This window comes from Gavia stellata, chromosome Z (genome assembly GCF_030936135.1).
Source record: "Gavia stellata isolate bGavSte3 chromosome Z, bGavSte3.hap2, whole genome shotgun sequence".
NCBI lineage: Eukaryota > Metazoa > Chordata > Aves > Gaviiformes > Gaviidae > Gavia > Gavia stellata.
The window spans coordinates 3,045,088-3,288,880 of NC_082637.1; the positions used below are offsets into that span (position 1 = coordinate 3,045,088).

The 243,793-nt window shown below is 45.5% G+C and overlaps 4 protein-coding genes across 4 annotated transcripts; 2 read left to right on the top strand and 2 right to left on the bottom strand.

Moving 5' to 3' along the window:
- Positions 1-19,193: 19,193 nt before the first annotated feature.
- Positions 19,194-34,912, bottom strand: SKA1 (spindle and kinetochore associated complex subunit 1). Its single transcript, XM_009821464.2, has 6 exons — positions 34,825-34,912; positions 33,710-33,834; positions 32,890-32,981; positions 29,271-29,408; positions 24,673-24,842; positions 19,194-20,372 (listed from the first exon to the last, which is right to left on the bottom strand). Exons 1-6 carry the CDS (start codon positions 34,910-34,912, stop codon positions 20,224-20,226), a joined length of 762 nt encoding a protein of 253 aa, XP_009819766.1. The 3' UTR covers positions 19,194-20,223.
- A 1,540-nt stretch (positions 34,913-36,452) lies between these two features.
- LOC104254532 (tetraspanin-36) lies at positions 36,453-58,567 on the bottom strand. Its single transcript, XM_059833940.1, has 7 exons — positions 58,470-58,567; positions 42,796-42,987; positions 41,839-41,913; positions 41,263-41,358; positions 40,512-40,664; positions 39,695-39,778; positions 36,453-37,784 (listed from the first exon to the last, which is right to left on the bottom strand). The coding sequence occupies exons 1-7, from the start codon at positions 58,527-58,529 to the stop codon at positions 37,698-37,700; spliced, it is 747 nt and encodes a 248-aa protein (XP_059689923.1). The 5' UTR covers positions 58,530-58,567; the 3' UTR covers positions 36,453-37,697.
- Positions 58,568-66,494: 7,927 nt separating this feature from the next.
- Positions 66,495-84,159, top strand: CFAP53 (cilia and flagella associated protein 53). Its single transcript, XM_059833386.1, has 8 exons — positions 66,495-66,566; positions 67,224-67,453; positions 69,778-69,951; positions 76,556-76,859; positions 80,295-80,513; positions 81,608-81,824; positions 82,301-82,403; positions 83,919-84,159. The coding sequence occupies exons 1-8, from the start codon at positions 66,495-66,497 to the stop codon at positions 84,157-84,159; spliced, it is 1,560 nt and encodes a 519-aa protein (XP_059689369.1).
- Positions 84,160-90,421: 6,262 nt separating this feature from the next.
- MYO5B (myosin VB) lies at positions 90,422-243,128 on the top strand. The gene is made up of 40 exons (XM_059833394.1): positions 90,422-90,448; positions 120,892-121,002; positions 124,537-124,708; positions 126,978-127,122; positions 144,112-144,268; positions 147,086-147,229; positions 148,207-148,288; positions 152,509-152,616; positions 154,751-154,860; positions 156,458-156,723; positions 161,748-161,829; positions 163,417-163,557; positions 171,498-171,620; positions 172,869-172,952; positions 178,161-178,310; positions 178,991-179,088; positions 182,016-182,102; positions 191,138-191,249; positions 192,475-192,686; positions 195,299-195,455; positions 197,742-197,981; positions 202,863-203,102; positions 207,786-207,870; positions 209,736-209,884; positions 210,682-210,801; positions 211,932-212,069; positions 213,868-213,930; positions 220,320-220,571; positions 221,363-221,460; positions 227,686-227,763; positions 230,719-230,917; positions 231,763-231,856; positions 234,112-234,255; positions 235,383-235,534; positions 235,950-236,039; positions 238,057-238,207; positions 239,578-239,863; positions 240,989-241,163; positions 242,121-242,201; positions 242,976-243,128. The coding sequence occupies exons 1-40, from the start codon at positions 90,422-90,424 to the stop codon at positions 243,126-243,128; spliced, it is 5,556 nt and encodes a 1,851-aa protein (XP_059689377.1).
- The last annotated feature ends 665 nt before the right edge of the window (positions 243,129-243,793 follow it).

A 243,793-nucleotide genomic window follows, 5' to 3' on the forward strand; every position in this document is an offset into this window, starting at 1 on the left:
TTTTCTTCCGCAGCTTGAACCCTTTGGTTTGTGGCACTACCATACATGGAGCTGTTTCATTTTAACAAGTAGGCCAGCGGTCTCCCTCTTGCAATTAAGCAATAAGTGTATGCCCTCGCACATACACTTTTATATTTTCTTTTAAAGGGTGGATGCTGGTTTGGTTGATACAGGTTTGGTTTTGGTCAAGAGGCTGGATATTACTGGCACTTCAGAAAACCAGGGCAGCACTCAGCATCTCACAGGACCTTGGCGGTTGTCCCCGGAGCAGCGCCGCGTGAACAACAAATTCTGGCAGCGCTGTGAATGGCGTTGTGGAGCGGCTCTCGCACCACCCTAGCAACAAGCGCCGCAGCTTGGCAGGATCAGTCCCGAACGCTACCGAGATAAAGGGGCCTCCGTTCAATTGGGGTGATTAAACGATAGTAACTCCAGGCAGCTATAGTTAGCTCGTTGTCATCATGAAGCTGCCTAGCGTAATGAACGGAAACATCATATTTACGGTACACGGTGTTGGTGCGACTCAAACTGTACGCCATAAATTGCAGGTTTTGGCCCCTGCGGGTGTGTAGTGGTGCCATTACACACACACACCCACACACACACACCCAGGAGCTGCTGCTCTCTGGTGTGAGCTGCGTGCAAGGGTGTGTGTTTCCAAGCAGGATGAAGAGAGACGAGATGATAACATGGTAAGCAACTTAATTAAACACTGTGGAGCCTGAATAGATAATCATGGGCCTGTGCTGCATCTTCATGCACGAGGAATTGTGCCTCTTTTTAAGCACGGAGAAGCAAAGCTCTCAAAAACCTGCCAGAGTGTTTTCATCAATTTCCTGGTGATTGGTGAGGAGGGACCCGGCGCACTTGATCAAAGCAGGCAGCGCTGTTGCCTGAAGCATGTGCCAATAAAGAGAGCTGCAAGAATCTTTTTTTCACCCTGCCAGAGATGTGGTTTTTAATCCAGGCTCTCTCCCTTCCCTGTGTGAGACAGCCGAAAGCACAGGTAAGGCAAATGCAGAAAGGTGTAGTGTTAGTCCTGCCTGAAACCCGGCAATTCAGCCTTCCCGCTGCACCCTTGGACTATTGGATGCCTTCAGGAAGAGAGTGCTTTGCTCTGCTGTCTCCTTTTCCACTTCCAGGCTGGGCTAATGCTTCTTATTTTCATTGAGAGAGTGGGGCATTTTTATTGTCTAATTTTATTGTGCAGCATTTTATTCGGAGCCTGAAATTCACCCCTTCTGCAGGCAAAGAAGCTGAAACCCGCAGCGGTGATATTCAGACCACACTGGGGGACTTAAACCCTGCCCAGGTGTAGATTTCACCCCAGTTGCATAATGTTGCTGTTATGCCCGCTGCAAAATGTTTGTCTTGCGTAGTATTATTCTGTCTCCAGTTACAGGACTTATCCAACGTATTTAGGAAGTTAAATAGTTAGCCGCTGAAATAAATGGGACCTGAGTGTCCACGGCACGAATGAATTTCAGAAATCCCCTGCCAGATCGGAACCTGGCCACGTCAGTGAAGTGATACAAGTCAGCCCAGCGCTGTCGTTTCCCGCTGGATACCGTACATTCAGCACATCCTTTTTGACACATGTAACGCTGCCTTTTCCAGACACATCCTCAATATTTTATTAAAATATTTTATTTTTTATCCTTGGAACAAGACGCAAAATGTCGGTACTTGCCCTCTCTATTAGTGACCTGCAGTAGTACACCCTGGGATGAATTGTTAATGCTTTCACAGATCCATAGAAAACAGGCAGAGAATAAAGACACTTTTTTTTATACCAAATTCCATAAAATGAAGCATGGGTATAAAAGTGGCCACATTTCCAGAGGTGCTAAGCCTGGCTGCTGGGCCTTGGGAGTACCTCAGGACTCATGGAAAAAAAAAAAATCATGCTTTTATTCATCAACACTTTGTAGGTTGCCTTCTCTCTACATAGATGGGGAATACTGTTAGGAATTGCTCTGAGTTATAAGAATTTCCCATCTTACAATTGCTTTCATGTGCTTGTGGGGAACCGCAGGATCATTTATGTGGGAAGGAACCTCCGGAGTCACCTAGTGCAGCTCCCTGCCGCTCGGAGCGCGTCTCCTCGGATCAGGTTCCTCGCAGAGTTTTCCAGTTGAGTCTTGACCATCTCCGAGGATGGGAGGTTGTACTGTGGGGTAGGGCAAAGGGGATTTAACAGAATCGGGTTTTTTGTGTGAGGCAGCAAAAAAGAAAACAGTGTTTCTTGCCTCAGCAGCCTCCTCTTCTCTCCAGGCTTCAGACTGCTTACCCCACATGTACACTCTGCTCTCCAAATTTTCGCTTTCCTCAGCACTTTGAGCTTGCAGCCCAATTTCGTTCCGTCAGCTGTATTATTAATCAGCAGGCTGCAAATTATGTTGCTATAAGCCACGTACTTTTTGTATTTTAAACCAAAAATAAAATAAATTGGTGCATAGTAAACAAATCCCAGCTTTCTGGGAGAAGCATGCAACTGGTGTAGCAGAGCAAGGGGAGATGCGGGTGCTATGGGGCCAGGACAGCCGGGAGCCCACGGGTGGGAGAATGACCTTGTCCAGGCTGGACCCCCTTATCAGCAGATGGAGATAATTAGCAGAGTGCTTATCTGGACGGGCTCCGTACAGATCCCGAGGTAGCAAACACACCTGCGAGACCGTCTCCCTCCTGCTTCTCACCCAAGGTGCCACTTGGTCTGTTCAGCCGGGGCGGATGAACCCAAACCCCTGGGATTTCAGCCCAGCTGAGCAGCCACGCAGAGCTACCCAGAGAGCCTTACCTGTTACCCAAACCTAAAGCCATACTAAGTTAATAGCTCTCTAAACAGAGAGCTGAAAAAGAAAAGGACAGTATAAAATATTTTAAAATCTCTTTGACTTCCTAACCTTTCGTGCGGAAAAAGGACATAGAAAAATACCAAAAAAAAGAGGGGCCGATTAATGGCTGGGCCAGAGCTATTCTCCCATGTCCATGTTTCCTAATCAAACTAAGTTTGCCTTCGTAAAGGTCAGTTTATATTCCTAGATTCAATGCAGCACACACTAGTTGGGCTGGGGGCAAGAAAAAAGAAAGCCATTTAATAATGTATATGCTTTTTTTTCCCCTGCTTAGAGCTCCGGTGCAGCTTGTTGGATGTGCTTTGGTGATGGGATAAAGATGGTAAGGCACTGCTGGAGGGCAGTCCAGCTGCATTAGCCATGGCAGCTCTGCTGAAATTACTCTGCGTTTGCACTGATGCCATCAGGAAAAGATGAATTCCCCAGGCAGGGGGTGCAACAGTAATGTGTGATCAGTTGCCCCAGAGTAGTATTAACATACAAAAATAAAGTGGAAATTAAAAACAGCAGGACAGGAGAGTGCTGCGAGTGTCAAGCTGGGGAAATTAAACCACTCTAAGCCACTGTGTGTGCCGTTCGCTCCTCCATGCACACTCTGATTTCTCCCCAAAGTGTCATAAATCAAGTAGATACTTAAATGTCGGTGTCTACAAAGCAGCCGAGCAGTTGAGTCCCAGCTGGTGGGGACACATCAGTGGAGTGAAGCCAGCTCGCCCTGCAGCGCCTGCCTGCACCCATCACGCTGTGATGCTCCAGCACTGCCATCGGTGCACAGTGCCCTTCCAGCTACGACTGAGGACATCACAAAACAGGAACACAAGCTCTTTAGCACAGGCACCCCACCTTCCTTTTTTTTCCCTATCTTTAAAACACCAAAGACAGGTCAAGGGTTTGAGTTTCTGTCTCTTAGAAGGGACGAGTCGCTGCTGCAGCCCTGGCTCAACTTCAGTCTCAAGTAGCAAAGCTTGCTGTGCATGGAGCTGCGTGTTTGCCCACCTCGCCCTGCCCACAGTGGCAGCGAGACCCTGGCTTTGGGCACAGACTGTTGCTGGACACCAGAACATCAGCCAAGACACACTGACAAGTCTGCTAAGGAAACAGCTCGTAACAGAGTCTGCCTCTTTGAACTGGGAATGCTTCAGGCAGGAAATGTCAGAGTACAAGACCTATCAGGCACAAGTGAAGTATTACCCCCCGCCCCTGCCAGCTCCTCCAGTGCTCTGTGAGGAATGGAGAATTAAACGGAGGAGGAAGGGTCTGAGATACTTCGGAGCCGTGCTGAATCCAGGGCTGGATAATGTGGCAGAGGGCAGCGCGGAGCGGCCGCTTTGAAGAATAATCAAGTGTCTGAGCAGACGTGATGTCCAGATGTGGAGCTCCTGGGGATGAGTCTATGCAATGAAAGCAGCGTCAGCAGCACAACCCATTTACTTGCTATTTATTGCAAATGCTTGTTCACCGCCTTGTGCCCGCCGAGCCTGTCCCTGCTGCTCTCCCTCCCTGTCCCCACCGCGCTGCAGTTGCACCCAGGCCTCAGCAGCCTCCTTGCATCCTGATATAACATTGTTTATTCACGTCTTCCTCCACCTTCCCACATCACGTTTGATTTAACGCTGGTGTCAGAGCACCCACCCACCAAACCGGGGTGAGAGCAGCGACTGCTGCTGCTCCCTGGCTGCGAGGGATCCCAGCCTGCTCCTTCCGTCTCACTGGCAACAAAACTAGTCGAGAGCAAAGCTTTTGATTTCCCAAACTGTCACCAATTTGGCATCAACTTCCTTGAAGGTTTCCTTTTTTCTTCTATCTTATTAAACTGACCTAAAACTGCCAAAGCAGAGAAAAAAGATGAAGTCTCTCTCATGTCGTAGGCAGCCACCTTTGTAAATCCTTGAGAATGAGCTTGTCACAACTCCCCGGTATAGGGGGATGCCGTTACAGCAGCCATTCTCTGCACACCCACATTTTCCACCTCCTGCTATTATTTTTCACGTACGCTATAACCAGCCTTTACAAGCTGTGAACCTCGCATCTGGGAGCGGAGCTGCCTGCTGGAGCGATGGCAGGAGGAGACCCCCAAGGAGATGACATGACTCCTAGCCATGTGTGACGGGAGGCTTCAGGGATGGCCTGGGAGAGCCCAAATTTTGCCATGGTGCTTCCCAGTTTCTCTCCCACCCAGAGTCAGTTTGTCGTGAGCAATTAGTGCTGGCACCAGCGTGCCTGGGCAGAAGGAGCTCCCGCATGTCTCGGCATCACCTCCCTTTCCCTGCCCAGCATCCTTTCCCACCTACCTTCTTATCACACAAGCCATTTATCCTGGCATCTCGATCATTAATAAAGGTTCTAATTAAAAGCACAGTCTCTGCCTGCCCGTAAGCCCCCATGTCGCTGGTTTAGCCATGGCTACTGAAGCCACGATGGGCAAGGGGAGCCCAGGCACAGTGGGAAGGGACCACGCAGGGTCTACAGTGCTGCAAGGCAGTTTTGGGGACTGGTACCCGGATCAGCTGTGTTCCCGATTGCTCTAAGCATTTTGCACCCATAGCAGAAATCCAGCCACAAGAAAGAAAACCAACAGAATTATTTTAAAACTTGTGTTTTTCTTTCTAAAAGCAGATGCCTTTCTTTTGCCATGACCGTCCCCAGCATGCCAAATCCAGACGATGCCCAGATTAAACAGCATCACCTCAAAACTGCCATTTCCCCACCCTTCTGGGCAAATCCCCTGCGGCACTTGGATCCAGGCTTGGCTTCAAGCAAAGGAGTGACCCCAGGACCAACTCAGCTGCTCAGATGGGTATTTAAGTGTTTTACCAGCTCCCAGCATTTGCATTCCTGCTTGTTTGCAGGACTGAGCCTGCAGAAAACAAGCAGCCGGGTTATCTTCTGCGTGGACTGTCGGAAAGCATTGCTCCAAATTACCTGGGAGAAGCACAGGAAGCAGAAGGGAAATAAAAATGGGAGTTAGTCAAGGTCTTCCTATTCGTAGATTATTTTATCTGTTAATTAAAGCAGAGCAGGCTTTAGAGTGGGAACAGCTTCCCTGAGGTCCCAATTAAGTGGGATGGCTTTGCACCAGCCACAGTGGGTATCCGAGGGACTGGGCGAGGACGGAGGGATTGATGGATGATAATGAAGGAGCTGTTTGAACATGTGCAAGTGAAGTTCTCAAATGACCTTAAGCAGCCTGTTTTGGGAAAGCTGTGCTGTCTGCGCCGGGAGATGCTATCTCCTCTGAGAGCAACCCAGCTGAGGCATCATCCAGCCCTTTGTATTTTAGATCCAACATCTGGGGAATATTTCAATGTGAGAAATAACCGGCGCCAAGTGCACAGCAAGATAATTTTGTTTTTTCCCAAGACTGGCCATTTCCCTGTGTTGCCGTTGTAATTGTAGACAGTGTTTTTAAGCTTAAAAAGGTGTTTTGGAAGTGATGCAAACTGTCCAACCTCCCAGCTCGCAGGACTGCTAACTGACGGGGAATGGATCATGCTTCATAACTGCGGTTTCTGGCTCTTGGCCTGACGCTGGCCGTCGCCAGAGACAGGTCCCTGCAGTAACAGCCATTGACCTGGCTGAAACCCATAATTCCCATGCCCATGCTTAGCACCGACTCAAGATCCCATGACACACTGAAGCTGAGCAGTATTTAGCTGAGTTAGCCTTTAAACAGCGACTCAACTTGAATTTACAACTCAACCCCAAACCCTCCAAAGCTGGGAATACAAATGGGTCGAGGAGCAGATGCTGACAAGAACTTCCCCGCAGGGAAGTCTCCCGGCCCAACACAGTTTGGCTGGGAGCAGCATCTGGATGTCGCACGCTGAGCACGTTTGAGATAACGCGCAAGGTAATTTGGGAAATGAGCTTTTAATTAGTACTACTGTGCCTTTTCTAGAGGCTCTTAGCTGGGAGTTTAGCAGGGCAAGGTCAGCAGTGATGCTGAGCTGCTCTCTTCCATCCCAAGCTGAGAAGATGCAAAGTACCCTGGCATCTGATGTGCTCACAATGGCAGCACGGCTCTTTGGGGAAGAACAGCTCAAAAGACGCTTGTTTAGCCCAAGATTGCCTAAAACCTCCCTCTGACAGCACCCGTGTTATTGCACTCCAGCTGCGATGCTGCAGGTTTCAGTGTGCCTCTAGCAACGGCCCGTGGGCAGCTCGAGGATGGGATGCGGGAAGCAATGCTGTGGCTTGCTGGCGCGTGGCAGCCGGTGGCACCGTGACCCGGCATCGCGGGCTCCAGGTCACCAGCAGCGTGGGAAAATTTGGCTGCTGATGAGGTGCTAATGATGACAGAGCTGTGAGCTTGCTCTTTGCTGCCAGCCAGGTCTCCTTCGGCCATATGGTGCTGGACAAGTCGGGCAAGCCCTGGCCATCACTGGAGGTGCGCAGACAGGCCTTGAGCCCCGAAATCAGGCATGGTACATGGGGCAGGCTAGGACAGCTGAGGGTCTCCAGCTGTCCCCATCACTCCCTTCCTCCCACGTCCCTGGAGTTGGATTTTGCTGGAGGAGTTGTCCAAAAGGGACGGGGAGGCAACTGCTTGCTCTGCCTGCACACATCTCCCTGCTGCCTTCTCCTGGTGGGCTTCAGCTGCTGCTTTTGTGCCTGGAAGACAAAGGTTTCACCGTGCCAGGGTGGAAAGCAGAGCTTAGGGTTCTAACCTTCAGCCTGTGGCTCCCATGCCCACGTTTTTCCTCTCTATTGCCCCCAACAGAAGGCAAGGACGACGTGATTTTACCGGGACATCTGTTTCATGATGCACACCATGGTTCATCACTGGGAAAGGGCTTGGATCAGCCAGGGCTGCTTTTATGAGAGTTGAAGGAAGCATCAGCCCCAGCTCACACGGCTGTGCAGAGCCCTGAAGCCTTTTCCAGTGCTAGTTTGACCTCCCTGGTCCTCCCAAGCTTGCAAGATGGGGAAGACGTTTCCAGCTGAAGAACAAAACCAGAATAACCAGCTAGGCCACTGGTGCCAACCAGTGCCTTTGGACTGGAGGAGACTCCAGCTGCCAGACAGCTTCTATTCGAGCGAGTCATTTGACGGCAAGCAGAGCCCAGACAGGGTAAGGACAGCAAATGAAGCTCAATGTCTGCCAGGCCAGAGGCAAAACCTGCTCTGGGCTGAGTCATGATGACCCTGAGGAGGATTCGTCTGGCTCCCTTGTAGAGTAATTCCCCAAGAGATGGCTGGGTAGAGAAAAATCAATGTCCTCCTCTATCAGTGCCAGGTGAAAAAACAACAGCATTACTTACTGTAAAAAAGGAGAGAGTTTTCTGGGGCAATTTCTCTTCCCCAAGGCATGGGGTGAAGTGCAGCAGCATGCATGCAGCTCCTTGTGCCCAGCCTCCATCCCAGCTCCAGCAGCAGATCTGGAAGCCCATCCTCTGGCATTGACCAGCCCTGCTCCTCACACCCACCTGGAGGTCTTTATTTGTCCAGTTTCCTTTCTGTGACGGCTGGTGCAAGCTGAGGCCAGGAGTGGATTTCACTCAAACCCAAGGAAGCTCTGGATCAGCTGCCCCATCCACCTGCTAGCCTCTGCTTGGGGTCTCGTCTCAGGAAGGTCGAGGTGGACCCAGCTTCATTCACACATCCAGACGTGCACCTCAACCCAAGCACACTACTCCTGCTGCCCCCACCAGCCCCCAAGCAAGGCACGGCCTTTTTTTTGCATGATATGGACTGAAAACTTCCATCTGAATGACATTCACCACCGGCATGTGGATTCAAGCCAGCTCATCCTAACTCCTTCCCTCGACCGAAGAGACAGTTGGCATCACCAAGTTGTTTTCTGGAAACCTGCCCGGTCATGGCACAGATGCGGGCTGGGGAGGAGAGACAGGACAGCGCAGGAAAGGTGATGCTGAAGGTCATGCTGCAACAGAGGAAAAGAAACATGAAGTTGGAAATCCCATCTAAAAAGGCAGGACAACCTGCAGAAGACACAGAAGACATCAAGCATCAAACCTTGGCATTGCTGTCGCTAAAGCCCACCAGTGTCAATGACAAGGCACACAGAAGAGGAGGAAGGTGCTGCAGGATTTCAGAGGAGACCTCTAAGATGTGTGCAACAGATTAATCTGTAATTTGATGTTTTCAGATGGGCAAATTTTGTTTATCTCATCAGCTGAGGAACTCCATGACCTATTTGTACATTGCCTATGTGTTTGTGGGTTGTATGCTCCCACCTCACAGCTGAGATAAAAGCTTGGCCGCAGCAAAAGAGAATAAAAGACTATAAATGCTCCCATGGAAAAGATGACTTGAGCAGGCTGAGGAGCATTGTGTCTGCGCTCTGTCATTAATCAAGCTAATTCAGATAAGTGAGCCACTCAAGTCATATTAGGCCCAGCAAGAAGAGCCAGAGCAAAATAATCAAGGCTTTAGAAGAATGAAGTCTCTTGAAAACACAGACCAGATTCCTGATGGCTGCTGTGAGCACATGTACGGAGCCAGAAAACCAGAGTGGCCGAGGGCCTGGAAGCCCAGGACACGCTTTTGGGTCAGAGCACAGAGTATTTGGTGGACACGCAGAGCAAGAAAGACCCTTCAGTGGCTGGACCTGGGTGAGGTTTGGTGCAACGGTTAAGAAAATTAAATAGTTGGGCTGGAGACTTCTAAGCACCCTTTTTCTGATCATTGGGGATTTATTTGCCTGCCTGCATCCGAGTTCAGAAAATAAGAATAAGTTATGATTCACCATCTCTGAAGCACCTTTGCAAGAAACCCCCCCGCAGCCAGCACTGCCACCGCTGCCCAGGTCCCCTTCTGGGCATCGTCCCCCAGCCGTGGGTGCAGAGCGGAACCAGTGTATCAGCCCGTTCCCTTGATGGTGCTTTTGGGGTGAGGAGAAGTTTGGTAGAGCTTTTGTATCACCACACACCAGAGTTAGATGATAGGAGGTAAACCCAGCGGAAAGCAAAAGATAAAAGGTGCTGCTTAAGCCATCTTATAGTCCCTCTGTCACCTCCTCACCTCCCTCCGTGCTCTTTGTGCCTTGAAGTGGTATTTTGTAGAGCTGGAAAAAAATAGGAAATCTCTTCCCCAGCCACCAAGGGAAGATCTCCCCGCATGGACTCCCCATCCTTCATGCAAGGCAGCCCGACTTCTCCCCACACTGCTGAAAAGCTGGGACCTCAGCTTTGACTGGATGAAAATATCCCAAGCAAAGGCAGATGAAGGGAAATATTGAAACCAGCATCAAAAAAGCTGCGCTACCATCACAGCAGTGGCGAGCTGAGCAAAGCCTTCAAAAACCTGAGTTTTAATCTTGATCTGCTCTGAAAGTCAGCTCCGCAAAGCCCAGCAGCTTTGCATTCCCCACCACCTCCGCACAGCCTGCTTCCAGCTTTAAAAAAAAAAAAAAGGGTGTTTTGCTGTGTTTTCTGATGCTTCTGATACTATTTTGTAGAGCATCTCTCCTACACTCTCTGTTTCCAGGTGAGCTTCCCAAGGTTAATAAATAATATGGTCATGGGGCTGAAAAAAAAAAATACGCAAGGGAGCAAACCTGAAGTGCAGGTGGGAGAAACACGGACACACATAACTTCACATGGGGAAGGGCTCCTGCAGCATCATCCGCATGGGATTCGGAGGTGGGGAGCCATGGGGATGGTGCACTGGAAAAGCGTCATTTCCCATTTCTTCCCTGCTTCTGGGCACGGACACCTCAAAGTCCCAGGCAGCCATAACCAGAAGTGTCCCAGCACAGAGAAAAACCCAGAATCACAGAAAACGCACATCTCGTGTTCAGATAAACACCCAAATTAAAAGATCCAAACCATCGCTAACTGAGCAATGCCGGTGGAAGAGTCATGACTTTCAGCCTGATGTCCTGAAGGACTGTGACCATGAGTTTAGTCTGTAACGTTTGGCCCTACCAATGGTGTCACCAAACCCTGTGGAGTGAAGGAAGAGGCAGATTCCTCCTGGCAGCAGCATTCCTGGCCAAGGAGGTGCCATGACAGGGAAGGAGAATGGGAGCAGCTTAGAGAAGAGGGTTAAATGCAGGGCCAAGAGCTTGCACCAAGCAGCTCGCAAGGCTGGGCACAAGGCCAAGAGGTTCTTCTCAGCCGTGGCTGGATTTAAGCTGGATATTGGGAGAGGTTTCTTTCTGTAAAGGCAGAAGGATCCGGACTTCACAAGTTGAAGGGGCAAAGGTGAAGCCGAGTGAGTTTAACATGGAGCTTGGCAAGTCAACGAACAAAAATAGTTGCTCCTCAGAAAGGGATTTGCAAGGGGAGCGTGGGGAGGTGGCGGCCAGGAACCAAGCCAAGTGCTTTGCACTGCGATCTCCACCTTCGGCTTGCGGTGTGGCCTCGGGAAGTACTTTAATGCCCGGAGGATTCATTTTCCACTTGTATAATAGGGATAATAATACTAATCCATGCTTAGGAACCACTCCAGACATTAACATTAAGGCATAATCACAAGAGACTCCCTCCTGGTTTGTGTTGCAGTGCAAAATATTAATAACTTCAAGCTGTTTGTGACAACTCAGGGGTGGGAAATGCCGAGGATCTCCTCCAGGTGCTTGACAGAGCTCAGCCCATCCCAAAGCAGGAGGAAACCCCGGGAACACATCACTGCAGGTGACGGAGCAGCCAAAGTATCTCGAAACCTCTAAACCCCTCCAGGAGGGAGGGACAAGCAGCCGTGGGGCCAGGCAGGGATGGGGGAGCCCCAGAGCTGGGCACCCACCAGCACAGAGACAGCCCTTCGATGCCTTTATACTTTATTGATAAACCAGGGGTCCTGCCGTACGGGCTCAGCTCGCTCTTCACAGTGGAGGCTGTTTAAATTTTAATTGGCATGTGCATATACATTCATACGCAATCAGCTCCTGTCTGAGATGTTGCCATGGCATCTCCCAGCCTCAGGCCCAAAGCACCGGCGTTCAGCTGCCGGATTATTCCCACTCAGCACTGCTGAGCAAGAGCGGGGGGTTCATAGGTGGGATGCACCACCATGGGGAAAAACAGGCCGTTTTTTACATTAATGGGGCTTTAAAGAATCAGTAAAATTGCCACCGTTCTGCCTAATTTCCCACTTCATTATCAGCGGGGAAAAGCAATGCTGAAACTCCAGCAATTTCCAAATTTCCCAGTTGCTGGGAAGGGAGAAGTGAGGAGCTCGGTGAGGCTGGATCACCAGGAGAACCCCAGCACGGGGTTGGGGATAGGGCCTGTGATGAGACCCTACAGCTACTCAGCTGTAGGGTCAGCACTTCCCCACCCGCTCTCATATATATATATATAAGCATCTATCGCATCCTCCTGGGTGCAGCCTGTGTGCGGGGTCCTGGGGCCGTTTCCTGGCTGGGAGCAATCCTGAGCCTTTCTGTCCTTAAGCAACTGAGCGACAACCAGAAGGAAACGCTGCTGCAAAGAATAAACACAAAAATAAACATATTTCCAGCTTGTAACAGTCAGCACATTATTTAATCAAAAAACCCTATTAAGATCAGTGTGATTTCCCAGAGGGGAAAAACATATTTAAATTACTTTGGCGGCTGATGCTCACTGCAGTTATTGTAAGGCAGGGAGGCAGCTCTGCCCCAGACCCCCACTGCACCTGAGAACGGTGAGAGGAGGAATATTTTTAATGCTAATTCCCCATGCAGCCAGGTTACAGGGCCACCTTCACTTTGTTGAGTCTTCCTGGGAGGCTGCAGAGGCTGATAATTTACAGCCTATTTACTTGGACACATTTAAATGAGGAGCCTTTGCACCCTGTGTAAGTTTTAGGGGGTTTTAAAAGCCTTCTGACTTCTAGGATATTGCAGGAATACATTATCGGGCACTGCTAAAGAGCTCGGAAATGCTAAATGTAAATTTGATTTAAGTTCATCCAGAGGCAGTGCCTAGAAGAACAGTTTTTTCTCCCATTTTCCTTACAAGGCACCTGGAGCTCTGACCAGGTAGAGGACACTGTCCCAAATTATGGATTAATTTGAAGGCAAACCTGGTTTATCCACAGCAGTTATCATCAGAAGATGTGGATTTTGGCCAAAGCACTATTTAGAAATTCGAAGCTCACATGGCAGCAGCAGGGAATGAAGGGTTCCATTAGTAATTTAAGTTATTTCCTTACTTTTTTGCAAGGGTGCGGAATCAGGCCGTCAGGCCTTCGATCCAGGCTGCCGAGACGACCGACACAACCACGCTCTTTCCAGATGGAAGCAGACAAGAGACTAGCGATAAACCCGCTCTTAATTAAACATTTGTCTTGCAATTACATACTTCTGAGTAATTATCGCTATCAAGACAAACACCAACTGGATTACACAGAGAAGAGACAGATGGTAAGGTTAACGGGTCTTTTTCTCCCCTTGCAGTTATTCCTGAGATCTTGCAGAGGGAAGGGCAGGATGTCCGGAGAGATGGTGCCACTACAAGGGAAGAAGCCGCCCATTCAAGGAAGAATTAGCCTGAACTGGCAGATTTTGAAATTACAGGACTGAGAGGATGGATGATGATTTCTTTGAGGTCTTGGTCCAGGCTTGGTGCAACCTAGACCATGGATGGATGAAGATTTCTTTGAGGTCTTGGTCCAGGCTTGGTGCAACCTAGACCATGGGCCAGCAGCCTCCAGGGGTTGTGCCTCATCCCTCCGTAGCACCTTCCCGTATTTTATCATCCTCAAGCTCCATGAGGGTAAACCTGAACCCAGCATTAAAGGCCCACAGCTTCTCTGCAAGGTTTTGGCTCTGCAAACACCGAGGTCAGAAATTCCCCAGGCATGGCTTCAGTTTATTGTATTGTCCCTCTGCCCACCCCAGCCCATCTATCCCCACCGTGGGGTCAGCATAACAACTGCTTCAAACACAACGTTGTCTCCCCTTGAATCATCTCTTCCTACATTAAGTAACCCAAATTCCTTTCTTTTTCCCTTACACCAAACCTTTTTAGCCATCCTCACTTCTTCTCTTTACTTTGTCTTAAGATGCAACCAGGACCTCACAGAAGGGGTCCAAGCCAAGTCCCCACCTGTGATTAGTACGTTGACTGACTGGTTTCCATTTCTAACAGAGTTCCCATTTGGTAAACACAGTTTTTTATATATATATATATAATTTTTTGTAATTTTTTTTATTGGCTTGCTTTGCAATAGCCAACACGTAATTGATTCCTACTTTAATCTGTGCTCCGCTGTCATCATCACGTCTCCTCCAACACATCGCTGCTGGCCCTACCTTGATTTCTTCTTATGGTGGGTATCTCTGTCTGCCATTGCCCCGAGGTGTGGCACGAGGAGAAGGTGAGGCAGAGTTAGAAGCACGAGCTAGGGAAGCAGAATTATCTGCAAATCAGATTTTAACCAAATTCACCAGCCCAGCACCTTGAAGTTTCAGATAATTCATTGCACCCGGCTGTAACTGAGGAGAAAGGGAGGCCCAGAGATGAGGTCTCCCTGGAGAGACCAAGGCGAGATGTAAGCAAGGAGATACTGGGCAGAGATTTAACACCCGTATGCTCCCATAGCAGGTATCACGCAATTGCAGCAACTCGGCAAGTCTTCCTGACATCCCTGCGCAGCTCAAGGCAGAGGTGCTCCGGCATGGCTGAAAGCATCACATAAAAAACCAAGGCTATTAAAACAAATAGGAAATATGGATTATGAAAAGCAAGCATTTGAATAGGTCGAATAAGTCTCAGACTCGCACAACAACTGACTTCAAGTCACGCTTACTCGCGGCCATCTCCCCCAAACAAACCATCCAGAAGAAGTTGCAGGTCTCTTCCCTGCTCTGAAGGAATCATTTTTCTACTTTGAAAACAAAGGCTGCACAGAAAAGCAACCACGGTGCGTTCCCAAAGGTTAATCTGATTTGCTGAGCCACAGCTGAATTATTAATGATTAGTGCTGCGGTTTCTATTAAGGAACGAGCATACAGGTAGCAACCATTATGCCAGCAGATCTTTTAAGCCGCACAGCTCACGTCTATGAAGAAGCTTGTCCGACTCCTGGCCTGCTCGGGCCACAGGGAAATTTAATTATTTAGGTTTCTCAGCTGCTGCATAAATATCAAACTTAAAACGTGAGTTCATAATTGAAATGCTGGTGCTCAGAACATGGCAAGAGAAGCTGCGTCAGCAGGGAGGAGCGAGATGAGGCTGGCCAGCATGAAAATATACATGGGAACAGGGGCTGAGCTGCTCCCATGAGCAAATTCCCCTTGAAATAAAAAAAAAAAAAATTAAAAAAGTGAAAAAAGGCATACCAGAACAGATCAATCCACAAGACTTCTACTAAGCATGAAACAGCCTTAAAATATTGCCAGAAGAGTCCAAGCAGCTTGAGTTCACAAAGTGACAAAAAGCCCTGGACTTATCATCACTTATTAATCTCACATCAATTAAATAAGAAGCACTACTAAACTGGAATAGAAAAAAAAAATTAAAGCCATGGTGTTGCTATTTACCACTATGATATTCTACTAGTTTATCTGCATTCGGTAAATCCATGAAGAATTGAGGAAATGGGAAAACCAATTTTCCTAGTGCAATTCTCAATACAAGGAAGCAGAGGCTACGACCTAATACATCAAAGTACAAACACACTTAATTGGTTTCGATCATAGCTTGCCAAAATACTTGTTTTTATTTAGCTTTGAAAGCCGCACATGTAGGAATAAACTTGTTCCATGTTTCTGTCTATACGTATAAAATGTGTAAGTGCTTCTGCCTATAGATAAACTCCAGCCTGTTTAAAGTGGTTTCATTTAAATAAGTTCTTGTGCATCTTAATTGCATCCCAATTCCCAGGAAATTCTGTGTGACACAAGTTAGATTAAAAAAAATAACTAAGAAAAAATAATCAACCATTTAATAAGAATGCACCATTTTAGTTTTGTACTTTACCGTGGAAAATGGTAGGCCTAATTACGAGTACATTAAGCTTTGCAGCTTCTTAAATATACATTCTCCTGGTTATCACCCATGTGGGTTCCAAATTTAGCCCAGCTCTGGGTTTTGGTTGCCATCAACATGTCTTTAGGGGTCTTGTCCAGTAAGGATCAAGCACTCAAGGGAAAAAACCCCACCCTATAAATGCAAAACTGTATTAAAAATAATTATTTAAATCCAGGTTTTCCTGCTTTTCCATGCTGATCCTCAGGAGAGGATTTCTCTGTAGATAGCGGAATGGTTTTGTAGCTTGTTTGAAACACAAGGCTGTGACACTCCTCCGATGAGGGCAAGCTCGTACGCTCACACGTGTATGGGGCAGGGGAAGGCCAGCAGATCTACCTATTTATCAAGTGATGGTACGTCAAGATTATTTAGCCCCGTGAGCCATAGTAAGCACCATCCTAGAGAAAAGTTTTGTGGTGTTTTTTTTTTTTTAAATTAAGGGAACAATTCAGAGAGCAACTTGATAAAACTGTGCATGGGAGAGACACCTTTCTCAACCCAGAGACTTCTGTCGAAGTCCTTGATATCTATCTTCTTTATCCAGCATTCCCTGGCACAGTTATTTACCAGCTTTGCTCAGTATTAACTCCCTGTAAGGAAGGATTCAGCATGAATGACGTGAAACGTTCGTTTTCTCTTCCTCCTCGTGGGCACCATGAAAGGGAACATGTGCTCTCACAGATGGAAATCACTGCCTCCTGAAATAACACGCAGCTAAACACCGAATGAAATACTCACGGGTAAAAGTGCTTTGAGCATCGATTTCAACAGATAATTATTTCCATCAGTGCCTTTTCAAAAGAGGAGTTAAGGACAACAAAAAATGCATTTATTTAACCAACAAAACAGCAAAGCAAGAACAAAGAGCATTTTAAAAAGCAACTCTGCTTTGTCCCAACTTCTTACATGCATGCGTGGGTCCCCAACAGGCACAAACCCCAGCTCCCCTGGGACCCCGCGTGTCACTGGCTTTCTGCTTCCAAGCAGCATGGTCAGGCAGCACATCAGTCCTGTTTCTGCCAGGCTTGGGCAACGTTGCTTTCTTGCGGTCAAATGGCATCTTTCCCATCCTCCAAACCCGCGCACAGGGCAATAGGATTCAGTTTGATTTCTGATTGCCAAGGCCAAATTTAGCAGACGTTTCTTTCCGCCTCTGCCCAAGACATTTACTACATCATATCAGATTAATCACGAACATTAAGTTCCCTATTTTGTCTAGACCAGCCCGAGGAGGTAACTTTGCTCACCAAATACGTATTCATCACCCGCTTCTCTTGTTCCTTACAGCTCCCGCTATGTCCAGGGGGTAGAGAGCAATGGGTGTGAAAGCACAAACTGAGCTGTGTCCTGAGGAGAACAGATTAAGGCTGCGGGAAGATCACGATTCCTTTCTCATTTATCAGGTAATTAAATTCGTGTTACCTCAGTTTTATTTCCTTGTTTTCAGAAGCTGAAATATCAGAGAAACTGACATTTGGAAGAGCGCAAGTTAGCACTGGAAAGCTGCAAGTTAGCTGTATTTTGGAGGAGTATTACATTAAACCATCTGGCAGGACTGGCAGAAACACTCACCGATATCTAGTGCTATTGCCAACTGTATGCTGATGAAAGATATGGGGGAGCACTAGCCAAAGAGAGAAATAAATAAACATACAGCATAAGATAGTAATCTTTTGAAGCATCTCCTGGAGATGAACATTTTGTCCCCAAAACACTTTGGAAACACCAAAAACTCATTGAAGAGAAGAGACAGGAACTCTTTTCCGGCTCACGAGTCAGCGTGAACCTTTGGAGGAAAAAAGGTGAAAGGGTACAGTAAGTGACCACAATCCATGGCTTGCCTTCCTCATGAGAAGTAAAAGAAAGAAAACAATGTTAGGATAGGGGATTAAAATAATGAGCACGTTTGTGAGAATCTGCCTGAGGGAAAATAGTTTAGAAAATTAAAAACTCTGTAGTAACAGACTGAAAGCTGTTAACCAACATCTAATTAATCACAAACTGCAATCCCCACAACAAAAAGGAATTACAGGCAGGAGAAAAATATTCATGCAGCAACCAAGCTTACCCAGACCAAAACAAGTACTAAGAAAAAAAATAAAAAGCCACCATAGTGATGATATCTGAACAGAAAAAAAAGCTTATGATGAAACAATCAGGACTTTACTATGAATAGCCAAAACCAAGGTTATGGAGTATACTATCAGGTTTGGGTTTTTAATACCTAGCAGAAGGCAATCTCTAGGATCCCAGCCTCCACCTAAGTATTAAAAAAACCATGTTGGTAACAAGGAGCCACTGGGTTGTGAGCACAATCACGTTGCATGCTGGCACAAGCAGCGCTCGGCCATTTTAGAAGCACTGGTTAGCCTCTGGCTACAGTTTGCCATTACACCAGCTGTCAGAGGACACAGTCGCTGCAAGCTTGCCCGATTTCTGTTGCTCTCACTCTGCTACAGCCTTTAAATCTGTTAGTGCAGATTCTGTGCCCAGCCAGAAGATCCTGCAGAGCTGCCACAGCTGCGTGGTTCCTGTCCCTAGTGCTACGCAGGACTCTGACAATGCACAGTCCTGCTCATTTGAACAGTGAGGAATCACACATTTTGAGAACAGCAACTTTTAAACAATCATTAAGAAAGGGTCTCTCACCTTTCGTTGATTATACTAGTAATTGAAACATGAGACACCTGTCTCAGTCTTGTTTGCCCATCAACAAGTTCCCTTTTAAGCCTGCCATAACTCTCCCCTATACTTAGGCCTCTCCTTACAGCAAAGTGTTCACTTGGACATGGTTCTTCTGGGTCCATTTGCATCTTTTTTGCTTCTTCCACACACTTTCAAAGTTAAAGCCATACAATCACAAGCTAAATTGCAGAGGAAGAAAAGTCAACATGCTGTAAATACTGAAACAGCCCCATGTCCAACAGATCAACCTCCCTCTAGGGACACCTACGCAATGGGACCTCCTCCTGGTGCAGGCTGGAGAATGATGAGCCAGATGATCAGAGGAGAGCAGAAGAAAACAGAAGTTAGGCTGCTGGACAGTCTGGAGCCAGTCACCTGGAAATGTCAAAACCAAACATGAAATCAAAGGCAAGCCAGGGCAACTGCTTTATGAGGAGATTTCTTTTTATTAAATAGAAGATTGCAAGTCCTGAATCTTGAAAGACTCTCAGGCGTACATGAAGCGGGGGGGCAGGAGGAAGAAGTATTTAACATCAAATAAGCTTTGCAAGAAACAGATGGACTCAACTGGCACCTATGGAAACTGATTTTGCACATCCTCCTATGCTGTGTGTTTATCTGAACACGAAATATATTTCAATACAATGCAGAGTAGAGACCTCAGCTTGGATCTCAACATCCCAAAGCAAAAGACCAAAACCGCACCCACTCCCCACATACAAAAAAAAATGGGAACCTAGGATTAGATGCACTCATCAGGATCTCTTTATTGAGAAAGTTCAAAGTTAATTCAGGGTCTTTTGCTCATTAAATTGTCTTCTTAACACTGACAGGGTACAAGAAGAGGTATTTTAGATTAGATTTTAGGATAAGAGCAGACACAGGCTCACGGAAGAATAAGACCACAGCTTTTCTTATCAAAACAGTTTTGATTACTTGCAGAGTTGATATTTATCACAATAATTCTACTCTGGAACTTACTACATTAATAAGTCATTCAAAAACAACCTTCTACAATAAAAACTGTTATGAATTTGACCAGTATTTTCAAAGGAAAAGTCCACATTTTCACTTAAAAACCCCCACTGCTCTACTGTTTCAGTCTAATGGGTTGGTCTGAGGGAAAAATCTGGCTGCATGATGAAGTATGAAAACCACATGGCTAACAGAACCACCGATCATCAGTCTGGAAATGTTTAAACCACCTCAGATCTCCCTGTTCAAGCTATGCAGGAAACTCCAAAACATAAAATTAGGATAAAAAGAAAAAGATCAAAAAAAAAATCTGGAAATTGGTTTGAGGGATCAAAAAAAAAAAAGAATCAAATGCTTCCTTTGAGTAGCTACAGAGTCTTAAAACACAGTCTCCAACTCATAAACACAAAAGGAACATTATTAACATGCAGAGAATTTAACTTTCAAGTGCTGACCTGAAAATGTGATTAAAACCGCCTGTGACCACAGGTGCACTAATTGCATATCTGGTTTGCATTTGTAATTTACCAAAAAGACAATAGTTACTCTCAAGTTTGCAAAACAAAACTCAAATAATTCAAGGCCATTTGATATTATCACTCCTAATTTAGGATAGATGTCTGAAAAACACTTCTTGGTCCTCACTACTGCCTTTAAGAATATAAGAGAGCTGGATAGGAATGCCCAAGCATAGAAAGAACCTCTCGGCAGACAACAAAATCTCTCTGCATCTCAGAATACTTCTGCCCCTCTGTATCTTGGGTAAGCAGAATCCGGAAAGCTCGTTAGCAGATGACGTAGCGGACAAGTCTTGAGCCACGAACTTCTCTCACTCTCTGGCAGTGGCGCAGGATATTGAGGATCCTATGGAAGCGCTTATCCACTTTCAGTTGAGTGAACTCTTTGATATCAGCCTCCACAATAAAAAATTCACCTGGAAAACAAATAATGACTTTGCTATAGAAATGACTGTGTTGTAGGATACACTTAACATTTCACAAGTAACAATACAACCTCTTCTTAACAATTCCACACACTGATGAAAAAATACAATCGGCAGCAGGATGAGCTCACACTATGTCAGGAACTTTGTTCTACTTTCTAAATTTGTCACCAGAAAAAAGAATTACCAACCTTCACATTGAGTTCAACTACCCTGCATCATCCACAGGCCCCATTCAGCGAGCTCCAGCTGTATCTACTAACATCTCTCAAACCAGCCATGCTCCTCTATCAGGGTATAAATTCTGTAGCAGTCTCAAACACCACCCAGGGCCAGCTATGAGACATTCCACAGACATGCCAGCAGATGTGGCTAGTAGAAAGTCAATTGACAGCACACCTTGAAGAACTGTGATGCCTAACAGTAAACTTGTCTTTGAGGCCTTGCCCATAGGTGTTCTGTTCTTAGTGACATCCAAAGCACTGACCTAAGCAAAGCCAAAGAGATGCTTCAGGTCTGCTTAAAGATCATAGCACAGCTTTACAGAGAAAGGCATCATGCTTCAGCATTTCAATCATGGAACGCAGTTGAGTAGCACTGTAATTTGAATCCCAAGTAATTGCTTCGCAATGTCTGAAATAAGCAGTGGCCCGATCATGTTCTCTCAGCAGGCACTCAAGTTCTGGAATTGGACCTTCGCAAATAAAAGGAAGGAGCCCCGCATACATCAGGAACTATGCAGCCCACCATTCCCTTGGCTGCCATCAGATTTGGAAAAGAATAATCCTTTGTTAATTAAGAAAATGCAAGAAAAACACTAACCACTTGGAACAGCACCCTCCCTGTGTCTCCAAGAAAATAGCATAGGGAAGTCCTGCATCACAGCTGGCAGCTCATCCCTTCTTGTAGTTGATTAACTACTTCTACAAGGAAATTCTCATTATCAAGTGCTTGTAAGAAACCAAAGCCTTGTCTGGAGTTAAAGCATTTAAAATGCATGCAGCAGAATGCCAAGAGAAAGTCCCCACAAACAGGTAGACACGAGGAAGGAGGGAGCTATTCTAAGCACTCCATAGCTATATTCACGACCTGGGGTTTCATATTTAGTCTTTATACACTGCTCAGATAGGAGATAATTATAGGTCTAGTAAAATGACTGTACATTTAATATTTCCTGTAACATGGCATAAGGTTTTAACCACGCATCTTCACAAAACTGTAAGAATGAAAAGCAATCTGAAACCAGGAACACGCTAATTAAGGTATAATGAAAAAATGTCCAATTATCTCTAAGGAGAGTAAGTAGAAGGAAATAACATATTCTTCTGTAGTATCATGCTTCCGAGTCTTATGAGAAAGATGTCACAAGGCTAGGGATGTTCTAGCTGGGAAAAAGAAGATAGCATCCTCCCTCCTCCTTTTACCCTTAAAGTAAGGCAGAGGCAGCAACATCTTAGATAAGATGGAGCATCTCTTCTTTCTATTAAGTTATTGGGGAGTCCTTCCAGTTTAACCAAGGAGAAAGTACCTGATGCTAGCTGCAAAGCTGAAGATGCCAGGGAAGCTTTTATATATTTATTAAACAAGTACAATGTAGGTTTACACAGGCAAATCTATGTTTTTATGTAAAAATTTCATCTTATGAGTGATCTAACAGGACACGCGCTCTACTTGAAAGGAGCATCCAAGGTTGTGACAGCCATCAGACTTGAGGTCCCAGAGTGCTGTTTATAAGCGCCGGGTTCCCCAAAACATTGCTCAGAGCTGAAGAATAACAGGCCATGTTTTCCCACAGACTGGGCCATTTCGAGAGTTGGTGACACAGATGTCTAATAGGAAGTAGAATCTTCCAGAGACAATAGCTATCAAAAGCTGGAGGTCTTCCCCCAGATGGGAACTATACTGAATCTCAGAGCTTGCAACAGTGCCGAATTCGCATACAGATGAGAAGTGGAAAGTTTCTTTAACAATAGGAGAAGAGAAAACCTGCATAAGTGCTTAAAATGTAACTACAGTTGGATAGAGACCATTTGCAACTTCCAGTAACAGGGCAATACACCTAAGTGGCATTAGGAACCCAGGGATAATCTGCATACTGGTTTCACAGTCTGTTACATCTGGAGGAGCATCAGAATGTCCTGAATCTGTGCAGAATATGATTTCTTCTTATATTTGCCCAGAATTCAGGGCAGCAATATTCAGCATAGCAGTATCTTGTTTATGAAGAAACCAGAGCTGACTGAAGGATGGTGGTTTGGTTGGAAACAGTAGGTGCATGCACTAAATAACTAAGCTAACTGAATCACCTTACTGGCTGGGAAGTTGCCCTGATAAACCAGACAACATCTTTTCTCATCTTGAAATCAGAGGAAGAGGTCAGCTGGCAATCAGCCCAGGCTGAGAAACTGTGGGAATCCTAAGCAGAGAGACACTCACAGCAGAAATTTAAGCAAACAAATCAATGAATACACAACCTCATCCCGAAAAATGCAATGGATAAAGACATTTAATCATTTTGTGCTGGCCAGATAAGAACCGTCTAACAACCTGCCAGACCTTTTCTCAAGAGTTTCTAGATGATTAGTCACAGCAAAAAAAACAAACCAAAAAACACCTACCACATACACACACAGTCACTCAGATGCTGAAGGTCCTGGTTTCCTAACTGAACTTTCCAACATAAAGAAAACAAAAACTGTCTCTCAGGTACCTGAAGAAATTAAAAGCCTCAATTCCTCAGACTTAAAAAAAAAATACTACTTTGTGGTAGACAATTATCTCCGACTAGTTGTAGCTTTCTCAAGTTGCTAGAACGGCTCCTTCATTGCAGCCGAGGCTGCCGTGGATCACTGTGCAGACCATGCAGCATTCCAAGCCTAGGAAGGCCCTCCTAGTGTTCAGCCTCTCCTCTACAGCCATGGGCTCAAACTCCTTACTATCGCCCTGAGGACAGTAACAGTTAAACCAAAAAGATACTGTAAGTTAAAAATGATGAAGCAAGTATTTTAAGAAATCCCAGATTAATATGAGCCATTGTTAGGCTGAAGCAGAACTTGTCTACAAAAAACCAAACTATCCAAGCCCAAATCAGAAGCCAGTCATGTGAAGTGTAGTCTAGCTGCATGCCTTTAGCATGCTTTTATTCAAGTCCTTTACAACACTGAATTTCATATGACACATTTATCTTATAGGTCTCAAAATAAGGTGGCAGGCACGTACACCATTAAGAATTCCTTCCCTACAGAAAAGCAGCATTTAGAATCTAGAAGTTAGTGATGCCATCACCATGCCATAAATATTGAGAGTCTTGATGAGCAACAAATGCAAAGGAAGGAAGAAAAAGTTGTCGTTTGTCATAAGGTGACTCCCGAGTACCCAGCAAATGCTTAAGGCAGAATGTTCTTGCATTCTGTTCATGGCAAAAAAAAATTAAAAAAAATATCAAGAGGCAGGCAGCAAGGCGCTGTCAGAAAAAGAGCTCTCTTTCTGTGAGACAGGAGAGAGTTTGCTCCATGCTTTATGTCTGAACTTGGAAACACGAGAGCATTCTAAGGACATTGCCAAGCTTGATACATGCAGTACACCCCTCCAGGAATAATTACATGCTTGTTCTCAAAAGGAAAGGAATGTCAAAAAGGAGATTTTAATATTAGAGATTTACTGTGCCACATATCTTTGGAAGAACTAACCTGTAAGTACAACTTGCTTTTAAATTGAGAGAAAGACATTTTGGTGCATTTTTGCTCCCTCTACGCTTTAAGAGGAGAAAACTTCTTAAGGTTATCTGACAGCCCTGTCTCTTCCACAAAGCCACTGCAGCATGACTGATTACCCAAATTTCCCAACTTCAGAACAAGTTTTTAATAGTTCATGTCCATTCTAGCTTAAAAACTGAAAACACAGTTTATGCAGTTTGATTATCAAACTAGGAGTTTCCAGAACTTGTAGGGATTCCAAATTAAATCTTTGTACACTCAAAGTTTTTGTGTTTTGGTGGGTTTTGTTTGTTTGTGTTTTTTTCTGTTCTCCATCTGAGAATAAGCAATAGCAGGTTTTCTAAAATTTTTCAGGACTGATGGTTTTAAGCACTCCCACAGGTTAGGCCATTCCACCAACTACCAGACTGCCTGGATAGACTATTTTCTGAGAATAAGATGCTATAAGTTACACTATAACATGAAAAGCACATGCTCTCATTAGTCATTCAATATTTTGTCCGCTATTTTTATATTTGTGCTGCAATATCCAAATGCTATGACTTTGGTACTAACAAATGTTAAGAAAAAAATACCTTTTGTATCCTTAGTTTCTTCTTCGAGGAACCTGTGGTAGAGATTTCTGACTGCTGCATTCATAGATTTCAAAGGCTGATGCAAGATCTTGTACTTGCCCACCACAGCCTTGTTCATATCTTCAACAACTGCATTAATCTGATCATATGTTAAACGACCTTTCATATACCTACAAATAAAAATAAAAATCAGTAACCAGAAAGTCACAAAGTTCCGTGTTTATTTTTCTCTTTCATCAGCCGTAATTGAACATGCTATTTCTAGTTAGAGGCAGTTTCTTCTACTTTGTGTTAATGAATAAACATAGTAGTTAATTTTGTTCATTTCCTTGATAGTTTAATAATGTTGAAAACCCAGAAAGATGAAACATTAGGAAGCTAAATTGAGAAGTAAAAAATACCCGGTGCTTAAGCTGTAAGGAGCTTCTAAAAATGAAATAAAGGTTGCTTTTACAGCGTACCACTTAAACTACAAACGCAGAAAAATCGAGCAACTTCGCAGAAAACATAGCACAAGCCAAAACTGAAATTAAATGTTTCTGCCTATGAGTGCAGTTTGGTTCATATTATAATCATAAATAACCTGTGTTTGATCTTACAGCCATGCCTTTGGGTTTTTTTGAAGAAATACCAGTTTTATGTTGTTTTCTATATTTTATTGTGCAGCCTACTGAGCTATACAGACACAGTTCTGCACTACCAACATCCGCTTCTGAACTTGCAGAGCATTTCATAAAACTAGTACTAAAATAATAAGATCTGTTGATAACAGCCTAGAGGTACAGGAAGCACAGAAGATAAAAACAAAGCGATGTGGAAATATTAGAACACTGGAATATTTGCAAGTAAGGCTGTTCAGTATTTATAGATGTAAAGGCATGCATTCAAGGAAAAGGAAACATGCTACAAACTGAGAAGCCATTATATAAAAATGAAATCTGAAATGACAAATGAAAACCTTATATGACAAGCAGTAAGCTAAATACAAAACAAACCCCCAGAAAACACTGCAGTAAAAGCCAGGGCAACCTTGCCACTTGAATTATCCTGTGATCACCATTCAGTCGCTACAACAAACAAAACCTGGCTGTTGGCATTTGGTTCAGTATCAGTTTGCAGATGTGTGGAATTGAGAAAAATGTTACAATTCATTTAAAGAATGAATGGGGTTCTTTAGGGCAGGACATGAGGTGGCAAAAAGCTGTAGGTCAGGTAAGACCAAAGAGATCAATGAGGGAACAATTTCCTGTTCATTTTAATCTGAATGGAAAAACCTCAATCTTTGAAAAACATACAAAGAATTTAAAGCATGAGTAGCTAATCAATTACAAATTCAGTATTCCAAACCAGAATGTGGACAGGCATTCTACAATTGCCAACTAAAAAAAAGTGCTTGCTATAGATTTTTAATAATAGTCAGTCGCTGTCAGGGAGACAGGTCTGCACGAGGTGTGTAAAAACTCCTGAATTCAAAGCAATTGCTCTAATCGCAGACTGAATTGTCACTAAGTTATCTGTAGCCAGTTTTCAACTTTATTGATATTTTTGATCAATCCAGATTCCAAGTTGGAAGTGCAGCCATTTTTATAAAAACGCTCTACTTGGCACACATAACGTCTTTTCAAATAAAAGCAGTGCTACCACCCCTGAAATGCAGTCACACTCAGCATAAACAAGTAACACAGCCTATAACTACAGAAGGGCTTTGCCTGTATACATTAACTGCTACTTATTGCTCTGTCTGCATCTCCTAGCCTATTTATAGTCATGTGGGAATATGCAGAGCTATGTGAGCATAAGAAATCCTCAGTGAGCGTGGAGACACCTGTGTCACAGACACGTAAATGTAGGTGCCTTAATCTGAAACTAAATTCTGTCAAAAGCAACTGGAATTTTTCTTCTGTGCATAACTGTTCATAAGAACTCCAGCTGCTCCACAGTCTTCTTGTGTTTCTATCCAGCCATGGCTAGCAAACCCATAAATGCTGACATTTATTTCAGTCCATACATACACTAATATAAAAATACAAAGCTGAGAAGTTCCAAATTAATCCATTTACTTTAGATTTAAAATAACTTTAAAATCTGCTTCACTATGCCAAAAGCAAAAACATTCAGACCTCTTTTTTTAAAAAAAAAAAGTGACCCAATTTCTTTTTTTAATCCACAGAAGCCCTTTTCAAAACATTTTTTTCCATAGGTATGAAAACCAAAGCACAGTGCTATGTTCTTCAAAGAAAATAACATCAATATATCACATATATACCACTGGAAAAGAGATAAATCTCCTACTGGCCAACACTGCTCCCTCAAAAATGCTTAGGCTAAAAAGAACCATATATTCCCCCAAGTTACCATCTTCTGAGACTTTAGAGAGTTATAATGAATGTGAAGATTCTAAAAATATCTTAAGCAGTAAGAATTTTAGAGACAGAATAAAGCAAGCATTTTCCTTTGCCTTGAATTCAAAGTTAACCGAGACATCTACTGTGCCATTTCCTTTTTCTTCCTCCAAAAAGTGTCTGTCTGCAACAGATTTGAAGGCTAAGATAATTTGCAAGTTTCTTGCTGTGCGAGAGTATTCTATTTGATCAAGGTGCTCCATATCTGCACCTTAACACAGCATGTACCTTTGTTAAATACCTGAAAATATGAAGTTACTGAAGACTGTATATCCCTTTTAGTGCCCTAATGATGTTAGGAATAGATTTTCCTTTGCTTTCAGCACAAAGGGGGTGAAAAACACCTAGATTTTTCAGTTACAATCTACCACAGCTGCCGTAGGAAGGGAGAAGAATGAGACTCTTGGCAGATGCAAAACCCATGATACCCAGCTGGTATGGGATTTAGACACATATGTGATACAGAAGCACAGTTGAGCTTTATTAAGTCCCTCAGACAGGCTTAGCATAGGCACCATCCTGTGCAAGCACAGCCACGCAGCTCCAGGACCAGAGCTGCACAAAAATGGAATAGCATCCATCGTTACTATTGCCAGCAGGTATAAAGGGATCCTACATCAGGACCAGCACTGACCTGGAGAACTGGGATACGAACCTAATTCTCATTCTTCTAGGAGAATACGTTAGGTGTGAGACAATTCAGGTCACAAACATTTGCTGCTTAGATTTGATTAAACAGTATGTGAAATGGCAAGCTTAGCTGACTCCCCTAGTCTCATATTACAACACTGCCAGGCAACAGAAAAAACTGGTAGATTAATAGATCTATTTAAATTCATGTAAATCTCCCTCCACAGAACAAACATGCTTTTCCCATCTGAATAAAAATACTTCTGTAGCTCCACAAAGACAGTCTAAGATGCAACGTTTCTATAAACCAGCAATGAATAAGAGTATCCATCTGGCCTCTGTCCCCATCCTCTCCACCCACGAACAGCAGTGGAAAACCTTCCACTTTCAAGGATAACGAAACACTTCAAGAGGTTACATGGAAGATCATAGCTTTAATTGGAAGTTAAAACAACATTTGGTTAGAATGGTCTATACCTACTTCTCTTGCCTTAGCAGAGAAAGACCAAAAATTCCCAAAAATTTATCAGGAGAGAAGTAGCCAAGGGAATAAATCCACCAAATACTAGGATGATCTGCAGAATAAAAGTATCAGGTGCATGCACTTTTAAAAAGTAACCAAAAGAGTCTTCTAGCATTATATCAACATTCAGGCTCCTTCATTTTTTTTGGACTGAGCAATTTGGTGGAAGAAAATGGACATTGTTCACCTGAAAATTATGAAAGCTATAGGAAAAATTATTTGAAAGCCTCAAGTAAAACACAGACTCAAAAAAAAGTCTTACTGAAACAAGTGTTGTCAGGGAACACACTGAATCTGGAGCCTAGGTAACAATTCAGCCTTAGGCATCAAGAGAATTTTCTCCTTTTTGCAGAAATATTTGTTCTTGTCCCCAAAATGCCATTTAAGAAAAGTTATTCCTACATGACAGACTTCAGACAAGGATATCTATTAAACAGATCCTGATGGTAGGGGAAAAAATCCCACAGCTTCCCACAGCTTTCTATTCCAGAAATTTGGGATATTTCAGTGGGAGGTGTTTTTTGCTTTTAACAAGTTTGATTTCTTTTCCTGTCTCAAAACAGATTGATAAGTCAAGACTTGAAGTTTTCAGAAATCAATAGTCAGGTCAAATAAAACCAGCATTTATCATTATTTTTGCTTTTAAGTGTAACCATACCTGTCATCTTATGGGATGATGGCTCTTTTTTTCGAAAACGTCAGTTCTCAAAACAAGAAGAGAACGCATCTATCAGCTAATATTTTTCTGTTCACACAATTAGAGTGACTTTTGAGGTAAGAGGTTTGGGTTTTAATGGATTAGTTCTGATCTGCCCAATGTATACATAAAAAAAGAACCTAATTAGCTGTAGTCATTTAATTTTCAGGTTTGCTGGTATTGCATATAAACTATTTGGAGCTATCGTCATGATGTTTCATCCCGTGGAACATTTAAAATGTCAAAACATCTCTGTCAGTCTCAGTTCTGCAAGAGCTCACTCCCAAACCTACGTTTGCCACCCAAATTGGCATGACAGGGTCTAAGAAAAGCCATGCTTACTTACGCAGGAACACTTTCAAATTCTTCTGCAGTTATTAAGGGTGCTTCTTTAATCAGTCTTGACTCTTTTGTAGGTTTCTTTGCACGTTCGGGTTCTACAACTTTTGTTTGTTCTTCACACTTCACAGTTAGCCCAGCGATGCTGTAAAATGAATGAGTATTAAGTGTATAAATAGCAGATAAGTAGTAAGGAGAATACCATTGTATTATCAAGTCTGCTTACTCACAGACCTAAGTTCCAACCCATCTGTTAGGCTGGATGAACACAGTTTGTGATCTTGCCTGAAAGAAAAATAAAGCTTACTCCATTTCAAACTGCATACTTTAGCTGACTTCATTATAACTCTTCATTTCTCTGCTAGAGAGGCTGCTAGCAGGTGAATTGGAAGCAGTCCAAATGCAGCACAGCGCAGTTAGGAATTCAATGTACCATTACATTTCACAGAACATGAGGCCTCGCTTCTTATCAGATGAACCACAGCACAGAGCTGCAGCCTAACAGGCAGATTTGAAATACTTCACAGCTCTTTGAAACAAGTTCAAATCTTGGGAAGCCTGACTCATCCATTAATCTTTTGAAGCAAAGAAATTCAACACCATCCAGCAGGCTGGGATATTATTTTTTTTTAGGCAAGATCCCAAAAAGCTGTGGAATTTCCTGCTTCGAGTAATTATTACAGCATTATTTTTATAAATTCACCCTTCCTCCAAACCCTCAGCTTAGAGCCTCAAACCCTGAGTTATTTGCCAGCCACCCACCTAGCTGCTCTCCTACTCATCAGCCAAAGGACAGCAAAGAGGATGCATTTGGCCAAATTCACTGTCATCTGAATATGAGGACATTACTGGGCTGAGATGTACAACAGAAATAACTAAAGCAGTACTGAGCTGACCTGTCACAAAGAACTGATCCTCTACTTAGCTCTAACCTTCCCACAAGAAGAGATCTTTGTTTGACATGGGGCCCTACAGTCAGCAAACAGCACAGCAGTGCCTCCCTCTGTTGACCAGAGGGCTGGGATTTGATGTGTCACTTGGTGTGACACCCTGAAACCCACTGTCCCATTTCCCAGGGAAGAGGGCTGCAGTGTGGAGGGCAGTGAGTGCCACGTGCTGGACTCCCAAACTGTCTGGTCCATGACACAGGGACAGGGGAAGCTCTGCTCCATGCCACAATACAGAGCCCTTCTGAAATCCAGGACACCACCAGTTAAACTAATTCAGATGTAAACACCTGAGAAACAAAGTGAGGCTCTGCACAAAACTAATCCTGGCACGCTGGAGCTAGCACTAATCGCAGGGAATGTCAGCAAAGAAGGAAAGGGAAGGGTGGAGATTTTTGGTGGTGTCAGCGGTGGGTTTGGAATAGAAGGATAAACACAAGGACTGAGGGAGATGAATTCGCATCTTAAAACTTCACTCCTGTACACTCCAATCTCCTGCCATCCTCCTCACTGCAACAAACCTCTTACTTTTCTAGATGATTCCCCACCCCCAGGTACTTCTGCTTCGGGCTCCTACCCACTACCTTGCCTGTACTTTGCTGCAGTGAGGTGGTTCGCATACAGCTCACTGCTGACCTGGACCATGAAAAGAAAGAACTGAAGCTTGTATTCAAAATCTGGGTTTTGGTGTAGTGAGAAACTGCTCTCTCAATAAACATCTGGAATACAAAGGACTTAAGATACATTGAACCTGCTTTTTATTTCAGTGAGATTCCGACGGTAAATAAGAACATGAAAACCAAGAACACAGGAGAGAAACAATAGCTAAAGCCATGAATTGTTCAATTCGTTCGTGTGGGCGTTTTCATTCTTTCTGAGATTTGAAGGCCTGTCTCACGAGTGTTCAAGTGCTCGTTCTGCTTTCTGCATTACTTATCTCATGATATTCGCTCAACAGACAATTAGTACTCAGCTCCCCAAGCATTTTGGGACACAGAGGAACAGAAATGGAGAGGGTCAACAGATGGAGCTTTGGGGAAGAGGACTGAAGACCCATTTACACAAATATAGATAGGTTCTGACCAATTACAGTCTGTCGGACAGTGACAGAACGGCAGTTTTAAGCTGGCAGAGCACAATCTGTAGAAAATTATTAGAAAAGCTTACTTAGTTTTACACGTGTGGTTCTGTCTGGAAAGCGAAGGACAAGCTAAACTTGTATCACAATTAACTTCTTGAGCAAAAGCAGAACAAGATTGGAAGTGAAACCAACATCCCAAAGAATCTTTTTGATATCAGAGATGATACAATCACTAAACAAGCCTCACTTGCATGCAAACAATTCCCAGGAGCTAAGGTAAACTTAAGGTAAAGTTTTTTACTAAATTAAGTAAGTTATGAAAAGAAGGCAGAATGCCAGTGACAATTTCTGAAGAGCTTCCACTCTTTCACACACAAAAAACCAAATTCTGCAACCTCTAAATCGAAAAGGAAATTGAAAAGGAACAGACATCTCTAGACACATTTTAGGAGGCTGTTTCCTAAACTGAAGGTTCATGTCTGAAGCGTAGCATTCAGAAAAAAGCTTTTGTACAAGGCATCTCTTTACCAGATAAGACTAGCCCAAGTTTCAATACAAGCAGTACCTCCACAGATGAGAATACTGCTACACACTATCTAAAATTACAGTTCATTTTTCTCTTCTGTAACCCTGTTTCCGCATCCTTAACCTTTTATTTTGCTGTAGTACTCCTGTAATGTTTTTAGCCTGAGGCTTGTCTGGCATTAGGAGCAAGACCAGGTAAAGCTGATAGATTCAGGGCACATATTGGAAGCACTGAATTCAAATAGAGTGATGCATTGCCTTCTGACAAGCTACAAGGGTGAGAAACAAGTTTGGGATCTCCAGATGTTCGAATCTGGAAGAGACCCCCATCTGCCATACACTAACACCACTCAAAAATAAAAAGCAATTCCAACAGCCCAGAGAAAAAGCTGACAGCTCCAAGAAACCCAGTCAGAGTTATAATGTCTTAGAAGCCTTTTGAATGATAGCTATTGTTTCACATACTCGTGCCTCATTCTCTCACTTGAGCTATTTTATTCCAAACAGCTTCTTAGTAGAGTCCTCTCAAAGGCAGGTGGATGTCATTGCTAAACTAAATGCCAGGCTGCTGCAGAGAAAGGAGAGTAAAAATACCACAACCATAATTCAAATCCCCACAGAAAGATGATTGAGTTAGAGGAGATTTTTTTTTTTACTGCTATTTGAAAGGGCAGTGTTGAATTTCAGTTCTAGTGACCCAGCATTTGGACCACTAATCTACCCTTCGATCCTTAAGCACTGCAGCTACCAAATCAGTGTGTTTGCAATTCTAAAGCAAGGAATGCCCCAATTTATCGAAGAACTAGCTTCCTACTGTAATGTCACACCTGCCACTGGAAGCTTCCATCTGAACAACTTGGTATTTTATAGGTTTTTTCCTGAGGGATTTGTTAGGGTGCTAGCACAAGCCTGGTAGTGATCAGTCAAGAGCAAACTCCAGAACCATTACATATAACCACCTTAGCTCCCAAAAGTTCACAGTTAATATATAGCAAAAGGAGTAGAGCTATACAGTGCTGCAGCTGGACACTACCAGGAGCAGCCCAATACCTCCATACTCATGTACAACATACCAGCTCTGAGTTGGTTTAGGCAGATGGGGAGGAATGTTTTCACGGAGGTGCTGTGCTTCATTTTGATCTCTTTCAGCAGACTTCTGGAGATCCTGAAATTAATGTTAGACTTCATTAGAAATCTGAAACTACTAATGTCAAGCAAATAAAATTAATTTACTATTAGGGTGATGCTAAAATAATTTTTTAACTTAAGATGCGTTCTTTGCTCTTTCCCCATCATCTTACCTCTTTACCCTCTATTTTCCCAAAAGCAGCTAGCAAAGCTCAGAAAAACAAAGCTAAGAGTGAGAAAACAGAAGCTTGTCTGTCCTTGTCTTCAAAGCATCAGAGAAATTTGAGTGGGCAAGAAGTAAATTTTTAACAATACACTCTAGCAGCTCTGGGCAGGGGAATGGTAGTGGTGATGAAGAGATACTACAGGAAACTCATCTCCATTCCCCAAACAACAGTTTGACAAAAGACTTAACACATGAAGGCACTGCAAACACACACTAGAACAATAGATAAATACTCTAATTAAATCTTTTTCATAGTATTGCAAAGATGTAAAAATAGAACTGCTCTTTAGATCACAGCATCTATTACGATAAAGACATGCTTTCAATGTATAAACCTTGAAAAATAAAATTTTATGTTCAGTATGCCAGAGAGCTGCTTCATAAACCATCATTAAGCCTGTTCTGAGTCCCGCTTTCACTTGTAAGCGGCCTCATGCATCCAAACATATCACTTAGGATCTAGAAAAGAACATCTACACACTTATCAAAGATTCCTTTGAATCTTTCAGTATTTTATGAACAAGAAAAACAAAGATTACTTTTAGCAAATTCTTCAGTTTTTCTTGCTGTTGAACTTCTGTTTCCATTTTATTCAGGAGATCATGCAAGAGAACCATCTCATGTCCTATTTTACAGAGCATAGATTTGAGGGATGGTTCTTGACCTGTCAAAGAGAGAACATTAAGCCAAAAAGCCAAAACACCTCCAACACAAAACCAAAATCCCATTTCCCTCCTCTCCACAAGCAGTGATTTTTTACAGAATGACAGAATTGCCTGCTAACTCAATGCTCCCCAAGCACCGTATCTTCCCAGAAGCAGCAATATTCACGGGTCAGTCAACCTCCTACTGCATACAGCCAACAGAGTTCAAAGCTGCTGCAGGAATAAAGACCCCCCTCCAGCACGATGCTGGAAAGCGCTAAGCTGTACCCACCACCACTGCAGGTTGCAGGTGGAGGATGCAGGTCTTAAGACACAGCCTGGCTTTCACAACTACTTGGCTGGAGCACCCTATTCTCCTTCACAAACTCCCTCTGTTTAGGGGAGCTAGAAAGCTACTGCCCTCTTTGGAAACAGTTATAGTTCATCTTCAAACAGGAGGTTAGCCTAGATGATGAGATGAGCCGCCCAACCGACATTTCAATGATCCTGTGTAATATCTGTTTGTGCCTAGAGAAGGGTAAGAGATGAATCTAAAACATTCAGATCAATTTCACTACCTCAGTTTAAATAAGTTTGCTACCCATCGCATGTTTACATCACAGCCAGGCACTCCTGAAATGCCAGGACAAGACACCTGTATAACCCTTCATCTGTGCCTTTGCACATTTTTGCAATTAGGCTTAACATACTCGCTAAGATATTTTGTCTTCTCCCAACTGGGTCTTTCTCCACCAAGTACATAGAATACAGGCTGCATTAACCACCAGTCTCCAAGCCCCTCAGAGGAGCACACTTTCACTTAGCTCACGTTCTCTGCTTAGCACCTGGTTCCCTGACAATGCTCCCATTTTGCCATCCTTACTCACTTTTTTTTGTTGTTCTCTGTATTTTATTTGATTTCCACTTCATGTTACATTCCTTGTCTAATTAGAGCATTCCCATTTCCTGCAAGGAGGTGCAAACCAAAACCCTCTCTTAATTTCTTTTACCTATGTTTCTTAATTGAAGAGTCTTTTTAATAGTTGAAATCTTCGTGTTGATGTGAAAGCATAAATCTTCCAGGTCTGAGGATGCCATGTTCCTCTATTATCATACTGAGGGGGAATAAAAAAGAATGTGGTAATTTAAGAAAGACCTAAGTTGCAAACACTAAGCACACAAGCAGAATTTTAAAGAGGACCCTGATGTGTCAAGGAAGGTAAGGGAACCTAAATGGAGTAGTAAATGTGGTAACTACCTCTTATTTTACGGAATTGAAAACAAGAGAGAAAGTACAAAGTGACTGGCATGAGACAAGACAGAGCAATTTCCCTCAACTCTGGAGATAAATGCAGTGTAATATCAGTACAATGATTCCTCATGAAACTGGATAAGTATTTATTACATTAAGGTGTTTGCTACTAAAGGAGTTGGAAATTGACTGCAATAAACAAGGAATCTGGTTTATACAAAGAACTGCTATAAGGCTCTCTCAGGGAGATTGGATCAGACGATCAATATTAAAAAATAAATAAACCACCACCATCTCTTTAAAGACCGGTAATTAAACTAAAGAAAGCGTGCGCTTGCTTGCTACCAGAGCACGAAGGCACAAAAAGTAGCGTTATATATCGGTTGCTCTTGTGTAAGCACACTTACTAGCTCTAGAATAGAAAATAAGTGACAAAGAAGCGTTGCTGAACTGCAGCTTCCCCGGTCGCGGTGTAACAAACCTCCACTTGACACTACTGCCCGGCAGTCCTCGAGGTTACCGCGCTCACACGGCTCCCTCTGGTGGGTACCTCACACCTGAAAACGAAGCTTTTATTTTGCTCTCAGTTCTCAAATACTTGCCGAATTAGTTGTTAGAGATTTGCCGATTTCCACCCCACCGCAGAATCAAGAGCGATTCCTTCCCAGCCCCCGGTCAGCCCCCGCCCTCGGGCACTCCCGCTCCGTCTGCCTCACGTCCTGCCCCAAGACGAGTGCGTCCTCCCCCAGCGCCCCGCTCTCACCGCTGGCCACGGCCGGAGCCCGCCTCGCTCGGGCGGTGAGGAGGAAAGCGGCTCCCCGCGGGAGGACCCCCGCCGGCCCTGGGCGGCGGCGGCGGCGCCGGTTCAAACCCGCCGCGCTCGGACGGCCGTTGAAGAGCGCAGGCGCCTGCGCAGCGCATGCGCGGGAGGCGTCGGCGGGGCTGCTGCCGGGGAAGGCGGGAAGTGCTGAGGGGACGGGCCTCCCGCTGCGGGTCTGTCCCAGAGGGCTCCCTCAGGAACTGGGATTCCACCAACGAAGAAAAAAAAACCACCCACAGCATTTATTAATTGGTTACATAAATTAAGTTTATTTCGGCATTCAACGGAAGACAAAGCCCTCAATGAAAATTAAGTCACTTTCCTACATCGGTATGCTACAGAACATCATCACCCATTGCTTTTTTCTCTGGGGGAGGAGATAAATAAACGGCTTACCCTTACCTCAAACTCATTTTTTCTAATTAGCTACAGATACAAAGGTTTATCCCTAAGGATAGACTGCTTACGTCGCCAAAGAAAAAAATAAGCAAAAACTCTGTTGCTTTTCCCCAATTCCCTAATAAAGAATAGCTCTGAGGTCCCTCCCTCCCTCCCCTCATCACAGCTCTAAAAACAACCAAAAAACCCTGAAGAACTTGAGAAACAGATTAACATACAAATGTGTTAAGGAAGGAACATTTTTAAAGCAGTGATGCAATCCAAGAAGTGACTGCATTCAGCGGACCTTTAAAGCTAAAGGAAAACTAGCAAACAAGGAGTCGCGTGATGCCGCCAGACAATAGGTTATTGAAATTGCTCCGGTACAAGAATGCATCATCTTAACAGTTTTTAGCGGTGAAAAGCGGTCAGACCTTCAGCAGCGCAGGGACGGCCGCGCTAACCCCTCCGGCAGTCCTGTCTACACAACCACACCAAGCCAAGGTCTCCTCTGAGTCCCATCTTCCAGCCTGTATTCGTCTCACTAACTCTCACAACTTCTACATTAAACGGAGAGACATAGTCTGTCTTTTAGACAAACCATAAAAACATTCATAAAAGGAGAAAAAAATTTCAAAAGCCCTGCTTCATAAGCAATTTTTAATGTCAAATAATAATAATTTAAAAAAAACCAACCAAGCCAAAGAGAGATATCCCGAGCCCAAAAGCTCCAAACACACGTCCCCTCCTAACCTGGGACTGTTCACATTTGCTAGCTGCTTCAAAAAACAACTCAAATTTCTGTTCCAGACTTTAACATGGGGTTGTCCTGCACTAACAACCTCTGCACTAAACTGAAGTACAACATATGACCATAAGGAGGGGGGAAAAAAAAAATCCAACAAACCAGAAACACCATCAGCTCTAGAGAAAACATATTCTAACTCCCCATGCTTATGAAGAATATTTGAACTTGGCATTCAAAAGTTTCTTTTGCTGTTTAACCACGCCATGGGAGTCATCTGATGTTTGTGCAGACAACTGAAACCTCTCCTGTGGCCTCAATCAGTTTAGTGATTAAAAAAATAACATTTCTTCTGCATGTTTTAAGGGTAGAGAAAAGAACTGCAGAAGATTCTTTATGGAGTCTATTACACCATCTGGTGCTATCTAAAGTCACAAATTCAAATCTACAATAACCTTACAGAAAGCTGTGGTATGCAAGATCAGGGTACATTACTGTAGGGCACTGAATATTGAAATTGCCATTTCATGTCACCCCCAAGAAACTTTCCCAAATCAATACACAATATTCTTTCTGTTTCAGGTACATAAAATATTTAGCAAGAAGGTCATAAGTTGTCCTTTAGCGTTCATCTTTACAAATCTATTTTATCATCAAGAAGCAAAAGAAAAGTGATATTTGCATTTTATTAAGCAAACACCCCTGAGTAAAGAGGCTGATATCCACTGTCTTCTTTCTTGCATGTAAGCACACAGACACTCAGCATGCCGAAGAACTGAAAAACAGAGAGTGCGCAAGAGATTTAGTTTTGCAGTATTTTTCTGTTTCAGTCATCAAACTCAACACCTATAAGTTCATTAGGCTTTTTCATCATAGCAAGGACATTCACAGAATCACACTAAGGTTGTAAAGGACCTGTAAGATCATCAAGTCCAACCACCAACCCAACCCCACCATGCCCACTAAACCATGTCCCGCAGTGCCACATCCACACGTTCCTTGAATACCTCCAGGGATGGCGACTCCACCACCTCCCTGGGCAGCCTCTTCCAGTGCTTCACCACTCTCTCAGTGAAGACATTTTTCCTAATCTCCAGCCTGAACCTCCCCTGGTGCAACTTGAGGCCATTTCTTCTTGTCCTACCACTTGTCACTTGGGAGAAGAGACCAACACCCACCTCACCACAACCCCCTTTCAGGCAGTTGTAGAGAGCAATAAGGTCTCCCCTCAGCCTCCTCTTCTCCAGACTGAACAAACCCAGCTCCCTCAGCCGCTCCTCATCAGACTTGTGCTCCAGACCCCTCACCAGCTTCTTCGCCCTTCTCTGGACACGCTCCAGTACCTCAATGTCCTTCTTGGAGTGAGGGGCCCAAAACTGAACACAGCATTCGAGGTGCGGCCTCACCAGGGCCGAGTATTAAAAACCACTTAAATACATCTACAGAAAGAGGTTTTTTTTTTGCATATCAATTTCCAGTAATAGTTCCAGCTCAACATTTTCCTCCCTGGTTTGTCCCATTAACTCATACATCCACATTAATTCCTAGTTATCTGTGGGAAAAATTTCAGTGAAAGTGTGGAATTATTCTGGACGTCAAATGAGCTCTGCAAAATATTTAAGCATATAAAATATGCAAATAAAGACAGTACAGAATACGCTAAGGCAATCTTTGGAGATGATCACAGGAGAGATCGTGATGGGAAGGTTCATCACAAATAGTAGTGGGACATGTAATCAGAGTGTAGAACTCATCGCTTTTATAGAGGGAAAGGAAATGATGGAAACAACATCACTGAGCAATTTAAGCCCATGAGATCAAATGCTGTAAACAATCACCTCTCTGCTAGGGCCAAAATTAAGAAAAGGAAAGTTTACCTAAGTCAAGCCCCAGTCCTGAGATGACATCTGGACAGATTTTTGGCTTCTGCACTGAGTTCAGGAGTGGGGTATTAAACAGTAAGCATTCTGCACTGGCTCACCTCACTCTTTTATAGAGAGCAGACAGTCAAAGAAAAAACATTTTGCTGTTATTCAACAGTTCAAATATCTGTCAACGAGGAACAGGTTACTAATCTTGGAGAACAGGTACAGGGAATGACAACAAACCACCAGGCTACAAATTTATGGGTCAAATCTTCAAAGTTGCAGAGGCATTTCTTCGATGTGCCAGTTGTGAGGAGGTTTACACTGGGGCTTTTCAAATCTAGTTTTTACCCACAGGATAAGCTGGTTTCACATTTCATTTAATTTAGTCTCATGATTCTCTAAATAGCCCCACTGTTTTTATTCCTAATCATATTTCTAGTCCATTTCGATTCCAGGTCTCCAAGCACAGGACTATTCATTGGGTTCTATCTAAAAAGTGAACTTTGATAAGCAATTTTTAAAATCCCCATTAAATATAGCAAAGCTTTTTTTTTTAATAAAGAATTCTAGATCTAGACCTTTTAGCACACCCAGCTTTTTGGACTTCCTACCAAACGACCGAGATGACTTGCCTGACTTACCGTCAGGCAGATGAAATGAAGAAAGTTGGAAAAAAACAAGCAAGGAACAGAGGACTGGGTCTACTTGAGAACCAGGAAAAGGCTGTAGGCTAATAGGTCGTGGTAGAAGAAAAATGCCCAAGGATCAAAAGGATAAACAGTCTTATTTTCCATGAGAGAAGAGATAAAACATTTACCTTTACAATGGCAAACCCCAGGATTACAAGCATAGCATAGCTGATAACGCTCTGCAGCCCAGCCTCCAGCTCCTCTGCGCAGCCCTGCCATGAAAGAGATGGGTGAAAACAACTCAAAAGACGTAATTCAGCTGGATGATTTTTGTTATTTTTTTTTCACCCCAACATTTAATAGGAAGCAGGACCTTGTAGGGCCTGTCTAACCAACCACTGCAGACCTGAGGGCTTCCATTTTTGTCTTCTAGACCCAATGGTTTGTTGTTCACCTCTTACTTTGGGAGAGGCACTGACATTTGCTGCTTCTCAGAATCTCTTCTGGCTCAGGTCACTTGAAGAAGCGCACAGAACTCAGAGCCAGGAAGACCAGCAGTGCTATCTATGAAATCCAACTTATGGGCTTGTGCCCCAGACTGAAGAACCTGGTATGCAATTCTCCAGATTCACGGTCAATCCTGGAAGGGTCTCTTCCCCCACCCAAGATCTGTTTGAACAACTACGTGCCCATAGCTAGCGCTCTGGCCTTGCCATGTTGCTCCTGTAGCAACATGGAATGGAGGACTGTTACCAGCAGACAGACAAGACCGAACACCCAGGCTGGTGCCCCTCCATCACCTAGGAGCTTTTACAGAATAATATGAGAAGGAAGGTAGCAAGAGGAAAACCATGGGGAGAAAAAGGTTTGGGGGAAAAAATTGCTGAAAAGAATTGGATGAAGTTATCCCCAAACCCTCTCTGAAGTGTTTTCCTCATTGGTTCTGGCTGGTTCAGAGAATGATCACAGGCCAGCTGTGAAACCATGACCTTTATTTATCCTCACCCGCGTGTTGAGTTCCTGTGGCTGATCCAGACGCCCTGTGCAGTTCTTCATATCTTGCCTGCAGCAGCTCAGGGGGACGCTGCTGTTACCGGTGGAATTAAACCACTGTGTGGTTGTCCAGTCACTGTAGTTCTTTACCCCGCAACAATGAAGCTGCCAAACACAGGACAGTTACAGGGATGTATGAATATATATGAACATGAATGCTAATGCTGAATTAAACCTCTCTTAAGCATAACTGGGCAGGAGCTGCCTGCGGTATACAGCAGATTTACAAGTAGCAGTACTTCAGGAAAACAGACGTAGATATAATAGATCAACCTCCCTTCATACATTATTACCTCCTTATTGGTTTATTCTTTGTGAAAGCTCTAATACTAAAGTGACAAGTTGCAGTGTAGAGTCTTCTGTCATCTTTCTATTTTATGGTACAGGATTCTCAGCAGCAGTTATTCGTATGTACTCATTTGGTCTGATCCAAAGGCATTTGTACTCATTTGTACTCACCCCTGTAAATAAGATCATTCATTTACACGAACTTCACACCAGGAGCCTGAAAATGCCAACGCTGCAAAGCAGGGAGCACCCTCAATTGCCTTGGAGAATGAGATGCTAAACACTGCTGCAGAGCCGAGTTCCAGGATACGACCATAGAGACCTTCTTCCCCTCTCTTCCCAGCCCAAATTCCTCATTTAGGACCCAATTGTTCTTTTCTAAATAATTCTCAGTACAATTTCAATGTTTTCTCACCTGTTCTTGCAAGTAATCCACAACAGTAGACTCTGGATTTTTCCCATCATACTTCTCAAAGACTGAGCGCATCGTGCCTTGCACGTCAGTTTTTACCTATTTATACAGAAAAAAAAAAAAAACATATTGTTTTAACATGAGAGCTAAGAATTTTATCTTGTGGAAACTGCAAAAGATCTGTATCCCAACTAAGTCAGGGGGAAAAAAAATTAAAAATAAAATATATAAATAAAATCAAGTGACGTTTTAGATAAAACGCAGGTAGCACTTAACCAGAACCACATTTCTGGATAGAAGCTTGCCTCCCCTGATGGAAAAGCCCTCCTTTGCGAGCATCAACAACTGTTTAATCCAACTTAGAGATTGTTGTGATGCCTGCCAGATACTTTATGTATTCACCATGTTCCCGACAAAGACTGATCCACATACGGGATGGTGACATCCCCATTCCCACTCGCCCTGCAAATTGCAGGATGGAGGATGAAGTGCAAGAAAATTGGATATACTGGAATGCTCTAACAACAAGATCTATTCTTTACTTTTAGGTTAGTATAGAGATGCTAATTCTTTGCTTACCTTTTCCCTATAAACAAATCCCAGGACAAAAGCGGATACTTCTGCAATAAAGATAACCAGGATAATGGCCAAGAACTGAAATTATAAGAGAGAGACTGTAAGGAAGAATTCCACAGCATTTGAATTCAATTGCACATTACCCATCACATCAATTTATAGTGGCAAGTTATCTGTTGTTGCCTCTCCAATCAACCAAAACAGTTTCCAGAAAATAATTTAGAATAGGAGATTACTGTGCATGGCTGGGACTGGGGTTCCACAGGATCGGTGCCCAATGTAGGCAGTCTCCCGAACACTGCCATGACATGATCTGTGCGAAGAGCCTATGAAACACTTCAAGGCAGCTGTCGAACAGGACACTGCACAGATAAACCAGCAGCTGAGTTAGGTACGTTGCGCACTGCTTGTTGAGTTCACATCGCCTTCAAGGCATGAGTTGGGGGCCCGAAGTTACTCAGCTTGAACCTTTCTGGCATTTTAAAAATCATTCTAGAAGTGAGGACATACTTTCAGGATTCAGAGAACTAAATTCAGCAGAAAAATACTTTTTGGTGGTGGTGGTTTTGTCTGTGTTTTTTTGGTTGTGTTTTTTTTTTTGCTTGCTTCAGAAATTCTTATCTCCTCCTGTTCCCTTACCATCACCTTTCTTCTCAAAACCTGCTACTCTTCACACTTATCTCCAGCAAGCTAGCTGAGGCAGAGCCATGAAACTGCCCACGACTGTGGGTATTTGTCTGTACACGGCAGCGCAACTAATAATTTAGCCTACACCTCACTCACCATCAATCCATGCCTCACAGCAGTACATAACTCCCACCTCGGAGCACTGCTTCAGCAGTATACTTCAAAATAATCTTTTACTTTCTGTTCTGCGCAGCCTGAGAAGGTCTAGTGTAGCACCTCCCATACCACGCAACAGGCTGAAGAGGAGGACATGCAAGAACGTGCAGCACTCACCAGCCCTAGGCCAACTCGAGACTCCCGGAAGGTGGCACAGCAGCCAATCAACCCGATGATGAACATTACCACAGCAACACAAATAATGATCACGGCTGGCAACAGAGCATACTTGTCCTGCAGAAAGTTGTCATAACTCTTGTAGGTGTTAATGACATATCCCCCAACATAGCTGAGACCTGCTGCTGCTGCCTGAAATACAATAAAGGAAGTTATTAGCAGTTATGTATTAAGCATCTGCTTAATACAGTAAATATGGACCTTGTTGTAATTGCATAATTTAAATTTTAACTTCAGAAGTAATGACTACAGTATGCAAAGATCTGGGGAAAAAAAAATGCTGCATCCAAAACTAGCTATCCATCCCAACTATAACACAGAGAAGACAAAATTCACTTGCCGTGAATTACTCCTCTACTAACAAAGCACCACTTTAGCTGAGCTGAAACATGGGAGTCTATCAATGTGCATCAGTCAGTGTCTCTGCAGAAGGCCAAGTTCACACTTCCTACCCACGATCACCTACGTCCTACCCAGCACTGCCTTTGGAGGGATCAACTTTTAAGATGATCACCACAGGGGTGGGTTGTTGGTTTGGGGATTTTTTTTTTTTTTTTTTTTTGGAGAAAAACTCATCCTTTCCACTCTCACAAGAGCATTAACCACTAAGACAGGCACAAATGTTCTTGATCTCAGCAAAACACAGTCCTTCCTTTTCCTGGAGGAAACAGATTTCTGCATCCTTTAAAATAAACTCACCTCCAAAAGGATGTTTTGCCAATTGAGGCCAACATACAGTGCACCAGTGACAGCTGCTCAACTAGCAGCCCTGCAGACCAAAGGCTTTTATCCAAAGAACTGGGTACAGCCCTGGAAATAACACCAACAGACTTGGCAATGCCTTCTTAATGCCTCACCAATGGCATAAAACAAAAAAAGCTCTCAAGAGTTACAACAGCTCATCCACCCTCTATAATCCTGCAGCACAAGACAAAGCCTGTAAAAATGAAGCACCGTCTGTACTCACATTCTGGAAACTTGAAGGAAACCAGTCTGTTTTCAATAGGCTACAGCTGGATTTCATCAAGCAGCTTACGAGCAGTTCATTACTTCCCCTAGTGCTGTACGTTTTAATTAAATCAAACACTGCTCATACTGGAGCTAGGACTTGCTAATTCCTTTACCTTGTTTGGCTCCTTCCCCTCCAGCCAGGTCTGGTGCCTGCCCTTCAATTACCTCCAAGTGCAGGGGACATCCTTCATTTCAGACAGCTCTCATCCCACACCACCACCCTTGCATTCCTGGACACTGCCTGTACCTCAAAATTACCAGCATCAGATGCATCAAGTGATGAAACCAGGATCAAACTAACCCTTAGAGATATATAGGACTCGTCATGCAAGATCCTGCTGTGTTTGGGCTCAGGTACAGCAGGTCCTCTACAAATTGAGATACTGGGAAAAGGAACAGGATCACCAATTCTTAAGAGGTTTTTTTTTCTTCTCCACATGCATTGGGTTTTCAGGCAGTGTTAATAATTAAAGGAGTTCCTAAAACTTCCTTTAACTTTTCATCTCATCAAGGAAAATCTCTTCCCCATTTCCCTGTCTGCAAGCATACAGCAACTAGGTCTTCTTCCTCCCACCCCTTTTTAGGGATGCAGGGAAAGGATGAGACCACTTTAGGTCAATGGGCACCATTGCCTTCTCACTTCACCACCGTGAGCAACCTCACTCTTCCTCCTCCAATGCTATGCTCTTGTACTGTAAGCAGGACAGGAAGAGTCCCTGGACTGGTAGCACTGAAAGTGGAGCTGGGGACCTTGCACCTCCATCCTGCCTTGCCTTCAATTGCACAAGAGCGAGGTGTATGACTCAATAAGCGCAACCCATATTTCTGGCCTGGAGAGCTGGATGCATGTGTGACTGTCCAGCTATTCTCTGTTCTGGAACAGCATCATCCGGACAAGGGCAGCCATGGAGAATGAAGCAACGCTCCTGTGCTAACTATCCATCATCGCGGAGAAAAATGTGATGATGGGATTTGCCCAATGTATCCTTTATTTCTAATATTTTCCAGGACTACCGAGCACAGCTATTGGCCATGTTGGCCCCAAGCCCAGTGAAAATGATGCAGAATTACTAGGAACTTTTAAGGGGTTTTTCCAGGATCAAAAGACAAGTAGCTCTGCTCCCAGGTTTAAGATAAAGTTTCTAAAGTGTTTAAGGTAATCTACAATAGAATCAGTTTTTGGGTTGGTTTTTTTTTTTTTTGCCTTTTTTTAAATTTCTCATTAGAAGAAATATCTTAGTGTTCTTCATCTGGAAGAAAGAACAAGCCACTTATCCATTTGCTGGACTAAAAGGTGTATTTTATTTGAAACAGATGCTAAAAAATGAGCCTAAAAAAGTTACTCGGATAGACACAATTCATCCAAGTTAAAACATTTAGAAGAAAAAAAAAACCCCAAAACAGTCGCATCTTCCTGAAAGCATCAGTTTTAGCCAAGTATTTACTTGTTCATTTTTAGAACAGTAGAGAAACTTGGGAGATTCAGAGACACCCATGAGAAAACCATGCTTCCCACTGCTATCCCTAGAACAACCAGAAGCAAAACCAACTTATTGCAGCAAAGCCAAAGTGATGGGGCTTTCTGTACCCTTCCTCTAGGCAAGCTCCCTCGGGAAGGCTTTAGAGGTTTGCAGGGCACACAGCAGAGCAGCTGCCTGCAAAAATATACTCTACATCCAGTTCATAACTTTTTGCTTATTCCTTCATAGTTTTTGTGCAGTGCTAATATCCCAAGTCTAATGAACACCACATTGTGAATTCTGAATGAGATCACGGTCACTCAGGACACAAGATTCAAGACAGGATGCAGGAGCTTTTATTAACCACAGAAGTGCGCTGCCTAGCTGGGCCAGCGCCAGCTCAGGAAGCAGCTCATATAGTTCCTAGAAGGATTCAGAGTTTGGTCCCTGCTCCCATAGAAGCTGTGGAAAACATCCAAGTGACCACAGCAAGAACAGCGTGGTGCTCTGGGTTGACTTAAAAACTTCTCCCTACTTTTGCACAGCAAAAAATATTAGATGAATAATGCCACAGTTACTGTCATAGTCATCCCATCCTGACTGTACCCCCTGGCTGCGTTTGTTACTGTGTTTTGAAGCCTTCCTGGTAAACATGGGTATGGATGGAGAGTAATGGTATTCTGGTTTCTCAGGTTTTGGGGAAATTTCAGGCAGGTGCACCATGACCCTCCCTGCATGCACCAAGTCATAATCCTCTGCCACGAATACAGACGCAACACGACGATGCTCTTGGCCCCTATGCTTGTACCCCCAAAAAATCACCTCCTTGGTCTCTCTGCTGCTGCCATCACCACAAACCTAACGCAGAGCTGAGTTATGACTTTAAAAAATTCCAGGCTAGAGAAAGTAGTCCCAGGTGGTCACCCTAAACCAAAGATGGAGCCGGCCACTAGCAGCACAAAGCCTCCTGCACACGCACTTTTATACGAGTCGCCTACATCTGGGCACAGCCACTAATGAGAATGTTTCTCCTGAGGCCGTCAGCCTTTGGTGCAGTTCAGCACCCAGGTTGGGATGTCCCACCACAGCTGTCATCAACCGCTGAGTGCCCACAGCCCCAAGAGAAAAGCAGAAGGACCCTGAGAACTTCAGAAAGACTTGTGATGGAGGAAAGCAGTCCCTGGGGAAACGGAACAGGGGTGACTTTACCACGCAGCACAGGCTGAATAGCCGGGGTACAAAAAGGCATAAACCGTGTTTTTGACAAGTAAATGAGTCATCCACATTCAGCGGCAATGTCATGTCAAAACACGTGCAAGAAAACAGCCTTGTGATTTAGTTAATGTGTAAAAGTTAACGTGCAAAGTGCAAAGTTAATCGTTTGTCATCTTCAGAGAACGTAAAGCTCTGCTCTTTTGTGTAACTCTAGTCCCAGACTTTGCAAGTAGTTATGTACTTCTAAAGACAGTCTAAAGACCATCTGCATCATGATTTAATCTTCCTATAGGATGTTTTACACAAAAGAATACCCCAATATTTCCACTGCACCTCTGCAAGCAATTTAGACAACAAATTCTTCATCTCACCTCTATACTTTATGCCTGGTTTTCTACCCATTTTCAGCATGCTCAAACACACATCACAAAGGAAACATGCACAAGAAATGCTAAAGACGGACCAAATGTAGGAAACTAAGAAAAACCTTGTTGCTAGTAAAGGGCTACCACAAATTCAAACACACATTGTGAAGCCAATTCACAGAAGTCCTGTAAAACCAGGACTAGCAAAGCTCCACGACAGTAAGCCAACATCAGAGGGTCCAGTGTTGAGTTCAAGGAGATTCTTACCCAAACTTTATCAATGCAAATACAGACTGGCACTTTCACAGTAGGCTTTGTTGCAACATTCAGGATTGTCTGGGTTCTGGTCAGAAACGAAACACAGCCAGCAAGAGGTCTATTATGATTTCCGAACTTCTGCTTCCAAGCAGAAAAAGGAAGCGTAATGAGGTAACAATAAAAGACCCTGGGTAAAGATCTGGCTTAAAAGAAGTTCACATTTTTCCCCACAAACTGAGATACAGCCATGACTTCACCCATGGTTTTTAATTCAAAGTGAAGATTTTGAAGCCTGAAAAGCAGGGTCACTCAGGAGTGGAAAGCGTTTCAGGTAACGATCTGTGCCCTGTTTTATTTTTGCAGATGAGTCTCAGAGTCAAACTTCTAAAGCAAAGATGAAAAACATTTTGGAACATAAATCTGAGCTCTCCCCTTAAGCCTTGCCAGTACTTAAGGCAAGTTCAAAATCTGGTGGAGGGATTTTCCCCCCAACATTGCCAAACCTTCAGCCCATTCCTAGATCTAAGATGAAACTCCTCTAGAAGAGAGGGACAACAAAAAATGTGCTTTTCACTGCTGAAGATAGACCTTAAGTCAAAAGTGTAAACTATGCCTGATTAAACAGGTTTCTGTTGGATCTCAAAAAAAAAAAAAGAATCTTTCACAAATACAGAGGCCAGTTTAAGCAATTACTTTTGGGGCGGAAGAGATCAAATAATTCCTTCTTCATGATTAGTCAAACACATCTAAGGTTGCCAGGATTATTCCAAGAAATTCACACAAGAAGTTGTTATGGTTCTCTACAACTTTTTTAGTCTCCTGCTTGGAAGTTTTCTTTCCGAAGAATTCAGCGCAGAACAGGATCACGCCATGCACAGAGAGGCTTGGCCCAATGTAGCTGGCACAAACACCAGCGCAGGCAGCCAAGGAGTGACGCAAGGCCGATACGGGAGAACCAGTTCACCTGGTCCGCATGGCTGCATTGCTGCCTGCGCATTGCTGTGGTCCGCCAGCGACGGCAAACAGAACATCCTAACCTTACCCCTTCCTCCCCAAAGATCCCCCACTGACTCACCAGGGCTCCAGGAAACACTGCTAGTATTTCTTTACAATGCTGGTGATACCCATAAGACAAGCTGAAGATATGAGGTAAATGGAAATTTTGCAAGAAAGCCCCTTTTCACAACTGAGCGACAAAGCTGCGACCGTCTCTGCTGTCTCACCCACCACAGCTTGCATCATTCAAGAACCTAACGCCAGAATGACTTTCTTTTTCATATCCCATGCCCCTGACTGAAAGCAGAGATCTTAAATTGTTTGAATGTGAACAGTAAACTCCTTGTTGGGGTTGAGTACAGAAAAAAAAAAAGCAAAGCTGTAACAACTGGGTTTTCATAGGCTGATGTTTGGGCAGAGCTACTCGCCAAACTGATTTCACCCACCTCTTCCATACTTAGCCCAGCTGGCTGAACCAGGGAGGGAGGTATACAGTGGTGCTGTGCTGCAGGAACGTATATAACAACTTGGAACTCTCTCCAGCCACCTAATGCACGCACAGCACTGTCAATATTCAGTTTTGCCCATGAAACAGAAGGGGATAGGACTGGATGGCTGTGAGGAGCCCAAGCTGTCTCACTGATGCAGAACAGGACAGCCACTGGAAAACAGCAGATTTTTTTTTTTTTTTTTTTAAAGTACAGCAAGATTTTTACCTTGTGTCCCACCATCAGAAGGGGAATTTTTTATATGCTGATGACCACGAGCCCCTGCCCTTCTAGAGAGACTTATGGCCATGCAAATACTTCACTACACCTTATCAGTGTCACAGCCATAGAAGGGGCCCCTTAAACTTCCCTCTATACCACTGCTCTGAAAAAAAAAACCCCTAGAATTTGCATCTATCAGTCAGAACAGATACTTTTCCGCCTTCCCTTCTTTGCTTTAATAAGTTGACCTTACATGATGGCTGGGAACAGACGTTTGTGTTCGTTGGCTCTTATAGGCTTCTTTCCTCCTCCCACCAAACCTAAATACAATACAGTAAAAGAGCCAAACTACTAGCTGTGAAATTAAAGAGACAGTGTTTGTTCGTTTGAGGCTTTATGGGGTTGTTTGTTTGGTTTTTTTGAAGGTTTCTTCCAGCATCCTCCAATTTCAGAGTGTTGATTTGATCATCTGGTCTGTTAATGTGAACCAACATAGGGTTTTCTTTTTAAAAGGCTGGTCAGATAAATACGGAGTAACAAATGTATAGTGTTAAAAGGGAAAGCTGTAAAAACAGTGTAAATTGTAATTCACCAAACAAGGGTGTTCAGCAAGGTGCATCCTCTATACAGTAAAAGAACTGAGATAACAAGACTTAAAAAAGGCATTTCTCCCGCACCAGCTTTCAGATGGGGCTTTCACAGGGCCAGCACTAATATCTACCACAGCAGAAAACTTGGAATGATTCGACTTTGTCCCAGTTCATTAACTTTTTATGGGCAAAGAAAGATGTGGTAAATAATACCGTTTAAAGAGGAATAGCAGTTGTTTTCTGCAGTAAACTACTACAAATACATACTGGAAGAACTATCAATAGCCACACCAACTTTCTGAAACATGCCTTCCTAGTCCTTCATTAGACAATCAGCTCACGGAGGCATTTTAGTTAATTTTAAGGCTTGAAAACCACTTTTTTTTCACTGTTATCTTTGCACAGCAGTGATTTAAGTCAGAGCACCCCACCCAATACAATACCTGATGCTGATGTTTTGCCTTCGCATCCAACAACTACATTCACGGGGATGCTATGGCCTTTTCAGCAGTTTTAGTTTCCCAGAGGACAGATTAGGATATCATCCTCAATTCTTAATTTGCCAAGTGTTTGCCACTACTGTGCTGTTCCCACATCCCTGTATCTAGAATCAAGCCCCAGCAACACTGGTCTTAATTACAGCTGCAAACCCCCTCCTTAACGCAGAAGACACTCCTTGTCTTTGGTTTTTTTGTGTACAAAAAAGGGTTTTGATTTACCTTGACAGGCAAATCCTCTGCTCAAAAGGGTTTGCACAACATTTCCTCCATAAAAAATTTATTTTATTACTCAAAAGCCAGCATGCATGGCAAGGGGAATTACTCTTTCTGGCTCCCTCGCTGCTTTACTGTACGACAAGTTTTATTCTTCCCATTTGCCACCAGATTTTCAAGTCCTCCCTAGCTGCTGCGTTACTCCATTTCCATGGAGTCAACAGGTTTTCTAGTGACTTCAGGGGAAAACAAAGGCACTGAGCACTTCCAAGAAAAGCCTTTTTCATTTTACACTCGCTTTAATGACTTTACAAATCCTGTTTAAAACTCCACTTAGCCCATATGGACCATGTAGCTCCCCAGACCTGACAGTCTCCCTTGGCCCGAGGCAGAGCTGTTTTTTCCCCAGCAATTAGGGCAACCCTAGCTCAGCACCTCCCATCCCACTTGTACAGGTTCCTCTCCCTTTTCCTGTCCCGGGTTTAAAACTTGTCGAGTTGGGAGGGACCTCCTGGCTTCGGCTACCATTTCCTATCCCACTTACGGTATTGATGTCTCTGAACAATAAATCGGTTATTGCCACACTTGCATGATCTGGCTTCATCCAGGACAGTATGTGACCCTCCACCTGCGGCAGAGAGCAGCAGGCAGGCTCTGGCGTGTCCATCAGATGACCATGCAGGCAACAACCACTACAGAGTGGATGGACCCACCATGTGCTGCAGCTCCCGGCCACGCATAGCTCATTGCCACCACCAGACAGGCTGGCCACGCACCGGTGCAGGACAAAGTCACAGAAACACAGAAGGTTTGGGATGGGAAGGAACCTCTGGAGGTCATGGTCCAACCCCCTGCTCAAGCAGGGCCACCTAAAAGAGCTGGTTGCCGAGGACGATGTCCAGGTGGCTTTTTAATACCTCCAAGGATGGAGACTCCAACACCCTTCTGGGCAGCCTGTGCCAGTGCTCGGTCACCCTCACAGTGAAAAAGTGTTTCCTGATGTTGAGAGGGAACTTCCTTTGTTTCAGTTTGTGCCCATTGACTTTGGTCCTGTCACTGGGCACCACTGAGAACAGCCTGGCTCCATCCTCTTGGCACCTTCCCTTCAGGTATTTATGCACATCAATATGATCCCCCTGAGCCTTCTCTTCTCTGGGATGAAGAGTCCCAGCTCTTTCAGCCTTTCCTCACGGGACAGATGCTCCAGTCCCTTCATCATCTTCATTGCCCTCTCTCCAGTATGTCTCTGTCTCTTCTACTGGGGAGCCCAGCACTGGACCCAGCACTCCAGATGTGGCCTCACCAGTGCTGAGCAGAGGGGAAGGACCACCTCCCTCCTGATGCAGCCAAGGGTACCCTCACCCTTCTTGTAGCAAGGGCGCATTGCCCACCAGCACCCCCAGGGCCTCTTCTGCTAAGCTCCTTTCCAGGACATGCACGGCTCTGCACTGCTCCCCACTGTCCTACAGGTCCTTTAGTTTCTGAGGCCTTGGAAGCCCATAGCTTCAAGACTTTCTCCACTTTTTTCTACTGGGGAAAAAAAAAAAGCAATCAGCAATTTAAAAACCTAGCACACACATTTCTGTGTTCCCTCAGACTTTTGAGTTGTGAAAACATGGATTTGCAAAATAATAAAAAAAAATAATACAGACCTCAGCAAGTTGGCTTTGGATTGGAGCAAAAAGCACCAAAGCTGGGAGCCCCTAGCAAGTTGTCCTCGACTGCCAGCAGCACCGACAGCCCCAGGAGAGACTTACCCCTGATCTTGTGCCAGTCATTAGCCACAATTTTAAAACCTTTAAACCAGTCTCCTCACGTGAGGTACAGAGGTGGGACATAACTGACAAAACTGTACTGAGCTTACTTATACAAAGCCATGGGAGACTCTTGGAAGTACATTATATCTAAATATTCAGCTGCAATGTACAACTACGGGGCATGTTTCAGCTTGCCTTCAAAACACACTGCAGGGCCGCTCGGCGGGTACGGTGGGAAGCGCTTGCTTTTTCCTTTCCTGCCTCAAATGAAAACAATGAGCAGCAGCCAAAAGGCTCTGAAAACCTGCGGCTCTCTTTCAGGGCGGGGGGGGGGGGGGGGGGAAGAAAACTAAAATCTACTTGCAGTTTTTACATGCTGCAAACCCACACACTCGAGAGAGGATTCTGGTTTTAGTAGGTTTATTTTCAAGTTATATACAAACATTCTCCTTAGAGTTGCCCAAGCATGTCATCTTCTGTTCCCCAAGCTTAACTCTAGGGTTATCTTCCCATCCTTAAAAGCCAGCAGGTATCCTACAAAGCATAAGTGGTGAGATGTCCTCATGGAGACACCGCACACCAGTGCGGAGCAAGGAATCCTACCCCAAATCCTCTGACTTCTAATGCTTAAACCTCTGCCTTGGAGTCAGTGTGCTGCTGACAATGAAAAATCACAGAGCATCACGCACCTCTGGTGACAACAGGACCACTATTAGGAGAAAGCAGCACCAGCCTTTTCACTCTTACTCTCCCCAAATACAGACTGCAGGGCAAGAGCTTGCTGTGAACTTCAGCTGAGCACGGATGGATTTATTAGCCTCTGCCAAGCTGTTTTGGATCTGAGCAGCCGGTTCAGACACAAAACACTGTCTAATTCAATATTTGCCTTCAGAACCACCCTAGTTTCTTCACGAGCTGTTCCTGGCTCAGCCACCAGATCCTGCGACTTCCACCTCACAAGCTACAAACCGAACAGCAAAGAAATGCACCTAAACCACAGCGGAGCTAATCCTAAAACCTGGGGAAATTTCTCAGCACTGGTGATGGGGCAGATGCCTCTAATCTGCCCTGAAATATTGCTTGTCACCCAGCTGAAAGGGAAGGGACATGGGGAGCAGGGCCACGTGGCAGTTGTGTGCCTCTTCCCGTAAGGAAGAGCGCAGGTTGGGATTGTCCTGACGCAAAGGGATCTTGCCAGCTTCACAGTAAAGCAAATGCAGCTTGGCAGTGCCACGCTTTTGGGGGGGGGGGGGGGGGGGGGGGGAAATCAAGGAAATGCCCAGTTCATACAACAACTACAGGAAAGAGCTGCTTTCTATTCCCCCTGGATGAAGTGCCCTCCAGCTCTAAACTTTCTTGCAGAGGGGTAACAAAGTGGGACCTCTTAAGCAGCTGTGATTACTAGAAGCACTTCTACGACATCAGACCTCTGGTTTTGGAGAGCTGCAAACTGAGACTCACGAGGAGGCCAAAGTGCATTTAGGACTGGATCCATAGCCTGGCCATCCAACAGGAGCCTTTTCGCAGGTTCAGGGACTGCTGGGGACATTCAGACAAAGTTTGTTCCCCCAAAGCGCACAGGAAAGGGTAAAGTTGCTCATACAGTATCTGCATCACCATCTGAACACTTCCCCTTCCCCGACCACTCAGCACCGACATCTTAGGTTTAATTTTATCCGTGAGGCCCCTATGCATACGGCAAAGCGCATTTTCTTGAAAGTCAGTTAAGCTCCGCTTCCTGATTTTGGGCAGCGTAGTTTCAAGTAAGGAGGAACTTTGCCCTTTCAAGGGACGCTCAAGTGGATTACGCCAAAGCGCCCAAATTCGATACCAAGCCCTGGCATCAGCCCCATCCAGTGACCACTCCGACTAACGTGGCTGGTTTTCCCCCCCACAGTTCAGCAAGGAGTTCACAGCAGAGCTAGGAACAGACCCACTGCTTTCTGCTTCCCACCCAACACTCCTCACGCTGGGTCAAGACATTCCCCAGCCCTCCCCGGCTCATCGCCCCGTGGGTCCCAGGGGACCCCAGCCAGTTACAACGGCTCCATCAGATGGCCAGAAAGAAGGAGCCCAGGGGGAGGCCTGTCCCAAGCCTTTCAGAAGTGGATGAATGACCACAGCTTTACATGCTGGACGTGCTAAAAAAATAAAAATAGAGCCCTTGATTAAGCAGATTTTTCCACCACGGATGCTGCTGTGAGTCAGACTGACCCCACAGCCCATCAGCATCATTTCCCTGACCTGGAGAGGGGAAGAGAGCTTCCACAGCTCTTCCATCTTCCTGTCAAGTATCACACACAGCATTAAAACCCGGCAGAGCTGCCTGTCCCCACTGTCACGCACAGCAGGCAGCTACAGGCAGGATTAAGGATTTGCCTAAGAACAGATGGAGGAAAGGTGAGAAACAGGTCACAGAGCTGCTGACACCCAGACCTCTAATGACTCTTTGGAGAATACCTCCATCCTTAAAAATCAATGTGTTTCTAGCACAAATAATCTCCAACATAACCTTTGCTGTTCACTACATTTTCAATTCCATCTAGGGATTAAAAAAATCTCCTCCTCATTGGGGTTTTTAATTTATTTTTTAAGTATCCATCTGATTTCTCTCTGACTGAGGCTTCAGAGCAAGCATTCCCAAACCACCCATCACTGGTGGACTTCAAACCACTCACAAATGCAGGAATTTTTTTTTTTTTTTTAACAGATACATTTATTCCTCCCAATTACTAAAAATTATTTAAAAGTGATACCACAGCAATATTGTGATGGCTTGAGCTTCCAGTACACCCTCTCACCTCACTCAGCAAACCCTAAGGTTGAAAACAAGTAGCTTTTGGTCTTGGATGCACCAAGGGCAAAGGAGATAGATTAAGCGCAGACCAAACAGACAAACATTACAGGATGCCTAGACCAGCTGCGAGTATCTCCTCAAAGCACAGATGACACTAGTACCCCAAAACACATTTGATTCATGCTCCTTGGAAACTCCTGGGTTACAAATCCGAAGATATTCGCAAAAACCACCTGATGTAGGGTGGAGAAGGGAAATGGGAGACAGCCGGCCACCACGAGCTTTGCAGTTCTGAGACATTCTCAACAAGGACTAGGTGAGAAGGCAAAGCCCCTCTCTGTTCTCCAGTCAATGGATGACTCTTGCAACATCTAGAGTCAAACCCCAACCCAGAAACTGTAGTTCACACTTCTTGTTAGCAAAGAAGCAGGACCCAGCTGGGTCTTCTGAACAGTCAAAGCTCCTGAATGACCTGTAATCAGCTCAAATGCACCCTGAGCCTGTGTGGGTGTGGAGGGAGACAGGAATCAGCTGGGGAAATCCAAGTCTGGCTTCATTGCTCACAGGTAGAGCACACCCTGCTAGGGACCAGCGCTGGGATCACTCTCCTGGGCTTCTCCTCCTTGAACAATCCTGTTTCTGTCAACAGATTAACTTCTGCTCTCTCAAATCCACCGGTCCTGCTAAAACCACTTGGGCAATAACTTATCTTTATCCTCCTCCCTGCTGCTGGGCAAGTGAAGCAAGGCTGGGGATGCACCCACCTCTGATAAAAAGCGAATGGGAAACCTGGGCAAACAGGATTTTCACTGCCGCAACACGTTAAGGTAGCCTTTTGGTGACGAAGTCCCCAGGACTGCTGGTGGATGCCAAACCCCCTCTGAAAGCAGGTCTGTTTAGTGACAACGAAGCTGAAGGAGAAGGTGAGCAGATATGAGGTGCTAATGGCTGGATTCGGCAGCGCAGCTTTGCTATTAAAGAAGGGGGGGTTGAAGAAAAGCAACCTGGGAGGGTGTGCGGATCACATTATACAGAGGTATCAGAGCATGAAACTTCCACTTGATTTTAAGATTCCAGTTTCTTCCCTTGGACCAGCAAGTGAACCCCAGCGTTTCATCTCTCCCCTTCCAGCAGCATCAGCACATCCACCCAGCCAAGTCCCCTCACAAGACATTACGAAGATCATCAGAGTCTCCTCCCAGCCTTCCTCTCCCTCTTTTAGGGTCCATGAGTTAAACCAGCATCCCCAGCCTTCACCTAGAACAGGCCAACACCCACTAACCAAAGTAACCACACACTTGGACCTAATTAGTAGGTGCTAAAAAGCAAAATTGGAGGTGGGCAGATCTCCTACAGCTTGAAGCACCACCCTTGGTAACTGTGTAGTTAAAACAGCTTAAATCAATGCCTTGTTTGTGGGGGTTATGCACACCTACAGCCCCCCCAGTCTCATCCCTGTAGCGGAATGACCTGCAGATACAATGCTGAGCCTGGTGGGTAGGAGAGAGGTTGCTTTTTCACCTGATTTAGGAAACCTCTATTTGTCATTCTGGAAAATCTGTGTTTCTTCACTCCTGCACAACGATAACAATCAGAGATCTAAAAGAGGATTCATTGCCTTTTTAAGACATTTCTAAGCAATAACCTTTGTCAAAGCACCATAACCGCACCAGCTGCTGAATATGCAGGTGGTGAATTATTTTCCATAATCATTTCCAAGCTGGACAAGATTTGCAGCATGCAATTGTCTGAGCACGAATTACTCCTTAGAGAAAAGAACTCTAACACTTCTTGCAAATCTTCTGTTTTGATAATGATCTGGAGCCTTGTACTCGGTAGAGCCCCAACTGTTAGAAATGTTCTGAAACAGCATAAAAGAGTCAGTTCCTCCTTCCCCACCCTCCTAAAACCTGAATTCCAGGTTCTGCAGTAGGAATGCAATTACCACATGTAATGGTGGTGGCGGCGTCTAAATGCCACAGGCTTTGGGGCTGCGTTGCTCTTCGTACAGTAAAAAACCCAAAGGGCTGGTCTGGGGTCACCCCAAATTCAGAGGCTATAGACATGCAGAAGGATAATTACGGATCGCTTGTGACTCCAGATGACCTAATAACTTCAATCACAATTAGAGGGCTCCCTTACAGCAGAAGAATAAGTACCAGAGACACTTCTAGGAGGACATAACCCTGTGTTTGGTTTATAAAAAAGCCAAGCAATGATGCTAAGCTGGGGTACACCTGAGCTGAAGCTCAGGGGATTTCCACACACACACAGTGGGATGCTCTAATGTTTCTCTGCGGGTATTTAAAAAAAATCACCACAAAACAAACATACACAGTGACATCACGTTACGTGATGCGCAGCAGTAAACACGGCCTCCTGCGCTGTTCGGGCTAGTGAGAGTTACCTGGAACACACGCAGCAGTAAGTTGTGCTGAGCCCCCGTAAAGGAGGCACGGGACCGGAGCGGGGTGAGCTCCTTGCTACAACCAGCAGCAAGTCCCTTATTTACAAAACAGGGCAAAACACCCCGCGAGACCTCAGGGTTTAATTCAAGCAGGTTTTTTTTTTTTTTTAAATTTGTTTTTTCCACATAGCTTCTCTCTTTGGGAAACTGCTGGTTCTTCTTTTTAATTCTTCTTTGCTTCAGAAAAGTCCTCTGCCTTCCCCATTACCCAGCCCTGCTTGGCCAGGCCATGGGGAAAGAAGAGCAGAGCAGGGGGGATGCCGCTGTGCTGAGCCCTAACCCCGGCTGTCACCGCGTATCGAAAGCATCCTGTGCAGAACAACTCTCTTGAAAACACTCAAGCACTACAAAGCGGATGCGAACGCCCAAATCACGCTGCCGATACACACGAGGTTTAACTGGGCCCCTTCGAGAGCAGCACCCAAGTCCCTGGCTGATGATGGGGCTGGGGGGGTTACGTAAACTTCCCCACGCCGGGGAAAAGCTGCAGACTGGTTCCCAGAATAATCACGGTCTCTTCTGAGCAGCCACCTACCCCGGGCCCCGCTGTCACGAGGCGGCCGTGCCACGAGCCTCCGATGCCGAGCCCCCCAAACCAAGGGGGGTTAGGCTAAAAAGCACGCAACCCACCCTCATTTTTTGTGATTGCTTGTAAATAATTATCGAAGAAGTGATTTGGAAAGGCGTAATTCACAGAATCACTAAGGTTGGAAAAGACCTGTAAGATCATCAAGTCCAACCATTACAAAAAAAAAAAACCAAACCCAACATAGTTGGAACAAAGTTCTCAGCTGTTTTCCTCCCCAAATACTCCTCACCCCAAACCGGGGGGCAGCCCCTGCGTGCCACCCTCACCCCACTGCAGCCAGTGACTCCAGTCACAGAATTAGCTTGTGGATTGCTTTAATGACACGCCTTTAGAAACACTACTACAAAACCTACTCCATTACAAACAACCCGCAAAAAACCCCAAGCACCACCGGTTTTTTTCCCCCCCAAAAACCGAAAAACCCCAATCTTCTTGTTCTTTAAGAACATATATGCATTTCTATAGGAAACCCTACATAAGAGTCACTCACGCACCGGTAAACTAAACACCCGATTAACTCTGGCAACTCCGCTCCACCAGCAGACGGTCCTGTCCCACAGCACCGTCTCCCTCCGCCACAGCCCTTCAATCGCACCCAACGCCCGGGACCGCCGCCCCCACCTAAACCCCGCGGCTCCGGGGGGCCGCAGTCCCCCGCTTCGCCCCCCCGGGTCCCCTGGCGGTACCCAGAAGGCGAGGCTCAGCAGCAGCAGCACGGTCTTAGAGGTGATCACGCCGCAGTCCATCCCGTGGGGCAGAGGGAGCAGCTCTGGGGCGGGGGAGCGGGGACCGGCTTTGGGGCCCGCCTGGGGCCGCCCCCGGGCCCGCCCCGCCGCCCCCGGAGCCGCCCCCGGAGCCGCCCCCGGCGCCGCCCGCAGCGCAGCCCGCCCGCCCCGGCTCTCCCCACCCCCGGGGAAGGCGGTCGGTGATTCTCGGTGGCCAAGAGGGCAGTTTCCCAAGCAGGGGGTTGGGGAGCACCGGGAACAAATGTCAAAGCCAATTATTGTTGACTTCAGCCTGTTTTTTTATTTATTTTTTTTTTAAACTTCTGCAACTTTCAAGCTCAGTTAAACTATTTTGTGAAAAGCTCTCACTGCGGCTAAAAGGTTTCCATCAAATCGGCCTTCCAGAATTGCTAACCCACAGCTGAGCGTCTCCCGTTCATCCAGCACTTCTCAGCCTTTTTTGGTTTGGCACCGTCTCATGCCCATCTTTTCCATCACACCCACCAGGAATAGCGGGAATACAGCTACAACGCGGGTTTGGACACTCGACAGGATGTCCTAACCACTGAAATGTCAGGCTGAGCAGCCACGGGGAGAGGGAGTTGGATTTGGTGACTGCAGAGGGCTGAAAACGTGGCTTTATTTCCATCAGCCGAGCCTTGTGCTTTTAAAAACAAGCCAAAGGTGTAGGGCCGGCAACCAGGGCTTTGTTTTGCAAAGACCTCCGGCAGCCTGAACTGAGCTGCACCCCGCTCTCCGCTCGGATGCAGGACGCAGCGATAACAAGTTTCCCCGCCTTTGCCCCTTCACGGCAAAAATAAGACGTGAGCTAGTTTCCTTCGGGGGACATGGATTTCAGAGGGGTTGTGCTGAACTAGCGCTCCAGCGGGAAATCCTGGAAAGGGAGATCACGGAGAGCGTCTGCCCACAGCCCATGAATTTAAGCCAGGCAAAGCTGCTGCTGCTTTGAAAGGCCGCAGCAGGGCCGTGCTGGCTGCCGAAATCACGAGATTCCCACGCAGAAAGTGGGGTGAAGCCGATCTCCAAAAGTAAATTCCTTTTAAGGGTAAAGATCAGCACAAAGTCAGGCCTTGATAACTGCTGACAGAGCTCCTCCTGCCAGCAAGCCTGTCTTTGCCGTGCTAATTTCTATTACAACAATAAATATTAAAAGAGTGTATAATTGTGGAGTGTTTAATTTAAAAAAAAATCAGCATTTTCACATTCCCTTGCAATGTGGCAGGCTGAGGTGTTAATAAAGAAAGGAAATTGCCTGGAAACAATTTATCTTCGTAATTTTGTAGGAATGACTGGTAATCTGGGGGAAATGCTTTGAATAAGAATGAAAGGGCAAATTCCGAAGTTTCATTTGAAATGAAATGTAAAGGAATAAAAAAAAACAAACCCAAAGAAACCACTGTGACAACCAAACTCCGTCTTTCTTTAGAATCAAGATATTGTTTCCACTTCTGTCGCTCATTAGTTCTCTATTTTATTTAAAAATAAAATAAAGTTAGTTTCACAATGAGAATGAAACAGAGTTGTTAATCAAAATGTTACCACCTGTACACTGTTTCTTTCAAAGCAAAATGTTATTAAAATCAACCACGGCTGATTTTGTGTTAAACTTGGCCTCAAAATTAACTTGCCGGAACAAGGATGTGCCTGTAGAGACATACCCCAACCGTCGCAGACAGCCCCGGTTATGATATTCCACACCATTCTTCACCAAATTAGTCTTAAAATCAAGAGATTCCTGTTGAACATGGATTTTAAAATAGCAGTAAGCTGGAAATTTCACAGTCAACTTTGAAAAGGAGTGGGGGAAAAAGGAAATTAAAAGTATCTGACACGATAACAGAAAGACAGCCTAAAAGGAGGCTCGGTTTCCAGAGCTGCTGTCTGCCGTAGGACCTTTTCCCCTGGATGAATTGGGTGGGTTTGTTTGGTTTAAGTCTGAATTTGGTTTAGGAAATATCTTGGGAAAACAACAGGTTTCCCACTGATTTATTTATTACATGTTTTGCAACATGTCAGCTCAACGGTTTGCACTGGAAGCCGTAACATTTGGTAAGAAAAGGATCTTTACTTTTTCCCTTACCCACCAGGCATCAATGATGTAAAGATAAAAATTCCCTTCTCCACATCAGACCATGTATCTGAAAATACCTCTTTTTAGTTTTCTTCCCGCTAGACTAAACAGCCCGTCAGCTCCGGTATTTTCCAGAACTGATTCTCTCCCATTAAGCCTCATTTTTCTTGAAGTGCCTAAAACCAGGGAGCATGTTCCCCGAGCGTTTAGCTGTGCCGAAGAGGATGCCGAACCCCTCCGGCTTCTCCTGCAGCGCCGTGGCGTTGCTGATTCACTTCCAGCTTGTGACCATCTATTGTTCCATATCTATTTCTACCGAAGGAACTGCTTCCGAGCCAGCTGTTCCCCATCTGCTTCTCCCGATTATTCCTGCCGGGGCGGGTGACCCTGCCCTTGACCTTTCTATGCCACATCCGATTTTTCAGCCCTTTTCTCCAAATCCCCAAGGTTGTTTGGAAACTCCATCCCTACCCCCGTCCTAGCCCTCACCACCTCCACGTGCTCTCCAGATGTAAATTCTCTACTCTCTCCTCCAGGTTATTGCTGAAATTAAAACGCACGAGAGGCGGGTGCAGAAGCCCAGGTGACAGCAAACCGCGGGTGACTGTTCCCGGGCCGGGGATTGCTCCCGACGGGCAGTGGGGATGAAGCTGCCGTGGGGTGCGGGGAGGTGTTAAAAGCCTTATGGTATGATATTTATTGCTTCTTTCCCCACAAGGCCTGTTACCCATCACGGAAGGAAATGAGATTAAAGTGAAACCATTTGTCCTTGACAAATCTACATCGGCTGGTATTCATCTCCGTATTTTCTTCTAGCTGCTTACAAATGATTTCCCCATTACTTACTCCACGGTCTCTTTGATGTTGTTTTTCAGGAACTGAAGTTAATTGGCTTGTAATTTCCAATCCCTTCCCGTAGCCCATATTCCCCCTTCCTCAGCCTGCCAGCACCTCGCCTCCCTCCCAAAGCCCCCATCGCAAACAGCTCTGAGGCGGCTGGAAACACTTTTTCAGCTGTATACGATAAAGCCCATCACACAAAGCTCGTTTGAGACCCATCAATTTATAAAACCTCAGCGTAACCTGGCCTTTCCTCATTCTCCCGTTGACTCTAACCCTTTATCCCTGCTTTCTGCTGTGCCAGGTACCGATTGCCCCGGACGTTTTGGTGACCACTGGTTCAACGGGGACAGAAAATCAGCCTTCTGTGGTTGGCATGTGGGATGACAGAGAAGCACCTTTCACAGTACATGATCTTATTTCTCAGAATGCATTGAATCTCTTGAAAATACTCGTGTATAAATAATGGGAAGGAAAGTTTACAGTCAGCAGAGATAGCTTTTTAGCTAAAACCACTGAAATAATATTTTATGGAGATCACAAAATGAGCAAAAAGTGAAGTTTGAAAAACTTGAAACTCAAATACTTTCAGTTCCTCTTTAAATACCCCAGCTGGGTTACACACTCAGTTCTTGTCCCAGCTGTGAAAAAATGTGTTTCCCAGCAACAAATATTCACATTTTCTCATTTTTACAGTAGGGAAATTGTTTCTGCACGGACTTTAAGTAGGAAGGCAGGGACTCCACATGGCTCTCCATCCCACGCCGGCAGAGAGCCCGCCACGGCAGCTGTGTTCCCCAGAGAGCTTACGTGCGAGGGTTTGCAGTTCAGACCTTGCCGTAGCGCTAGACATCAGAGAATTTTGATTTCTACCATACTTCAGTGCTCTGCGGAGCAGGTGCTATAAATAACGCTGCACCGACCCCGAAGCTGTGACTGCAGCCATTTCAAGCCTCACGCTCTGCTCTGCTCCATCGACCCTGATTTGCTGGGGGGGAATTTTGACCACACCACGGGTCTCACCCCACTTGCTGACCTTGGTGACCGAGGACAGCCAGGTAGGACGTAGACAAAGAAACCCTGAAAGATGCCTGGTTAGCTCTTCTGTGATGTTTCGTTGTAGTTACAAGATACAGCTAAAGCAACTCAAAGATGTTTTGGTCTCTGGATCCCAGTGGCAGCAGTGAAAGGTTGGCACCTAAAAGAGGATGAGGCTCCGGGGCTGTGTCCAGCACGGGACTTAAACCAGTAGCTCTAGAGGGACAGGAATACTGGCAGCACTGGGTACTGGCAAGCCTGGGCAGGAGGATAGAGTCTTCCCAGTGAAACCTGGAGCATGCAGGGAGGAGAAGGAGAAGTTTGCTGAGGAGAGCACTGGCGGGTCACCTCTTGGGGCAGGGAGGTAGGGAAGGACCGTGGGCAGCTTTTCAGAAATAAGTGCAGTTTTAATGGCTGGATCCACCCAACTGTGTGAATCTGCTGGCGGGGCAGCCCTAAGATACACTGTCGGGTGTTCATGATGATCTTCTCGTATTGGGATTATTCACCCCTCCTTCACACTGTGTTCCCTTTTTGTGGTTATTCTTTGCTCTTTCAAGGTTGAGAGAAAGAAAGGAGAATAACCTCTTCACTACTCGCCTGTGGGTGTGGAGAGAGGAGAGCAGCTGATCTTCTCTCCCACTCCCTTCCGCTGTGCGGGTTGGGGGTAAAAAGGAGCATTTGTCTGATGGCGCCTGGCTCAGACGTGGTCAGGGAAGGACTCTGATCTTTGCACTTCTACATTTAAACCACAGCACCCAAGCATGACCTGTGCATGCAGCTGACACCACTAGCCAAGGCCAGAAGTAGACCTGTCCCATCAGCTGCCCCCTTTCTTCACTCAGAAAGTTCACAGATCTCTTTTCTGCTCCTAGTATTTGGAAGCTGACCAGCGACTCCAGGGCTCCAACTCAAAATTTCTCAGCTCCCACATGAAGCTCAGAGTTAATTAAACATTAAGAATTACTCATCTCCAAATGATGCACCAACACTAGAAGCTTGCATCTTGCTGCCGTGCAATTCCACGGGTGCAACAGAAACACGTGCTTTATTACAGATATCCCCAAAGAATGCCGATAGTCAACACTGCTTACAGCTGCACGGTGAAAAATCTGCAGGACTCTTAGGCTGCCCAACTTAGTACCAGCATAAATTCAAATTAATCACCAAGGTGAGAGATGAGAGCCAAGATGTGAGGCTGCTTTCGCGGGGGAAACCGCACGTTCCTGCCGCAGCTGGAGCTCTGCACCAGGATGCGCGGTGCCGGCTGGCAGGTACTGGCTGTGACATACAGCTGAAGGAAAGGCTTTAACTTAAGGCATTTTTAACGTACGTTAGTGTAAGTTCTGAGCTCTGCTACTCATGTGAAGCATGTCAATGGAGGCATGTTTGCGTGACTCTCCTATCCCTATTCCTGACTCAGCCAGTCATGTGGATCTGAGCAAACAGCAAATCCTTCAAAAAAAAAAACCGAATAAAAGTACCCAAAAGACATAAAAAACAGGAGTCATGATTTCCCTAAGCAAGTATGTTGAAGATTGCCTGAAGGCGCTGGCAGGAAGGATTAGAAGGGAGCATGACCGAAGGAACCTGAGACAGTCTGGAGTGTGACCCGTGAGGAAACCCCAGGGGGGAATTCAGAACCAGAGAGGAACTGGCAACTTCTCAGAGCCCCAGCCTGCAAAGCCCAGGGCATCTGCGGCAGGGGGAAGGACTTTTGATGCTGTAGAAGGAAGGGACGTGGCATGCCCAAGTGCTGGTGCATGCAGCCACCGCAATCCCACAGAAAAAGAATAGGCAGCCTCTGTAAGAACAGTGTTGTCTTTTATGAGGGGTCAGGATGACTGTGGTTCCCTTAAAATTAATTTCATTTTTATCATAGGGGAAGAAGTAAAAGGTTTCTTTTGTACAAAGAAAAGGGGGAATTGCTTATCGGTTGATATCAATCAACTTCTTACACTTCCTCAAAAAGCAGAAAGGCCTTACTGTCCTTGCTGGATTTTCCCACCACAGATTTTGCTCTTGAAAACCGGCTCTGGTTTGCCGAGTTGCTCTAACTCATCGTGTGGTGCTGTCCTAACCCCCACTCATTGCCAGCCCTTCTCTCACGCCGACATTAGCGTTCTCGCAGCTGAGCCAAGGCAGATCAAGCCGAGGAGGCATGTCATCCTGTTATTAGGGTTTAGCTACATGAGGTGTATCTTTGTGCTGATCTGTCTGAACGGGGCGAGAAAGGCAAGGTGACTCCATCCCTTTCTGTGGCTGGCTGCATGCCGCTTAAAGCTCTTTGAAACCTCAGCCCGCATCTAAAGCTCTGAGTTCTGTGCAGTTGTTGACACCTGAGTGTCAAATGGTGGTTTTTCCTGGAAAGTTCCTTGGCTGTTCCTTAGAGAGAGGTTTCAGGAAGGAGAATCCAAGCCAGCAAACCCAGCACAGACCATATGCTATATATATCCTATATATATTTTCGCCAGTAAGGAAACCCTGGAGAACAGCGCAGCGCCCAGGATCCCCTTTGGCACGTAAGTTAAGGAGAATCTGTATTTTCATCTAATGTTAACGTAAAATAAGCTCAAAGCCACAAGTCAAGCTTTTTCAGGAGGAAATCTTTTCAAAGCTCGTGGAGTGACTTCACAAAAAACATTAATAGGGGGATTGGAGGAGCCACACCCCCCCTATTTTTATTTCAAACAGATGGAAGTGCTGCACATTTGTATACTGTCTATATTTATTACATACAAAATTCATCTCTGTTTTTGTGTAAAGACTAAGGCAACATTTCCCATTAAACACCCCATAAAATATTAGGCAAAACTATACTATACCAAGAAATTCAGCCCCCCCAATGCTTAAAGACGAGTGTTTTCAGGGTGAAAAGCCACAGTTCCCAGCAGTGAAGTTGTTCCCTCTCCCAAACATCTCAAAGACTAAGTCACAACAGGATGATAGCATAAGTCTCTACTGAAATAAACTCAAGAGATTCCAGTTCAAGCACTGCTGTGGTGGCATAACACATACTCCCATGTGTAAATGCTGTGTATCATACAGCTTTGTTTGATCGTGCAAGGATCCCACCACTGATACCTGAAGTAATTGCACGGCAAAGTGCAACGGAATGAGAACAAGCTTTACAGTCAGCTTTAAACATTGACCTTTCTTCCTTCAGATCATTTTTTCAATTTGTTATCAGCCAAGTCCTGATTATCTGCAAGAAAACAAAGTTCTTGGCAGTATGTGTGTTCCTGGGCTTCAAGAACAGCTTTTTCCTGTGACTTCTTTGCGGGCGATGAACTTGAAGCAATCGCTGATCCACAGCCAATGTTTGATTTCCCATTTTCCTCCACCCTGGGCAGCTCTGGAGCCTGTCCGTCGGCAGGACACAGGAGGCCTCTACCAGGGCTCCTGCCCATCCCGACCAGGGAGCTGATGCGGTGGGGTTCACACAGCGACCATCATCCCGTGGGCACGGGGAACCCATTCTCGCCATTTACACTAGGATAAGCTTTTATGCGCTTACTAACACCAAACTTTTTCACCCTCGTACCCATCTGCGCCAGCCTCTGCTCCCGCTAGATGTCACCAGCACCTCGCAGCGAGGTAACGTGGCACTACCGCGGGGCACCGGGAGCGGGGCTCTGGGGGGCCCCGCCTGATGCGCGCCAGGGGCGGGGCCCTCAGTGCTCCGTCACTCTCGGAGGACCTGCGGCCCCACAGCTCAGCGCCCACACGGCTGCCCCGCCGTAGCTGCGGGCCGGGGGCGGTGGCACAGCGTGCGCGGGGCCGGTACCGGGGCCGGGGCCGGCTCACGGGGCCATACCAGCCCCACCTGCCACCTCAGCCGCCGCGACAGGCTGCGCATGCGCAGCACCCCGTGACCGCCCCCGCTCTTCCCTTCTGCGCTTGCGCTGGACGGGGTGTCACGCGCACGTCCCCAGCGTCATGAGGTCATTTCCGCCGCTGTGCTTTGCTATAGCAACGGGCAGCGCGTCCGGCTGCTCCCGCTCGCTGGTATGGCCATGGACGCGCAGCGGCGGCGGCAGCGGTGGTACCGGGAGGTGACCGGGCCCGTCCCCCACTCCTTGGCGCTGGTGAGGGGCTGCCGTAGTGCGGGTGGAGTCTGCTCCACTGCCGGGTGGTGCGGGGTCCTTGGGGCGGGCACCACAACCCGGTGCCGGTTGGGGCAGGGCCGTCTGAGAGGAGCCGGGAGCGGTGCGGGGTGGGGTTCCCGGGAGGAGGCCGGTGCCGTGCGGGCTGAGGGCCTTGGCAGGGCCCGCTGCCACGCCTTGCGGGTCCCTGGGGGTGCCGGTCCGACTGTACCCGTGCGGGGTGAGGTCGCTCCTTTGGGGGTACGTGGGCCCTGCGTGTGCGTGGAGGGGTGCGGCAGTGTGTGAGGAGGTGCTCGGAGCCCCGGGGAGCTGTGCCGGAGAGGGAGGCGGCTGGGGATTACCTTTGGTGAGAACGTTTGTTCGGTATGTGTAAAGCAGAGCATAAACACCCTTTTAAATGTATAGGGTAAGATTTAAGCCATTCCCCGGGCAACAGACAAGTGCTGGTACCTGAAGCCGTTTCATGCTCTTGTACTGGTGGTGTGCTCTTCAAGGCAAGGCTTGTCAGGATTTACCCCAAATTACCCTGAACTCTCATCATTTGGTGTTATGTACTTCTTTGGTTGTGAATTCAACTAAAAGAAAAAAACCAGAATGACTGATTATATTTTCACCACTGACATATGCTTTCTCTTACAGAGAGCCAAGCCTCCTAAAGAACAAACAAATGAAAGTCTGGTCTTGGCCCACAGACAGAAAGAAAAGGAACTCCTTGAATATGCTGATTTCTTAAAGCTGTACAACCAGTATCGCAATGTCTATGAGTGGCAGCAACGCAACGAACAAAAATGGCTACACAACGTTGTGCGGCAAAAAGTTGATGCAACAATGCAGGAGTATCTGGCAGAGACTGATGAGAGAAGAGAGAGGTAGCAAACAAGTAGCTAATACCAATATCTGCCCTACTAGTTTCAACTTAACTGTATGCTTAAAGGAATGATTATGGGAAAAACACTCAGCTGAGCTCAGCTCTGTACGTTACACTGTGCATTGTGGCATGGTATTTGTTATTAATCGTAACAGAAAGCATAGGTGTGCTTACTTGTTGGTCAAGCAGCAGCGTAGAGCAAACAGTAGTTATTAGGCTCTTGTTACTAGTACTAGTAACTGAGCCAATCACTAAAGATATGTATTCAAACACAGTAACTAGCACAGTTTAGGTGGTGTTTAGAGCCTTGTCTGCCAAATGCAAGATAAAAGTAGTAGTATAATGCTTCCATTGCTTGATTTTTATTTTTTTTTTAAAGAGTATGAAGAGTACTTTGATAAAAGTGTCAGAATCTCTAACTGTTGGGTGTAACTGAGGGTTTTGTTGCAACCTCATTAAGTTAATGTTTAGGTCCTACAAATAATACTTTGCAGCACAGGCAGTTGAAAGAAATGAAATTTTTTCAGAAGTCTGTAAAAAATAATAAAGGTGAGGCTTATTACTGTCTTGTAAAGAACAGAATTGTGCTGTGCTGATCTTAGAAAAAAATCATATGGTTTAATTTCTCAGTTACTCTTTCATGTTAACTGACTTTGGAGCTGTGAAGGTCATCAGTTGGTATCCCAGTCTGATGAGTCTTCATAGGACAGGAATTGTACACCAATTGCACAGAATAACTGCGGTTGGAAGGAACCTCCTGATATCATCTAGTTCAAGCCCCTTGCTCAAGCAGGCTCACTTGGAGCAGGTTGCCTAGGACTCTGTTAAGTTTTGCTTAGTTCCACACATGGAGACTCCACCACCTCTGTGGGCAACCTGTTCTAGTATTTGGTCATCCTCACAGTAAAGAAAAAAAGTGTTTTCTTGTGTTCAGGTGGAATTTCACACATTATAATTTGTGCCTATTGCCTCTTGTCCTGTCACTGGGCGCTGTTGAGAAGAAGCTGTCTCCCTTTTCTGCATTCCTTCCCTTCCATTGATAAGATCCCGCTGAACCTTCTCTTCTCCAGGCTGAACAGTCCCAGCTCTCTTGGGAGAGAGAGATCTTTAGGAGAGATGCTCCAGTCCCTTAATCATCTTAGTGGCCCTTCACTGGGCTCGCTCCTCTAAGTCTGTATCCTTCTTGTACTGGGGAGCCCAGAGCTGGACCCAGCACTCCGGATGAGGCCTCATCAGTGCTGAGAGGAAGGATTACCTCCCTTGACCTGCTGGCAGTGTTCTTCCTCATGCAGCCCAAGATGCTGTTGGCCTTCTTTGCCGCAAGGGTGCATTGCTGGCTTATGTTCAGCTTGTCTGCCAGGATCCCCAGGTCCTTTTCTGCAGAGCCACTTTCCAGCCAGTCAGTCCCCAGCATGTACCAATGCGTGGGGTTATTCCTCCCCACGTGCAGAAATTTTGTTGAACTTCATGGGTTTGTTCTTATTTACCTGCTCAAGATCCCCGCGCTGTTTTTGCAAGGAGACTCAGCTCAGTACATGATGAGTGCAATTCTGTTTCCAGAATTAGTAGGTCTTTGGCTTTGCTGCTGTAACTCTCACCAGCAGTGCCAGCGTAGGCACATAGCACTATGGCTCACGCAGTGGCAGGGGCATCCTATCGCATAAAAGCAAGAGTGATTTTCTAGAGGCCGCTGTGGCATTCAGGCTGGAATTAGCGAGTTTCTGGATTCTTTAGCCCCAGGTTTCTTACTGCTAGGATTAATAGAGAGGTAAATGGTGGTGTGTTTAAAAATTGCCAGTTTGACATAATTTTCTCATCAAAGATCTTTCAGGATGAAGTAGTTCACAGAGTGAACTACTAAAATAAGTGATGCTAAACTACAAAAGGTAGTTTGAGAGAAGATACAGTTATAGATGCGTAAAGAAGGGTGGTAAATACCAGGGAGGGATTACACTGAAGGATAACAACAGTACAAGATCAAATTAATATCAACTGGTGACAAATGTAGTCTGGAAATTAGAAGAATTTGCTTAATGGGGTGACTGAAGTTGTAAAGCAGCACTGGAAATGGGTTTGTAAGTTAAGGAGCTTAAATTGTGTCAGGACAGAATCACTCATGTTGTGCTGTAAGATCCCCTCTGTGGGCACAACAGGAGTGATCCCCGAGTTAAAATTTAACGTTCCCTTGAATCTTCCCTTCTTTGGCATTTACAAGAAGTGTTGAAAGGACCCCAGTGCCTGTTTTGTCCTCACAACAAATAAACTAAAACTTTATCATTCAACAGAAGGATTGTTTTAGCTTTTATTTAAATGTTTTCATTACAGGCTTCGTGAGCTTCTGGAGGCAGAGGAAAGTAGGTACTTCGCTGAGATGGAGTCACTTAAAGAAACGGTGTTGGAGAAACAAGTGAAAATGAGGGAGCGAGCAAAATTACTGAGAGAGAAGAGAGAAAAAGAAAGACAACAACTGGTGGCTGAAAAACGAGAGCAGCAATTCAGGTATCTTACAAAATAGAATTTGGGTTAAGTAAATACAAAGAGGCAATTCGACAAGAAGGTGACAATAATGAACTGAGGAAGGAAAGATGAATGTGATTGAAATGATAAACAAAAAAAAACTAAGGTGGTTTGGATAGAGGTGTATGAGCTTTGCCAGAAGTTGAAAGGCCTTAGCTATGCTGTGTTCAGTGGAGCAGAGTATAGTCTTTTTCTGACTTTCGATGAAGGGGTGCAGCCTCTAAAGACCAGGGATCCAAATTTGCAATGCTGTAATGCTCTGTAAAGTGTGTGAGAAAAATTTTCATTAATAGAGGTGAAGGGAACAGGTACAGAGAACTGTTCTGTCTCCATTATTTGATTTAGGTGTTGAGACACCATGGAAACAGTCTTCCAGGTGTAGTGCAAAACTCCTTGTCCTGTGTGAGCATCCCTGTGCTTTCACCTGCCAGGTCAGCTGTTTTTTGTAATTCCTTGTTCTGGCATATAGTTCTCTTTCAGCTTTATGCTTTTGGAGTGAAAAGGGTTCATGGAAGGTTAATTTGGCCTAAATCATGCTTATTAAGCTAATACGTCGAAGATCCTTGAAGTTAAGATTGTCCAAAAAGGTGGCGTGTTTATTTATTGCATACTTCTCAAGAGTACCGGCTGAAGCTAAGGTTTTAATGCAACCAGAAGTTCTGTGCCAAATCTTCCTGGATGCTGAGCTTGGCAGTGTCTTTTGAAGTCATCAAGACGTGCAGGTGCTTATCAGGCCCTGGAGGCCTTGGCATGAAATCCGACTTGTTCAGTTCTTTGAAATCTGGTTTTCTGAGAAAAGGATGAAAATAATATTAATGCATTTTAACTGTAATCATTTGAAGTGTCTCTTCCTAGTCTCCCACAGTGCTATGGAAATCCACAACACCTGCTTCTTAGTGTGCAGAGGCTGGGGATAAAAATCAACACTTGCTTTCACTTGTGCATAAACTCTAATTAACTAATTCCACAGATAAATGTTGGTATATTAAATGTGGGGTTTATTGACTGAGACAGATGTTAAGGCAGTGTGTGCCCTTCTAAATTCATGTGCTGGCTTGTAAATTGCGAAGGTGACATTTTAAATTCCTAGTTTGTTTTCTACCCATCATACAAAGTGGTAGAAATTCATGTTTAAAATTGTTTAGAGGCGATACTGCTGGAGTGCCTTTTATTTTGTACTTGTAGCTTGCCTTACATATCAAGGAGAAGGGATTCAGCTTGTGATTTAGACACCTACCTCTAGGTGTCTAAGTGTTGTATCTTTATATTTGCTGGGAATCCGAAGTCGTGTTCCACTCAGTAGATCTTCATTGAGATCAGGACAGTTAAAGGAACCTGATGTCATCCTAAAGTGGGCATATACTGGTCTGCCACCTGGACTGCACCCTAGCCTCCACTGACTGCATTAATTAGGTTTCCATTGATTAGAATAGGAATTTAGCTCACATGTAGACTCCTGTTTTAGATGCCTAATTTAATATACGTTATTGCAAAATTAATCCCGCCAGTGAATCTCATCATCTGGTGATACATACTTGGACTTCTGTGCTGCACTTGCCTGTCTTAATGTCTCAGGTCCTTTTTCTTCCCAGTGCAACTCTGTTGGTACATGGTTCACTCAGTCTCACGGGATCATTCCCATCATCCTTCTACCCTTCCCAGTCTGCTCTTGGATCTAGGCAATATTCATGCCACAGAGTATCCCATTAAAAAGTGTTGCTGGAACTTTACTGGGAGCGTTCTGCTGGCTGCAGTATTTCAGAGGGTTTGGAGGCAGCGAAATCATCTTTCTTCAACTGTTGTGAGTTGCAATCTTTGAGTATGTTTGCAAATCAATCTTCATCCTACAGTGCACAGAGTCCTTCTCTTCAATTGTCCTGATATAATGGAAATAGATTTCCATAGTCAGTTCCTCCCTCTTTTTCTCTAGCTCTGTCTCTTTCTACTTTTAAGGGCCCTATAAAAAAAAAAACACCCACACTTTAATTACACCAGCTGACAACACTTCACCTTGTCTGTTGATCTTTCCTTCAAAAGCCAGATATCTGTCTTCATGTATATGCTTAGAAATATTTTTGAAGTTTTTCTTCTTTGTCCTTTTCCGATGAGAAAGTCTCTCCTGTGGTGATCAATTCTGATCAATTAGTAACTTCTAATATCTGAATCTGCATGTATTTGTCGTCTTTAAATAGCCCTAAATCTGTTTTTCCCCCAGTGTTAGCTGTTACTCTTCCTCCTAAACCATCTTGGTCCATGCAGAGATCTGGGAGCAGGCTTTGCTGCTCAGGAAACCAAGACTTAATGAAGATCTGCAACCAGAAATCTGTAGGTGTGTCACAACCTGTCCTCTAGGTCTTCAAACTTTTTTGATTGCGCACCCCTATCAGTAAAAAAATTTTTAGCACTCACCCCCCATATGTTTATTTATAAATTATATACTTGTACTACTGTACTAGTATATTATGTACATTATAAAACATATGTGAAAATAGAAATTAAGAGTGAGGTAAAGATGAAATGAACACTATTTTTAATAATTTTTATTAATGGTACAAAACATATTTTCTTCCCACACCCCAATAGATGGTCTTGCACATCCCACTTTGGAGACCGTTGCTCTAGGGCACACCCAGAGGAGCCCTGGGATGTCATTTCGGTAACAGGTGGATTTACACGTGATTTTTCCGTTTCAATTTGTCTGTGAACTTACAACTATTTTTAATCTTTCTGAAACGTAGTACAGACTTTTTTACATTTCTCTTAACTTTAAGCAAGGCACTCCACTCTTTTGCAGGTATAGATTCTCAAACCTGAGCTATAGGAGCACCTATAGTATACAGTGTTCCAGTACATTATTCCAGAGTACTAAAAGGCAGCTCTTTTATCAGCCATGTGGGCTGGGTTTGGAGCTGTAGCCTGAAGGTATAGATTTAACAGCTTCTCAGTACCAGGAAGAGTCCTTTGTCACAAGGTGACAGAGGGTACAGTCCTTGGACCACTGGAGTCCTGCTGGAATTTGTTTTCATGAAGGGCTACAACCTGTATGAGAAGATATTCAGCCAGTTTTTGCCCAAGGGCATGTTCACCATTGGTATCTTTGAAGAAAATTGTGATGTCTTAAAATTTGCATAAAACACATATTACATCCTCTTTCTTGTGATAACGTCGGAAGCAGCCGTACAGAGAATGTTGTTATCACAGCAACTTTGTACTGCAGCCATAAAATGAATAAATAACTGGGGAGGGGGAATAAATGCAGTTTCTGTCTTTGGGAAGTGGCTACATACAGGCACAATTGTAATGTTAAGAAGCTTAGGATAGCCAAGTGAGGAAGAAAAACAGCCATCTGGGGGAGCAGATGTTTATAGGTTGCTGTAAAAGCTGCTTTGAAGGAATTATTTTGATGAAATCAAGCAATTACAGGGTTATTTTCTATTAAAATTCTAACCATGCTGAACTTTTATTTAACTTCTCTTCCCCTCTGAGAATTCAATTAAATTCAGATTAGTTTGTAATCATGAAAAAGAATAACTAATTCTTTATTCCTTCACTGCTGAGAGAACTTTGAACCCGTTGTGTTAAGGTAATACAGTTATTTCTAATGGCGTAAGATTTCAAATCTTAATAATGGCATATTTCCCTCAGTACATTAGAGAACTATGTTTTTCATGAATACTGATTAGTACTGTAGTCTGTAATCACCACTAACTCCTACCCAGGAGTTGGAAGATAGATCCCGGTGTCAAAATGTAAGAAACCCGGCAATGACATAGTGCGTTTGTTGACCTGCTTGAAGGCAGAGGCACCTCTTGGAGCGTGCCGTGACTCATGGCACGCACATCACTGTGCTGCTCTCTGCTTTCATTGTTGGGATGACCAGTGGTGAGAAGGTTCCCGTCTCCTACAGGAGGTAAAACAGCCATCCCTTTTCACTAGCCTGCACCGGTGTCTGCTCTTTCATTCCTGTATTTCCTCACTCTTCTCTCATGAAGGCCTGAGCTGAGGATGGTCCCTCATTCCAGGAACAGTTTCTACTTTAGAGGATACAAGCCCACCTCTCAGGGAAGAACCCAACATTTGGTTAGAGGGTGTGGCGTGTCCTGGGATTGGGGGAGAAAAGTGCTAAGTGTTGCAGGTTTTACTTTATAGAGACTTGGTGTTGATGAAAGGGGACTTGACAGATTACTGTTGTTTTTTCTCAGCCAGGAACAGTTAAGAGGTTAGAAATACCTTCTGGATATTAAGCAAAATGAGAATTTTGTTTTCAGGGCACTGCTGTCCCTTTCATCATTTGTGTACAGTGCTTAGCACCTTTCACCACTGCCTCCATGGCATTAGGTGCTTTACAAATAGAGGATGAAGAGAGCCATGCCCCTAGCCCCAGAAGCTTACAGCTGAAATGTGAGGCAGCAAATAGTGAAAACCGACAGGAAGAAAATGTGGCGAGACCTCTGCTTTTGCATGAAATTACAGGTTATGGACTGTGTTCTTTGGCTGTATCTCACTCCTGCAGCACCAAGGGACAGCAATGTGTAGCAATCTTTCCCCTCTGCAGTCACAGCTGTGATTTTTTGCACTGCTCTGCTCTAAGTTTGACTGGTTGCATGGCTGTTGCTGTGGCACTGAGAACCAGGGTCTGGCTGGCTTTCAGCACTGTCACTGTTTCTGTCTGTCAGCAGCTTGTTCAGCTGGTTGCAAACCGGAGTAGCGCTGTTCGGGGAAATGCTCTTTATGGTTTATAAGCCCTAAGTAATTTTTATTAGGCTGGCTTACCATGGAGTTTTATTGGTAAAGCTTTGGAAGATCTGGTAAGGCAACACATAATTATTATATGCTGGTAGTTGCCTCAATCACGTATTAATGATATCGGGAGCTGCTCTCATTTTGTGCTTGTTAGCAGGAGGTGAGTGGGAGGTGACGAAGGAGCGGTGTCAAGTAAAGAAGCCATTATTCTGTAGTGTAATCTTGCCAGTTTTAGGGCAGAAATGAGTTATAGACCACCAGTCACATCCTTTGTTGCTAAACTCTTTCCCTGTTAGCCTCATTGCCAGTGGATATAGCAATCGACCTCAGGGAGAGGCCAAATTTGCATTGTTTCTGTAGCCTCCGTGGAGGTGTGAATCCATGGCCCCAGACAGGGAATAACGCTCCTGTTAATTCTATATCCAAAACCCAGGTCAGGGAATATAGATGTGGGTTTAGATGGAGATAGCAGCTATTGGACTTAGGAATCATTTAGAGAAGTGAAGACTTTGCAAAGACAGATCCTTAGCAGAGCCACAGAGCATGAAAAAGCAAACCACCAAATACCTATCTTTAGTGCTGGCAAACTTAATTTTGCTTTTAGTTAAAAAAAAAAAAAATCATCTCAGGCAATGGAATTCATTCAGATTTTGTTTCATTGCTGTAGTTATGAAAATTAAATAACTATCCTGATGTGGAGAATGATAGTACTATGAGATAGTTGCTTGATGAATATTTAATATTTTAGCTACACAGGATTGTCAGCTGCACATTGTATAAAGTAATAGTATTTCACATTGTACAGGTAACTACCGCTGTCATGCAGTTGTTCAAGATTCAGTCAATGATATCTTTAGGATGTCTGCTATGAATTCCTAAATAGCATTGCAACAATCTGTAGAAGGTGGTTTCATTCAGCATGAATAAATTTTTTTATTTCACAGCATTCATGTGTGTCTCACATCCTTAAGCTTACAGATCCTTGACGCTTGTAGGTCTTCGCCATTGTCTGCTAGTTTCACATTTTGATTTTATGAAAATCTATATCCTGGTTATAGAACAGAATTAAAATGCTTGTATATTGTTTGATAGCATATGTTGATCTCAACAGTGCTTTGTTTGTAAAAATAAAAGCAGAATCTCTGAATAGTTACGTGTTCTTCAATTGAAGATAAATATCTGCTTATATGCAACTTGATTGTAGTGAGTATATGAAAATTGAAAGCTGCATTACTTGTTTGACTTCTTAGCTTCTCCAGACTTTTATTGCAACTCTTCTGAATTATCCCACAAAACTTCATTAAAAAAAATAATAAATTTCTAGCGGTTCCTGTTCAACTGTGTAACCTAAATTTCCGCTCTCAAAATATTCTCTGAATATGAATGAGCTTTCAAGTGACTAATAAACCTATTCTAAGTCTTCATTTGAATGAAGAGTAACCTACATGTTTGAACAAGTGTAGTGTGCGTGTGTTTTATGTTAAAAGTATATATATACAAACCCCACATAATGCATGTTCCAACTACATATATACATTTTATATAATACACGTATATATAATATATGTATATATTGTCCATGTGTATATATAGACTTTTTCTTTACAAATGCAGATATAGGACCTGCTCTTCAACTCATTAATGTCAAAATTTCCATCAAATCAGGCTCTCTGCGATTCCTTAGGCATCACAAGGAGTCAGTGCCAGACCAGGTGTAGAACTTGGCGTCCTGAGCTGTAGTCCTCCGAGTAGTTATGAGCTGGGAGCCTCCATCCATCACACGCTTCCAGACTTGCTTATTATTTTGAGACTTTTGGTTTTTAACTTTTACGTTGCCTTTCAGAGAACAATGCGAGGAGCTTCGTGTACAGTGGATGAAGAAGCATCAGAAGGAATTGTGTGAAGACCGGCTGGCCCAGCTAGCTCTGAAGGATAAACTGAAAAAGCAACAGAAGAAGGAGGAGCAGATGTTTGCAGAGCTTTGGAAAGAGGACAGGTTGGCTAAAGAAAAGCGAGAGGTGGTGGAGACACAGAAATCAGCAGAACAGAATCGGGAAATCCTGAACGTGCTCAGTGCCCAGGTAGCGGTGCTCAGTGCTCACAAAGAGGAGGCAAAGCGGCTGAAGGAAGAAGAGGCTCGATTGCTGGTAATTTCCATATCATTCTCAATTCAGGGTTGCATATAAGGCCCTCCTAATGATAGGCTTACTAGATGTTTAGATTAATCCATACCTTATTTGTATCTTCACTGATTCCATTAGTATCTGAGACTGTCCTATTATGCTAAGCCTCTTTTCCAGAGCTTTGGCAAATGCATTTCTGTTTACAGAGGGAAATACATCTTTTGAAACTTACCATTGTCAAGGACTTTGGCATTCAAAGCCTCTCAGAGCCTTTGTGGGAAATGGAAATGTTTATAAGCTTTTGCCAGACAGCTTTGCAATTTTCTGATTTCCAGTTTCCTGCGGGATAGCTAGAGAGTCTTGTGTCCCAGCTGTAATGCGTAACACCAGATCTCAGACCATGATACATATGTTTAATCATCACAGTAAGTGCACTGGGAGGAAGCAGCAAGAGCATGCTGCTCCCAGAAGGGAAGGCGAGCCAGGAGCTGAAGGCAACAGCAGGACAGGCAAGTTCGCTGTCCTCCCTGACAAGAGTCCCACAGTACCCGAAGGAACAGAGCGGAGCAGGTCTGCTGACAGTAATCGGGGTCATTTAACAGTCCAAACTGCTTGGCAGGTCTGTAGTGATGAAGTCCAAGATGAAGCTAGCAAGTCAAGTCAGCAGGTCTGGATCAGGATCGACCTCAGGCACAGGCGTACCTGCAGCCTAGCTCACGTAGGCACCAAGGGTGAGAGACTGAGCTGAACTGCAGCTCCCAAGCGACTCCTCTCAGCCCCTTCTCATACCATGTTTTCCCAGCTCTCTGATCCAAGGCTCATGCCGGTGCTGGCTGCAAACACAGGCAGCCAAGCCCCTGCAGAGCGGTTGCAGAGCCTATTGGTGTACTCAGGACCCTGATACATACATGAGGAGACACATTTATATGAAAAATCCCAACTGCTTATGCCCCAGCTGACTGAAATTCAGAATCTACGTCTTTTTTTTTTTAAAACAAATGAGCAAGCAGTGCCTAAGCTGTCTCACCTATTAGTGCTGGCTGATGTTGGGTGTCACATCATGGGAGGTATTTGGCTACCTCGGCCCAACTCTTTGGCCGCTACCCTCTCTTTTTCCTCATCTCTCCCTAGTGTAGGCTTGCTGTAGTTGTGCTGGTTTTAGTGGGGCTTGCTAGTTCAGTATTTTGTGTTGACTTTGAGTTATGGGAAACTGTTTAGTTCAGACTCAGTCTTCATTCTGCAGCTATTTACATGTAGCAGTTGAATGATCACTCAGGGTACTCTGTTAGGCACTGGAAGCTGATGTTGGCAAGATCTATACTCTGCTGCTTTTTAAAAATAATGACAATAATGAATCTAAAGCTCTGAAAATCCTCGCTGTAAAATAGTGGAGTCCTTATTCCAAGCTAGACTGTAATGTTTCACTTATTTAAAACCAGGCAGAATAAAATTATTTTCTTTTAACAACTTCTAAGGCACTGCCAAACCTCCCAGGCAAACACTTCCACTTAACTGGCCTTTTCAGAAAAATGCTATTAGAATAGAAGACTTTGTAGCTTCCCCTGAAAACAGCTGCCTTGGGCTCCGTCAAGGAGATAAGTTTCTAGTAAAGTGATTTAGTCTCTGAAAAAAAAGCATTCTTCAAAGGGTCTATAAAGGAGAGTTTCTGTTTTGAAGATGGGATGTAATCCTTTTTCAGCAGAAGAGGGATGTGACAGATGGCTTCATTACAAGTTTCTCAGCGCAGAGTTGGTAGCTGATAATGATCGGGGTTTCATCTGGGTGAAGGACATGCTATGGACAGCTAAGTGTCTCTGTGTATAATGGTTTCTTCTGGTTGTTGCAATGGAAATAGGTTATTTAGGGAAGCAAAACTTGCACCTTTGCTACAATAGACCATATGTATGCATCGAGGTATCTCAGGCTGGATGACAAAACAGAGACAGCAGTTTTTGCATTAGCTTTTTCATTAGCTGTTACCTACATCAGCTGCCTTCCTCCCCCTCTGTCTTTTCTCTCCCTTAAAGAATTGTGGTATCTTGAGGTGATGGAAATCACGTTATTCTGGCTGTAGTCTCAGAAGTGCTAGACGAGTTTCTGCCATAGCACTTTGGTCCTGGCTTGCAGGTGGATGGTTGGTAACAATTTCTTTGTACATTTGCAATGTTGCGTTACCCCATCGTGTAAACTTTCACAGAGTAAGCACCATGGATCCCATCCTTAGCTACTCTCACACGACTCCACTGACGTCAGAATTCAGCCCAAGACATGTGCCAGCCTGCCCAGTAGACTGCTAACTATTTCCACCTTCTTTCCTTCTTTACTGTTCAAAGTTTTTTGGATTACTTAGTGGCTCAAATAATATATACTGAGTTTCAAAGCTGTTTTACCAGCTTCTGAAAGTGAATTTGGCCGTTCAGGAAGATAGCAAAGTCAGCGTTGGCTTTGAAACACTGGAAGAGTCAGTCGGTGCTTTATGTCCAGAATAACAAGTTATGTTCCTTAGGAGGTGCAGCTTCTACTTCCATATGGGGAAGATTAGACATGTTGTTTATGGCAAACCTGCTGATGCATGTTAGAATATTTATTGACATTACAGAAAAGACAATTTAAAAACAGGTTAACAAAAACCTGTGTACCTTCAAGACAGCTGAGGCATTGTTTCTGAGACCTATAGATAAGCTAATGGTGGCCACATACTGTTTTACGACTATGAGTGCTCGTGAACTTACTCAAATGCAGGATGTTCAGGAATTATGCTAAGTTACCTTATTGATGCTGCTTTAGGATTATTTTTTTCTTTTGGCTAAATGATCTTGAATATACATATACTTGTTTGATCTTGAATATATGTTTGCTATTTTTCATTGTTTCTTTAAGAACTCAACTTTACTGTCCATTTTCCTGTACTTCCCAATATAAAGTGGAATGGTTTGAAGCCATGGAAATTCAGTAACTGTCCATCAGAATATAAGGATACAATTCCTTTGTGCAACCTTGTGTCCGTCAGAGATGCAGTGCTCTGAACATCCAGCACAGACACAGGATAGATAATATAGGCAGAAACAGGAGGAACACATGGCTCTGTTATCAGTTAGTGGTTACGGCTGCGTGTGAAGACTTGAATATAGATCATATATGCTGCAATGATATCGATTTCTCTGAAGAGATGACTCTGTCTATCCACTTGAAATATTTGGAATACATCAGGCATTCCAGTGTTTTGGTATTGAAGTGCATGTGATAATTAAAGAGAAAAATCCTGAATTCTATTGAACGATATGCTAAAATGTTCATGCTTTAACAGGTCTGATGGATGACGCTAATTCTCTAACGTCAGCAAGAAAGGCTTTAAATGCTTATCTTTGCTCTTCAGTGTTCCAATTAAACTAATTCTAGCCATCACTTAGTTGGAAGTTATGCAATGATTTTACAAGCTGGCTATTTTTACCGTTGCAGGAAGAACAGCAGCAACTAATTAAGCTAGAAAATGAGCAACTTCAGGTGGAGAAACTACAGAAACAGAAGAAATGCAGGGATATGTTGCTCAGTGCAGCACAGGACAAGAAGAATCGTCTTAATGAAGAAAGACAAGGTGAACTTGCCCTAGAGATGAAGATCTTAGAAAAATCTCTTCAGGAACCCCAGGAAGACACTGAGGAGAAAACAAAAAGAAAAGTAAGGGCTGGAGGTGTTCATGGGGAAGTTGTGGGGCAATACCTCATCTACACTGATTTTGTGTCCCTTAGTGAACTCCACAGTATAAATGAGATCAGACACAAGCCCTTTTCTCTGAACAAGTTGATTCTTTTGTTGCATAGCCTGTTGCTTCTCCTCCTGCCAGCGCTCTACTTCTCTGAAGAAGCCCATTATCTGTTAAAATCAAAGCGAGTGCTTTAAAGCATGCTTTGCAATCAGCAAGGCTACCAGGCTAGACGAAAGAAGGTGGTTCTCAGCAAATCCTGGAATCTTGTCCCTCTGTGCTGATTTCATTGTGTATAAATCACCTGAGCTTTTTCATCCTTATACTGCATGGATGTAATGGAGGTTAGGAAAATATTTTTTGTTTTGTGGTCCTGATTTAATAAATATTTGTAACTGTAGAGGAAAGTAAATATTTAACTTAATCTAATTCATTAATGCTATGAAACAGTTCTAAGTTTTCAAAAGCTGGATATATAGATGCAAAACCTCATGTCAAATATCTTCGCAATGCCTTGAAACCATATATGTCTGCCACTTACTAAATTTAAAACAAGTAGATTGTCCAACTTCAGGGTGAAAACAGGTCTCAAGGTAACTTCGAGAGAGATGGGAGCGGCATTCATTACTCTGCTCAAGGTATTTAGAAGCTCATGTAGGTTAGGAAAGTTGTATAAATGCACTGTTAAACCTTGGCACAAAATTAGAGGAGGTTATTTATTACTATTTGCTATTACATTTATGGATCCCAAGGCTTCTAATGCAGGTGAGGTTGAAGTAACCTGGTCAGCTGTGGAAAGTTTGGAAAATGTCTTGTGTTGTAGGCAGCTGAGCTGCTATGGGGGAAGGGATCACTCTGTATTTGTTCTGCTCTTACGCTGTTGTCCAGACACTGTCGACTGGCCAGGAAGAAGATTCTGTACAGCTCTTCCCCCTAACAGGGTTTGGGATGGAGCTCTAGGCTCCCCAGTTCCTACAGTAGCTGCAAACCACAACTTCTCTTCACGTTTTGAAATGCTTTTTTGAACTCATTTGCTCAGATCTGCAAATGTGTGTGTGTGTGTTTGCAGCAAGAGCTGTTCAAGGAGCAACAGGCTTACCTGGCATACCTGGCTCAACAGCTGGAAGAGGAGAAACAACATGAAAAAGAAGCGGACAAGCTCCTCAAAGAAGAAATGGCAAAGGTTTGGGCCAAGAAGGCTGAGCAAACGCGATTAGAAAAGGAGGCTAGACAGCAGCTACTGAAAGATGTTCTGGATACAAGACAACTGCAGATTGAGGAGAAGTGTAAGTAATAACAGCTTGCTGCCTGTGCACCAAACCTGCCGCATGAATGCAAGTCTTGGCAAAGGCGGAGGGAGTACAACCTGCTGCTTTTGGGAAAACCATCTGGCCCAGCGTGCACAGGCTGTATGGTTGAGTGAACAACAATGCTACTGTTTCTGAATCTGTTTCTGAAACTTTACTCCTACAGGCATTCCTTACACTAATTTCCCATTGCTATCACCCGAGCAAAGCCTAGCAAAGTAAGGATTGCATGAGCAAGCAGTTGTTGTTATTAAGTTCTGAATGTGAAATCTTTTCTATTCTGAGTGGATGAAAAACAAATAAGCAGAGAATATGCTTGCCATTGTTTGTGTGCCTCCTCAGAAGCAACAAAACTCGGGCTTGCTATTTAGGCTACTTGGCTTGAATACAGTCTCGCTGTCCCTTCAAGCTTAGCAGTGCTGTTATCTTCTACAAGTATTTTTTTTTTTTTGCAGTGCAGAGAAACACAAAGGAGCGGGAAGAACTTGCTCAAGAGAGGGAGTTATTAGCTGAAGCAATCACAGAACTCAAGCATATAGAAGAAGAAAAATATGCAAGGTATTTTTCTTTTACGCCATCGGTCCGTTTCATTGCAGATCAATCTTTTGAAGCTGTGAGTAGGCTAATTCTCACATTCACGTAACTCTAAGAGCACTGGGTGGGCTTTCCTCTGTTCAGGGAGGCTCTGCCACCATGCAGCCTATCAGCTCCAAACTGCTCAATAGCAGCCCTGTTATATTGCAATTGGTATTAAATCACTAATTCTGATCTCATCATACAAATAATGGTGTTTCATTGCATATACTTGTCTTGGTCTTTTTGGACCATCATGTGACTTACATCGATCATGTTTATTAAATACATCCCCTCATACTCTGAGCTGTTATTACGAGTGGCAGAGGTTTGGGGAGGAGGGTTAATGAAAGGTTAGTTCATTATTTACCTAGGAGAACTAGTGTGTTCAGGCTTATTGCTAAACTCCACCCACACACATCCCTTAAACAATCGTATAGTCAGCCACCAAAATACCAGACTACTGCACATAACCTAGCAGCATGGGGTTCTCCTTACCTTATGGTTCCTCGGGGTGAGAATATAGTTATACGCAGTAGCTGAAATGTTCCTCTGGGTGTCATGCAAAGCCTAGGGCAAAGGGCCTTATTTCACCTACTCCGTTTCCCTTTTGTACTCCTGCCCTTTCTCCACAGTTGTCTGGGGAAGGTAACTGAGTAGCTCCTTCCAAAGCCAGTATCTGTTGTGTTCTCTGATGGCTTTATTGGTAACAATCTCCTGGCTACGGCAGAAATCTCACCCTTCTGAAGGAAACGTGCTGGGCTTCATTTTTAGATACGCTTCACTTAGCAAAGATGGCATTCAGTGGTGTCAGTAAGTGTTTGTGGTTCAACTGTGTTGCGTTAGCACTTAAGTCTTGACCGGACTGTTGGCATTTTAAGTGTCTGTGTGAGCCTGCTTGATTCCTGCTCCAGAAGTGCCTGAACATGTAGGTAGACGTCTACGCTTCTCCAGAGGGTAGTGAAAGTAATATATGAGACTCGAGGTAGAATGGAAGAATGATTTCTTCTGACAGCCGTTTCCCAGGGCATCAGTGCAACGCCACAGCAGGAGCCTGCACCTTGCCTTCCCCGTTGGCAGTAACTTGTTATCCTCAGAATGAGGGAGTGGAGATGGGGTGTAAGGTGGCTGCAGCAACGAGCCTGAGCTAGGAAAGGCCTGAGACCTGACACTCTCGTTCTCTGTCCTCCCACCGCCACTGTGAGGGGCAGGGAAGGCATGCTGATTACAACGGGTTATTTTTGCCTCTTTTTTTGTTAATCACTGATTTTGCAATCTGCTTTATAAGATACAACAGAATGCAATTAATTCTCTGAAGAATGTAAGGTTAGCGTGTAGCATTTGATTAATAGAATGGTAGTTCTTCTTAACACCTAAAAGGAGTTTTGAATGGTTCTTTAGTCTAAGGTTGAATGCTAACAGATTAAATATAATAATAAAAAAGTTGTTTATTTTTTTTACCCACACTTCATAAATAAGTTATTCATATGTCATTTCCAGAAAAGTAAAGGAAGCAAAAGAATACCAAGAGCAACTCAGGGCTCAAATTGCCTATCGACAACAGGCCCGTGAAGCTGAGGAAGAAGAGAAGCAGCGAGAATATGAATTGGGTCTAGCAGCAGAGAGAGCTTACCAAGAAAGGGTACAGGACATTCTGTCAAGGCCTTGCATGAAACTAGCAAAAACCCACCCTTTGAGAAGAAAACTAACCTCTAACTCTCCAGAAGATCACTCACTATGATATTTTTAGCTCACTCAGTTGCCTTTAAAAAAACATTTTCTAAGGGTGTTTATAACTGACTCGAGTTAGTGGACCCCTCTCCACTGTGGTGCTCAAAATACTTAACTGGAAAATACAAGAAACGTAGCATTTTAAAGGTTATTTTTTCCCTATGGATTTTTTGACAAAATGACCAATCCAAAGCATTTGACATTTTAATACAAGAATACTATATGTTCTCTGCAGTATAATAATGTATTATTATGACACAAATGATATGTAGGTGTTCTTTAAAATCTGCACAAAGAAAATTTGTAGAAGAGTTTCAGCAAACTTTTATTAAAATGCCTTTCAAACTGCAAATATTTGCAAAATCTTTTTTTGTATTTAGACAAAAGTACTTGGTGACTCATCTTCATTTTCTTTGTTAAATATAAAACTATGAATCTGTCTTACTATGGGATGGACAGTAAGGAGCTGATATTGGTTTGCATATGTTCTGATAGCTGTTGAATGATCTGTGGAGTATCGGAGTCCCAAAGCTAGTCTGTGAGACCTCTGCTTGGACAGAATTAGCTGTGCAGGACTGAAGTTACCGTTTTCTTGCAAAAAGGGTTATTATTTATAATTTTGATGGCAACTCTGCCTCTTTGGACCGCCTTGCATTGCCACCAATGCCATAGTCTGAGCACACAAAATGAAGGAGCCAGAGCACCAACAGCATTTTAAGACGGAGCAACACAAAAATTGGCCAGATGTCACCAGGAAGGTCTCAGAAGGCTTTTGACAGTGGCAGGGAGGGACACCTCCTCACTGGCCGCTCAGCTCTCCATGTTAATGGCCACGTTGCCCTTTATGCAGAAGGAGCAGTAGGTGACACAAGGTGGGAGCAATCCAGATTCTCCCTGTGGTATTACCCTCGACCAGCTCACTGGTACATATTTCATTAGTTTTTCCTCTGTGCTTTTCAGAGGAGGGAAGTGAAGAATCCATTTACAACCTCATATCCTTTCTTGCTCGTAGACTTTGTGGCATTTGGAAATGTTTTATCTTCTTTCTTGCATTTTACCATTTGAGTCTCTGCTGTTGCTTATCTGCAGATGTTTCTCTCTCCTCCTTCAGCTTTTGCCATCTTGCATCCAGCCCCTGCTTTTCCACCCTTTTCTTCTAAAACTTCCATCCCTCACTAAGCACTTCCTCTACCTTCTTCCTCCTCCCTACCTTCCCCCTTCAGTGTTTGGCTCCCTGTTGGCGAGTACCAGGACTCTCGAGGTTTTTGTTGTGTGGGAGCATGAACGGATGCACAGAGAAGCTGATAAACGGCTGGGATCGGAGCCCAGGAGTCCCAGCTCCCAGACCTCCTGGAATGAATCAGGAATAAACTACCTGCACAGTCGCCTCATCTTCTTGGTTTAAAGCAGACACCAAGTTGACAAATGCTTTTTGTCTGTGGAGAAAGCTGTACAGCTGCTTGCAAAAGGCCAGGTAGAGAAATATTCATCTGAAACAGTATCAGTGATCTTAGCAGAGCAACCCAGGTAATTATGGGTGTAAATGGTGGAAGAACCTGGCACTAAGATGTTGCCCCACTGAGGGACAAAGGAGTGTGGTGGGGTTTTGTCCTTGCTTACAGGCAAAACTACTCTGAGAGCAGCTTCCTGAGACAGCAGATGGAAGAGGGACAAGTTCACACCATCCAGACAGGTGAGTAGACAGAGCAGAGCGGAACCTCTTCATGGCTTGTTCCTTGAATTGCTTGTATCCAAACAGGGTCGGTCTCCCGCAGACATGGAGAAAGGAAACGTTCATAGATGTGAAAACGTGGCGAGGTGGGTGGTTAGTCGTGTTGTCTGGCCCTTACACAGTGCTTTTTCAGCAGCCATCTCCAAGGTCATACAGACTTCAGAGCCGCTCCTCCTACTTTGCAGGTGGGAAAGGCCATCCCAGATAATGGAAATAGTTTCATCAGTCCAGAGAGCTCAGGTAGTCTTAGGTCTCTGCTCTCACCCCTGGGTCAAATTGGCAGAATGATTAAGAGATTAATTTCCTCATGTGCCACAGATTCCCGGTGTGGCCCTGCGCAAGCAATGTCGATTTTTCTTTACTGCTCTTTGAAAAATGAACATAATAGCACATTCACAATTCCAGGATTAATTAAAGCGTGTTATTAAAGGCTGTGACACTGTCGTGTACACCCAATGTAGGAGACAAAAAATACCACATAGGTGAGCTCGGTGAGTTTCAGCCATCCAGAACCATAATAAATCTTTTTTTAAATAAAATAGCTCTGACCACCTTTTCTGAGTTATCAAGCATTTATAAAGTGTCTGAGCTCCTGCTCCTGGAGGCAAAATTCCCCTGCAATGAACATGAAGTTCAGACTGGAAGAGGTTTGCCTTCAGCAGAAATGAATTCCTGTGGGATAATGGGTAACCAAACTCTTCTGAGAGAAAACTGGTGGTTGATGAACATGTTGCTGGGGCTGACCCCTTTGCTGCTGAGTGCTTCGTAGACTTCAGGTGGGTCTAGAAGAAGGGATGAAGCTCACACCAGGCTGCTGAGTGGCTGGGTGGGTCAGCAGGCTCCTTTAGAAGCAACTTCTCCATGCCCCTAAGTAAGAATTATTTTTCTGTGTCAAGACTGAAGAGTTTTCTTAATCGGGGTATTTCCCCTGAGTGTTTGAGGGATCCTGGAGCCCAACCATCTATTAAACCGAGAGCGCAGGGACACGGCTGATAAGTGAAGCAGCCTGCTCCGTGGCTGGGTGACCGCTCCCTGCACCAGGGGTGTGAGCGACCCAAAGATGAAACCACTGGCATTTAAAAACCAGGCAGTTACAGCCTCTTCATTTATACAGTTACCAGAGCTTTGCAAAATCTGCTTTCCTGTATTTTTCTATTACATTTTTCATGTTGACAGAGGAAGAGCTGAGGTGTGGAGTGTGCGGGTGACTTCCCTGCAGCAGAGCCGGGAACGCCTGTCCCCGATCGCATCGTCCCAGACCTACTCCAAGGTTTGAACCCCCGGCCCTTGCCAAGGCTTTAAGACTTTTCTGCACCCACCCATCTGCTCATAAGGGCTTTTATACTGACCCCAGGACATTCCACGGTGATGTTCTTGGCCATGCACAAGGCGTTGAGCTGGAGAGCGGTTCCTGGTGCCCTGCGGCACGGTGCTGGCGTGGTCCCTGCTCCCCGGGGCCAGGCTGCAGGCTCCCGGGGCTCTGGGAGCACCTTCGGGGCTGGAAGCTCACTGCAAAGCTACATCCAGCTTTGGACAGAATCAGTCTTGTTTGCAGCAAAATCCTTCTTTGTTAATTATTCATTGCTTTAGCACCTTCATTAATTATTCATTACTTTAACACAGGTAGGAGCACTTGCTGCAGAACCAGCCAGTGCAACCATGTCCAGGGTACGGTGACACTGTAGTCCCAGCTAGACACGAGGGTCGTGCCCAGATGTAGCACGTGGTGGCTTCTGCACAGCCCAGGAGGAGCAAAAAGTCCAGCTTCGAGGTCTTTGGGACAGGTCTGCATGTAAAAACTCAAGACCTGGGGTTGTATTTAGCAACAGTCAACTCTGTCCCGATGCTATCTGGAGCTGTCAGGATTGATGCTCCATGTTTTTGCATTACATGCCACTGTGCCCCCATACAGGCGCTGTCACGTACAAGGGGCATCCAGCAAAAGCACAAACCTTTCCCTGCAAGCCTTAATAAGCATGCAGAGATTTTAAACTGCTTTGAACTGTGCAGATACTGCCCCTAATTTTGAGGAATAAGGTTGACTCAGCTCTCGTTTTACCCATGGCCATGCACGCTCTCACCAGTAGATCCTGCTCCGAAGTATTTCCGTGGTGGATTTCAAGATGGGGTTATCGGTGTTAACATACTGCTCCATGCATTGACATTCAACGCTGTAACTGTAATTTGGGGGTCAGGGGATTTCACTGCGGAACCGCTGGTTTCTCCTGCTCGTCTGAATTCAACGGCGAACTCGCTGTTGCTCCTCTACCTCATTAAAACCCCCAAGCTGCCGTGGAACGATGGGGTGCCTGTTGCAGAGCAGATAACTCCCCTCCTAACCTCCAGCCCCAGCACCCTGCCCACCTCGCCGAGTCCTCCAGAGCCCCTCGGTGCCATCGTCTGTCTGTCCCTGGGGTCTCCGTGTGTTGTTGCAACGCAGGGACAAGGCTGGGACCTGTGAGCATCTGGGGCAGCGCACGCATCTCCGACACCCATCCTGTACTTGCAAGGAAGCCACTGGCTCTGCTTAGAGGGGAAAACACCTGGTATTTTGTTCATTTTCACCTCTAAGTGCCTTCGACGTGAATGCAAGAGGTGGTGCCATAAAATGCTATTTAAGAGCCAGTACTCGTTAAACATTACGATCAACACAAGTTTTGATTCCCAAATGGAAAGAAGATTCTGTCTCCTGAAGGAAACAATTTCCAGCAACTTAGCACTTAGGACACACTTCAGGGATTTTGTATGTATTTTGGGGTTTTTAGTTTCTATCTTTTTAATTAAAGTTTTAGATTAATGGAAAATCACACACGGCATCAGCTGGTATTTCATGGGAATGGCTGTGCTTTGCCTCTGGGCTATCACTGCTACCCAAGCTTCACTGAAACCTTTGCTCCCGATCGCACCCATACTTCAGATTTTGTTTCCAACAGTTGATTTAATAAAAGGAGAGGAGCAAGTTTTGTTTGCCCGACAAAGCTATCTGGGAGGCTTTGCAGAGATTGCGCTGTCAAATGTGTTACCCAGGGTAATTTCTAGGCAGGGTGCAGGTTTTTCTCCCCTTCTTTGCTCCTTCCCAAACTTCCCCCGGAGCCACCTGCAATTTATTTGTATTCACCAAGGACGTCAGAGCTGGAGAAGAGAGATATCTGCGATGCTGGCTGTCCTCCCACCAAATCGGCGCTGCTTCCTACCAGGCTCTGGCTGGCTAAGGGAAAACATGCCGGGGCTGGGGGGGACAGTGTCACCCCCCCAAGGGACGAGGAGCAGAGGGTAAGATGCCACCAGCGATCGCTTTAAAGGAAGGCTGTGGGTGCCTTGTGAGCAGCACAGCCCAAAACCATGGGAGCAGGGATCCCCGCTTACGGACTAAGCAATTGTGGAAGGGAATAAGCCCCGCTGAGCACATTTTCTGCCTGCTTAGTTAATAAGCAAAATACCTTGAACGATAATGAATAGCAATAGTGATTAATTGGGAATACTTTCCACTTGCATCACCCTTCTCAGGCTGAAAAAGTGCCTTATAAGCATGAATTGAAGCAGGGGGTGCTCCCGAGGGATGGAGGGCAGCAGCGTGGCCACGGACGGACGGGCTGGGGACAATTTTTGGCTGTTTCTGCCCAAGAAACAATTCCTGACATGGGTGTAGGATGGAGAGGTACACAAGCAGTGCCTGCCGTGCTGGTGGTGGGAACCCAAACCCACCTCCAGGCAGGAGAAGACAGAGAAAAACCCATCCCTGGTGCCTTCCTTGAGCGCATTTCCAACGCTGTTGGCCCAGGCGTGTGCTGGCACAGGACACCCCGTTAAAGCCATTCCTTGCACCCCGCTATACCTGTGGTCCCCAATGCCTCAGCGGCTGGTGGGGATGGCAGAGCCTCAAACCACCGAGGGGCACCCGCTTGGGGCTTAGCTGCTCTTCTTCCGTGGGAAAGGAAGAAGGATAGAAGGATAAAAGGAAAAAAACCACCCCAAACCCAACAAAGACGGTGTGTGTCAGCGGCCCCGGTGAAGGGAGCGGGGCAGGAGCCGGGCCGGACCCCCGGGCAAGCGGCCGGGAAGGAAAAATGGGTATAAAAAAGGGCTTTTTTTAGAAAAAAAGAAAAAAAGAAAAAAGCCGACGCAAGTAGGGAGGCAAAGCGCTGCTCCCCCCGCCCGAGCCCGGCGGGGAGAGGGGCCGGGGGGGGTCGCCGAGCGGGGCAGCCCGGGGGAGCCCGGGGGAGCCGTGCCCGGCCGAGCCGAGCCGTGCCCGACCGCACCGCCCCATACCTGAGCGGGGCGCGGCGGAGGCGGAGCGGTGCTGCCGCCGCCTCCTCCTCCTCTTCCTCCTCCTCCTCCTCCTCCCCCTCCTCCTCCTCCTGCCCCCCCGCCGCGCCGCTCCCTTCCCTTCCCCGCGTCCCGGCCGGCGGCGGCGGGTGTAAAGGTCGGGCTGTCGCTCGCTCCGTCTGTCAGTCTGTCTGTCTGTCCGGCGGTCGGTCCGGCGGCGCCGCTGGCTGCCTGCCGGCCCCATGCCCCGCGCCTAGCGCCGCCCGCCCCGGCCATGTCCGCCGCGCAGCTCTACACCAAGGTGAGCGGGGCGGGGCGGGGGGGGGCTTCCTTGTGGGGTTTTTCTGGTTTTTTGGGGTTGTTTCCCAGCCGTGGAGGGGACCCGCAACTTTCCCCGCACCCCCCGGGACGGCGCCCGCAGGTGCCCGGACAGCAGCGGGGACCCCGCGCATCGCCTCCCCCGCCGGTCCCGGCGTGCCCCGGCAGCCGCCTCGGGTCGGGTCGGGTCGGGTCGGGTCCCCCCCGGGGCTGAGCGGCCCCTCGCGGGGTTTGTCCCGCCCGGGTGAACGAGGTGGCTGGTTTTGTGCAGGGAAGGGTGAACTTCGCCCGTGGGTGGGGGTTGCGGCGGCTTTGGCCTCGTCCTTCGTGGGGTCCGGCACTCGGGCGGGCGCACACGCAGCTAAAGCACGCTCAGCTTCCCAAATCCTCATGGAAGAATTGGTTTTCCTCGTGTTCCTCAAGCGTCAGGGTGGAGGGAGAGGAAAAAAACCAGTCCTTACAACTGCCGTAACTAACCGAAACGCTCGTGAAGTGCCCAGTTTCCAGAGTCCTTCCCGTTCTGCAACTCCCGATGAATCCCTCGGCAGGGCTACCACCAAAGGCACCCGCTTCCCCGCGCAGGCAGGGAAGGTAACATGGCTGATGGCCTCGCAGGCCGCTACGCACCGCCGGGCCGGCGTTCGGTGTGCCGGCGGGGTGGCAGCCGGCCGCCCTCCCCATCGCTTCCCGGAGAGAAACCCAGATTTGCTCCTAAAAGTGGCTGGTGTGACAACGGGAAGCTTGGGTGCTGGTTTTTAAGTGGAGCCTGGGATCTAGATCAGATTTCGCTTTTTTTCCTGCTCTTTTTTTTTTTCCTTATTATTTTGTGGCCGTGGGATAGTCAACCAGGGTGCAGGGTATTCCCGCTCCTTGGCCAAAGCGGGCTGGGGATGCACCCTGTGGGATTTGGGGGTTTCTGCCCCCTTCCCAGCGAGATGTTTGTGTTTGGAGAGATCTTTGCCGATTGACTTGCTCTGATGAAAGAGCTCCTGGCACGCAGCAGGAGATCCGCCCGGTACGGAGCGATAACTGATAGGGAGAGAGCCTTCTCCCTGTGCTCCGCATCTTCCCCAGGCTACCCGGGAGCGCTGCGGGCAGCCAGGATCCAGGGAATGTGCTTAATAAAAGCCATCAATAATGCTAGGCAGGGGCTCATCGAGAAAAGTGCTTGGCTTTGGGAGGGTTTTTGCTGAAAGGCTGCAAAGTGCCAGCATCATCTACTGTAATAATGGGAATTTTAGTGTTTTAAATTCTTCCTGTGACGGTGGTCAGCGTGGCGATGTTGCCAGACTGGCACCAGCACTCTCAAGGAACCGCTTTTTGTCTCCGTGCCGGTCTCCCGGCCTTAACTTTGCTATGGATTTCTGCTTCCGTAACTCGTTTTGCGGACAGCTTTTATGTAATATTGGGGGTTGCCACAGATGATTTTGGCTGTTGACACCAAAGGGCTGCGGGATGAATTGTGAATCTGGCGGCTCCTCCTTTGAACCCGTGCCAATTGAAGAAGCCCCGCTGGATTGAGCAGGGCTGTCTGGGAGCGGGCTGACCTCCGTCCTTCTCGGGAGCGCTTCAAAAGCAAAGTCTCAGGTTTGGAAAACCTTTTTCCCTTGGAAAAGGGGAAGGGGAGCGCAAGGAAAGCCGTGGCTAAACTGCTCCGACGTGCCGACCGCAGCATCTCATCGGGCGAGTGCGTGGACGCGATGGCAAGCATCCCCGGGGAGGAGGGAGGGTGGCTGCAAGCGCTGTGTTATCCGTATTGATGGGCTGGTTGTAACAACCAGGTTAATTGATTCTTAACTTGATGATCAGGTAATTAACCTGTGTCGTGTTTTTATGCTAACTTGATTAGGTTTATACTGTTCGTCTGTTGAATGGGTATAAGATGCCTGCTGGGGCATTGCTTGTCATCCCGTCGCTGTATAGGGACTTTCCGATGAAGCACTTGGGAAGCGGTGGGGATTTGGTGACAATCTATGCATGTCATGAATTTTTAATTTATTTTTAATAACAACAAAGATTCCTGACGAGAGCTGGCGTTTCAGCTTCTCCGGCGTTTCAGCTTCTCCGGCGTTTCAGCTTCTCCGGCGTTTCAGCTTCTCCGGCGTTTCAGCTCACCACTTTCTGCTGGTGTCCGTCTGTCTTACGAGGACGTTTTAGGGACACAGCTGGTGGGGTAGGTGGTGGGGCTGCTGATGGTGCCTTGAACCCCTGCGGGTCACCTGTGGGGCTGAGCGCTGGCATTGCAGTGAAATTTAGGACTGTCCTGCTGGGTTGTCTTCTGCGTGGGGCCTCTGTGCTGGCTCTGGGCTTTGAGGCAGCAGGAAAATGTTCCCTGTGACTTCGAGTATGTAAGAAAAAAAGCAAAGAAGGTGTTAAAAAACCCCAGCAACCTTTGGATGCTGAGCCTGAGGGTGCGGGTTGCTGATGGAGGTCCCCAAGAGGAAGGAGATGTGCTGCTCTCTAGCCTGCTCTTGGAAAGCATTAAGGAAGGTCCCGGCGCTCGCTCGCACATCACCTCTGTGCGGATGCGGGCGATCGGCCCCGTGGCCTGTAGCTCCGCTGGGCACTTATAGCTCATATATGGTAGAGGCCTCCGAGAGCGCGGTGGGGAGAAAACAACCTGCTGTGGAGAGCTGCCCTGCCCCGAGCAGTTGGGCGTTGATGCACCCTCTGCGCGTGGCTGCCGGAAGATGCGTTAACGGAGTAACATGGGAGCGATCAGAGGAAACGAGGGGTGAAAGCACGGGAGAGCTTCATTGGGGTGGTACGGTTCAGGAGATGGCTTTCCAAGCGCAGAGGTGGGGCCTCCTGGATAACCTTGTCGGCAGGATGGGGATGAGACTTTTTGAGGGAAGATGCAGAGGGAGGGAAGGCGGACAATCCGGCTCGCTGGGATCAATACAGCCGTCTTGCTAAAAGCCTATTGATCCGATGCGCAGCGTTGCATTAGCACAGCCACAATGGTACCTCCCTCAGAGTCCTTCCTCCTCCAGCTTCAACCAGGATGAGACAAACTGCTGGGGAGCCGCTTCGGAGCGGCCGAGTGGGACTTCTCAGGTCCTCCCACCTCTTCTTCCTGCTGGGGTGCAACAGGAGCTGCCCCGTGTTGTGTAGAGAGCCCTGAACTTCCACTTGATGTTTGCAGAAGATCTCGCAGAACCACAGAATCATTAAGGTTGGAAAAGACCTATAAAATCATTAAGTCCCATCTCCTGGGACCTTGTAGGACATAGAGTATTTTCTTGGTGCTTAAGTTCAAGCTTGTTAAGCCATGCGGGTGAATTTACTCTATCAGACTCAGGGCTGTCCTGAGGAGCACTTACACTGGAGAGGAACCCAACCCAGCAGCTCTAAGTTGATGGTGGAGACCCTCTCCATGTGATGTCTCACCTGTGCCCCTTTAAGAGCAGGGATGACTGGTGTTTAACAGCCCCCATCAAACAAGATAATTAACAGCTGTGTCTAATTATGAGCATGTGAGTAGTTCCAAAACTGCATCAACCTTCAAGCACGTAGGACTCCACTTGGGTAAATAGTTACAGGGAGACCATTCTAATGCTCTTCTTGCTCCCGATGCAGTACATGGGGACTTTGGGACCATCTGGCTGTGGATTTTATTTTGTTGCAGAAAAACCCCATGAATTTAGTGTGCCTTGTATCCTAGCAGAAGAGGAGCTGTATGGTGAAGTGTGAAGACCTGGTCCTGGAGCCCCTGCCACCAGAGCATGCAAGGGGACTAGGGGACATAGTGGCATCGAGGACTCACTCCCACTTGCAAAAATACCTGTTCCAGATGGAGAATGGGTAAAGCTTTGCCTAACCTGTGTATCGCCCAGTTACCCGGTGCAAATGTCTTTGGGGCCGGTCCTGCCCCTGCCACGTCCCCGGGGTTCCTGCTGGAGCGTGGCAGCGGTGGGACATGCCCAGCTGCGGTGCTGCCCAGCCAAACTGGTTGCAGCTGGGCGGGGGAGTTGCTCAAACCCTATTTAGCTGAAGCAGGAGGTGAGGGTGGCTCCTTGTATGCAACGCTCTTTCCTTCCTCTCCAGCTAGAGCCTTCCGAAGAAACCTGTTGCTGATGCAACTAAACTTCAGCTAAGGTAACTGCGGTCCGATCCCCGTAAGCCTGTGCGGATGCCAGCGTTGCTCTGTAATGAGACAACAGGGAGGCTCTGCTCCTCTGAGCTGGGTGCTGGGCAGGACGGAGGGAGGACCTTGCCCCTGGAAGATGCCGTCTCTGGTAACGGTTTGGTTTGCAGCATTAAACCGGAGATTAGGCTTGTTTGCATGGCTAGCCTTCGTTATTGTAAGGTGAAGCTCTTCATATTACTAAAACAAATATAATTGCTTTTGCTTCTGGATGTTCTGCTCTCTTAAAGGTACTTCTTAAAATATGTTAATTGTTAATTTAAGTGTAGCCTCTGAACCTAATGCAAAATAGTGCTTCTGCCAGGCTAGGGAATAAGCTGTGCCTTTCTGCTCCTGGGGTGTTGTGAGATATGCTTTTCCCAAGGTTTGCAGGCTCTGGATGACTAAGAAACCAGGGTATTTCTTTCTTTTATTTATTTTTTTTTTTGTGCAAATTGACTGTTATTTGCCACGTATTTTTTAATAGATAATAGAAATTGATGCATTAAAAAATGCTCTTCTAATGGCTAGTGTTGAGTGCAGAAAACTCTCTGCTTTTTACTTAAAGCTGTTGTATTAAATAAAGTACCGGGAATGAATTGGTGGTTTCTGACCCTGGGGAGAAACTTTTCAAAAGCGAATAAATATTGCCGGTGTGATCACACTGATTGAGTTGATGAATTGGCATAAACCTTCTGGCATATAACCTTTCTGAAAATGATTTATCCTTCGAGGTTCGGGGAGGATTCATCCTTAGTGGGTGCCTGGCTGCTGGTTCAGGGTTGAAGAGCAGTTGGGAAGGAGAGAGAAGATTTTCTGTGTATTGTGTAGAAAAAAAAAAACAAACAATTCTGGGAATAAGTGTGGGGGACAGGGAAAGTTTGGGGTTTGGTCCCAGGACATCTGCAGGACCTCTGCTTCAGAGCCCCTGAACTCCTGCCTCTGCTGTTTGCGGCTGCTGTTAGGAAAAGCAGGTTATACTCGAAGGTTTTGGGCTTTTTTTTCTTCTTTATTTTCAATTATGAGAACGTGTCTGGGTCATGCCACAAAGGGCAGGGACGGCTCAGAGACCACGCTGGGATTTTTGTTTAAAGGTGGGGCTGTATGGCTGAAGGAGCCGGATCCATTGGCATCCCCGGGCTCCTCCCGATCCTGCCTCATTATTAGGTGCAGTGGCGGAGAAAAAAAATCACCGAAATGTAAAATATGATTGCTTCAGCCAGCTCTTTGCAGCTGGGGACCGTGCCAAGGGCACGGCCACCTCTGCAGCAGCTCGGGGACCTCCTCGGCTTCCCCCGGATGGCATGGAGGAGGGAAAAGCAGAGCCAAACTTGGGGGTTTAAATACCATTCAGTCCATTGGTTATATGGCCTTGACAAGGTGCAAGGAAGGGGAGAGGTGGGTGCTGGTGGCTTTGTGGGCATTTCTGTCCCTTGGCAGGCAGGAGATGGCCGGAGTTCGCCCCGTGCTCTGCCGGCGCTGTGCGGATGCACGTCCCGCTGCAGGGCAGGGCACGCCGGAGGCTTTGTGCTGCAAAAATAACCACGTTTTCTTTTCTGTTCATGCAATTGTTTGTCTCGGTTGTGCATTTAACAGCGCTGAGGTTAGATGAGAGCCGTGGAGCTCAGTGCAGGTGCTGGGGTGCAGCCCTGGAATGACTCTGGCAGGGCTTAACGAGCTTGATTCCTGCTTTACGCCCTCTTGCTGGTTGGGATTAGTCAACTTGCCTTTTTTAAAAATTATTTTCAAGAATTCCTGCCCTGATACTGTTTTAAGGGTGTGAAATTGGGGAGGGGTGGGAAATCCCAATGCGCACAAGCCTGAGCGGCAGCTCTTTGCTGGGTTAACTCCAGGGTGAAGGATGGAAACCTGGGGACGGCAGCGGGTCCGGAGCCCGAGGCAGCGCGTGGCTTGTGCCGGTCTTGTGGGGTGGGATGGGATGAGTCGGTCCTACCCTTTTCTGCCCTGAGGAAGGAGTTTAACCAAGAGTATTTGTCACAGGCAGCCTGGCTGCTGCTGAGGAATGTATTTACAAGGGAGGATTTTTGCTCCATTATTCTTCTCTGCTGCCAATAACCAGGTGTAGAAAATAATGACCCTGAATGTGAACATGTGCATCCCTTCTAATAACCAAGAAAGAAGGCTATGTGTGTTTGTATTTAAATATATATATATATATATGTTTGAAGCTGATCTCGCTTTGCTGGAGTGCAATGCAGTTCTAGGCACATTGGACTTTTAATTTACATGCCACTTAGTTTGTAGCTCCAGCCAAAAAAGGAGTAGTGTACTCTTACTGTGGTAGTTGTCCGGGAAGGAAACCACAGGAATAGCCTAACTTTAGCGTGGAGGTGAACTTTGGACCTTCTGAGTTAGTCGGCGGTGTAATGAATAGCAGGTAGTGTAGGTGAAGCCCTGAGTCAGATTTTTTGTGGTGGTGTTGTCTGCTCTTTGACCTGTTCTGCAAACAGAGGCATTTCAGGGCGGTTAAAGGAGTATCAGCATGAACTACGATTCGGGTCAGGAAAATGACTGCTTTTATTGCAGCAAGATCCGAAGCTTTGGCAGACACCTGAAATGTTAGCAAAATGTTTTAGCGAAGAATTTGCTATTTAGCAACCCTGAAAAAAAACTCCCTGTGAGGTTTCCGTGTCTTGAGTTGGTTGTGTAAAGCAATTGCCCTTGTATGCCTCTGGCCTGCTGTAAGACATATCTGATGGGGTTGGGTTGGGTTTTGGCTTAGCCTGGTCCTCCAGAAATGAGCAGAGACCTGTCTGGAGATGATGGCAGGGCTGAGAAGGATCAGCGGGTGATGGACTTCTTGTAGCCTTCCTCATTTGAACGCTCTTTAACGTGATGCCCAGGTCATGGTAAATTCATCAGCTTTACTGATGAGCCTATTAAGGATTTGGTATTTCTGCTCTTGGTCTTTCCTGCAGTATCCAGAGGGTTTGGAGAGGAACATCCCTACAGGGCCTGCAGCCTGGAAATGTGACCTTTTTTCCAGCTGTGCTCTCCTTTTGTCCTTGATTTGTCCATGTCCAAAGTCTTCTTCAGTTGCCTGAAACCTGTGAGCTATGGGAATGTGTTAAACGTGTCAAAGGCTGGACTATAGGACTGAAAGAATTATAACCAACATAGGTCTATAAACCCTTACTATAAGGAATATAAGCCCTTAATTGCAGGGTATGACCCCCAAACCTGTGGCTTGGTGCGGGGTGGTGGGATGGTGGTGCAGCTCCTCCAGCAGCATGTGTTCCTGACCCGCTGTGCCACCGTCCTTCACCACTTGTAACCAAATCCCATTTGATTTTTAAAAAAATTATTTATTTTCTCCTCCACAAGCAGTTTTTTAGTGCTGGCTTTTAGTCCCCCGTCCTTGTCTATATGAAGCTGGTGGTGCTGTTAGGACATTCAGACCCTGCTCTGGCAATTGCAGCAGATCACCAACGATACTGCGTAACGTGTCTTGTTGCCCTCCTTTACTCTCTTTATGGTGCAGGGCAGGTTTTGGGATGCTGTGGCCATGTTCTCCTTCATGGACGGCCATCGCCGCCTCCTTTAGTCAATGTTTCATGTTCCCATATAGGCATTGGTGGTGGTACCAATGGGGTGGGTTTGTGTCGTCTGGGTGCTCGGTGTTGGTGTGCTCCAGGTGTTTGGTGCTAATGTGGCTTGGCTCCTCAACAGGAGATGTGTGCTGTGTCCAGCTGTCTGTCCTGCCTTTTGGATATTCCCACTGGCTCTCATCCATCCTTCTGCCCACAAGCCTCTGTTTGCCATGTGCTTCTGGCTTAGCTCTTCCTTGAGAATGTGTCTTCTTCATGCTTGAGGTTGACCAACCCTTTTGGCTCATGACCGCTTCCCATCCTGCTGAACCACGGGCAGCCCCGTGAGGCTGCTGGGCTCCGTGAAGGGATATGTTTCACTTGGTGGCTCCACCGAGGTGTGGAGCCAGCGCTTAAACCCAGCTAATCCATACCTTCACCCTTCCTGTGAGTCATTGCCCAAGCTCCCTTAGTCCTGCTGAGGTGCGGGGTGCTGGTAGGATGTGCTAACCACCATTTACAGGGCTGTTGGGAGCAGGATGTGTTGTGGATGAATCATGGCCACTACTTATCAAAATGACATGTTGCATCTCGGGGATGTGTCCTGGCAAGTCACCGCTCTTCAAAGAACAAAAGACCCTTAATACATTTAAAGATGGCTTTTAAAAATCACGGAGGATGGCGATGGGAATGTCCGGTTTCTTTTGAAAGCCCCGCAGGGATAATTTCGGGTGGCTCAGGCAAATCTTCAGCTGCCAAATCCCTGAGCAGGCTGAACGTGAGCAGGCAGCTGGGGCTGCTGACATGTGTCTTAGCAAATGAGTGGTGAAAACCATTTAAAAAAAAAAATACATATATATCTGTTCCCTGTGCCTGCTGCAAAGCCAGTCTTTGGTGCTACGCCCCAAGTGAGCAGAAAGTCCGCGTAAGCATATCTCAAGGCAGCGAGTGGATACGGAGATGCCAAGATGATGGAAGCTATAATTTTCAGTCTAATTAAACCGAGTAACTCCCTTGTGGATTTATGCTTCTTAATTACTTTAAGCTCTGATAACACGGGTGCTGTGGGTATTGCTGGTTTCTGGGCAGCGCGTGCCATGTCCCGCTGGGGTGGAGGAGCGGTACCCACCGAGTGCTTTGGGGACAGTGTGGGTCTCAATCAAGGACACTTAATCTCCTGGTAGGGTGGAGATGGAGAGCTGGAGGTGGCTTTCACGTGGTGGTACTGGACTACTGCGGTCTTGGATTGGTCCCACATCTCCTGGTAGGACCATGGGTCCTGTTTTAGAGACAAGGTGGAGGTGCAGGAGAAGGTCCTGCTCCAGACCCACACGGACCTCAGTGAGAGGTGGGTGTGTGAATACCGGTGCGGCTCTCGCCAGCCTTTCCCATGGCTGTGGAGTGCCTGTTTCTTGTCTAGCTGATGCCTGCTTTCTCCACCACGTTCAGTGGGAAGAAATGGAAGACAATGCCACTCGTGCAGTGTCACCGTGCTGTCACCTTGCTGTCCTGTCTCCACCTGGCCTTGTAAGAAATAGCTTCTCTGCTGGGAGAGACCGTGAACACCTGCGCTACCGTCTTGCGGTTAATGGTGCCAACAAGGCATGTTTTAGCTGAAGCAAGACCTTTAACACCACTAAAAAGCTCTTCTGGAAGCTGTGTCTGCACAGGGTGTGAACGTCTCACCGGGGGGGTGGTGGAGAGCCCACCTTGGGGGTGTCTGCAGGGACTTCCCTGCTCCCACTATTGGGGTTTTCTCCCCTGGATTCTGGCGTTGCAGTGATGCAATTTGCTTTTCTTCTCCCGTCTGGCTGTGACACGCTGAAGTGCAGCTGGGGATGTGTCCTTTGTGGCTGGATGGCTTTTGGGGGACCAAGGTCCCTGCGAGAAGGACTCTTCTTTTGGGCTGAACCTGTCCTCGGCTCTCCCACAGCATGTGTTTTATGGCCCTGGGCGTTATAAAGACCCTGGCCGGAGAGATAAGAAGGTCACGGCTCGCTTCTGTAGCCCCTAGAAATACCAGGTTTGAAATCCCTTGCTCTGCATTCCTTCTGCGTGTTTTCTGTTTCATTTTCCTTTCTAAAGCCTTTGGTTTTGTTTGGACTCTGCCCCAGCAAGGTGAGAACTTGTTCTTCCCTGTGCAGAGTGGCGAGATGAATGCTTATGCTTCATCTGCCTGGCCATGGAGGATGGAGGTAGAGCTCGTAAATAAAGTAACTTTCTTTTTTCTTAAAAAAAAAAAAAAAAGAGAAGGAAAAAGAAAAACCTGGGTGTTCTAAGCATGCAAATCTGAATTCTAGAAAATATTGATGCTCAAGGTTAAAGGTCTGGTGCTTTGGGTGCAATTGGTGGCAGGAACGGCTGCGGATTTCAGCCTCGCAGCGCTGCTGCCAGCCTGGGGGTGATTTCTGCCGCCCGGCCCCTCGCCTGCTCCTTGGGAGCTGCTTTGAAGCCTTGTGTGCTCTTGCTGCGCCAAAATAAACTCGGAGTCGAGGCTGTCAGAGCTAATCTTCATCTTCGTGCTTTGCCCTCCCCGCTGTTGTTTTGGGGAGTGATGGTGGTGCTCGCACCCGCTTATTTTGGGGAAATCCCCAACATGGGAGCGTGGGGTCCATCCCTGTGATGCCAGATGGACACGAGCAGTGCTGCCCAGCTCTGAGAAACCTGAAATATCCATTTGCTTGACCATCAAAGTGGGTCTAAATCAACTTCAGGAGCCAAACTTTGCCTTTCCGCACCTGACACTCCGTGCTGCAGAAGGTGGGATGGCCGAGGCTGCCTCAGGCTGTGCAACTCCTCGCAGTCCCCAGAGAGCGAGCTGCGAGCAGGCTTTTCCTCTCCAAGTGCTGCTGCGCCGGCGTTTGCATCCCAAAGTCCAGCACCAGGAAGAAAACCTGCTGATCTCACCTGAACGCAGCCTCCCTGGGGGCCCTCTTTTTGCCCAAGGAACAGTATGGTGCAGAAATCCATATTTTTTTTAGAAAAAGTCTATTCTCAGAAATAGAATATTCTATTTGGCAATGCCAAAAAGTCTGTAGAGTCTCCAAGATTTCACTGTTTTCTTTTTTTTTAATATTATTTGTATTTTTTTTATTTTTTTCCCCAAAAAAGGTGCTGCCTCCTGGCAGTCTTTGCTCTGGTACAAAGTTTCAGCGGTGGAAGGTCACGTGAAGTAAATCAGCAGAATGCAAACCTTGCTGTTACTTGCTAAACTTTGCCCAGATCTCACTTAATCACCGACCTGATAAGTACTTAGGAGCTCCAACTCTTTTCCTTGCCCCAACTCCAGTCCCTGGGGCAGCAGCGCTCATCCCGGCTGAGCATCCTTCCAAGATCCTGGCATCCCCCTGCTCCAAAGGATGATATTTGAATCCTTTGGATATAAATTGTGTCTGAGCTATTATGTGCTGTTATATCCCAATTTTAAATAGTGTTTTCTTTTTTGAGTAGCAGGATTAGTATTTTTTCTCCTTTTTCTTTTTAGTCTCAGATTACTCTGCTTTAACATCCACTCGTTTGCAAGGTACTGCCCAAATTTAAGCTGTCGCCAAGCTCTGGCACGGTGGTTTTTGGTGTCCCTGTGTGAAGAGCAGACTGGATGTTGTGGCCAATAGAAAATCCCTGGGACTTCATTGCGCAGAAGTGTTTTTAACTATCGGACCATGCAGCTCATGAGTTAGTGAGGTTTCATCCTTTTAGCAACTCCGAAGGCAATTTCTTGACTGTCCGCGTTCAGTACTAAAGGCTGAATGTTTCTAAAGGAAAAACCTCCCAACAAAACAATTCAATTTTCTCCGGTAATATTTTGGGGACAATCTGTTGGCGACTATTTTATCCAGCGTGCCATCACTCGGCTTATAACCCTCTTTGATGTGGCTCATTCAGGGGAAAAATGGCGTTACACACCACCTCAGTCACTCAGATGTCAGAGAGGATATCGCGTTTGACTAATCAGGGGAAATTTGGGAAGATTGAGTAATGCCGGGAGACATGACCCACTTTCAGATAAACGCCTTTCAGACAATAGAGGTTGAGCTGTGTGGTGGGGGAGGGAGAAACAGTCACAGCGTAGAAATAATTAATTATTATTTATAATTTTTAAATTTTATTTTACTGTGCTGACCCTTTTCCAGGTTCAGGATGGGTTTTCTTTCTTCTTCTGTTCTTTATTTTAGAAAAAGAAAATGCTGGCACTAACTGGTTTTCAACAAATCCGTGTTACCTGGAGATGACTGTTCCCAGGCTGCGGATGCCCATCACCTTTGGGATGCTCCCCGGGCACAGGGGGTGGCTGATGGGTGTTGGGGAGCAAATGTGGCTCTGGTCCAGCTGTTGGTGACCAGCGTGGGATGGGGAACCTGCTATGGGAGTTTGCCTTGAGTGTCCCAGCTCAGGAAGGTGTCCACCTAATGAAGTGCATCTGAAGTACATAAGGACAGAAGCATATTTATCTGTAAAGCCAGGTTTCTGGGTTTTCTTCATACCACAAACATATGTGGTTCATCCCTATTCCTGTGTTATTGGGGGCTTCTGGCCAAAACAGCAACCGAAATTGCAGAGGTGTAGCACTATGATGTCGTAAAACTGTGAGAAAGCCAAACCTGATGCTTAAATTTGTAGTATATAAACTTTTTCTTCAAAGACAACAAAAGAGAGTGTTCTTCGAGTAGTAACTGCATAATTTTCAGTGCTGCAAGTTCTGTCAAGCAACTTGTTGTGGCTGTTTCTTTGTGCAAGGTTTTATCTTTGCAGCCATATGAGCTGAGCAAAACCAACTTAGTCTCCTTAAAACTTAATATAACCCTCATTAAAAAGAGCTTTGTAGTCCTTCCAGAGTATAGCAACAAACCTTCTGTCTTAATTTCATATTGGAGCTAAACTCTGTCCATATCTGGCAACGTGCCATGCCAGTGTGAATGTCCAACGTGATGGAGGAATCTTCGAGCCCACCTGGAAAGGGGAAGATGCACTGTGCTGCGTGGGCAGTGTTAGGGAGGGGAAGAACTCCACCCTAGGGATGTGCTGGAACTGCTGCTTTCTGCAAGGGGGTCCACGTTTTCAACCTTTTATTGTTATTTTTGAAAACAACCTTTTGAATTATCATCCAGCTGTAGGTGTGTTTTAATGCTCTATTTTTACCTGCAGTCATAGACTCCATTGCTCTTCTTCCCCAGTAAAAAGAACCCTCTTGTTTTCTGAGCAGTTCCCCAAATTCTGTTTTTTTTAAGAGCCACGATATCATAATAAGCTTCTTTATCTTTACCAAGCTTGTTAGCACCTTCCCCAGGTTAAAGTCTTGCTGCTTCTGCCTTTAAACTTTGAAGCCAGTAGACTGACAGTCTTTTGGATGCATCTCTGTTGGTCAACGCTACTTTTACATGCTATTGCAGTGATTGCTGGAAGATACGTAGCTCCTGTGCTTGTCTAGATAAATTAATTTCCTTCGCACGTACCTCTGGGTGTTTGATGAATTGGTCAGGGGGGCTCTGAAGTCCAAATTATCGTTGTGTCCCATGAAATATTCGAGTGGCATTTCTGAAGCATTAACAGCAGATGTTGAAGCATGGAGTCACGCATGATGCCGAGAGCTTGTGTGATCTTCGCATGACTTGGGAGCTGTGGTACCTGGTCGGGCAGGAAGGTGGTCTTGCTGCTTCTGTAAGCACCGGTGATGCTGATGCCTTCCTGCTCGCTCTCACGTGCCTGGGAAGCAGCTGGAAAGTTGGGAAGAGCTAAAATATATCTGGGATCTGGACAAACCTGTCTTGTAGTCGGGCTAAACGTCAATATAGTTAATTTGTCTGGGAGGGAAGAGGCCATTTTGGAAGGACTTGGCTCCACTCCTCCTGCTTACACAAAACGTATGTAATTTAGCAAGTCAGGACAGAGCAAAATGCAGTGGCCAAGGCCTGAAAGAGCCAGCCCAGCAGCTGGACGTGCTGGAGACAAATGCAGATCTGAACCATGGCTCATAATTTAAAAGCTGAATCGCTTTTGAAACACCCCAAGAGATGGAAGAGGCCCTGGCTGCATCTGCCTGACCTGCTTTAACCCCATAAACAGGACTGACCCTTGTCTCTTGCAGGTTTTGTACGTAGTTTATGTCTGCTTTAAAAATTGGCTGCTGCGTTAACACAGTTGTCCGGCGCCCATGACTCGGGCTTGGAGGAGTCTCTTGGGAGTCACAGCACCCATCCGAGGGATTCACGTTAGATGATTGAGTTGAGTTGTATTAAGGATGTTTAAGTTGTTTTATGGAAGCAGACCAGTTAAAAATGAAGGCTTGGCTCTTTTTCATCCTTAATTTCCAGGCAGAGCTTAAGAAAAGCTGAAGCCACCAGAGAGGCATGTGTAGATCGTGTGCTCTGGTAATAAACCTGCAGCGAGGGAGTGGACGCGGCCTCCTTCATCCCATAAACTTTTTCTTGATTGCAGTGGATGTGGGCAGGTGTGAAAATATGGTAGTGGCCTTTAGCCACTAAGCCAGCCTTGAATATTTGTGGGGGTGGAGTGACATGTCAAATCTTGATGTGTCCCTTCAATTACCAGACGTTGCTGGTGGTGGTGTCCTGCAGCTGCCCACCGGAGCAGCATCCTTCCCACCGGGCACGAGCCTCGCTGAGGGCTTCTCCCATCTGTGAGGATGCTGTGAGCCTCCCAAACTAGAGCCCTGAGCTCCCCTGTATGGGGTTAGCAGTTGCTGATCTCTCTACTTCTGTTGCACGCCCCTTCCACATGCTCACAACACTTCCCGCTTTGGGGGATTTAAACAGTTGCTGGGGATGTCTCTTGCATTTGAACTTCTGTAGATGAGTGTACAACACTGGGGATAAATTTACTGTAGTGATAGGGGAGGTTCAGGCTGGATATTAGGAAAAATGTCTTCACTGAGAGAGTGGTGAGACACTGGAAGAGGCTGCCCAAGGAGGTGGTGGAGTCACCATCCCTGGAGGTGTTCAAGGAACGTGTGGATGTGGCACTACGGGACATGGTTTGGTGGGGTTGGGGTGGTGGTTGGACTTGATGATCTTACAGGTCTTTTCCAACCATAGTGATTCTGTGATAAATCATACGTTAGGACTGAAGATAAAATTTAACTGCGGTAGTCTGTCTAGCTACTGGAGCAGCCCCTATCCTTATATTTCCTGACGGGGAGAGATTTGAAACTTGTCTTCCCCGGTGTCAGTGCAAAACAAGATGTGGTCTTTCTCCTGTGTGTGCAAATCCTGAAGGGAGTTCAGAAGTGTCAGAGGAGCAGGGAAATCCCAGCTCGTGAGCTTTCCCAGCCGGTATTTCTGGCTGGAAACGGGCGGTAGGGGTGCTGAGGTTTGGTTGTTTCTTTTCCAAATGAAGCCTCCCCTGTTGATGCTGCTTGGCTGGTAGCCAACGGAGGGGAAACCTCCTCTGAGAATGGGCTAAAATACTCTTTAAACAGGTTAAACTGCTTTCCTGTGAAAAGAGCTGTTGTGAAAACCAGTCCCTCGGGGTTTCTCACCAGGACATCAGCGCTGGCAGCCTAAATGAGCTTGGTTCGTGGCCATGCTGTGCCCACGGGTGACAGCCACATTGTCCCCTGCTCCTGCGTTGCTGTGGCCATCGGCGCTATCTTTGCAGACCTTGCAAGGACTTGGGCAGCGTTGTGTTTCAACTGAGGTGGCTTCTCCGAAAGGCATTAGCCTGGAGCTCAGATCCGCATTGCCGTGTCTGGAAATGCCAGCAACGGGGGAAGCGTGGAAATACGGGGACTTTTGCACTGCCTCCGTAGGGGAATGATTGAAAGCGTCAAGGAAAAGCAGAAGGAGGTGACCCGCAGGTCCCCTGGGCATTGGGCTGAGCTGGTTTTGCTCTGCAGGGTTGCTTCGCATGTGGCTTTCCAGCGTGGTGGAGTTAATGCTGGGGACATCCTTTAGCTTTGCATCTGGAAGTGACCCCGTTTTGCAAATACAATACAGGGAGGACAGGGGAGAGGAAGGGAAAGCAAATATTTGCATTTCTACGGTTGAATCCATCTCGCTGATGCTCTGATAGGACCTGCTCTTCCCTCATTGGAGTCTCTGCTCTTACTAACGTATTTCTGAATGTACCGTTTGTTTACTGAAAGTGGGTCTTATCTCCACCGTAGCTGGGAATAGGGAGGCTGTGCTTTGGCAGTAGCTTTAATAATGCTCTGATAAGGGCTTGCCACTGTCCTTGCCTGGAGAGCCGGCTTATTGGGGAGCGGCAGGGTGAGAGGTGCTGCGGGGAGGAGGAAAACTAAACTGGTGGCCAAGACTGGTTGGTGCTTGGCTGTGGGTGGAGGAGGTGAAGAGGGTAAGCATGGTCTTAAGTTTGGAAAGCACCTATGCACCGCTCATCTCAACATCCTGGGAGGAGCAGAGGCAAGGGCATGACTTCTGTGATCAAAAATTAATCTCAGTGGCTGTTATATTTATCAAGTCAGTGGGTTTGAGGTTATTTTGTTCCTTAAACATCCCATACCTGAGTTTGCTATGCCTATTTTCATGAGTTATATTCCAATAATTATGGTAACTTGAGACTTGCATCTGATATTTTGAAACTTCTGGGGAAATAGCTATTGGTGATACCTTTGTGGCTTTAGGAGAAAGAGGGAGTTGCGCCAAGTGGAGAAGTTTGGGATGTGATGGAAACCCACTTTCATCTGTTAGCTGAGCTTTGGGTAGCTCTGCAGTTAGGTTCCTGGTGCCGCCTTAGTGAGGCCACCGTCCCCCATGATTGTCCCCAAGCTCTGCCTGCCCTCCTGAGATAGTCTGAAAAGCTGAAAGCTTGAGTTATGGCTCTTCTGAAGTGGTAAGCTGATGAAAAATTGACTCCAAATTCTGATTCCTACTCTTGTGGCTTCATTTTATAAATGCATATATATGTAAAATAAAAAAACCCCTTTTTCTCAGAATTTATACTGAAGGACTGCCCTGAGTTTAGCTGGTATTCCATGTTAAATACCTATTGCTTGAGTAAAGGCTTATAATTGTGCTCAAAGCATAATAATACTTGGGTTATTTCTGATGTCACCTAGGAAAGCGTGACTTCCGTGTGATGCAAGCGGTAGAGAAGAAGTGACTCTTGTCTCCCCAGCCACACCCAGCTGGGGTGGGGGAACTGTTTTCAGTTCCTCCAGGCAGTTTTGGCGTGTATGGAGAATAGCTGAAGTTCAGATCATGAATTTTAGTTTAATCCCGTGGTCATGCTTGATGCTTGTTCGCGATGAACAGAAATTCACTTCTCGGTAGGTCGGGAGATGGGATCACAGCACGGGATGCTTCTACAGCCAAGAGGTGCCTGTGGTTGTATGTCTGACAAACTGGCTTGATTTGGGGCAGTAAGTTAGAAAGTGCCTTTAACTGTCCAAGTGGAAGGTTAAAATACCTCAAAGCTTTGCAGTCAGGGTGTGAAGCAGGGCTAAAGTTGCTCTGGGAGTTTTCACTCTGTGTTTCCTAAGCTCTGGGAATTCAGCTCTGTGGGTCACGTTTGGCTTGGGGATAACAGCAGCAGCATCTCTTTAATCTAAATTACTAATTTACTGTAATTGTCCAAGAACGGAGGAGTCATTTATACTCTGCATATATGGAAGAGCACGTTCTGCTGGTCCCTCCAAAACAGACCTGTATTGCTTTTATTTATGGGCACCAAAGACATGACGCCTTGATGGGATCTTTCCTGGGCACCTTCCCAGTGCTGGCCGTGCTGCTGAAGCCTGTGGAGCTGCAGTCCCTTTTCTGGTGCCATCGTTGCGTGCCTGTGCCCTTGGCTTTCAAACAACACCGAGGCCCTGCAAGGCCATCTCCTGCGCTGGCGTTTGCTTAATGCTCCAGGATTTGTGCATCATTTAGCACCAGGTACGTGGGGGAACGGAGCTTCAAAGCGCAAGTTTTAGGTAGTTGAAGAAAACTCCGACTAAGAATATATGCGAGAGATTTCATAGACTGGGGAAAGAAGCATTACAGCCTACTGCATCATGTTGCATGCCTTGAATGTTGCTTGAGGTTTTATTTAGGTTGGTATGACCGCTTCTGACTCAACTGTTGAACATCCGCATTTATGCTGAGAATTTTATGGGATGAGGAGCCTTCATCCAGCAAATCCAAAATTTGGACAGAAGTGAAAGGCTGGACATGGCGTGCACTTGAAGACGCTGCTGGGTGCCTCACTAGCAATGGCTTAACAAGAAACACCTGTGAACAACATAATGTTGAGGGATTTGAGCGATTTCTCTGATTTTAATGTTGCTGTTGAGGCGGAGTGGGATGAGCGTGATCTCTTTTCTTGCAGCCTGTGGGGTTGACAGCCGTTTGGCTTGCAGCAGCCTGTTCTCCCATTAGCTGCTGGGAGGGAGCTGGTGTGGACACACCACACTGTGAAAGTCAATGGGATTTCAAAGACTTATTGCTGTGGAACTTGAAATGAGTCCTATTAAGCTGCTATTGTCAAGGTGGGGATGCGAAAGACTTTGGAAACTGTTCCCAAAATACAAATTTGGACTCTTTGCATGGTAGCTATTAGGCAGAGAAGTCTCTGCTGATCTGCACATGAGGTTTGAGAAGGATGGAGGGGGGTTTGGGGGCTGTGGCGGTGGGGAGGAGCACGCCTTGTCCCCCATGACTGCTTGACTTCCCACTGTGTGTGGGCAGCCCTGTGCAATTCGGCGTTTCACAGGACCAACATGGTGATATGAACTTCACAGGTTGGGTGGCTATAAATGATGGCCAGATGCGATGATCCAAACAGGGATTATTTTATTATTTTTTTCCTTAAGAAAGCACCTAAAAATACCTTTTTGAAAGTTTGCAGCAGAGTGCAATTTCCCCGTAGTGTGGGACAGGGGAAAAGACCTTCTAGCCCAAGGCGGAGATGGAAGGGCGGGCAGCTGGAAGAAAGAGCAGCTGTGAAGCGACATGCGTTGCTTCAGCATCTCTCTACTTTTTGTAGATCCTAATCCCTTCTGAGCAGGGTCCTAAATCACTGCTGCATGCACGGATGTGCACAACCACTAATTCCCCCTTCAGTGCCTTTGGAGGTCCCGCGGAACAAACCCATAATGTGAGTGATGCTGTGGGTTGTCTGGGGCTTCACATGTGCCAGTTTGCCCATGGAGGTGGCTGAAGGTAGCTGCACAAGTTCAGGTGTCCCCATCCAGCCCCTGGCCCATGGGGTTTGCGCGAACTTGGGTCTTGGGACTGAATATCTTGTCAGAAAGAGCAGAAACTTTTGGGCTTGTATGTTATGAGCTGGGAACTGGCAGCACGGTTTGCAAAAGCTTTGCTTTCACAGCAGAATAAACTGTTCCTTCAGTTTAATTTTTTTTCCCCCTTGTTTTTTTCATCTACCGAGTGAAGCATGAAGTCATTCCTTAGAAGAGAGAAAAACGTTGCAATGCAATGTTTGGTAGAGATGGATTTGAATTACGGTTTTGCCTTAACTTGAGTGAGCCACTCTCCATCTCTCAGGAGTTCTCTTCATGCACTCTTAAACCAGTATAACTTCAGGGTGTATTTTCATTTGTTTTGCTGCTTTTCTAATTAATAATACTTTTTTTTCCCCCAACTTCGGGTGGTACAAGTGGGTTTAACTAGTTTTGCTTGAAACAGGTCGTAGTCCTTAAGCTGTGCTGGTGGGACCCGGTGGCTTCAAGCCAAGTGACATCAGCCAAAGTGTGATGCATGTCCTTCCCAAAGGGAAAGGCATCCCTGGGATAGGAACTGGATTTCCTGGTGTTGGAGCAAAACCCCTGGGGCCTGAGCTGGGGGATGTGCAGTGGGATGGAAATCCTATAGCTGGGATGTCCCTGGGATGATCTGGTGATGGTGGGAAGAGCTGGAGCTGAGCCTTGCCTGCGTTGAAACTCTGCACCCGCTGCCTGCTCAGCACTGCCTGTGCCCAGAGGTAGCGTTTAACTGCTTGGGAGGAAAAAAGAAATGCTCCTGTAACGTGGGGAGGGGTGTTTAAATGAGTAAATGCATCTCCTGTTGGGGTGTGGATGTTGTCCTGTGCATCGATCCAAGAGACACACCACAGAGTGGCTTTGTTCTGGGGATGGGGAAGGAGCAAGCAGCACCTGGTGGCTGCAATAGCTTTTTATAAATTTATTTTCTCCTTCTGTTTGGGGTGTTTTGCTGTGTGGACACTGGGATGTTTTACGAGGGCCACGTTTGATCTGCGTGGGAGCGTGTGTTTGTGTGCTGCTGGGGCATCCGCCCTTCCGAGGGGAAGAGATAACCTTGGATTTGCCTAAAGCACGGGGGACGTGGCCAAGCTGGGGAGAAATTCAAACCAGAAGGTGAAGGCTAGAAAAGATGCGTTTGGTGGTGTGGTTATTTTTATTTATTTATTTTTTGTATTTCAAATGGGTGCAATTGCCCTTCTTGCAACCCTTCCTCCACTTGGGCAGTCTTCTGCATTTTGATCTCCTTCATTGAGCCCTTCCTGCAGAACACAACATTGTTTTGAAAGTGGCATCGCCTCCCAAATCTCCTCCTGTGCTTCAAAATTCAGGGGTTGACAGAGATGGTCTTTTCCTCCGTCCTTCCTCATTTAAGCTTTCGTCTCCCCTACATTTGTTAGAGAAAATCGTATATGGGATTTAGGGGATGGTTTTCCAGGGAGCTGCTGTGTGATTATAAATAAGAGGCTGCAGGGTATCAGTGCTGGAAGATCTGGAAAGCCATAATCTCAGTATTTTAGCTGGACAGCTGAAGTTATAAGGAGGAAAACATAGGTGACTGCCTACCTGTACTGTACCGTTCGTCTTACATATTGAAAAAGGAAACCATCCTCAATTTGAGTTTCCTCAGAGATGTGTTTTGAATGGATTTCAGTTTAGTGATTGCAAAATCTTGCTTATTTTCTCTGTCTTGCTGGGGAGAAGAGACAAAATGTATACAGTAATATAGAGTAACTCATCATGCAAGTGTGCATTTGAGGTCTGGCACATGGACAGTCCTGGGAGAAGCGAGAAGCGGAGTCGGGCGCAAGTCACGTTCCCAAAGACGTGGAAACTATTGCAATAAAATGGAAATGCAAGAGCAGTCCTTCCCTCCAGGAGACCCTTTCTCTGCCCCCCATTCCTAAGCAAATGGGGGTGTATGAATATTTGTTCACTACTTCAAATACTTTAATTAAACTTATTTATTCCAGCTTTGCTCTTGACCACTGGTGCCGTTCTCCAGGCGTCGAATGTCTCTTTGCTAACAAACCTTATTGCTGGAATTTTTAAAGTATAACTGGTAAAACATTGCTTACTTAAATCCTCTGTAATGGATTTGTCTTCCCTCAGTTGCTTAGCAATGAAAAGGATGCAGAGGTGGCCCGGAGGTCTTTCCAGCACACCCCTCTGCTTAGAAAAGGGCTGAAGAAACCCCCCATAAATACAACTATAGGTCAAACCCCCTTTGAATTAAGCACGCATGGAGTGATGCTCCAAGAGGATTTTTAACACCTGAGTTCTGGAGAGGTGAGGGATAACTATATAGGTTGATTAATCCAATTACTTCTTCCTAATAAGGCTGAAAATCCAGTCTGGTGGAGAGGTTGCTCTGCAATTAAAGGTAGATTTTGGTAGTGCTGTTGGGGCATGGCAGTGCCTGGTGGGGAGGATGGCTGAGCGCTCGAGCAGCAGGCGAGGTGGCGCGTACCCCGAATTTCAGAAGATGCTTGTGACGCCGTGAATGCCACGTGTGTCACTGCAATTACAGCCTAGTAGCAGCCGCTGTTTTTAACTTTTCCAGTTGAAATTCCTGGTGTCCTGTGGCCAGGGCTACCCTGCCCTGTGCTGCTGAGCTCAGCTCCTGCCAGAATTATTTCAATATAAAATCATTTAATGGAGGGTGGTCACTGCACTGGGGAATGAACATGCTTATGAGTTTCCCTAAAGCATCATGAGGCTACATTATAGATGGAGGAAAACCTGGGGTGAAAGGTCATTTTTAGCTAAATTAAAATCCAAAGGCTGTTTTTAATTACTTTATTAATAATCAAATATATATGGTATATATTGAACCTATGTTCATCAAGGTGCTTACATAGAGTTCGGATGGAAAAAAGGGGACTGCGAAGACAAGATTACACCACAGCACTGCTCAAGGTTTTGATTAATTGAGAATTAGGCCAGAGAAGGGTAACTAATGCCAATCAACAGAGATTTGCCAAAAGTAGCCTGCAAGGATTTAACTTTTGCAATATGACAGGCTGTTTGGTAAAAGTCATACTATGGAGACGCTTGATCTCTGCATGGGGTTTTTAATTAAAAAAGAAAAAAAACCCAGTCTGTAAAACCCCAGTAACCCTTACTGGAATAAAAAAAGCTGGTGACATGGCTGAGTTAGGACCATGGGTCTCATCCTGATTCCCCGTAGACACTGGCTCTAGGATTTTGTCTTGATCCTGTGTAGTGTGGCAATTTTTTATTCAATGACTTGGTAGAAAAGGTAACGAGCACCGGAGGAGCTGGGTCGGGTGGGTGGTGTTGGAGTGTGGCTGGGAGCATCCCATGGGTGCTGGACCCAGGGGAGATGCTTGGGAAGGGGGTGTTGAGCCCTCTGCTCCAAACTGCTGCTGCCCTGATGCCTGCAGCTCTTCCAGGAGGAGCTGCAAGTCAAGTGCACGATTATCTGGCTTGGCTTTAGCACCAGACTTCTTGTGCTTCCCTGGGGACTCTGCAGTGATTTAGGGGGTTTGCAGAGCATCCCTCTTTCTGGCGGTGTGGCAAAGACTGGACAGTGATGGTAAGTGTCTTGTAGAGCAAACGGTGAGCATCTTGTAGAGCTGAGCCATGTCTGATAGAAGAGAAATTTGGTACTTGCTGTGGCTCATTGGGATGGTGGGTGATCCCCTGTTCCTGGTGCTCGATGGGACAGGACCTGGAGAAAGGTGTCCCACCCAGCAGGCCAGTGGCTGGCGTTTCTTGGTGCAGCTCTCTAATGCTGGTGAATATTAAGTTTTGGAGGGGCTTTGTTAGGCTTTGTAGCAGGTTCTCCAGCGGAGCATGTGCTTTAAATCCAGGCTTAGACATCCAGAGGGGCAGCCCTGCCTTGTACCCCGTGATTTCATCAGGCTCCTGGCTGCATCCTCGCAGGCTGCTTCAGAGCAACCGATGGCAAAGGGCTCCTGTGCTCAACCTGGTGCGAGGCTGGAAAGGCACCGTTGCAGAAGGAGATAGGCAGCGAGACCCCCAGGTGCTGCCAGCTCCAATTAAACAGGCACAACTCTCCTCCTGTGACATCTTGGGCTGCTGTGAGATGGTTCGTTAGCAGTGATAATGCACATCCCCTGCGGGTGAAGTCTTGTTGACTGTGGCAGAGAGGTTTGGTTTTGTTGTTTCTTAAAGAGTAGAGAAGCAAAGTAAAAATATAAGAGTTGTTGCACTGCCCAGAGCAAATCCCGGTCGCGCAGCCTACAAGGGGATTGCTCCCCAGCCCAGGAGGTACTCCTTTTCCCCCAAAATTAAGACTGAATGGTTTGTTTGCACTGTCCCAAAGCACCTGGGGCTCTACCTGTTTTTTCAGCTTCTAATGACTTATTGCAATGAGGGATTTTGCATTTCAGCCCATTGCTGCAGCAAGAGCAGGGCTGTGTGTGTGCCCGAGACCTTGGCACTGAACCCGTCAGTCTTAATTAAGCCTGCAGTAACGAGCACCGCTGAGATGCTGCAGAAGAAATGGTAGGGGAGAGGATGGGAAAACATGAGTTGGCTGTTAGTTACATGTGAAACTATTGATTAGTCCTTGAAATCATCCTGGAAATAATATTTAATTAAAGCAAAGCCTTCAGGATAGAAATACTGGGGTGTGCTTGGTGTCGGGGCTTGCCTGCAGCCCTGCTCTGCTCACTGCCAGCTTTACCTCTGCTGTCGGTGAGATGAGGCCGGTGCAATGATGAACTGAAGCCTTTTAAACCCTGCTTCATTAAAAATGCTGCTGACGAGCCAGTGGTTAAATGCTGCAGATGCCGCTTGTCCGAGCAGCTGAGTGCTGCTCAGCTGCTGTGACACTTTATGCAAATCATCATCCGAATTAATTTGGGCAGGGGAATAAAATTGAGCAAAGAGAAATAGAGCAGATTTAGTGCTGGTGGGAGACGTGGAGCCATCCATCAGCGTGACAGCTCTTTGGGGGGAGGAAAATATCCCCGTACCGAGGAGGGACCAGCAAAGCACATGCTTTGCTAGCTCAAATCCAGCAGCTCCTGCCAGTGCTCTGGGATGAGCAGAGATACTCACAGAATCATTAAGGTTGGAAAAGACCTGTAAGATCATCAAGTCCAACCATCACCCCAACCCCACCATGCCCACTAAACCATGTCCTGCAGTGCCTCATCCACATGTTCCTTGAACACCTCCAGTGATGGTGACTCCACCACCTCCCTGGGCAGCCTCTTCCAGTGCTCCACCACTCTCTCGGTAAAGAAATTCTTCCTACTATCCAGTCTAAACCTCCCCTGGCACAACTTGAGGCCATTTCCTCTTGTTCTGCCGCTAGTCACTTGGGAGAAGAGACCAACACCCACCTCTCTGCAACCCCCTTTCAGGTAATTGTACTCTCCCAAATTTAGGAGCCCCACCTTGACAGGGGCACGGTCTGGGTGTGCAGTTGTGTGCTTTCCCTGGGTCCGTCTCTGCGCTGATAGCACGAGGAGGATGGGGAATATGAGGCACAGTGTAGATTACACTCATCTGCCTTGGCTCGGCTGTTTGGGTTTGTGCGTTGTTATCAGCCCTGGGAAACGCACAAATTGCTCGTTCTCATGTTGAGGAATTAAAGATGCTTCTGCAGCATGCTGCTGTCTTTTCCTTTGCATTTAACACTCTCAGCAAGTTACCATTTACATCCTGTAGCTTAAAACTATGTTTTTTAACAAGTAAAACACATTATCTTGTTTTGCCCTACCCCTTGAGCATGATATTGGGGTCATGCGTGTCCCTTGCTGTGTGTTGAAATGTTGATCTGCCAGTCATGACCTCTCACTTCAGCCTTTTTGGGTTTTTATGGTGAGGAAGAAGTGGGTTTTTTCCTAGTAGAGGTCCTTGCTGCGGGTGGATGCTCTCTGGCCAGGCTGGGGGATGCTGGGCTCTTGCATGGTGTCCCAACATTGGGTACTGGTGATGCTGAAGTTAGGCACTGGAGGAGTGTGTAGCACCGGAGCATCCCTGACCACTTTGTACCGAGTGGTGAAACCCGCTGCCGTCCCCTCCTGAGCCTTGTGAGGCTTTGCTGGCCGGTGGTACCCGGCAGCAAACGGAGAATCCAGCCTGGGGTGAGATGCAGGGGTCAGCGGGTCCCGGAGTCACGGCACAGCTTGGGGAGCTCTGACCTCAATATGGGCTTTGCTTGTCTGTCAGGCCAGGGAGAAAGCACTCCCGGAATGAAAATCTCATTTGGAGGATGGGAAAAGAAGGATTACGGTTTGCCATCTGGCCTGATGTTCAATATTGTAAATAATAATAAAAAGGTTAATGATCCACAAGTCCTTTAAGAGGGAGGTTTTTGCCTGGCTGCTGGAGCACCTCGCCTGTGCCTTGCTGCGTCATGGGCAAAGCAGATTTTTCTCCTGACTCACTGCCAAGTGGGGCAGAAGGGATTTTTTAAGGCTGCAGGAGCCCAGGAAAGCCCTGGTGCCAGTGCCTTTCCATGCCCTCCTGCTAAGAGCACCCATCTGGGTGGCTTTTCCCAGCACCGACAAGCGTGGTGGTTTGCACAAGCGTGTTTAGCACAGCTAAATAACTCCGTAAATAACCCCCTGTTAATCACGGGGGACGTGGGATCCTGCTGCAGTAGGTGTAATGGCAGCGGATGGGCAAAAATGCAGCCGTGACCCCAGTTCAGCCCAGGACTGCGCACCCAGTGCAAATTAATGAAGACAAGTTCGTTTGCTTTAGTGCAGAGCTGGAAGGGGATGGTGTTAGCATCCATCCACGATGGCTGTAGGAGAGTCCTCTGGGGTTTTTTTGCTGTGAGAGCCTCTTTAAATTATCTCCGTGGAGTTACCTTTGATAGTGGTTTAAAAAAAAAAAAAAATAGGGAAAAATGACATTCAAACCCTGAATTGTGCTGTCTGGTATGACCCAGTTTAATTTAAGGTAGAGTTTGTATTTTGTTCTTAGGAAAAGCCAACTTTGGGAAAACTTTAATTTTAGTAATAGGTGGCTTGTGAGAGCTGAAGGGTAGTTATTGGACTGTTTCAAAGTAAGCTGCTTAACCATTCACATGCTGTGTATATATAAATGTAAATATTCCTGGGGAAGCCAGGACTGAAGCTTGTCGTGCTGTTTCCCCTTTCGTATGTGCTTTTGTCCTCTTCAAGAGCATTTAGTAATACTGGACCACGTTATTTCTTTGAACAGTATATAATGAGGTTGCCAATAAGCCCCCTGCGAAGGGCGAAAAGTAGAAGTGTGCTTGCTTTGTGAATTAAAATATACAGATATTTTATCCCGATCTCCACCTCGTTCTTAGTCGGCATTTGCGCGTTCACTTTTGACTTTAAGGTGCACGTCATTGTCTCTGGTTTCTACTCAAGTCCTTTCATATGTTTTTTCTCAACCTTGGTTGTGAGATACTATATCTTAATCTTCATTACTGAATTCCTAATTGCTAGGCGGTCGGTGCTATTGTATCGCCAGTATTGTGGGTTTTCTGCTGTGCTCTCCCTCTGGCTGCAGTCCCGTTGGAAGGATGCCCTTGGAAAAGTGCCCTTTATCCAGGAGCAATGAAAACTTCCCAGGGTCAGCTGTTCATATTACTGTGTGAAATAACTCAGGGGATTAAAAAACAATAATAATAAAGATGGATTTTCTGACTTCCAGCTTGCCATGAAGAATGTTGCAACTACCAAACAGCTCAGACTAAACCGAGAGCGCTAATTTTTAAGCGTGTTTTTCTGAATTTAGTGGAAGATTATACTCTTTTCTTAATTTAATGGAAGATTATACTCCTTCCATGCAGAGGTGTAACTCCTTCCATGCGGACCACCATCCCTTCCTGCTGTGCTGGAGCATCCACCAAGCACGTCTCCTGGACTTTGCTAGAAGTGCCTTTGGCCGGCACTGAGGGCTTTCAAACAGCAAAACAAAACCTGGCTCTTCTAATTTAATGTTGGTTTTAATCTACATCTGCAACGGCAGCCTGCTAAAATCTAAATCAAATCAGGAGGTGGGGATTGACTTTATTAAGCTTCTGCTTAATCTGGGTGGAATAATGCAAGAGGCTCCGAGAGCACTGAATCTCTTTGGTTTATGGGGAATCTGGTTTAAAAAAACAAACCAAATTTTTTAGATTTTTTTCTTTTCTTGAGAGGCTGAGCATGCGAAGCTCTTTCTGATTAATGCTAACACCTTGTTCAAAGGTGTCCTTGAGGATTAAAGAAACTCTATTCTTTCTGCCTTCCTGGATGGAGACACTGGAGTGTTGGGAGGTTAAGTGATCTGCCCAGGGTTGAGTCTCCTGAGACTGAAGTCGGGCTAAACCTACGGTCCCAGTGCTTCGAGATAGACCCACCTGCCCTTTCCCTTCATAACAAGCTCCTCCAGAAGATCAAGAGATTGTTAAAGCTAGCAAAGCTAGGACATGGCACATAAAGAGGAATAATTATGCTAGAGGTGAGATTATGGAAGTAGAGGTTCACAGGGATGCTCTCCTCCTGCCCGGGTGGGTACCTGCCTGAGGGCATGGTTTTGGAGACCTGGTGGCTCTTGTCTATATGAATTTAATTGGCAAACGTACGGTGTGCGAAGCCGCTTTGGGAGCGGATTGTAGAAGTCGGAGGTGGGAAAGGCAGGTAATGCGAGTGTGGTGCTCCAGCGTGCCCCCACCATGGGCTGCCTCCAAGCCTCAGCAGGTTTTAATTAAAGCTCGCCTTGTAAAGATCCAAAAATGACAAAGCGCTTTTATTTCAGCGCTGTACGGTTTGACATACTTGAGGATTTATGGGTGAAAGGGAAGGGTTGAATGCGGGTTTGTGTAGCAGCCTGCCTTGCCTGGAGGGCTCGCATCTCCGCTGGAGCACGGCAAGGAGGGGAGGATGGTGAAAAATGTGCAACAACAAAAAAAAAAAAGGTGGTCCCCTTTATGGACGTGTGTACACATGCATGAGAGGACAGCATTAGAGATGCTGGGGGAAATGCATTCATAACAGCCTACTCTAACAGCCCACAGCTATTTAGCAGGATGGGAAGCGCTCGGTGCGGGGAGTGCTTATGCTGGGGCCATGATCGCATTCGGGACCTCCCAGCCGGGGAACGAGTTACCCCCAGGGCTCCTGCGACCTTGCAAACACCCACGTCTTGCTGCCTTCTGTGCTGTGCGATCCCTTGCGTACACATGTATGCACAAAAGTCTTGGAGAATCAGGTTTATTATTAAAATTCTGTAGTTTGGTCGTTGGGATGGCTGATGGGAGGCAAAGTCTTTCACCACCAGGTTGTAAGTCCATCCCTGGGTGGTGGATGCTGAGAGCTGCTGCCCTCTGCCAGTAGTTCCCACATCTCACCCAGGCGTTGGATGGCTCCTGGTCATTGTTGGTGATGAATTGCCGAGAGGCGCCGACGTGACCTCTTACTGCTGCTGGAGGTGGACCCAGATTTCATCCACCAAAGTGTGCACAAGCACCACCATGGTTTTTGTGTTGCTTTGGGGTCAATGTGCCCCTCTCTGCATCTGTCTGTCCGGGCAGGCCTATGGCTCAGCCCAGCCCTGTGTGCAGGTGGAGAATTTGTAGGACTCCAGCCAGGACCAGCAATGTCTTGTTTTTGAGGCTGCCTTGAGCTGGGTACATCCTGATCCCTGGCTATTTCGGGCATTTCTAGATCCTCTTCTGCCAGGAGAGAGCTGGCACTGGATGAAACCATGGCAGTGGGGATCAAAAGGCAGGCAAAGCATTTTGCAGGAGAGCTGCAGCAATGGTCTATAAAGCCCTTCTTGTAATGTTGGAACCTGGAGAAACTGGGGCGAGGTACCAGGGGATGAGGAAAGCAGGGCGATGCGTCGCCAGCTGCACCTACTCCTTGTTTCAGGGTCCAACCAAAGATGGGGCTCCTGCCCACGCTGCAGGGATGTTACATCTCTTGCAGTGCTGCTTGCTGGAGGGGAGATTGAGCGGGGGGGTCCCCAACCGTCCCCTTCCCCATGGCAGCCTCCCTTCCTCGTGGCAGGGAAAGCACTGAAGGCTTGTGGGGTGCTAGAGGTGGTGTGCTGAGAAAAGTCTGTTTATTTTATTTTTTTTTTTCCCCTCCATGATAAAACTGCTTTTCTGGCAATGTGTTTATTTAGCTACATTAACATCCAAGGGTTCCCATTGTTGTAGCTATTGAGCAACTCTAAAAATAATTACACACAATACATGTAAAAATCTATTGCTTTTCAGCTGCAGAGCAGGCTGTTAGATGGCTGCTGCTGCTTTAACTCTTGGGTCACTCCGAGCTTTATTTGGCTGTTGTGTGCCAGGGATTTGGTTTTAAGATGAGGGACAAAGCCACCTTTGGTGCTACAGTGCTGGTGTCGCTTGGATTTGCTGTGATTTCCCCCAATGCCTTGTGTTTTGTGTACGAAGTTTATATAATCTTATTTCAATCAACAGGAAGAGTTGGGGGGGGACATGCCCCCCAAAATGCTAATAAATAAGTGATCGTTGAAGGGTTCCTGTTGACTCTGTGTTGGCTGGCTGAGTCCAGCATCAGGCTGGCTTTATGGGACTGTGTCTGGCCAAAAAAAGCCTGACTCAAGGTGATCCCTTGCAAGGATGGAGCAATTTTGGGTTCCTTATTCTCAGGACCATGCCCTGGCCAGCCCCATGAGCAGGACAACTGGTACCTGCTCTGGCTAAAAGAAAGGTGGATGTAGAGGGTGAGGGAAGCCCCTGCATGGAGGTTGCAGTGTTACTGCTGGGTCTGCAGTGCGCTTATCCCAACTGCTGAGAGCAAGTATTGGAGGTCTCAGCACAGCAGCAATTACTTGCTTGGCATGGGGGGATGCTTTTACGCAGCCTGGGCACGGTGTTTATCTCTGCATCGTAAAAGCAAATTAAATCTCATTAGCAGGAGGTGTTGTGACTCTGAGTAGCACCATAATCTCGTTACGCGTGAGCGGTGCTGCTCGCTCTTGGATTTTGTCCCTTTGTGGACACTTTACTGGGCTGTACGGGTCCACCTTTGGCATTTCCTCTTGGCGGCATAAGAGTGGCCTGGACTTTGGAGATGCTAAAAAGGTTAAATGTTGTATCTAAGCAACATTTTCTGGAGCCTTGAAGCCTGTTTGCAGGTTCGTCTCCAACTGAAGAAGTTGGCTTTGGTGTCTTCTGTTGTCTGCTTAGCTCCATGGCGGTGGGTTTGGGTTAGGGCTTGCTCTGTGGGGAGCAACCTATTGTTGTTTTGTGCAAAATAAATGTGCTTTGGTGTACGGTCTGCTGGGGGGGAATTGCGTTATTTCATAACAGCTTCTAGAAGGCTGGTTTTGGTTTTTTTTTCCAGGGAGATTAAATTTCACATTTACCTTGAGTCTGTACCCTGCTTTGTTAGATTGGTAACAAACCACTGTACACCTCGTCCAGGAGAAGTCTGATTGAAAATGGTCTATAATTTACCCCAAACCCTAAAATGAGAATATTTCTTTTCTGGACTGAAATAAATGGTTTAGCTGCGCTGACTTTACAATGAGTGTGGGATTGTATCCATGGTGAATTAATTTATTTCTGATTTAATTTCCTGATGTTTCCTTGTTTTTAAGATTTTTCTTTCTTCCCACCCCCCCCGCAGTACACTAGAGTTTGGATTCCTGACCCTGATGAAGTTTGGAGATCGGCAGAAATTATCAAGGATTACAAAGAGGGAGATAAAAGCCTCCATCTGAAACTAGAAGATGAAACTGTAAGCTTTTGAACGTTCTTATTCTTTTCAGTAATTTAAAGATTCAAATTAACGTGTGAAGAAGGCTGAGCCATCTCATGTTTTTTAGGGAGTATTTTTAGATGTGTTTTATTGCCTTAGCACTTCCAGCTTTTGCCTGCCCGCTCCCTCCCCAGACACTTGTGTTTAAAGTAGGTTGCAAGAAAAGCCCTTGACCCCTCTCATCTCTCTTCATCCTCTGGCAAAGTTGTAATAGTCGGTGATATCAGAATGAGGGGTTTTTTTTATAGCAGCAGTATGTTAGAAATATCAGTTTATGGGTTTTGCTGCTGAACAAATTGGAAAGAGCGCGGCTGGTGGCATCTACTCAAACTTGAGTACCGATGGAAAAATCACATAGAGCGCAGAAGTGACTGCTGTGCAACAGCCTTCTCCCTGCCTTAGTTTTTCTCTTTAAGTACAATTTTATGTAAACTCCTTTATTTTTCTCCATTTTTTTTTAATAAAAAAGCCTTAAAAGACAAAAATGAGAAACTAGTTTAAATGTAGATGGTTTTTTAGTAAATCCTGCTTCCAAATGCACGAACAGCCCAGGTTTGCGGCAGGTGTGCAGCTGGCGATAAATCATTCCCAAAGCGGGATGGAGGCTAGCGAAGAGCAGCTGCTTTCTGTCCTGCACAAAAAGCTCATGGAGTGGGATGTCGGGTAACAGCGGGGGGTTGCAGATGAAGCTAACTGCGGCATTTGCATCAGCTGCAAAATTTGGGTGTTTATGGGAAGGGAGCAGCCATGCTATGTTCACACCATGACGTGCGTTTCCGACGTGCGATGCCTGGTGTAGCAAGAAGAATAAATATATTTTTCATGAAGAATTTCACGTAAACGAGCTTTCTTCACTGAGCAGGTAGGATTTCCTTAATTATTAGAGGGTGATCTGCTCTGTTGCTTAAAAGAGTTAATAGAGGCCACTTTCTCCAAATTGAAAATGCTCTGAGGAGGGTGAGTAATTCATGTCCTCTGCCAGCTGACCATTTCCATACTGCGTGGAATATTTTCACCCCATCACTTAATGGGAAGATGGAGAACAGGAATGAGACACGCTTGATTAGGCTGTTCATCAAAAGAATTCTTTCAGAGCAGCGCAAGTGCGGGCCGTTTGCGGTATGTGAATGTGCCAGGTTTGCAAAGGAAGGCGTTGGCGTTGAAGTCCGCACCCAGGGCATGGTGCTGTTGGCGCTTCCCGGGTCAGCCCCGGCTGCGCTTGTCGTCCTACCCGATTTGCTCTTCCAGCATAGGGCAGCTTTCTGAGGAGTGTAAAGGATGGATGATGCTCCTCTTGGAGATGCTTTTTTTTTTTTTTTCCCCCCCTTCCATGGTGATAAATCTGGGTGAGGAGATGCACAGATGCCACCTCACTGTTCCTTGGAAGCACCAGGCATGTTCTTGTAGGACCATTAGTCACTGCCCCTTGCTTCTTGGTGGGATCCCTGCCCAGTAGCCCTGTGGTCAGACCTCCTGGATTCATCATTCTGCGTATATCAGTCCCCGTTCCAAGTCATATCAATCATCGTTTGAGCATATCTTTTTCCTCTAATGACATGATGCTTTGATCTCATGATGCAAGCATGATGCTCACGACGGGCACGTTTCCCCCACTCCAGTCATTCCACGCAGCAGCTTGTCCCTGCCTCCCAGGGGCATCAGGTGCCACAGGGATGACCCTTGTTGCAGGATTTTTACATGCTTTTTCTCTTGCTCCTGAGGCAAGAAGATAGAAGCCTTGGAGAAACCAAGCAGCAATGTTCAAGCCTTTGCAAGAAACTGGTGACGGGGGTGAAAAGCACTATAGGCTTCAACTCCGGGGCAGGTTTCCTGAGCAGTGCTGATGGGTGCCCAGCAGAGATGGGTGCCTGGGTGCAGATGGGCACCCATCTCATCCAGAGCAGCTCCTTCCTACTGCTTGTTGTGGTCAGGCTGCCAAAGTACATCTGTATGTATTGCTGAGTGCTGCAACCTCCATCCTTCTTTTCTGGTTGAGATCTTCAGCAGTTTTAGTACTTGCGGGGTGTGCATGTGTGTTTATTTTTTTTGCTTTTTAATCTGGATATTTCCCTGGAAGCCAAAGGGGCTAAGAAGTCCTGCAAGGTCTAGCCTTTTTGTACAGCTGAGTTGAGGGTCAGCAGCATAAAGTACAAGGAGATTAAAGGATTACTAGGTGTTGTAGATGGTAGCTTAATAAGCGTGTCGCTGTCCCAGTGAAACACAGGAACAGCTCATTTTGGCATTGTGCAAGAGGTTGCTGCTTACCGCGGGTGCTCCCAGAGACCCCTCTGTGATGCTCTTCTGACGGAAACCCTGCCTGGACCCTAGTCACGTTGGGCTGAAAAGCTTGAGCGGAGGGGAACAGCGCTTATGCGTGTCAGATGGAGATCCTGAGCATACATATCTTTGGGGGTTTTGAAGCTGTTGAAAGCCTTTTGTTCCTGACAGCCAACATGCATTACCCGACTGTTTAGTGCTTCTCTTTTGTCCTTGTGCTTTAAGTGAATTTTCATGGATTTTGTGGTTTCTGGCTGTACTCTGTATGCAAGAGTACTCCTGAATGAAGAGCTGATTTTTAAATATCACAAGGGATCCCTGGTGTGTTCACCATTAAGATGTGAGACTGAGTTCAAACTCTTGAAAATTGGCATTTGTAATGTGGAATTGGGGTATAAAACAAGCTTGAGGTGGCTTTTACTATGCTGTTTGTGATCCAGTGCAGTGGTTGTAGTTCCCTTCTGCTTGCAAACTGGGATTCCTCCCTTCTGCTGGGAGCTGAGCATCAGGTCCCCTTCCTGAGACACCCTGTGGAAAGCAACATCACAGGCAGTATTACTTATTTTTCCCCTGCTGTTAAGGAAAAAAAAATACACTTTTTCTTTAGTTGGTGGCTCTGCTGTTCATTTGGGGATGAGCCAAAAATAGTGTACGGGCAGCTTCAATAGCATAACCTGGCTCTTCAGCTATTGAAGCAGCAGGGACTCTGTGCTTCTCTATGTCCTTCTCTGCCTGACAGGATGTAAAGTTTTGAGTATAAAAGTAACTTGAATTAGAAATGAGTTGAGAAATCACTCTGATGGGAAGAATATGGTCTAGTTTGAAATGAGGCTGCTTTTCAAAGAGCATGAAGATGCTTAGATCAGATGAAGCTGTGGTTTTCTATATGGTACCTGTTACTGCTCAGAGGTGGCTAAAGGTTATTTGTGCCAAGGCTGGCCTGAAAACAATCCAAGTATGGTCTTGTTGGTGTTTGTGGACCACCTGTGTCCCCCAGGACCATCTGTTGGCCCGCTCAAAGCCATTTACCGGGGGGATGTCCTGTCTCCTGGCAGTGTGGGACAGCAGGATCATCCAGGTCCCTATAACACTTAGCATAAAGGGGCTTTCGTTCTAGTTGGAGCAGGAGGTGCAAGTACTGACTGCATTAAGCTGAAGTTATCCTTGGATTATAAGACAATAAAGGAGCTGTTGGTTTTTGTGTTCTCACATTCCTCATGTGTGTCTCCTCTTCAGCTCTACGAATATCCTATTGACCTCCAAGGAAATGAGCTGCCTTTCCTGCGCAATCCGGATATCCTGGTGGGAGAGAATGACCTGACGGCCCTGAGCTACCTGCATGAGCCTGCGGTCCTCCACAACCTCAAAGTCAGGTTCCTCGAGTCCAACCACATCTACACGTACTGTGGTGAGTGTCCAGGCCACACGTTCAGCTCCTGGAAAGCAGTGGGCTAGAGCATGTCCATGTAGAAACCCCCTGAGACCACAAGTCGGAGGCTGTGGAATGAGGAATGTCTGGGGGCTGTGAATTTAGGGTGGGTGGGAGACACGAATGTGTGCCAAAATGCTTTAGGTTGCGAAACCAGAGGTGGTTTTTGAGGGTTGGTGCGCTGTGAACTTCCTGAGCTCATGGTTCACGTATATAGCTCTTGGTGGGAACACCCTGTCAGATGAGTTTGAGGTCAACTTTGCATGTGCTTGGCGGTCTATGGGGAGAAAAAAGTAGGACCTAGCAAACCACTGGAGAACAGCAGTGTGCCAGGAAGACGTGATCCAAATGAGAAATGTCTATAGCAGGTTTTCCTCCTGAAAGACTGAAAAAACCCCAACCTTGCTGTGCTGTTTTTTCCTTCTTTTTCTTGATGACTTTGGGGGGGTCATCAAACTCTTAAATTCAAAGCAGGAGGAGGGCGGGTGGGAACTTTCGTTTGTCATTCCCGGGAAGGGTAGCCTGCCAAAATCATTCAAGACAGCAGTTACCTGTGAATGGATGGCAATCAACTGCAACCTAAAAACAGAGGAAGAAGGCAATTCAGCCATTTTTATTCAGTTACGTCGGAGAAGATTGAATGTTGAACCGTCTTGCTGACACTCAAGATGACCTTGCTAGCAGTGGTGCAGACTAACGATTCTCTAAGTGATGAGTTGCAAGATTACAGTGAAATGCATGGGAGTATTTGTGTGGCAGGGTTAAGGCTGGTACGTACAGCTATGATTAAGTGTTGCAATTTAGGGATGTTGAGGAAATGCTTGGCAGGAGGAGGTAACTCTTTAAAGTAGCGCCCTTGAAATCTGTGGCCTCAGTGGCTGGTAATAGTGGTGACTTTCCTCTAAATATTTAATGATGTGTAACGTTAGACTATTGGCATAACTTGCAGCCTTTTGCAGCTGCACCTGTGCTTCTGGTCAGATGCAAGCTTGCTTTCATCCAAAACTAGTGAGGTTTCATTAGTGCAGCTTCTTGTGAAGGTTTATGATAACCTTGAGCACAGCATCGTGCTAATGAAGATGCATGGGTTTAGGCTTGGCTGTTTGGGCTTAGCAAGTGTAGGTCTAGCTACAAAGTGCCGTGTGGGTGCAACGTACCCTGTGCTCTCGTTATAAAGCCGATTAGGAGGGGAGAAAAGTGCTTATCTGGCAGCCAGTGCGGAGGCAACTATTGCCCTTCAGCTCGGTGTGCGGCGTGGCTGCAGGTGTGTTTTTGGTGACGAAGGGAAAGAGACGCGTGACCCTGACAGGACCAAGATGCAAACAGATAGGAGCAGGGCACGGTGAGGTGAAGCTGTTGGGTTAATATCCCGTGGAGGCAGGTAATGTGACTTAGCTGACCTTTGCCTTGGCTTAAGTCACCGTATCGTGGTGTTTACCGCAGGCTGAGAGTTCCTCCGCTTTGCTGTAATTCGAGTGCGACCGAGCCCTGATACGGCCGGGCTGGGAGCACAGCACCCACTTCCACCAGCCACGTGCTCTCCGGAGCTCCTTACAGTAACAATTTAAACCTGCAAAGCCTGAAGATGTTTTGGAGGTGGAACTAGTGAGTGCTTCGGTTTTGCAGGGTGCAGACCCGCTCCCTCGAGCCATAGTAGCACCATGCGTGGCTTTGCCTCTCATTAATTCCTGGGCTCGCTGCCTCCTCCGGGCAGGGACAGTGTTCCTAGAGCTGGAGAGGGAACGAGACTTTAAAGCTTTAATGCAGGCTCTGGCATTCCTTTTCTGTGATTTATGCATTTCATTTTGATTTGAGTACATCCTTTGTTATGAGATTTTACTCGGGATTTAAGTCGGGGGAAAATCAGTGATGTTTGTTTGGGTCTAGCAGAGCTTCGGTTGTGTAAGAATTGCTTTTCTGAAGTGATGGCTCAGGCACTGTTTAGCTCTTCTCACTCTTTCTGCAAAGTCTGGCTTCACACAATGAAGATTATTATATATTTGCTTTTCTCACCAGTTTCGTATGCCTCCTCTGTGGCTGTACTGGAGCTTACAGTCTTGCTATCAAAGCAGAGCACTTTGAAGGAGATCCTGAGATAAGAATTAGGAGTCCTTCCCCATTCCCTTCTCATGCTTTTTCCCCCCCTGCCCCCTCCGAGCATTGAAACAACTAACACAAGCCCTGAAAAGCCTCAAGTATTAACTCTGTGCTTGGTTTGTAACATATCCCTCTATTTATCTGTTCTAAGGTATTGTACTTGTTGCCATCAATCCATATGAGCAGCTGCCAATCTACGAACAAGATGTCATCTACGCGTACAGTGGCCAAAACATGGGGGATATGGATCCTCACATCTTTGCGGTGGCAGAGGAAGCCTATAAGCAGATGGCCAGGTGAGCGGGATGCTCCGTCAATGGGGTCGATTGAACTATCGGATCAAAAGTGGGCAAATATCCAATTAAATATTGCAAGTCTGCAGTTAAAGTGAAGTGGCGGAAAGGAGTGTGTAATTTCCAGATTTTTGTCTCTGCTGAGAATGCAGTGTCTTCTATCATGCCTTTATATCTCCAAGTTGGTATGGTATCTCCCCATCATGGTGGCCCTCTTCACCCATGGGTGCTGTAGCTCTGTCCCTCTTCTGCGAGATGCAAGACTTGGTTTCTGCAGCAGCCTCCCTTGCGTGGTGCAGAACTGCTTCATGCTGAAATCTCAGGTCAGGTATTTCTAATGAATTCTGTTTACTGATTTGACCCTGTTATCGGCTGCCGGGCAGGCTGGGCTGATGGGGGATCTCTGTGGTCCTCGGGAACCTCGTGGGTTCGGTGCAACCGTGATTCAGATGGGAATCCTTCTCCTGTGGCCGCTTGGATGAGTTTCCTGGAAGAAAGTCAAACCACTCTGCAAATGTCATGTTTAATAGCTTGGAGGAAACCGCATTTCAGATAATTTGGTGAGATAATCAGACTAAGCCCAGAAGCTAATGGTCGTCTTTATTGCGACGTCGTGATTTTGAGTTAGGAGGTAACTGGCAGATATTGGAGATATTTATGGGTCCTTTGAAGCAGTGTTTTCACCAGATGAATGTGGTTTGAGTTTTACTTCATTTCTGTATGGTTTATGTTGCTGTGGACAGATGCAGGATTTTGTTCTTACAAGGATAAGCCGTGATCTGAAAGAGAATTTGGGAGAAGCTGAAAGTTGTTGCACCGGGACCCATTTTATTATAGTTGTCTGGACTCACACAGTGTGTTTTGGATTTGCTTGTGGATTAGCTGTGATTATTTTTTTTTTTCCCAATATAACCCTGGCTTTTACTAGCAGGAGTAAGCACTGCACCGTTTACCAAGGGTTTCAGCCTGTTTTCTGCTGTGTCTTGGGTGTAAGTGGTGAGTTAGGATGTGTTTCTGATCAAAGATGAGCCAGAGTTCAATCCCGAAATGTATCTGGAGGAGCATTGCCATGGGCAGAAATCGGATGGATTGACTCCAGCCTGCAATTCAGACCTCCTGCAAGTGCTTGCACTTTGGGCAAAACCACTTCGGGAAGAGTTTAGGAATTTGGGGAGCTGTCTATAGAAAGAGGAAGGCTTAGGACTGTGTCCTTGTTACGTGAATCCAGGCTGAGCTGTGAGCTGCATGGTTCTTTTTGGCAGATGTCAGGGTTTTGCTGACCAATGCGGACAGGACCTATGGATTTTCCTGGGTATGTGCCTAAAATATAAGGCGACGACTTGCTTCTCTGCTGAAGTCTGTGCTAGGGAAGACTTGGTGGTTTCCCACATCCCTGTGTAATTTTGTAGGCAGCGGGGCTCACCGACAGCTCTAGCCAGAGCTGCTCGACTCTGCTCTCCTCCTTATCAGAGTAAATCTACTTTTGACAGCCACCTATAATTGATAACTGCTGTCTCTGGATGGTTAGGACCGCTCTGTTTGCAAGGGGACATGGAAATAACTACCTTCAAAGCTCTTAAACAAGACACACGCTGTTCAGCGCTGCTCTGGTGCTTTCTGTCTCGGGCTGTATTATGGTAATTGCAGGCTTGGGTACAAAAGAGGGATTCAAATGGGGCTGAGAGGAGATTGTAATGTGGATTATAGGAATCAGCCTGGTTATTTGAAATGTGCCTTAAAATGTAGCACACTATATTTTTTTAAACCTGAAAGCTTCTGGGTGGACACTGTGTTCTCCACAGTTTGATCCGGGCTTTTCCCCCCGCGGTGCTGCAGGGAGAGCAGTGGAGCTGCTTGAGCGGAGCGCATGGATGGTGTGGCTCGTGGGTGATGGATGTAGTGCGTTGGACAGGACTTCTTTTTGTCTTTTTTTTTAACTGAATTACTGACTGCGAGATGCTTTGTATCTGCAGCTCTGCTTTAGGTAATTGGAGTGCACGTGAGCGTGGTGGGACATGGGTACTTGGGCAGCTCAGCCATCAGGATGGAGGTTTGTGAGCATGTTAAACCTAAACTGGTGCAAAACCATCACTCGTTTTGTAGTGTCTTAGCTTTTAAAAAACTGCATTATGTCTGGTGTGTAGACCAGGAATGAAACTCAAACCTGCAATCTTGAAGGTCAAACGTGCAACGGGACTGAGGGCAGGAAACCAGTGTCTGGCTACCCTTCTGCATGTTTCTTTCTTTATTTATCTATATAAGTGTGTGCTTGTGTAGGTACATGCATAGACAGGCTTACATATTTTTTAAAAAAAGGAATTATTAATTCTAAAAACAAATTAAATGAAAATCACATCATAGAAAAGTGAGAATAATAATGCAGATGTGCATTTTGTTTGAGTTACTCTGGTTTTCTTTCAATGAGAGTGTCCTCAATGTAAGAAAATCAAACGGGCAAAACAGGCTTTCTCTGTGGAAGATTGCTTGGAAACAGCTGGTGGTATTTGCAACATCACTGAGAAAAAAGGTGCTGAGCAAGTAACTTGCTGGAGCCACTGAGCAGTCATTGCTGCGTGAGCTTGTCTGGTGTTTGATGGAGTGTCATCTCCAAGTTTTGCAATGAGTGGCTTCATTTTCATGCTTTTATATATGTCCATGGGATAATATTCATGAAATTTGCGTGCCAGAGCAGAACTTGATTAGCTGACTTCTACTAAACTGCTTCCTTGAGATCAGACACTGCACTGGGGTAATAAAACCTTCAGAAAAACTATTGCTGAAATGGTGCTTGAGACATTTTTGGGGCCACAGGCAAATAGTGCAAAGTTGGAGTGAGTGTGTGAGCCGGGCTGGTGGTGCCAGCTTCTCCCTTGCTGCGGGGTTTCAAGTTGCAGTGGTCCACCGAGGGCAGATTTTAGTCCTTTTCCTGAAGACCTGGGTAAGGAAGGCTGCAAGGTGTCTCATGTTTTTATAGGGCTAACAGAGCGAGGGCATAATTGGGGACTATGAAGTCACCTTGAATAGCTCTTCTCCAGTGCAGAAGGCAAGGTCATGTGTATATATATAAAAAAATAAAATATAATAAATATAAACACATATATAATATTATATAAAATGCATAATACATGTATGTAATAAATATTTATATGTATATTTTAGCTTTATTAGTGGCCCAGAGCGCACTGGGAAGACGCAGCGGAGGTGACTGAATGGGACTGAGTGAATGATTGTGGGACATGGTTTAATGGGCATGGTGGTGTTTGATGGTTGGACTTGATGATCTTACAGGTCCTTTACAACCGTAGTGATTCTGTGATGGCAAGGAAAAAGGGCACAACATCTAAGACTCTGTGTTAAATGAGAAAAACTGGAGGGAATTAGTTTTTTTTTAATTCTCTGGGCTTCTAGTATATCATTGCCATGTAGACATGGGGCACTGGGGCAGCACTTAAAGATGTTTGCTGGTGTATAAGTGTTAGTGAAGGTGTCCTGTGCTTTTTTGCCTTCCTCGAGCTGGTCATGTCCATGAGATGGGACTGGAGGCATCTTCACAGGTGGCTGTAAAGCTCTGCTGGATCCTGTGTCTAGTGTTGCCTCGTCATCAGGAAATCCTATTTAGAAAAAACAGCTGTGGGTGGGCTGGGCAAGGGGCTGCAGAGGGTGTGTAATAATATCTGGTCCCTTTTTTTGGGACAAAATAGTTTGCAAAGCACCTGAACACTTACTATGATTAGGGCGTGTGTTAAAACTCCCCTTTAAATGAAAGCTTCTCCCGAAGAGGATGCTTTGCAGTGAGTTGCTTTGCAGCACTTGCATATAAAACAGCTTAAAAAAAGGCAAGTGATTAAAATTCGTATGTGACAGCCTCTAATTTTTCTGGTGACCAGCTCTTTAGAAACTCCCTGCATACCCAGTGTGAGACTAAGCTCGCTCGGTTCATTGAAACAATATTGTTTGAGGCAAAATACACAGCATGGAGTTAATTTGCTCCGAATGCTGCTACTGGAAGTGGCGGAGTCAAGTGTTGTGGTGGTGGAAGGGTGGATCGTTTAGTGATTGCTAATAGCTGAGGCTGCGTGGTTCAAAGGAATTTGTGCTTTGGGACACATATTATCTGCAGGGCAATGCAACTATCCCCTCCTTTGGTCTTGGTCTCTGTCCTCCTGATGCTACCTGGCAAGGTGCATTAGGTCTTGGTGCCTTTGACACCTTTGGGTGCTGCAGAAGGCATTGGCACTCCTAAAAGTGCACTAAAAGCTTTGGGGGAACATCCAGGATCCCTCGGAGAGCCGGCACAGCCACTGGTGCCCTGGCTGATTGCTTCTTGCTTTTCTTAGAGGAACAAAAGATCCCTTGTGTGCCCAAATCCTGGCGGTGGCTCTAATTTCCTTGTGTGTCATCATTCTGGGTGGAAGCCTGGAGTCGAGCAAAAATTCCTCTTGAAACTTTATTTCTGCTGAAGTCAGCCCGACCAGCAGCTTTCCACGCACAAGAAGGGATTATTTCTCAGTTCTCTCCCTTTGAGTCTTCTCAGTGACTACGTCCCATCAGTTGTTGCCAGCTCCATTGAGATGACCCAAGTTTGCACGGTAACAGTGCAATGCCAGCTTCCCGTTCTCAGCCTTTGGGGGCTTTAGTTAGATATTTAGCTAGATATTCTCCTTTATCTGCAGCCCCGTTTTTCTTCTCCCCAGCTACCCTTGGACGGCTCGGCTTGTCGGTGCGGTGACTGTGTTGTCTCCAGATGCTGAGCTGAGTCTATTAGGAAAATCACTGCAGTGTGCTACAGTAGCGAATATATTTGCGTGGCTTTTCTGTATTTGGCCCCTATCTCTTCCTTTTCTGCTGCTTGGCTTCACTCTGGGCACAGACCAGGACTTGCTAGTCCAAGTAATGTTCCTTAATGCCTTTTTAAAAAAAAAAATAATTAAGAAATAATGCATTATACTTAATAAAATGCAAAAGCGAACAGCACTAGGTGATAGATGTAGGTGGTGTGAATAGCATTGCTGTAGGCAATGGGGCAAGAGAATGGGCCCTCCAAAGGCTGTCAAACATCTTTCAAAAATGGGGAGCAGGTAGTGAAGGTGGTCTTTGCTCAAGTCATAAATCAAATGTTGAAAGCATCGTAAACCCCTTGCTGTATATTCTGTGTGTTTTCCAGTTAGCACATCTGGATCTCGCCGTGATAGCAAGATTATATCACATACGTGGACCTCTTAACTGGCATGACATGTCAGCAGTCCATGATGGCTAATAAACACAAAATAAATGCAATATTCAAATCTTAGAGTGAAAAAGATCTCTGGTAATAAAGGACTTGCAAAAGTCTTCTAAGAAGTGTATGGACTAGGTGAAGCGCCACGTTCTTTATTCACTTGCACATCCATCAGGCTGATGCTTTCACAGATGCATGATGCCTGTAAAGCTGTTCCATAAAATATCTTGATCTGACCCATGTATAACTTGGCTAAATCAGAAATGAAGAACATTTTACCGTTCTGCCGGGAGCATGAAAGGGCTCTGCAGACCTTAACTGATCCTTGCAATGTCGGTGGGAAAGCAAGTGTTCTGGTAACTGGTTGGTTAGACTGGAGTTCCCCTTTTCCTAGTGTGAGGATCTCCTTGCAGTGCTATCGATAGTTCTTGCACAAGAAATAAAATAAGAAATGCAAGAGTGAGTTGGCAGGTGAGTTCAGCTTCTGTGTATCTGGGCTGCTGGTCTTGGCTCCAGCTCAGTGGGTACCAGATAACCCCCGGTGCCTGCAATTCAAACCGGGGTCAGCATCTACTCTGGGATTCCTAAATTATATGGAAATAGCAAGTCTTCCCTTTTCAGACCCGCTGCCGGCATGCTGTTTCTGGCACTAAATGCTCAAACACCTAGACTGCAGACGGGTAACTCTATTTAGCAGTGGCTTTCCATTTTTGTTGGAAGTTAGTGCACCCAAGTCGTGCATGGCACTGTCAAAAGCATATGTTGAAGTTTGGGGACGAGTGGCAGGAAAGCTCCCCCGCGCAAAAGGACCTGGGGGTGTTGGTCGACAGCCGGCTGAATATGAGCCAGCAGTGTGCCCAGGTGGCCAAGAAGGCCAACGGCATCCTGGCCTGTATCAGAAATGGTGTGGCAGCAGGAGCAGGGAGGTGATCGTGCCCCTGTACTCGGCGCTGGTGAGGCCGCACCTCGAATGCTGTGTTCAGTTTTGGGCCCCTCACTCCAAGAAGGACATTGAGGTGCTGGAGCGTGTCCAGAGAAGGGCGACGGAGCTGGTGAGGGGTCTGGAGCACAAGTCTGATGAGGAGAGGCTGAGGGAACTGGGGTTGTTCAGTGTGGAGAAGAGGAGGCTGAGGGGAGACCTCATCGCTCTCTACAACTACCTGAAAGGGGGTTGTGGTGAGGTGGGTGTTGGTCTCTTCTCCCAAGTGACAAGACAAGAGGAAATGGCCTCAAGTTGCTCCAGGGGAGGTTCAGGCTGGATATTAGGAAAAATTTCTTTACTGAGAGAGTGGTGAAGCATTGGAAGAGGCTGCCCAGGGAGGTGGTGGAGTCACTATCCCTGGAGGTGTTCAAGGAATGCGTAGACGTGGCACTGTGGGACATGGTTTAGTGGTGGACTTAACAGGGTTAGGTTTACGGTTGGACTTGATGATCTTAAAGGTCTTTTCCAACCTAAACGATTCTACAGTTCTGTGTAAAAATCACTGCTTGCCTACACCAACAGGCAACACAGACCATCTGTGCCTTGCAGAGATACATGTGCCAGTAGGGCTGTGCGTGGCCATGACCGCTCTGTTTTCTGCTGTGGGGTGCAATGCTGGAGCTGGAAAAGAGCAGAAATTGCAGCATTTACCCTGCCCATAACCTAACAGAGGCGGGGAGGGGTATGGGCACAGTGGGGGATGTCCTTTGATAGCACTTCAAATCTCAAGCTTTACAAGAGGATTTAAGACCATACAATGAGAGAGCGGGTAGGAGTTAAGAGAGATTAACCCCCGACAGAGATGCAAGAGGAATCAGACGGGCACAATAAATAAGGCTGAATGCTGCGTTACATTAAAGGCAGGGAAGGGTTTAGGTCTCCTGGTGAATGAAGCTGGGTCGGGGGTTTGCAGCGAGCTGCAGGGCTGATCTGTGCTGCAGCTCAGCATGGCTTTGCAGCAGGTACCATCTTAAAACTAAAGCTCTGGCCTAAAAAAAGGGTCAGAAGGAAAAACACTCAATAGCCTTGACTTTAGGAAGGGAAGAAATTGGGGGGGGGGGATCACTTCTGTTTAGAGTTCAATAGTGGGATAGGGAGGAGGAGGGGAAGAAGGTTTTGGAAGGGCTGTCCCATAAACGTGCCGCTGCTGGTGTTAGACCTCAGGGTTTGCAAAAGCAGCTGGATGCAACTTCTCCAGAGATGATAGAAAGGAAAAAATAAATGGGAGAGACTCCAGGCAACATTTCCCAAGGACTGGAGGAGACATCCTCCAGTCTTACTTGCCCTGCCATGGGAGAGGATGGAGATGCTCTGAGGATAAGTGGCCAACTAAATGATCTTTTTAGTTTCTTCTTTTTTTTTTTTTTTTTTTTTTTCTTTTTGGCAATTTGGAATGAGACAACCCTTGTAGAATAGATAGAAAACTCATAAATACTCATAATGGGACAGCACTACTGGCACGGGAGAGCTTAAGGTACAGAAAGGTCAGTGCCTGACTAAGAGTAATGATTGTGTGTGAAATATCACTGACTTGGAAGGAGTTGTAATAGGCTACATCAGACACGTGATTACTGCTGCGATGCAGGAGAACTGTTCGAGCTCTGAGGTATGAAAGCTGTAACACCAAATATCATTAAACATTCAAAATAGTGTTTACGAGTATCATAGTTACGTCAGAGCACAAAGACTTGCAATTGCCCTTGCCTGGCTCCGAGACCTCAGGATGGAGCACCCAGAGCACGCACCCAAAAGTCAACAGTCCCATCGGTTTCTGCAAATCTTTCTGGGGTTTTCCTTATGTATATCAACTGTAATTAATTAGATGGTAGTGTAGGAGTTTTACATAATCGCTAAGGTTGGAAAAGACTTGTAAGATCATAGACTTATAGATCTTATATAGACTTATCATAGACTCATAGATCAAGTCATAAGACTTGTAAGACTTGTAAGTCCTACCATCAGCGCAACACTACCATGCCCACTAAACCATGTCCCGAAATGCCACGTCCACACATTATTTGAACACCTCCAGTGAAGCATCGGTGGCTGATGATAGTTGAGGTGATGAAGGTCCTTCATTCTGGGACTGCCATGGGGTGGAAGAACAATTGACTTGTCCTCCTGGTGCCTGCAGAGCTGAACTGCTGGGGTAGTGTCATGCAAGCTTGGGGAGCAGAAAGCTGGTGCAATTCTTGCTCCCATGTGATCCTTTTTGGGAGGACGTGGTACAAAGCCTTCTCCATCTGCAGGGCTGCAGTGCTCTGCAGAAGCCAGCTGCTGCTCGTGGGTGGCTTGGGTCAGAGCCAGGGATGCTCTGTGGTGAGATCCCAGTGCAGAAAAGAGCATCAGGGTGCCAGAGAGATAATAAAATTGGCTGGGTGCGTGTTTTGTTTTTGTTAGAAATGGCGCACAAAAGAATTGCTGACCTCATTTTAGTGTGGCCGAGGAGCTGTGCTCTGCCCCGACGGGGTGTGCAAAGCATAAATCCTGGGAGAGGGTCATCCTGCCTGCCTGCCCTCAGGAATTGGTGGAAAGACTGGAGACAGCTCAGCATTTTGCAGAAACTTTGAGTATGCAGGATTTTCCTTGCTATTGAAGGTGCATTTCCAGCCGGCTGCACAAAGTAGTCCGGGGAGAAAGTACCTTAATGAGCTGGGACCAGTGGGACTCCCACCGTGCTCACAGGAGGAGTAACTAGTTTGCTGGAGCATTGCATAAAAGCGCTCTGACCTCTGCAAAGACATCTTAATTGCACTGTGGAATTTGATCTCGGCGTTAGAAACGTCAGATTGATACGCGTGTGAAATACTGTTGTACAGAGGGAAGGTAACGCTTTGTGCTGGTGGTGACCGCCACAGAAGAAGAGGTTAATTTGCACCATTTTCTGTGCTCTGAGCATCGTGCTGTGTGCTCATCGTTTCCCATTCAGGGCCAAACTGGTTCTTTTAGGCTTTTTCCTGGCAACTGAGAGATTCAAGCCCATATTGTCTCTCTGGCTTCTTGCTAAACCCAGGTGTGTGTGACCAGATCTGCTCTGAAGCTGCACAGGACAGAGCCCAGGGAGTACATTACTCAACACAGGAAAGACATGGACCTGTTGGAGCGGGTCCAGAGGAGGCCACAGAAATGATCCGAGGGCTGGAACACCTCTGCTGTGAGGACAGGCTGAGAGAGTTGGGGTTGTTCAGCCTGGAGAAGAGAAGGCTCTGGAGACCTTCTTGCTGCCTTTCAGTACTTAAAGGGGGCTTAGAAGGAAGATGGGGATGGACTTTTTAGTAGGGCTGTAGCGATAGGACAAGGGGGAATGGTTTTAAAGTAGAAGTGGGGAGATTCAGACTAGATAGAAGGAAGGAATTGTTCATGACAATGGTGGTGAGACCCTGGCAGAGGTTGCCCGGAGAGGTGGTAGACGCCCCATCCCTGGAAACCTTCCAGGTCAGGTTGGACGGGGCTCTGAGCAACCTGATGTGGTTGAAGATGTCCCTGCTCATTGCAGGGGGGTTGGACTAGATGGCCTTTAAAGGTCCCTTCCAGCCCAAACCATTCTGTGATTTTAGGATTCTACGTTGTCCCCGGTGCATCTTCTCGAGTAAGACCCTGGATGGGCTGTGCATGATCTAACCATCCCCTGGGGACACCTGCAATAGCTAAGTGACATTACGCCAGGCTTTGGCATTGCTGAAATGGGATGTTGTAGTTTTCTTTCTCTAGTGTGTTGCATTAAGGTGCAATGTTATCTGTACAGTTGTGATGGTACTGGGGTGGGAAAGGCTACAGCAGCTCTAGGGTTGCTCTGGCCAAAATGTATTTTGGAGCTGTGGGTGTAGGTTGTTGGTGAAAAGATTAATTCTCCCCCAACAGTATGAATCATCAGATTAAAAAAGTTACCTACCTCCAAAAAAAATAAGAAAGAAGAAGAGAAAAAAAAAAAAGTTGTATAGGGTAATCCATGCTATATATGAAAGATGCAGTATAAAAAAAAGACCCAGGTGAATATACAGCACTTAAAAAGCCATCCTTATGTTGCTGGCTTCAGCAGCTGCAGCATAAAACATGCATTTGCAGCAGATGTTTGATAGTGCAAACAGAAAGTATGTCCTTAAACACTCTTGTTTGACTGGATGCTTAATAGTATCTTGGGTTTCTCTGAGGGAAAAGTCCGACTGCTCCAAAGTTGTGTTTTCATATTTGGGTTGACTGACGATGCCAGGAATGGTGTTCTAAAAACTCAAATTGAAGCTGACGAGTAAAACAAGCTGCTGCCGCTCTCGGCTGCGATGCTGCTCCAAATTCCAGTTATGCCACTACAATGGGAACAATTCCTGGCTTTGGAGGCTGTTTCAGAGGCGGCTCTTTTCAGCATTGCAACACTACAGCGCTCTGATTTTTATCTTCATGGTGTGCAACTTCTGTCTATCCGTTTGAAGGCAGAGTTAGATCATCTCAGTTTTTCATTGCTGTCGTTAGCACTCGGGGGGACACAATCCAATGGTAATGAGATGATTGCATTTTTATATATTGCTAACGATGCAATGTAATAGCTATGCTCATTTTTAGCCTGCACAGCACCGTCAATACAGAAGTGTATTACAGCCTACTGTGCATCAGGGCTTTATGGGTGTTCTCGTTGTGGTCAGGCTAAATTCAAACTACAGTACTTAAAGCGTTTTTAATCTTCAGATTGCTTTATGAACACTAATCCACCAAGCATCCTGAAAGAAGTAGGTTAAATATGATTTCCACCGTGGAGAGACTCGTTGACTTGTTCCACGATGCGGAGAATTAATGTCGGATCTGGGATTAGGGCTGGAGTGACCCCTGATAATTATTCACAGGGTCTGGCTCTGCCCTCATTTGCTTTGGCTATTTTTTCCTCTCAGAGGAGCCGTGTGTTTTAGCGCAACTGGTTTAGTTCTCACTGCTGAGTTCAAGATGAAGTTGTACAGCGGTTTGCTTAAAGCTGCTGGTGTCAGTGATGGTTTTCTGAAGAGGTGGCTATGAAAACAAGTCCTGTAAATCTAGGTCCCTTCTCATGGCTTTATATTTACTGCTTTAAAGAAAAGATGACATTGGAAAAATTCTGACTGTGATTTAGTTCTGGAGAAGATTTGGGATCTATTTGTCTTCAAATATTCCTGCTTTCAAGCAGTGTTGGTGAAGGCTAAGGATCTTGGACATACACATGTGCACTGAGATGTCCCCTATCTCTTCTTGACAGAGGGGTGGTGGGAACTGGTGGAGGGAACCATCACTCTCCTTGGGTTCAACCTCTTTGCTGACTTGCCATGGCTCGACCGTTCCCTTTCCCGCAATGAGTACCACCCAGGGATCTTCAGCCCTGAAGTAACCAGGTAAACTGATGGAAGATCACATACTACAATGACTAATGACATTGCCAGGCTGAGAACTGCACACGGAAACACTGAGCAGTGCCTCACCTCTGATGGCTCTGATGCAACCAAAACGTGCGCAGCTCCTAGCACGGCTGGAGAGCTGTGTCCAGCTGGGCAGGTTTGGAGCTTGGACGTTTCCAAACACCTTTCCCAGGCTGTTTGGAGGCACCTCTGAGGGTAGCGGTATTCTCTGCATTGCTGCAGGTGAAGAATGGACTGCTTAAACAACCAGGGAAATCAGTTTCTTTGATGTGAAGGCTGGTAATTAGCAGCTAATCCTAATCAGCACAGGTATCTGTTTGAAGTGCCCTTTCTCTGCGTAGACAACTGACTTTTTTTTTTTTTTGCCTCGGGCAGCACCTTTAGATGTTGCCTTAATAAAAGAGCCTTACGTTTTTCAAATAGCATGAAAACTCCAGTGACTGCCTTACTCGTTTTGCTGGGCTGGATGCCTCGCCCATATCTCTCTGTGTGCGTGGCCAAGGGTGAGAGTCTCGATGGGTATTGCTTGTAACATGACAAATCTCAGAAAAAAAAGAGGTGTTACTCACCTGCATAGCAGCTTATGAACAGGTATTACTGCTTGAAGAGGGGATATGGAAATAGCAAAGTGAAGCAAAACATGTGCAGACAGCAGTCCGTAGGCTGTATCAGATGCCACCAACACTTGCAGCCCTCAACTTTGGAGGTGCTGTTGCGTCTCACATTGACGAAATAATCCTGGACTTTGTTCTGGCTGGACTTCTGCGCCTTGATGCTTTTGTAAGCGTCTCTGATGGATGGAGGCTGTAGCTCAGATCATGAGGTTAGTTTTCTAGGCTGTGGGTCATCTTGGAAAGCTGCTCTAAGTGAAGAAACAGAAATACTGCAGACCCATGGGGGTAGAGGTTGGGGAGCTGCATCTTGAAGTCCCTCGTACCTAGTTTTGAACTGTAGCAGTGGCACGTGGTGGGAACAGCATCTTCGGCCATCGTTGAAGCCTAATCCCCATTGCACGCCCCGCATTGCTGGATGAGCATGAGCACGTTGTGTGCCGGCATGTGTGCCTTGAATGAGTTCTGTTTGCAGTAGAGAGAAGAGCACTGATGCATGTCGTAGTGGCATAACAAGCCACGGCGGCAGCCCCGAGGTGCGCAGGAGCCACATAAGCCCCAGGAGATGTGACAGTATTGCCATGCTGCAGCAGAGCCGGTATTCACTCGTAATGTTTCATTTTATCCAGGCTTTATTTCTGTAATAGTTTTTTTCTGTGCTGATGCTGCCAAAATTGACTGTATTTCAAGCAGCTGTGTTGCACACCGCACCTGCACAATCGCCAAACATTTCAGTATTTTTTTTTATTCTGTGCTGAATACAAACAAGTCCTGCCTGGTTTTCACCTTTTCTGCTCACGGGGCAGCCTGTTTGCTACCAGCTGCTCCGTGGGGTTCATCTATCTTTCCCTGCTGGCCCCAGCAGCTGGTGAACTTGTACACCGAAGAAGGGAAAGCCTCTGTAGCCTTTATTCCTGAATTTGGAAAAGAAATGTCTGAACATGCTTTTTCTACAGAAAAAACCAACAACAGAAGAGACACGTTACTGCAAATGTATGAGCTTGAGTGGCCTTACTGTCTTGCTTAGAAGCCAGCAGCTTTCTTTGTTTTATTTTATTAATATAATACAACTTCAAAAGTTTTCTTGTGCCATGGAGAACCCACCTGGCCCATTTCATGTAGCAGCACACCAGCTGTTAGGGCAAATTCCTGAGAAACTCTGGAAAAATGTGACCTGGCAGAGTGGCTGCAATAGCGGTCAATGGTGTTGGCCGTGGTTTTTACCACTAGGTTCAGTGTCTTTTGGAGAATGATGGTACTTTTAGGAAGACAAGCCAGAGGGATGAGAAAACCACTTGGGATGCAACAAAGAAGGCAGTTTGTGGTGGGACCTGAAGGCCATGGAGACTGTGGGTCTGGAGAAGCTCCTTGGATGGGCTACCCAGTGGGCTGGTCTCTGCCTCCTCCAGCCAAGCACATCCCGATAGCTGATATGGAGAAGTTATGCAAGAGGTCAAAATTGGTAATGAGAGGTCTTAATTATGAATCTTGGATAGAGAAAAAAAAAAAAAGGGTTACAAAATCTTACCTTGTAGCAGTGCTGACTGGATGCTGAGTAATGCATAATTCCTCTTTTTTGAGCTTTTTTGGCTCCATTCAACTGAAGACTCTCTCCCGGACTGATGTAGTTTTCATCTTCTGGCTTAAAAGAAAAAAAGTGGTGTGGTGTGTGTGGGGGAAGTGTTTTCTGAAATGTGCCGCTTGGGCAGTAGCTGTCACACTGAAGAGGGTAAGAAGCAATAATTCTCAAGTAACTCTTAGGCAAGCGCAGCTCTAAGTGAAGCCACCTTTGAATTTGCAAAGCTTCTTTTGCAGGGCCAGGGCTTGCTGGCAGAGATCTCGGTTGTTGCCTCTTTCTTCTGCCTCTCCCTCACCTCTGATGAAGGATAGGCTGTTCATCCACCTTTGCAGCTCACACCTTTATCTGCCCCTTCCTTTGTAGCTGACCTGACTTTTATGCATTGCATCCTACTGATGGCCGATGTGGGACGTTCGCTGCTGGAGCTCAGCAAGTGGTTGTCTGTGAAGATGACCAAAGCAGATGTGAAGCTTCTCACCTGCTTTAACTGGAGATAAACAGTGTTAAATCAGTGCCATCACCTGTCCCGGGAACTGCTGCTATGGGCTTATCCAGCATACTTATATTTTTGGTGTTTAGTCTTCCTTTCTCACTTTGGAGCTGGCAGTGGTTTTTCTCTGGGTTCCTGTGTCTGGTGGCTCGTGCTACAAAAAGAGCTTTATCGCACACCCATGGAAGTCTAAAGGTGCAAGACCAGCGTGTTGGCAGCACCGTGCCCGGATCCTGCCAGCTGGCTGCCTGCGGGAGAGTCACGGTGGCTTTGCCAAGACGTGCAGAGGGCACTCAGATGTGACTTAGCAAGTCCTGGGTGAGATGTGCAGGCTGTCCCCACCCAGGACGAGTCACCGGGAACACTGGCTCTGGGTTTTCGGCTGCCTGCGTGAGGTTGTGCTTAGTTCACGGCCGGTATTTCTGCATTAACTGCCTGATAGCTGGAGTGGTTGGAGGTTCCTCTTGGCATCCTGCTGGTGGATGCCCAGGAGAGCGGTGGAGCTGGCCAGGGGATGGATTAAGATGCGCTTTGTGAATTGGTGCCTGAAAAGCATAACCAGGGCTGGAAATTCTTGTGCCAGTTCTCCTCTGTGGTGGAAGTGTTGGAAAGTTGTGGTTTGCACCAAAACGTTACATATTTGACTTGACTGAGTTGTTTGTTCCAAACCAATTATCTTGAGCCTAGAGGGAATTAAGATGTACATGCCTGACAGCGGAGGAAAGTAATGGTGTGGTGTTGCAGTATGTTCGTATTTTTGTTGAAAGCATAAGAGTGGTACGTGGCAGTTGTTTAACCTCTGTTCTCATCTCTGTCTGGTGTAAACTTCAACTGAGTATCTTAAATCGAAATGTATTTTTATGGTGTTTCCTGATGTCAAGAGAACTGCAAGGTGTAAATTTACTGTTGCACTTGTATATAGGATTTTGTGTGCCTGTATTCAGCAGTGATTCATGAAAGTCAGACAGACTCCAGGAAGTTTAATTTGATCTTATTTAAAAACACACTTTATTACATACTTACAGCTTACCCCAATAGCTCTGGTATTTTGGGAGCTTATTTTAAATCCTGCAGTGAAAACTCTTTCCTTCCCAAAGTCTGCAGCCAAACTGCAGAGGTGCTGGGTTTGCCGTGTGCCAATGACGCCCTGGGGAGCGGATCCCACTGCAGCAGAGGCACTTGCTCCCGGTGCCGGCAGATCTTTGCCTAGAGGAATGTAGTTCTCCTGAAAATGAGCTCCTCTTACTGCTTTGGCCCTTTCTCTGCATTTGCAGCTCAAGCACGTTAAACTGATTAATTATTGGGATGTATCTAGTGGGCATCATGTTGCGCACCATGGTGGGAGGAACTGGGTGTTTTAATAGAGCCACGATGACTTGTGCAAGTTTTTTTATGTGAGTGATTAATTTTGCAAGTAGCAAAAGACATTTGGATGAGTCTTGTGCTCCGTGCAAGGCTCAGAAGCTACACGAGGTGATGTACCTTCAACTTCCCCGTGCAAAGTCCAGTGCCCTGTAGGTATCTGGTGGTCTGTGCTAGTTCTGATGGCATCAGAGCTACTCCTGCGACCTGGCACCAGTCCTGGCACGGGGCATCAGTGGCTGCTTCCATCATGGCTGGAGAAGGGTTTGCATCAGCCCCTTGGTGCCAGGATAATGCTTCCCACTCCTGCAAAGCATTTTCTCAAGTCCGGATAAAAAGGTCTGGTGTGTATTTGCTTGAATTTTGTTATCCTGGTGCTGGTACACCTGTGTCCTTCTGTAAGCAAATTTGGTGTGTGCTTGGAGAGGGTAAAGCTGCCTGAGCCTTCTGTTAATGAGCAAGTCCCTAAAAAATACTTTGTTTTGTAAAGCTTCAGGAGCTGAACAAACTTGACTTAGTGATGTTTACCAGGAATTGCTTTTAAACTCTTTATCCTCTTTTTCTTACCCCTTGGTCCCAGAAGTACCTCTGCACTTTGGAGCAGTGACTTATAATTTGCAGGATTTGGGGATGAATAGGTGGTGTGAGCCTGATGTCAGAGACGTGCTTTGTATTATTGTTGTCAAAGTTTTAACCAGATGTTGGGATATGTGTGAAAATACTGATATTCATATAATTGCATAGGGAATCAAATGACTTCTGCTGTTCCCTAATTTTAGGGTGTTTGACTTCGCAAATTCAATATTTTTAACGTATTTTGAGCGTAGAGGAACCTTTCTGGGTATCTATGTTTGACTAGCTCAGCAACAGGCTACTTGAGCAAGTTTCACAACTGATTACCCATGTTTTGTTGAGCAAAATCTCAAATGCTTGAGTGAGGGCATTGGAGGGAATATTAAATATATAATATTAGAAGCTGATATTCAGCCAATGACTGTTAATAGTTCTCCAGACAAATGTCAAGCAGCAGAGGTTTGTTATTGCGGCGTGTAAGGAATGGGCTTCCCAATGCTGGGCTATGTGCTCCAGGCGTGAAGAAATCAGCAGGGCTTCATCTCCCGCGGTCTCTGCAAGCCCTTGGAGATATTCTGGAGGCGTTCAGAGTGTCCTTTACATTTTAGCTGATGTGTATCACAACTGTGTATTATTCACCATTACTTTGGTAGAGTCCAGAATAAATCCAGCATCCATAATGTAGGTGGTAACAAGGTAAGGGAGACAGAAACGTGAGAAGATGGAAGATTGTTGCGTGATGTGAACGAACTATTAACAAGAAAATGGATTAACTTACAAAAGCTTTTCTCTGCCGCAACAGGGATGAGAAGAACCAGTCCATCATCGTGAGTGGGGAGTCGGGTGCTGGAAAGACCGTCTCTGCCAAATACGCCATGCGCTTCTTTGCAACCGTTGGTGGTTCTGCCAGTGAGACCAACATTGAAGCCAAAGTCCTTGCGTCGAGCCCAATTATGGAGGTAAAAGCTGCAAAATTTCTTTTGTCCCGTTTGCAGTGATCACTGTGTCTCTCCAGAAATCATAGAAACAGTGAGAGCCGTAGGGGCTTGTGAGCTAGACCTGATTTGCAGCCTCTCAGCAGTCCTGAGCTGGACTGAAAATGCCGAAATACACTGATAGCCTCCATTTAGCCCATCCCAATCACTGCTCTGTTTGATGGTCTTGAAACCAAGCCTGTGCATCCCCAGCACGGCTCTGGGAGCTGGGCTTTGACGGGGCTCCAGAGTGGAGAGCTCACGTGGTGCTGCTGGCACCATTAGTGTTTTATCATCTTCATCTTCCTCTTCCTTTTGCCACTGCATGGTACCTCCTAATCTTCTCCTTTAGTTGTACAAGCATGAAATAGAAAAGACAGGGATTAATCTATCTGAGATATTTCAATGCAGTTTTATTTTTGTTAATTTTCTGTTGCTATCAATCATATAAGGGAATAACAAGTCCCTTTGTAGGGAAATCCCTGCTCTGAAGGAAAAAAAAATCCTTTTTATAAATATGAAAGAAAGGGGGAAAAGTGGCTTTGTTTCACTGCGCCGTGACCAGATGGTGAAAATAAATGTCTGAGTGCCTAAATCCCATTTTCCAAACAGATTTTGGAGTCACAGTGCCTTCATTTGCAAAATATCCAAGTCAGCATGAAGACAAGACTTGGGCTTTCCCAAGTCAGTTAAGCACTTCAGGCTTGTGTGACTTCATTTTAAAGGCAGGAGCCAGCAGTGCCACTGTCGTGGAGCGCAGCCTTGTCCTGCGCTTAACCTTAGGCTTGGCTTAACCTGCAGGGAGGCTTCCCACTGCAGTGACGCGTGGCCAAATTGTCTAATAGACACGGAGGTGGTGGTTGATCCGGGATGCAAACCAAGCCCACCCCAGCCTGAGAGGCGGCACCCACGGTCTAGCATCGTGCTGCTTGATATGGGGTGCAAGCTGGAACCATAAAACAAGTGATGGTGCAGATGAGCAGGAAGAAGAGCCCCGCAGGTGTATGGCTGGCAGAGGGCACGCAACAATCTGCCACAGCGTGGTCTTCACGCTGTTAACTCTCTTCCTCACCCATCTCCTGTGCCTCCATGAAATATAGCTGTAACACCTGGGAATGCTTAAAAGCATCCAAAGAAAAATTCATAGTGCATGCTATTCTTCTATATGTCCCCATAATTTTACTGCTCTAATTTTGTTGCCTGTGTTCAGTTCTGTATGTAATTTCTAAGTGCTGGGGCCAGGGAACCTATCCGTCTTTATTGAAAGAGCTGAGAATGTTGCCCATGCAAAAAGAGAACTGCCTAGTTTGCAAAAAACCCAAAGCTAAAGCATGAAGATGGAGCAGAGGGATGTGTGTCATAAAATAGTCCTTAGCAATGAGGTGCGCTGTGTTTAATGTATGGGATGTATGTCCCTGCTGGGAGGTGGGGCAGGTATCTCTGCTTTGTAGACAACGAATTGGAGCACATGAGATAAAGTAGTGATGGTAATTCTGGACGCTCAATTCAGCGCGCAAAATATCTAGTTGTAGCGTTTGTTGTAGCAGTTTGTGAACTCTGTATTTTCTGGGGGATGGATGTTGGGCTCTATGCAGAAACGAGAGGCACGGGCAGTCAAGCTTGTGTGCTCTGCTGCTGCTCTCCCGCTTTTATTTACGGTCTGGGACATGTACTGGAGGGTTGGAGGTGGGAAGTGGGAGCTGTGGGTCTGCAAGGCTGTTGGGCCAAGGAGCCCTCAATCCTTGATGGAGAGGGGGAACAGCTGAGGGGGAAGGCAGCAAGGAACAGCTTTGCAGGTGCAACAGCCTCTTTGGCGTAGGCAGTGCCGTGTTGCACCGAGCAATTCCCTGGGGAGCTGGGGAGTCTGTCACGTGCAACTGGAGGCATCAGGTCCTATGATCAAAAGTTTTGGATGATGTCAATGTGATGCTATAGGTAATACTATGATTCTTGCTAAGTGTGCATGCTTGGCGTGATCCCCAAGAGCCGCACCGTTGGTGGAGGTGGTCTGCAAGGAGAGCCTGGGAGAGGCAGCCAGCCTTCGAGAGGTGCCTGAGAGCTCTTTCCTGTACCTGTCCATTCCCTTCTGTCACTTCTCCTGTGCTTGCTTGAGGCTTATCATCTCAGGACAGGGGAATGGTGGTAGAAAACAAGGCTGGTGTAGCTATGAAGGGAAATACTGGCCCTCTTGCATTATCATGAGTTGCTTCTTTGGCTGCTTGATGCACTCACACGTTTGAGGTGCTGCACCTCCGGTGTTTGCACGTGGGCTGGATTCTCTCCTCTCCCTTCTGCCACTGCATATGGCAGCACTACCTGCCCAGGAGGTGACAGGTAGGTTCTGGGGAGGCACGGAGGGGCTCTGGCTATGTCACCAAATCCACGGACCGAAGCCCGAACATCTGGAGATGGGTTGCAGCTGGTTCTCTCCCTCTCACAGGGCTTCGTTGCCCGTGTCCCCTCCAGGAAAGCTGTCAATGTTGACTGTTTGTGAACAAAGGTGGGGACATCCTATAAGACAAAACAGGAATGTTGTGGCTGTTAGTATGCAGATGATCTAATTGCCGTACAAATACTCATTGCTGGTTATGTGTATTTTTCTTCCGTAAAAACTCTGGAGATGCCACATTTTCAGTGAAAAGTCCTCCCCAAAGTCACATCATTGCTCTGCCTTCTGTGTCTAGGAAGGGGTTTTCCTCAAATCCTCCTGTGACTGTTTATGTAACACTCATTACAAATTTAAATGTTTAAATAATTTTAAAAAATAAATTCAAAATTAATGTTTAATTTTGTTTCATGCAGGCGATTGGAAATGCTAAAACAACAAGGAATGACAACAGCAGTCGTTTTGGGAAATACATTCAGATAGGCTTTGATAAAAGATACCACATCATTGGTGCCAACATGAGGACCTATCTGTTGGAAAAATCACGTGTTGTATTCCAGGTGAGGAGTTGTGCTGTTTTTTCTTCTTTTCTGTCTTTTGGGTGCTGTACTCTGGGAATTTAATAGTCTGGGTCTTCTCTTTGGATTAAAAAATTTGCTTTAAAAGTAGCTTTCCTGGTGGATGTGACTTCCAGACATGTCTTTCAGGCTCAGTCTTTTGCAGTCGCCCTTGATAATCCCAACCTGGTGACCTCGGTCTGGAGGAACATGTACCTGGGAGACTCGTTAGTTGGCCCCTGGTTGTTCCCTCCATCCGCCCGAGGCTGGAGCCCCGAGGAGGGGATCGCTGCTCCTGGCCTGGCTGCTGGGCAGGGATGGAAAGCCTTTCTCTGGGCAGCTGCTGAGATTTTTACTGAACTTCATGAAAAGCCAGGAAGAATAAATTGCAGGCAACAGTCTTATGTTTTGAAGAGGGAGGAGAGGCAGCAGAAGCGCTGAGGAGGCTTATGTCTCTGCTGTGGCATATCCCATGCATTTCTTGTGCAGGGCTCAGGACAAGCTGTCTTGGTTTATGCTTGATATCTAGCTCAGAAGCACCTGCAAAACTTCTGTCCTTACACCAAAAAAGCCAACCAACAAAAAAACCCAACCAACCAAAAAAACCTCAACCACAAAAATCCTAAACCCAAATGACGTTGGGAAGCTACAAGTGTAGGCCACCTCTTTTAATGTTGCCGTTGGTTTGCAACGCTGTGCTTGCTAGCTAACTTAGCCCAATTATCCCAGAGATGGATGAGAGATGGAAGGTAATATAAGGTTATTTACTTCCTTTACAAGATGGGCCGTGTACTTTGGTCAGGGCAAGGCTTGGCACCTCCTTTTTCCCAGGTGGCACAAGGTCCCCGTCGTCTTGGTGGCACCGAGGAGGTCTTGATGGTGGGAAGCAGGGGATGGGGTCAGAGTGGACACCTGGCTGAGGGTGGGAGCACTGCTGTAACCTCTTCGTGCCTCTGTTAACCCGGCGTTTTCTCCCGTAGGCGGAGGATGAGCGCAACTACCACATCTTCTATCAGCTTTGTGCCTCAGCGAGTCTTCCAGAATTCAAAGACCTCGGACTAAGTAAGTACTTCTACCTCCCTGCGTGCCGGTGGCCACTGCCTGGGTATGATGGCAACAGGAAAATATTGTGGGGTTAGAAATGCAGGTCATTGATGAGGTTATGTGTGCCTGCTCAGGGGGAGGAGGTAAAGGGAGATGAGCTTGAAGGGCTTCTCCCCAGTGGTGTGCAGCTTTGCTCATGCCATCTCCCAGGATGTGGAGCCTTGGATGAGGTACCAGCACTCGTCACCTCTGCTTGGTGTTCAAGGAACATGTAGACGTGGCACTGTGGGACATGGTTTAGTGGGCATGGTGGGGTTGGGGTGATGGTTGGACTTGATGACCTGACAGGTCTTTTCCAACCATAGTGATTCTGTGATTGGGTGCACCTTATGCAGTGGCTTGCTGCATAAAATACGTGAAGTTTGTGTTGTGCTGGTTGGTGCTGTTAGACTCCTGCAAGCGCTGTTGGTGGGTAGGAGCTGTTGCTGGAGATTAGCCGTGGTGGAAGAAGCCTGTGTATTTTGTAGAACTTCCTGCAGAACCACAGTGAACCGCATGCTGTGGTAGACGCCAGCGGATGCAGGAAGATAGTCTGTTAATATCGTATGAAACTTGCATTAAGATTTGTCTTTTAAAAGAAGTGTGAGTATAGGTTGATCTGGCCAGAGTCTTGGCAGGAGCAGTTGCATCCTTTGAATTCATTATATTTTTTTCAATGGTTAACTCCTGGGATGTATCCTGAGTTGGTTTTTTTTCTCAGGATTTGCAGCAAAACCTCTGTAAGACACCTGAATAAGAGGTTTTTTCACTTGCAGCAGGGGCTGCAGAGCTGTGGTGTAATTAATTTTTTATCTCAAATATTTGCTGTTGCTTAAAGAGAGAAGTGAGGCTTAAAATGGGCTTTTAAGTCTTTAAAATGGTGAGGAAGGCAGGTTGTGATCCCAACGCAGAGCATCTTGCTGCTGCAGAGTCTCGCAGAGGTTTCCATCATGGCTACAGAGGAGTGGCAGATCAAGAGAGAGGCTTGCAGTTTCTGGGTAATTCTGGGCTTGCGTTAACGACTTTTTGGGTCACCGTAGGCACGTTGGCTACACGTACCGAGTGCTCGTACTGAAATGCAAGCACTCCTGTTCTTGTCCTGTTGTCACCAGTAACCCTTGGTTCATTAACCAACTGTAGTCCATACTCTGCCTAGTGACACCAAACCAGACAATGACATCCGTGAATTTTCTAAGGCATAAGATAACTTCTGAGGCTGTCTATGCGTAACCTTAATGTCTGTCCCAGGATACCTGGGTGGGAGGTGAAGGTTTTTCATGATTCGCTGTGCACCAGCCATAATATGAAATGTAGGTCAAGGCTTGTGATGGACCTGGGGCTCCTTTCGGTCTGTAAGGGTCCCAAAATGATGTTCCTCTGACAGTGGCTTCCCAGCTACCATCAAAGAGCCCGTGTTTGGTCCTGTTGCATGCTCACACAACCCCAGAGCACATTTTTGAGCACTTTCAAGAGTTTCTGCTTTGGGGTTATGCGCTTCATTTTTGCAAAGATACCCTGAGTAATGCTGTTGTCTGGTGGCATCTTAAAATTCGGAAGTAAATTATTTCAACCCAGCTTGAAAGACGAGTTGATGTGGGAGAGCTCCAGCTGTGAAACCACCTTTCTCTTCTTGGGAACATGTGGATCAGAGGAAGTCTCAGTCTTTTTCAGCACAGCTCTCTAAAAGCATTGTCTGTATTTGTGATGACTGATAGTACTGAAGGCTGAGAGCTCCCTGCTCTCCTGGTGCATCATCCAGGGCACCTTCATGCTGTTGTGACTGTGGCTCTCGACTTCAGTGTCTCAAGGGAGAATGTGTAATGGCAACAGCTGGCAGCGTAGGAGGTGGTGGGTGCCAGGGCCGATAGCCCGGAAGGCATTTCACTGGAGGGGAAGACTTCTTGGGTCATTTCGAATCAAAATTTTATGTTGTCAGTGTGTGTCACTCTCCAGCTGCTTTTTTCCGCGGCGCTCGTGCATTTGCTGTATTGCAGCATGCGCGGGTATCCGTACAGCCTGGTGCATGTGCGTTTGGGTAAAATGCAGCAACGGAAAAAGAAGGGCTTCTCTTCAAAACTAAAGGTGTGTGTCTTTGGCGTTTCCTGCGCTGTCAGCTTGCAATAGCTTAAAATACCTCCCCAAAATGCTTTCGTAGCTGGCAGATGCGGCACTGCTTATGTGCTTGGTGGGGATGGGAACGTGGGTACCGTGAGCTGCTTTTGTTGGGGTGAAGCAGGCTCTGTCCTGACCTGTTGAATTACTAGTGCTGGGCAGTTTTCTGTGAGTGCAGATGTTCACAATTCACTTATTTTTCTTTCTTTTGAGGGATTTTTTTTCTTTACCAACTTTGCATCAGATTTACTCACCTGTATCTCATGACAACTAGTTAAAACTCAAATTTATTTCCTCCTGTGAGCTGTACCTTACCTACCTATCAACCTTTTCTTCCCAAGGCTTATATAAAACAAGGAGTATCTTGATGTAAAAATCCCCCTTTTACTAGATAGAGAGCAGGATGTATATTTTTCCATATCAAAAGTAGGAGCTGTTGTTTCTCCTTTGAGTCTTGCACATACAAAGTATTGTTGTTACTCTGCTGGAAAATGAAGTCTCTAAACTTACATGAGCCTGGAGGCAAACCAGTAAGTGTTGGCTCCTCAGGTAGAGCAATCCTAAAAGTTTGGTTTTAAACTAGAAAGTAAATATTTGACTTAAAATATGGGAGTTGATGCGCAACGCAGCGCCCTTTCAAAGTGTGGTGCCTAACTTAATGATGCGTGGGCAATAGTGCAAAGCTGGAATAGGCTTTATTTGTTTGCAGTGAATGAAAGGGTTTCTGTACTTATTAAAATTATTGCACGCATATTGAAATATAAATATTGGAGGTGGTTATAACAGAGATGACTTGAGGCAGAAGCGGGTCCCAATGTGGATGGCTAAAATTGGAGGCTGATGTCCCGGTCACATCAACCGCTGCCAGCCCTGGTTGTGTCTTGCAGGAGCGACATGCAGCAATGTCAAGCTGTTAATGCAATGTGCTCCATCATGGGCTGGGTGAGCTCCCGTTGTGCTGGGGGGACCGGGATGGACATCACCTCTCTGACCCCACTCGGCATTTTCTGCCCCTTGTTCCTGATGCTCCAGCAATGAGCAGAGTTAGTGAAAACTCCGGCTCCCAGGGCTTTGTATGCCAAAAAGAATTAAGTGTTTTTTCGTACAGCCTGAAAGTACAGCTAATGCAAAAGCCTGTGGGAGGGCTGGGAAGGGATGGGGACCTTCTGGTGGCAATGTGAGTCAAAAAAAGTGCAGATTGCAGTGATTTTAAAGGTTACCAGCAGGCTGATGTGGAACGCACAGTAGGCTGTTTTTCTCATTATTTTCATGATACTTAGGAAATATGTTTGTGCGTGTTAATGATCTTTCTGAGCTTTTCTTGGCAAGTCCCTCCTACCCGGTTTGAAACTAGCTGAAGCTGGCGCTGAGAACCGATTCTGGGTGGGATGGGGAGGCTGTCCACCTCCTGGGCTCCTCCAGCCCTCCCTGGGGCCAAGCCTGCTCCGGCACTCAGCCGGGCAGCCTTGGGCACATATCTTAATGGTTTTGGCCTCAAATAAGCCCTTGTTTTTATGAGGGGCGATTGCATGTGAAGCTTTTTCAAGTGGGTATAAATCCTGCGATCTCGTAGCCTGTTGTATCTGCAGTTGAAATGCAGATTTAGCTTTGCGATGTCCTGAAATAACTTTGCTAAGGCATGGATGCTTAAGTGGTGTAATGCTGGCACTGTGGGTGATTCTCTATTCCCTTTGCTCCCCAGGTTTAAGGCATTATGTGGGAAAGGTGTTAAAGTATCTGAATCGGTCATGGGTATGTAAAACAGGATTAAAAAAAAAAATTGAAAGTAGTAACCTCAGTATTTGATATAGTCTGCACCTGTACAATAGAGTAGTTATTTGAATCCCAAATACACCATAGCTCTGCCCTGGTTGAACTTGCTTTGCATGGGGAAGGGTTTTCGTCACTACAAGAAGTAGTTACAGACACTTATTGAGGTTATACTTCATCCATTTCTAAGTAAACTATAGCTTAAAGGAGGTGAGTGCCCTTCAGGGATGGGCAGGATGGGGGACTGGGAGCATCCCAGTGCACGCTCTGGAAAGCTACTGCTTGCTGATGCATTTCTTCTGTTCCTTGTCTCCTAGCATGTGCCGAAGACTTTTTCTACACTTCTCAGGGAGGTGACACGTCTATCGATGGCGTGGATGATGCTGATGACTTTGAGAAAACCAGGCACGCCTTCACCCTGCTTGGTAAGGGGTTGCTCTGCTTGGAGGCTTCCCAGCAGAAGTCTCGTGCAAATTTTTTTCAGTATTTTGCCTGAATTATATGGCTCTCCTGTAATAATAAGAGGTATAAAATCATCTTCCTATTGACCTAGTTGGCTTTACCTTATTCTTTAGTATGAGCCACAGAAGTATTTCTTACAGCTATCTGCGAAGCGGCAGTGAAATGGAGGGGGACACTGAATTTAAGAGAAACCCAAATAAACCCTTTTGGAGTTGCTATTTTTTACCCTATTTACAAGCAAGAAAAGAGCTATTACTCTGCAGTTCGATCTGTATTTGGGTTGAGGGTGTGGTTGCTCTCGGACCATCACAGTGTTGTACTGAGTAGCTGATTCCTGGGAAGAATGAGCTGAGTACATCCCTGCCGTGCAGGGGCCACGTTTGCGTGGCCAGCTGCAACAACCACCCGGGCACGCTGCGGTTACACAGTGCCATAGCCTGCCTGCAGCAGCCACTGTTTGAAAGGAAAAACAATTTTTGCAGGGGAAAACTTTCCCAGAGTTTATTAACATTTATCTGAAGCCAAGTTTTTAAATCCTGGTAAGTCTCGGTGCTTCTTCATTGCATTTCATATGCTGGGAGAGGAGCTCACGATGTTCACAGCCAGCTGTGAAATCCCCCCGAGCAGCTGTATCGCAGCCGCCACGCTGTGCCGGCAGTGGGCCTGGGGACTCATTTGAAGTGTTATAACTGCAAAATTTTCCCCAGAATTTGTCCTCTTTGTGTTTTAGATGGGCTCGTTCTCTTTTCCTTTGGGGTGACGGTGGGGTCTTGTCTTTACCCTCCTCTTGTCTGGCTTGTGTGGGTTCTATCTGTTAACTACTCAAAAAAATATGATGCCTCTGGTTGCTCCAAACTTTCCCATGGGGCTGTAACCCCCAGGGGACCCTCTCCCCATCCCCTTGCCACGTGCAATCTCGCTTTGGTCCCCTTCTCAGCCTCCCCAAGCAGACCCCCTGTCTCTTTATTGGTCCCTCTGGAGCACTGTGCGAGCATCTTCCTTCACGGCCAATTTGATGATGTTTTCCTGCTCTTCACATGCTTCCTCTGCCTTTCCTCATTTTTCCTTCAGTGTTTCCCAGCTCTGCTTCTGTTCAGGGCCTGGTGAAATTGCTACTGTGCGTCCTAGTCTTGTCTTTTTATGTGTAACAAGGAGAAGTCAGATTTATCTGCCAATCCCCACCCTAGCCAGGCTTAACTCCAATTAAGAGCGCCAAGTAACAGTGGAGAATTGCTCTTTCTAGTAACCTTGAAACATTTCTCACTGTGCCGATAACAGAAAAGTCCCCAGAGAGAGAAAGAGAAGCTCTTGATAATTCAAAAACCAGCAGGTGATATCTCAGACCTTGGGTGGATAATTAGAACACCAGCCCTGAACACAAAAGGGGCACAGAAACCCAGCTGGGATGTAAAAATGCAAGATATGGCAAGAAAGCCGTGTGCAGGCTGCTGCTGGGAATGCTGCAAAAGCCTGCCAGAAAAATATATAAAGCAATAATATATTACACCCCCCGATGAAGACCCGCAATATGTAGCTCTGTTGAGACACTGGGGACCGTAAGACAGAGCTTCACATCCCCTCCCTGGTGACTTGCCGTAGCGCCAGTCTGGAGGCATTGTGCGTCGTGTGCACGGCTTTAATTTTCTCTTCTGTTTGTGGGACACCGGCAATAAGTTGTAATTTCTGTGCTTCAGTTGTCAGCGAGATCTCACTGGTGGACTACGATGGCAGAGAAGCAACTCCTTGTTCTGTAAAAGCCGCAGAGCCCCTATAGCTCTGATCCCGTTTGGTCATTATGGAGTAGCATCCTTGGTTTCATGCACATTCACAATAGCATTAAACCCATCTGTGATAAAATTGCTTTGATGCAACCATTAGGGGTAAAGAAATAACATGAGGAGCTCCTCTTGCCGTCTCTGCTGTCATTTTCGAGCGATGGCTTTACTGAGAGTTTACGGTGAGTTTATTAGGAGACGTCTGATAACTCTGAAAACCCACAGCCTGGGAGGGAAATCAAACACCGCACGCGTTTTCGAATAAACTGAAAATTACAGTTTGTTTTCTGTTGTGAAAATCAGCTATCAATTGTTCCCGCAGGAGTGAAGGAGTCTCATCAGACGACCATTTTTAGGATAATTGCTGCCATTCTGCACCTAGGGAACTTGGAAATCCAAGCGGAGCGAGATGGCGATGCCTGTAGCGTATCGGTAGGTCACCAGCAAGAGTGGGGCACGTGGGGAGCTTTGTATGCTCATAAATCCGGCCACGTCGGATGTGTTGAGTTTCGCAGCAGTATCCTTTGGTAGAAAGCCCTTTTCATTCTGGTTTTCTTTGCTTTTTTTGAAAATGCATCATAATTTCCCAGTTGCTTTGATTTTCCCAGAAGATAGTGCATTATTTCTCCTCTCTAGCTAGCCAGCCTATAAGCGAGGTGATTCAAAGGTTGCTTACCACCTGAAGTCCCATCCCATCTTTAAATCTCCCTGCTTTCTTAAAAGACTGGGTGCACAGAGTATTGGGGGAACGGTGACTCCCACCAGCAGAAAGTGTGGTGCTCTACAGCTGCTTTGCTACAGGCAAAGCCATGAGACTGCTGTGTGTACTGTGGCCATCCAGTATTCAAAGGGGCACCGCACGGTTAATTAGCAGGAATAAATAAGACTAAAGATGCCTTAGTGGTGGTTTTTCTGTTTCTGTGTTTGTTCAGGGGGAAAAAAAAAGTGATTATAGGAAAATACTGTCCTGTCAATTATCGTTGCATCCCAGGCTGGGTCGTTTGTTCCTAATTAAAGTATTAAAATGCGTTCTGCACAAACTTTTAGTGGTACCCTTGAGATAATGTGGTGTGCAATTACTTGGATGCTGGGGGTAATTTGCTTGATATTTGGCAACCTGGATATGTAGAAGTGGTCTGCTCTGACAATGTTGAGTTCTGTAATGGAGTTCATGTTGTTTAATTACCTTCAGATGTAATTGCATGGTATTAAATCAATCCTGTTACGACTTTGAATCCAGTCAAAAAGGTATCAAAGCAAAAAACCATCCTCGAGGTCTTTTTAAATGCGTTTTTCTCCCCATCCCCAAACCCATCCAGCTTCTATACAAGCGTGTATCTAACTGGAAACAATTTACTTCCTTTAGATATGTATTATTACACTGAGGAAAGGGAAATTGATTTCTCGTTGTCCAAAAGGCAGTGCCCGCTATCTTAGCATAATAGAGACTCAGAACTGCTTCGTCTTAGTTTGAGGGGGGAAAAATACAATGCTCTAGAGAAAATGAAGTCCACATTTCATTTTATTGATTATGCAAAACACAAGACCTTCTGGTAATGCACATTTGGCAACTTTATTATTCAAAAGGGGGTTAGTTTGTAAAAGACATGGTGCAATGGCATACCTTAAGCTTTAACTTGAGGCTTAATCAAGGTTGCTCTGGAGGAGTATGTAGCTGCAGCTCAAGGAGGGTTAAAGTGGAGAGTGCGCTTTCCCGTTGGCAATCACTGTGGAAATCTGCTCTTTATGAAGTTCAAGACCTTAAGGATAGGCAGAGCAGAGGAAAGCCACAGGGTGTACCACCGTTTAGAGCTCTGTGTGAGCCGTTTCATCCATGTCCATGAAGATGAGCGCAACTGGATGAGTGCTCGTCACTCTTCTGTTTCCTATCAACCGCAGAGATAGACAGCATTGCCCTAGATAGGCATGAAATGCTGCTAATTTTTTGCGCTGATCTGGGCAGCCCAGTGTTAAAACTCCAGTTTTAGAACGTCACCAGCCTGCTGACTTTGCTTCTCGTTACCCTCAGAGCGAGGACGAGCACTTGAACAACTTCTGCGGCTTGCTGGGCGTGGAGCACAGCCAGATGCAGCACTGGCTTTGCCATCGCAAACTCGTCACCACGGCCGAGACCTACGTGAAGAACATGTCTGTGCAGCAAGTGGTGAACGCCAGGAATGCCCTGGCCAAGCACATCTACGCCCAGCTCTTCAACTGGATCGTGCAGCACATCAACAAGGCGCTGCACACCACCGTCAAGCAGCACTCCTTCATCGGCGTGCTCGATATCTATGGGTAGGCGTGCTTTCTGCTTTTAAGGCTGTTAAATTAGTCCTTTCTAATTTGTCTCGCCCTTCTGGCAATGCACACTTGACCTTGGCTTGTGGTAGGGGGTGGGAATAAGGGAAAGGGATGCAAAAAAGCATAGTGGTGGGTGGTTTGCAGTTTTGAGCTGCCTTTAGATTGTGCAACCCTGACCCCGAAACAGCGCATGGAGATCTACGTGAGTGCTGGCTTTTGGGATTTACCTCCCATGCCGTTCTCATTTGGGATTTCTGTGTAAAGCACCAAGCTTAAAGATGAGCTAGGTGTAAAGGTGCCGACGTGAAGACCAAAGGCTGCGCTGGCTCTGCCTGGGGTTGCTGTGGGATTTGAGGAAACTACTTTACCTCTTCAGCTGTGAAACCGCTGCTGCAGGGCCCTTGTGCAGCGAGAGTTTCGGGGGACTTTGGGAACCTGCGGCAGGGGGGTAAGGTGCAAAAAGCTCTGGCATAACCGAGGGTGAGACTTGCAGCCTGCAACCTCAGGGGCAACGAGCTGCTTTAATTCCGGACTGAGTACCGGTTACTGTCTGGTCTGTCATCCTGGCTCTTGAGCGCTGGTAGAAGAGGGATGTGAGAGTTGTCTGTGAAAAATTCATTTTAGCTGTAGTGCTGCAAAGAAGCAGAAGATGGAGGAGAAAGGAAGGGTTTCTGTTCAGTTGTGGGGTAGAAAAGGAAAGAGGTCTTCTGTGTTTGGGTTTTCCCTCTTTCAACACCATCCTTTTTCTGTCTCTTTGGGGAGCAAGGACAAGGGAGAAGTGGGACAGCAGTGACCTTCTGTGCTCCCATAATATATATTGCTCCTGTTTCGGAAGGGAAGGTGGGATGGATGGGTTGTAGCTGCTCCAGGAACCGGTCCCTGACCCAGTGCAGTCACTGTGCTTGCTCAATCCCCAATCTTATGTAATGGCAGACTCCTTGTAAGGTCTGTCAGATCTAGGTGAACCTGAAGTTCAGAATGAAATCCTTCCAAAACGGTTCTGGGTCAGCTACGGAAAGCTTTTATGGCTGTAATACCTACGCAGTTACTGGAATTGGTTCTTGTGTATAAAACCTCCCATGGGGTTTGTACAGCTGCTGGTGTTTGGGATGTTGATTTTTAGCATCTGCTGGACAGCCACGGCAGCAGAAGGGATGCCAGAAGTCAGTACTGGAGCATCGGCATAGCCCACTGCCTGCTCATCTCCATCAGAGACTGCAGCCGTACGGCAAGGTTTACAGCAACACTTGTATCAAGTATGATAAGAATACAGTCCTCTTTGGTTTGGGATTTTAATGGGATGGCTTGAGATGGTGAGGTTGCTCTCGGAGGTTTGCAAGTGTCTGGGCTCTCCTAGGTATGTAGCAGAGGACCTGGAAGATCTTAAATAACCAGGTGGGATTAGCACATTGTGGCTCAAAGACTGTATGAGATAGAAAAGGTGTTTCCCATCAGTGTCCCTACAAATAGAGATTTCTGCAGGCTGGGATATGATAAATAAAGCTGTGAGATGGATCCATGTGGACGATAGTGGGTCAATGCAGAAAATTGGATATCTGAGTTTAAAAATCAGATGCGGTCTTTCAGAAATCTGAATAAAAGGAGACTTGAGGATAACGCTCATGAAAGATTAAGCTGGGCTTGAAAACCTGTTAGCGTGGAAGAAAAACCTCCCACGCTGCAGGTCTCCTGTGTGTCACGTCCAGCGTGTGGGCCAGCAGACGCTTTTCCAGCACTGGTGTCACCGCGGGGTACAGCAGGTTTTTTTTTTTCCACAGGGACCTGCAGGTCCTATCAAAAGATGCAGGTTTGCAGGGGAAGGGTGTCCACGCTCCGGGACACACAATGTGTGTGCTCCACACAATGCTTCTGCGTGAGTCTGGTCTCCTAAAAAGACCATAAATCCCTTCCAGAGGGGGGTATTGCTGTCTAAATGCTGAGTAATTAACAATGCAGGAACTTCGGGTGCTGACAACCCGACTCTCTGTGGTCCTTGAAAGGGGTTTGGTTCCCCAAACTCAGGTTATTCAGGAGTCTTAATGCATTCTGCCAAATATTGGATTTTTTTTTTTTTCCCCCCCAAATGTGTTGTTTTTCCTTTTCCTCTGGGAGAGGGATTAAGCTAGGAAGGCAGGGAGCCTGCACGCAGCCTCCACCACACGTCCCTGACGTCCTGAGAGCACCTCTGCCCCGGCGCTCCTGGGGGAGGTCTGTCCCCATGGGTGGGATTTCTAGGGATAAGGTCCAAGCCGAGGGTGCAGAGGCTGTAGGGTTTGTCTCCTAGTTCTCTAATGCTCGACTCTGCATCCTTAATTCTCTGTTAGTATTGGGGTGACAGAGTGCAGCATTAAAAACCTTTATGTATGTAGTGAAAGTGCGTCATTTGCTGTCGTAGCAATACTGCAATCCGTCTGAAGAGTGGATTTGTGTGGCATTCCTGGACTTGGAGGGGACGGCTTGTTGGGTTTTTTCTGTTTGCCATGTGAAGGGAAGTGTGAACACCCAGGTGGCCAGCTGTATGCTGGACTTATTTATGAACTTTAAATATTTTAGTATAAACGCCGGTGCTGCAGCAGATTTAGGAGATACCAGTCATGCAGCAGAATAGGAAACAGGAGAAAAGTCAAAATGCAGTGTCTGCTCCCCAATGTCCGCTCGCAAGAGCAGTCCCCAAGCCCGGCATGTGCCTTCCCAGGAGCCGCGGTGATGGGTCGGAGTGGTGAATGCATTTATTTTTTGCACCAGGATATAGACACGGAAACAAACAGAAACAAAACAGCCATTGGTTTGCTTTTCCCATTAGGATGTTGTCCTAGTGCAGGTGCTTTGTGAGGGCATGTGTGGAGCTGGTGACGAAACTGCTCCGTCAATTAGCAAGTTGTGCTGGCGGAGTCCCTTAATTAGCGACTTCATGAAATCTCCCTTGGAGTTGATGTTGTACAGCTGCTCTGCCCCCGGCCAGCACTCACTGAGAGGATACATAAATCACATCTGGTGTCTCTGAAGCGGAAAAAGAGTTTCAACTCTGATATCTTTTCCTCTGTACCCCTGCTCTTGTGGAGTTTTTCCACCTAGCTGGCTGTGCCTCTCCATCTCCATTTTAATTAAGTCTTTTCTTGCCCCGTTGCTCTGATTGTGAACCTGCAGGAGTTGGTATTTCCAAGGAGGAGACCCTTTAATTGCAAGAGCTGAAGGTGCTGATCTACTTGGCTTGGTGGCCATGCAACCAAGATCAAGCACAGCAGGAGCTCTTCGAGGACACAATCACAGAATCACTAAGGTTGGAAAAGACCTGTAAGATCATCAAGTCCAACCATCACCCCAACCCCACCATGCCCACTAAACCATGTCCCGCAGTGCCACATCCACACATTCCTTGAACACCTCCAGGGACGGTGACTCCACCACCTCCCTGGGCAGCCTCTTCCAATGCTTCACCACTCCCTCAGTAATGAAATTTTTCCTAATATCCAGCCTGAACCTCCCCTGGTGCAACTTGAGGCCATTTCCTCTTGTCCACTTGCCACCAAGGCTCTGGCCACATGTTTATATTAAACATATATATGGTCCCAGACACCAGATTTTGTTGCATTAAAGACTGTAAAGCTCAGATCCTGGGATGGGGAGGCATTGAGCACCCTGTCCTCGGCACAGGCTGCATCAGCTCCAGGGGCAATGCCGGCCCTGGGGGGAGTGGGTCCTGGGTTTCTTTGAGGGCTGCTGAGAAGATAAAAGCACAAAAGTGGTTCTTTTCTCTGATTCCCCCTTTTTCTTTTCCATTGCCTTTCCCCAAAGGCTCAGGCATTTTGTATGGCGAGGGCATTACCACCTGGCAATACCTGGGGAGTAACTGCATCATATGGATAACAGCCAGGTAGCTGAAAAGCAGAAAGCACCAGAAATACTGATTTTGGGGGGAAAAAAGGGCTTAATTTGTTTAGTGCTTTATGACTGTTCTGCCAGCTCCTGCAGCACCTATTACCTGAGCAATTATTTTGCTGCGCATTTGTCATTACAGCAGGTTATTCATTAAGCGCAGAGAGCTTTGCCACTTCTTCCCTCAGTTTAATCCTTACAGTCTTGTGTCAAAGACTTTTTTTTTTCCTCCCTCCTCCAACTGTGCCTTAAAAATAGAAATATAAATAACATAATTCCCCATGGTAGCTGAAAAATGTCCTTTTTTTAAGAACATGCCCGCTCCCTCTGCCTGGCCCTGGGTTCTGCGTGCTTCAGCCCTGACCGCCTCAGGGGTTCCGCTTGCTTTCTTCTGCTTGCCTGTGGTTTGTGTTATTAAAGCTGCATATTTTTTCTTTTCTAATTGTAACTAGGAAGGCAGTTTTGAGCTTGGTTTGGAGTCTGCCAGTGGCCCGTGGAGGGGTAGGATAATGTTTCTGGAAGGGAAGCTTTTAAAGCCCTGGTGAAGAGGGGATTACAGAGACCAACACCAAACTCCCTCTAAGGAATATGTTGGAATTGGAGCTGAAAGCACCATTTCTTCCTCTGCTGCCAAGAATTCGCTTGCTCACGTGTATCTAATTTTTGTGCTATCAGGGATGCAATACAGAGGCTATAATTATGAATTTAATACTTTCTTTTTCTGCTCTATTGAATTGCATTAAAAATACCGTCTTGGGTCTTTGAAGACAGCAGCTACTGTTTCTCCATTGCTTTTGTGATGGATATATTTGGACTTAATGTTTCATAATATTTTTTTCCCTGAGAGAGGCTGTTACATTTCTCGTCTTAGACAGCACTCGTGCCTGATGGGCAGGAAGCTATAGTCGTACCGAATATCTCATTCGTGTGTAGCAGAGGAGACCTCTTGAATCCCTTGAGTTGTGGCAAGGAAAGATAGACGTTTCGGGGAATGAGGAATAAAGTGTAGATGTGGGATAAGAGGAATGTTAAGAGACAGTTGAATAACTGGTGTTCTCCATCACGCAGATTACACTGTTGCAGAGAAAAGTAGATTTTGAGGCGAAGCACCGCTTAATGCCGATTTATTCGTTGCTTTGCAGGTTTGAAACTTTTGAAGTGAATAGCTTTGAACAGTTCTGTATCAACTATGCCAACGAAAAGCTCCAGCAGCAGTTCAACTCGGTAAGGTCAGCTTGGAAACGTTCCATAAAACCTGGCGGAAAATGTATCAAGGTGGGATTATTGTATGTCTGGCTCCTGCTTAACGGCACTTAACTGCAGCCTGGCTGGATCGCACGACCAGCATGAGTGTAGTCCTTGGGATACCATCTCTCCCGGGCAATGATTGTGCATTGTAATTGCACTAAAACACTCATATCAAGTTGAAAATGTTGCTTGGTTGATTGATAAGCTTGATACTGGAAGCGGGTTTGCAAATGGCTTATGTGAAGGTTCACTGATGGTTTTGAATAAGTGGAAAGCTTGCCAGTTTTTCTCTTGCATAGTTTCAATCCTAAACGGAGCTAAACCTGGATGGTCTTGTGCCGAGTCCTGATTTCCAGTGTGAGACAGAGTATGGGTGGAAGCCTGCCCATTAAGTGCGGCTTCAACCTCTGCAACGAAAACTCTGTATTAAACAGCAGGATTGGACACACTCCCCATTTTTCACCTGGACATGCCTCACAAAAACCTGAGATTCTTCTGTTTTATTAGATACAAGCACTTACCTGCACTGGAAATGAAACCAGTAAAGGGTCGTCTTTGGCTTTTGTTGAAAGCAGGGAAAAAATTACTATTAGTTTCAGGATACAAGGGAAAACTTGTTAAATTTGAGCAGCTAAGTACTGCGGAGTAGTTTGGCACTTTGAAACCGTATCATATACGTAGACATGAACATTTGCAGTATATCTAATGCATCAGATCACTGCTGCTAAAAAGGAAAAGTAAATTATGGATTGTATTTGCACTATTCATTTCTTACTTAGTATGTCCAACTATCACTTCTGAAGCTTATAAATTCAAACTCTGAGATGACATATTTGAAGAGATTTTAAAAAGCTATCTTTTGAAGAAAAAAGTACATTTGAAAAATCATTTTTTAATATGCTTAGAATATTTCAGAAATAGTCAGAGACAATTTATCTGCTTGGGCAGAGGTCTGAGATATGAGCTGTGCAAAGATTATTATTTTTATTTTTTTTTTTTAAATAAGAATCCGCAATAGCAATGTTCCTGACTTGGTTAGATACTGCTGCTGATATCCCTTCTAGGACGATGGGTGCTCTTTGTGAAGCTCTGCTCACAGATGGGGTCACACATGCTCAGCCCTGGCTTGGCTCCCAGCTTGTGAACCTGCTGCAGGTCACTAATTTAATCAGCAGAGCTCTAAAGGAGAGAGAGGGATTTTTCTCAGCCCAAGAGATATGTATGTCATATCTCTTGATGTGAGATATGACATCATATGATGTGAGAAGTGACAGTTTCAGTCATTTTCTAGTGGAAGTAATTTAAAGCCTTTTTTTTTTTTCTCTCCCCTGCCCCATGGCTTCATAGTGTAATGCTTTTATTTTCCTTGCCAGCAGCTAGATTGTGTAAATGGCAGAGCCGGCACAAAGCTGTCCGTGAGGGCACCTAAAGCTTCTATGGCTTCTGGATGTGCTGAGGGAAGGAATACTCTAGACCAGTGAGGACGAGTGGGTGAACGGGAAGGGGCTGATGCTGTGCTGGCTGGGGTCACGGTCAGTAACTCTGCTGTTTTTTCATTCTCAGCACGTGTTTAAGCTGGAACAAGAAGAGTACATGAAGGAGGGAATCCCTTGGACTCTCATAGACTTCTACGATAACCAGCCCTGCATAGATCTTATAGAGGCGAAACTTGGTATCTTGGACCTACTGGATGAAGAGTGCAAGGTAAAGAGGACCACCCACCTTTTTGCTGGTATTTTTATTTTTATAAAAGGTTAAAGAATGGGCTTTACTTGTGGTAGTTTGCAAGAGGGTAAACATCTCCTTTCACGTGCATTGCTGGGGTGTGCTCATGGCTAGGGTAGGGTGTTGGCATTTGCTTTGCTTTAGGACCACCCAGAACCTCCTTGGCAGATGTTTGCTACCAACCTGGGTACCTGCTCTCACCATGTATTGTCAGAGCTCGTGTTTCTGGCCTGGCTGTGCATAGGGATTGTCATTGCTTGAGACTTTCGATTCCTTCAACGTTATCCGGGACCCTGGAGTTCCTCCCTGCCTCAAGCTTATTTTGTCCCAGGGGAAACTTGAGTCCTCTTGTGATAGCTGTTTGGGGTAAAGTTGATTGCATGTCATGTAGAAACTTCAGATGCTGGAATTTGTGCTTTAGCGGCATGTGGCACATAGAAAAAAATGTGTTTGGGAGGGTGTCCTGTTTGGTCCTGGATGGTTGCGGCATCAAGGGACATCAGCAAATCCTTGTTATGTGGCTGAAGTCGATGCCAAGCTCTGGTTGACTTCAGACAGGCCTGGATTTCACACAAGTTCTGCAGAAGACCAAAATTGCATGTCCCTTCTGCTCCTTTGAGATAGAGAAGCAGGAACTAGGGATGACCTGTAGAAGCGTCTTCAGTTGTGTAGGCTTCTTGTTTAGCCATTCCTTCAGCATTCTTCTGTTGGGGTTTGGAATTGTGTTTTCCCTCAGCTTTTCTGAATTTCGGATTTGTGGTTGGTTGATTTTGGTTTGGTGTTGTTTTTTTTTTTTTTTTTTTTAAACCGAGCTTGTAATGTTGGGAGAGCAGTTTGCTATCTTTTATCATCCGTCTCTTGTAACAGCCTAAATTAAATCTTGCTGAAAAGCTGAGTAGAAATGCCAGAACGGCAACTCTTTATGAGAATACATAATAAAGGTTGGACTCCTTGTTCAGTCATGAATTATCAAATATATGTAGGAACAAGAAATGTAAGACAGGAGATTTTCTTGAGGCGTTGGGATGCCTATTTTTGAAGGTCTTTGGTGTGAAGAGTAAGTGGAAAGTCCAGATGCTTTAGGTGTGGTCATCTCGGCAGGAAAGCTCAATGTGATGCCACGATGAAGAAGGCCCCTACACTGTGCAGAGCAGCTTGCATGTCTTCCAGTTCTAGTGTCTGCACCGCAAAGATGATGAGGAAATGCTGGAGAGAGTGTTATCAGATCAGGGCTACAAAACATTGTGATACTGAGGATAAAGACACTTGAGCGCTGCACGGGAATGGTTATAAGTGATAGTCAGTGGAGGGTTTTCAGACACTTTGACACAAAAAATCCCTAGCATGCAATAGCTAGAATTTGAAGTTAGACAGATTCAACCATGAAAGGAGCCTTTTTTTGATGCTGAGAACAGCATAGTGGAAGGGGATGGTGACTACCTTCCTGCTGGATGTGGCTGCCTTGTGGAGCCTCAGCCTGGTTTTGCTATGGTGTGATCAACGAGTTGTCTTTGGGAAGAGTCTCCATTGAGACTTGGATATATTCTGTGCCAGGAAACGTCTTACTGATTGTGGAAGGGCTTTGAGGGTTTTTGAATGAGGGCAGGGAAGGGTGAGGCAAGGGGTGGTGGGAGAGCTGAAGCAGGGAATGGGCCCCTCACCAGAATAGCCAAGATGATGAGAAGGACACAATGAACTCTTGTTGGCTCTGTGGGATCTATAGGTATGGGACAGATCCAGTGGCCTGAGGGCTGGAGTGTCACGTTGCATTGGAGGGAAAGGTTTTGGATCTGTTATTTAGACTGTTGGGATTTAAGGAGATGTATGACTTGTCTGGAAGCGAGATGACTTGTCAAGTGGCTGGTGTCCTCCATATGATAGGGCTACCTTCCCAGATGTGATGAGGTTGTCCCGACCTGCACGTCCCACGAGCTCAGCCCTCATCTGGGATACGGACACTCCGATTATCTCTTTGTGATGAGCTGGACTTGGGGCTTTGCCCTTTTCAAATCTGGTCTTGGGAAGAGTCCTTAAAAATGAGAACAAATTAAACTTAATTTGATGCCCTTAAAATAGCATCTTAGCCAGTGCTGTCTCAGAAGGAGGTCAGATTGTTTGCTTGATATTCAGCAGCCATTTCATTCAGTCTCTGCGCTATTAAGCTGGTTAAATTCTTCAGGCTTGAATTGTCTCCTGGGTGTTGGGAAGACCATAAGGAAAGTTTTCCTCATGCCATATTGGCTGAGAACACCCTTTGCTCCTCTCTGAAGCACCTGGCACTAGTTGTTGCTGGTGACATGGCATTAGATGGAATGATTCCTATGCAGGAATATGGCCAACTTTGCTTTAGATCTGCCTAGTACTACTTTTTTCATCCATGGTTTTTTGGACAAAAAAAATGAAACACAAGATCTATTCCCCGCCTCATGTCAAATACCAATTATCTGGGTGTTTACCTGTCAGTGGGGAATGCTGTTGTTAATCACAGGCCCTTATTATGGGCCCCCTAATCGGCTCTTTTATAATAGCAAGCGTTCTCCAGCTTCATGAAAATTTCAGCAAAGCCTGTCAACTGAAAGCACTGGTTTATGGATGAAAAGCTTCACCCCCGCATCACCGGCCGCAGTGTTTCACCTCTCGGGGAGAGCTGACCATGGTGGGCGTGGGACCACAACAGGGTAATTGCAAATCATCTCGTTAGCACATACAACGGTGGATAAATATACTCCAGGACTTGAAATGGCATCGAGGGGGTCCTGGTAACATAATGAAACATTAGCGCAAATGCGGAGGGTTTGCTGCTAATGTTCTCACTTCACAGTATGGATTTTTTTTTTGACCTTTACTGTGAGGTTGGGGAGGGGGTGGTTGGGTACATGCTGAAGCAGTTCAGCTAACGAAGATCATAGACCTTTGGTGCGTAATGAGTCTTGTCACTGTTTAGAGAAGAAGGGGACCAGACAGGGTTGAAATGGGAATTAGCAATGAAAGAGAGGGCTCTGGAATTGAGGTTGGAGTTTTAAGGACTAAACCTGTCTCATGAAAGCAAGTGATAAAACCCCTAGCTCTGAAAAAAGATGCCTTTAGGATATGTTTGGTTTGGGGTTTTTTAAACAGCTTTGAGGTCTTAGGAGTTGGAAGCTGTTGTAGAATTATTAAGGTTGGAGGGGGCTTCTGGAGGTCATTTGGTCCAACCTGCAGTTATGTCCCTGGTCTGCCAGGAAGCCTTATAATCTCTGTGGGATTATGACCTTATGTCCTCTGCTAAGTGACCTTGGAGTCCTCAAAGTGCCTTTTCCCCGTTTCCTGCACTGGAGTGTCACCTGCCAGGATCTGGAGCTTTTAGGACCTCTTGATTTTGCTTTGGACTAAAAAGATGCCAGTGGAACAGCGAAAGTTCATGTCCTGTGCATAAAATGACCTTGGCCAGAAACCAAGTCCACCATGACAGACACAACATTGACATGCTATAGCACAAACTGATGAGCCTGAAGGAGAGGGAAAGGGGAGAAGGGCAGGAGAACCTCCCTGCTGGTGAGCTGTGAAGTGTGGATGGAGTCACCATGGGGCCAATGGTGGTGGTGGGAAATAACTTAGTATAAGAGCAGAGCCCTTGAAGAGAGCAAGGAGATCAACGTAGAGCCTATCAGAAGAGATGGGCATTAAGGAGGGATGCTGTCTTCTGGAAATCCAGTTGTGGGAAGTTGGGAGGGCGTGTGGAAGATTGCTTGGATATCTGGGATGGCTTTAGGGTATGGTTGGCCTTATTGTGGGGAGAATGACTTTGGTGGAGTGGATAGCAGACTTCCTAGGAAGACTTTGAAGGCTTTGAGGTTTGAGGGAACATGTGAAGAGTGACTTCCATGCTCTGGAGAGGGGGAGCCAGTTGGGATTGTTTGTTTTTGGTTTGTTTGTTTTTTTTAAGAGACTTAAATTATCCTCAGAGGAAATTGAAAACTCTGTAAGAAATGCAGTCAAGTCTCTGTGTCAAAGCTGGGTGAGATGTCCTGCTTTTCAGGCTGAAACTGCTTGCTCGTGGGAGTGTTGCCTGTCTTCCATATGCTTCCCAAGTGTCTTTGGGGAGTACAGTCTGAAGTTGCTGTGGATATCCAGGTTTCTCTGTAAGGTGTCCTGCTGCCTGGCTGCGTTCTTGCTTTTGCCTATGCTGTGGGATGGGAGTGGGAATGGGAAAACTAATGAAAAAAAATTTCCATTAGCATGAAGTGCATCTAAAAGGGTTTGATCAAGAACAGGCTGGTTGGAAGGGCTGATGTGTCAATCACGGCACTGTTGTCCCAGTTTTATTGTGGATCTTAGTGAAATTCTTTCTGCTGAGGAGCAATGTGACCCTGAGGCTGCCAAAGTGGGATGCGTCTAACCAAACCCATGAGCTCCCTCATGTTCTCAAACTCTCTCATGGCTCCGTTTTGTGTTTTATGGCACATCGCCATCATGTTCTGCTGTTAATGTGCCAAATGCATTTTCTAATGCTGTTCAAAAGATGCTCTTTAACTTTTCCTGTGCCCTTCTGTCAAGTGCTAGAAACACTGAAGTTGGCTTCTAGCAGACTCGTTTTCAATCCCGCTTGTCTCTGTGCGTCGCTGTGAACTTGGATAGCTGAGAAAATGTGTTTTCCTTGTCGGGACTTGTTAGTTTTTTGACATCAGAAATCAGCATGTTGCCTTCCTGTGACGCCTGGTCCTGTCCGGGAGGATTTCTGCTCCACGAGCGGATACACAGAGGTTGGACTTCTTGGGCTTTCCTTTCAGGTGGAGCACCTAATCCGACAGCAGAATAACCTTGCCTACGCCATGCTGTCAGCTTTTATGACTTTAAAGTCAGGTACATCACTTGCAGTGGAATGTGTCTCTGGAGCACAAAGGATGCCCAAGCTCTTTTCAGGCTTTAACATACATTGGAGTGATAAGGGGAAAAGAAATAAAATGTAAATAGCTCCTACTGTGTTTTCAGAGGGTTGACTTTTAGATCATTAGGTTTGAATGGACCTTTGTTGCTTTTATTGAGTTAATTATCCTTCTGTTGGAGATGATGGTGGAGGGAATCTCACCCTTTAGTCCATGCAGCTCTAAACATCTCCTCGGCTGTCTGGTAGTCGGGGTGGGTTCTTGACCCTGGGATGCATCTGATACAAAAGCTCTGGGCTCGAGCCTAGCAGCTGACCCTGGCTGCGCTGGGGAGGTTTGATTTGGGTTTCAGTAGCTCCTGGCAGCTCAGAGGACAGCGTGTGGAGACGGGAGGTGACACTGGCTGCAATGACACTACCCGACTGATTTTTATGCAGTGATGGGCGGAGGGACAGTGAGGACAGACGAGCCAAAGCAGCGACCTTGTGAAATTAGTGGTCTAAGATTTTTCCTGTTTAGAGATTTCCATACAATACTTGCAAGGCAGTCTGTTTTCCTCTTCCCCATCCCCTAAAAAGTTCTGTACTGATGAGATAGTCTCTAAATAACTTTCTTACTGGCTTTAAGGCTTTGAACTGCCAAGCCAGTACCAAAAGCTGTTATAATAGTACAGATAATGGCCCTGTTAACTTTTATCTTCAGGACTTGGTCCCTATCAGGTGCTTCTCAGGCAACTAAAAATACCCAGGCTGCACAACGGTGAGCAGGGAGCGGTGCGGGTACGGCAAAACCCTCTGTCTGGGAGGCAGGAGCAATACCTTTGAAGTTCAACTCTGAGATAAGCAGGTTTTTCAGCAAAGTGGATGGCCTAAAAGAGAGCTGGTGCAGGATAAATCTGCTGTCTGCTGCTCAGGTGGCTGCGGTGCTTCTGCTCTGCACCCGTGGCTCGGTCCCAAACAGGCGGGACCTAATGTGTTTTCATCAGTTATATTTCATATTTATATGTAAAAAAGAAACCCATCTGCATTTACATAACTCCATAGTTTAAATATGCATGTCTAATTTGCATAAATAAAATGTGTATTATAATTGCATAAATAAATGCCTTTTAATATTTATATATAATCTATGTTATTTCTATGCGTATCCATAATTGGCTACGCTTACAACTGTAAAGTATGAAATACTTCTGGGGTAGCATGGCTTGCATGAGTGGCTGCTGCATTTAATTCAGCCACTTTTTCCAGTTCACGGGGGTGGGCAGGAGTTGCTCGTCGCTGTGTCCAGAACCCTTCTGGTGTGTTTTGGTTTGCTGCTGTGAAATCAAAGGCTGTTTCAGAGCAGCATGAAGTAATAGTCCTCATCTGTCTCAAGTTTTCCTTCTTACTGTTTGCTGCCCCTATCTTCTCTGTCACTTCTCATATAAATGTCTATGTAAAGACCTGATGGAAGATCCAGAGCGTTCCCTGATGCTACACAATTGTTTTGTGGTTTCTAGGCTTTGCCCCATCTAATTTTAAATATCACCTGGCACTTTTCTTCTGACTCTTCTCTTTTTCTAACCTTAAATAATCTGGTCAGCCATTTTTTGTTAAAAATTATGTGTGTGTATGTATGTGCAACCATTGCTGTCCTGTTGGTAGTGATAGAGGGTCCACCAGCCCATGCCTCTCCCATCCCTGCCGGGCAGGCAAGAGGGATGGGGACAAACCCCATCAGCTGTGCTCCCCAGCCCTCAAGTTACAACTTCACTCCTTGTTCCCTTTGGTTTTCAAGGATTTTGCTTTGTGGCAAACTTGTTTTGCTGGAAAAGCACAAAATAACAGGTATTTACAGCCATGCTGCTTTCCTTGTACACCCTTATCTCTTTTGGAAAGCTTCGGGGGTTTTGGTCAGTTACCAGAGAGGGACCTAAACATATACCCTAAAATATTGAGTCTTTATGGGAATTGTAATCATGAGGGTATCAGAAGTTATGATATATTGTCATATGCTGCTATACAGCTATATGTGCTTACAAAATAATAAACCAAAACTAATATTCCCCCCCGCCCCGATCTTGGCAACATATCACATTAACTTAAGTTTACAATGATTTAGTGGGTAAAAATTGCAGGTGCTGGTTAGGAAGGTAAACTCAACCCCTCCTTGTAACTGCTGATTTGTGAAAAGTAGCCCATTGCCTTGCTGCACAGGTAGAGCTGTGAGGTTTTTTAATCACTGCAGTTGTTTTAGGGTTTCTCCATTCTCTGCCCCATCCTACCAAAGCAGTGTCTTGGGCAACACTTGATATCTTGGTGTACCATGGCCCAATCCTTTCAAGGGCAGGTCCATGTAGGACTTGCATCCTGATCTCAGTGGAAATAGGATGCAGAAGGAGGGTTTGGTATCCAGGAGATTCCTGGCACAGGCGGTTGGATGTGTGGGAGGGGGACACGGGAATCATTCAACTGCAGTAGGGCAGGTTTGTGGGTCTGAAGTCCCAACCCTGTGTGCATAACCCCTGTGTGGGGTTAATACCTCCTGTGTTTGGGATCCAAGTGACCCCACCCCAAGCCTGCTGAGAGGCAGAGGTTTCTTAAGAATTACCATTTTATTACTGTTTTAATATTTTAAAATTATTATTTTGTTATCATTATTATTTTAAATGAAATAGAACCTCTTGATTGTTGTCTCAGGTGGCTGTATGTGAAACTATTTGGTCACCAAAAACTGCATTAAAAAAAGTAATGTTGGTGCTTAAGCAATTAATGTAGCTTAAGTGCAAAAATACTTCTTCAATTTTATTACCTGCAAGAGCTGCTCTGGCTGTTGGAGCAAAACAAGCACTTGGGTGTTCTTCACTGGAAATGAAATATTAGTGTCTTTGTCAAGAATATACATGAAAATAAAATAGCACATGCTCCCAGAACTGGGAGGTGGACTTTGTTTCCTCAAATATTCCTGTAGCCCATGTGGACTACAGGAAGCCCCCAAGGAGGGTTCCTCCAAAACCTCCTGCACCTCCTTTGCATGCCTGACCATGACTTTTTGGTCCATTTTCTCTCCGTCCAGGTTCCCAAAGGCACCGACCAGAACTGGGCGCAGAAGCTGTACGACCGGCACGCCAGCAGCCAGCACTTCCAGAAGCCCCGCATGTCCAACACCTCCTTCATTGTCCTGCACTTCGCCGATAAGGTAACCGGGCACCCGTTTGTGTGCGCTGGGACTCGAACGCAGAAATGGGAAATGCATGGAGGGGAAAAAAGAGCTGCGTGAAGGAAAATTAGTTTATAGCGCCAGCGAGCTGCTTTTTGGTGATAGGGATGCCCGGTTGGCGGTAATCTCGGTTGGGCGCTCAGATCTAGATCAGGTGGAGGACTTCAGCCTCCGAACTATTGCGCTAAGCTTTAAATAGCTATGCTTTCTAGAGGAGAGAAAAATCCTCTTTCCGAAAGCTGCGGTGAAATGAATTTCTGTAAGGGCAGCTTGACTGAAAATGTATTGGAAAAGAGAATTATTTTTGAAGAGCAGGAGCTGCGAGTATCAGCAGGGCATGGTGGAGAGCAGCACGTGAGAGGTGACCCTGGGCTGGTCCCACCCTTCTGAGGGAGAAGATGCCAAGTGTGGGACTCTACATCTCAGTGTCTGGTGCTGTAGAGTCTCATCCATAGGCTCCAGCTTCATTGAAACCCTGATGTGACAGGCGTCACTCACAGCAAATAAGAATCTTAAAAGCTTGCAGTTATCCACAACACGCATTTGTTAGAAAGGAAAATGTAATGCCACCCTGGGGATGCATCCAAGGAGCCAGACGACGTGCAGGTGCTGTGATCCCATACAGGCGCTTTTCCTAACCAGGTTTGCCCTGGATGTAAGCAGCACTTTTCATGGCAAAGGTTGAGACTCGCCTTTCCTTAGGCTCGTGATTTTGTGCATGTATCCCTTACAAATTACATTCCTTTGCAAGCTTTGCCTTTTGTGATCAGCTATTTCGGCCAACTTCAGATGTAAAAAAATACATTTTTCATCTGTCCTCTCAAAAGTCTTCCTTTGCACCGTGACTCTGCAACAAGAGACGTAGTCAGGAGATCTTTTGAGGCTTATTGATTAGCTTACAAGGAGTTCAGGAGTGAACAAAAGAGCATGTAGAGAGACTGATGATCCTTGGATTTTTACCCCTGTTTTCCATGGAAATGCGGTTGGGTCCCCTACAGAGCAGTTTAACGACCAAGAAACAATTTGTGTTCATGTTAAGGATTTTGCTTTTTATTCGGATTCACTTTCTTTGATAAAAAGCGACCTTTAAATTCCAGCTGTTCCCCCCACTTCTCCCACTCTGGTTTCTCAGGTGAGCTCCAACAGTTGGGGTGTGGTGGGACACAGCACCTTGTCCCTGTGCGGTTGGACTTTACCCTCTGGGCTTCTTCCTTTGTCTCCTCCTAGGTGGAATACCAGAGTGAGGGATTTCTGGAGAAGAACAGGGACACTGTCTATGAGGAACAGATCAACATCCTGAAAGCCAGCAAGGTAAAAGCAGTGAGCTGGGAGATAATCAGCACGGTTGCTTTCCAAAGCATGAGCTTCACGCTTGCGTTCCTGTGCTGTGCCGCAGCAGGTCGAGTATGCAAAAATGCTTGGAGGCATCTACGTGAACAGCAAAAAAGGCAAATAAATGGGGTGTGGAGGAGGGAATAACGGGGAGAGGAGGGATGAGGCTGCTGGGGGCTACAGTTGCACCCAGGTGTGGGTGTGTGTGGTCCTCTGCTCTCCTCCACCTTGGTGTTGGTGTCCTGTTGAGGTGTATCAGGAAAATCCTTTCCAAACCTGCTGACCCTCTTCTTTTATGGTCACTGAGAGCAAAAATCAGGAACAGCCAGTTATGGGGCAGTGTAAATCCCATTTAACTCCTGCTCAGAGCTCCCCACCCATCACCTGGCACTGAAGATGTTCTCTAAAGCACGTGGAACCACAGGTGATCCTGGGATTAAAAGCCATGGTCAGCAGTGCGGTTTGTATATTGTGGGTAGCGTTGCTGACCTGCCACCCTTCTGTACGAAAATGGCTGTTCTCCTTAGCTGTAGTCTATCATAGTTGGCCCTGCAACTTTTAATTACTTAAATAATTAGTATGCAAAAAATAGGGTTAATATACAATGCTGGAAATCTTCACATGAACTCTGAGACATTCCAGCTGCTGATAGAGCTATTTTACACTGCTGCCAATACGTAACATTAATAAATTAATGCATATTGATGATCACGCTTGCTGTCGCTCCTGTATTACAAGACTTTGTGTCATGTACCTTTCCTCTCCCGAGTATTGTAAAAACGACTTGTCGGCACCTCGTTGCATGAGTGCCAACAGGGACATATTGACTGACCTCAAACACCAAGTCTCCTGGTAAAGAGTTTTTTGGCACCTGTGGTTTAAAGCCTCTGTTAGTCCCGAGGGCTGTGAACTTGGTGGGCTGCTGGAAGCAGAAAAGCAATAGCTGTGGGGCTCTGCAGGCTTTGGCATGGGTCTTGCCTGCAGTAAATGAGCACTTGGCAAGTGGGCTTCAAGTTGGAGACTTTACAGTTGCGTAATGAACTGAGCAGATTTTGCACTGACTTCTAGTACTGCACTCTTCTCCATCAGCATGCATCTGCGCTGGGGTGGGTTGGGTTAAAAGTGTCAAAAACACAGACATCTAAGGAATTTCAAGCCCTTGTTCTTTCAAACCAGACCGAAAGTTCCTCCCTGCAACCTTGAGTCTTTCGTTGTCAATTAATGAGTTGAGACTTTAAGCGACCTTAGCCCTGGCAGGGGCAGCTCTCTTATTCAGAAGCTAGTACGAAAATCCAGCCCTGCAAAGTCCAACACACCATCCAGCAGCCAAAATCAAGACTGCATGACTCTGGGGCACCGTTGTTTCCACCAAAGCTTGCGTGCAGTGTAGGGAAGGAGTATATCTGCTTTTCTCCAAACTATTTCAAACCCTTCCCCAGCGTGGACCAGCTTGTTAACTTGCATTTATTTTTTTGCATTACAAATTTTGAATCCATCTGTTGCAAGCGGATGTGTCGCGTATCCAGGTTTCTCCTCTTTGTGCCACCCTCCCTTGGGTTTACTGCTGGCTGTGACCTTCCAAATGCCACCCTAAATAAGGAGCATGATGAGGGGGAAGGAAGTATTATTTTTAGGAGCATTTTAAGCAGGAGTTTGTTCCTGGCAAAGCAAGAGAGATGAGAATGGGAAATTAATTGAGCGTTGCCAGTGGCTTGCCCTGCGTCTCAGCAATGAATTCACAGGAAGATGGCAAATGTGCAATTTTCTCATCTATGGGGGTAGTTGCAAGTCTAATAACTGTGAAGCTGGACTTTAATAACGCCCAAATCAAGGGCTCTGTGTGTTCGGGAAGCTCACAGCTTTCCCAGGGTAAAAACCAGGCATGATTAGAGCTTATTAGAAATGCCAGGTAACCTGCAGGAATAATTGATTCTGTATGATGAATTATTTAGCCAGAGCTGAAGTTGCTGTTTAAGGTAGTGCTGCAGAACTGGCCATGTCTGATAGGGATTTCTCTTTGACTTCTCCCCGTAGCTGCTGCGGCGGAGGTGCAGAGGAGAGCTGTAACTCATCGTGTAGTGCATTGTAGAGTGGTGGGGTTGGTGCCGCCTGCAACTCATTCCTTAGAAAAAGACATTAAAAAAAATGCTGAAACGGGTTTATTAACAGCCTCACCTCCTCTTCTCTGTCTGTCATATCGAAGGACCATAATGTAATACCAGAGTGGGCTGGGCTTCGGTTTAGTAGCAAAAAACCCCAAACCCTGCTCCTTGCAACTTGTTTGCTTGGCCTTAAAAGATGGAGTTTTCTAAGCCACTAATGTATGTACTTCAGGGCCAAAGATTTGGGCTTACTTGGCCTGCAAACTAAGCTAATGCTCCTTGGGGTCAGGCGTTAGGACTTTGCGAATTCATGGTGGTGACACAGAAATCTGCGTTTGTCATCCAGCTTAAAACACTCTCAAATGCACTTGGCTCCGAGAAGCTTTGGGTGATAGTGTGATGAACTTCTGCCTTTGAGCCATTTCTTTAACGACGTGGGAGCGGCGGCTGTTGTCAGCCCGTGCCGATGCCGTGCTGTCCCGGGAGGAGGAGCGGTGCTTCCCTCGGCAGAAGCATCCTCACCCTCCTCCTGCAAAGCCCCCAAAACCTGATCTTCTGTTCCTGCTTTCCCTATCCCCGTTGGCCGGCAGATTCAGTTATCCCGATTTTTGCCTCTTGCCTGCCGTGGGCCCTCCAGGGGTATAACCAAATAAAAAATATTTTCTTTTGCTGTAAAAAGCAGCCTGGTTTCTCCAAACCAAAAAGAGCAGCAGTGGCAGTGCTAAGTCTGCCACTCAAATGTGCTAATTTGACTAAAACTTAAATTTGTGCCGCAAAAGGCTGTGCCATGAGGGCTTTATCCTGTACTCGGGATGGGACCTGCATACGGTACTCACTGCGTTCTTCTTTATATTCCCACTAAGGCGATACACAGGGCAAGGGGGAACGCTGTCAATTTAACATGGCGAGCACTTAAACACCTCTCAGTCAGCAAGTGCATCGCTGATGAAGTGCTCCCACCAAGGCAGAACTGTGTTCTGCTAATTAGAATGCAATTACTGCCCTCAGCAAGATGGTGAAAGAGACTTTATAAAGCAGCTAATTAGTTTTGTTAGTGCTGGTCAGCTAAAACAGTTGAGAGCTGATGTTCTTTGAATTAAGGAAACAGATTTGGATACTGACTGAAAGCATACAGGCATGCTGTTAAGCTATTACATTCCAGTTCTCTATAATTACAAATAATGCACCAATGGTTTTGACTCTGCCAGTCGGGAAGGAGGGATCTGTCCTTTTCACTTATCTCCCAGCATCTGTGGAATAGATCCTGGGCTGCTACAGATGGTCCCAGTTAGACCAGGTTTGCTTTAAGCAAGCTGAAAGCTCACCTCCGAGATCCTTGTTGAGCGTTTGTGCAGGAGCAAGCACTCCTGTTATTAATAGCAAGCGGATGGAGGGGTCGATAGCGCTCCCAGCTATGCGTTGAGAAGATATTTTGAAAGCTGAAATTACAGCCAGGGCTTTTACTGTGTTGTCAAGTGCGAGATAGTAAAGTGGAGCCTGTGTTGGATGTCTTCCAGCATCAAGCAGGTGCCACCCAGACATCCCGTGTTTGCAGGAGGCAAAGCACCCAAGACAGTGACATGTCACCAAAGCACAACAGCTGTCAGGGTGTCTTTTTTTGGGATAGGGGGTTAGGCAAAGAAGGTGTGAGCCTTTATTCTGAGCTGCAGAGATAAAAATAAAAGCTGTGAGTATGAAGCAGACCCTTAGCAGGTGCTGTCTTAGAGCCTGCAAGCAACTTGCTAATGCAATGCAAAGGGTTTCCTTTCCACAGTGGTATTTAGGCTGCCGTGATAGCAAGCGGTGCGAACAGCCTGGGGGACTGGGGCTGGAAACAATCCTGTCTCAGTCCAGGGATGTGGCAGGGAGCCAGGCAGCCCTTTACGGCACAGCGCTGCCCGATAATGTCTATAAGGTGGTAAACCCCTGCACTCTTCCTGGGATCTTTTTGGAAATACATCCAAGCTCAGCTTTCGGAGGAGCCTGGGATGGAGGCAAGAGCGCTGTGCAGTGCAGCGCTGCCTCGTGTCGGTGGTTTGGCGTGGATGTGTTGGGTATGGCGTGCCACGGACAAGGGAAGCATGATGCTGGTGTCCTCTCCCACGGATGCTCCAGAGCAGGCATTGTTGGTGGTCTGCATGCTGCTGGGGTGGCATCACGGGTGCTTTGGCAGTGTCACCAGGCTGGAGCCCAGCTCAGCTTGGTGATAAGTGAAATCCCACCTGCTGATAGTGGGTTTTCTTACATTTAAGAATTTACTGTTTGAATGTAAGCGCAGCTGTAGCGGAAACCAGTGTGGACGTGTAGCTGGGTTCAAGATGTGAAAATTTAACAGCCCTGCTAAACAGACCAGATTTATTGGGACTTACTTAGTATTCAAGTTTGCCAGGCTAATGCAAATTTCAAGATCCTGCCCCTTAAAAAAAAAAAAAGCATTAACGGTATTTGCCAGCTCACCTGCTCTCCTGTTTATGAAGCGGAAACATTGATGCTGGCTTGCCAGAAACCCCAGACTTCAGGGATCTGAGGAGCTAAATGTGGTGCTTTCAGGGCTGCAGAACGGCGGTCCTGCTGTCGCCTTGCTCGTTCACGCTGAAATGCAGGGAATTAGTGGGGAAGTAGTGCTGGTATCTCTTAATTGTTAGGAAAAGCAAGGGTGCCTCTGGGAGCGGGCTGCTGCCTGCCCTGGCGTGGACACACTGTGCGGGCAGCATCCTTGCTGCCATCAGAGCTGAATGAGTAGCTCAAAATGATGCCTGGGAGCAAGAGTCACTTTATGTTCAGGAGGTTTTGTGCCTTGGACAACACCTTAGTGATGCAGCCTTTCAGGCAGCCATCCTCTTTTTTCACTTGTTTGATTTCATGTGCACATTTCAAGGTTTGATGAGCTACGAAACAGAATGGCCAATGATCCTGCTGACGTGGTTTATGTAGGTAATGCTTCTTGAATTCACTTTATTGCCCTTTTTTTCCCTTCCTGCTTTAAGATGGGGGGAAAAAAAATGACCGAAACAACGCGACTTGGGATGGGTTCATTCAGCAAAGAGCAGAGCCAGAGGAGCTCAGACATGGTCTTTCATTTTAGTATCAAATGGTAGCAGACTTATTCCAAGATGAGAAAGATGCTGCATCCGCCACTTCCATGGGAAAGGGAACATCCAAAATCAGCGTTCGTTCTGCCAGACCAGTGATCAAAGCTGCCAATAAGGAGCACAAGAAAACGGTGGGGCACCAGGTAATGTATGATTTGAGTGGGTTGGTTGATGGCAGGGGAACGGGACAGGGGAATCCAGACACGTTTTCACAGTTGAGAACCCATTTCTTCAGTCTGAAGCAGAGATAAATAAAAAGCTGTTGCGGGGGAAGTGAGGAAACCTTCCCGTGACCTGTGTTGACAGGAACTGTTTGGGCGTTGCATTTTGGTCACCTTTTAGCAGCGTCTCTGGAAGAGCAGGCTCGAGTAGTCTTGACTGGAAGGAGTTGAGACATGGTCTAAGGAGAGTGGAGGCCACTCTGGGATTCACTGGACTGTCTCCCAATCTACTACAGTGCTCATAAATTGAAACAACTTGAGGAAACAAAAAACGAACGTTTTTTTCCCCTGTGTGTATACTCAAGCAATGCAACAGGGGCCCAGAGAGGTGGTGCTGTCTCCACCCTTGGAGGTTTTCAAGACTCAACTGGGTAAAGCCCTGAGCAAACACTTGTTGTTGTTGTAAGTCACTGAGCTGGAAGCCCTGAACCCACCAGTGTCTTCTCTGAATTGTTCCTGGATGTGCTGGGCTGATGGGGAGGTTCACGCTGTGTCACGTCCAGAGGTTGATACCGTAGGTGGCTTCTTGCAGTGCCTGCCAACTTGGGTTGCGCGGTACAGCACCTTCATCCCTCCTTAAAACGAGTGGTTTTGTCTTTCAGTTCCGCAACTCGCTGCATTTGCTCATGGAGACTCTGAACGCCACCACCCCGCACTACGTGCGTTGCATCAAGCCAAACGACGAGAAGCTCCCCTTTAAGTAAGTGGACTTTCAGATGAGCAGCTGTGTTCGGCATTATAGCAACAGAGCGTGCTTTGGACTTTTCCTCTTGCTGAAGAGATTGCCCCTCTTGTGATGTTGTTCCTGTAAGTGGAAGGTCCCAGTAGCTTGCTGGAGTCAATTCTCTTGGGTTTCATTATGTGGTTTTTGTGCCCCTGAAATAAAGACTGATGGAGGTCCTAGTAATTCATAGATGTACTCTGCTAATACTGAGCATCTTTGTTTTGCAATAGTAGGGTCTTTGTACAATTTCATCTTAGAATTGCTTTGATTTAAATAGTTATAGTACTAAACAGTGAAAAGTAGCAAAGAAAGGAATGAAAAAGTGGAGATAAGTAGTCTGTTTGCAAAACGGCTTGTAAAATGGACAGAAATGTCTTGGTGCTTCCAAAATAGATGTGGAAAAAGTAAAGACGAGACTTGTGTCAACTTCGGGCAGGTTTCCAGGTGGGTGAACAGCTGAAGCAAAAAGCCAGTCTTGATCTTCCTCTGTAGTTCAGAGGTGTTATCGCCAGCTGCGAATGTTGTGAGCGAATAGCTGTCAGCCTTCTTTGACCTCTTAAATAATGTATTTGTGCCCAATTTTATTCCCTGTAACTCCAAAAAAGCTTGGCCGTTAGTATGCAGGGACCTCATAGATCTTGTTGCAATGCCTTCTAAAGGCCCTGGCATAAACTGTGGGTGGTGACATTTAAGAAAGCGGAGTTATAATTGTGACCTGTAAGCAGGGAGGCATTGCCCTCCAGCTGATCCAATGCAGCCTGAGTGCTCCCGATGAGCACGGTGCCACCTCGGGGTGCAGAGGTGGCTCCAACAGCATCCTGCGAAGGAGAACAAAGCATCTATAAACAGGCTCACCCTTGGTCGTGGTATGCTGGTGGATACGTATGCACCAGGAAGCTTCCCTGGCTTGGCCACTGCTCTGCCCCATAGCTGCCCCGGCTTTTGAACACAGCAGGTTGGACTAGAGACCTCCTAAGGTCTCTTGCAACATGCATTAGTCTTACTCCTACTTTACATCTTGGTGCAAAGGTAAGGTTTGTTTCTTAGGGAGGTGAGGGGTGTCAGACTTCCAGCCTGGAGGAAGCATTGGCACCACTCAGTGATATTTGCTGTGTCTGAGGTTGATTCCTCATGGAGAAGACTTTGAAGAGAGAGGTGCAAGGGGAATGCCTGACTTCAGCTTGTACCTTTTGACAATTTTCCTTCCAAATCCTGTTTCAGGCAGGGTTTGTGATCTCTTACTTGAATTTCCAGGCCAAAAAGCGACCTGCTATAGGTGCTTCTACCTGCCATGGCAAGGAAAAGGAGTTCATAATAATGTGTATTGTCCCAATTTTAACCTTTTTATTTCGGTCTCAGCCCATAGCTGGAGTTGTCGCTACAGAGAGTCCTGGCTTTCTGTGCTGATAAATCACTGCAGCCGCTCTGGTCGCTGCATTTCGCCCCCCGAGCAGGGCCTGGCTGCGTTGCAGAAAGTTCTCCTTGTATACCACATAGATTGCCCTGGGGTCTTCCCAGACTGAAGCTTCCCTGTCCATCTACCAGTCCTGTTTATTATTTATTGTTATGGAAATTGTACCTTTGTGGATTCTTCCTTGAAGTGAGTGACAGCCGAGGCTGGATTTTCCACCCTGCATTGCGGTTGCAGTGCTGTAGCAAATAACTTGCTGTAGACTTTACAGGTCTGGGGAATTTAAAAATGCACGAAGTACCGGGGGCCTATTTCTTATGCTGCTTTTGCACAGCAGAGGCCGAGCAGAATTATTCATGCAATCTTGACCTGTGGGTGTAAATATTTTGGGCTTTCAGGAAGGGACGAGCAGGTACCGGAGAAGCTTTTGTTCCTTACATCTGGTCTGGAAGCCTAACACAGCTATGGACACTTACATCTATGGACATCTACATCTTACGAGTCCAAGCTTGATCCAACCACCTCTTCCAGGGTCCAATGGCTCGAGCTGAAGAGCTGAGGCCTCTTTGTGCATTTGGTGTCGGGGTGGAAGGAGGGAGAAGGGATGGGCAACGCTCTACTCGAATTCACTCTGCAAAGACAGACCGATCTGAAAGTGCGTTCATGTCAGGAACCACAGAGCCCATTTCCCAAGTGTTCAGCTGGATGTTGGCGCGAAGTTTTTCAGCACAAATTGCTGATGGAGATGAGATGCTAGTGGTAAGGGGTAATGCCAGCTAAAAAGAGGAGGGCAGACAGCTGAGAGCATAAATACCTTGAACTTCCACATGACACCTACCAAAGCCCTTAGTCTGGAACATGAGCACCGCTCTTCTTGGTATGCTTAACGATCTGCAAACCTGTGGGACCTGTTAATTACTTGGTTTTGGTATGGAATTTAATATATCAGATTTATTTTGCTGTTGAATTGGATTTCTTTCTGGAAATATGTTGTTGCCCTTATAGCTGCAGAAGTGATATTGTCTGGTTCATCAGGCAGCTTGTGATGGGGTAGCCTGTTCCCTTCTTTATCGTAATTGTGTTGCTTTACATAGCTGGGTAGATGATGGCTGTAGAGACTAGTTGCAACAGATTGTCATCTTGTCCCGAAAGTACCGCTTGGCATTGATGGTAACACAAATAGCAAGGTCCGTTTGCACTTGAAAAGCACAGCGTCTTGTGACATGGAGAGAAAAGGTGTGACATCTGTGCAGCCTGTTCCCAAAGCAAGGCATGGGATTTGTGGTTATACTGAGGTTTGCAAGGGAATGGCTACGGACAAAAGCTATCCATGGATGTATGGTTTTCTTCAGCCCCTATACTAATGATGGGAGCAGAGCTTTTTTCCACAAATTGGAAGCTAATTCCTGTCCCCAAAAGAGTCACTATCAGGTGTGTTGATGATGTGGGTTCCTTCTCACTGTGTCAATCTCTATCCTAAATATAATTGCAGATTTGATCCGAAGAGAGCAGTGCAGCAGCTGAGAGCTTGTGGAGTGCTGGAGACCATCCGCATCAGTGCAGCTGGCTTCCCGTCCAGGTACCGTGCTGGGAATCTGGTGTGGCGTTGTGCTGCTGGCGTGCTTTACTCAGCAAGTTCATTATCTGTGGTGAGGGAGGGAGAAGAAAACACCAATGTTTTCAGGACAAACAGAGTTTATTTAGGTTGGTTTATATCCAGGATAGATTTTGCCCTTTTTATTTTTTATTTTATTTTTTTTTTATTTTGCAAAACCCCCGTTAGGTCCTGGGTTCCTCCAATCTAGGAGATTCGTTATCAAGTGATGAGCAGCAAAGTGAGGCTGCTGGAGGGTGTGTTGTGTCGTGTCCAGCATTTCAGCTGGTGCTTTCAGTTTGGTCCTGAGAAGTAATTTGATGTGGTGAAATCTCTGAAAACGCTGGTGCGTGGCAGATAAAGGAATCCAGCTTTGATCCCGTATGGAGGTGGACAGCCAATAACAACATAAGGTCTCTATACCCTCTGCATCCAGCTTGCCTGGGAGCAAGCGTTGCCCTGGAGGACTTCTTCCCTGCTTGCCTGAAGCTCCCTGTACAAAAGCTCCTTGCATGGTACAGTTTTTTTCCTTTCTTTTTCTGGCTTCAGACACCTGCTGCAATAGTAATTTTCAGCCAAAACATTTTTGGTTATACTTGCAGAGAAGGAAAATAAGGGTTGTAAATTATTATTGCAGACTTTTGCACTACACGTCGAAAGCATACCAGGTTCAAACTCTCGTGTCTTAAAAAAGAAAGGTTATGGGTGGTGTGGCTCTTGCTGATTGCGATACAAAATTCAAAAGAGGTTTTTAGGGCTTAATAAATCAGAAAACATAAACTATAAATAAGCCCTGAAGATGACAAGGGCAAATAATTCTAAAAATGCATCAATTGCATTTTAGTGCCAAGCAGTTTTGTGTTAATGTCAGCATAGCCATCAGCCTTTTTATATGGAACAAAGGAGTTATAAATACGCTCAGTAAAGAGTCGGCTAAGCGTGATGTTGAACGCCATGAGAAACTCCCTGTCCTGGTTTTTGGGGAGGAGTGTGCTGCCTTACCAGTTATTCTCATCTTCTGCAAAGAGCTCCTGACAATTGATGGCAGCTTCTGCGTGTTGACATGAGATGTCTCTGCTGCACTTGGCCCATGTAAAACCTCTGTTGGCCAGTGACCTCCATGGACAGGCAAAAACTGGTGATGGGGTCTCCGTGGCTGGCTGACCTCAAGTCCTCAAGAAAAAGGAAATAAAAGAAAAAAAAGTTCACAGAAACCTATTTCTCTCTCTCCTCTGCCAGGTGGGAGGGTGGCAGAGAGGTGAATGGAGATTTGGGTCCTCCTTTTGGGGGTCTGGCCCTGCTAGAAAACCCAGCCGCCTTTGCCTTCCATCTCTGACGCCTTCAAGGCATTTGTGGAAGTAACTAATAAAAAGTTGCTCCTAAATTACATGACCTCTAAGCCCCAGCAAGAAATTAAAAACCAGCCCACGGGCTCGGGTCTTTTGTACCTTTTTTGTTAAAGTATCTGTAGGGCTGCATCTACCTGTCTGTCCTCCTTGCACTGCAAGCCCTAGAGCAGTGAAACAGCTGTGGTTCCCTTTGGAAAAGGCCACAGAATTGCAGTTTTATGCTCCTTAAGCAAGTAGTCATGCTCCCCAGTGCAGTGGGTACTCCTGGCTCTGCAGTTGTGAGTCCCAGGGGAGGTTTGGGGAAGCTCTGACTTTTGAGGGTTGTCCGTGGGTTTTCCTACTGGTCTTAGCATAGCTGCAGGGATACCTTGTTCCTCTCCATTCATAATTTTCCTAAAAAGCTGTAGCATTTCTCTATCTCTGCTCACTTCACTCTGCAGTTTAGACCCTGCAGCACTAAAATCAATGTATAATTAGTAACTGGGGAGGGGGAGCAGAGGGGAGAAACCACTGCAGCACCTGGAGACCAGTGAAGGTCTATTTACAGCTAATAATTGACCGGTGCAAAGACTGCTCCATCCTGAAAAGCTCAAAAGCGATGCTTTCATCTCTGCTTGCATGCTTTTGGTTATGAGGTCTTTTTTTCCCAGGACACTAAAACTCTTCCATCACTGCAACTTGTCAGCTTTTCTTCTTCCCCCAGGGAAAAAAAGGGTGTAAATAGCTATTTCAGCCTTTCAGAGTGACCTTCGCCAGTTCAGTGTTTGGGATGCTTCAAGGACAGATTTTTGTTTATTTTAATGTTTCTAGAAGATAACTGTATACAGCAACAACTCTGCATGAAGAAAGATACTCGCTTTGGGTTTTGGTAGCTCTTCACCCTCCTTGGTTGTAAAACTTGTGTTTTGAAAAGCCAGACCCAGGAGTTGTGCAATGATATTGAAAGAGGGTGAATAATCTGTATATTTGAATTGGCTTTATAAACCAGCTTGGCAAAAGCTGCTTCCACAGGATCTTATTTTGTGGGAAATGTAGTAGATGTTTTAGTTCTTTCTGAGTTTTTACATCCATGAGATCTGTCTCAGTTTTCATCGCGGCGAGCATTGATTATTCCTCCATATTTCCTTATATTTTTGAGATAAGTCGGTTTATAATGGTTGATTAAGAATCACCCAAAAAAGGAGGGTCATTGCTTTAAATTTAAACCCTATGTGAAGGCTATAAATTTAAACCGCTTAAAATAATCATGCAAAACTTGATCTTTGTGAGTTTTGTTTCACTTGGGTGTAAGCAATTTACCTTTAGAGCAAGAGGGAATTTTCAAAATGTCTTCTCTCAAGAGAAGTTTGATTACAGAAACAGGAGAAAACATTTATTTTCATCCTGTAGTATTTAGATCTGAATATTTTCCAGCATACTGTCACAAGAGTAACTTCTGAGAGGGATGTGGCCTTGGGTCAGAGATCTCTGGATAAAGGCACTTTCTGCCATTGTTTCATGCCTCTCCATCACGGTTACTTTATGGGTTGAAGAATCGAATGTTTTGAGGCTTTGATAATTTTTTTTACCTGGTTCCTTTAAGAGAAAAAATAAGTTTTAATATACTTTTTAGTGTTCTTCAACCCACGTAAGACATGATACATTCCCGCTGAAAGATGAAGCCACACACTCACCAACTTTGGGTACGCCTGGTTTATTTTATCATTTCCATGGTACTCTGCATTCTGCCTCTATCTCAAGTAAATTGAAAATATATCATTTGATTTGAACCGTTACGCAGCAGTTAAGAAATGTATTTGTTAGTATGTACATAAATGACTGTGATGAATGGACTGTCTTAGATGTGTAGCTGGTAAATCTATCATCAACTTCCATGGGTAAAGCATGGAAGATGCCTCTGTACTATAAAATCATTCATCTTCTGTATAGAAATTGGCTACATAAAGATTAGCCTGTAGAGAATTAATTGGTGCAGACCTCCATTAATAACAAAATACTCTTTAAAACAAGTTTTTTAACTTGTATTTTGGCAAAACTCTACTTTTCTCTTTTTGCTGGTTCCGGTGGTTTCCAGTCAGTGGTACAACAGCGGTGGTCTCCCACCGTGCAGTCCCTCTGAATAACGTTATCACTGCAAGTCTCTCCAAAATACTCTTACTGTAGTTGTTATGTATGAAATTTATTGTTTAAGTATTTTTGGCATTTGTCAGCTTCCTCTGGTTGCTGGAGCTGACTGTCAGATGCAGCATCTCTGTATCAGTTCAGTATGAAATCACAGCTGCTAAACTCTATAAACATTAAACACTCGTAATTGAAATGTATCATGGGCATCCTTGGGTATCAATTTTTTTTTTAATAATGTGCCTTTAGCTGTCTTGCAGTCATTTCAGGGAAACAAAACCTGTAAATTACTCTAGCTACCAGCAGTTCTGTTTGCCCACTCCCCCCACTCCCAACAAAGGTAATATGTAAATAGAGGGGGTTCCCCCCCCTCATTCTGCTCTTTGAATGTATTCCAGATAATTTCAAGCCATGCCAGCCTGCATGTTTTAGAGCTAATTGAAAGGCAAATCTGTTCTGCTGCAGTAAACAAGGCAAGAGACATTTTCTCTCTGAACCACTGTTTCTAAAATAATTTCATGTCAAATCTTGGCTCAAATATTCAACCTGTGTGCCCTCAAATAGGTTTCGGCTCCTATAGAAAGATCAATATAGTCCAGCTCCTTACTGCTTAAAATATTGATCCCTTTAGGGGACGGTACCACGTGGTGCTGGCAGGATTTCTCACCCGAAGCTGGGTTTGCTCAGCACACGGTCGCTGGGATGGTCTTGAGTGATGGGGCGATGAATTTATTTACCCTTAATGGAAAGATTTTGCATTCAGTTATTTTAGGCCACCGAAAGAAACCATTTTATGATTAAGTCGTAAAAGCTTCAAGCTCTTATTATAGTCCTCCTTTCAGCTCTTCATTCAGTGCTGCTGAAATAGCATTGCTGTAATCACCCAAAAACAATAGGCTGGAGATATTTTGGGCAGTTGCTGACTGCTTGGAGAGATGCTTTTCAGAGGTTTCCTCAGGAGTCAGAATTTCACCCCCGGTTTCTCACCCGAGCCCTCCCTTTAATTGCGAGGTTGTAATTAATCCAGCTGGCTCTTCAGCACGAGGGCTGCTCTCGGGTTCGTAGCCCCATGATTTTGGGCAGGAGTAGCCCCTTTACTTTGCACCCAGTTGTAGTTTTGTGTAAAGCATCCGAATCTTGGTTTTTTTAAACCACAGATACAAGGCTTAATTTGTGGTGTGTGTTACAGCTTATTCCCTCTGTCTAATTCCTGTAGATGACAAAGAAATTGCTGGGTTGACCAAGTCAAGCTGGGTTGTGCTTGATCTCAGCCCTGAGATTATTTTTTTTTTTTCTCGGGAAAGTTTCAGTAGTATCTGTACAGTCCTTTGTGCCTTCTTCTCCCTCCTTCTCAGATGTGCAGGTACAAAAATCCTCCTGGTTACAGCTCTTCATCTACACCACCTGTCTGGATCTTATAACTTGGGTAATTATAAGGAACTGTATTTACGTAGTGGCCCTTGGTGGTTTCCAGCTCCTAGCAGTAAGGCGTGCCCATGTTGTGTGACAGCATCCTGAAAACCCAAGGTCTGCTTTTAATTCAATACCTGGCAACAAGTTGGATCACGGAATCACTAAGGTTGGAAAAGACCTGTCAGGTCATCAAGTCCAACCATCACCCCAACCCCACCATGCCCACTAAACCATGTCCCGCAGTGCCATGTCCACACATTCCTTGAACACTTCCAGTGATGGTGACTCCACCACCTCCCTGGGCAGCCTCTTCCAGTGCTTCACCACTCTCTTGGTGAAGAAATTTTTCCTAATATCCAGCCTGAACCTCTCCTGGTGCCACTTGAGGCTGTTTCCTCTTGTCCTACCACTTGTCACTTGGGAGAAGAGACCAACACCCACCTCACCACAACCCCCTTTCAGGCAGTTGTAGGGAGCGATGAGGTCTCCCCTCAGCCTCCTCTTCTCCACACTGAACACCCCCAGCTCCCTCAGCCGCTCCTCATCAGACCTGTGCTCCAGACCCCTCACCAGCTCCGTCGCCCTTCTCTGGACACGCTCCCGCACTGCGGTATAATCTTCCCGTAATCTCTCCTGACCTGCTAAGCTGTGGGGTAACGTGGCACAGCTTTTGTCTCGTGCTGGGAATTGCTTTGTGGTCTAGCCAGGAGGGAAATAAGTGTTGTTATTTTTCTTTTTTTTCTGCTGAAGATGCAGATGTTGAACCTAAAAAAGTAAAAAAATAAAAGACGTGCAGAAGAATACAAAAAAGCGTGTGTGCACCAAAGCGTTCAGTATTTCTGCACCAGAGAGATCTCTCTTGTAGGGTTGGGGCATGTTTGTTTCTCTCAAATCACATAGTTGTAAGGTAATTTTATACTGCTTTGAACCTGAAGTGGTTTAACCAGGCATGTTACATTATATCTGAGTGTTTTAATTGTTCCTTTCTCTGGGGGGGGAATCCTGTAACAACACCTCTGAACCCCCCCAGCTTTCTTTTGCTCATTAACTGGGACTGCAAATATTCCAGTGAAACTCCTGATGGACCAGCTGAGCCCTGGCATGGCAGAGCTTTTGTCTTGATATTCTCTGGACAATAATACAAGCAGTGTGATCTCAGGACTGTCATCTCCCATTAAATCAGCGAGGGTGGCGAGAGTGGCCTCGCTGCAGCATGGGTGAAGCGGAGTTGTGCCGTGGAGGTGCAGCGTTTGGCTGTGAACCTCTGGGAGATGCGGATAGTGGACTACAGATACCACCAGCTCAGCAAAACACCCCAACAGCAATCAGCAAGCATATTCCCTGCCACTTCCAATGTCTCATGTGAGACTTAATCCTAAAAAGTGAGTTATGTTATTTATATTAAAGATGGACTCGAAGGGAAACAAGTGGAAAATCAGATTTTACCACCTTGTGAAATGAAAGCGACAGGCTCTGAAGAAAGATCCTCTCTGAGGTGACTTATGATCCATTTTTAAGGAATTTCTGCAGGTGTTGGGTGGGTTGGTTTTTGGTGTGTTGTGGCTTGTTGTTGTTGTGTGGTGGTTGGCTTTTTTTTTCTTTTTTTTTTTTCTTTTTTTTTTTTTTCTCCAGGTTGGACTTGATGATCTTACAGGTCTTTTCCAACCGTAGTGATTCTGTGATTCTGTGTCTGACTCCTGTTTGAAAGCAGCTGCGGGATCTCCATCTCTGTCTTGATGCAGGAAAATGATGGATTTTGCTGCTTTCTGCCCAGCTTGGACCCGTGCCCTCAGTTACGCCTGTTGCCTCTTTGCCATCTGCTCTTTGCTGGAGGAGCCCGGGTGGCACTTGCAGGATGATTTCTTCCTCTGAATAGTAGCAGTTAATAATATCAGCCCCTAAAGTGACTCTGGCAGGTGAATGGAGATACGCCCTCCTTGCCTTTTCTCCTCCCCAAGCTCTCCCTGGCTTGGGTAATACCTGAGCCAGGCAGGAGGTCTCCAGCATCGCGCGCTTGGCTGCGTGCCTCGGGCGTCGCGTGCTCCGCTTCTCCCATCGGGTTTGATTTGAAGCTGCGTAAAGCCTCAGACGTGCTTAAAATGAAAACGGCTTTTATTTGCACAAAGCAAAAGGATTAAGGTGTGGGTACAAAATGGGATATGCATTATAAAATGAAGGCATTTAGAAAGCAAAGAGGAGGCAAGTTTAAGCTTAAACTTTACGTGACATAAGCCTGTAGTCTTGCGTAATCTTTGTGTTCAGTTTTGCTGTACCTCACCCTGGAGAGATATGCCCATAGCAGGTATCTTATTTTTTTTTAGTGGTAATCCAGTACTTTTGGTCATTTGAGGATGGGCAGCCGTGGCTCTCCAGCCCCAGGACTAGCCCATGTAGATAAGGATGAAATGTTCATTAAATCTGGTTACTCCAGAGCTACTCTGAGCATGGGAAATCCTCTCATCACAATTTCCTTCTTGCGCCTGTCTTCAGGAGCCCTCCATCTTACCTTTTGCTTCAGGAACAATGTTATGGACTCTCTCTAGATTTTGGCATTCCCATATTCTTTGCAAAAGGTGTCCAGGGTGCGATGTGTCCATGCAGGAATTGCGTGGCAATTCCCAGTCCCTTAGTCTAGTTCCCCTAGTCCATTTTTTTTTTTTTTCGCTTTTTCTCTCTTCTCATTGTAAGCATTTTCTTCTGCTGTGTTCTTTAATTAGAGTATTGCTTCTAATCAAACTGGCTTTTCTCCCCTGCTGCATTTTCTGAACTGATGTGAAACTGTGTTGGGTTGTGTATTTTGAAATAAGTGTTGTACTTCTGGTACGCCTGCGTGGCCACATATCCTAGCTTCCAGCCTTCAAGAAGTTTCGTTAGAGTATTTTCTAGAGATGGCAGCCTTGAGCGCGGAAGGTGCTCGGGTGGTGTGTGATGTCTCACCCTGCCCCACCACTACAAACTGGCCAAGTGTAAGGACCCATCACAAGCGTTGCTCTGACACTTTGCAATTTGTTTTGCCTTTCTTCCCACCTCTCTTAATCCCTGGAAGTGGAAAATGAGCAAGAATTGGGTGTAATAACACAAAAACGAAGGCATGCATGGGGCTGCTGGGCAGAGGAGGAGATGTTTCTGTATGGCTGCTCTTCATGCAGTGTATTCTCATCTTGGCTGCCAGAACATCCATGGGTGCGGATCAGGCTCACAGGTAGTTTTGCTGAGTGAGGGCAGGAATCAAAATCTCTGCAACTCTCTCCCATCTTCCTTTGATGTTTGTTATGCATATTTTTTTTTTTGAAATAACGATGGCTGTACTTGACAGTACTGGAAATGCCTAGTGTTTTAATTAAAAACTCAGGTTTTGAGGGGTTCATAACTCACTGTGTTAATTTGGAGAACGCTGAAACTTGGCAGATGCTGAACCAATTTCAGGATCCAGTCTGCAGGCTCTAAATCTAACAGTGGCGGCAGGAGATGATATTTCCTAGCAGTAAGATATAGTGCTGTAATTCCTTTAATTAGCGTTGTGTGTTTGGAAACTTCGCTGCTGGTGACAGTGAAACATCTTCCAAGTGGCTGCTTTGTCTTTTCAGAGTCAGAAGATTTTGTGTTTGTTTTAAGGGTCTCGGCCACAAACCAGAGCGATTAGTGAATGAATTGATTCAAATTCATATCCAACAGAGTTTGGAAAAGCATAGTAAGGAAGAGTTTCTACTTGATTCATTATCTATCACCTCATCAAGATTGCTTTTTAAAAAATTTTTGGTTAAATCAGGAGATCCATGATCTCTTTAAAATGAGCATATCATTTCCAAAGGGTACAGCGTTGTTGCATTGGAGTGGTAAAATGCAGCAGCTTGGGAAGCACATCAGGAGGAGTGAAAACAAGGTGATCCACGGCCTTTTTGTTCCAGGCTAGAAATGCCCTGATAAGGGCTTCCAATGGCAGGGGAGGGCTGAGACTGGGGGTCAGGTTTGGGGTGACCTAGCTCCTTTCAGGTGGCTTCAATCCATGCTGAGGGTAGTGGTGAGAGATCCCTTAGTATGAGTTTCATATTTTGACTCGTCCATGACTCCAAATGCTTTATATTAAGGAAACAATGCCCAGCATGCAGACTAATCCTGTGTATGCTTTGCTTTCAGATGGTCCTACCATGACTTTTTCAATAGGTATCGTGTTCTTATGAAAAAGAGAGACCTCTCGAAGAATGACAAGAAGCAGATCTGTCAGACCCTGTTGGAAGACCTCATTAAGGTGAGCTGGGACCACATCTTTGGCAATGAGTTTTACAGCACACAAGCTTGTGACTTTGATATGATCTGAATTGGTCTCCTTGCTCCTACTTCACCTGCTGCTCGTGCAGGTGCTTGTTCAGCCTAGGCAGCCTGGGGCTTTTTCCAAAATGAGATAGTCTCGCAAGGAGGTAGCATGAGCAAGCGTGACATAGGATGTTTTGATTGCAGTCGAGCTGGACATACCGTTTCAGTGCTGGTGATGTCCAGAGTTTCTTATCACCGACTGTACACAAACAATTTGCCATCTCCAGAAAACTCATCCTTCCAACCCCTCCTGTATTTTGGCTAGCTATAGCTGGAGCATGTTTTGGAGGTCCAGCTTTGGATGCTGTGTACAACATCATGAACTTTAGTCAAAAGTTGCTTCTGTCACCCTGTCATTAAATGTGTCTTTGCACAAATGAGTAAGAGAAAAATGCAGTAATTGCCTTATCTTGATGTGTGGGAGACTTTCAATGGTCACTAATATGTAGAAAGTCCCTATAGGTTGGGACTTTTTCCCCTTAGATGTGTAAGCAAATAAGAAGTCTTTGCTAGCCCCCCTTAACAAAACTGCACTACTCGGACTCGTGTGCATTATTTTTAAATTGTAAGTGTGCACGCAAAGGTTTCTTCCTGTTGTTTTGCTGTTGAGGAGCCCTGAACGCACACAGCGTCTTAGCCAGGTTTTAATTTTTGATCCTTGTTTTCCTCATGGGATTTTGAGGAATTTACTCAATTGGGTTCCTCTCTGCAAAGGCCGTTCTCCTTATGCACCAAGTGTTTGTCTTAGCTGCAGACCCGTTTGCAGTGCATGTGTGAATTTGCAGATGTAAGCCTTAATCTTTTCAAGAAAGAAATCTTCTCCTGAAGTCCTCTGGCATTGCATTGCTCTATTTAACTTTAAAAAAAAACAAACAAACAAACAAAAAACCCAAACCCCCCAAACCAAAAAACATTCAATATTCATGTAAATATATGGAACTTAAGACTGAGTCAGTGTTGCGTTCCTCAATGGGTGTGTAGAAGCTCAAGTAGTTTGGAGTCTAATAATGTCTTCACCACCCAATTAAGAAGAGATGTGAGCTGAGCTGATAAATTTGAATCTAAGTGGGGTTTTTTATCTGTATCTACTGAGCAACATAGACTGAAAAAAGATAATGTTTGCCTTAATTAAATTTAGTTTCCTTTATGCTTTTGAAAAGGATCCAGACAAGTTCCAGTTTGGACGTACCAAGATCTTTTTCCGTGCAGGCCAGGTGGCATATCTGGAGAAACTGCGAGCAGATAAGTTCAGAGCTGCCACAATCATGATTCAGAAGACGGTGCGGGGCTGGCTGCAGAGGGTCAAGTACAAAAGGCTGAGACAAGCTGCAGTCATCATCCAGCGCTACACGCGTGGGCACCTGGCGCGGAGGTGGGTCCTAGGAAGCGCTCTGAGGAAGGGCGAACTAGGAGGTCAAGGGGAAAACCACTTCTGGGTACTTGTATTCTCAGTCCGTTCCATCTTGTAGACCTTAAACTTGGGGGTTTTGTATGAGAAACATTGAAAATGCTCTGCATGGGGTGTTGCCTTTCAGCCCTGTGAAAACAAGACCCATATTGTGCACATAGGTACCACTATGGTAAAAGTTGCTGTGCTAAAGTCAGGACTTATTTCTGGCCCCTCTCCCCAGTTTTATTTGGCGGCAAGAGATCAAAATTCTCCATCTCAAACTGATTTCGTATCTATATTGATTTAATTTCGCGGTTCTGGACCAGGGCTATAGTCATAGGCAGCTGGGCTCTAAACGGATGACTGGAGTACTCTGAGATTTATCTAGGTGAAAGTGTTTCACAGAACTAATATTTTTCTGGGACTACTTCTGGCAAAGGGCCTTTGGGTCGGCCAGTGAGCACTTTGCTAGTTGGTATGCGCTCCTCTTCTGCAGGGACCGGATTTGTGCCTCCTTGGTATCCAAGGGGAGTTCTCAGAATTGATTTACTGTATCTGTTGTAATGAGAAAAATCACTCTAAATCACTGGCAATGGGGCTATATACAGTACAGAATTATAGAGGTCAGTGTTTAACTCTGTGTGCAGGAACCTCAAGCTTCCTCGTGTCGGTGGCTTGCTGGGCTTTCTGTAGATAACGCTGCACTGGAGAGTACACTGCTGGTAGCAGATGTGGGGTGGGTGTGAGGGAGAAGTAAAGCAATGTAATAGCATCCCAACACCCAGGCCACCCTGCATCTTGTGCCCCTTATTCATGTCAAACACCGCTGTTCTCCTGCATCTAGCCAAGATGGCTTCAGGCACTCTGCCGATAGGATCAAGGAGTGGATTTGGGTCCTTTCAGCTTTGTTTCCCTTCTTGTTTTCTGCTTAGAGAAGCTGTGGTGTGTTAGCTATGTTGCTCAGTTTTGAGCAGCGATGTTCTTCCTGGCTCTGAGTTAGCATCTGTCCACCAGAAGTGCTGCTACCTAATCTGCAGCCCAATTAACTCTGCTTGCACTTGGGCAACATGAGATGCTGCCTGTCTGCTGCAAGGCTCCTGCACAGTCACTTCTTCGCTCCTGATTGCTGGATGAATTTTGATTTCTATCAATTATTGAAGCAAATGGAGGTGGAGAACTTCCATGTTCCTTCCAAGGATTTCCTCTAAATCATGCTGTATTTTGGAAGAACATCAGAGATGCTAACTGAATTTGTGGTATTATTTGTGCTTGTGAAAGGGATGAGAAGGTCTCAAATAAGCAAAGCTGGGCAGTTTAGCGACTTTTGTTTGAAACTGAGCACAGGTTTCTCTTGTCCTCAGAAGTCCATGTACTTCTCTAGGCTTGTGGCTGCAGGTCCCTCTCAGCAGTCTTGCAGCTCACTTGAAGACAATGCAAATGGGACCTAAGCAATAGGAGGAAGGTTAAGAAAAAGGGGGAGCCAGTGATTAACTTGAGCCTCTCCGGTGGGCTCTCCATGCACACCTACAGACTTGGACTCTGTATTTGACTTTGCATCAGCCAACCATTCCTCTAAGGAGGGGAGGAGAATCCATGGTGATGTCAAAGTGAGGGGGTATGAGCTAAAAGAGAGGCTGGAAGCAGATGTGCAGAAACCACCTGCTGCAATGTTTCTTCAACATGATTTTTCAGTTCACCTCTTTGGGCTGATTTTGTAGGGATAGATGTCATCTGAATAACTGCTGTCTCCTCTTTTTGGAAATGGACCATCCCTTGTCCTCTTTAGTAAGCTCTGGTTCAGTGGGTCCTAATGAGAAACCATCATCCTTGATGAAGAGAATATATAAGCCAATCCGATATGGCTCTTAGTTTTGATATGCTTTTCACAAAATAAAGAAGCAGATCAAATGTCTACATAATGCTTCATGCTGAGAGCAATAAACGAATCATAAATTCAGCAAAACAAGCTAATTATCAAATTAAATGGACGTTTTATGGGCATTTATTAACCTGCGCAACGGCAAATTGAACATGAATTCAGTTGGAGAATGGGAGCAACATGGCACAGAGTTGACCACATCCCTCATTATTTACTCTCTGTGAATTGCTTGGGGCTCTGCTCATGAATGTTGCCAAACCAGTGCACACCGGTTTAAATGTCAAATCAATTTGCTGCCGTTTTCACTGAGTCGGTAGATACCCCTTGCGATGCTTGCTTTTTATAGTTAGGGAAGTGATGGAGCCAACCTGGACGTTGATTGGCTCAAGTACGTAAGGCAGAGAGTTCAAACCAAGGGAAAAGCTGGAAGATATTTGTTTTTAATGCTGTTAGGGATATTGAGGTGTGCTGATTTCTAGTTCCAGTGCTCCTGCGTGCCATGGATGCTGTCTGATTGCATATGTGTTCCCATTATTCTAATGGAGACATGCTATCAGCTGCTCTTTTCTTAGCCCTACTGCTGGGATGGTCTTTCTTGAATACCCTCAAGCTACTTTTGGACAAAAGGTTTTTCCCTCTGTCCATTTTAAAACTTACTGTGGCAGAAAGAAGGGGAGTTTAGTTTTACTGCTAACCTTTCTCCTGTGCTTTGCAGGCTTGCCGAGCACCTGAGGAGGACGAGAGCTGCCATCATCTTCCAGAAGCAATACCGAATGCTGCGGATCCTCCGAGCTTTCCAGAGGGTCCGCAACGCAACCGTCACCATTCAGGCTTTTGCTCGGGGCATGTTTGTTAGGAGGATTTATCACAAGGTACGACTCCATGGAGTGTCTTTGCATTGGAAAAGAGTAGGAAGAGCCTTTATATTTACCTCCACTGGCACAGCACGGCGATGTATTTATTGTGGCCGTTTTGATGTTTTATGAAGCTGACTGCCTCTGGTGTTTCTGGAGAGCACACGGTGACGGTGAGCATTGCCATTTAAAGCTGTGCAAGCAAAAACGATTTTGGCAGCAGCACCTCAGCGGAGCAGCTAAATTAAATTAGTCATTCAGATGCCGGAAGGCATTGTGGAAATCGGGAAATGTCATTTGATCTAACCCATGCTCTGCAAAATCTCCCTGGCAAACTGAATTTGTGTCTGAGCTGTGCTGCAGGTGCCGTTTCCAGTATGGTAGGAAGACCATAGGGTCTGTCATGGAAGGCATCAACTCATTTATCGAAATAAATCTCTCTTTAATTAGTTCTCTCCATTAGCTTTCTGTGTTAAACCAGGAGCTGAAAGCAAGGAAGTAAAGGTTTGATGACAGCAAGCTGATACAGTGAGAAATTGTCTGTCAGAAAACGGAGAACAGCTTTGGGGGAGTCTTCTGTCCACTCTCAGATCCAGCCTTACTTTGGTAGTCACCTAAATTTATGCCTAATTGTGGCCATGGGGATACTTGAAGTCAGAGGCACGATGAGCCATGAGGGGAGAGCCTGTTCGTGGAGATGGTGGAGGTTACCTGGACACCTGGTGACCCACCAGAAGAGATCAGGGATGTCCTACGAAGTGGAGCAGCTGGATGCTAGTGATCAGGAATTTGTGTTGCCACTGCTTTTTTAGCATCTATTTTTTTAAATCGGAAGCCTCTGCAGCAGAGGTAACTGGTCCAGCATTTAAACCCTCCAAGGTTCAAGGCAACCCAAAATCTTAACAAGGTGTAGAAGTTGGCTGAAGATCAGGCCTCTCAAATCTGAACATCCTTAATCTCTGGAGTATCTGAATATAGGTGTTGGATATAGGTGTTGTTTCAAGTGCATGCTCAGCAACAGATGCGGGTCTGCGGGTGATGCTCCATGGGGTCAGGGCATGCCTAGTGCCCACCAAGACTTTGCTGTAAGGCTGGAATAGGTCCTCAAGGCAATGCAGTAGGGTTTCTTCTAGCTCTTTAGGCACCCACAGCCATCTCCATCTGTAAGAATGCCAAGGCTGGAGACATACAAAGCTTATTTCAGAGTAACTCCTACTGCATCCTAAGTTCACACAATCCCTTTATTCTGAATTAAAATTTGCAAGTGCAAAGAAAGCTTTAGGGTGAAACAAAAGATTTGTAAGAGAAGCTGATATGGTACCATTTCTGATACGACTTATCCCAAACTAATAACAGCGAACTGTCTTGTAATCTTTAAATTCTCCTGGTATTTCTTTCCTCATAATACTGCAGCGTAGCTCAACAGAAGAAGGTTATTAACAACACGCTGGTTGTATCTCTAATATGTCAGCCTTCGTTTTTAGAGGAAGGAATTGAACTGCCACCTACTGAAAAGATTGCTGTAAATTTTTGGAGAGAAATTGAACGCAAAAGTGCCAGACGTTTCACAAAACCACATACAAGTTTCTAGAAATTGAGTCGTGCAAGAGAACTGGTTGCAGACTGTAGTGAAAGGACACCAGGGTTTTATTTGAAGGTTATCCATATGATAAGAAATCCCACCAGGACAGCATTTATCTGCAGTATAAATTATCATAATACAGGGGTGGAACACAGGGGAAAAAAAAAAAACAACTAAAAACCTGTTCTGGTGTGAGTTATATCTGATGCTGAAGGGACTGTAAGTTTATTGCTAAGTGTTGGTGTGCGTGTTAATGGCTATTTATTCTGCTAACTATGGATCTTGTGGATCTGAGTACTATTCCGAGGTGGTCCATGAATTCTCATTGAGCCTCTGTCCCCATCAAGTCCTCTACTCACCAGCCAGGGTTCATATCCCCTCATTTCACTGGCCAAGCAGGTCTTGGCTCATTTTAGAGAGCAGCATGGCTCCTAAGAGAGGACTGGATGTGTCCTGCCCGCATAAGTTGAGCGCAGTGACTGCAGAAACCCCCCAGGAGGTGGGGTTGAAGTATCCCTTCCATGTATAAAATAGGATGCAGATAACAGCCTCTCTCTCCAGCCATCACCCCCTGCACCTACCTAGGACACTCCTGCGTGGAGGAGAAGCCCTTTCAAAGGCAGTTTGGGAAGTATTGAGTGCCGTGTTGCAGCCGGGGCTGCTGCTACCTTTACAGGTGACTTTTCTCCCTTGATTATCCCGTTTCTGCCCATGTTTTGTAGATCCTTGCGGAGCACAAAGCCACCATCCTCCAGAAGTACGCCCGTGGCTGGCTGGCCCGCACTCGCTTCCACCGGGTCAGGGGTGCCACCATTGTCCTGCAGTGCTACTACCGGCGCATGAAGGCCAGGCAGGAGCTGAAGGCACTGAAGATCGAGGCCCGCTCAGCACAGCACCTGAAGAAGCTCAACATTGGCATGGAGAACAAGGTGGTCCAGCTTCAAAGGAAGATTGATGAGCAGGTACGTCCTGGGCTGTGCTGGGACAAGTGTGGTCCTGTCTCTGCTTTGCCTCTCTTCTGTTGTTCTTCCTGGGAAGGCTTTTATCTTCCCATGATGTCTGGGAAGGATGTCATGGTGGTGGCAGCCTTGTGCTACTGCTGGCCAGACACTGGTAAGGGTGGGACACCACCATGGAAGTGCAGGTGCACTTGGATCTTGGGTCTCCACCTTGCTGTCTGAAGAGCTTGCTCGGTAAGCAGCAGAAGCTGTATTGTAATTCTTGTGAGAACTGCTCAGAAGGAGTCGGAGGAGGAAGATAAGATGGCAATTTTGAAAGCTGTTGCTTGAAAACCCAAGCCAGCTCCACGTGAGACCCCTGTGTCAAACAGGCTTTGGGCTGGATTGTTCCATTACGCTTTCTGTTTTGCAAGCACTGAGGATGCAGAGCCTCTGGCACAGTCTGTTGTACTGAACCGTAAGTCTTGTGAATCACGTTGCCTGGAAGGTAAAAGGTAAGTTGGATAAATACTAGCTTTGCAAAGTAGCTTGAGCATGTTTGTCTTACTGGATGTAACAACTGTTCAGAAGTAAGAGCCGTGATGAGGGGTGAGATGGCGCGATGTGAGCGATAGATGCCTGTGTGCATGGCTTGAGGGTCTTATTGTGACTACTTCATCACAGAGAGGTCTTCATCTAATGCTGTTAATGTGTTGTTAATGAGCTGCAAAACAGTTGTTTGATTACACGTGTAGAAGGAGGGTTTTCCCACCTACTAACATGAGTGTGCAAGTTACTCTGATAAATACCTTCTATATTGCTTCCAGTGCTGTGCAAGGGCTTCAGGGAGGAGTGTAAGAAATACTGAGTAGACCCAGTTGTGTCCACTAATTTCCACAGGGAAATTCATATCCACCTATATCCTTAAACTGTCCTTTTACAGGCCGGAGAAGCATTCTCTGTAAGTCAGGATACCTACTTGTAGTACCAGTTATTAGTAATTGCCGTTTATCATTCTCTTTGGGATGTTGTCAGGAACCCTTATACGTCACACGCGGTTTCCTCACAGCCTTAAATCTTTCCCATCCCTGTATGACACGAGAGGTCCTGCCATGAAGATGATGAGAAATGACTCTGCGTTGGCTCAGATACCGCACAGTCGAGACACCCGGGGATTTGCATTACTGCTGACCGCTTTCATTGCTGTATTAATTGGCTGCAAAGGGTGCACTGAAGTAGAGTCTGACTTTAAAACCGCGGTGTTTAATTTTAAAATGCCTGCTTGCATACTTAGATTTTTGCAGACAAACTGTAAGTTAGGAATGGAAAACCATAGGCATAAGGACCTTTATATATCAGTATATTGGAAACCTATTTGATATGACCCTTCATCTGGAGGGTATTTGGTGGAATTAATTAGGATGAGTCATTTCAGGTCCATGTATTTGGGCTGAACTCATGCAACGAGCATGAACGTCTGCGTTAGGTCTGCTGAGCCGCTGGGCTTGGCGGTGGAGCAGCAGTATTAATTTGTTTTTTCTTTAATTCCTTGCCATTTACTGCTAGGAGAAGTGTGAGGGTGGAACAATAAAGAAAAACCGATCTTTGGTTAATGTTGGCTTTCCTGTCGTAGGTTATGAAAGCAACAGAAAGGTCTGCTTTAGGGAAGGAGTCATGGAGAGCTTTTAAGTAGGCAGAAACAATGGGCTGGAGCTCGTCTTGATCTCCCTCGGGCTCTGCGCAGACCGGTTTGAAGGAGTTACTTTGCTTTCTGTGTAACTTTTGCAGGAAGGAATTGCTGCTCTGTATTACTTGTGGTAGCCTGTCCAGTGAGCTAATTTTAACCATCGTTTCAGGACTGACAGGTTTCCCTGGGATGCTTTGGAAGTGCTAACAAGCACCGTTCCAGCAGACTTTCTTTTCAGTGCACTGGATTTTTTTCTGGCAGCAGTGAGTTAGTTGCATCATATTTTCCTTCCAGTATCTTGATTTTGGTCTTTGCTAATCTATAAACACGACCTTTTAAAATACCAATTAACTTTTTAAGAAAAAAAATAAAATTGCAGCTAACCTAGAGAGCTGCAGTTGTATCGTTTTCTGACTAGACGTAGAAGAAAATGTTTCTATTTCTGCCACTTTAGCTCATGCATGAATAGAGAGGTGCAATACTCCCTGTGTCCCTGAGGAAGAGAAGATCTTTCTTTGAAAGCATTAAAAGCTATTATTATATGTCAGCCTCAGCTCACACGCTCTGGCATCTGTAACTGGGCCTATTTAATTCAGTTTCTAAATCAGGTGAGAGATCTTTTGCACACAGAGGAAAGGTTTAAATCTGTTTTGCTGTGAAATATCCACACTGGACCACTTCTTTCTATCCATGTTAGACCACTTTCTTCTTTTTTTTTTTCTTTTTTTTGTTTTGCTCTTTTCAGTTAAGTGAATTTCTTTAAATGTGTATGTTGTAGCTGCCTGAGACACTTTTAAGGCTGTTACCTAATTTAGTGTTACATGTTCACGCAGCCAATATTTAGACTCACAGTGAGCTCCCTACACTGTCTCTGCAAGCGGCAGTATCTCTCTAAGCTTTTACTGTGAATAAAACTAGTTTGGGTAACAGTAGTGATGAAGTTGTTGTCTCTGCCATTGGTAGCAAAATAAACTCTAGATTGGTTCACAGAGCCTGGGCTGAAACTGGGACTGTCAGAGCTCTGCTGGGCTCGATAGTGATTTAAAATAAAGCAAGTTCAAGTTTAACGAGGTCTGTCGAGCAATCTCCGGTTGCATTGGGGACCAGCTGTTTCCGTACAAAACAGTAAATGCTTTCTCCTGTCTCCAGTAGCTAATAACAAGAAAAAGCATTCCTGTGCATTTATATTGAATCTGGATTGTAATCTCAGTTGGCCGGTATGTAAAATCGTATACATAAACCTTGGGACGCAAAGCCATGAAACGTTGTGTTTCGGAGCAGAGACTCGGGGAAGCGGCAGAGATTTGTGAACCGGAGTGATTATTGCCGTTCTCCGTAGGCAAAGCTTTTCTCTCCAAATGGATCTCTTGGGAAATGACTTTGGTTATGCAGACATGCTAATTCCTTAATACCACATGAACACTGAATGTTGATGTTTGCTAATAATTCATTACAAGGGAACAAAGGAAAAGATGTTCGTGTCCCTCATTTACTTGTTTTTTCATTTGAGATGTGTCTTAATCTTGCTTTGGAGCGCTGAGAGTGCGGTGAGAGAGGGGTGCTTTGGGAGGTCACCTAGAGAGGGGCCAAAAGGATGATCGGAGCGATGGTAGAAAGAATGATCCTATGAGCCCCATGGGGAATCTAAAAGAGACTAATCCAAAGTATGGGTGCAGATTTTAGTATCCACTGACTCATCGTGCATTTGTGCATGGGCCTGTCTGGTCCGGAAGAACGTGTGTAGATCTAGAAGATAAAATTCTCTACTTTCATGGGTAGTTTTTTCTTTTTCAGGCTACAGAGTTCTTTGAATACTCTGTTGTACTGGAGCTAATGGGAGCCTTTGACCCTATTACAGACATAGATCATACTTCCTTGCATTGAATTTTTTTTTTTTCCCTTGCTTACTTGACTCTGGTGAACATCTTAGAGGAAGAAGTTGCATCTCAGGGTCTGTGACTTTGCACCTTTATGGCTTATCCTGACCAGTGAAAAATAGTATATCAGGACTTCCCTAGTCCATTGACTTTTTTAATTGGATACACTTTTGTCTTTTAAGACTTTTGTCTTCTGGCTTCTTCACGTCAAGCTTTTCTTAGCCTCCACATGAGCTAAAATCTTCTGGATGGAAGGAGCAGTTTCTCGTGAGCTGGTGTGACTCTGTTGGTGACTAAAGCTCTGAGAAACAGCAAAAGGCTAAGTTGCAGATTACCAGGACACTCATCTGGTCTGGACAACAATTTCTTGCCAAATATTTTTCAGCAAGACCGGGAAAGACCAAAACTGATATTTCTGATGCTCAAGTGAAATATCCAGCAAAGTCCCATTTAAGAAAGAAAAGCTTTTTGGATCTTGTGTACAGTGAGTGATACGAACCCATATCTTTAAATCTGTATTAAAAGCTTTCAAAAAGGAAACTTTAAGAACCAGACTACAACTTAAATTTCAAAACGGTTCTTTTGCCCTCATAGTTATCTACCTAATGATAGCAAAGCTACTTAGTTGGCTCTTTACTGAAGCTCTTGGTCTGTTGTGAATTCATTGTTGTTTCTGGGGCTGGCTAATAATGATGATGATTTATTAGTCACAGTGTAGTCCCACTGACTTTGATTTGAACCCCAAAAATCAAAGCTGCTGAATTTTCAGGTCTCAAAACTTGGGAGAAAATCATTGCTAAGTGCTCTAAAAGAGAAAATCTGAGCAAATAAAAAGACGATTGAGCTGGCACACAGCTTAAAGCTGGGGTTTAGGGAGCTCTTTGTGCTTGGGGCTGCAATTATCCTACAGTGTATTGTCACCCCAGGTTCCTGTGGGCATAGGAGTCAGGAATAAAAGGATAAACTGCAAACCCAATATTACAGACCGAAAAAAAATTGCAAACCAATTGCATTAAGCAACATTGGAAGCTGTAATAAAAATGTAGGGTTTTGGTTTGGTTGCCAACGCTACCAAGCGTTGTTTGCCTTTGCTTCAAGTGTAACATCAATTTAACAAATGCTTGTATAATGGTTACGAAAATATTATTGAGCTTTTGTCACAGTTTTGAAATTGCTTTTAGCTTTGTGAGCTTTATTAGCATATGCATGGAAATGTTTGTTATCGGAAGTTTGTTACCCACCATACTCAAGGATTTTTCATGGTTACTTTTGTAGTGCCTCAGTGTGTGCGTTGATCTCACTTATGGTCTTGCTTTCTTCTTCTTGGGATGTTGGGTGCAGAACAAAGAATACAAACTTCTGAATGAGCAGCTCTCTACGCTCACATCAGCCCACTCCTCCGAGGTGGAAAAGCTGAAGAAGGAACTGGTGCAATATCAACAGAGCCACTGGGGTGATGGCAACCAGCTTGTCAGCTTGCAAGAAGAGATGGAGCACCTCCGGCTGGAGCTTGAAAAAGCTCATGGTGAGAGGAAGGTCGTGGAAGACAGCTATGTTAAGGAGAAAGACCTACTGAGAAAGGTATGTCTATTTGTCACGTCTCATGTTGTGTAGGTCTCCTGCAGGTAGTCATAATGGTGAAAGCTCACTCTTCACAAGTCCGAAAGGGGAAGAGTTAATTTATATTCTTTCATTATGATTATTTTTTTTCTTTTTGTCACTGAAAGCCCCTAGAATTTGCCTTTTAACCAGGTCATGGGGCAGCAAGGGCAGGTGGACATCCCTGCAGGACCAGCGACTGCCTCATGTCAGGAGGATGCCCTGTCGCGATGCCTTTTGCACTGCCAACCACGAAGAGACTCCCCAAACCCAGATCCATCTGGAAATAAGGGCGCTTAATAACCGTGGATATGCCAGAGCTTCATGTATACACAGTGATTCCTCATGGAGTGTAATGCAAAATATTGGTGAACGCTGTCGTAGATGCTGTAAATACTAGGAAGATGGGTATGGGACATGAGGGCTCGGTTTCTGCCGTGCAGTCTGTGGCCGTTGCAGCTGATCGTAGTTGTAGGTACGTGCAGAGCATGACCTGTGTGTGGACCAACTTGATGGAGCAGTGTCTCCGCTTGGGAGAGACGCCAGCTAGGCTGGTTGTTACAAGCCTTTATAGGGTTTGGAGCTGTGATGTGGACTAAACGTTTTTATTTTCTTCCCCTCCTTCATGCAAACTCCCAAGCTTTCTGGATCTCTTGAGGTGAAGGTGGCCCAACGCTGCCACCATTGTACAAGAAAGTGTTCTAGTGGAAGAAAGAGGCTTCAGAGTGTAGAGGGTTTTTTGCAAATAGTGAAAATGGACCTTTTACACTGAATTTCTTTGTTCAGGTTCATTCTGAATAACCTTCACGCCCATTCTCATAATCTAAAGCAGTAAGGTATGGGTTCAGTCTCCTGCTGTGAATGCTTGCGACTGCTCAGGCTAAATCCATGATCTTTCTTCTTCTGCACTGACAATTGAAGCGGTTTCTTTGATCCTGCTATTGGAAAGAACTTAGGGCTTTTCTACTCAATGCATTGCATAGAAAATCTATTTTGCAGCTGTTACTCTGGAACAGTGTTTTTTGTGTGACACCCTGAAGATGAGTCACTTTTGGAGATGAAAAATGGTCTGGGATTAGCTGTGTTTTAATTATGGTGAAAGAGTGCCCAGATGGGGCTCTTCTGGGGCACGTCACTCAGCAGCACCTGCCCTGGCCAACCTCCCCTTGTGGGTAAGCCCTCGGATGGTGGGTTTGGGTGAGTAGCTATGGGGACTCGTGTGGTCAGGATAACTTAATCTGAAGAGCTAGCACAGCTGAAATGCACTTTTGGGTGTGCTTCTGAAAAGGGCCTTCAGCTTGTAGTGTTGTCTCTTGGCTGGACCAAGAGCTGTCAGAAAAGCAGGTACTCCACTCTTTGCGCGTGTATTGTACCCACACAGGGACGTATGGAGTCAGTGATTTTCTTTTCTCCAGCACCAAATTAGAAGATCCTTTTTGGCACAGGGCTCAGTTCATTAGCTGGCTGCAGCACAGGCTTTTAGAGCCTGAAAGGATGCTTTATTTTGAAGGTGATGCAGCTGGGGAAAAACTGCTTCTCTTTGTTCTTGATTGCAAATCCCCTTCGAGCACTCAGAAGAAAGGTTGATTTAATGACCGAAGAAATGCTTTCAAAAAGCATGAAAACAAAGCAAAAGCTTTCCCTTGTTGTAGAAGTGCCTACAGCAGAGCAAATACTATGTTACTTTACCATGACAATAAATGGTTTAATTATAAAACATTTCTACCGAGCAGTGCAGGCTCCTGTCTCTGACATTAGCTTTCAATTGCTCCTTTTGGTTCCTTGTTAGTGGGAAGACAGGGAAGACCTGTTTCCTTCCCGGAAACATCCGTTTAGCCAAAAAATGCTTTTCGAGGAAAAATTCTGGTAGAGATTTTTGAGTAATTCTAGTAATTACCAAAAGCATGGGGAGTGTCATGAAACTGAATTCAGGTATGAGAAGCATTTTGCACCTTTGGTAGCAAGATTGCACTGTGGCCGTGGTTGTGGTGGGATGCATTCGCTCTGGAGATCATACCCAAAGTCATCGGATGCTTCTGAGTGAGACTGAGGCGACAGCCTTAATTTTATCGACTTGAGCTAGGGCTGTAGCTTCTGCAAATCCATATCGTTTGTGATTTTGTTACTGAAAAGAAATCTTTTAATCCTTTCTTTACAGCTTTTCTCTCCGACTCCTTAATTTTAGAATTTTTCTTCTTAAGCCATGTTGTGATAAAGTTTAAAACATCAGATCTGGGTGTGTACCAACAGCTGTTTCTAGGGCTTTTGGTAGCACCTAATCTTCTCAATTGATGAGTTAGGATGATTCAAAGCCTGGCCTGGAATTTTATTAGGAAAATCCTAAATGCCATCATCCTCTTCTCATAAAATTAGGGGAGGATTGGAGCAAGATCTCACAAGCAGGTGGTTCCAGCGTAACACTTAAATAAGGGCTGAAGCCATCACGAGTGCTCACTGCTGAACATCTTCCATAGAAATCCTTCAAAGATGTTTCCTATAGAAAGATGAGCAAGGGATACAAAAGGTACCAGCGTAGGTACCAGAGATGGAGTTCGTGTTGCTTGGCCGTTGTATAACCTGCTCTGCTTTCCTCTACGCGGACTTAATGGACTGTTATCCTTCTCATTGTGTTTACAGAAACCCAAATGTTGAATTCCAGCTTGTTTCTGTCTCCTATGGAAACAGGAATGCGATAAACAACTTCAATCATTTAAGATCGCATCTTAAAAATATCTATAGCCGATCTCGATTACGAATTTTTAAACCTGTGAATAATTGTTACAGATTCTACCAAGTCTTTCAGTTCTAAAATATCCCCCCAGCACAGTTGAAAATACTCCAAATTTTTGTCTAGTTTTGTTTCCCAACCGTCGTAACTTTGTCGCCTGGGCAGAAGAATTCACGATCAGGACCCGTTAAAGGGCACTAGTGAAATAATCCCGTCGTCCCTAACCTTTTCCCTGATGGGATAAATGAGTGGAGTTCCTCACTGTCCCATTGCAGCACAGGTTTTCCTTCCCTTCTGCCGCTCTTGTAGCTCTTCTCCAGTTCTTTTAAGAATTCTTCCTAACTTGAAGACGCTAGTGCTGATCTAATGGCTGCACATGCGCTATGATATTTATTTGAAACGATGTACAAATGAAGGAATAGAGTTGGTTTTGGTACAGAGTATTAAAATCAGGGCTCAGTTCACAGCATTTAAAACGCCAGTAGCTCTGTGTACATTAAATTGTGTTTTCTTCACTTACTAGTTGTATCTCCAGACTCCAACTTTCCTATCGTATATAGAGATGCAGGAGATGATAATCTCATGTAGACAGCTGGAGTAGATGAATGGATCGGAGAGCGAGGGATAGTGGGATCTTCCAGTTTCTGTGCACGGGATATGACTGCTTCAGTCATGACTTACAGTACAATATTCATTGTGCTTTTATCCTCAGCATGAATGTGTATCTGCCATATGCAGTATTTGATAAAACACCTTGATTTGAGGATGCTTGTGCGGAAGACTGAAGTCTGCGCTAGGAAAGCACACCAGCTGGGCTGCCTATAAATTTTATCTAGTGGTGACAGCAAAATTATTATTCTTGAGCACTGAAAACTTTTATTATGGTGCGTACGGTGCTGTTTATCTTTGGCATCTTGAGGTTCTTCTGCTGTGTGTAGCTGTTTTCTAAGCTGTGGCTACAGGATGCGATGGAGCCAGGCATAGGGAATGACATTACGCTGGGATGATGTGCCAGTGTGTTCTACCTGACAGCAGCAGCAGAATCATCCTGCTTAACCGTAGCAGCATATTCCGCTTGAGAATGTGATGGTTTTGTGTTTTGAGATAATGCCGTTGAATGTGTCAAAATTCCTGAGGATGAACAAAGTTACAGGATTGGTTGCTGTCAGCATCAGTCCAGCCTTGTAGCTGTGACAAGTGGCCTTGCTTCTTTTCCTTTTTACTAAAGAGGTAGTTAAAAGAAAAAAAAAAAATTAGTATTTTGACGGATTTAGTTTCTGTTTTCATTAAATTTTGCTAGGCAATTGTTGGTGTTAATTGCTATGTATGCTCCTGGTGTATTACCAAAGGCCCTGGTACATGCCATGCATCACTGTACTAGAGGTTCTGCAGTAGCGTGAAGCACTTAAGTGACTAACATCATGTGTATTACTTCATGTAATAAGGTTATAAAAAAAGCCTGAACTATTTAGTCTTCACATTCACTATGTCCATCTTAAGTGCTACATCACTTGAAACAATCAGATTTTTTTCCCCAACAGCAGTCAGTGCTATGACTTGAAGGTAGCAATGAAGCCCATTGAGTTGTGGAGGTGAACCTCTAAATTGGTGACCTGATAACTTGTAGGAGTTTCATTCCTCCGGATCGTGGTCACCAAGTCCAGCTGCTCAGTATTTTGTAAGATTCTGCTAAAAACACTAATTTAAGGGAGAAATGGACTCAGGAAAAGAAAAGTTAGTCTCTGTTGTTGCAGTGCGGTTCTCCTGCGCTTCAACTCTTTATGTACAAAGGATAACTGGCAAAGCACAAGGGGATAGATCTTTGAAACAGCAAAGAAAGCCCAGACAAAGCTCCCTGTTTCTAGCCAGGTGAAATGTAATCTCTCTGCAGAGGCTCTGACCTGCAGCAAGCAGTAATTCTTGGCCTTGTTTCGTAGCGCATATCCGACTTGGAAGAAGAAAATGCTCTCCTGAAGCAGGAAAAAGAGGAGCTTAACAGCAGAATCCTGTGTCAATCTGAAGGTAAGAAAAAATGCTTATAGCATTGTAATGCTTCCACTAAACGAGGAGCTTAACTCTTCTCCCCTCAGACTTGTTTTTCCTGCATGCTTTTCCTACCTTTAAAAATGCTGATCTTCCCCCACCCCTTTCCTGGTGGCTTTTGTTCACAGAATCACTAAGGTTGGAAAAGACCTGTAAGATCATCAAGTCCAACCATCAACCCAACCCCACCATGCCCACTAAACCATGTCCCGCAGTGCCACGTCCACATGTTCCTTGAACACCTCCAGTGATGGTGACTCCACCACCTCCCTGGGCAGCCTCTTCCAGTGCTTCACCACTCTCTCAGGAAAGAAATTTTTCCTAATATCCAGCCTGAATCTCCCCTGGAGCAACTTGAGGCCATTTCCTCTTGTCCTATCACTTGTCACTTGGGAGAAGAGACCAACACCCACCTCACCACAACCCCCTTTCAGGCAGTTGCAGAGAGCGATGAGGTCTCCCCTCAGCCTCCTCTTCTCCAGACTGAACAACCCCAGCTCCCTCAGCCGCTCCTCATCAGACTTGTGCTCCAGACCCCTCACCAGCTCCGTCGCCCTTCTCTGGACACGCTCCAGCACCTCAATGTCCTTCTTGTAGGGAGGGTCAGTTCTGTTTGTGCTGTCCTGCTGGTGGATGGTAAGACAGAAGCTGGTTTAATTGGTGAAATATGGAATAAAGTACCTAAAAAGGCCTTTTAGTTCAGTTACGTTGCAGCATTTTCTGCGGGTGATGTGGGAGGCAGTGAGGTGGAGGGTGGAGAATAACAGCGTCCCAAGATTGATGAATAAAGGATCCAGGGAACAGCACTGTTAATGATACTGAGCTGTGACAAAGGGTTTCTCTAATGTGACAGGAGTCTGTGAGTGTTTTTTAAAGTAGGGACTTAGATGGTGAGATGTACATAGAGGAAAGCGATCTGGGAAAATCCCAAACCACAAAAGAAACTCTCATGCGTGTATCGAGATTTTTGTTTTGTATCATCCTTTTCAGCTTTGATTTTGTTGCAGAATTTACAAAGGGCATCATGCTGTGGGGGTGTCTATCACTGCTCCGTGGTACTCGTGAAGTACCTCTTTCTCTCAGCCTGATGCAAAATTAAAGGAATAAAAATAACATGTTAAAAAGAAACTTGCTGGAAATATTTCTTCATCTCTTACGGGATGCCTTCAGAGCATGGAAGCTTGGGGAAAGCAAGTGGAGGGGTTTTGTTTGGTGTTCACCTGTTTAAAAGCCACGTGGGCTATATTTGCCTGGTTTTTCAGAAAGAGGAGGGACCAGATTTGCTTCCAAAAGGGAGTTTTTAACAAAGAAAGGAATTTATTTGGATATAAAATACTTTCAACCCCCACAGTCTTACCATGGTAAATGGTTGATGATGACATGAGAAAGAGATGATTTCCTCCTATGCTAAATCTGGTGGTGGGAAGCAGGCAGAGAAGTCTTTAAATGCAGCGAGTACCAAAGGCACTTCTTAAAAATGAATGTATTTCCATACTGTGCTGGTCTTTTCTTAAGTGGGTTTATGGCTGGCCCATGGGAGCTGGAGCTGGCACAGCTGAGTTAAGCGTAATAGATCTGACAGTTTGTAAGTGCTGGAGATTTTTCTTTAACTCAAATGGCAGAGGACTGTGCTCCCCGAGCTGAAAAGCTCAAGCTGTTCCAAATGGCGAGGAGACAGATCTAGATTATACAAGTCTTTAAATATTAGAGAATGCTTATATATGTATTTTAAAGGTTCTTGGCAGAGAGCATTTTGTTAATTAGTCATTGTTATTGCACGTATTTACAAGAAGCTCATTTCGGAGATGAAAATAGTAATTTTTTTTTTTTTTCTCATTTTAAAGATGAGTTTGCGCGCAACACAGTTGAGGAAAATATTCAGATGAAGAAAGAGCTGGAAGAAGAGAGGTCTCGTTATCAGAACCTGGTAAAAGAGTATTCAAGGCTGGAGCAGAGATACGACAACTTGCGGGATGAAATGACTATTATGAAGGTAACAAAACTGAAATTATCCCTGTTCTGTTGTGTCCTGGACCTGATGTTGGTGGCTGGATAACGTGGCTCGCTCATCCCCAAAACACGTAATAGAACTGACATTATCATGCAGTTTGTGCTTGATGTTTCTAAGACTGAACTTCTACACTGAAGCTGAACCATATGTGTGCCTTGAAAAGAGCCTCATCTTTCACGCTTCTCTCTTAACTGCATAGAAATATCTGTGAATCTCAGCAAAAGCTGGCTCATGCTTCTTGTTTTGCTTTTTATTTTGGTGATGTTCATGTGTAGGTGTTGGGTTAAAAAAATAAAACCAAAAAACCCAGCAACATGACTTCAGAATTTCAAAAACCAAAGCTTTTAGGTTCAGCTTTTCTAAAGCGTTAGAACTGTTGAAAATGAGATAATAATTAGGGTGATGCTGGATTAGGTGGAAGGTTGAGCGTTTAAAAGGAGCCCTGGAGGGTGCTGCGAACAGCATAATCTTGAGCTCAGATTTGCATGTTCGCACTTCACAGGCATCTGGTGTCATGACAAGCCTTTAATTCATGCGGAATTTTTAAACGGAGGTTTTGTATCACTTCACATTTTATTTTGAACTCTTCCCCTGTGTTAATATGAACGTTATGGTAGGGCATAAGAACTGGAAAATGGAATTACTATAAGGTGACAGTCAAGACTTTTGTAACGGGAAACTTTATATATAGACACATATTTGCTCTAAGAAACAATGCTTCTTGAGGAATCCTTCCTTAAACACGGAATGCCTTATGTATCTGCATCACTCCCTGGCAGCAAGCACCGGGGCACAGGAGAAACCCATCCAACCAGAGCAGTTTGGAGTCTGATTCCAATTATCCATCCATATCGACCTCTGAGATAGGAGACACCGAGGATGTCATACAACAAGTGGAGGTATGTTAAACCGGGCAGACTCGGGGGGAACAGGAGAGCCCTGCTCTGCAGGGATGATTGATGTGGGTCTTGGAGTGCACAGGAGGAATGCAGGTTGGACTATATGGTGAAGGATTAAACTGATTTCATGCTACAGAAATAAGTTGTTAGTTGTGTGAGGGATTGCAGGGCTCCGGTGCTGTGGCAAATGCTTACTTATTTGTGGCATCAGGCTTCAATAGGGCTCTAAAAATAATCAAGTGTTGTCTTTTGGCCATACCAGCTTAAAGACTGATGAAAATTCATCAAAACGGTCAGCGTTGTTGCATGTAGTTATTCCTAGCACCGATGGCAAGGACTGTATAGTGTTCCTTCTCCACAAGGATACCAGAGTTCATTACCCCCTTCCCCGAGTGTTTTCATTCCAATGCATCTTCACGGATGCTTTGCTGGCCAGCACAGCCCCTGTAATCAACAGTGTCTTAATGCAGAAAAGAGCAGTGTAAATGATTCCCCGGCTATCAAGAATCGCATGGAAAAGGGAAATGTGTTTTGCTTACATTTGCTAGAATAGTTTGAAATAGTTTTCAAACTCCACTTCCGTGACTCGAGACTATGCGTGGATGATGAGTGTTCCTAGGATCTGCCACCCCGCCGGCAGGCCCATGTTTTGTGTCCCACGTAGCACGCCTGCAGAAACCCCCACTTCCCTTTGCTGGCTGCTCTTTTACCTTGCTTTAGTATTTCTGCAGTGCTCTGAGAACATTTTCTGAAGTCAAAGGAAACAGTATTGGCCATGCTTTAATATAAAATATTCTGGGTGAAGCCAATTAAAAAACAACTAATAAATACTTGGCTAGAAAGGACTCAGCAGGGCATTTATATGTTCTTAGCTGTGGCCCCAATCCGCCCACTTATCTGTTGGGCTGTTAAACATTCAATGATTTATTAAAATGTCAACTGTTTATTGAAAATAGGTGCTTAAAATGGGGGTTTAGTCTTTGAAAGTATGTGCCTTTCTTGGGATGCTCCTGTTACTGGCTCTGGCTGGGTTGATGCTGATGTACAGTCAGGATGTATCTGGCACTGTGTGTGGTTGTAAATCTTGACTGAGGTCTTCTCTTTTTTTCCACACCCTTGTTCTTCTCCAGGAGGTCGGGATGGAGAAAGCTGCCATGGACATGAGCCTCTTCCTAAAGTTACAGAAGCGAGTGAGGGAGCTCGAGCAGGAGAGGAAGAAGCTGCAAACCCAGCTGGAGAAAAAGGAGCAAGAGAACAAGAAATCCCAGGTAAGAGGTGTCTTTTCAATGATACTAATATTTCATGCTGGTAACTGGCTTTTCTTGGTTGCCTGAGGACATGCAATGTAGGAATTGAGGTTTGAAAGCGACAAGTTCAAGTTAAGAGGCAGCAAATCCATCTGGGAAATGGAGAGAAACCTTTTTGGCAGCTAAGGACAATTGAACAGGAGAACTGATTTTTTTTTTTTTTTTTTAATAAGCTAGTTATAACAGATTTAGGACATTATCTCAAGTATCTTGAAAGCAATGAAATGTAGAATCAATTTTGGCGTGTTTTATTCTGCCTGCACTGATCCCGTTTCCTTCTCTTTTGAGAAATCTGAAGTATGGACTGAGCTTTTTTAGAAAAGGGCAGAACGAGGAAGGGGAACATGAGTATTTGGAAGATGGCAGATGGATGTGATGCTCCAGCCTTTTGTAGCCCCCATTCAGCAGTGCGTGGCATGAGCTGATAAGCACTTCAGATGCATCAGTCAGGCTCGTGTCCTCAGTTTGATTTTGTTATAAGCTGCGTGTGGATTTTTTTAATCCCCAGTAGTGATCATGTAGGAATATAGCATAAATAATGGTATAATAAATCAGAAATAGCAAGATAGCTGTTAGCAGAAAGCATTCTTCCTTTTCACTGTATTGCAGGGCAGGGATATTCACAGAATCACTAAGGTTGGAAAAGACGTGTAAGATCATCAAGTCCAACCATCAACCAACCCCACCATGCCCACTAAACCATGTCCCGCAGTGCCACGTCCACATGTTCCTTGAACACCTCCAGTGAAGGTGACTCCACCACTTCCCTGGGCAGCTTATTCCAGTGTTTCACCACAGTGTTTCATTCCTTCGATATATTCTTTCTTCCTTGTGAAAAAAGGTCTTCCTACAGTTTGGGTGGTTTCCATGGAAGTAATTTTAAAAATAAATAAATAAATAAAAATCTAGATTACCACCAGCCTGGTGGTAACGTAAGAGACAGGAGTCCATCCAGGCTTGCAACTGGAATCTGAAAATACAGCTCTGTAGCTGCCAGTGAGCTGATGTTTGGCATGGGGGGCTTTTAACAGCGGATCTCTTGTATACATTTTACCCTGCCATCTGTAACCAGGGCTTTGTGGCTTGTTCAGAGGCCAGGGTGTGGGAGATGATGCGTGCCATGAAATAGCAGTGCTGTGTGCATGGCATCATGAAGCGGTATGTATATATATTTTATATATAAAATGCTGAGCAAATGCCATCGCTCTTGGTTGCATAACTGAAATTTCAGGTGCTGCTGTTGCTTTGTTTGGGAATTTGTTTATTTCTCTCCAGTGTGAGATCTGTCTGTCTGTTGACAAATGCAATAAGAAACTCAACAAAATCGTCAACAGAAATTATTTACTTGCTTCACCAGATATTCTTACTGATCGCTTCTAGCAATTTGTAGGAAACACACGAAATAGGAAACTTGCCCAGCCTCTCATCCTTGCTACAGAGCCAGGTTAAAAACCTGGTTTCCAACTGCTATGTTGAAGATTGTTCCCCTAATGACTGTCATTGTTTGAAAGCTGCAGTGAGCCACAGTTGTCAAGATGTTAATGAGAGATTAAACCATTTTCTCCTGAAGTGGCCCCTGCCCCACTACGTGTTGCTGGGACTCCGTCTAATGGCAGTTAATAACATTAATTGTGGTTGAGCTGGCCGGCAGCGACGCAGCAGGGCTGGCTGTTGATGAGGACATGCCTAGCTATCTTGTGCCATGTGCCAATTCCTCTGGCTGCTTTTAAATATTAATTTATCTCTTTAATCCACTTAGGTAATTGAAATGAAGACTGAAATGACTTCGGACCACGAAGATTTTGCATACAACAGTCTGAAGGTGAGTGAGGAGCTCCTACTTTGTGCCATAACCTATTGCATGGCTCCAACAGCCCAAACAAGTTGTCTGAACGTGGCAATAACCCAAAACCTCCTGTAACTGGTTCTGACTATTAGAGTTAGCAGTTTGAAAGCTGTAGCTCTCCATCAGCGCCTGGGGTGGGCTCGTAGATGTTTATCTCTGGGGCAGCATCTGTTCTGCTCTGATCTACCTGTTAGTCATCCATGGCGGTAACGAGCCCACTTATGGTGAAGGGTGCTTTTTCCCACATATTCCCACTGGGACGTTCTTGGGTTTTCTTTGACGTGACACTGGAGGTCTTAGCATTTGCTCTGCAGTAGGTGTGAATTCTTGCAGCTGAAGCCCAACGTATTTCTGTCCCAGGCTCCAACCCTGCTACTTGTCTGCTTTCCTTGCATTCCCAAGATGCCACTCAGGTCAAAACCAAATAAATCTGCTGCGTGGATTGCAGTAATAGCTTCCACCTCTCAGCAGCAGTGCTGGTTGACCGTAGTCATCTTGTGTCTTTCCAGCTATTGCTCTACCCTGCAATTCATCTTGTCCCTAAGCTCTCAATCCTTACAGTTCTGCCTCCATCATTTTCTCCCTACAACATACAAGAGCGACCAGAACCTGCCAGGCTTATGTGGGTTGCATTCTCCTGCTTTAACTGTACCCAAATACTTCTAGTCTTGACTGTTAGGCCAGTTCTTATGTACTGCTTATCCTTGGAAAACTAGTTTCTGGGATAGGGAGGAAGGAGATTTCTAAGGAGGGTTTTTTTGTTTGTTTTGTGTTTTGGTAGTGCAGACCTACATTTCAGATGCTCCTTCTCTCCCTGCCGCCTTAACAAATATTGCAATACAACTGAGAAATCCAAAGGAATGTACGTTAGCCAGGATAACATCACGCTAAACTATCTGACAGTAGTAATAACTATTTTTGCTGTCTGCATCATCTCCTCAGAAGGATGCAAAAAAGCAGAAATTAGAGATGGAAAGGATGTATGGTCAACCCTCACTAAGAGCATACCTCTAGCACTAGCTTTTTCTGGCACGTAGTCCATCCAGTTTTTAGTGTCCAAGAATGATATTTGTTTTGCACTTGCTAGATCTGCTGTTTGTGATTGAGGGGAAACCCTGCTGAGTGTTTCATTAGTACCTCTGCCCAGTCCGTTGGAGTAGAAGCATGGCAGGAGCTTTAAGATCATTGCCCAAGTGTCTTTCAGTTGGTTAAATATGGAAGTTTTAGGTTTCTTGACCTTGTAAAGCAAAGTGAAGTTGTAGTTGGGTTTTCCCCTTCCAAACAGATGAGAACTATCACCTTCTTAAATGGCTTCTATGGTTCTGACCTCCTGTGTGAGGTCACAAATTGTGTTTTCTTCAAGTTTTAACGCAGGAAGTTCAGAATGAAAATATTAATTTTGGGTTTTCCTACTTTCTACATTGCTAACGTACTAATGTACGTAGTCCTACATATCTAACAAACCTTAATAACTCTCTCTTAATACCATTCCATAGGAATAGGTAGCATATGTTACAAAAAAGTAGGGTTCTTTAACCTTTAGCCTAAACCAGGTGGAAAATGAACTTGCAAGGAAACACATCTCAGAGCTAAGTTTTTAGTGGCATTGCACTGCAAGAAGTTCTCTTTAAGGATCTCCAGCGCAAGGTTCTTGCTGGAGTGGCAGGAAAATGAGCTGAGGGTTGCAACAAAGAACAACTAGGTCTAAGCCTGCTTTAACCCAGTGCAGACCTGCACAGACCAGCTGTAGCACGTGATATTTTGGGTACTGGCATGTTGGGTGAGTGTCAGTCTAGGAAGAGCTGAGGTCCCTGTGAAAAGCAAGAAGCAATTGCTTCAAATGCCATAGTGAGAGGCAACCCCTAGTCCTAACGGAAAGGATTTTGCATTCGCTCTAGGTGAGTTGGCCTGAGAGGAACCACTGAAAAAGAGAGACAAATACAGCTCACTGTTTTTTTTTTTTCCCCACTTCTGAATATAGGACACTGCCTGAAGTCTCCATCTGCAATGAAAGAGTGACTTACCGCTGATTTTGAGTGCTGCTTTTCCCTCCTTGCCCCATGACAGCTGCTTCTGTGACTATAACAAAGCTCTTCCTCTCTTCTCTCTATTTGTCCTGCTAATTTGTATCTCAAATATTTATACTGTCTCTGGCTCCTTCAAGAGTCTTGTGTAATTAGATTTATTTTTCCTTTTTGCCAGCTTAAAAAGTCTTTATCTTGGGGAACTAGGCTGAGGTGTCTAAAAGCTCACACGCAGCAACTTCTTCCTGTGAATGCTTTTGAATGGTCCATGAGATATCAGCTTATGGAGGAGGAAGGGATCTTGGCTTTGGTGCACCACTGATGCACTATCTTTTGGAAACTGAGACTCCTTAGCCAGTTTAGAAAGGTTTCAGAAGGTTTTAGCAAGGTGGCTGTGGTGTTTTCTTCAGAAACCAGTGTATTTCCCTAATATGAACATGAATTTTGACCTAGGTGAGGTGTGAAGACTGTTACCGATGCAGCTGAACAGCTCGTTGTGGTGTAGGAGGGTTGCACTGGATGGGGAAGAGATGCTTAGATAAGTTCATGAATGACCCCGGGTATGGTTTGGATGAATATGAGTATAAAAATATAAAAACAATAACCAGTAAAAATGTAAATATAGGTGTATATATATTAGTTTAAAATAATGCATACAAATATCAGTTTGAGTAAATGTGGTAAATATGGTTATTGCTGAAGAGCAGGTTTTGTTGGGGGTTAAGGATGTTTCTGGGTCTTGTTCAGTACCTTGTGACTGGAGTCTTCACTGCCTTCTGTTCACTTTTGGGTCCTGTTCAAGATGGTTTTGACATGCACGGCCCCTTGGGCAGGAGAATACAAGGTGTTGGGTGTTAGTGGTTGGCCGTGCGGGTTCGGTTTTTGCAGCCAGCGCATGGTCTGCTACTTCATACGTGTCTACTGTCATCCAGCTTTGTGTCTCGGTGTAATTGTCCTGTGCTGTCACGGCACCCACGGTGGCCTTTGGGATTTGCCTTTGGAATTAGCTTTTTGTGGGGAGTCTCTTCTTGGTACAGATTTTGCTGGAGGGAAGCGAGTGAGGCACAGTCCTTCCTTAGAGAAGCTCATTTGGATAAGGGTTGGTTGTTTTTTTCTGTAGCGCTGCGAAGGAATGTGAGAAACTTGGGCTAACACTGGTGTGTTTACAGTAGGCATGAATTGTGTCCTTTATAATGGATAAATGGAGTTTTCAGTAGATGCAGTCCCAAAATATGCTCAGCCAGGTGTTTGGTTAGCCATGGTGCAGGGCTGGAGGGATGTGAAACATCTCTCTCGTGGGAGATGTGTCTCTGAGTCACAACGGTACAACAAAAAGGTCATCAGTGAAAAATGTGTTTTCTGGCTTGTTTTTTCAAGCTGGGAAAGTGGGAGTGAAAGCACCAAGGAGTCCTTGCCCTGACTCTGTGCTCCTAGCCAGGAGCACAATGCATGATTTGATTTCTCGCTCTTCGCATAGCTGGGATGTTTGTTTCATCCCTTAGACTGGGAAGCTCATCATGAAATAATCTTCTAGAGGATTTTACTTTCTTTTCCTATTGAGCACCAGAAATAGAAGAGAGGGCAAATTCCTGGCGTGGCAGTGCTAACCTCTGGTTTGCATAGGTTCATACTTCACCCGGCCCAGCTATATAAGCCCGTTCCTAAAGAGTGAGGCAATTTCCCTCACTGTTGGGGCTTGGGTTCCCCTTTCATACCTCTGTAAAACGGTACATGTGGGACAACTGTGAGTTCAAGTTCAGGATGTTCTATCTGTATAACTTGTCAAATAAATCGGCGCTATTGGACTATGCAGAAGAAAGAGCATTTCTCACAGCGCAAACAGAAATCTCCCTTTCCATGTTCAAAGCATTTTATTTTAGCTTCTGTTCTGCTATCGCTGATGTAAAAAGGGTGTACGGGCTGGGGACAATAGGCGTCTCGCCTATGTCTATGTATATTTATTTAAAGAATCACAGAATCATTAAGGTTGGAAAAGACCTGTCAGATCATCGAGTCCAACCATCAACCAACAAACACCACCATGCCCATTAAACCATGTCCCACAATGCCTCATCCACACGTAAACAGACAGAACAGTCACTTAATATAACCGTTACCAAAGAAATATAATTACACAAAATTTTTATGACAAAATCTATTTTAACATTGCTTCACGCCCAAAATCCACCAAGGAAGAATAGGGAAGGAATTTAATTGTAAACTCTGAATGGAGCCCAGGGCATGAGCTCTTGGAGCAGGGTTATTGGTTATCACTTTCTTTCCTGATCTTCCTGGCTTTGTTTCTAACCACAGCACAGCTTGGGGTGGCCAGGCCCTGGAGTTAGCAGTGTGGCTGACCCATTTGAAAAAAAAAAAAAGGGGGGGGGTGAGTGTGGAAAAGAAAATTAAAAAAAAAAAAAAAAAGGAGAGGAAAAAAGAAAAACAGGGGCCTTATCCAGCAAATCACAAAAATCAAGGAAGAGCCATTTGTGTAGAAAAGCAGGTAACCGCTTTCTTCTTACCCTTCACCTGTTTCTAAGCATGATTGGAAGAGAGTGGAAAGCAAGTCGGTGCTCTAGCCATGCAGCAAGAAGAGTTAAACCCAGTTTTGATGCAGATCCCCCACTGTGCGCACGCTTTTCAAACTCTTGTTTTAAAAGAACAGTTATAGAAAAGCCAGCGGCTCATACGCTCCCTCTGCTGACCTGTGGTTGATGTGGATGTGGAGGGATTGCTGCATCTAATGTATTTCTTATCCTTTCTTTTTTTTTTAATGACAGATGGTATAAAGTACCTGACTATGCTCCGTTACTGATGATGTTTGTTCAGTTCAGAGTATGTTCAGATGACAGATCAGCTATTCTGTTCACACCTCTGCTGTGATAAGGCATGCTATTTATAATTTGTAAGGATTTATAATTATAACACCCGTTTCCTATGGAAACGAGGTTTACACAGCTGTGCTAGCTACACATAAATTGTATAAATTGCCTCCATCCCCCCCCCCCCAGCCATTTTTGGATTAGTTAGCTGGTCTTAGCCAAAGCTGATAATGAAGCAGATATCCCATAGACAAGAGGGATCGTGCAAGAAAGCTATGGAAAGGATCAAAAGGCAGCAGGGAGAAGGAAGCACGTGGATCTCAGTGGGGAAAGAGCTTGTACCACTGTAGACCCTAGAGAATCCACATGGATATGGGGGTCGGTCCCTAGGAAAGAGCTAACCCCAACTCCGTCGAACACCAGACTTTGTCAGCTGGCTTGCAGGCATCTCTGGTTTTGCCATGCAACAGTCGGATGATGTTCCCGTTGGGTTTCGGTGTTGTCTGAGAAGCCTGGGTGCATGGGGACAGGAGGGGGCCGTCCTGGGTGCCACCACGCAGCAGCTGGTGATGGAGGATTTGGTGCAAAGAGAAAGGTGGGTTGTTGGGATTCGGGCTGTGAGCAGGACCCCAGGAGTCTGGTTCCCTCCCCGTCTGTGACCCATAGCAAGGACTGCACCATCCACAGGAGCAAAGCTGCTCTTGACTCAGCTGGCATGCTCCAGGTGGGTTTTGGGTGCTGGCAAAGAGCTGCCAAATGTGGTGTTACCACTTGCTCAATGGTGAAATACCAAAATAAAGGATGTCTTAGCTGCTGGAGTTTTATATATTCTTCTGTCTTCTATTGTCATGCAAAAGCAAATAAGCCCTTCAGCTGTCTCAGCAAACACGGAGATGCTCATGCATCGTTATTCAGGAGAAGCACTTGGCGTCAAACGTGTACAGTATTGCCACTGCCTTTCAAATGCCAGCAGCTGATGAGACGTCAGGGCGAGAAAATCCTCCAACTGCAAACATTGCACTGGGCTGGGGGAATTACAAAATGTATGAGAAAAGAAGCCGTAGCGGGAATTCACACAGCCGTAGCTCACCTAACGGGATGCCTGCCATGATGAAGGGTCGTGTAAATTGGTGTCTTCCACCGTATTTAATCAATATTGAAGATGAGTATGGTTTGAGGTGATTTCTTGATTGAGAAGGAAAAGGGGTGGAGAAAAGACCAACGTGCTTGGCTTCTTTAACCACTTATTTTTGCGTTCAAAAATAATGTTAACAAATAAAAAAATCTCCCCTGTGTCACACTGGTAGCATTATTATTAAATAGCAACAGGCTACTGATTACAGCAAAAATCTCTTCTGAGCTACACATGGCTGGACGGGCAGCAAAATCCAGATCCTGGCATGAATCGATCGTTCGGCTGTGATCATCGGTAATTGAGTTGCCTTACAGGCAACTCGGAAAAGGATGAGCCACTGCAAGAGAGTTTATCTAAATTGGTTAATGGCTTGGTATTTTCCAGAGGCAAGAGCTGGAGTCGGAGAACAAGAAGCTGAAAAATGAACTTAATGAGCTGAGGAAGGCTATCGCAGACCGAGCAACCCAGAACAACTCATCCAATGATATTCAGGACAGTTATAACCTCTTACTGAATCAGCTGAAATCAGCCCACGAGGAGCTGGAAGTGCGGAAAGAAGAGGTGCTCATCCTGAGGACACAGATTATAAAGGCAGCCCAGCAAAAAGAGACAGGCAAAAACATGGTAATTGAGAGGGTAATGGATTTTCTTTTCCTTTTCCCGTTCTGTTGCTGAAAATTCACTACCTGCCTGAGCGATGCCATTTTTGCTTCGGTAGGCTTTGGGTGGCACGGGGAGGTTATAGGAGGTTCTGCCTATGGATGAAAATACAGTCCATGACATCATTTCAGGCAGCGCAGGACTATATGTCCTGGAGTGGTCTGTACTGCTGTAAGGTGCTTGACCCCATATCTGATGAGGTCTAGCCAGCCCACACCAAGGAACAACTTCTCCAGCCCTGCACCAAGGCGTGGTGGTCTGAGATGGTCCCTGGAGATAGTTTGTGACAACTAGCTTATTCTGCAAGGAAATGGGATGGGGGGGAAAAAAAAGAGCTTCTGGACCAGATTCTGCTCGCTTGATGCTGGTGCAGCTGTAATGTGTTTCTACTGGCGTGTAGGCAAGAAGAGAGCCTGTCCCATCACTACAGTCATTTGAGGGCTTTTTGTTTAGAACCTGTTCTGATGGAAGAGTACGGTTTCTGAAAACTCTCCCTTGGGCTTTTTAATTCCTCGAGGTTTTGGTATGTTTTGTATTTCAGACCACACACCCCCCGTCTCCCTCCCAGATTCATACATCCTCCTTCCATCTCCTTATCTCTGCTGCTGTCTGTTTGCATGCTTATGAATTCATAGAAACTCTTTAGTCTGGTGGATGCCTCGAGGAAGCTCTATTAAGGATGGTTGGGCGTTGTTTGGTATCAGTAACTTTGAAAGACAGGAGATATGCAGGATGTCATGCTGCTGTGTTTTGCATCTTGAATTTAGGAAAGCATCACTACCAATGCCAGCTGGCCGAACAGCGACAAGCACATTGATCAGGAGGACGCGATTGAAGCCTACCAAGGGATGTGCGAGACGAACCGGTAAGCATGGCCCAAATTTTTCCAGCAGCAGGGAGGGGCTGACCAAAGTGTGAGAGATGGGATCCAGACCAAAATGAACAACATGTTTTAGAGAGTTACCAGCTTCTGGAGTGTGTTCTGGACCTTGGGTCAAGGATGGACCATAAAGATGGAACCAAATATGCAGGTCTTGTAATGGGTGAGGAGCCCTCATCTTTGGGGCAGTATGTCCTCAAGGGAGGGGAGATACCGGCCAGCTAGAAAAGCCAACATGGAAGTGAGGGAAAACTGGATTTTTACTTTGCTTCCAGTACATAAATAGTAGCAAGACAAGGATTTGGGATATACTGAAGAGTTACTTATTTCAGGTAAGTCCTCAGGCAACGCTGGGAAGACAGCACAGTTCCCCTCTCATTTTCCCAGAAGCAAAAGCCCGCGATGGTGAGCTAAGCTAACGAACACACGCTGTATTCTCTGGCAACACCCACATTATTGGTTTTCTTGCCTCTAAACTGAGAGTCAGGAACATTTGTTTGATTACACATTTCCCACGTGAAAGGTTAATATTGTGAACATGCATCTGTCCTTATAGTAACAATGGGCTTATATTGCGAGGCATTAAATCAATCCTTACAGCTATCCAGGAGTACATAAATAAAAAAGTAGTCTCTTGCAAGAAGACAAAATTACATTGATTAAACAGCAAGATAATATGTAAAGTAAATATTTATTTTATTGCAAGGAAATTGAATGTTCATCTCCTTTTCTCTTGACAAATAGAGATGTTTGAGGCTTTTTTCCTAAATAATTGTGTTCAGCAAGGTAGTCGAGGACCTAACTGTTGTGGATTAATGGCTTTTAATAACACATTATACTTTCGCACTTCGTAAACCGGTTGCAGAAGGTTGTTAGTGGTTCAGGCTGGGAAAGCCTATGGCGTAGTTAGTATTTTATTCATACCTGTATGAATATGAGCAAAGGCACGCCATCTTTGAATGCAGTATGAAAAATTGTGAAGAGTTGCTTAACGCTTTCAGAACTGGATGGCCAAGAAGGTGCAATGGGAAATCCATGTGCCTGGATTGATACGCAGAAGTTCCGTGTTTATATTGCTACGCTGTCAACTTTTCTCATTGTGTCTGTGCTGTATGTTGCCCAAATTCCTGCCATAGTATGGGCTGAATTTTCTGAGTTTGCACCTATTTCACTTCTTGGGAAAGCCCTAGGAGAACCTGTGGAGGTCTCCTAGTGCGTGACTACAGAGATGGGCCTGCTGGAAGGGCTGGGTTCCACGTGCACTGCATTTAAACATAGCTTAAAACCCTGATGGGTGGACTGAGCCTCTGCCCACACTAGTACTGCCAGCTTTCACTTCAGCCCATGAACCTGGAGGAGTGGGGATTGTTGAGGTTCAGGACTCTCGTGACACTTGCTTTTCCACCTGGGCATCGTGTCTGGCTGGATCAGGACCAGTGTTTGGTTTTCAATTTGTTGCCATTGAGTATTTGCTTTCCTGAAGTGAACTTGCTGATGAAATTTCTGCTCCTCCTGCAGTGTAGGGGTGATGAGATTGATTTAAACATCCCCTTTTTGTCAATAAATCAGTGGAGCTCAGTGTGCTTCCTACCGCAAGGTGTGGTTTTTTTGGTCACTTAACAAATTCTGTGATTTTTTTTTTTTTTTTTCTCCTCCAATTTCCTTCCAACTTTCTCCTGGAGCTGTGGGCACTAGTATGGGATATGAAATCCAATTGTCAGGCACAGCTTTAATTACTCCCTGAACTGCATTTTCCAGTGTGCATGTATAGGGATGGTTAGTTGTGTTCAGGTGTTGGTGAAGGAATTAGAGTCAAAATAAGAGTTGCCGCTTTCATAGGGCATGTGTCCGACCTGTGTGTATGGGTTGTATCACTGGTCCCCAGATTTGGCCATCCGGGAGTGTGTGTTGTCGGCTCTCGTTCAACCTGATGGGAGGCCCCGGTCCTTCTTCAGCCGTTCTGGTTTCCAGAGTTAACTTCTGCAGTGAGGGTGGAATCACACGTAGAAATCATCAAAATGCTGCAATGATCTAATTTTCCACAACAGTACAAATCTCTTTCCTTGTAGTTGCACAGGTGAGCTGCAATTTAGGAAGTTCATGTGATCAGGCCTTGGCTTTTTTTGGCCTCTTGAGATTTGGGAGGGGAAATCTGCAGTCACCAGGCTCAGTTTCCTGTTACCTCTCTCATCTGCCTCTCATATGAAGCTTGGCTGGAGCTTGGCTCTTGTAATACAGTAGCAGTAGCTCTATGTACTATCACCTTGATTTTCTGCAGTGATTTATCCAATGGCTCATTAATCACCACCAGCTTCCCCATTATATATAGTTCCCTGTGCATTTGTTTGTATATTGGGTTGGTTTGTAAACCGTAGGCTGGAGTCGATGGCAATAAAACAGATGAAAACAAACGCTTGGGGAGCACGAATTATTGTATTTGTGGACGTAAATTAACATTCCCTCCCCCAGCACAAATTTGCATTTGTATTTACGCAGCTCTATACCCAAGTGTGTCAGCATGAGAAATAAAACTGCTTTCTCTTTCTAATCTTGATCAATAAATATTTTAATGGAAAGCTTTTCTGGTGGGATTGCAATTCTGAAGTGGGATTAATAAGCAAGAGCCACTTTTTCTCCCACCGGCACTGCAGGGAGCACTCCCATTTCTCTTTACCCCGATACCTCTCATACTGTTGGCGGTTTCCAATCAAGGTGGACGCTCTTCCACCGGTCCAGTCTGACCGATGTGGTAAAGCTATGGTCCACCCATGGGTTACTCATAGCTTGAAGTCATCATGTCTCAGCTATTTATGCTGGGGATGGGGCATGGCTTTATTTTGGTGGGAAATAGATGTTTTATTTATTCTATGTCTCTATAATCCAGGTCTTTTAAATACAGTTGAAGAAAACCAGGAAAAACTGCCAGGTGCACCTAACCCTGCCCACATAGAGATTCACTTTCTCCACACAGCTCTCGGGGGAAGTCCCTTTGATGCCAGGTCAAGGGAAAGTTTGAACTAAAAGCAGCCCCTTACAAATGCAGTGAACTCGGCTTTTTTTCTTTTCCTTTTTTTTTTTCTTCTTGCTGACTTTCAACTCTTAAAGGGAAAGTATCAAGTTAGTTTCCAGCTAATTTTCTGCTTCAGTAACTGAATGTAAAGCTAAGTAGGCTCTTCATTCCTTGTTTCAGTTCTAGGGATCTTCCTTTCAAGCCTGTTTGATCTTGGTGGAAACATAGCAGCAACAAGACCAGGTGATGATGTTAGAGGTAATAACCTGGCAGCTCAAAGCAGATCAGGCTTAGTCTTTGAAATGAACTTCTGTGGTAACTTCCAAGTGATTTCTGTAGAGTACATAGCTTTTTTTTCTGCTGGGTAAGTCCCACCCAGAGCCCCAGTACAAAGTGAAGGTCTAACGTTGGCTTCACGTGGAGGATGCTTTTGCGGCTGGAAGAGCCGCCCATGGGAGAGGTTCATATCTCTGCTCACTGCTCTCCACTGTGTCTCTTCTTATCAGTGCTTCCCACTCTGTCGTATATCTAATGTGATGTGCATTAGTTTTCCATTTAATTAAAACAAAAAAAAGCAGCATATCTGTGTTTGAAAATGAAATGACCTTTCTTCCTTATTAAGAGATGATAATTATCTGAAGATGCTAAAATGAACATCTCTGGGGTTTGGTATACATGTACCCCCTTTAAGCTCCTTGGAGGAGGGGAGGGAGGCATTTGGGCAGGAATTTCTCTCCCTTTCATGAAGGCAGTTTGCCAACTGCAGGTCACCAGCTGCTCCCCGAGATCCGTGCCTCCAAGATAAGGATCAAGGAGAAATGAGGCTGTGAATCACATCCTTTCAACTCATTTCAGGCTTGTTTGAGAGAAGGATTTACCCAGCATTTTAGGAAATTATTTTGGCACATACTAATTAATCTCATTGGCTTGAAAGGACCCCTATTGACTTTTAATGTCTTGGTTAATGTAAACTTCTGCGAGAAGGGGGATCTCAAGGATTTCCGAGTCAGTGCCGTGTTGATGAACATGGGCTGAATGCTTATTTCCCAGGGCAGTTTTATCTTGGTCTAGTGGCACCCCCTGGAGCTGCTTTCCTCATTTACCACAATGCATATGATTAAAAAAGGAAGGAAAGCTATTTTTCAAAGGAGGTTATCCAGGAAAATGCATCTCTTAAACATGCTGCTCATTGTGTGAGATTTCCCAGGCTACTGACATGTAAGAAATAGTAAGAATCCTTCCTGGGTTTTTTTATTTCTTAGTTTTCAGAAGTGTATGTGTTCTGTTAAGATTATCTGAACAACAACAAGACCTTACTAATGAATTAACCGAAATCGGACCAATAAACATCCCTGTATCTGTCAGCCTACAGACCCTTTTGGAAGCCTGCTACGTATGGGTAAAAATAAGGTTTTTATCTAAAGTCATACATATGGCTTTAACAGATAAATTTCCCAAATGTAATGCCTGAATTCTTTGCTACTTTTGAGAAATGCCATGCTTGTACAGGAGAATGGAAAGGATGTACAAGCTGTCTGCAGTGGTGAGACACCTCTTGAGCCCTTTCATAGTAGTGCTGCACCACCACGGTTCTCACTGCTGTCCTCGTGTGAAAATTTGCTATAGAAAGTTTGTGCTTTTCCCCTTAAATAGGCACAGCTTTTTCCGTGCCAGGGAATGGCATCTGCTCCACCTCTTCTCAAAATAGGAGGTGTATATTGGCTTGGTTCTTTTTTTTTTTTTCTGAAAGTTTAATGACTTATTAAGTGATATTTTTAAAATGTTTTTATTATTATTTCAAAAAATAAAAACTGTTTTCTAACTCACATCAAAGCCAAGTAAAATCTCGCTCTAGCAAGTGTTCCTGGTCAGGTTGATGAGCTTACATCACTCATTTGGAATGTGTTCAACACCTCACTAAAGAAGGATAACAGAATCATTAAGGTTGGAAAAGACATCTAAGATCATCAAGTCCAACCATCAACCCAACACCACCATGCCCACTAAACCATGTCCCAAAAATAAATGAATCTTCTGCCTTTTATAAGTTAAACACCCCCCCCCACCCCCCCCCAAAAAAAAAAAAACACCCAAAAAGCTGTTAAAAGGAAGCTTTTAGTATTAAAGTGAGGTGAGACTTCTCTGGGCATTTTTCTGCCTGAATGGATACGGAGGAGATGGGGTCTTACATGGATGTGAGGAAACAAACATCCAAGGGGTGTTTGGACTGAAGGTTGCTCTGAGGAAAGGCTGATGTGTTTGACTTGATGATTGAGGAGACCCTTGGCTGAAGTAGAAAGAAGAGAATTTATTTTAGACCAGTGGAAGTTGCTGCAGAAGGAAAGAAATGGAGAAACTTGTCTTAAAAACATTAGTGAGATGTGGCACAGCGCAGAAAGTTTGCAAGAGGAGTGACCTGTTCCAAGCTATCAGTATGCAATAAAATATAGGGTTGGGTTATGTTTGCATTGTGGGTTGGAAATGCATGTGGGCTGTTGCAGCTCAAAAATAGTTATTTTTTTGGGGGGGAAGCAAGGAAGCCTGTTGGGAGCTGCTAAGGATCACTCTATGCTTTTCATTTTACCCCTCTGGTGTTTAGACAGCTCTTCCTTACCCTTTGAGCTGACTTCTGCTCTCTACTTTATCCCTCTTGGTCCTTGTTTCTCCTCCCTGGTTTTTAAGCATAAGGTTTTAACAAGGATTTCGGCTAGCTGGTGTGGTGTGGGCTTGCCAGCTTTTTCTTGCAGTCAAGTGGGAAACAGTTTAGCTGTACAGAAACAAAAACTCAGGCTCTGACCTCCAGGAGTTGGACTTTTTGGGAAAAACAGTAACATCTCAGGAACAATGATAACCTGCCAGGAGGTTGGACTGGGTGATCTGCAATGGTCCCTTCTGACCTGAACGATTTTGGGTTCCTGTGTTGGCTGCAGCGGGTCGGGGAGGAAAGGGCTGCACGAGGATGGGTTTCACAGCTGGGAGGGAGGAGAAGCTCCACTAGCCAGGGGTGTCGTAGGGGGCACAACCAGGTCATGGTTCTTTTTCACTGTGGTGGAAAAGGAAATACAATGTAATGAAAGTGTGCTTTAAAAAACAAAATTAAATTAATTTAATAAGGGTTCTGCACCTTTTCCCCTTCTATTGCAATTGACCTTTTGTCTTTCTCTGTCCTCTTGTTTCCTTTTCCTGTCCTTTATTTCTAGCAAGACTGAGGACTGGGGGTATCTCAATGAAGACGGAGAGCTCGGCTTGGCTTATCAAGGTTTAAAGCAAGTTGCCAGGTCAAACGCTTTCTTTTTTCCCCACTGCTTCCTCTCCCCCTTTTCCTTGCTGTTTTGTTTCTTTCTCTTCCTCTGCTGTTGTCCTCTGTAGACCTGTTGTCCTCTATGGGAGCAGCTGGAGGTGAGGTATCCGAACTGGAGGAATTGAGAACCCTCCTCTAATTTTCAGAGGAGTCATTGTGATTCTAATTGGGCATTGCTGATGGGGGCTGTTGTCAGTAATGCCTGAGCTGTGATTCAGTAAGAATTATGCTACATTAATGGGAAACTGTGTGATAAAGGTGTTGGGAAGCTGTAATCTCCAGGAAGCCCAAAAAACCCATTTTAGATGGTTTTTCCCAAATTGTGCTAAGATATAGCACCTCCCTAAAGCATTTTCTCCCAATCCTTGACACGTCAGAAGTGAAGTCCCCGTGTTTGTATTGCGATGCCGTCTGCTTTGCATGTTCCCAGGGATTGTGCACTCCCATCCATGCATTGCCTACAGGTATAAGGAGGAAGATGCGTGGTGGACACACAGTGCCATCCTTCCACAGCTCTCCCCATGTCCTGGTCTGGTGGGCAAATATCCCAGCAGGACACACCTGCAACCTCTGTATCTCCTGGGGATGCTGGTTATTCTGTAATGATCTGTCATCTCCAAGCTAATGAATGTTTAGAAACACAAATGGAGATTAAAGCAAGGCAGATGGACTCCTGGATTCTTCTAGTTCAACTTGGTGCTTGGAGGAGCTGGTAATTAAATGTCAATCAGTCTGTGCCCTCCTGCAGGGTGGTTATGAGGCTCCAATATATATGATTTTTAGAAAAGATATGGAGTGAGCTGATTAAGGACACTATAGAAAGGAAAAGTTAAAATAATGTTTTGTATAAAGTACTCTAAAGCGGTCACATCTAGAGGGATCAGAGTAAAACCAGACAATAACAGGAGAAATACCAGGGATGATTCATTTGTTTTTCAAAGCAACATAGGAACTCAGGTTCGTAGAGGGAGCATGTTTTTCTGAGGGCGGCTCACAGTTAATCTGAACCCACGTGAAGAAATACAATGAAAATCAAGTACTTAATACTTATTTCATGGTGGGCCTGTATTTTCCAAGCCTATTAAGACTACAAATCCTGACAACATGATTACGAGGCTGAATGCATTATTCCCATGTTTCTATAGTTGGAAAATGGGAGTAGAGATTGGGTTGTTTAGACCTTCTAACAACAACAAAAAGCCCAACTGAAGAATGATTCATACTTTTCATCCAGAAATCTTCCATAGAAAGCATGTGCTCTTTTAAACAATCCTTAAAAAAAAAAAAAAACCTAAACAACAAAAAACCCCCATGCTTAATTGTTCCTGCAGAGAAACAGTTCACAGGTGTGAATGTCCATGAATTTCCCAGTGGACTGGAAAGAGTTGTAGTGTTTTCCACACTGGCGCAGCTCCGTGCCTGTGCATGTCCTGAGTAAGTGCTAAGCTATCAACACCAGAGTCTTCCTCGTCTTTGAGGATTGCCGTTTGCATCCCATGCCAGAAGAGACAAAGCCCCTGAGCTGGGTGAGTGGCTGTCTGTAGTTCTGCTTGGGAGAGCACATCCATGAGCTACAGCAAGGACATGGGCTTGGTTATCCCCGCCCCGTCATTCCTCCTCTTTGCCACCATCGCCCTGTGTAATCTGGGACTAATACTTTGCAGTTTCTGTCTTGATGCCCTGTCCTCAGAGTCCTCATACCTTCTGGAGTCACTTAGTTTGGTCTTCTTGAAAGAGCTGGTGGACTAACAGGGAGATTTCTATTTAGCAGAGGGTAGGGGATACCCTTAAAAAATCAATTATCGTGTCACTCGCCAGGTTTTTCAGCATCCCTGTCAGCATGGGTGTGTGCGGGAAGGCAGTTCACATCTCTGTGATGAATCATTCTTCCACTGGATTAACGAAGGCATTCTGGTTTAGCAAATGGCTGGATAATGCACTAAATAAATGCCTTACCCTTTGGCTCAGCATTTCCCCCTGGGGTTGTCCTTGTGCATGGGCTCAAGGCAGGGCTGGAAGGAGACCTGGTGTAGGGAAAAGGCGGGTAGGAGAGGTTGGCAGGACAAAATTATTAGAGAAAAAGTTGGGCACCTACTTAAAAGTGGGAGAAGGACTGGTTTTGGTGCCTTCTGTCAGCTGTGTATCATGGTGTTAGTATTTTATGTCATGGAGTAAAAGGAAACAAATCTTTTTCCCCTGCTGAAGAGTCCTGGTGAAGTCAGCAGCGATGATGAAGGCAGGAACAGATCAAGATGACAGAAAATTGCCTTGTGCATAGTTTTGTGCGGGTAGTTTATAATGAAAATTGAGATATATGTGAACATATTTCTTCTTAAGCAAAGATAAATAACAACTCTGCAAACAGCTAGAAGGAATGAAGGGTTTGAGCTTCTGCCTTTCTTGAAACTCCCAGCAGTAGCAAACGAAGCCTGTGGCAGTCCGGCTGGACGGAGCCATTTGCAAGACAGACAGTTCAGTTTTCAAGAGTAAGAACTGATGTTTGAAAGGGCATGAGCAGAACAAATGCCCTTCAAGCTGAGCTTTTGAAAAACCCGCAGGTGTTGATCTGTACTGCTTTCTTGCCATGCATTTGCTTTTTGCTAATGGGAAGGGTAAGGGAACCCAAATTTGTGATACGGTTGCAGAAAAAAGGAGCTCCTGGATTATTTTTTTCCCCCCTCCCTTTTATTTAAAAAACCCCCAAACTTTTGATCTCGTGTCTCTAATTTCAAAAGTATTTAATCTGCAGTAGAGCAAATGACAGGCTAATGTGGCAACAATAGCCATAGCGGATCTTTGTGTGTGTCAGTTTTATAGGGAGGTGGACTGGAAATATCTCCCAAGTTGGCTGACTTTGAGGGATCTAAACTCAAACAGTGATTACTGCCACGATGCCAAGATCCCAGGCTGATCCGTATGGTCCTTTTCTCAGGTTACTGGAAGCACAGCTCCAGGATCAGAGAAGAGAGCATGAGGAGGAGATAGAAGCTTTGAAAAATGAGGTGGATGCGATGAGAGAAGAGATGGAGAAACAGCAGCAGGCTTTCCTGCAGACCCTGCAGCTGTCTCCGGAGGTCCAGGTGGAGTTTGGACTTCAGCAAGAAATTACACGTCTCACCAATGAAAATCTGGTAAGAGTGTGTATTGAAAACATAGCCTAAGGAAGAGGAAAAAATAAGCAGGTTGAGAGAAAGGAAATAGGAAATGGGGAGGGGAAGGGGCTGGAGTCTCTTCCACACCTCCTAAAGTCTCTGCAAGGTCTTTCAGCATCTCCCACTGGTGCATTTGGGAGCATTGGTACTTGGCCTTGAACTGTTGCTCTGTGGCTGTATGACTCTTGTGACTCCCTAGGCACTTTATTTTTTTTTTTTCATTTTTTAAGCCTGCCTACTTTGTGGCACTGCCTACCAAATGAGATCACTGGAGTCGCTGGGGACCCCTGTACTCTCTAATTATGCACAAAGACAACATGATCCTTTTTTTTACCTGCATTTATTTGGAGTGCAGGGGGCAGTCGCCACTCCGAAAAGTTGGCCTGGCTCATCATAAATTTTCCCTCTCTCACCTTCTGTATCCCTCTGCAAGGTCTGGAGTGAACATTGGCCCCTCTTAAGTTCGGGTGAGGGCTGTTTGCCTTTCTCAACATCTCTAGTATCTAAATGGCTTTGGAACTGTTTAAATATGTTTAACAGCCAGGAGTAAAAACGCTTTAGGTGATGTGTTGAGTATCGCCTGCTGTAGGCTACTTCTAGAAGAAGCAGACGCACAGCATCCATGGTCTTCGCGGCATAAGTAAGGGTCTCTCCGAGTGATCCAGAAATAACACGGCTCTTCTATGAAGATGCTCACACCATGCAGTAGTGGTACATAGACCAGGCTGCTGAGTGACTCCAGCCTCAAACTCACCCCAAATGAATTGTTCTTGGGTTTAATGCTTTTATTTTTTTTTTAACCCAATGCATCTTCTGGTTTTCAGGATCTTAAAGAACTGCTGGAGAGGTTGGAAAAGAATGAAAAGAAGCTGAAGAAGCAGCTGAAGATTTACATGAAGAAGGTCCAAGATTTTGAAGGTGACTTGGCTGTTGGTAGGCAGTGGGGTGGGGGAACAGCACTCTGGTTTCACTTCTTTGGCCAGCCGTGGAGAGCTGCAGGTTTTTCTCTTTTTCTTTCTATTAAAGTAAGACTTTGCTCATTCTGGCATGCGGAACTAGCACTGAGCTCATCATTGGCGTGGCAGCAAGGAACCAAAAGTCCAAATGAAGCTCCTGGGTCATGCTTAGGCTGCCTTTGAGCACGTACAGTTGTGCTGCTGTAGCTTTAGCTTGTCAATGTGATTGCAGGTGGTAAACTTGAAGAGAGTCCATGAAGTGATGGAGGGCGAGTGCTTGCTGGAGGTGTTGGTCTGATGCTCAGTGTACCGAGGTTTGGAGGGTATTTAAGAAAGCTTTTTGCTTTCCTTGCTGTCAGTGCTGTGACCCAAGCAGAGATAGAGAGAGACCCGTGGCTAGCAGGCAACTACTCTGTTCTGGCAATTTTGGGAGGGATTAAAACCACTCAGGATTAAAATATATATGTATATTCTGCTTGATCAGAAAACACCTCAAATGTGACATCTGTGTCGTACAGAAGGACCTTCCCATTCTCTGGAGATGCCGTGATTAATCACATAACCTTGTTCTCATGAGCTAGTTTCTGAAAACTAGGCATTAAGTAAAATTAAGCTGAATGATGGGAGGGTTTCCATGGCTAGCACAGCTGGTCTTTGTCAGTGTAATTTGCATGCAGCAGGCTGCTGTTTACTGCAGTACTTGCATGCTGGTCTCTTCTGTTTTACTAAACTTTTATGGAAGCACAACGCTCGATGGTGTGCCACCGTGGTTCTTCAGCTTTACAGCCAGCCAGAAGATGTGATGCTTAGGTATTTTTCTCATTGCCTGGCTATTTTTTTATCCCCTCTGTGAAAATGATACACTAGAAAGCTATCTTTTAGCCTGTGGTTCCTTGGAAAATAAAAAATTACTTCATCGTTTCCGCTTTAGGTCTAACTTTTGCACTCTCTTTCATGGCTTGGACGGGTGCACTCTTCGCTAAGTAAAAAACTGGCTGGATGGCCAGGTCCAAAGGGTTGTGGTGAATGGAGTTAAATCCAGTTGGCAGATGGTCACAAGCGGTGTTCCCCAGGGCTCAGTTTTGGGGCCAGGCTTGTTTAATAGCTATATCAATGATCTGGATGAGGGGATCGGGTGCTCCCTCAGCAAATTTGCAGACGACGCCAAGTCAGGCGGGTGTGTTGATCTGCTCGAGGGTAGGAAGGCTCTGCAGAGGGATCTGGACAGGCTGGATCGATGGGCTGAGGCCAATTGTGTGAGGTTCAATAAGGCCAAGTGCCGGGTCCTGCACTTTGGTCACAACAACCCCATGCAACGCTACAGGCTTGGGGACGAGTGGCTGGAAAGCTCTCCCGCAGAAAAGGACCTGAGGGTGTTGGTCGACAGCCGGCTGAATGTGAGCCAGCAGTGTGCCCAGGTGGCCAAGAAGGCCAACGGCATCCTGGCTTGTATCAGAAATAGTGTGGCAGCAGGAGCAGGGAGGTGATCGTGCCCCTGTACTCGGCACTGGTGAGGCCGCACCTCGAATGCTGTGTTCAGTTTTGGGCCCCTCACTACAAGAAGGACATTGAGGTGCTGGAGTGTGTCCAGAGAAGGGCGACGAAGCTGGTGAGGGGTCTGGAGCACAAGTCTGATGGGGGGCGGCTGAGGGAGCTGGGATTGTTCAGTCTGGAGAAGAGGAGGCTGAGGGGAGACCTCATCGCTCTCTACAACTACCTGAAAGGGGGTTGTGGTGAGGTGGGTGTTGGTCTCTTCTCCCAAGTGATGAGTGACAGAACAAGAGGAAATGGCCTCAAGTTGCTCCAGGGGAGGTTCAGGCTGGATATTAGGAAAAAATTCTTCACTGAAAGGGCTGTCAGCCATTGGAAGAGGCTGCCCAGGGAGGTGGTGGAGTCACCATTCCTGGAGGTATTTAAAAGACATGTGGATGAGGCGCTTGGGGACATGGTTTAGTGGTGGACTTGGCAGGGTTAGCTTAATCGTTGGACTTGATGATCTTAAAGGTCTTTTCCAACCTAAATGATTCTATGATTCAGAATCAGAACTACTACTGACCAGTAATTCAAGACCTGTTTCTTTACATTTTTATAAGTCTGTCAAAGCTGATGACATTATTGGAAACTTAACATATAATGCTTTAACCTGGTGTCTGCTCTAAGGCCAATGGAGGATGTGAATAGTTCTAGATCACCTTTCATCCTCTTTTGTCTTCACAGCATCCCAAGCCACGGTACCGGCGGAGAGGAGGCGGCATGAGCGTAACATGCAAGTTGCAGTCCAGAGGAAGGAGAAAGATTTTCAGGGCATGTTGGAATATTATAAAGAAGATGAGCCACTTCTCATCCGAAACCTCATTACAGGTGAGCAACTTGCTCTGCTCCTGTGCCTGGCTCCTTCTTCTCTTGGCTGGGAGTTTGTAAGCTTGAGATCTCAAGATAGACAAATAGATCTTCTCATATTAATCCCTCCTGGGGCTGCATGTTTATGGTGACGGCAGTTTTGGTAGGTAAAGCAGTGCAGCACTAAGCAGATAGACCAGCATGGATATAATCCTTAGGGATAGCAGAAACTGGAAAATGCAGAAAGGAGGCTGCAGTTTTTAGAGTAAGCAGTAACTTGCTGAGCTTCGTGCGATGAGGTAATAGCTGGAGAGGGGATAGCAAGGGATAGATTTTGCACAGCGATGGAACAAAGGTAGCTTGATTTATGAGATAATAACAGATAATGGATAATAAACTTGTGAGCTCTTTTACGCTGGAAGGTCTGATCAGAATTGTTGCAGCATCCCCTTATTCAACGCTGTTAGAGGAGTCATGCTTCCCTGGCTGTGTTAGTATTTACTATTGCTCTCTAATTCCAGCAGAGTCCAGTGAGGATCTAAAAAGTGTTCAAAGAGCAGTACTAGCCCGTTGCTATGGTCTTTGAAGTTCCCCTAATCAGACAGGCTTTTTCTTTAGAGGCTGCAGATTGCTACAGCTGCCATAGGATTCAGATCTTGAGGGAAAGAGTGATTTACTACGTCATGAATTCAGAGGGGGGGGGTTCCAACCTGTGGGTGGTATTCCTGAAAGCTTCAGGGAGCTTTTCTAAGGTTATTTGTGTGCTGCTTGGGTAGGCTTTCACGTGGCAAAGAAGATCTAGTGCCACCCGTGCACATCTGTGCATCCCTAAAGTGTAATGTCATAGTGTCACAAACCAGCGCAGACTGTGCTATGCTCCCAAGCCCTGGTGCTGCAGCCCTTCTGCTTTGGCCACCTCCAGCAGGTCCGTCTGTCCTGCGGTTGGACCTCTCGTTCTGTGTCCACGCTGCAGAGAGGGATGCAAGTTGCCGACATCTCAGCTTCCACAGGGTTGGGGGGGAGATGGGTTTGCCTGGGTACGTCCCTGGCTGTGGTGTTCCCTGCTTCAGCTGGCAGCTGGTGAATTTTAAGAGGATTTTTTTTTAATTAAAAAAAACAAAAACAACCCAAACCACCAAACCTTCTAGATCTCAAGCCCCAGGCAGTGTCTGCTACTGTTCCTTGCCTTCCTGCCTACATCCTCTACATGTGCATCAGACATGCGGATTACATCAACGATGACCAGAAAGTGCACTCCTTGCTCACCTCCACCATCAATGGCATTAAGAAAGTGCTGAAGGTAGGTGTCCATTTTCTCTTGTCTTGGGGTTGAGAATGGTGTAAGATGGTTATAACCATGTCAAAGTGTGTGATATTTGGGTCTTATAGTGATTTTCAAACCAAATCACTCTTATAGCTTCCCTTTTTAGAAGCACAAGGAGGATTATGATCTTAGCAATAAAATGGTTTGCATTTACAGATTAAAAAAAATGTTTGCAGGGAACAAATGGCTAATACTGCCCATCTGCAGAGAGAGGGACATGGTTTAGTGGTGGACTTAGCAGTGTTAGGTTAACAGTTGGACTTAAAGGTCTTTTCCAACCTAAACAATTCTATGATCTAGGTGAGGAAACTCAAAATCACTTTGTCTTCCTATGCCAGCATCCCCCACCGAAGAGGGGTGGGTCTCACATGTTTTAATTCTGCTCCTCCAGAAACACAACGATGATTTTCAGATGACGTCATTTTGGCTGGCGAATACGTGTCGCCTCCTGCACTGTTTAAAGCAGTACAGCGGAGACGCGGTAAGAAACTGGTCACTGATCTTGAGTGTGGTGGCATTCCTCCAGGAAGGGTCTTCAGGTCTCCTGGGTCTGGTGGCTTCCCTCTGGCTATGTCGTGGGCTCATCTCTGACTTTCCTCCTTTGTTTATTTGGATATAACATGAGGCAGCTCCTACCAGAAGTTCGTGGGGCATTGCACCGAGACAAGACATTTGAGAGCTGAAACCAGGACCCTTACAACATAACGCGCAACATTATCTGACTAATACCCAGAATATTTTGAATTTCGTAGCCAACCATGCACTTTGATTTGTCTGAACAGGGGATTTCCTTCTGGTAGGCTGTTTTTAAGGCTGTTCCCCTGGTTTTAATAGGTCCCGCAGCTTTTCATTAACCAAGATTTTTAGACAGGGGAAGAGCGTTCCAAATCTTGCAATTTTATTCTGAATGTTCCTACTGCTTTTTTTCCTGTTCTGTTCAACTAGTTCGAAATAACCAAACTTTGAGAGAGCAAAAATGCATAATCATAAGGTAAGATTTGGGAAGGAAATCCTCTCATTTCTTGCCACCTCAGTAATATTTCAGAACTTGAAATAAGTTTTATTATAGCCAATCCCTTCTGACAAAATCAGATCATCACAGTCCTCTTTAGTACATTACACGCTGCCATTATTATAGCCGTATGTTCTGGGTATTAAAATTTTCAACAGAGCCAAATTATGTCATTTCTCATTTAGTCTCGATTTGTGTTAGATATATTGAGCAATCAAGCTTTAAGAATAAAGAAAAAAATTCTCATGGAATCAAATTGACTATTCAGATCATTCGTAAGATAATGACTTGATGTGTAAAACCTCGGTGCTAGGCTTCCAAGATTTAAATTAAAAAGAAAAATAATTGAGATAATACTAATAGTTATGGTCCTGTTTGCCCTCTTCTGCCTGGATAACAACATCAGATTTTAAAGAAAATCCTCCCCAGAAAACCAGCAGGGTAAAAAAAAAAAAACCCAAACACTAAAACTTAAATTTCAGATTCTTTGTCGTGATTTACTGTGTTAAATGAACCAGCTATTTGCAAATTCAGTTGATTATTTGGTGGAAAAAAAAAAAGAGGGGAAAAATAATTCTGAGCAGTTTCCAAAATACTGTTATCTTTAGTTTGAAATCCAATCTATTTTTTAAAAAATGGGTTTAAAAGAAAAATCCAAACTAAATGCAATCTTGCAGTGCAAGGAGCATGACACTTTTCTCAGTTTTCCTGACTAATGAAAATTTTGAAGTCAACTCAAAATGTACATATATTTTTGCATTTTACTAGTCAGCAAACAACGAAAAAAGTTGCATTTTGACACCAAATTGATAAGACCATATGAACAGACAATTAAAACATCTGCGTTAGGTTACAGAATTAAGTTAGATCCCATTTGTTCCTGCCAGCAAAACTGGCGTTAATGTCTGAGCCCTGAACTCAGGGCTACGGCATCCATTTGCAGGATCAGAGATCAGCTGCTGCTTCAGCAAAAGGCAGGGAATAAATTCAGTTACTCGGAGAGATTTCTGAACTTCAGATCAGTTTAAAATGTCAAAGCATAGCATGCGGTTGTCGTATTTTTTTTTTCCATTTTCTAATATCTTAATTTCAAAATACCTGGTTTCCCATAAATAATTGCAACTCACAGGGATAAACAGCTAAAAAAAGTTTCTCAGTGACTGAAAAGTAATTTTCTAGTTCATATATATATTGCAATTAATACAAATGTTGCGTCTTGCTAAAGCTAAAATGAAAAACTTATCTCTTAATGATGCTTTTCTTCAAAAAGCAGCCCTCTAGTAATCATTTATGAACAACAAATGGCTGAGTAAATCAAAGTTGATTTATGAGTCTTGATCTTCTCTATAATAGAGTAAAAATGTACTTTGGTAGCATATCTGGACATATTGTACTCGAAGGTGTTGGGTTTTTTAATACAGTGATTTTACTGGACTATAAATAGGTGGAATAATGAAACCAGGTGTTTTAATCTCCTCCTGTTCAGGGTTTTATGACACAAAACACACCTAAGCAGAACGAGCACTGTCTGAAGAACTTTGACCTGACCGAGTACCGCCAGGTGCTGAGCCACCTCTCCATCCAGATCTACCAGCAGCTCATTAAGATAGCAGAGGGCGTACTCCAACCCATGATCGGTAAGTTCACAGCATTTTAGCTTTTAGGAGAGTTTTTTTTTTTTTTGCTGTAGTTATGTACTCTGAGTGTTTTTCAGACCTTTGTACTGTGCTAGCATGACTTCTCCCCAAAGGAAAAAGCCTGCAGCTGGTAGAGAGGCATATCACAGAATCATTAAGGTTGGAAAAGACCTGTAAGATCATCAAGTCCAACCATCACCCCAACCCCACCATGCCCACTAAACCATGTCCCGCAGTGCCACGTCCACATGTTCCTTGAACACCTCCAGGGATGGTGACTCCACCACCTCCCTGGGCAGCCTCTTCCAGTGCTTCACCGCTCTCTTGGTAAAGAAATTTTTTCCTAATATCCAGCCTGAATCTCCCTTGGTGCAACTCGAGGCCATTTCCTCTTGTCCTGTCACTAGTCACTTGGGAGAAGAGACCAACACCCACCTCACCACAACCCCCTTTCAGGCAGTTGTAGAGAGCGATGAGGTCTCCCCTCAGCCTCCTCTTCTCCAGACTGAACACCCCCAGCTCCCTCAGCCGCTCCTCATCAGACTTGTGTCTATGTTAGAAAAAGTCTTGGTTTGGAGCAGGTCCTTGTGTTAGCAGTGACCTGGAGTTAGGGGGGCAGACCTGGAGAGTTTTTATTTTCCCCCATGACAGAAACGAATAGGGATGAGGTTTTTTCCCCTGTGATAGAAGATACCCCCTTCCTAAAGGGGGAAAATCTGTCCTCCTCCTTGCTAAGCTAATTGAGGGGATGTTCTTGGTGCTTTATATTTTTTAGCTGCTGGTGTTTCCCTTGAGCTCCCAGCCTGGCCTCCTCTGTATCTGGGACTCTTTCCCTTTACCCTCCAAATGTCATTGCACAAATTCTGGCCGTATCCGACGGCATCACCTCCTACCATCGCTGCATCTACCTCCTGCTCCTTGCAGAAAGTTGTCCTGTTCCTCCGTCAGTTAGGCTGTAAGAATTTTGTTACTTTTAATCTATCTTCATTTCTCCCAGTCCTTTGAGCCAATTAATCACTTCAACTGCAGAATTTAAGGCTTTGTGGTGAGTATAGAGGGAGAATTGATTACAGCTCAAAGGAGAGGTGTTCCTAGTTTCTGCAGCGTGGTAAGTGAATTTTGTGTATTAACACCGAGTGGGGGGGAAAAAGTGTGATCTTACAGGTATTATGTATGCTTCAACTATTTCATATTACCACAATAAACTAGCAATTTATGGGCGGTCTGAAAGGAGGACAGATCCAGTATCCATCGTGTTGTATCACTTTGACACTGCTGCATGTATATGTCTGCCCATGAGGGAGCATTTCTTACCTCCGGTGACTAATAGGTGGACTTTTTTAGCTCTTTTTTATTTCCTCCTTTTTCAGTGTCTGCGGTGTTGGAAAATGAGAGTATCCAGGGGCTTTCTGGGGTCAAACCGATGGGCTACCGGAATCGCTCCTCCAGCATGGTAGATGGTGATAGCTCCTACAGCTTAGACGCAATCATTCGCCAGCTGAACATCTTCCACAGCATCATGTGTGACCAGGGCCTGGACCCGGAGATCGTGCAGCAGGTCTTCAAGCAGCTCTTCTACATGATCAACGCGGTCGCCCTGAACAACCTCCTCCTGCGGAAGGATGTCTGCTCGTGGAGCACGGGCATGCAGCTAAGGTGGGATGGGGGCTTGGGGCAGGGATGTACCTGCGTAAGGAAGTTTTGTGTTTTATAAGCTGTTGGAAAATAAGGCAATAAAATGCAGCGGTGTAAGTAAGGGGAGAAGCTGGATTCAGCAGGAGATTGATGCGGTGGCAGTTAAAGCTAACCCCCGCTGAGTAATGCCTGTGCAATGCAGTTTGCTGTGCTGCTTCTGAATTAAATGTATGTTACAGTAATTGTCTCTGGGGTGGGCTTTCCCCACCCTTGCCTCACCCAGCCTGAGCAGGAGGGCTGCACGGCCCGAAGACCAGGTGATGCAGGATGGATTGCTCACTGGAGTGGAGAAGTGTCCGTGGTTCCCTCCCGCTGCCATGTCTACTGTTTTTAACTTAACAAATGTTGTAGTGTCAAAGGATCTGATTCTGCAGGTGGATCTTAAAGACGAACCCCCCTTGCTGTGTGCAGCGCCTCTGGCCTCTCGTGAGCTGCGAGCAGGCGGCAGCACGGATGGCTGCTGGGCTGGGATCAGGGGCCCGCGTGCCCCATCGCTGTCTTAGCGGAGTGTTTTAATAAGGATTGAAATTTGAAAGGACAGCCAGCGCAAACCTGGTGGAAAGGTGTTATGACTACTCATTCAGCCCCGGCATAAATCTATCAACTTACTACTTGGTGTAAATGATTTAAATCTTCCTTTTGCTACCGTCTCCCCTTCCCATGGTGGATCCTTTGCATGTTCCCCTTGAGCCCGGGAGTGGGCACGGGGTGTTTTTGTGTAGATATTTTCAAAGGTTCTTGGGTACCTTGCAGGATTTTGTTAGCAAAGCTTGATAAAAGCTTAATTTTAATTGACTTTTCAAACTTGAATGCATCAGAATGCTGTAGAAAAGCACATCCCTTGTGCTGTTCAGCTGTTACATGGCTCATCTACTTCTAAGTTACACAGAGTATAAATTTTGCTTCGAGTTGTTGAGTATTAAGTTCTGGTCCGGTTGTCTCTTGCCATGTGTATCACAAATACGCATCACAAAAAGCCACATATACCAGCACTGCAATGTACCTTGAGTCTGGTAGAGGATTTTTGAGATGCTACGGCTTATCTCTTGGCTCTCAGCTCATGTCTTATCTTGACTGCTTACCCAGGTTTAACATAAGCCAGCTGGAGGAATGGCTGCGTGGGAAGAATCTGCAGCAGAGTGGAGCGGCACAAACTTTGGAGCCTTTGATTCAGGCGGCACAGCTTTTACAGCTGAAAAAGAAAACCTCAGAAGATGCCGAGGCCATCTGCTCCTTGTGCACATCGCTCACGACACAGCAGGTAGGGAGCGGAGCGGAGATTTACACCAGAGGGTATTGATAATTAAAGGAGTGGGGAAGGCTGGTGGTCTGCTGCCAGCTCTTTGCTCAGACTCAGCGTGCCATTCCCACGGTGGGGACAACTTGTCCTTTTCAGGACTGACGTTTGGTATTGACCCCTGCCAGAGCTGGTCACCGTGGCGGCTCCTCTCTTACAGTGCTGGTGCTGGAGCTCCAGCAGAAATGTTCAAAGATGAAACCCAGCCCTGAGGAGCTCATGGTATAAGTCAGACACTTGGGATTTTAAACCCACCTCTTGTCTTTCACCAGGGTCTAACCGGCTGGGTCTGCAGGATGCCCAGCAAGGACTCATATTTGGGGCAGGAGGTTGAGAACTGCCCACCTAGGCTGGCTGGATCCGACCTCAAACTTTGAGACTCCGTTCCAGGAGGATATAAACTCGTGTCTTTTGCCGCTGGATTGCCTGGCCTTAATTTGATAATGTTGTCATACGAAGGGAGAAGTGAGAGGTGTGAGCTGATCTCCAGGGACATCCTTTCTCCTATATCTCCATCTCCCTGTCTTGAATGTGTGTTCTTGAGAGAAGGCGAGGGGTGGTAGGGGAGGAGTAGGAGTGAGGGAGCACCAGGAGAAGTGTTGTAGAGGTGACGTCAGAAGTACTGGGAAGCGGTCACCCGTGTCACCATGTGCCAACTGAGTGGACTCACTGTATAAATCTGTTCAATTCTATTCCCAATTTACAAATGTTGCCATAAGTGACTTTGACAGGTCCATAGGTGCTTACCATACCTTACAGCAGGCAAAGGAACACCAGGATGATGCTTGTCCTACTTCTGCTTCTCAATAGTGTCATAGGAGACTGGTTATGGCCATATCAAGGCAAAGTATTAGTGGTGCTTTGCATTCTGGAAAAGTTTGGCTTCTCTGACTGTCTGTAATCCTATTTTGTTTTCAACAGATTGTAAAGATACTTAATCTCTACACTCCTGTGAATGAGTTTGAAGAACGTGTGACAGTAGCTTTCATACGAGACATACAGGTAAATTAAAGGGCTGTAAAGTGAAGGAGATAGTACTAATGACATCTGTATTAAATCATTACTAACTCAGGCATTTTGTAATAGGCGTGCTGCTGCGTGTCTTCCTGAATTTAGTGCTCTGCGTGTGCACACGCTTACTTGCAACATACAGCTGCCAGGATAACCAGGCTGTTAATCACAAAGAGCAATAAGCACCTAAGTTCCCAGCTCAGCTAATGCAACGCTCTTTAGTAGCAACGCGATTCAGAAGTAAGGTTGCAGGAGTCAGCGAAGCATCGGTGAAATGGAGTTACTTCTGAGATACGAGGCAGAAATCGGCAACTAAAGGAAAAATAAATAAATGAAAACTGAACCTCTTTTTAAAGCTTGCAAGGAGGAGGCAGGAAATGGAGACAGAAGTGCGTTCAACTACTCCTAGAATATGTCTCCATTGCTGAGCGGCTGAATCAGAAGTGGTCTGCTGGTATCGTGCAGTGCTGCTTTTGCTCTGCAAGGGGGTCACGTTGTTTCCAAGTCTTGTGTCTTGCTTCGTGGTCATGTAGAAAACGTAGCCCGGTTGTTCTGAAGCGGTGTTTCCTATAGTCTGTGTAGAAGTTACTGTAAGTATTTGCTCAGAGGAAGGCTGCTGCAATAGAGAACAAAATAGTTCTCACTGTTTTTTTGCAATATCTCTAAAATTGTGTACATTCTCAAACCTTTGAAGTTAAACACGGCAAATGCAAAGAAGAGGCAACAATTGATACTAAATTTGTTTTCTTCTCCCCCACCTCGTAGATGCACTTGCAAGAGCGAAACGACCCTCCGCAGCTGCTGTTAGACTTCAAGCACATGTTCCCAGTTTTGTTCCCATTCAACCCATCCTCCATAACCATGGACTCGATTCATCTCCCTGCTTCTCTCAACTTGGAATTTCTCAATAAAGTCTGAAGAAAGTATAATTAAGCCCACCTCTCCTACCCAGAGACCTCCAGTGAAGAAAGAAAAATCACGAAAGGAATTTGAGGAGCTCTTTAAATATGGACCAAGCAGGTTTATGGAAGAACCAATACACAGTAATAAATGGATGCTAAACTGTACAGTAAAAAAGAGACTGATCTGTATGTGATTTTTTTTTTTTGGTAATTTGCAGCTCAGAAATAAGGATACTTGAAATGTAGATTTATTATTCACTGCTTGATTTTATGTTGACGTAGTTCAAAGCCCATAATCCTCTCTAAAAGCCACTAACAAAAAAGAATGGTGAGTGGGAGACAGCTTACTTTGATCTTCATAGGTGTCTATGAAGAAATGACAGTTAAATGAAAAACAAAATCTGAGACACTTATGCTGCCTTGAAGGACATGTAATTTGTCTAATAGCCGGGTGGTTTTGTATGTATTAATAATGGGACATGCAATTCTGCCTCTTGCTCTTGCTAGTAACTGTATCATGAATAGTGAGTTGAGAAAGTAAATTGCAGAAGGTGCAATACGTATTTATCTTGCCGGTTAAGGTCACGGGCTTGGACGCTGCTTGTTTCCACTGGTGTGGAATTTGTCACAAATTCTATGTTTGAGAAATGCTGTTGCTCCTCCTAACTACATCCAGTGCAT

Coding starts and splice junctions, on each gene's coding strand:
- SKA1 (XM_009821464.2), bottom strand. CDS start 34,912: ATGGCATCCTCAGACCTGGAAGATTTATGCTTTCACATCAACACGAAG. Junction 32,982..33,709: donor AACTGAAGAATTTGCTAAAA/GTAATCTTTGTT, acceptor CATTAATTTCAG/GATCTCCAGAAGTCTGCTGA. Junction 24,843..29,270: donor GAATTTGAAAGTGTTCCTGC/GTAAGTAAGCAT, acceptor TTTTATTTGTAG/GTATATGAAAGGTCGTTTAA.
- LOC104254532 (XM_059833940.1), bottom strand. CDS start 58,529: ATGGACTGCGGCGTGATCACCTCTAAGACCGTGCTGCTGCTGCTGAGC. Junction 40,665..41,262: donor TGGATTACTTGCAAGAACAG/GTGAGAAAACAT, acceptor TGTGTTTGGCAG/CTTCATTGTTGCGGGGTAAA. Junction 39,779..40,511: donor CACAGGAACTCAACACGCGG/GTGAGGATAAAT, acceptor CTTTCATGGCAG/GGCTGCGCAGAGGAGCTGGA.
- CFAP53 (XM_059833386.1), top strand. CDS start 66,495: ATGGACGCGCAGCGGCGGCGGCAGCGGTGGTACCGGGAGGTGACCGGG. Junction 80,514..81,607: donor AGGAGAAAACAAAAAGAAAA/GTAAGGGCTGGA, acceptor GTGTGTTTGCAG/CAAGAGCTGTTCAAGGAGCA. Junction 82,404..83,918: donor GAAGAAGAAAAATATGCAAG/GTATTTTTCTTT, acceptor TGTCATTTCCAG/AAAAGTAAAGGAAGCAAAAG.
- MYO5B (XM_059833394.1), top strand. CDS start 90,422: ATGTCCGCCGCGCAGCTCTACACCAAG. Junction 121,003..124,536: donor TGAAACTAGAAGATGAAACT/GTAAGCTTTTGA, acceptor TCTCCTCTTCAG/CTCTACGAATATCCTATTGA. Junction 235,535..235,949: donor GCATTAAGAAAGTGCTGAAG/GTAGGTGTCCAT, acceptor CTGCTCCTCCAG/AAACACAACGATGATTTTCA.